The following is a 284,141-nucleotide window of genomic DNA, read 5'->3' as shown; positions in this document are numbered from 1 at the left end:
TCTCATTGCGCATATGGGAAATGGGGGTGCAGGCAGGCGGCTCACTTGATGAACACCCCGCTGGGGGTACAGGGGTCTCCAGGGCTGGCTCCTCCAAGGCCCACAGAGCCTCCCAGTTAAAGGCACCTGTGAGTTTGTATCGGCCATCCGAGGGCAGGCAGACGTTTCCAGCACTTCTGTAGGTGTGAGGACTAGAAACTGGCGTTCCACTGTCCGTGATCTTGTACAGTCTCCTGCTTCGTTTCTTCCTCCACAACGACTCACAGCCCAGCCGCTACAGAGTGGCAGGAGGGCAGTGTGGGGCAGCGAGAGAGCCCCGGGTGGGCTGCCGGGGGACCTGGGCTCTTGCCCTGCTCTGCCGCTGGCCTGATACGTGATTTGGGGGTTTCCCCTTAGGCCTCAGTCTTCTCCTCTCTAAAATGGAGATGAGCAATCACGGAACAGCTGACCTCTCCAGATGCCATGTCACTGCCACCGCCCCGCCAGCACCTTCCAGGTCTCCTGCTACCCACTCACGCCAAGAAACCCCAGAGCTTCAGGGACCTGGGCTCCGGGCTCACTTCCGCTATTCACTCTGCATGACCTAAGACAAGTTGTCTAATCTCTCTGACCCCAATGCAGGAACGGAGTTGGACCCAGCCTGTGTCCCAGGCAGGGTTTTGTCATGGGGCATGAATGGGACGTTCATACACCTGGGGCCAGAGCTGGGACTGGAGAGGGACGGGGAGGACTGGGGTCAGGGTCGCTTTAGGGACCGAAACTGATTTGGAATTGGGGTAGAATCCGGACTCTTGTCAATTTCGGGTTAGGCTCAAAACTTCAGACCCTGTTTGGGGTCTGTGTTCTAAATGTTGCTTGTTTAAGGACTGGGGTCAGTCAGGGTTGGGGTCTGCATGTAGGTCTGTTGCATTAAAGGCCAAGACTGGAGTTGCGGAAGCCTGGGGAGGGACAGGAAGAGGGAGTTGGGACCAGGAACTCTGGGCCGGCCTTTGCCCTGACCCACCGCTGGGCCCCGGGCTGGGCATTTTGCACCATTAGGCCTCAGCCTCCTGGTCTGGGGATGGGGGGCCGTCACTCCGTCCTGTGTTCTTGCAGCTGTCATAGAACGACACTAGCCACAGTGCCAGGATCGGCTCCTGTGCCATGCTTGCTGCTAACGCTCTCTGTGGATCTTTGATAATGACAAGCAAAGGAGAGCAGTGATGGAAAATCGCCATGACAGCCTACAAGCCACCATAAGCTAGGAAACATTTGTGTCAGGCATTGGGTGTCTCTTGCTTTCTACAGGAGATCAGCCTTCTCCGGCCGTGCCCCCAAATGACAGCTTGTGCTCCCAGATTCTGCCTGCAGACTGTGCCTCTCCCTCATTCCTCCTGAGCCCTGGGGCTGGAGAGAGGAAGCTGGAGCGGCCTCTGAGTCTCTGGAGGGGCACTGGGGAGGACCCCAACCCCCACCATGACCTCCTGGCTCCCCCGGCTCACCCAGGGCCTCAAAAGACCATCTGGCAGGGTGAGTCCAGCCACTCTGCCACCTCCGTGGAGCAGCTCCCAGCCCAGGACCCTGCACCCCTGCAGTGAGGGAGGAGAGCTGGGCTGGGCACCCACGTGCATGTTGCTTGGAGACCTGCTGAGCTGTCAGAGCCTGTCACCCTCTTAAAGCCACTCTTGGGGGCAGGTGACCCTGGGGCTCCACTGATAGAGCCATGAGGAGAGGCCAGGCCTTTCTTTCTGGCCTCAAGTCTAAGGTCTGAGGTGCATCATGCTTACCCCTAATCCCCTCCCGCACAAGGTTCTAGACTATCCCCTCTCTTGGCAGGGACAGGAAATGGTTGATGTGGGAAGGACCTTCTTCTTTCCCTTGTCTGGGAGCCCCTGAGTCCTTTCCACGTACTAGGGGTGTTCTGATGCTGTTACTCAGAGTGGCAGCTCTAAGAGCCCACTCTCAGGGGCCTGGCACGCTCCCCCTGCTCCAGCCCAGAGGCCTTGCTGTGGCCCTGCAGCGTCTCCTCCTCCCTCCGGTTTCAGGGTCTAGGTACTCCCTGCTCGGTCTGCTTGCGATGCTTCGGTCCACGTATCCGTTCCTAGGTCATCTCTCAGGGGACCCAGTGGCAGAAGCAGGCAAGCCCCAGCAGGGCCCGCAGCCTGGTGAAGGGACAGGTGGCTGGGGGAGGTGCGGCTGGGGGGCCAGTGCCAGGGGGCAGGCCCGGCCACAGAAGTCACTCCAACGACAGCCACACTGGGCCTCTGCAAATCGGTGCTGGCTGCTGGCCCAAAGGAGCCTTCACTGTGTGCCAGGGATGCAGACCTTGGCGTCATTTGCCCCCTGTTGCCTCAGTCTTCATGTCTGTGAAGACACTGGGTCCCTGAGCCCTTCTGGCTCTGACATTCTGAGTCAAGACAAGCTGGGGTCTGGCCTAAGAAACAGGCATAGGGTGAGAGGGTCTGACTGGGGGAGAGTGGTTGGGCTCAGAGGGGGCGGGGTTGTTAAGAGGGCAGCATGAGTCCTCAGGGTGGGCAGGTGGGGTCAGGAATGTACCCTGCTTTGCCTCACTAGTGTGTTTAAGCCGCTTGGGGTGTCTCTCGTCCTTTTTCCCAGTAGCCAGAGTGGCTTCAAGCCTAGGGAGCCTGGAATGTGCCCTGAGCAGACGCTAGGGGGCGCTGGTCTCCTTGTGAACTTGGCTGAATTTACACTCTGGGAAGGGGTAGATGGGGGAGGGGCATGTCCAAGCCCTGCTCTTTGGGGTGGGGTGGGCCTGGGCTGACCAGCCAGGCTGGGGGGTGGGAGGCCAGCAGCCTTACCTTACCTTGTACCAGGGCCTGATGCCTGCAGGGACTCCTCACCGTGGTCCCCATGAGGGGCCTTGCCTCATCCCAGTTGCCTGGAGACACCAGCCTCAGGCCATCCTCAGTGGCGTGAAGGATCCTGAGGCTCAAGAGGGTTTAGACAGGGTGAGAGGAGATGGTGGCGGGGGGAGGGGGGGGGGGAGTGGGGGGGGTGAGGCTGCCACCCTGGCCAGCAGGTGTCTCCACCCACCTTGCTGCTGGGGTATTAATGTTGTCAGGCCGCTTTTCCATCCCCCTCGTACCACTGAGTGGCTGGACAGGGGCCTCCATGGGACCAGGCTGATGCAGGTCCCTTTTACATCTCTCCTCCCAAATTGGAAGTTTGCAAATCACCAACTGGGACTCACAAATCAAAAAGGGATTTCTGTTCTGTTCTTGGGGTGGAGCAGTATGGGAGACAAAATCCGGGTGCCCGATGTTGGCATTTCCAAGACATTTCAAGAGTTGTGGGGACAAGGGATGGGACATTGAGGACATGAGTCTCCTTGAAGAGGCAGCACCTTGCTAGCTGGAGTCTGGCTCCCAGCCTCGAGGGGGAGGCCCTCGTTGTTGGGACCACAGCCTTTACTCACTTTTTTTTTTTAGTGTTTATTTACTTTTGAGAGAAAGAGAGAGAGAGAGAGAGAGAGAGAGAGAGGCGTGAGCAGGGAAGGGGCAGAGAGAGAGGGGGACACAGAATCCGAAGCAGGCTCCATGCTCTGAGCTGTCAGCACAGAGCCCGACGTGGGGCTCAAACCCACAGACTGCGAGATCACAACCTGAGCTGAAGTCGGACGCCCAACCGACTGAGCCACCCAGGTGCCCCCACAGCCTTTACTCTCAAGGGGTGGAAGAGAGGGTGGCCCAGGATGGCCCCTCAGCACTGCAGACAAACTTCAGGGTGCAGACACCTCCTGGATAGAGAAGAGACGGAGCCCTGGCCCTGCTCTTCTCCCTTAGAGCCAGTAATGGCTGGGTGCCCGGGGCCCCCTGAGGCCAGCTGCCAACAGTTCTGGCATAGCAGGGGCTGCCCATGGGACCCACGGAGACTCCCTGCAGCCTTCTTGTTATAAGCGCTCTATCTGCCGGCCCTACCCTGGCCTTTGAGCATCTGGCTGGAGCCCCTCGATGTATAGAATTTTCCCCTCCGTCCAAGACAGTGTCTGATGGTCCAGCTACCTGACTCTTGCCTGGAAGGTACTGCTACCCAGCTTCCTACACGGAGCCTCCAAACACAGACGACTGTACCGTGTGGTGGGTACAGACCAGAGGCTCTGGGTTCAGACCGCCTGCATGTGAGCCCCCGCACCTCTCCTTAGAGCTGAGGGTTTACGGGCCTCGGTTTCCTCACCTGCAAAATGACTAGATTAAGAGAACCAGCTTCCCAGGATCCTCCTAAGGACTCCAGGTAGTAACACAGGTAAGGCTCTTCGCGGAGTGCCGCGAACAGCCAAGTGCCCAGTACATTTTCGATTTTATTTTTCGCAGGCCTGATAATGGGGAAGAAAAGAACAGAATCTGAAGTCAGGCAAGTCTGGGTTAAACTCCTGGTTCTGACACTTGCTGGCTGCGTGACTTTGGCCACGTCAGCTAACCTCAGTGTGCTCATTTGTAAAATGGTTTAAATAACTACCTCCCAACCTCCTTAGGTTCTTGTGGGAACTGCGGGGTCCGTCTCTGCAGCCTGGCTCATTATCAGTTAACTTTTCCTACCCTTCTTCCCTCCTGCCCCCAAATCCCCACCCAGAATCCGAACATAGCCTTACCTGGTCCTTTTACCACTGTGCCTTGACTCAAGTCGCTGTCTGGTCCCCGTGTCCCGCCACACCTGTTACTCTTGGGCCGGCACAAGTCAAGGCTGCCTCTACCCCGGAAGGCCAGTCTCCTGGGCTGTTTTGAAGTCAGATGGGCCAACAGGTAGGAAAGCTCTTTGCCGACCATAGGTTCTGTACACGTGAAGGGTTGAGGCGCTGCCTGCATGTGACACAAAGAACCGAGAGCAGTCCCAACAGAGCCTTCTAGAAGCAGGACGTCCTTGGCCCACCACCTCGTTCCGAGCCAGCCTGGAGTCCACTCCCAGCCGGCACTCTTGCTTCTCCGTCCTAAATGCCATTTCCCCCCATCTAAATGCCATTTCCCCTGTCTGGGCCCGAGCCACTGCCTGCTGTCTGGGGCGGCTGGAAATTTCTCAAATGTCGCTTTGATTTATGGCTCTAGTTAATTCTCGAGGAGGCCCGTGAGATGCCCTGAGCTCTGAAGCCTCAATAGGATAAATCATTTAACAGGTGGTTAAATATTCTTTAAGGTCTGAGGAGCACAGGCAGGGTACAGATTGGGGGCCGAGGCTGGGGGAGACTGGGCAAATTTCTGAACAGAAAAAGGGAAAACTCTGCAGCCATTTCAGAACCATGGGACCAATCTGTCATAAGCTGTGGCTGGAGGCAGCACCCGTGAGCCCCTTTGTATCCACGGACCCAGGAGGCTAGGGACGCCCAGGCATCGGAAGGTGTGGGGATGGCAGCAGGCGGCAGGGGGCAGAAGCAGCTGTGTGCCCCAGCTGTGTGGTCTCTCTATTGGGAGGTGCCCATAGGACCCCAGAAGCCTTTGGTTGGGAGTGGGGACTCTGATACCACTGAACTGGGGCTGGACACGCAGGCAGCCTTATGACAGGGCTGGCTGGTCTAAAAGAGCAGGCAGTGCGGAGGCCTCGGGCATATTGGACAATGCACTCCCTGACTAATGGCATTCAGATATGAAATTACACTGGGCAAGCCAAACAAAACAGAGCTGGGCTGTCACTTTGAGACCCCAGAATTATGCAATCCCTCTATCACACATCTGCAGGGAGCTCATTGATGGCTTCAAGGCTCATTCTCATCCGTGCTAAGATTTAATCCTCACACAGGCTCCCCGGGCAGCAGGGCGAAGGATATTACCCTGGTGTACAAAAGGAGTGAACAGGCTCAGAGAGGCTGAAATCCTGCCTGAGGCGGCCCAGCTGGTGGCAGAGCCAAATGGAATCCAGGAGGATGCAGTTCGCCCAGAGGGAAGCAGCCTCGGGGGCGGGGGCATCAGGAGGGGAACCTAGAGATCACAGGCCCAAAGCACCCATTTTACAGATGAGGAGACTCAGGTCCTGAGAGGGGAAGGGATGGACTCAAGGGAAGGACAGTGGTGGAGATGGGGATGAAGTCTCGGGGAGAAGGCCGGAGGGTGGGTGTCTGCACCCCAACAAGTGTGCTCCCCTTGGGACCGTTTCCTGGAAATGAAGGTTGTCTTAGAGTCTTGGAAGGATGTGAAAATCAAAGAGGCCGTGGTCCAGGTGGGAGGGCAGCGGGAGTGGGAGACTCCCCCCAGGGACAGCCCCCCTCCTTCTCTGGTCCCCCGTGCTGTACCTCACGCTCACATCTCCCCCCCACCGGTCCAATGCAGCCCTGGGGTGAGGCATCGCTGTGTCCTGTGGGGGGACAAATTCATCTGGGGCTGGGGTTCAGCTCCACTGAGGCCTGGCCTGAAATCCTGCCTGAGCCTGACTGAGGGGGCCAGAGGGACCATCCCCAGAGAGGTCGGCCTGCTTCAGGGCCTCCAGGCTGGTGGGGGGAGGTGTTGGGGGCATTCCCAGGAGTGCCTCCCACCCCCCCACCCCTGGCTTTCTGAGCAGGTGAGAAATGCACAGGAGCAGCTCGCAGGCAGGCAGGAGGCTGCCCTCCCCCACCCCACTCCTACCTACCTACAGCCCCACTTCCTACAGAAAGCTAGGAGAAGGCCATGGTTGCTGCGGTGGATGAGTTGGCCGCTCCAGATAGGGAACCTCTGGAGCCTCTCAGGAGGCTCTGAGGGCTCAGGGGGGCAGTCGAGGAAGCTGAAGTTGTAGGACAGTCTTGTCTTTGGAAAAAGGCCAGTCCCCTCTTTCCTGTGCTCTGACCAAGCCCTCATGGGACCCTGGAACTGCCATAGACCTAAGTGCTGGGTGAGGAGGATCCCTAGGGTATCTGCCACCCACACCCTGCGGCTGTGTGTGTGTGTGTGTGTGTGTGTGTGTGACAGTCAGGGAAATGTCACACCACAGTGCCCATGTGCACGTCTCCAGCCCACAATGGCCAATGCTCCTGGGTTGACTGCTTGTAGCCTGGCTGGGAGTTTCTCATGCCTATGGTTATTTTCTTTCCCAGGCTACTGCCTCCTGTGGCAGGCAGAGGTCTTGGCCTCTGAGCCCCCCTGCAAACCTCCCTCCAAGCCCCTGGGTGACAGGGCACAGGGCTGGGTCCTGGCAGATGCCGCGCAGGTGAATATGCCCATGTCAGAGCAGGTCAGAGCATGCCACCCGGTCTGAGAGGGGAGGGGAGGGGCCAGGGTCCCCTAGTGAGCCGGGCCAAGTCGCATCCGGGTGTGGGGGTGAGAGGAAGAGGTCTTTCTGGGTGTGCAGTGAGAGGCAGCTCCTGGAGCGTCTGGGGACCCCCATCTTCTGAGCCGTCCCATCACTCTCTCTCTTACAACCATGGAGGACGAATGACTCACTCACAGGTGGCTCCAGCTTTATGAAGTATTCATCCTTCTCTGGCCTCCGGAGTAATTAACTCTCATACAGGCAGAGGAGCTTCATCAACAGCCCATTAGCACCCTGTCCCTAGTACTTCCATCAAAGCCGCCTGGGCGGGACTTCCTGGGAAAGAGCCCAGGGAGCCAGGGTGAGTGGAGTCTTGCTTCCAGCTCGGGGGTTCTCAGTCTGGAGCAAACTGTTGCCCGAGGATTTTGCAGAGAGCTACGGGGTTGCGGTTAGAAGCTTCGAAAGAGGAAGAGGTTGTGTTTAAGGAAGAGCTTCAGCCTCTGGGGCCCGTGGGGACTTTAGATAACTTTCTTTTTGTAGCCAGGGGCACAGATTTTCCCAGAGTAGGGAAATCGCTGGCTGCACATCTCGTAGCTTGTGGGCTGTCGATAGGGGGGCTCCAGTCCAGTACTCTTTGCGTTAATTAGTCTTTCTTCCTACCTCCTGCTTTGCCTCAAGCCCAGCGATGTCTCCAGTGGGGTGCTGAGAGACAGCAGAGCCACCCCTCCAGGAAGGGATGGGTGCTAGGGGGACCTAGTTCACCCTGCCCCAGGCCATCCTAGGTTTTAGACCCCAGGGTGTCTGAGAAGGGGGGCTAAAACCTAGGAGGTGAGGAGCCTGGGGTGCAGAGAGGCATAAAGCCCCTCCAGACCTGTGTCCACTCATTCAGTGTTTACCACTCACCTCCCACGTTCTGTAGGGGCACCATCCCCGTCCTCAGGAGTGCTGGAGATGGGGACTGGGTAGGCTGGGTGGCGAGAGGCCCAGAGCGTGAGTGGAGAGCGCACAGGGGCCTGCAGGAGCCAGAGGTCAGGGCCTGGGCTGAGGGTCCACACCGGCCTAGAGTTGTTGGCTATTTTGGGGGGGGGTCCCCCTCCCCAGCTGGAGCCAAAGAGATGGGGAATGGGGAAGGGAGAAAGCAGAGCCTTGAAAAGGAGTTCAGAGTATAGGGAGTAAATCCTCAAAATGATATCCAGACTCAGATTAGTGTCCTCTCCAGTCCCCCTAAGAGCACATTGCACCCCCTTTCCCCTGCTTTTGTCCGAAGCGTGCCCTCTAAAAAAGAGCCTCTGGATGGCTCTTTCCACTCCGTGAACACATGTACATCTAACCACACAGACCCCTCCTCTAGGGATCCTTTCTTGATGCCCCCCCCCTTGCCTTTTCCCACTCCCAGTCCCCATCCCCCACTGGGGATTGGGCCAGATGTCCCTCCCGTGGGCTCCGCACACACTGCTTGCATTAGAATGGCTTCTGTGCCTTAGTCATGCAAGCAGTCCTCTTTCAGCATCCAGCACCTGCAGGCATAGATCAGGAGCGCCGAAATCAGCTGCTGAGCCAACGGGTGAGCCAACGGGTGGGCTGCAACGAGTGGTCCTCTCGCTGCCTGGTCCTCACACTGGTCTGCTGTGTGACCTTGCACAGATCACTTTGCCTCTCTGGGGTTGGACTGAGCTACTATTTTCCAAATGTTTTTGGAATGCATTTAACATCAGGACGCAACACATACAATATGAATATTTATAAAACCTAAAACTGAGACAAAATTTTGCTAACTGATGTTTCTCTCTCTTTTTAAGTTTTTTTTTTTTTAATGTTTATTTATTTTTGAAGAAGAGAGAGACAGAGTGGGAGCCGGGGAGGGGCAGAGAGAGAGGGAGACGCAGAATCCAAAGCAGGCTCCAGGCTCTGAGCTGTCAGCACAGATGCGGGGCTCGAACTCACAGGCTGTGAGATCATGACCTGAGCCGAAGACGGACGCCCAACCGATGGAGCCGCCCAGGCGCCCCCTGAAGTTTCTCTTACTACATGTGTTATGCTTTTATTTTGTGTTCTCTTTCCTTCCCCCCACTTGCCCCACCCCCACCCCTGCCAAAAGGCTGGTTCTCCCATTCCTGGATGGCAAGGTACAGTTGGAAAATACTGCCAAAGATGGTCCCAAGCTTCTCTGCTGCTCACTGCTCCTGCACGGCCTCCCCCAAAGACTTTTCTGGTGTTTCCAACAAAGACATGGATGCTGCCATCTGACACCCCCATATTTATGCCGCCGACCATCTTCTGTACTCCACCTCGTGCTGGCCCGAGACATCCAGCCCAGCCTGCGGGCTGGCACCGTGTGCCTCAGGATCAGGAATGAGGCTTGAGGAAGGCAGGGCCTGGTCCCCAGCTATCTGGGGTAGATATCACCAGGCTGTGTCTGAACGCCTCAGGGCAGGACACAGGAACCTCGACAGGGGAGGCTCTCAGCGCAGGGTGGGGAATTCAACCCCAGCCCCAAGCCCCTTGCTTCTGCCTGGTTGGGCACCTGAAGACACCTCTGGAAAACTCCAGCAGAGGCACTTCCTGGAGATCTACTCAGCCTCCCTATGCTCTGGTCTCACAGGGAACCCGGCATCCACCTTCTGGAAACAGGGAAAGGGGGTGCAATCAGAAATTACACTGCGGGGCACCTGAGTGGCTCAGTCAGTTGGGCATCTGACTTCGGCTCAGGTCATGAGCTCTCAGTTCGTGAGTTCGAGCCCCAGGTCGGGCTCTGGGCTGGCAGCTCAGAGCCTGGAGCCTGCTTCAGATTCTGTGTCTCCCTCTCTCTCTCTCTCTGCCCCTCCCCTGTTCACATTCTGTCTGTCTGTCTCTCTCTCAAAAATAAATAAATTAATTAATCAATTAATTAATTAATTTAAAAAAGAGAGAAAGAAATTACACTGGGACGACAGGAATAAACCAGGTGTCTGCACAAACCAGGATGAGTGTGACCCTATGGGGGCCCACAACACTCCTCACCTTCCCAGCTCGGAAGCAGGCACGTGGCTGACTCTTCTTTGAGCCTGAGGAGGTGTGTAGACGCTGCTCTTTAATCCGGGCCTCGCTGTGGCGGGCACTGCCCTCTACTATGTAATCAATCCCCTGGCAGACCCAGGTGACCACTGTCCCCCTTCCTCGTTGCTGACCGGTCCCCAGAGTTGGCGGAGTTTTAAAGAGCCAGCCCCGCAGGTAACCAATGATTGGTGGAGGGGTGGCCATGTGACCCAGTCCTGGCCAATGAGATGAGAGGGGAAGCTTGCTGGGGCTCCGCGGAAGGGTTCTCCACACCCGGAAGCTGCCAGGGCAGAGCACCTGTGCCCCTTAATCGGCCTTTGGTTGCATGGGTGGTAGGGTGAGAGCCCAGAGCTGTAGTGATCATGGCTGACCCCGGGTGGGGGAGGACGGAGCAGGATGATGGAAGGAGCCTGGGTCTTGGTGACATGAATCCTGAGTTGGCTGAGTGACTTTAGGCCACTTAATATGAATTTGTTCTACAAAGGCAAGTGTGATAGACCCTGTGGGTGTCGCCTGCCCCAACATCCATTACTCACTCCTCCACTGAGAGCCCTCAGGCTTTTCTTTGAGGAACCAGCCTCTTTGCCTCTCTCAGCGTGTGGCTTCCTGTAGGAGTCCCCACTGCAGGCAAACACACACACACCATCTATCCTGATCCAGGTCTGGCCCAGCAGCACTTTCTTCTTCCTGGTCGCTATGATTGGTTCAGGGTGAGCATGTGACCAAGCAGGACCCGCGAAGCTCAGTTAAGGGGCTTCTGCTGGGACATGAGGGAAAGAGAAGCCCTGGGACTTCTAGGGTCTAAAGCTACTGGCAGCCATCGTGCCACTCTGGGAAGAACATGATGGGGAGAGAAAGTCTGAGCTGTGGTGGTGACAGATGGGTGTCCCACAGTCAGTCCTATCCTAGGATATCCCAGTACGGTCAGCCAGTAAATCTTTAACAACACGCTTGGTGGGGGTGGGGATAGAGAGAGTCCTGACATGTCGTGTTAGCTGGTTCCCAAAGTGTAAATACTCCTACCTCGGCTGGCGGACCAGCTCCTGCACACCACTGGGTTTGAGCCGCTCTGGCCGGGTTTTGTGTCACTTACGACCAGGATAATCTGACCTCCATACCCAGTCTCACTATTCTAGAAGGGAACTCCTCCTCAGTTATGCTTTGGCTCCCATCAAGATTGTGTAGCTGTCTGGTGTCTCCATTCATTGCACCATGGAGGTAACTGGTTTCGTTGCGGTGGGCCCTGTTGCTTTTGGGTTCTGGGGGAGGCTGTGGACACCTCGAAGCCCCTCTACAGCCTGACCAGAGGCTCTGCCTCCCCCCAACCAACCCCCAGAAACTAGCTCCCCTTTGAGCTTGGGCTCTGACCAAAGGCAGGGAGGCAAGAACTGGCAGAAAAGATGCAGAGTCTGTATCTCAAGCAATTGTCCTGCCACAGGGAACAAAACCAGCACGTCCTTCCCTGGGCTGAGGAGAGGATTAAATGACATCAAGCATCAGAGTACTCAGGACCAACCTTCCCGTGCAGGGCACTGCATTCCTCCCGGCCGTTATGGTAACTGCTGCTGGTGTGCCTGCACACACAGTCCTAACCCCCTCCCCCCCCCAAAAAAAAACCCCTACCTTGCTCTTCCTGAAGCTTCTCCATCTCATTAAATGGCAGCTCCATCCTCCCAAGTCAGACCCCATCCCTGGAGCTGTACTTGCCTTCTCTCATCCACCCCACTCCCAGTCCATCACCGAGCTCCCAGACGCCACCTCAAGACGTCAGCCGGGACCGTCCGCTTCTCACCATCTCACTGCTTCCCCTCTGGTTCGGCTGTTCCTGGTCTCTCCTGGGGGAGTGCAATAGCCTGGCCTTGCTGCTGCTGCCCTAGCCCCACCCTCCACACAGCAGCCACAGTGATCTGGTTCAAGCCTAGGTCAGACCATTCCACCCCTCGGCTCTGACCCCCGCGGTAGCTCTTGTCTTCATTCAAAGTCCTCCTGAGGGACCACAGGGCCCTAAGAATCTGCTTCACCTCACCCCTCGTTGTTCCTCAGCCACACCAGCCACGCTCTGCCCCTGGGCCTTTGAAAGTCTGCTCCTGTCTGGAACATTCTCCTCCCAGACTTCTCCATAGCTTGGTCCCTTCAGGTCACCTTCTAGGCAGGTGGCCTCTGCATCCCTGATCACGCCATCTCTGTCTCTGCTTCACCCTACTTTGCCCCCCCCTCCCCCTCAGCACTGCCCGCTATCCTTTCATCTCTGTGTTTGACAAATCATCTGCTCGGTGTGCACCTCCCCTCCACCCATCCCGGGGGGCAGGGCCACCAAGTCGCTCACCTGTAAGTGACATGTTCCTGGCTGCCTCGGAAAGGGCTGGCCGGGGACGCTGTTGTCTTCCTTGCTCTATTCCCAGCGCCCGAGTCAGAGCCCGGTACGGAGGGGGTGTGCGGCACACGCACATCTGACTGGCTGCATGGAACGCTTCGAATATGTTTCCGCGGTTGCTCCAAAGTGAGTTAATGTCCGGGGTGGGCTCCCCATGTGCCAGATGCTGCCAGCGGTGTGGGGGGCTCCTGAGAAGTAGGAAAGAAAGCATGGCCCCCGCGAAGGAGCATCGCTCTGCCCAGTGTGTCTCACATACGTGAGCCGAGGATGGCCTGGCAGGTCATGTGCCAGAGGAGAGGTCCCTGTACCAGGGCTCATGGAGAATGCAGGGCCCTGTGGGCAAGGGAAGGAGGTGGGGGCTGATTGTACTCCTTGTACCTTCCCCAAATTCAGATACACCTCCTTACCCTGTCTCTGCCTCCACTGTCCCTGTTCATGTCTTTATTATCTCCCCTCTAGAACGTTCCAGCATCCTCCCAGGCACCAGGCATATCCCTTTAAATCAATTAGTCTCGCAGTTGCTAGAGCCCTGTTTATGAAATGCAAAGCTTCTTTGGCATTTGGGTTTGTGTTTCTTGGTCCGAGAATGGAGTCCCAGCTCCTTCCAAGTGTACAATGTCTTCTCTGACAGGCCCCTTCTTACATCACTGGCTTCCCCTGGCTTGCTCCCTCGGAAACGCTTATAGCTTCCTACAGTCATGGTGATGTTAGACTTCTCTGTACTTTGCCACCTCCCTTTTTTAGCTGGGTCCTACTTGTCTTTTTAATTTATTTTTTCCTCTACTCGTCTTTTAAAGCTCAGCCAAAGTGGTCATCTGCGTGGGGGGTGGGGAAATAGTGACTGAAAAGGGGCATGAAGGAACTTTCTGGGGTGATGAAAATGTTCCATATCCTGACTGGGGTGGTGGTTACATACATATGTACACATGTCAAAATTCATCCAACGGTTTGCTTAGGATGGATGTATTTTATCATGTACAAATTATACCCCAATAAAGTAAATTTAAGCAAAAGCTCAGCCCGGTGCCATTACCTCCAGGAAGTCCTCCCACATGCCCAGGCTGGGCCTGTGCCTCCTGGTCGGCTCTGGGAGGACCCTGGACCACCTCTGCCTCATCACTCACCACCCTGGACTATAACTATCGGACTGTGGTCATCTCCTGTGGTCTTCAGCCCATTCCCCGGGGGCCACTAGCCCCTAGCGTGGTGCCGGGCACGTCATAGGCACATTGGTATGGATGTCCGGGGGCGAGGGACGGGGGGAGCGTGCACCGCTTGAACTCACCCCCTTTCTCTTGGGCTATGGGTGACTGGAGTATCTGGAGTCAGACAAATCTGGGTCTGCCGGCCACTAGCTGTGTGACCTCAGGCAACTCAAGGGAGGTGCTAATGATGGAACTCACCTGACAAACAGGTGTGACGCTTGCCGGGTGACCGTGACCGTGACTGAAGGCTCCACTGAAAAGCTATCCTCCTCTTGGGGCCAGGCCCTGTTCTAAAGGCTTTCCTTGCACTCAGTAATGTGAGCCTCACCCAGCATTTGTCATCCCCATTATATGGGTGAGGAAATTGAGGCACAGGGTAGATAACAACCTTGCCCAGGCCTGCGTCGGTGGGGGAGGCGGTCTGACTCCAGCTGGTGCACGTGGCCGCCCCACCGGATCTGATGAAGGCCAGCTGCTGTTTGTATTACGTTGCCACTCCTCCCTCCCCCGCTCCCCTGGTGCTCCTTGTCTTTATCCGTGTCCCAGAACCATCTCCAGTCTTTAAGGTCATGGTCACAGTTAACGGGAAGCTTGCAAAGGCAAGATTTTCTCATTCCCCACGGAGTTGCTGGATGGAAAACAGGCTGGGCCCCGTCACCAGGCAAACGCCCGTGTTGTGTTGACAGGAGCCAGGCGGATTAACTACGCAGACGGCTCAGCTCAATTCACAGACGTTTAGCCAACACCCGTGATGTGCCAGGCAGTAGGCTGGCACCAGGATGCAGGGGAGAGCTAGGAAGATGGAAGAGGGTGTGCCCCGGCTGGGAGAGGCGGAGGAGTATTTAAGAGGCCCAGGTGAGAGAGCAGGCCCTACCCCACACCCCAGCGGCCAAGTTTCTTGGTTTAACCCCCATCAGGCCTAGGCTTTGGAGGTGATGTTTGACCTTCTTTGTGGCCACCCAGACCCTAAGAAGTTGGGAGCGGTCCTATTCCAGAAGCCCCCATCTCCCACTAAGGAATCCCAACACTTGCTTTCCCAGACTCCCTTGCAGCAGGGGTACAGGCCTGTACCCACATTCTACCCACATGGGTAGAATGACCCACATTCTACCCACGTGGGTAGAATGACCCACATTCTACCAAGCAGCAGAGACGACAGGAGAGCAAACTGTGGCGGAGAGGGTGGCTGCAGGCGTGTCTGATCCCAGGGCCCACGGTGACAGAAGTTTTCGTGTCGTGTCTTCAGTGACAGTGGGCAAGATGGTGCGCCTGGTCTGCTGGGACAGCAGCCGGGTCCCTGGAATCCACTTCTACGGTGGGATTTTGGACGCTATGCTATTCCTTGGTGGACAGCTGCGAAACTTGCTGTCTGGCCCTCCCAGTGACTCTGACTCACCGCACGCCCCATGACAAGTTGCTTTCCGCTTAAACTACTTAGAGATATCTGTGGGTGGTAACTAAGAAGCTGGGCTGATGCATTCAGTCCCTATGGCTCTCATCACCCGACCACCTTACACAGAACCGCTGCTCAAAGCACATGGGGAGCTGGAGATCGCCATGGCCCCAGGACTGATGAGGGAGGAAGAGACGGTAGAAGGAATGTGTGGGCACGGCGGGTTGGCTCATTCAACATCCATTCCTACACTGTGCTGTGCTTTCCCGTCTGCACTGGGAGGCTGGGAAGCTACAGGCTACATTTCCCAGATGCCTTTGGGTTCCAGATATGATCAGGATCCTGCCATCCGATGCACTCCCATGAGACTTTGATTTGGAACTACAGTGTTTTTTTTTTTCTTAATGTTTATTTATTTATTTTTGAGAGAGCAAGTGAGCACAAGCAGGGGAGGGGCAGAGAGAGAGAGAGAGACGCAGAATGTGAAGCAGGCTCTAGGCCCCGAGCTGTCTGCACACAGCCTGACGAGGGACTTGAACCCACGAACCAGGAGATCTTGACCTCAGTTGAAGTGGGGCGCTCAACCAACTGAGCCACCCAGGCACCCCTGGAACTGGGTTTTGAGGGGAGGGAGGAAGGGGAAACTTCACTAGAGTCGATCGGGATCGGTCATTTGCGGGTAGCTTCCTGCTCCAGCACTTTCTCGAGGAAACAGAAGCCTCATTCTGGGATGTGGTGTGGGCAGCTGTTCTGGGTAAGCTCAGCTGGTCTTGTCCGTTTGGATCCTCCAGTGCCTTTGTGAGCTGTCTGCGCCCCCTTGATAAATTCTTTTTGCTGAAACAAGAATCCTGGGATTCTGCCATCGGCAGCTAAGAGCCCGTCCCCCCATGCCCAGCGGAGCCCAGCCCTTCCTCTGCGTTCTCTTTGGCTCAGGGGTCCTCATTGCTGCCACAGCCCTGTCAGCTTCATCCCTCCGGCAGGGACTTCCTCATGGCTGATGCCAATGGTCAGTTGTTTCCCCGCGACCTTCTAAAGACCAGAGCGTGGAAACCAAGGGTCCCTAAAGGATCTACACTGGGCCCTGGAGCTCTTCCCATCGCCTCAGCGAGGAGTCCACGAGCAGGCGGGCACTCTACCTGCACTCACGACTCCCCGTGGAGGCCAGCCTAGAGACAGCAATCTCCTCCTTGGCTAGTTTAGGCAGAAAGGGATGTATTATCAACTCATTTACAGAACTGTCTAGAAGAACTTGCAGGAGGGTTCTGCTTACCGAAGGAAAAATGGGGCCAGGGCAAAAAATTACTTGGGAAAGTGGGGCTGATGGGCAATGCGTTCCTGGGAGTGGCCACCCCTCCAGCATCCCCCAGTGCCAGCCCCATCTCTGCCCTCCCCCCCTACAGCGATGGCTCTTGCCACCCAAAAGCCCTCCAGATGACCCTCCAGAGCAGCGGGGTTGGCTGTGACGGCGACATGGGGCTCCTGCCTCCTTGCACGCTGCCTATGGGAGTTACCAATGAGACAAAATCTGTTGTGGGTGATTTACACGTCTGTGAGCTTTTAATGAGCACAAAACCAGGTGCCAATATTGTCACTTTGACTAATTTTTCCTGCAGGGATTGTTCAGGGCCCACAAATGCACACACAGAACATGCAGACAGCGTAAATTCTGAATCTCTACTGGCGCACGCACACACACGCGCATGCGTGCGTGTGTTTATGGGAGTGTGTGTAGCATAAGTTGGTTTTACCCCTTCCGCAGTCCATCCCCTCCCTAAGGAGTATATCCTGGAACCAAAATAGAAAATAACAGAGACAAACGGATTGAAGGTATCCATTTTCGCCCACACTTCAGAAACTGATATGGAAACATTGAAGTCTGGATGAAACTCTAGAATAACAAACCAACTTCAAACTGTTTTGAAAAATAAATATTGCACAGGACCCACACATCCGCGCACGTCAACTTACTTCAACAAGGTTTTGAGGAACCTTACCCGTCACTGCGGCCCACGTCCTCTGATATATTCTACTTGGCTTTTTCGGTTTTGTGTGCTTGTTTGTTTGGTAATGCTGGCCACAGCCCATGAAATTGATTTCATGACTCACCAGGGGGTCCCTGTCTTGCTGTTTGAAGCTCATCCTCTTAGGCATCTCTCCCCTCCTCTGGGGTTTTATAAAGCTGAACAGGAGAGGCCAACTGCCCTGTGTGCTTGGTGGAGAGTTGAGGGCAGAGAAAACAGATGCCAGCCATTGGAAGTTGGAGGGTGAGGCGATGAGACCGGGCACGGCTCCTGAGAGGAGACAAGGGGCTCTTACAAAGCCATCAACAAAGGAGGACCCTCCGGGCCATGACCTGCCTCAGGGAAAGTGGAGATTGGTAATTCAGCTGACAGCCTGGAGGCCGCAGCTTTGTGGTCCTAGAAGTGTGGAGGGGATCCTGGGTGGCTCAGTCGGTTAAACGTCCAACTTCAGCTCAGGTCATGATCTCCCGGTTCGTGGGTTCGAGCCCTGCATTGGGCTCTGTGCTGACAGCCTGGAGCCTGCTTCAGATTCTGTGTCTCCCTCTCCCTCTGCTCCTCCCCCACTCACACTGTCTCTTTCTCTCTCAAAAATAAACAAATATTAATTTTTTTTTAAATTCACTTAAGAAAAGAAGTGTGGGGAATTTCCCAAGGCAGGGAGGAAGATCTTCCTTCCCTCTCACTCCTTCATACATCCTCTCTGTCTTCCTTACTCCCCACCCCTCTCTTCCTTTCTAACTTCCTTTCTTCCTGCAAGGCCTGGCTGGGCTGGCATCCGGTCTGGATCTTGCTTTTCCCTGGCTCATAGCCATGGCTGAACCCCATCCTTGGTTCTCATGTCCCCATCAGCTCTTAAGAGTCCCTGGGGTGGCTGATGGCTGGGGGTCTGGGCCAGGGGCCAGGAGGCGAAGAGCCCCAGAGGCCTGTGCATTCATTGGTGGCTGGCAACTCATAATGGGGGAGGGGGGAATCTCCAGATGTTGGTGTTTAATGCTTTCTACAGCACAGCCCATCCCAAGCATGTAATATTCATTATATGATACCAACATTTAGCTTCAGCAATGGAAATGTCAACTTTAATTATTTTCAAGGAGTCTTGATGGCTCTGGGAATAAATCAATATAAATAATGTTTTCATAAACTCTGAATCATGCTCCTAATAGCATTATATCTATAATTTTAATATTCAGAACAATTTTTCTTTGCATCTTAGCAATTAATTGTAGCCAAGTGCTCATTTTTCTGTTTTCTATTGCTGTCATCTCAGAGCCAGGGGCCGGAGGTGACACACTGGCACAGGGGCCATGTCCCTGATCCTGAGCCCATTCCCGATTCTACTGCCCAAAAGGCCAGGCTCGGTATAATGTCTCTTCCCCCAGAAAACCATCCCCTTTCCTCTCACCCACTTAGTTTACTCACCCTTCTGGCCCACTGTCTCCAAGAAGCCTGCTCTGGCCAGCACGTCTGGCAGGGATGGGTCCCTCCTCTACATGTAAACGTGGCACCCCATCTACAGCCCCCAGGGCAGACAGCGGGAACTTGTCCAAGGTGCCATCTACCGGCTGTGTGACTCTGGACAGCTGACAGGTGGCAGCACCAAGGGGTCATCTATCAGGCAGGGTTATTTGCAGGTCACAGAGAATGACACTGGTGGATAAGAGCAGAAATGGAATTTATTAAAGGACACCAGGAAGCTCAAACTCCGCAAGGGCCAGAGAATGCAGCCTGGAGGCAATTGACCGGGAACGGCATCTGAAATTCGGCTGCAGAGCTGGCCCAGAGGAGGCCACCGACACCCTAAGACCCCAGCCCTTGCAGTGTGCACAGCAGATGGACAGGCCTGAACGCTGGGGAGATTGCCCATCTGCCGCTTCCCGCTCAAAGCCTGGGGAGGTGTGAGCCACTGGCGGGGCCTGGGACGAAGCCAGGGGTCCCCCAGGCACAAGAAGAAAGTTCAGATGATGGGCAGATGAGGGCACACAATGCTACCGGGGCCACAAGCCTCCCTCTGCCTCATTGCTGAAGACTTTTTGCAGCAGTGTTGCCTGGTGTCTGTATTTTCTCAGTAGAGAACTCCAGAAATGCAGCTCCCAGGACCTCCTCTCCGATCTGATTTCTGCCCTAAACTTCCCATTAGGACTCACTGTCCCATGTCACCCACTAATGTGCAGGGAGAATGCACTGATGGACAAACGGGACACTCCAGTGCCCGTGACAGTTATATGTCTCAATGTGGACAGTTAATTGGGGTTCTGGTTTTGGGAAACTGGTCTCTTATAAGATTACAACCTATGAACCGGTGTCCCAGCCTGTCCCTTCTGAGCCACCAGCCATTCAGGGTCGCTTTTTCTAAGGCTGGTGACCTGGCCCCAGTTCCCGGTGATGGGGTGGGGGCTGTCTGGACAGCAGTTGGCTCTGTCCCTGACCCTGACCCAGAAGTACCTTTCCATTCACAGGAGTGTAGGGTGGTATCCATTAGTCACCATGTATTTGAAAACAGAAATCAAACCCGCAGCCTCTCTGAAGTCGCTCACCCAAAGGTTTAAAAAAGATCAAGCCCATCAGTGGACTTATTGGAATATCCCATTCACTTTAAAAAATGAAATGATGGGGGTGCCTGGGTGACTGAGTCGGTTGAGCGTCTGACTTCGGCTCGGGTTGTGATCTCACGGTTCATGAGTTCAAGCTCCACGTCGGGCTCTGAGGTGCTGACAGCTCAGAGCGGGGAGCCTGCTTCGGATTCTGTGTCTTCCTCTCCTGCTCGCAGTCTGTCTCTCTCTTAAAAATAATGAAACATTAAAAACATTTTTTAGATGAAATTATGTTCAGTTGGGATCCTCTGGGAAATTCCCGACCCTATCCCTCTTCAGTGCTAATAGGCTGAACACTGGACACTTAATAGTTCTGCACTGTGGGATGGACAGATGGACGGATGGATGGCGAGCTGCCCTCCAAGTCCAAGAGTCTGGGAGGGAGGGTTAAGAGCAAACAAGACTGTGGAGAATCTTTGAGCACAAGATTATACTTTGTCTGGAACAGCTGGGAGATCAGCGGGGGCCTCATCCAGAGGTAGGTGGGTGGGTGGGATAATTTTCCTGGGTCCCTTTCTGGGAATTTTCTCTGAAGATGCCTGACGGGTCCAGATTGGGTAAGAAGCAGTGGGAGAGCAGGTTACGAACTGTTATCCCCAGGCACATTGTTCTAAGGGATCTACCAAAGGCATCCAATTATGTTCCCTTCATGCTTGAAGACAAAGAAGGGAAATTTGAGAGCTCTCCTTTTAAGCGGTGTGCCTTCTAACAAAGACAGAATACAAGCATTTGTACCGTAAAGCCATCCGCTTGATTACTATACCCAGGGCAACCAATTCATATGATCCCCGAACAAGATCCTTGGAGATTAACGCTACATTTCATCGGCCATTAATCTCCCACATCCAGGGGTCGGGCAAGCATGTTTGCTACTGGAGAATGTGATCTCCAACTTTGCCTGAGAAATTTCTTCCCGATGACTGCATTGTTTAAAATTCACCTCCTCGGCCCCTGCCCAGTCCTTCTCCCCTCCCTCCTACCTGTTCAGATTTTTCATTTACAGGCAACTGCAAATGAGGAAGGAGACCCAAACAGGAAGCCTCACCCCATGAAAAGGGGCCACGGGAGGCCGTCAGGAATCTGGGGCATGTCCCCTGCGGCTTCTATAGTGGTCAGGGAGGACAGGGTCACAAGGGGAGGGGCAGAGAGCCGGGGAAGGGATGGCTGTGGCCAGCGTTGGTCAGCAGGCTTTGGGGGGCTCAGAAGGAGCAGTAGGATCACCAGTTTCTTTTTCCTAGAGCAGGCTTGAGAGAACAGCTATAGGGTGTAGGGTAGGAGGGGGAAGAAGCCAAGGAGGGCTGGCTGGGTGCGTGTTGCACAACTGAGGTCCTGAGGGCAAAGCCCTAGACCCCTACTTGGGCCTTCCTGGTCTGCTGGGAAGGCGAAAACGGGGAGCTTCCAGGGAGCCCTGCCAGAGATAGAACTCATCCCATTGGTCCTGGCTGGGCCTCGGAGACAGCGCAGGAAGAGCCTGGGTAGAGGGTAGCAGAGGGCCTGGCCCGCGGCCCAGAGCAGCCGGCAGGTGCTCCAAAGAGAACGACTTTGTAGCCTCCTGCCAGCCTGGGTGCAGGGCCCGGGGAGAGGGGCCCGGCTACTCAGAGCTTCTGGGTGAGGGCCCGCTCTCTGCAGGGTGACCCCAGCTGCACCTGAGAGGCTGGAAGGCTGTCCGACCTGACAAGCTGGCTGAGAGACGTTCCTGGGGGAACTGTGTTTAGGATGGGGGCTTGTAGTTGTGGTGCTGGGTGGGGCGGCAGCAATTCTGTGCCCTTGTCTGTCACCTTGGGCCTTCGTCAGGCAGGCCCTCCTCTGGGGAGGGCATCTGAAACTGCAGGAGTGAGGCCGGCAGGAGGCCAGAGGGTCCCAGAATGCCGGCTCCGTGCTACCCCACCTCACTTTGTCCTCCCCAACCACTCTGCTCGTTTCAAAGCCTGCGGAAAAGTGCTCCTCTCCTCCACCCCGTCAGCCCAGACACGCCAAGGGTTCTGCAGCCGATGTGCTTCTTCCCCAAGAGGGGTCTATGGAGCCCCGGGGTCCTCCTGTGAATGTCCTGGGTGCCTCGAGGCCCGGGATCTGTGCGGATTCAGTGCCACCCCACAGCGGGGCAGACCCGAGACGGATGCTGTCCGGGCAGACTTTAGCCAGCGCAGAGCCGAGCGCAGGCCTTGGGGGCCTTCAGAGGGCTCTCCTCAGTCGTTTGGGGCCACAGTCCACTGTCTGGGGGCTGGGACTGAACCTGAGCCCCCACCTCCCACCCCACACCAAGCCCCAATTCCACAGTTTTTCTCCCTTTTCTCTTCGACCTCCCAGCGGGTCAGAAAAACTATGTCCCAAGAGAGCTTTGGCCCTTAGCAACATAAAAAGGGGTTTGTTTTCAGAAATACAGAGGCCATCTGCCCATCCCTGGGGGCTACCTTCCCAGCGTTGGCCAGACGAGCTTTTCCTGTCCTGCCGACTCCTTACAGAAGCTGATGAGGCAGCAGAAGGCAAGCTGACAGGCTGCAACCCCCACCCCCACCTCGCCAACACCCCCAGGTGGGATATGTGTGATATTCCTCGCACTCCTGGCTGCCCAGGAACAAAGGAAAGGGTGAAAACAACTGGTTAACTGATAGAGATCCTAGAACGGCAGGACCTAAGTCTCCATCACCCCTCCATAGTGACGTGAGAAACAAAGGCAGAAGGAAATGGCGGATAGAACTAAATTTCCTTGTAACCCGCAGCCCCTTGACAAATACTTGAGGCTGGCCGAGTAAAACGTTTCTCCAGGAACTCCTGTCTTAATGTTAATGATTTGCTAGAGGGAAAAACAACCTTGGCTTGACAATAGCATCCTGGGAGTCTTCTTTAGCATATGAAAATCTCACTGGAAACTTCCCCTGGACTTTACCTCACCCCCAACCCCATAGTATAAAACCAGTCTCTCCTGTGGTCCCCGGGGCAGCTCTTCCTGCCCACGGGGTGCTCTCCCAGTGTTTCAATAAAATCACCTTTTTTGCACCAAAGACGTCTTCCAGAATTCTTTCTTGGCCGGTGGCTCCAGACCCCACGAACCCCACTGTCATCCTCCAAAAACCTCATCAAAGACACTGGGCCCGATGCTCATTGCTGAGATCCTAAGGCAGGGAGAGTTCTCCCGTTGCTGGGTGACCTTTCATAAGTCACTCCTGTCCTGGGGGCCTGATTCTCCTCATCTGTAAAATGAGGGGGGAGTGAACTATCTCTGATTCCTTCTAGCTAAGAAATCTGTCTCTGTGATGATGTTGGGGATCGTGTAGCCTCACTTCCTTTGTTGATAAAATGTGGAAAGTAATAAAACCATTGAGACGTGAAGTGTTGAGTATGAAGGGCGCTCCCTCTGCCTTTTCTGGAATGAACACCGTTCTCCACCCTTCAAGGAGGGGAGGGCCCTGGCCAGTGCACGGTCCCCGTGCCCCCTCATCCCTGCCGCCCTCCCCTCTCTCTGCCTCCCTCTGGGGTTGGTGGGAGGAAGCAATGAATGCCACGTTCTATGTCCAGGAAAGGCCCGTGCAGATGCTCAGAGATCATCATCTGCTCAGTTCAATCATGCTGACCAGCCTCAGGCTCTACCTTCCAGGGAGTAGACTCGGGTCTGTACAGAGTCCTTCTCACGTGATAGGAACAGGGGCCTCCTGGGGGCTGCCTGTGCAGAAGAATTAACCCCTGGAGGAAGGGTCCAGTCAGTCTTGGGTGAGGGACAGGGAGCCACCACGGGCCCACGGCCCTGCAGAAGAGGCAGGTAGGAGTAGGAGGTGAGGAGCCCGAAAGCAAGGCGGCCGCGTCCCCACCGTCTAACAAGGCATTTCTTGGAATACTTGTGGAGAGAAAAAGACACTGATGAGTGCCAATGGATGCCCTCCCCAGTAGAGATGGAGGGAACCCACCCCCCACTTCTGACTCAAGAAGTCAATGGCTGGGGTCCTGGCCTGAATCTGGGTAGAGGGCAGTTCTGAACTAGGGACTCCACGGGGGAAGAGGGGGACTTCCACACACATAAGTCACCATGCTTTGTACTATGTGACCCCACTGATGGGGCCAAGGCAGCCACCTCTCCGCTGGGGTGGGGACACCGTCTGAGGAGCAGTTAGGTGGAGGGGAGCAGAGACGCATGTCCAGAGCCTGGCAGGGCTATGCCTGCGTCCATGCCCCCAGCCCTGCTGTGTCCCCAGGAGGCCAGCTGCCCATTGGCCCCCAACAGCCCCATCTCCCGGGTACCCCCCTTCCTCCAGCTGTAGAGCCGCTTGTGTCAGATTCTTAGAACACAGGAGCTGAACTGGAAGGGCCCCTTAGAATGAAGGGAGCCACAGACACTGCCTGGGGTAGAAGGGCCGAGGCCCTCACTCTGGGCTTGCTTGCTGGGGGCAGGGTTCACTGGAATTAGAGGTGGCTCAAGGCTCCAGGGCTCCCGATTAAAGATTAAGAACAACAATTGCATTCATATGTAAGCTTCCCAGGGTTTAATAACTTTTTGCATTGTCTTCCCAGGTCTTACGTGCCCAGGGCAGCTGCCCAGGTAGGTAATTTATCTCCATTTTACAGTTGAGGAAGTAGGCTCCAACAGGTTAAGGACCCTTGAGACCAGAAGCTCCCAAGGTGGAATGACAGGCAGTGGACAGACAGCTGAGAAACAAGGGGACCGTCAGTGTCCCCCCATTATTTCACTCCTCTCCGGGCTTCCGCGGGTCTTTGACCCCCGCACAAGCGCAGAGCGGGGAGCATTTCAGAGGGGAGCCCACCCCAGCCCCGGCCACGCCACCTGGCTTCCCCCGCTTCCTGTGCCCTTAAGGCACAGGCACTCAGACAGTCAAGCCACCGAAGGGGCCCCCAGGACGCTGCCGGCAGGGGCCACCCAACAGCGGGGGGGGGGGGGGGGGGGGGGGGGCGTGCGGAGGGGGCGCCGCCACCGTCACTGTCACAGACGGAGCCCCTCGGCTCTTCGTGACGCTCGTTCATCTTTGCTCAGTACCGTCAACTCCTTTTCTGCCCAGAATGAAGATAAATCGCTCTGCGCCGGAAAACTACATTTAGCATCTCCTTCTTTTTGTGGGCCAGCGAGGTTTTCATCGACAAGGCGTTGGTATTGCAGATGGCTTGCCATATGCCGCATTCCCTCCCGCTATCACCTTATGAGCAGATTCTGTCAGGTTTGAGGAGTAAAAGCTTAATTAACGAGTGGTGTGTACAATTATGTACTTAATTATCTACTGCTTTTACTTCTTTGTTGTTTCTTGGTTTGCAAAAGTTTGGTAACAGTTATAGGCAACTGTTCCCTAATGCAATTTCTCTCCTCTCTCTCTCTCTCTCCCTCTCTCTCTCTTTCCCCCTTTGGAGACTGCCAGTGGGATGAGAGGGGGGCTTGCCTATTTAGACAGTCAAGCTTGAAGATGTGGGCCCAGCCCAGACTTACTGACCGAGATCCCTCCCCCCCCCCACCCCCCGGGGGTATATGAGTTTCCAGGAGAGTCTCCTGGTGCTGTCCAGGCTGGGAACCCAGACCTGGGCCTCCCTATCTCAGCTGGATGCAGTCAGGACAACCCTCCTTCTCATTCTTTCTCCATCTCTTCCAGTTGGTCCATCCTGGGGATGGTGGGTGTGGCTGGACCAAGGTAGTAAGGAGGACGGGAGGTGATTGTGGAGTGGTGGGGAAGGTGGGAGGGACGGGGAGGGGACAAGGGACACCTTTGCTGCAGGGTAAGGACAGGGGCAGTTTTAAGGAGCAGAGCACAGAAAGACGACTTGGAATGGAAGCACAAAAGGCAGCAACGCGGAGGGAGTTTACTGGGCTGACGCCAGACCCATGATTTGGGGCTTAGAAAGAAGCGACTGGACTCCCCCCGGAAGCATTTCCACTCACATCCCATGTGACCTTAGGGCCAGGAAGTCTAGTGCATCTCTAGTGCAAGGCGTCAGTGCAGCGGGGTCCTGTTTTAGCACACCTGCCTCAGGGCTCAAGCTCGGTCATCAACACGGGGTGACAGAAAGTGGCCCCAGAGCCGACAGCAGAGGAGTCTGAAACATCAGGGAGGTAGCCCATCTGGCTTCTCAGAGGGCCGAGGACTGGCTCTGGGCTCCTCAGCAGGTGGGTTCTCAAGTGTCTCCCCCACCCCCACTCCGTGCCTACTCATGTTGGCTGAGCCTAGGTGCAGTCTGGGGAGGCCTGGAGGGTGGGAGGGAGAAAGGGAGAAGATGCAAGGGCAGAAGAATTGCAGAATCAGGAGCTCAGGACTTCCCTTTCTCCCTCCCAGTCGAGGGAGAAACATGGTGGACATTTCCCGGAAATGAAGACGGACACAGGCCATGCGGTCCCAGCTCCCCACCCAGGAGCGCTTGGCTATCTAGATCACCTCTCTGCACAGCCGTTTCCTTGTCCGCAATGAACAGCAGGGGCCGGAAAAGTTCTTGGGCCTCTGCTGGGTCCCCCATAAGATTCTGTGTTCTCCCGACACCGCCCATCTCTTATCTCTTAGGGAAGAGTCTGCCAGACTCCAGAGCGCTGGCAAAAGAATGGTAGAGGCCGGGCTGGGCTCTGACCTCATGGCATACCCGAGGCCTAGAACGGCGCCTGGCATGTGATAGGCGCTCGGTGGGCATCTGTCAGATTCATGGAATTTTCGTAGACCTGCCAGTTGTGGCTGTGTCACGCTCATGGTTCCTTCAAAAGACAACTGTCCAACCCCAGAGAGAGCCAGAGTCCCGTGCACCATGCCTGGTCCCAGCTGACTTATGGGCAGACCATTGAGGAAAGTCAACTTGAGATGTGGCCTGGGAGAAGGGACGACACAGGGCAAATGGGTCCGGCTTCTCGGAGGGTTGACCTGGGAAGCGCTGGGAGCATGAGGGGAAGAGCAACGTGAGTTGAAGCTGAAAAGAATCATTGGAAGGAAGAGGTAGAGATGGGGTGATGGAGACGAAATGACAAGGGAGCAGGACAGAGGGGTCAGCAGTAGACCTGGGGTGAGGGGAGACACCCCCCCTGCCCCTGTGGGGGGAGGCCTGGCTCAACCACAGACTCTTTTCTCCAGTTCCCACCCCACACGGTGCCCCTCACTGCTTCCTGTAGATCTGTGTTAAGTGCCCTGACCCTGTTCAACCTTCCTCTGCAGTATCAGTTAGCTTAGGGAAGGTCTTGAGAACAAAAGCTTGAAAGGATAGAAGCAGGAGGTGGGCACACTCCTCACAGCCGGGCCTCAGAAATCAAAATCTGACCAACTTCAGAGGCAGAACAATAATTTGGGGACACATGAGTGGATTGTTCATCCAAGCTGGGATTCAGGCAGAAGCTCCCAAGAATTGCTGGCAGGACCCCAGTAGGAGAATGGAAAGTTAGTCACCAGGTGGCCTTCCCCACTTCTGCGGTAGGGGTTGGGATGGATGAGGGAGCCAGGGGAGGAGATGGAATCATCTAGGTGGGGACCGGGGACTCGGAGGGTCTGAGGAATGGCTGAGAACTCCCTTTCCACATGCAGGATGATGTGGCTTCTTGTACTTATACTGAACAAGGAAACACTTGAGTCTCACTAACCCGAGGGCACTGCATCTTGGTGGGATCCTAATGGGGCAACCCAGCTAGGTTTTCACCCTTCAGAGGAAGGAAATCTTCAAATGCATGGCTAGGGAGGCTGAGGAGAAACATGACTGGGGTCGTGAACAGGAAGGAGGGCTCTTCCGTTGGTCCCACCTCCATGCCAGGGGTCCCGCTGCAAGGCCTTCTCCCGGGTGCCTTTCAACCACAGATATACCTCCATACCCCCAATCCAGCCCTCTCCATCACCCCATCACACTCCTCCTCAGGGAGGGGAAGCTGCCACAGGGGGTATAGGCCACCCTCATGGAGCCCCACTGGTGGTACAGGACCACCGTCCTCCCCAACCTTTAGCCGTGGCCACAGCTCAGGGCCACATCAGGTCACATAGTACTTCTCCCTCTTCTGCCCTAAGTCATTCCTCAGAAGAACTTCAAGACCCTCTTTGCTGCACGTGGATGCCGTGGATGCCTCAGATGGGATCGGGACACAGGTCGGGAGGTCAAGATGGACATTGGTGAGAGGGGCAGCCAATGACAATTTGGGGACTGCTGGAAGAGGTTTGGAACTCTGCCCTCCTTGCAGAGGCAAAGAAGCCTGTTCACTTCCAGAGGTAGAGCTCAGCTTGTGTCACCTATGGGGTCAGGCAGGGGGTTTGGCACTGTGTTCCCCTGCAGCTCTTGTGGTGGGTGATTGGTGTTCTCAAACATGGCGTCCCACTGGGTCCTGGGGATGTGGAGCAGGGGAGAAAGCCCCATTTCCACTCTTGTGGATGTTTATCCTTTCTATCCCCTCCACCAGAAGGTCTTTCCTTTAGCCATCTTCCCAACCCCGGACTGGTTCGCTCGCTCGCTCGCTCGCATACATTCCCTCCCCCACCCCTAAGCCTGCAGTAACACCTCCGGGTAGGGGGAGGTTTCCACCCTGAGCTCACCGAGCCCCCATTTCCTACTGCTGGTCCCCAGCAGTTGCAATGGAGCTTTGTTGCCATGGCAACTTCAGGTCCCTGGGGAAAGAAGAAGGGCCCACAAGGAGAGCAGCACAAGCATCTGAACATCAAAAAAAGTGGTGCGTGTTCTGCTCCTCTCCCACTTTGTGGCTGACCCTCCCCCTAGGCCCCACTTGGGTCGAGCCAGTCCGTGGGGCCCACACTTCGCACCCCACTGCTTCTACCCAGCTCAAGCACCACCTTCCTGTGTGCTCCCTCCTGAACCCACCGGCCTTACGGACCAGTCTGTCCCCCTGAGGAATCCTACCACATTCTGTCATGTTTAACTGTTGACAGGTCTGTCCTCTGCAGAAGTCTTAGTCCTCGTCGCTTCAGTGGTGGCATCGTTCATGTCCAAAAAGGGCTTCTCTTGCAGGTGGGGGTGTGCTGTGGGTCGGGGCGCGAGAGGGCCCAGATAGGTCGCTGGGCCAGGCCTGGGAAGGAGAGGCTGGGGCGCATGGGTGAGGGGCCTGAGTGTCAGGGTGGGGCAGGTGGTGGGTGAAGAATGGGATGGCTGGCTTTCCTGTCCCTTTGCTGATCAGATGCGCTGCCCTTGGGTTCTTGAGCCACTTCACACTAAACCCCACTGGGAGCTAAGCGTTCAGAGAAAATGAACACCCGGATGTTGGGGGCCTCAACAGTGCCACATGGGGAGGCCTCCTTCCCAAGTGGCTGCATCAGGTTACCCTGAGGACATTTCAAATGGAGAAGGGGCAAGGGGTACAGTGGGTAACTACGTGCCTGATGGGTGCCAGTGTGTGGAAAAAGCCCAGCTCATTCTACAAGACCAGGGGTGGAGGCCACCAGGAAGCAGAGGGTGACCAGAAGCGTCTAGGCTTGCACCTGGCTCTCGGGGATGGCTGCGTGCAGGGCTATGACAGGGATATAGTGTAGATACACTCAGATTTCTTTCCGACCCTGCCCACTCAGGGGGCTGAGTGGGTCATTCTGTGGGTAATTCTGACGAAGTGATTCTTCATGGAGTTTATCTGAAATATAAGAATGGGTTCCCGGGGGCACCTGGGTGGCTCAGTCGGTTGAGCGTCCGACTTCGGCTCAGGTCATGATCTCACAGTTTGTGAGTTCGAGCCCTGTGTCGGGCTCTGTGCTGACAGCTCAGAGCCTGGAGCCTGCTTCGGATTCTGTGTCTCCCTCTCTCTCTGTTCTTCCCCCGCTCGTGCTCCGTCTCCCTCTCCTTCAAAAATAAAACAAACATTGAAAAAATTAAAAAAAAAAAAAAAAGGGTTCCCGGTGCTCTTAAAGCTTAGAATGTCTGAGCCAAAGAAGAGACTCGGGGAAAGTTCTGGAATGCAACCTGGAGGAAGCCAAAGCTTGGATGCAGCATGTAACTGCTCACCCACTCATGGTAGCAGAGCTGGAAGTGGGCCCTGGGCCCTGCCTTTTTCCCACTCCACTAAGATGAGAACATGCATTTCCTGACAAGCAATCTGCTAATAGCCTGCTGGGTTGTATGCACGAATGTTCCATGATGCCAGAATTCATGTAATGTCTCCTTACATTACTCTTATCACCAAGGAATGGCTCAACACCATCCCACTCGGGGCCAGATGATTCCCCCTTGAGTGGAGAGACTATGGTGTTGGGGGTAAGGTCCATATGAGCAGGCAGGAAAAAAATGGAAAAAGGAAATGTTTCGAGGGAGCAAAGACCAGTTAAAGACAAAGAAGTAGCTCCCTTTTGGTCCCCCCTGCATGTCCCCCACTCACCAGCCTGAATGTTGCCTTTGGTGTGGGGTACGTGCAGAAACCAGAGATCTGCCAGGGTGACTCCAAATTCCACGACACGGATGATGGGGTGGAGCCCTGGCAGTTTGGAGAGGACAGCGAGGGAGAACATTTATGGAACGCCTCTTTGAACTACAAAAGACAAACGCGCCTCGCCTGGACCCCTGAAGGACCCACTTTGTGAACCTGTGGCTACTTCCTGGCCAGATGCCAGAGACAAGACCATACTCTCAAGACCCTGCTTGGCTAGCTGGCTACCTCATAGGTCCTTGGGTGGCGGTGACAAGGAACCATAGCTTACACTTAGTTAGTCCTTTGGCGTGCTTTGTTACAGGTTTTAAAGGACAACCCTATATTATTTGAAGCCTCCTCTTAAGTACGCATAAAGAGCGAGGAGAAAAAAGCCTCCCTTTGCAGATGGGGACACGTGTTCACTCAGTTCTGGAGCTGGATAGAAAGACTCCAAGGTCGATCTGCGTCTCTGTGCCACCTGGTGTCTCCGTTCCCCCGAGGGCGGCCGCAGCTTTGCCCGCCTCTGTCCCTCCAAACAACCGTCTCCCCGCTTCCCATCAAGATCTCCATCCTGATGCCAGAGAGGCTCCTCCCCGCCCCAGACTAGAGGCCCCTGTCCACGGCACCCCCATCGGGCCTGCCCCTCGAGCCCCGGCACTTGAAGAGCTGAGGTCAGCTCTGCCCTCCGGCCCCCAGAATGAGCAGTGAGCGTGTTCAGCAGAAACGCTCCTCGCCTAGCGGAGATCAATACGTCAATAGAAACGTCAAGCTGAACACAAACAGAGGGAGGTTGAGAGAAGCAGGGGCAGGGGGCTAAGTAGGCTCTGGAAGGAAAAGAGCCAGACAGGCCTGTCTGGGGAACAGCTCCATCCAGCAAGCGTCTTCCCTGCATTGTCAACGAAAAGAGGAAGACTCATTAATTCAGGCCCCACTAATTAGGAACCCACCACAACCCAGATCAGGGCTAGACTGAAGTTTGTCTCTATCTAGGTCTGGGGGGGAAGGGTTTGTAGAGCGACAGCCTGCTGGGCTAGATCCCGGCAGGAAGGCTTTGCACCTGGCCCTTACAGGTGCATCCCGCGTGATTTCCCTTCTTGGGGCTGTCTTTGTGTCTTGTGTCCCTCACCAGATTGTAAGCTCCATGAGGACGGGGACTGGGATCGGGGGCCCCCTGAACCCAGCACACTGTGACCCTGAGCCACAAGCAACCCCTGAGGAACCGCCTCGGCTAACTTGGAGCAAGCAAGCCAGGCCGCAGTCCACCAGTGACAGTGAAGGAGCAGATGTTGGAACCCCTTGGATGTGAGCAGGGCACGGAGGCCCCGAAGGGAGGCCAGTAGCTCTCGAAAGGCATCTATTCTGGAAGGGGATCAGCCTGGTGCCCACGGCTGGCTGGGGGAGCATCTGGATGGCCCTGGGTGGTCTTGTTTGTAGAACTCGAGGGGGAGGGAAAGGAACGGACAGCTTGTCAGAATGCCAAATCACCAGACTGGCAGGAAACCCCAGGGTGCTCACTTCGGGGTTTGGTCACAGAAACCTCTGTCCTTTTCCCTTGGAGAGTTTGGAGAAATATACCCAGACCAACGAGAAACAGTTTAGGGGTTTCTTATGACGCGGCCCTCTGCGGAGGTGTGACTTCAGTGGGTTTGGGTGGGTTCTCCATCAGGGATCCTTTGATCGTGTGTTTTGCAAAGGAAGGAGGAGAAAGCTGGCAGGCCAGTGAGCATCCTCAGGGTTTGTTACACACGGCGGAGCTTTGCCAAAAGGGGCACCACATTGTTTATGTTTTTTTATCCCTCCGGAAGTCCTTGCGGTGCCCAGAGACCTCAAATAAATTACTTTAAAACTCAATTCCTTTGTACCTGTTATGTAGCCTATGTGAACCCACAGTAGGAATTGAAGTTTTGTGGGGGGAAGGGGAGGTCACAGAGAGAAAGAAAAAGAGCAGCAGCTTGGGGGCCTAGTGGTTGGGGGGGGGGGACCAGCAGGAGAGGACCTGGGTGCCTGGAGAGCAAGGGGAAATTAGCACTCGAGCCCCTGGTGGTGGCATCCACACCCCTGAAAAGTCACTTTTGAGATTCTGTGCTCTGAGTTGACCAAGACTTGTCCTTTTAAGCGTCAACTGATCCAAAGGGTTCACTGAGCTAAACAGAGGCGACGAGTCAGGTAGAAGAATTGGGGTTCTTGAGGTGGATCAGAAAATTACACCACTGGAGAGAGACTCAGGGCAGTTGCTGCCGTGCCTGGTAACCAGACGGTCTTGAAGAACTCGGGGATGGGCCTCCGGCCAGCTGCTGGGCTGTGCAACCTCAAGCAGAGACAGCAGCATGCCGGGTGCGGGGGCAGACAGCGGTTCTTGAGAGTGAGTGGAGATCGGGACAGTGAGCTTGAGGTAGATCAGCAGGGTGGAGTGAGTGCAGGGCTGTGCCTTCCCCCGTGGGATCACGGGAAGAAGGAGGAGTAAAAAGAAAAGATGCATGTGGGGAGTGTGATCATCTTGGGGGGGGATATTCTGGGATCCGTGACCCTCAGATTCTCCACCTTGGCCTGATATGACGGAGTTCATTGCTTTCCCTCATTTTAGGAGTGCCTAGGGGGAGAGCGGTTAGGCCCCTGGGATACGGTGGCACCAACAGGCCTGGGGACAGGCCAGAAATGGCCTCGAGAGCGTTGCCTGTTGGTGACCTCTTTGCTCGGCCAACAATAGATACAGCACCCTACAATTCAAGGACCTTGGAGATTTATAAAGGCCTGTCATATCCAGCCTCTGAGATTGGAGCTTTCCAAGGGCGCTTTGAGATGGGCAAGGAGAGGCAAGTGAGTTTCGGGGAGGTGAATTGTCTGAGGCTACACGGTGGTTTAGCGGTAGAACCAGCAGCAGGCTCCAGCCCCAGAGTTCTAACATCTCTGGCCCTCTTGTACTCTTCCCCTTCCCCTCTATCAAGCTGGAAAGGGTCCCCAAGTCACCCCAAGGAAAGAATCCCTGGAATGCGAGCAATGTCCAGTGCTCTCGCTCCTTCCAGGCACCTCCCCCCTCCCCCACATTCAGACACCTTCCAAACCCCCTTGGAAGGATGTGGCGGGACATTCTCACTGGCTGCTGCCTGCCTTTGCCTTTGAACGTTGTAGATTGGGAGCGGTAGGGGGCACACCACCGCCCCGCACAGGACAAGAGGTGTTCTCCATGCAGCAGACCGATCACTTCACGCCTGGCAGTAAGTGGGGAAGGGGTTGTCTTAGCCCCTTGGGATACCTGGCAAGCCCCGGTGGAGAGCCCACTAAACCCCAGAGCAGGGGCAGCCCACGGGCTCCACAAACTCAGTGACCAGCATGTGGCCCCAGTCAAGGGGTTGGGGTGAGGCCTGGTGTACCTGACATGAGATTTGCCGGCCTCCCTTTGGGACTGCCCCACTCCACCTTGGGGCTCAAAGGGCCAGTTAAAGCAGGTGCCCTCTGGCCTGGGCCTGGGCCCCAGCCTCTGGGGCTTTTCTGGATGGAGGGGAGGTTGGAAATGGGGACCAGCCTTCACTTCTACCTTGAATTTCAAAGTCATCGGCTCCAGGCAGGGGGAATGGGGCTGGGTTTGAGAAAGACTTTGATCTTGAAATAGATAGTCTCGCATCCAGGTCTTGGATTTGCCACTGACTAGCTGTGTGACCTTGAGCCCCTCTCTTAATATCTCTACAGGAGGCTCTTCACAGAGTTTCTGTAAGTATCAAATAAGATAATGGGTGGGAAGGTGCTTCACCACGTGTAATGTGGCCTACAATGGAAATGGATTTTATTATAAGGGTTTGGGGGGCCCTGAGGGCTTGGGGGTCTTATGCCCTTGCAGGGAAGAATCCGTATAGTGAGGGCTCTATGGGGCCTGGAAGACAGCCGCGGCTTACTTTGCTGCCTTCATGTGGGACGGGGGGCTGGCTCTCCAAAATGTGGGGGCTGCCTGGATGGGCAGGGAACTGCTCAGCATGGTTGAAGAGCCACCGAGCAGAGGGAAATGAAATCTCACTGGCTGCTCAGCTTCCCCAGATCTTTTTACTGCACATCATAAATTATCATCCTGTTTTATTCTCGTTTTATAGCCTCTTCCAGGCCGTTCCTGGCATTTACTCTCTGCTCTGGGCCAACTCTGTTAGAAACGGTTTCCTGGTCTTTATCTTTCTCTGTCGACATCTCAAAGTCCTGGCAACTGACCCAGCAGCTGGGGGGCTTCTGTGACCACCTGTTGGCTGAGGAAGCCTCAAAGCTGGTTGCTGAGGATGATGGCAAAGCCGGGTTGCCCAGTGCCTGCCCTCAAGTAGCTCTGATGAGCTGGAGGGAAGTAACGCGTATATTCCTCGTGTTTGCAGGGGCTTTGTTGAGCCTGCTTCTGGGGCAGAGTCTCGCCTCCTGGGACCTGCAGCTCTAATTCAGGCAGCTGCCCAGGAGGTGATGACAAATGCCTCAGTGTATGTAGTAGGCTTTGTTTTCACGTGCACAGTCCAGCCTTTCCTGCATTTAGAAGTGTCCAGAAGACCTCCAAGATCCTTTCCATTGACAGTATCCTGGTTCTACCATTGTGAGAAGCTGGGGGTGGGCTTGGGGAGGTGGGGGAGGGTCCTGAGGGGATTTACAAGGCTTACATTCTAGTCCTGCTTTTAGTACTTGTTAGTGGCCCTAGGCAAGTTCCTTCCCCTCGCTGGGTGTCAGTTTCCTCATTTGTAAAGTGGAGCCCAGAGTTCCTTCCAGGGCTGCCGTGCTATTACCAGGGAGAGGTTATGCGCCTGCCTGCGGAGGACATCCAAGCGGTTGTTTGCAAAGTGACAGAGTCACCTGACAAATGAATGTACTGTCAAGTGTCATGCACAACAGTTCTGTTTTTAATGAAATGCTAGCTTTTCAAATGAAGGCAATGGGTCAGGGAAGATTTGAATGATGCTCATGAGGATTTGATACAACATTTTTACAGTTTTTTGTATCCTGATTAAGGGGAAAGCAAAACAGTGGCAAAGTTGTCTCTCCGGCCATTAGCCAAAATAGAAGAGAATTTTGTTCAATACAATCTTAATAGTAAATTGTCAATTATCACTTCCCCTGATCTCTTTCTAAGGCATGACCCTGTTGTGGCCCATTCTGTGGATACGAGACGGTGAAAGATAAAGCTGACCATGCTGAGTTTGGGATGGATGGAAGGACACAGATGGGTGCTGGCATTATGATACTCAAGAGTGGTGGGGTGAGGAGGGTCTGGAGGGAGGGAAAGAGCCTAATATGGGAGGGTGATGGGCCACCTACTCAGAAATATTCTGAAAAGAGTAACACAGGATGTGGGGCCAGGGAGAGGCAAAGTTGGTATCATTCACACAGGAAAGCATCAGAAATGAAGGTGGGAGGGCAAGGTGGAGAGGTTGCAGGACTGGGTGAGCATGACCCCTCTCTGGGCCTCAGTTTCCTCATCTGTAAAATAAGGGGGTTGTCCCAAGCAGGGTCTGTACTTCACCTGCCTATCACCCAGCTCAGTGTGGAAGGAGGTGAAGGAGGAGGTGCATCTGGCCCAGGGGAGAGGAGAATGGAGTGCATATCAGAACGGCCTCTTCCTGGCTCAGGTGCCTCCAGAAAACTCAGACAGAGCCCCTAACAAAGGAAACGTTGGTACAATCTGCACTCAGCATTGGTGATAAACTGATAAATGTTGAAACTCTGCTGTCTCGATTTGTTTATAAAAAGTAACTGCGCGGGGCACCTGGATGGCTCAGGCAGTTAAGCATCCAGCTTTGGCTCAGGTCATGATCTCCTGCCTGGCTCGTGAGTTCGAGCCCCGTGTTGGGCTCTGTGCTGACAGAGCCTGGAGCCTGCTTCGGATTCTCTCTCCCTCTCCCCTCTCCCTCTGCTCCCACCCCCCGCCCCCTGTCTTTCTCTCAAAAATAAATATTAAAAAAAAATTTTTAAAAGTAACTGCCCCAAAAGTGTAGCCACAAAAATCACACCTCATGTGTGTGTGTGTGTGTCCGCATGCACACGTGCACTTAACATCAGGGGACATTGAGAAGCAGTAAGCTTTCCATTTTTTTCTTTTGTTTTTTATTCTTTGAAAGGCTTATGTGCCAGAAGTTGCAATGGTAGGAAGGGGGAGGGGGGCAGGTGTGGGACAGGGACATGTAGGAGAGACATCTTCCAATTCACCAAGATAGGAGCACAGCTCCCTCTTTTTTGAAAACCCCAAAGCACTCTACCTTGGGCTCCTTAAATTAGTAAGTAGCATTCTTAATGGACACCCCGAGGCAAGGCTACTGCTAGAACAACAATCTGGATCATTAATGTGAAGCCAGGTTAGGTGGCTCCCATGCTGGCAGAGTCCAGGGTTTGACCCAACTCAGGTGTGCAGCTTCTAGAAAGACAGCATTCCTTAGGTGGGGTGTGGGCCCAGAGATGAGCCTGCCTTGGCAAAGCCTTGTCCCGTCAGCCCCAACTCAGAACGGCACTTTCCTGTTGCCATGCTAAGGGCCCCGTTGTGCAAGTCTAGTGAAACTCTGGCTCTCCCATTTGGACTTCCTTCCCTTTCAGCAACCTGCCTTGCTTTAGGCCTTCAGAGTTTGGCAGAGAATCATCCATTCTAATCAAAGATGTCGTATGGCAAATAATACTATGTTTCATTTGTATAGCACTTTACCCACTCCGGGTACATACACATATCTTATTAGACAATGCTAATTCTAAACAGAATTAAATAGCCCACTAAGCCAACAAGCTCCATTTCCTGAGAATTCTGGAAGGAAGCTTCAAGCACTGTGAGCTCCGTTCCCTTAGCCTACGGAGAGTCTGAGAGAATCCCTTTAAAATTACAGGAAAAAATAAACTGAGATCTGGAAAGGAGCTTGCAAATATACCATCTAAGGCAAATCGTTTTAAATAAAATTCAACCTCGTGCGCCAGGCACTGAGCTAAGTGCTATGAGGAATAGAAAATAAGACAAGAGCCCCAGCTCCTGAGGGGCAAACGGGTCTAGCTGGGGTGGCCAGACTGTATGCAAATTCAGGGGACAAATCAAAGAAAGGAGAGATTAAACTGCGCTCCATGGTGGTCCAGCTTCTCACCTGCCAGATCCATTCATTCCTTCCCTGGTCCATCCTGGCACCCCAGACCTCTGTGCAAACTCTTTGTTCCCAGCTTTCTCTGCTGGGCCATGCGGCCTACCCCCGGTGATGTCCCCAGAGACTTTCTGTACTTAAGCCCAGAGCACCCCATTTCTGCCTACACCCCTCCAACCCACTACACTTCTTTGTACAGCAAGCCCCAAGGGTTCAGTCTTTCTCATTTGAGAAGGATCTGCTTCCACTCAAGACTAGCTGTGGAGAAGAACGGGCTTCTTGCTTCTCACTTCTTTGCCGTATTCAGGGTTTAACTACAGAGAAAGAAAGTTGACCAAAATAGAAACGATCAGAAATGACAAGATACAGACTCTTCAAAGATTCCCCGAGTCCTGGCCCCTAATTTATAGTTTCTGATTTCCTTCTGGGAGCACCACTGGAGTCTGGCCCTCTGCTTTTAAATGCCAAGAGCACGCCAAATCAAAAAACAAAGCTGTCCCTATATGGAGGCCTTCCAGACCCTGACCCCTTCGGGAGGCTGGCAGAAGGCTTCGGAGGGGAATCATGGTCAACCGCAAATGCTCTCGGCACCCCGAATCCCTCCTGGCAGGGCAGAGGCATTCCACACTCCGTGGCCTCGCCTCCCTACCACCCCAAGCCTGGTTATCCAGTATTGGGTGCTTTTCTTAGCCTTCCCGCAGGCTTCAGCCCCTTTCCTAGATTTACCAAGGTTCCCAAGGACACTGTCATTTGGGACGTGACAATACCGAGCCCAGAGTCCACCTGCAGGTGATCTGAAATTAAATTGGTTCTTCCGAGAAGAGAATCTGTGAGAGTGTGAATATCCCTCCCTCAAACCCGAGTCTGCCCATGAAACTTGGTCTCCTCCCCCCACCCCCCCACAGAGCCAGCTGAGGTGAAAGCACAACAGAGCACAGCTCTGTCCCTTACTGTCCCTCTTCTGTCCCTTACTGTCACTACCACTTCCACCAAAGACGAGCTGCACTTCCTTGTAGTCTGAGACCTCCTCTTTGCTGTGGGGCTGAGCAGTTCTGGCTTCTGCTGTGGACCACCTTAACCTAATTGTCACAGGCCACAGGGAAGAGTTCTCCATCTTGTTTCAGTCTCTCCCTCCCCCCTTCAGACCATCACAACACACATCTGCATTTTAAAGTCCCTCTAGCTTTCACACCTTTAAAGTCCAAGCTCTAATTAAAAACAAGGTGTCTCAGGGCGCCTGGGTGACTCAGTGAGTTAAGCCGGCTGACTGCGGGTCAGGTTATGATCTCACCGTTAGTGGGTTTGGGCTGCCTCGGGCTCTGGGCTGGCAGCTCACAGCCTGGAGCCTGCTTTGGATTCTGTGTCTCCCTCACTCCCTGCCCCTCCCTTGCTCGCGCGCTCTCAAAAATAAATAAAAATGTTTTAAAAAATTAAAACCAGATTTTTCCTCCTTCTTTCCCTCTCTTGGGGTCCACTTGCTTGCAATTTACCATGACTTTCCGTGACAATAATACTCATAGATGGATTGGGTGGGAGGGCAGGGAGGACGTACCTGAAGACTAGTTGGATTGGGGTCACCAATGCAAACGAGGACGATTATAAACTTTCCATCTTAATGGATTTACACTAACACAAATCCTATAATTTCAGAGCCACCTATTGTTTGCCTCAAGAAATAGCCAATTCACTTTACATTTTGTAAAAAGTCCTCAGGTATTAAAAGGAATGACTGAAATAAAATAAATAAAAGGAATGATTGGCAGGTGGTAAGGTGGGAGTGCGGCAGAGATTGGCTGCAATCACTTTCAGTTTATTAATTCTACTTCCTCCAGGCTCTAAGGAACCTGTTAGACTGAAGGGAAATGGCTTTTCACCTCCTCTCTTTTCATGCCACTGCTTGATCTCCTCGCTAGAGTTGGAGGACCTCAGTGGGGAGGAAAGGCAGCGTGGGAGAGGAAGGACGCTGATTATCCAGGACTCTGTCTAGAACAGGGAGAGAGATGTAGCTTGCCCACTCCTTTGGGCAGAAAGGTGGATTTGGAGAAACTGAATTTTTCTTGAAGAGACTAAAAAAGATCCTTTGATTTTGGGGTAGATGGGGGGGGGCGGAACGGGAGGTTCTGGGGAGAAGTAGGACTTGAAGGCACCTCACACTTCTGAGCTGGGCTTTCAGTCTCATTGGGTGAGATGAAAATGGTAGGTCTTGAGTCCACCCTACCCCCACCTCTCCCCGGCTCACTCAAAGTCCTTGGCCTTGGCACTGTCCATTCCTCCTCAAGCCCAAAGACTTGGGAAGGCAAGGTCTACAGCGCCCCTCCCTACCCCGCAAAAAGACGTTTGTGACCCCAGGGACAATCTGGTGGATCAACCTATCTGAATTTGGTACCCCTCGATGCCTTCTATTCAACTCAATCTGAGACCCTTTAGAAAATGCCTAAGTGCGCAGTTCTCCAAAGTGCGGGGAGGGCGTCTCCGTCCGACAACGGGACAGGATATTTGAAATCAGGGATGTCTCAGGAAACCCTCCGAGTTGGTCCTCACCTCTCCCCTCCCCCCCCTGCGCAGGAGTCCGGAGAGGCGGAGAGCCACAATCACCCACCCCCGGGAACCTCACAGCGAGTGACCCGCTGGTGGAGCGCGCCGGGAAGCGCGGCGCGGGGGCGGGGTGGGGCGGGGCGCCGCCGGCTCAACCCCACCCGCTGCGGGCTCCGCCGGCCTCGGCCATTAGAGGGGGCGGGGCGCGGGGCGTTCTCACCCCGCCCGCCCGCCGCTCCTGCGCGGAGGCCGTCGGGTAACTGCGCGCCCCCAACGGCTGTGCGTGTCCTGCCGCGCTGCAGAGCGGTCCTGAGCTCCCTGGGGGGCGAAAGGGCCTTGGCCGTCAGAAGGGTCCGAGGGCGGGGGCGCGGGAAGAAGCGGGACTGGGGGGTGGGGGACGTCCTGGAGGCTGAGAAGCCGGGAGAGAGGCTCCCACGCTTCTTGATTCGCGGGCCCCCTTGGCCCCAGAGGGAGAGGGCTGTGGCTTAGGTGGGTTGCTGACCCCTGTCGCGCTGCTGGCTTCTGAGCCTTCAGCCCAGCTGCTGCCAGGAGTTTCTGTTCTTGGTCGCCGCGGGGACCCAGACAGGCGAAAGCTGGAGGCTGGAACAAAAGACGGGACCCTCGGGCATATGAGTGTAGGGGAGGCCTGGCAGGGGCATCAAGTTAGATGGTGTATGTTGAGGTGGAGGCCGCTTACTCCAGGGATACAGGATTCGGCTCCCAAATGGAAGGCAAGCAACTGTGCCCCACCTTCCAGGCCCTAATATTGTCGGGATACTCTGGGGCAAGGATTTGCCAACTTTATCCCTTTTATTTTTTAATTTTCTTGACATTTTTATTTTTGAGAGACAGAGATGGAGCGTGAGCGGGGGAGGGGCAGAGAGAGAGAGGGAGACACAGAATCCGAAGCAGGCAACAGGCTCCGAGCTGTCAGCACAGAGCCCGACGCGGGGCTCGATCTCACTGACCACAAGACCATGAACTGAGCCAAAGTCAGATGCTTAACTGACTGAGCCACCCAGGTGCCCCTAACTCTATGCCTTTTAAAGTTGCACTTACAAATGTGGATAGCTCAACCTACAATTCGGTTCCTGTGAAGTAATAAGCTTGCTATGGATGCCTCTTTAGGGGCAATTGTGGGCATCTTGAAGAAATGCTGGCATGGAGAGTCTGGAGAGAGGCAAAAAGGAGCACGTGTGATATAGGGAATGGGCTGGCGCATGCTCTTACGGAGCAGAAGTCAGTGGCCGCTCGTTGCACATAGACCCTGGGGCTGGAAATGTGAAAAGTTAATGGACTTCGATCAGCTAACACCAGACTGGCAAACTCTAGGGGTGGGCAGGTGCCAGCCAGGGTTACTAAATAAGGACAGGGGTGTCATAAAAGTTTTTGGAGGGAAAGAGGGTGGGGGTACTCCAGGTCATCCAGCACCAGCACCAGCCGTTTGCTATCAGTACTCGGCTACCTTTGGGAGGCATTCCCTGATGGTGGAATCTGTACAGTCCCTAGAATGGGGTTGGAGGAAGAGGGGAAGTTTGGGGTTCTGGGTCTCCAGGCCTTGAATCCATCAGGCATGACTGCTCATGCCTTAGTTTTTTCCACCATGAGCATCTGGAAAGGAGGTCTTTCCCTCCCAATATTCTCTTCTCCCAGAGGTGGTAAGAAACTATCTCATGACAGCTTCCTGGGGGAGAAGAAGGGGGTTGGCAATGACCTCAGGGTGGGCTTTCATCCTTCGGTGTTCTGGGGGGGTTCACAAGGTGCCAGGCCAGGATTCAGGTTAGCTGTGGTTCAAGACGTTGCCTGCACAGCATGTGTGGATACGGGCAAATTCACCGAGGCACGAAGTCCTCCTATTCATCTGATTTTCCAACCTGAGGCAGACTCCCTTACAGGCAGAGAGCGCTTCATTCACCTGTGGGCCCTTGTAGCCTGGGTTTTGAACTGGCAGATAGTGGCATTGGCTGTGCACATACTGGATCCTGAAGGCCATGGGCACATTTAGAAGATCCACATCAGCAGTGGGTGGGGAGGAGCTGGAGAATTAACTGAGCTCGTGTAAAGTATCTGGAGAAGTAGCTCAGTCTGAGCTTTAACTACTGGAGAATGGAACCTGTGCAGGCTCCACTTGCTTTCATTTATATAAGTCGGATGTGCCTTCTAGGAACATAAGAGCCGCTAGGAATTCCCTTCCGGCTGGAACATGAAGGATTCCTGGGTGGATGCTGGGTTGTCTATGGGCCAGGGCAGTAAATACCCCTTCCCCCCCCCCCCCACCCCCCCAGCCTCCAAGCTACCTTCCTGCTCCCTAAAAAAAATGTATGGAGACTACACATTCTTGCCTGCCTGATCAGCCTGGGCTAACTTCGTGAAGAAAAGGGATCAAGGAAGCCCGAGGCCTGCCCCCCTGTCCCAAATAGGTTAGAGGTGAAAGAGACACCTCTTTGAGGCAGGTGACAAGTGGTCCCAACAGTGCACAGAATCGGAGCTGGGAAGGAAGTAAAGGCCCCTTATCCTTGCTGGTGACTTGAGTCCTAGCTTTGAGGACCACCCCACTGCTGCTCCCTGCACGTGCTCTCTCCCCAGGGGTGGTGGGGTCACATTCTACCCTGGAGGCCATATTCTTTGCTTGGTCTTGTTTTCATTGGCTGTGGCAGAATGGTTGGTCCCCAAAGCCCAGGAAACTGAGCCCCTACAAGAGCATCCCTGAAAGGATCCGAGACCGCTTACTGCTCTAGGACCAGAGGGACACCTCTGTGTACGAGGGCTTTAAAGGCTATAAAGTGGGAAATTCTCAGATGTGGATCATGGCTGCAGGCACTCATGTCATTATCAGCCACACTGAAGGGGCCTGTTGACATGAACGCTCCCCAGACCCCTTCTGAGGCAAACTCCCTCGCATGCTCTGCAAAGTTCACTGTGGAGACACGAGGACTCAGGAGGCTTTCTGGGCTCAAGCGTAGCCACAGCCTGCAGGGTCCGGGCCTCCACTGAGATCGTGGCTCCCTGCTTTGCTCAGACACATTCCCGAAAGATGAGTTTTACGCCAGAAGAGCAGATATGAATAGCAGGCTTAGACCTGAACTTGAGAACTATCGGAGAATTCTAGACAGTGGTCCCTGTCAGGATCTGTGTTGGGGGCTGGGAGCCAGGAGCTCATCACACAGGCACCTCTGCACATAACGAGTGACAACTGTCAAATATTGGACAAGGCCAAGGGAGACTCTGTCAGGTCTGAAGTCCTAGTCATGGTTTCTTGACTTCAGCCAGAAGCGGAGCCCCCAGCCCCCCAGCTTGGTTCCCTTCAAAGCTTTTGCCTTGAATGGAGCATGGAAGCTTATTTTCTCTCAGCTGCCCCGGGATCACAAGTTCCCCTTTGGGGAGGCAAAATAAATTATGTGATTGCTCCTTACTTGCGTTATCGGGTCAAATGCAACCTAGACGTCAGGTTCCAACCTACTTGAAATGGTTTACTCCTTGATGCATAGGGGCACTTGTACCCCAATGTTTATAGCAGCACTCTCAACAATAGCCAAATTATGGAAAGAGCCTAAATGTCCATCGACTGATGAATGGATAAAGAAATTGTGGTTTATATACATAATGGAGTACTAAGTGGCAATGAGAAAGCACGAAATATGGCCCTTTGTAGCAACGTGGATGGAACTGGAGAGTGTGATGCTAAGTGAAATAAGCCATACAGAGAAAGACAGATACCATATGGTTTCACTCTTACGTGGATCCTGAGAAACTTAACAGAAACCCATGGGGGAGGGGGAGGAAAAAAAAAAAAAGAGGTTAGAGTGGGAGAGAGCCAAAGCATAAGAGACTCTTAAAAACTGAGAACAAACTGAGGGTTGATGGGGGGTGGGAGGGAGAGGAGGGTGGGTGATGGGTATTGAGGAGGGCACCTTTTGGGATGAGCACCGGGTGTTGTATGGAAACCAATTTGACAATAAACTTCATATATTGAAAAAAAAAAGAAAGAAATGGTTTAGTCCTGTTTCTGTTGTCCTTGTGTGTCCTCCGCTCCCAAGACACCCGTCCCTGCACAGGGTCCCTCCCTGTTGGCCGTATCCTGTGGTTCGTAAACCTGCATCTCCAGTCATTGCAAGGTTTCCCTCCTTCCCTGGATTCATGCCTCGAATATTGGCAGTTGGGCCCACAGACGAGCTTTAGTCAGAAATACAAAACAGTGAGCAACTCGCCCCCACAGTGGTCCTGGGACAGTGATACTCCTGGGGGTCCAGGAAGAAGCCAAAGCAAACCTTCTCTGGGGCTCCCCCTCCCCCAGACCTCCCAAGTAAAGATGGACTCTCAAGAGGAGATGGCTCTCACTGTGAGACTATAGAAGCTTAGACTACAGAACCATCAGAGAATTCTGGACCACGGCTCTAGGTGGACAGATTAGTTGTGGGGCAAAGGCAGTTCACCAGCCTGATTTACCTGCCTCTGCCTCTGTCTCTGCCCTGTAGCCCACCTCTCTACTGCGGCAGACGCCCTGAGCTGCTGGCAGACGAAATGGGGCGATGGTGGGCATGGGAAGCCCTGTGGTCTTCCACAACACCTCAGTTTCTCTCCTGAACCCAGCGGCCATGAGCTGGAGGCAGGCAGAGGGCAGGGAAAAAGAGTCACTCGGGGCAGAGCCTGCTTTTCCTCTCTTTTCACCCCTCACTGGGCAGAAAAACACAAGGTGCAGGCGTGGCCGCTTCCTAGACTGTAAATTCTTGTGGAGAAAAGGGCCTCTGCCTGTTGGGAGCATTTACCACTCTCCTCCCCACCCCCTCAACGTTTAAAGCTGCCCCCGGCACCTAGCAGGCCTGCCAAGGAGTTTTCTGTGAATCTAGGACTGAATGGGCAAAGTCTACCTTGGCTTTCCCGGAGTGTCCCAGTGAGACACTGGGTGAGACACAGATGGGATCACTTAGTCCTGCAGCCCTTTTGTGTTCAGAATTTCAGGCTGACGTCTTGATCCCGGGTATGCATGTTTAATGGCATGACGTGGGAAAATTGGGCTTGAAGCCTGGGGAGGCATGCCCAGATCTCACTGAGTTACCATTTGGTCCAAAACAAGGACGGGTGCTTGTCTTTTCTGGTTGGAGAGTGAAGGATGGACAATACCTTTTCTCCAGATGAAATTAGAATTCCAATCAATAGGAGACATCCTGACCAGGATTGGGGTGGGGAGCAAAAGAGCAGGCCACAGGACGGGCAGGGGCAGGGGCACGGAGGAGGGGTGAGCTACAAACACTCATGACACAGGCTTCTCAGAGCACAGGCTTCTTCCAGTGGCCAGGAAATTTCCAATTTGGCTTGTAGTGAAGGAGTAAACCTGTGAAAAGAAATTGATTAGCGAAAGGATCCCCACTCAATACTCTTTAAACTCCAACATCTGTTCCCAATAAATAATTCACGTAGTAGATATTAATTAGAAGGCATGGGAGGAGGGGATGGCAGCTGATAAAGTACACTGGGATGCCTCTTTGCCAAGAAATGTCCGCTAAAACCCACACCCAGATGTAGAGGAAAAAGCACAGTGACCGAGCCGGGCCGCCTCCCTCCTTCTGTGTGTCTGTTACTGACTGCACACATCGCCCTACCCCTGTCCCCAGCAGGCAGGCAGTGTGACAGCTGCGTCCCACTCCCGGGACAATAATGCCCCTGGAGACAGCTGTTCAAGCACAGCTGGCCACTGCCCACAGCCACAAGGGGGGTGTCCCGGATTCCTAGAACTACAAGCGGGGAAGGCAACCCCCTGCCCACCCACCCTGCCACACGCGCCCTCCCCCGCCAGCAGGTAGAGGACTGGTTGCTCAGACATCCATTGAGGACTGAGGAAAGCATCATGTCCTGAAGGCCTGGAGACCCTGCTGGAGGCCTCCTTACCTGAGCTGGCACAGACACCCACCCCAAGAAGGGGAAGAAGTCAGGGGCCAGTGGTAGGAAGATCTTAGACCATCCCAGAGGACTTACTTCCGCCTCGGTTTTCTGGGGGTTCCCAGCCCCTTGCCTTCGTTTCTCAGCAGTTTCCTCTGGAGTTTTGGCTTCTTTAGCAGATAGATGATCATTGCTTTCCATTTTGGAAGAAGTGGGGCTGCTGGGACCCCACCAAGCCTTGTATTTATACTCGTGAACAGAATGGGTGGCTGACTTCTCCAGGGAGGGCAACCCAGTTCATATCCATGGAGTAGGAGGGGAGCTGCCCCCACCCGCTCCTGGGAGGGGCTAGGGGGGAGTGAGGTCATCCTATTTCCTCTGAGTGAATAGTTTGCAGCTCACTGAGACCAGGTGGGAATTGAGAAGATGCACCGGAAGAGTACTTTATACTCTCTAATGTCTACTCTCCATCAAGTATTAGAAGAGTTTAAGGACTGGAGTCATGAAGCTGCTGGAAGTGGCCTGGGCCCTGCACCCCTCAGCAGGTGCTGTCTCCGTGGGACTATATCCCTTTCTTCATGCAGAAGAGGGTTCCCAAGTTTGCATTGGAGAACTGAGGTCACCGAGGGCTGTCTCTGCTGGCACTGTAGCCTTTTTAGACCCTAAGCCAGCACATCGTCCCCTGGGCTGGGAAACCACAACACCTGGCAGGGGGCCCCAACAGCAGGTGGGAGAGCTCTGGTGGCAGCCAGGTGCCCGTCCAGGTGAAAGGAGCCCCGAGATCACCCCCACATCCTTTCCTCCATGAATGAACGGAGGGCTTCATTCCTGAAAGCTCTGTTCTCCAAAAGGGCTTGGCTTCATTTGTTCTTTGTTTCATAACCTCTCGGTGCTGTTACCGCAGCGACCAGTCTCCTGCTGATTGGAGGAGGCCTCTGGAATGGAACGGAAGTATATTGAGCGAGGTCTCTCGGGTTGAGAAGGGAGAGGAGCTGTTGCCCTCTTATTCCACACTTTCAGAACGAGAATCCAGAAAGGAGGGTCGGTCTCCCCTTACGGGGAACCCCCTCTTCACTACAAGTTCAAAGTCAGAGGCCCAGCCCTGGGCGAGCGCCTCGGTGACTCCTGAGGCAAGGCTTAGTGGCTGGTTAATCAGTGTGGACACGCACAGGGGGGTGAACTCATGCGATGTCACAATGGGCTTGCTAATGTGCGTAGGGCTGCTGTGGAATTGGGGGTGGGGGGCGCCGCTGGCTGGCCTATTTCTCGGAGAACTTTTAAGTCCTCACACCAGGGGCCCCAGGTGGCACACAAGAGGCTGGTGTGGCCAGGGGAGTAGGCTGGACCTTGGCATCAAGTACGGGATTGGCCAGGTGTGTGAAAAGGACCAGCAACTGACATGTTTCAAACTTTGAGGGGAGGGTAAGTCTCCTTGTAGATGGAAACAGGGCATTTCTTCTAGGGAGACAAAAGGGAGTCCCTATGGTTAGAGGTCAGTGAGGCCTCCCTGGGCAAAAAGTGGGTGGTTCTTGGCTGAAAAGCTGAAGGGTGGCTGGGATGAGGCTCCAGACTGTACATCACCTGTTGTTTCGTTTCTTTTTTTTTTTTTTTTTTCTTTTCTTTTATTTTTTTTTTTCAACGTTTTTTATTTATTTTTGGGACAGAGAGAGACAGAGCATGAACGGGGGAGGGGCAGAGAGAGAGGGAGACACAGAATCGGAAACAGGCTCCAGGCTCCGAGCCATCAGCCCAGAGCCTGACGCGGGGCTCGAACTCACGGACCGCGAGATCGTGACCTGGCTGAAGTCGGACGCTTAACCGACTGCGCCACCCAGGCGCCCCTGTTCTTTCGTTTCGGTTGGTGCCCGCGGAAGCCTCTGAGTGGCCAGCCAGATAGGGCAGCCAGTGGTCAGACCACCATCTGGGGAGATTTATGTTAGATGGAAGATGGGGCCCGTGGCCGATTTAAGTGGCTGTTTTACCCACAAGGGTCAGCGTTGTTGAGGCTTGATTGAGAGGTGCCCAGATTGCAAGAGCAGAAAATGCCAGTGACTGAAAAAATAGAAACCCTCCCCATGAGAAAGCACTGCCTGGCACAGGTCCCCAGAGGTCCCCCCTCTGAAAGCGAGAGGTGGGCTGGGTAGAACAGAAGAGTAGACTGATGGGTCACAAGCCAACCTCCCCCACCCCCGCCCGGCGCCCCCCCAATGCTGTGGTTCAGATGCTAACTTGCTCTTTTCAGTGAGTGACTTATTAAGAAGCTTTTGAAGGTCCAACCAAGGAAAAGGGTTAAATCTGCAAAGGCAGAATTTAGGGATAGAAGAGGGACAATCAGTGAGTGGCAGGGGGAAGTCCTCTGCTTCCTGCTTCCCCCATCAGTGCATCCTAAATCCGAGGTCCCGTGGTCCGAGAGGGGCAAAGCAGGGGGAACCAAGCGTTTTCCTGTTATTTCCTATGGCAAGAAATTCAGGCAAGGTCAAGAGCAAGACTCTCACAAAGCACACATCTTACTTACTCCACTGCCTGCCTCTCCATCCCAAGTCTTCCCAAGCCATCAGCCATATGTCAAACTCTGTCCTCATTACTTGAGGACCTGGGAATGTGCCTTACTCCTCTCTGGCCAGGCCTTCCATTCCAGTGTGGAGAGCTCCTCCCCAACCTGCTTCGTCTGCTCAATGCCTGCCCATCATTCAGATCTCAGGTCCATTGTCATTCCCTGGGGAGCACCTTCCTGGGCCCCTTGGACCTGGCAGCTGTCAGGGACGTCTCCACAAATCACTCCCTTGTGGAATTTAGCACAGTTTGAAATCATACGTTTATTTGTGCGATTATTTGATTAACGTACCCCCCCCCCAGCAAGACTGACTTTGCCTGGTTCAGCTCACTATTGCCCCCAGTTTCTCTTGCAACCCCCAAGCACTTAATAGGTTCTCAATAAATATATGCAGAATGCATGAATGAAAGGGGCAATATGAGTTCTCCTTTTCCTCACACTCACCTGTGCAACCCTCATTCATTGGGCAGTTCACTCCATTTGCTTGACTTCCCTGCTCCTTGAAGGGCATGGAAAGAAGGGGTCTGAAGCTGCAGGGGGGTGGTTAGAGACCCATGTGAAGCCCATTAGCATAAAGACGATACAGGAGGCCATTCAAAAAGCAAACACAGGAAACTCAGGAGACAACATTGGGGGGGGGCAGAGGAGGATGGGCCATGTGGAGGCGTGGGGGAAGGTTTGAGGAGAGGTAAGAAGTAACCCAACAGCAGAAGTGGGGGGGTGGGGCTGTGCTACAGATGTCATGAGGGAATGGTTATTAGGCACCTGCCCAGGCATGGACAGAAACACCCTCTTGTGCTGGGGGGGGGGGGGGGGGGGTAGGGGGAAGGGGAGCTGGGATAGCCTCTTTAGAGGGCCATTTTTAATGTAAAAAGCAGTTTCACTTTGGGGAGTCTCTCCAACAGAAATGCTCCCGTAACTTTGTAAGGATACACATGCAAGGGTAGTTGCCTTGGCCTTGCAATGTTGAACAAATTGGAAACAGACTGAGCGGTCGTTAATTGGGGGGTGGCTAAATTCACCTGCATCGGTGGATGGGATACAAATGCAGCCTCCCCAAAAATGTGATGGGGATGTGGGCACTGATATAGAAACATGTTGATACATTAATTAAAATAAAGCAAGTGACAGAACCATATGTGTCCTAGGGTCCCATTTAAGTTTCTAAAACTATTTGTGTAAATAAAACTTTATATATGTTTATGCATAGAAAAATATCTGGAAGGGTCCATCCATATTCTACCTTTAACACTATTTCCTCTGGAGATGGGATTCAGGGTGGGGTAAGGAGTGGGGGTTGGGGTGGGGAGGACTCACGCTATTTGGTTCTCCCACTGGTGTGGTTCAAATGAGCATGTGTTTCTTCTGTGGTAAAAAAGGAAGATCATAGGATATAGCCCTCTGGGACCTCAGATTCATTAGACTGGGGGAGCAGAGGCCAATAGCACTGGGTAGGGTAGAGAGGAGGGATGGGCAAGCTGTGTGTACAGACTGCGAAGAACTTTCCAGAAGTTTTCTGGTGAACAGCATTTTTGTTTTTTGTTTTATTTATTTATCTTTTTATTTTTCAATATATGAAGTTTATTGTCGAATTGGTTTCCATACAACACCCAGTGCTCATCCCAAAAGGTGCCCTCCTCAATACCCCTCCCCCACCCTCCCCTCCCTCCCACCCCCCATCAACCTTCAGGTTTTTTTGTTTTTTTTTTTCAATGAACAGCATTTTTGAAAGAGGATGCTAGCTTAAGGAAGAGGTGTGGTAGAGGGAAGGTTTGTTTATATCTATCGGGAGGTGTTGACCCCTGGGTAGGCTGGGGGGCGGGGAGGAAGCAAAAGCAGAAGTAATTTCACAGGATCCTAAGGAGAGGGATATTTGGCCAGCCTGGTATGTGCTGAATGACCTGTGGGATCCAGAGTCCCAGTGGAGGAATCATCCCTAAAAAAAGAGTGAGGAGCATGTTTGGGGAGGGTATGACTAGATAATCGGTGGGGGTGGGGGGGCGGTGTGCAGAGAGGGTGAGAGGGCCTGGGAGGGAGTTCACGGTTGATGACTTGTGAACCGAGAATGGATGTGTCACCGAAGTGACAAGTGATGGAGACAGTCTAAGAACTTCTGAGGGCAACAGGAAACTCTGGGAATGGAAAAAAGGGTTAGTAAACTGGCCTAGCTGGCGACAGAGGAAGGCTGGTTAATAACACCTTTGTAATAGAACAAACCTGCAGTTCTGCATTTTTCTTTTAGCAGAGCTCAAGTGTAAGACTAGAAAGAAGGAAAGGTCAAGTTGTTCCAAGGCTGGGGGTAAAGGCAAGGCCGGCCCAGTGTGAAGGGAGATGTAAAGAAGTGACATGGGGTAGAGGAACCAGATATGGACTTGGAGACCTGCGAGTTGAGATGAGCAGCCACGGAAGCATTTTGAGAGAAGGGAATTGTGGACAGCCAGGATGGTGCGCCTCTTAGGTGATGTCCAGGTTCAAGGTTTGGCTGTGGGGATGCATGAGTTGCGCAAGTAGACGGGAGTAGAGACAGCTCTGTCTCCACCCGGGAACCTATGCAGGGGGAAGGATTGGGGCAAAGATAAAACCTATGAGCCTGATGCCAGAGCTCTCAATTCATGCATTCAACAAATATTTATTGAGCACCTGCTATGTGCCAGGCACTCTTCCTAGCCTTGGTGGGGAGGTGAATGTGAGAGTCCTCTGGGTTGCTGATAGATGAAGATGGGAAGAAGGAGGGGTGGGGGGCGCCAAGAAGAGGAGGGAGCGTCACCGAGGAAGGGGGTGGGGATAGAATGGTCAGGAAGATGAGGCAAGAGGTCAGAGGAGGGTGCTGCCAGGCTGGGATGGATCAGAAAAGGAGCACCTTCTCTTCTTTAGAAGAGCTGGGAGAGGAGCCCCGTCAGGGAAAGGCAGGCTTCGGATGGGGTGAAGGCAGGAAGCTGGTGCGTTTTTCAGCTTCCTCCTGTGCCCCACCCTGCCTTCCTCACACCTCGCATCTCACAGAAGGGTGCCGGGCCGGTGGAAGGGGAAAGGCGAGTCCTTCCTCAGACACCACGAGGCTCCACTCAGGGACTGTGCCAGGCACTCTTTCCTGTGACATCAGCTCTATGTTCTGGCCCTCATCCACTGCATGACGGTGGAGAGAAACAGGAAGGGTCAGAGAGGAACGGTAAGACCAGACACAGTGGTAGGAGAGAGAAGAGTCCAGGAGGAGAGAGACAAGGATGAAAACAGAGGAGGAGAAGCCAAAAGATAGTCCTGAGGAAAGGGAGGTAGACGCACACAGAGGCCACAGGACTGGACTGCAGGGAGACGGTCAAGCACAGAGCCAAATGGGACCCAAAAGAAGAGAGGGCTATGTGGGGTAACTACCAGACACATCTGGTTCTGCCATGTCTTAGGGGTTCCCGTCAGCCAGGAAAGGTCCTTCCAATGGCTTTTTCCTGTCCTTGAGGCCACTTTGAAGGCACAGGAGAGGGAGAGGTCTGGGGGCAGTGGTGGGGACCAGTGGCACAGAAAGGGTCTGGAGAGAGGTGGATGGTGATGACCCAAAGACCTGGGTCCACTCCCGGGATGGATCTCAGGGAGGACGTCTTTCCTTCTACCTGAACACCCTGGCCCTCAGACACTGGGCCCCCTTCCAGATTGAGCTCCATTCTTACTCTGTCCCATTCCCTACATTACTGACCTTGTCACTTGACTCGGGCAGCCTGGTCTTCCTTCCCCCTCTCTACTGGCAAACGGGGACCTGCTCATCGGCAGGGCATGAACGATCAAGTTGTGCTCTCTTGGATCCTAGATAAAACTGTGAAGCAGGATGATCTGGGGCTTTTGCTTCCCCGAAAGGCCAACAAGGCTCTGCTCTAGAAGGAGGGCCACTCTGAGTCTGGAATGGTCTTTCCAGAAGAGCTGGAGGCAGACGCCTTTTAGGGAGGGAGGAGAGCTGAATTCCTGAGGCCTTTTTCCTCCCTTGCCTTCAAAGTCTCTGAGATGACAGGGGCCTCAGCAGCCCCACCAGCAGATGGTCAGGTCTCTCTCTCTTCCTTCTTTCTCCTGGCTGTCAACTCAGCAACTGCTGCTTCTGGAGGAAGAAAACAAAGGCAGTCAGAGAAGGGACAGCAGGAAGTGTGGGGCAGGAGTCCCCACCCCCCCCCCCAGGCAGGGACACTGTGTGCCCTCCCCCCAAAGAAGGAGAATCTACCCTGGAGGTCTGCAGGGACAGAGTAACAGCAGATCATTCTAGGGGAGAATAATGGAAGAGGCTACCAAAAAAAAAAAAACAAAACCAAAACTTGAAACTGGTTAGAAGAGGGTCCTTCCAGCTCCAGGGCCTGTCCCAGCCCCGATACAGCATCATCCTGTGAACTGACTCACCATCCCTGCTGCCAAATCCTTATGCACAGGAGCTACATATGGATTTGTAGACAGCCCTCCTCTTTCTAGAATGCCTTGAGCTCCGTGACTCCTTCCTCTCGACTAGAGAAAAAAGCCTTGCGAACGTCCTGCTTGAGGTGGCGTGAACAGAACTTCGAGGCGGTCTCAGATGTGGAAACTTCTTGCTGTGTGGGGGCCAAATGAGCTTCTATTGTACTTCCTGCTGGTGGTCTTACCTTTCACTGGCTTCTTGTGCTCAGGGGTGCCCAGACCCTTGTCCCTGCTGCGAGGCCGTACCGGAAGCCATGCTTCCCCACAGGCACTACTTAACTATCTACGAATAAGGTGGGGGGGACAAGGCTCCAGCGAGGTCAGTGGGTCCTCCCAGTTTTACTTCCTGGTCTCTACCGCAGTGTCAGTGATGGTCCTCTGTCTTTACACGTCACCCTCTCACATTCTTCTCCAGAGCCACTCTCCAACCCCCTCCGAGGCCTCTCTGTCCTGCTCTGGGCCCAGAGGCACCGGCCCCGAGCCATCGGGAGGCGGATGAAGTCGGAGAGAGTGAAGACTGGCTCTGGGTGTCCCTCGGCGGGACGCCACGGGTCTGGGCCGGCCGTCCTCTGAGCACAGTTGCCCTCTCTGGCTCTCGTAGCTGTGTGCTTCCCCTGCTTTAAGGTTGTCTATTTCTTACTGAAGCGTGTTCTAAATCCTGTCATTGTAGACAGTTGGATCACTGAGCTTTGCTCAAGCTTCCCGGCGTGGCAGGGCCTTTGTCCCTGCTGGCTCCCTGGCTGAGACAGCCCTTCTCTCCGGTGTGGTTTCTCAGTGTCTGAAATCCATGTTTCCTTTCGGCGCGCACACAAATCTGACACTCCACCAATAATTCCGGTGCACTTGTTGGGTAGTGTGGGAGACCCCCCCACCCTTATACCCTGCAAGATTAGGCACCACGGATGCTCAGCAGGGCCAGACTGTTTGCTGTGCAACCCACCTGGCAAGGCTTTGCTGGGCTTTACACTGTGTGGTTTGTGTGGCAAAAAAACAAAACAAAACAAAAAAAACGCTCTGATGGTTTGTTTTCTAATCTGAATAGGCTATAATTCACAAGGTACCTTTCCGAGACTTCTGGAATCTTCAGATGGAATGGCTGGATAGGAAGCCTGAACCCCAGCAAGGAAAGGTGGGGCCGGGGGTGGGGAGAGCTGGGGGTCCCCATAGTCGGTGTTGCCGAGAGGAAGAGGCAGAAAATAGAGATGAACCCGGAACTCTGGGTAAAGTCGACGCTTGAGGGTCAGGCACAGGGAGAGAACCAGGGAAGGAGGACTATGAAAAGGCATGGTAGGGGTCGGGAGGTTGGAGAGAGAGGGATTAGGAAAAGTTGGTGTCCCAGAAATCAAGGGACAGAGAGAGCCCTGGTGACCATGTCGAATGCCGCCTGTAGGTTACATTTTGAAGGCATCAGCTGTATCTTGCGGACTTAGCAAGGCTGGTAGGAAGCTGGGCGGGGGCTGCTTCTGTGGCACGGTAGGAGTGCTGTGTGGCCCCGGCAGGAAGCCGCTTGATGGGGAGATGCCCCCAGAGAGGGAGGGGCTGAGGGTTTCTGAGGGCCAAGTCCTGGGGACGGGGGGCTGGGAGGGGCTGGTGGAAGGCTCGGAGAGACTTTGGGAGAGAGGCAGGTGCAGCTGGTGGGAGCAGGGGAGGGGTGGGACGCAGGCACACTGAGCCCCGGGCCCTCCCTGTTCTCGTGAGACTGCTGCTGAGGGCATTTTCAGGGTTTTCAGCTAATGGTTGCAAGGTGTCTGGAGACTTCACAGCCAAGTGAAAGGGAGGTAGGTGCCAAGGGCTCACACTGTGCTGGACAGCAGGTTTCCTGAGGTACTTAGAGGCCTGAGAACTTGAAATTGAAAGCCCACGTCGGGGACTGTTCCTGGATTAGGGGTCTCCAAGGAGGCTGAGACAAATGGGCAACAGCTCATAGGAGTGAATGTTGGTGACATGAGGGTCTAAGCAGTGAAGGAAGGAAGTGAACAGGGGCGCCTGGGTGGCTCAGTTGGTTAAGCATCCAACTTTGCCTCAGGTCACGATCTCGCGGTTTGTGGGTTTGAGCCCCGCGTCAGGCTCTGTGCTGACAGCTCGGAGTCTGGAGCCTCCTTCCAATTCCGTGTCTCTCCTTCTCTGGCCCTACCTTGCTCAGGCTCTTGTCTCTTGTCACTCTCTCTCAAAAATAAATAAACCTTAAAAAAAAAAAAGGAAGTGAGTGAATCCTGGGTGCTGAGACCCCAGTGGGACCCCAGGGCCTGGAGTTCTCCATGAGATTGAAAAATGGGAACGACTCCTGGACTATCTGATTATCGTTGTAACCAGCCAACAAACAAAAAGTCAATTGAAAATGTCAAATTTCCCAAATGCCCATCAACTGGATAATGGATAAATAACTTGTGGTATATTTCTAAAGGGGAATACTGTACAATTCCATGCAATAGCTTGGATAAGCCTCAAAAACATGTAACTGTTGAGCAAAAGAGGTCAGACATAAAAGACTAGGTGCTATTTGCAATCCTTTCCGTAAAGTTCTACCAACAGGCAAAATAATGGGTGGCATTAGGTTCCAGGATAGTGATGACTCTTGGGGGAAGAGGTCACTAGAAAAGGGAGGTACCGGGGTACCAATTATTCCCCAGGAGCTCCACAGGCCCATTCAGCCAGCGAAATGCACTGCCTTGTGCATTTGTGACAGGGGCATTTTTCTGTGGGCTTATTCTCCTTCAAAAAAAAAAAAAAAAGCTTACTTTAAAAAGAGGGAGACTATCTCATGTGAAGCAGTAATTCCCTTGGGTTCCGAGGCCAGTCCCTTCTGAGATCACCTCCGATAACAGAAGTTGGGCCTCCTGGCCAGTTGGAAACAGCAGGTATGAAGATGGCAATTATTCTCCCTCTCCAGTGCCATCCCCTCTGTCTTCTCCCCCTGCCCTCATCAGTTATGACGAAAGGCATTCTTGATGCCCAACCACATCATAAATAACTGAAGGCCATTTCCCCTCTGGAATTGTCCAAGCTTTGTGTCCAGTGTCTCCTGAAGCAAGGCCTACAGCTATGGCCTCTGTCTAAAACGGAGTACCTGGGAGGTAGCTGAGGCTATCCCTCTGCTAGAGGGTGCCAGCTCCCCTCAGCAGGCCGTACAGGGCCCCGCAGTCCCAGATCCACCCGGGAGGGGTGCCTTTTCTAATTTGCCCCAAGGTGCCCAAGAGATCCTCAACATCCCTGCTAGAAGTTGTTGGGCAACCATGCTCGAGGTCTTACGATGTCCGGGCCAGAGAGAAGGGAGCATGAGGGTTTAACCATAGTGTTACACGGTAACAATAGTGATGGGTATAGACCCTTTTATTGTTCAAAGCACTCGCACGGACATGATCTGTGGCCAAGGCTTTGCCCGGGTCCCGGCGAGAAGGATAGAAGCATCTCTCCTGGCCACAGCTCCTCTGGCTCCCCCAGGAGCCAACTGGGTCGTGGTGAGAGAGGGCTAGTTTGGACACTGTGCACAACAGTCCTTCTCCCTCTGTGTGTCATTGGCAGATGTGAGGGTACGTCTGCCTTTATTAGTTCATAAGACATGTGTTGTCTGGGGTTCTGTGCTTCCTGCCGTCATTCGGTCGCTGATGGAATCTCTCTGTGGCCACAGTCATTCTCAGTTCCCGCTTTCGGTGGCTGTGAGGGGCCCACTGGGTGTATGTGAGGAGCCTGGGTCTCTGCCCATCCCCAGGCTGCCCCTCCCAGTGGGCTTGTTGCTTACGGTGGCTTTGCAGTGGGCATTCTGTGGGGTCTGGTCATGGCCCTAGACTTTCTGTCCTATGTTGTGTTTTGCTTTGTTTTTCTTTCTCTGTGTTCAAGTCTTCTCCAAGGCTTTCTGTGGGGTTTTTGCTCTTTAAACAATTCCTTTTGATTTTTTCCCTTATGAAAGGCCACCTTTCATCTTGGTTCCTTTCCCGGAAATTGAGTACCAGGGAGGGCATACTAGGGCCATCCCTCTGCCACCAGAGCGTTAAAGATCATGTGGGCACTGAGAGCCTCGATACCGCCCTGAGGACCCCTCCCACTCCAAAGTCTGTCACTTTGGAGAATGGACCCAGCCTATTTCCCGTCTTTATGGATGAGAAAACTCTGTATTTGAGGACACAGCCATGTATCTTCACCGAGAGCCTCACCTCCGTGTCTCGTCCTGAAGAGGCAGTGAGCAATCTGAGCCCAGAGAGAGGGGGAGTTTTATTCCGAGGAGTAAAGTGACAACTGACTGATGGGAATAACGTTTGGAGCTCGTCATCCAGCAAAGTGGCACAACTAGAAAAGATGAAAGGTCTAGAGAGCTTTGGGGAACATCGCAGGGCAATTAATAAAACGAGCTTTAGTTATCGACAAGAGTCCATTATGGCCACGTTACCGCCGCTTGCTGATCCGCGCAATGGAGGATTGTTTGAGCAGCCTCCTGCCTTCTTCCCTCCTGTAGAATTTCTCATCGGTCAGAGCCACTGTCTTCGGTCCAGCTGCCTTCCACCAGTTGTGTCTCACTCACTTCTGTGGGGATGGCACCGGCCACGCCGTTTGATTTCTCGACTTGGGATGCGCGTGTAGGAACAGCTACGGATTTGTCTTTGCTTTTTGCCCCTCCCCTGGCCTGCCAGTGGTCAGATTACGTGGGTGAATGTTACCATTTGCTTTCCATCCCTTTGCATTTCCTCCTGACTACTGACTGTCACTGGGCAGGTACCAATCGGAATCTCGGTGCAATTTGGCACCAATTGTCACTTGCTCTTATTTTCGATAAAAAACTACTCCGATTCCATTTGCATCACAGTCCCAGCAACTTGGAGCCCTTTATCCAGCCAGTGCTCAGAGGCCCCGCCTGTCTTGTGTAACCGCATCAGAACCCTCAGAGGAGCAGAATTGGAGGACCACAAATCCAGCAGGAGAGTAGGGGTGCTAGGATGAAGTGGTGACCTGGTCTGGGTATCGTCTGGGCCAGAGAACGTGGCAGCAAGAACTCGCTATGTGTGGGTTGACCTGGAGATCGGAGGTTCTAGACCCCAGGGCAAGTTACCAAAGGGGCTGGGGAGGCGAAGAGGATGAGGCAGAGAGAGACAGTGAAGAAGACCCTAATGTATAAGGGGAAAGGGAGAGGCGTGAAGATTCGTACTGGGGCAGGATGCTCTGTGGATAAGGCGTGGCTGGGAGGATAGCCATTTGGGGGCATTGGGAGCAGAGAAGGGAGGAGGGGAAATGATGGCCACCCTTTTGGGCCACATATATGCAAATGATTGGCAGTGTGAGGGGGAACTCTTGCCGGCAGCTTGTCTCTGGCAGTGGCCGCAGCTCCCGCTCTCCCTTCCGCCTCCTGACCACCCACCTGCAACAACGGAGTCTGCTGTCAGCCCACCTCCAGCCGGGCTGAAAGAGCCTCTTTCCTGGGCATGGAGGTGGCCAAGCCCTGTCTTTCTCTCCCTCCTGCGTGCCCCCAAATCCAAACTCCTGAAGCCCCCCAACCACCCCCCGCCAGGACCCTTCCCCCACTTGCTTCCTCATCCCCAGCAAACTCTCCAGAACCATCTAGCCCTCAGCTGGTTTGTCCTCTGGGCCTCTCCCCTCCACATGACTTTAGCGAGACAACTAGGAAGCAGCAGGAGACAGGCCTCCAAGGGCTCCTCCTTCCTCCTGCCCCAGGAGTCGTTCTGTAGTGTCACTAAAGAGTCTGTGGCTTTTGGGGGCACCTGGGTGGCTCAGTCGGCTGAGCGTCCGGCTTTGGCTCAGGTCATGATCTCACGGTTCATGAGTTCGAGCCCCGCATCAGGCTCTGGGATGACAGCTCGGAGCCTGGAACCTGCTTCCTATTCTGTGTCTTCCTCTTTCTCTGCTCCTCCCCTGCTCACACTCTATCTCTCTCTCAAAAATAAATAAAGATTAAAATAATAATAATATGTGGCTATTTTTTGGTGGTGGCTGGGGGAGGGGGAAGTATCTAAATACTTACAACGTCCCCCCCCTCCTCGCCCCCTCCTCACTTCTATCACCTTTGACCTGCTCTCCAAGGCCTGTCTGGGCCCTTGTCCTCCACTCCAGCCCACCGCCATCTCCCCAGTCCTCCAACAACAGAGATTTTATTGTCTGAATCCCATACTGTATTTACTGTTTTATGAAACTCCATTTATGGCTTAACTTCGGTTTTAATCTCTAAGACTAAAGCAAGATAATATATTGAAGATAGAGCTGACCCTGCATTTTTTGCAAAGCTCCCCCTCCCCCTGCCCCGCCCCTGCACACCCACCCTGGGGATAACTGAGGAGCTTCAGGGAAGCCAGGCTGCCTGTGTAATGGTGGGTGGTGGTCCTGTATTAAAAGATATTGAATATTCCTGGACGCTGGCTATAGACAACAATGACATCATTGTCATCAGTCGATGACAGCTGATGACAGCTCAGTGAGGGTGGAAGAGAGGAGTTCAAGGGCAATGCAGGAGTTAAACCTGGTGCTTGGGATGCTCTCAGGAGCAAGGGAATGTAGGAAAGGCTCAGGTGGGTGTGGTAGGGGTGAGGTAGTGGGGGTGAAGGGACCAAGAAGGGAAGATTTGCTTAGGAAAGCTGTGGACTTGGACACTGGGCTGAGGGGACAGACCTTAGGGTTTCCTAAGCCAGACCATCATCTAAGTGGGCAGGCTGGGCTTTGGAACTGCTGCTTTGCATATGGGACCAGAGGGCCCCATAATCAGTCCTGTCCCGGCCAGGTCAGTTCAGAGGGAGGGCTGTAGGGGACTGATAGGGTTTGGGGCACAGGGAGGGGAAGGAAGGAGGTCCCTCCCAGGGTGGGGCTGGCGTCCACAACCAGGCTCCAAGACGGCTGGAAGCAGGGGACAGCCCAGGTGGCCCCGGAATACAGGCCAAACTGAACTGAACAGTGGAGGCAATAAATCATCCTTCAGATGTTCTTTTTTTTTTTAATATTTATTTATTTTTGAGAGAGACAGAGAGCATGAGAGGCAGAGGGGCAGAGAGAGAAGGAGACACAGAACCTGAAGCAGGCTCCAGGCTCCGAGCTGTTAGCACAGAGCCCGATGCGGGGCTCGAACTCACGGACCGTGAGATCATGACCTGAGCTGAAGTCAGACCCTTAACTGACTGAGCCACCCAGGCGCCCCTGGATGTTCTTGCACCCTAGGGAGGGACAGACAGAGTGGGAACTGGGGGAGAGGACCTCTGATATGATCTTAGTCTGGGCTGTGCTTGTCTTTCCTCTTCAGTAGTAACTGGCTGGGGATGAGGCAGCAGGGCAGGCTCCTGGTGGGGTGATGGGAGTAGAGTTCCCGCCAGAGACAAGCCTGGCAGACTGTCAGGCAGAGGGGCCTCCAGAGAGCCCTGGATGGCCAGCGGATTTTCCTTAGGGAGCAGAGATCTTGCCTTCCTCTGAGCCCCAGTCGGTTCCCAGAAGAGACACTGTCTGGCATCTCCTGACACGCGTTTCTTCTGTGTGTTGTTGGCTCCTCCTTCCCAGTCCAGCTCAGCTAACTGTCCTCCCAGAAAAGCCTTCTCTGATGTCCTTCAGCTCCAGAGGCCTCCCTCCACCCCCAAGACTGTCCTGTTGGTCCTATTTTCTTGACATTATCTGGATAGACCTTGTCCATCTCGGTTTTCTTATTGGTTGCCTGTCTTTCCTCCCTAGAGGGTAAGCTCCATGTGGGGTGGGTGGAGGGGGGGTGCTGGTCATTCTTGACTGAAGCTATACCTTCAGCTTCTAGAATGGGGCCTGACACAGTTAGGCCCTCAATGAGTATTTGTTGAATGGATGAATGGGTGGGTGACAACAGATGGACAAGCACCAGGTCTCTGGGACAAGAGTTGCATCAAGGTCCCGCCAGGCACTGATAGAGAATGCATCTTGGGGCCCGGGGCTGGCTAGTGTTTGCTCCCTGACAGATGGCATGCTGAGAGATTCGTGGAATGGGATTTAAGACTGGTTTCATTTGAGCCTGAACCCCTTGGAGGCAGGGAAAGGGAGGACCAAAAATGTACAGTTCTATTCTCCCTGCCTAGGCATGGGGTGGGCTCTGGAGGGCCAGGCAGTCCACAGAGGTGTCTGAGGGTCAGAGAGGGAGAAGTGTGGTCCCCAGGCTGTCTGATGGAGTGGAGGTGTGGTGCTGTGCATACAGAGACTGTGGGGTGTCACAGTCCTTGGGTGACAGTGCTCAGTCCAGTGGCAGACAGGCAGGGCCTTGGACTACGTGCGGGAAGAGGTGGCACTTCCCCCCCAAGCCCTCGTTCCCCCCCCCCCCACTCAAATACCCAAGTTGTGGATGGAGATTCTAACCTGGACCTCTTTCCAGCTTTAGCGTAGGCAGTTCTGGCCCTGTTCTCCTTTCTAGCTAAGCGCCACCACCGCTGCCTCTGAGACCCCAGCATGGCCAACATAATGAAAAGGAATGGAAGGTACCTAGAGATCGCCCCCTGGCCCGCAGGGTCCCACCACCTCCCAAGTTCAGAAAATGTCAGACAGAGGGACAGGGAAGCTCAGAGAGGAACTTAAGAACTTCACTGAAGGTAGATTCTAGAATAGGTTAGTGATGCCTTTCTCTTTCTTTTAAGGGGCTGCTTCCCTCTTTCTACATTTGCAAGGGAGTTCAAATCTTTTTTTTTTTTTTTAAGAGAGAAAATATCTGAGCTTGGAAAGAGGAACCCCAAGCTGATACCAGTCTGGGATGGGGATCTTTGAGGCTGGACAAAACTATTCAAACAGCAAGGATCAGGGGGCAGATTGCCCGTCACCCCACCCATGTCCTCTTGGCCTGACCAGCCTTGGCCAGGCCCCTCACCCATGATGGGAGGTCTGGAAACATCCCATCACATCTCCAAAGAGCATTAAACGTTGAGCCTTGGGGAGCCTCTAGGGCTTGGCGTCTGGGCCCAGGAGATGTAGAGAAAGGCATGGCTTTGGACTCTCCACACTTGTCCCTTGGGCATTGATCTGATGAGCCTCTGCAGCCTCCCATGCTGCCGTCCCCAGAGAGCAAGGTCCCCCATTGGGCATTTCCTCTGCATGGACCCACCATCTATCACATCTGCCCCCGGCTGTGTCACACCAATCTCCCTTATCTCAGCCTCCCATGATGATAGCAGGGCTCTTGCCGTGTAAGCCCCATCCTGCTTCCTGGTCTTGGGTCCGTCCCTGTGGGACCCTCTCGCTTGAGCTTCAGGGTCTCAGTGCCGGGTCCTCGTCCCCTTCATAGCTGCCACCTGTTCAACTTTCGCAGGCTCTTCTCCCTGCCCTCAGCGGTGGCCTGGGAGAGGCACTCCAGCTGCTAGGCCAGTCACCTCCTGGTCAGGCATAGAGTCCTGTCCATTTTTAATGCTTGTCTGCCAAGAACAGTGGGGCAACATAACGTAAAGATGTTCAGGAAATCTCAGACATGACACGAAGCACTTGTCTCTGACCAAGCGGAAGTGTCCGTGGCTGGGGAAGGTCTCATCCTCTGGTTGGTTCTTCATGGCTTTCGCCTTCATACCTCTTTGGATATTCTTGAGTCTCCTGAAGGACAGCTGTGATCCAGTTTGTTCTGGGTATTGTATGTGCATTCACAGACTGTAGGAAGTGAAGGGGAAGGATGCGGGGGGTGGGCAGAATCGGCCAGTTGGGGCAGCACAGGAAGATCCCATTGCAAGTGGGGCCACTGTCCCCGATGGTGGGAGCTGAGACAGCCCGAGATCAATGGGGGCCATGACAGATCCTTGTATCAGTCCCTGGGCCTCCCTGGCAGCCCACAGGACCCCTGTCTGTCAGAGAAGACCAAGTAAGGGGTCTTATGAAATGCTCACTGGATGGTACAGGACGAGGGGGCTTTCTGGGCAGGAACACCCACACTGAAGGACTTCAAAGGAGGCAGTCCCCTTTGGGACTGATCCTGCCTGATAGTCTGGTTCATAACTTAAGTTCATAGACTTAGGAAGTTGGAGTAGGTAAAGCTAAGGGGATGGACGGAGGGTTAAGGGTTAGTCCCAAATAGCCACCAAAGCAGAAGCCTGTGTATGGCACTTGGGATCCTAACAGTGGGGAAGGTGCAGGAATGATGTGGGCCCTACTTGCAGGAAGGGGAAGCAGAGAGAGTGTGAGAATTGCCTCCTAAGAATCTGGGTCAGAGCCAGGAAGAGCTTTAGTCCCAAAGCATTGTCCCTGATTGAAGAGCTTGGAAGTATAGAGGACCTGGGGTCAGGGCCTTGTGTCAGGACTGTCCCTGGGGCCGGGTCCCTCTGGATGGTGGCCTGGCCTTGAACTTGGGTCTGAATGGCCAGAGACTCTTCCTCCACGAGGTGCTTGCCTTCTGCTAGCCTCAACTTTTCAGGAAGAGAATATATGCAAAACAGGGATTGGGGTGGTTTGGGGATGGGATGGGGCTTTGGGCTCTTAATGGACTAGGATGACATCAACTCCTATGGCAGACTGGCCAATTTCCACACAAAAAAACAAAAAAACAAAAAAACAAAAAACCCATCTGGGAGCAAGGGAGCAAACCCAGGAATAAAGCCCACATAGAGAAGTGACCCAGCATTATAGCTAAAGTTGGCATATGGGAGCATTCCAATTTGTTCTAGAAAGGACAAAGAGGCAGTGGAAAAAATCACCAGTGCCTGGTTCTATCGCCTACATTAGCTACAATCCCAGGGGTTAGCAAACTAGGTTTTAGTTCTGAAAGAAGAGTGTCTAACTCTCTCTGTCATCCTCAGTAGTATGTTGAGGACCAGGCTGAGCGAGCTGGACTATGGAATTTTTCCTTAAGTGAGGTCCAGGCAGAAAAGGAGGGATCCTGGGAAGGAGAAGAGAGAAAGAGAAACCCCTCTCCAGGGTTCAGCCCCAGAGCCTCTGGGGAGAGCATTACTAGCTGAGTACATCAAAAACAAAGGGCAAGTGTCTCCATGGCCACCTGGGCACAGACCTACACCTGGGCCACCTTTCATGGGCAGACTGCAGGGTTAGACTCTTTAGTTTTCTTGGGCTGCCCTGGTCCCCATGTGCTTTAGGAAAGACCCAGAAGAGGCTGGCTTTTCGATTGGAGGTGCCCAGGTGTAAGGGTCACTCCAGCGTGGACACCGCGCTGGACCCCGTGGAGGCCGTAGCTGGCTCAGAGTGCCAGCAGGGGCACTGCTCGGGCCACAGAAGGAGCCACAACCCTGCACCCATGGGGCAAGGAGTCCCACCCTGAAGACCGGAGCAGGCACATATGGAGCCTCGCAGAGACTCTCCATTAATGAAGGGGACTTTAAACCAGATTGAGCATTCGGGCACAGCTTTTTTTTTTTTTAAATTTAATTTAATTTAATTTTTTTTTCAATATATGAAGTTTATTGTCAATTTGGTTTCCATACAACGCCCAGTGCTCATCCCAAAAGGCGGGCACAGCTTTTTTAAGCTATAGCCCAAATAAATTTCATTTTCTCTGTCCAATTGTGTCGTGTTGGTTAAATGTGGCAGCCCTTCCCCATCAGCCACCAATGTTGTCAGGAGATGTAGTATTTCTGCCTTCACTCAAGAGGGCTCCCGGGGCGCCTGGGTGGCTCAGTGCGTTAAGCGACCGACTTCAGCTCAGGGTCATGATCTCGCGGTCCGTGAGTTCGAGCCCCGCATGGGGCTCTGTGCTGACAGCTCGGAGCCTGGAGCCTGTTTCAGATTCTGTGTCTCCCTCTCTCTGACCCTCCCCTGTTCATGCTCTGTCTCTGTCTCAAAAATAAATAAACGTTAAAGAAAAAATTTTAAAAAGAGGGCTCCCTGGCTGCCAGCATCCCCTGGTCCTTTCCAAGGTGTTTACTGGGTCATTAGCGTTGAGACCCAGAGAGCCAAGCGCTGATACTGACTGATTCCACCTATGGCCTTGGACTGAACATCCTGTGTAGCGTCCTGGGCCCAAAGTCTACAACAGAGGAGCCAAACACACACATCTGTGCTTGGATCCCAGACACGCCCCCAGCCTTGAGGTCCAGATGATCTCTGGAGGCTGGGTCAAGGGAGTGCCTCCTTAGGGTCTCCTAATTGACCCTCCAGGAGCAGGGAACAGGCCAAGGTGGGTAGGGGAGCTAGACAGACCACAGGGTTGGAGATCAGGCGGTAGAGTACTCCCTCCTCCCGGGGAAAGGAGGACTAAGGTCCTCAGCTCAGATGGATGATTAGAACGCAGTGTCATAAAGGTTGTAAGAGCCTGGGAACATCCTGACGGGGCTTTGTGGCCCAGGAGGGTGCCTGGAACAGTCTCCTGACCAGGGATGATGGCACAGTGGCAGGGAAAGGAGGTGCTTCCAGGTCCCCAGTGGGCAGCCAGGACATCTGAGGACGGCAGGAGGAGTCTCCCCAAGGGTCTTGGCCAGTGGCCCAGGCACCCACTGGGAGAGGAACTGTAGAGGTTGGCAAGCTGGGGCTGGGACCCAGGCCATTGGGACCTTGTCTGTCTTTCCGTCGTCCTTAGCAGGTCACCTCCACCCTCGTGCTCAGAAGATGCTAATGTTCCTCCAGGGACCATGCCCAGAGGAAAGGGACAGAAGGCCTGATGGCACGCACTGGGCCTGTCCCCTTCATGCTTATATCTCATCTGCCAGAACCGCCTCACGTGCTATCCCCATGTGCAGTCACTGAGAATCACCAGGGAGGACGAAGGGCCTTGGGGTACACACCAGCACCCCAGTCGACTGTGCCCTGGCATAGCTGCCTCCCTGTCTCCTCCTCCATTTTGCCAAAGGTCCCCACGTGGAGGGCAGAGTCCTGGCTTCAGCAGCCTTCCCGCTGGCCCCTGAAGAGTGGATTGGCATTTTATGGCAATTTGGCAGAAAGCACGTTGGATATGACCTCTGCCACCACAGAGGGGGTAGTGGTGGGGTAAGTGGAGGCTGGGGACAGCACAACGGATTGGAAAGCACTTAGAAAAGGCGTGGATCCCAGTCTAGAGGGGGCAATGGGCAGGGAGAACTTCCGGGAGGCGGGAGCTGTCCTGGCTAAAACCTAAAAGGCAGACAAGAGCAAGTTGGGAAGGAATCCAAGAGGGTGACAAGTGACACAGCTAAGGAACAGGGAGGAATCTGGAGGGTGCGGGAAGAACCGAGGTTGGAGAAGCAGGCCCAGGGCAGGGCGTCCAGAGTTGTGGGTGTGGGGCAGGGAATAAAACCAAGGGTGGCCTGGGGAGCAGTCCCTTGGTGCTGCGGGGTCCTTGCGGGGTGGGGGGCTGGGTGAGATCACAGGCCTCCGCAGAGCCCCTGCACCTAAGGCTCTACTTGGAGCACCAGGGCTGGTGACCTCAGGGCATTTAACTGCTGGTACTTGGTGGGGGGGGGGGGGGGGGCTGGGCCAAGGGTGCAGGATAGAGGAGGGGGGCCTCACGGAAGGGAGATCAGGGTTCAGTAGATACTCTCTTCCATATGAAATAGGAGGTGTGGCTTCTGTCAAGAGGGGCCAGTACAAGAGGGGACTAACTAGGCTCTAGCTAAGGGCGAACTAGAGGGTGACTAGGAGACCGCCTTTCTGGTGGGGCAGGATCAGCATGGGGTTGCCGCCAGGGTGGTCTGGGCAGGAGTGCGGCCACAGAAGGCTGGCACGAAGTCACTCGCCTCCTTCTTACCAAATCCAGGCATCCGGTTCTACTCCATCATGCCACCCGAATCCTCTCTTTGGGCTTTATAACCTTGAATCTAAACCTGATCCCTACCTACACCTAAAAAGGAAATTTGGGGAAAAATGAAAATGCTGAATTTGTTTAAATTGTCATAAAAGAAGATAGTCATTCGTAGATTTTCATGAGTAACCGGAAATGTTCACAAAGCACTTTGTGTTATGATGGGAAAGACAAGAAGCATGCTTATCAGTTATTTAGTGCCTACTATATGCCTTCTCTTCACTGGTGGGCAGCGACAACCCCTTCCCACCCCCATTCCCCCATCCCCCACCCCCCCACCAAGCTCTGTCCCTGCCATTCAGAGCGAGATGGCTTAGTGGACTAAAGCCCCTAAACATACTCTTTGCCCAGAGAAAAATCCTGTCTGCACTAGGCCCAGGAATGGAGACACAGCCCCGGTGACCTCCCCCTTCTGACTGCCTCCCCCTTCTGACTGCCTTTTGAGCCCTGAGTGGTGGGAGAAGGTGTAGGTTTCATTTGCCAGGGAGGTGGGGTGGGGGGGGGGGTGGGCGGTGGGAGCTGGGGAAAAGTCGGTGGGAGCCCCAGGAAGCCTAGGTGAAGTTATACTGGATGCTACTGGAAGGGTGAGCACAGCTAGGAGAGACTGAGCCTGAGTTGGGGGGTGGGGGTGAGGAGATGACCCAGCTCCTGGGGAGACAGTCCCAGGTTCTGCAGGGTTGTGTGATACCCTGCCTTCTGGGGCTGCACTCCATGGCACTTCCTACTTGGGTTTTATGGCAAGGTTCCTTAGCCCCTGAGCGGGGTACATCTGAGCCTATAAAACAGGCAGCTTGTCTCTCATGGGATCTCTGGGAGGAAAAAAATACTGATAAAGCATTTCCGATTCTAAGAAGGATGCCAGACATACAGCAAGTGCTGGGGGGGACGGTGGGGAAACTGAGCAATCACGTAGGACTACGTGGAAACACAGATGGCCCTAACCTCTCTCCACCCCACTTCCGCACTCAGCCCACGCTTCTGGTCCCACCAAACTGCCCACCTCTCTGCAAGTGCCCCCTGCCCCTTGTGGTCTCTGCTTTCAGTTCGTCTCGGTTCTCTGGATCTGAAATGCCCTGGCCCTTGCTTCTTGTCACCCTCCAGCCCCCTCTCCTCCATTTAAGGGTCTCCTCCCCGCCCCCTCCCTCCCGACAGCCTTGGGGGCGGGCTGCCAGCTCCTGGCTGGGCCCTCAGCTGCACACACACCTGTGCTGTGGAAGAAAGTTCTCTGGCTCCACAGAGGGCCAGGCGAAAACGCCCAGTCCCAGCCCTAGAAGCGGGGAACGTCTCAACGGCCAGGAAAGGAGGCCGAAGACCGCCCTGGTTCTTCCGATTCCTGGACCCTGATACCCTTTCAGCCATCCCCAAAGGGACTGCGGGGTGTGGCAGCTGGCAGCAGCTGTCCAGGGCCAGGAGTCCTTCCAACCATCACCGACATTGACCATCCTGTCAAGGAGTGCCACAGTCACTGCGTGATGGACTGCTCTCGTCCCTCCACATCCATCCCTGCCTTTGCGATAAAACCCTGCTTTTGGGGTGGAAATGAAGTGGCTGCACAATCCCACAGCCCTCCTTGGCAGCCGCGTGCGGCCATGTGTGGATTTCAGGAAGCCCGGAAAGGGGACAAGCATGTTCCTCTTCCCGCCCTTTCCTGCTGCCCCTGGGCTGGAAGGCGGACAAGTGATTGGCTGCCATCTCTGACCACGAGACGGAGGCCACGTTGTGAGGACAGAAGAGCAACGGCTGACCACCAAGGACCAGCCCCGGATTGCCTATATCAAGGTGAGAGAGAAACTTCTGTCCTGTTTGTCCCCCATCATTTTTGCGCAGGCAAACCTAATCCTGATCCACAGAACTATAATTCCTCCCGCCCCCTCTCCCTGCCTTTCCCTCCTTCTCTCCACCAACACCGATGCAGCATCCAGCACTTGGGGAGCAGAGGAGGAATAGAGAAGCCGCTGGAGGCGATTTAGAAAGGGTAGGGGTGCCAAGAAACAAGGCAATGGACGTGGTACAGACAGAGCCTGGGGAGGATTTGTCGGGGAGCGGGGAGGTAGGAAGAACCTTCCAGAAGAGCAGGGGCAGCAGGAACTTCTCACACACTCACGCCTACCCCAGTTCTCCCCTGGAGGGCCCAGTGCACTCCCTCCCCTCCGCTCTGGCCCGTGAAGGCCCAGTGCCCCTTCCTGATGAGGCCGTAGGTGGGGGTGGGTGCCAGCCTGGGTGGTGGGGTGTCTAGGGAGGGTCTGAGGCCAGAGACGGGGAGGAAGGGTCTCCCCAGACCTATGCATTTTCCCCAAATCAAGACAACAGGTCTAGAGTGGACCACGGGGATCCGGCCTCCTTTGCGAGCCCCTGTGCTACCCATGTGGCTTGCTTCTTAGAAGTGGGCTTCCACTGGATGCCTGTGGAACTCAGTCCTGGGCAGACTACACGTACACAGGCCAAGTGCTAAGGGCATCCAAGAAGGCCCTACACACCGCCCTGATGGGCTGACCCAGGGCAGTAACTGCCGGTCTCTGCTCAGCAGCTGGTTACCTGAGGGAAAAAACACCCTGTTCCACAGTCTTTGCAGACTTCTGTGGTCTGAATCCTCCACTGCGGTAATTTCTTTTTTTTTTTTTAATTTTTTTTTAATCTTTATTTTTGAGAGAGAGAGAGAGAGAGTGTGTGTGTGTGTATATGTGTGAGTGGGGGAGGGGCTCAGAGAGAGGGAGACACAGAATCTGAAGCAGGCTCCAGGCCCTGAGCTGTCAGCACAGAGCCCGACACGGGGCTCGAACTCACCAGCCATGAGATGATGACCTGAGCTGAAGTCGGATGCCCAACTGACTGCGCCACCCAGGCGCCCCACCACCATGGTAATTTCTGAGCTGTAAACATGAAGTGCTGGAAGGCAGAATGGGGAAGGCTGGAGGTGGGCCCTCAGGAGCTCCGGCATGCCATTGCCAGGGGCTTCTCATCACCCTACCACAGCGTCCTTGACCCTGAGGCCACAGGTTGCCTGGTGGGGGTTTGGGCTCCAGAATCTCCCCACCGGCCTGTACCTGGTCCATAGCAGGTTGGCCTCTGCCAAGGGGAAGAGGAAGAATGAGGGGACCATCAGCCACAAGAGCACCCTCTCAAGGTGCTCACTTTCCCTTGACTTCTGCCTCTGCCCCCCTCCCCACCCCTTCCAGGCCTTTTCTTTCTCTGCCAAGACTTCTCCTCACCTTCAAGGTCTCCTCCTCTTAGTCAGAAGGGACCATTCCTCTGCATTTGGAGCCGGGACCTCCTCCTATCTCCGAAGCCCATTCTCTACCTGCCAGGCTCGTAGGCCCTGCCCCCACACAGTGCTCTGGAAGCTGGTCTCCTTCTGCGGCCCTCATCCCCTCAGTCCCACAGCCCTGCTGCCAACCCCCTCCCTGTCCCGGAGGAGGCCTCCATACACACCTGCTGCTCCAGGAAGCCTGCAGTTCCCTCAGCTCTCCGGTGGCTGTCTTCGAGAAAGGGCGGATCTCTTCCTCAGCCTCCCTGCCTGGCTCTCCCATCCCAACCCCTTCTGGCATCATCTACTCCACCTCCGGGCAGCTCAGAGCCAGGCCCCCAGCTGCCCTGGCAGCCTGGGGCACTGAGGCTTTATGGCCCCAGGGTAGGGCACAGATCTGGACCCCCCCCCCCCCCCCCCCCCCCCCCCCCCCCCCCCCCGGCCCCCAGGCTCCAAGGTGCCAACCCCGCAGGGGAGTTGCTTAATGACCTTGTGAGCGGTAATTACACCCCAGGGCTCGCTCTTAATAACCACGTATTCTCCCTGTCAATGTGCCTTAATTGAAAATGAGTAGGCGATACAAGTTGCTGTGAAGTTGGCTGGCAAGCCCTTAACGTGATATTAATTGTAGTAATTAGTAGTCACTTTGTGTTGGAGTCATCTATAAATAGGGGGTCCATTAGTTTAGCAAAAGAGCGTGATTTAAAATGCAAATAAAAGCCCAATTAGACAGATAAATCACTCGTCCTTCCCAGCAAATTATCATCTTGGGGGTGGGGGTGGGGGCGGCAGGCACTCTGAGGATGCATTGGTCAATTCAGGAGCTCTGGAAGTCTTAACACCTTGAGAGTGGCCCATCTGGGACACTGTTCCTTTAAACAAGTTTGCTCAGGCTCCCTCAGGAGGCTGTCACTCTTCCTCAGAGGCAAGGCTGGTGGCCAGGCTCCCAAGTCGCTCCTCCCCCATCTGCTGATTGGTTTCCTTTGTGGACTGGAGCGCTTTTTAAAGGCACAGTAGCCGAGTGCATTCTAGGCCCCGGGAGATTGGGCTGGGGTGTGGGAGGGGTCCCATCTTTAAATTCTCCCTTCACTGTCTAGAGGGAACCCACGGATGCCGCTTCACTGTCTAGAGGGAACCCACGGATGCCGTGCGTCATTCTGTGACCCTAAAGAGTTAAAAAAAAAAAAACAAAACCCAGACCCACCACATCATTCTGGGGGTAGACAACTTACTCTCCACTTCTTACTCCCTTCCACAAAAACACCTCTGGAGGTTACTGGAATCACACACACACACACACACACACACCCCTTATTTCTCACAGGCTTTGGGTGAACACTGGAGGGGGAAATGCCTGGACGAAGAAGGGGCCAGTTAGGGAAGCGCTGAGGCCGGAGGGACGAGTCTAGTTCAGCCTTCATTTGATTAGAGCTTCACAAGTCCTCCACGCTTTCTCCCAGGCCTGTGTTTCCAATCTCACAACTAGGGAGGCGGTGGAGATACGTCTGTGCGCCCATGGGTCCTTCTTGGTCGGCGCGGCTGCCAGAGACCTGGGGTCCAGAGCCAAGATCTGAGCTCTTCCCACCCCTCCATCTGCCTGCCAGCACCCCCTCCAAGAGCCCATCATTCCCTTACGGACAATTGAGGCTGACTCTTCCGTGGTATCTGCTTTTTTTTTAATGAGTCAAAGCTGTGAAATGAGGCAGCCCGGCCCAAACCTAGGTGGGAACAGTCCGTTCCAAGAGGACCTTCCTCCATTGTCCAAGAAATGAGGGGAGTCAAGGCAGTGTTATCCTTTATTTTACTTGTTATCCTTTCGTGACACAATGCTTGCAACAGGTGGTAGGACTTGCGGCTTTTAATGTCCTATTTGACAAAGGAAAATGTTGGCAACCCTATGTGGATCCCAAGAACGTTTTAGAAAACTTTGCCAGGTATAAAATCCAAATGTCTGGTTGCCGCTGAGCTGAAAGACTGAATAGGGACTTGAGGCCAGATGCGTCAGCTGTGTGGTGGGGAGAAGAGAGAGAGAGAGAGAGAGAGAGAGAGAGAGAGAGAGAGGGACAAAGGGAGTGTGTGTGTGTGTGTGTGTGTGTGTGCGTGCGGCGTGGTGGGGGTGGAGGGCCGGTTTCACCGAAGATTTCCCTCTCTCTGAAATAGCATATGAAGACAGCTACGTCACAGATCAGGAACTGGAAGGAGGTCCAGGCACTGTCCATCCCATCTCCCTATAATACAGATGAGGAAACTGAGGCCCAGGAAAGGAACATGACTAGGGCACCCCACACAGTGAGTTGGTGGTCTGGACTCTGGCCAGTGTGCACGTCCCACCCTGCCCACCTGCCCCCTGTCCGTGTGTTGGCCCCAGAAACAAGCTTGAGAGGTAGATGTAGGATATGTGGGGTCTGCCTTCGCTGCCTGTCGGAGCTCTAGTTCTGCTGCGGGGACATCTGTTGGCTTCCAGAAAACAGCCCGGCTGACAATCAGACCAAGAAGTCCCCGGAGGAACAAAGACCATGTTCAGAAGGGCACACAGACAAGGCCACTCCGGGCCAGCGGCTCCAGCCGACTTTAATCCTCCCCCCTCCTAGGTATTGATGAAGATCCCTGTTACTGAATCCCCTCCAACTTCTAGACAGCACCCAACCCCAGACCGCCTCTGCTTTCCCAACCTCTTCTCGAATCGCTCCACACCAACCTGAACCCTCTAAGAGGCCTCTCTTGGGACCTTCCTTTTGAGATTCTCTGGAGATCCTGTAGGGCATGTACTTTGCTGCACAAGCTAAATAAACCTAACTTTTTTGGACTACAGGTGTGTTCCTGGTGGTATTTAGTTGCTGGGCTCTGAACACCCAACAGATATGTGAACCAGTGTTCCGGGCAATGAGGTGGTGACAAAAAAAGCAACAGAACTCACAACAGTGCGTGGAGACGGACAGTAACTAGATTTACTGTGGACATCGTTTTGTTAATGTATAAAAATATCGAATCACTATAATTGACACCTGAAACTAGGGGGATAGTATATGGCAATGATTCTTCAATTTAAAAAAGCCGGGGGCGGGGTGGCACCTGGGTGGCTCAGTCGGTTGAGCGTCCGACTTCAGCTCAGGTCATGATCTCACGGCTCATGAGTTCGAGCCCTGCGTCGGGCTTTGTGCTGTGCTGACAGCTGGGAGCCTGGAGCCTGGAGCCTGCTTCAGATTCTTTGCCTCCCTCTCTCTCTGCCCCAACCCACTCGCATTCTGTCTCTGTCTCTCTCAAAAATAAACAAACACTTGAAAAAATTTAAAAAAAAAAGAATTCACAACTGTGTGGTACCAGCTTACGGGTAGATAGATATACAATGTGATCCATGGAATGGAATTGAGGGTCCAGAAATAAAATCATGTGTTCGTGGGCAACTGATTTTCAACCAGGATGCCAAGACCACCCAAATGGGGGAAGAAGGATCTTTTAAACAAATTACACTGGGGAAACTGGATAGCCACGTGCCAAAGAATAAAGTTGGACACTTGTTCTTACACCATATAAAAAAAATTAACTCCAAATGGCTCAAAGACTTCCTTATAAGAACTAAAATTATAAAATTCTTAGAAGGAAACCTCGGGATACCTCAGATTTGGCAAGGGATTCTTAGGTATGACACCAAAAGCACAAGCTAGAAAAGAAAAAAGTAAATTGGGCTTCATGAACACTTAAAACCTGTGTATTTCCGAGGATGCTATCAAAAGAGTGAAAAGAGAACCCAAAGAATAGAAAATATTTGCAAATCGTATATCTGATAAGGGACTTGTATCTAGAATAAAGAGCCCTTCCAACTCATCAGTGAAAAGACACATGACCCAATTTTTAAATGGGCAAAAGATCTGAAGAGCTATTTCTCCAAAAGAGATATGCAAATGGCCCATAAGCACATGAAAAGATGCTTGCCATCCTTAGTCCTAAGGAAACACAAATCAAAACCACGAGATAGCCCTTGACACTCACTGGGAAGGCCGCGATCGAAAAATCAGGTAACAAACCCAGGGGAGGGTGCAGGGAGATCTGAACCCTCAAACTCTTCTGGCAGGCACGTAAAACAGTGCAGCCACATTGGAAAGCAGCCTGACATCAAAAGTTAAACCCTAGAGTTGCCGTATGACCTGGCAATTTCACTCCTGGGTATGTACCCAAGAGAAATGAAAACATATGTCCACACAAAAATGCACACACGCTATGCGTAATGGCCAAAAGATGGAAACAATCCAACTGTCTAACTGATGAATGGATAAATGAAACGTGGTTTATCTGTACAATGGAAGGGTGTTCAGCCATGAAAAGGAATGGAGTGCCGTTACATACTGCCTCAACATGGATGAGTCTCGAAAGCGTTATGCCTATTAATAAGCAAAGGAACTCAGCCACGGAAGACTACATCCCATGTCATTCCATTTATGAGAAATGTCCAGAACTGGCAAATCTGTAGACAAAATAGATTAGTGGTAGCTTAGGGCTGAGGGGAGGGAAGGGAATGGGTATGGGCTTTTTTCTGAGGCAAGGAAAAGATTCTCAAATTGCCTCCGCGGTCAATGGAGTCAATGATAATTGTGCTTATCTGTGAAAATATTAATCCGTGCTACCATTGAATTGTATACTTTAAGTGGGTGAATGTATGGTGTGCAAATTATACCTCAGGAAAGCTGTTTAAAAGAAAATAGGCCTGGGCCCTTTCCCACAGAGGCTCCATTCTAGAGGGGAGCGTCCACATGAAACCCATCCCTCACAAATAGTTTCCACCTGACACAAGGCTGAAGGAGCAAGGACCATGAGGCAAGGCGAGGAGGGCTGCATTTAGCGGGGAACAGGTGTCCCTGAAGCCCGCTCTGGGGAAGTGACTTGTTAAAATATCTTTTTTAGGGGTGCCTGGGTGACTCAGTCAGTTAAGCTACTGACGTAGGTTCAGGTCATGATCTAGCGGTTTGTGAGTTCGAGCCCCGCATGGGGGTCTGTGCTGACAGCTCAGAGCCTGGAGCCTGTTTCAGATTCTGCGTCCCCCTCTCTCTCTGCCCCTCCGCTGCTCACACTGTCTCTCTCTCTCAAAAATAAACATTTAAAAATTAAAAAAAATAAAATATCTTTTTTATTTTGGAGCTTTAATGAGTCATATATATCCTAAAATTCACTCACATCAAATGGACAAGTCAGTATTTAGTAAATGGACTGGGTTGTACAACCATCACTATAATCCAGCTTTAGCTCATTCTCATCACCCAGTAAGATCCTTTTATTTATTTATTTATTTATTTTTTCAATCTTTATTTTTGACAGAGGGAGAGAGACAGTGCAAGTAGGGGAGAGGCAGAGAGAGAGGGAGACATAGAATGTGAAGCAGACTCCAGGCTCTGAGCTGTCAGCACAAAGCCCAACGCGGGGCTCGAACTCACAAATCGTGAGATCACGACCTGAACTTATGTCAGTTGCTTAACCGACTGAGCCATCCAGGCACCCCCCAGGAAGATTCTTTAAATGCATGCACAGTTAATTCCGTTCCTGGCAACCACTAATCTACTTCCTGTTCCCATCAGGTTTGCCTTTCATGGAAATTTCACATAAATGGAATCCTACGATATGTGACCTCTTCCATCTGGCTTCTTTCAACGAAGCAGACGACTTGAAGGTCCGTGTTGTGGCACGTGCTTAGCAGTAGTTCGTGCCTTTTCATTGCCAAATAGAACTCCACCAGGTGATGGGCCACTATGTTGCTTCCGACGTTTGGCTTTGAGGAACAAAGCTGTTCTGAAAATTTCACGGCAAGTCTTGGTATGGGGGGGATGTTGTCATTTCTCCAGGGTAAATTCCTAGGAGTGGATTTGCTGGGTCCTATGGTAAATTTAACTTATCACATGACCACATTTAACTATCACATGACCACACCCAAGGGTCTCTTCTGAGGCCAGCGCCCTGCATTACTCCTGGCCTTGCCCTCTTCTTCCTTCCACGTGGCCGCAGGCCTCTTAACCCACGACCTCTCCATACCTTGGGACCTGGGCCAAAGTGATCCCTGCACCCAGAAAGCAACGGGTCCCCTTACCATAGAGTCTGCTAATGTCCCCAGTACCCACTCGCCTCTATGAGCTCCTGAGTGAGCTAGGCGTGTACCCATCCAGGAAAACCTTCCTTGCTGTTGGATATGGTCACGTGAGTAAGTCTGGCTAATGGGGTAGAAGTAAAAGTGTCATTTCCAAGCAGTGTCTATCCAGGGAGGAGGTGAGACCTTCATCGTTCCTTCTTCCTGACAGTTGGAATGCAGATGTAATGTCTGGAGCTCCAGCAGTGACCTTGGATCACAAGGTGGGGTGACCTTGGGAATAGAAGCCACCCACAATGGAGCAAAAAGTCTGACATACCCTACGTGGTGCACACTTTCCATTGTATTCTATGATAAACAGAACACAGAATACAGTGTAAAGGGCATCCCTGGAGTCTGGGCCCCAGATACCAGAGTGCCGCATTGGCCTCAACTACTAAGGGGTTTTCTGCACCCAGTTTCAACATGGGACGTGTGGTTTCCCCACATCACCAAGCAATTCTCCATCACCAGCTGGGTGGCTTACATAACTCCGTTGTGACACTGTCTACCTGGAGATAGTGTCAGATCCCACAGGTTAAGGGCTTAGTCCCACACGACTGCCCCCACCCACTTCAGATGCCAGTCACAAGCCCAGGCTGTCACCTGTCCTGACCGATTGAATCAGAGGTTCATATGACCCCCTCTTCAGGTTTTGTGAAGTTGCTAAAGCAGCCCGCAGAACTCAGAGAAACACTAGATTACCAGTTTTTATCATAGAAGGATACAACTCAGGAACCAGCAACAGAGGGAAGAGAGGCATATGGCAAGGTACGGGAAGGGGGCTTGGGGCTTCCACGCCCTCTCAGTGTGCAATCTCCATGTGGCCACCAACCCGGAAGCTCTCTGAACCCCATCTTTTTGTTTTTTTATGGAGGCTTCATTACATTGGTGCGATTGATTAAACCATTAGCCGTTGGTGATTGATCTTAATCGCCAGCCCCTCTCTTCTCCCCAGAGGTCAGAGGGTGGAACTGAAAGGTTCTTTCTTTCTTTCTTTCTTTCTTTCTTTCTTTCTTTCTTTCTTTCTTTTTTCTTTTTTTTTTTTTTAAATATAATTTATTGTCAAATTGGCTAACATACAGTGTATACAGTGTGCTCTTGGTTTGGGGGGTAGATTCCCGTGATTCATCGCTTACATGAACTGAAAGTTTCAACCCTTCCATGGCTCTGTTGGTTCTCCAGGCAACCAGTCCCCCATCCTAGGTGGGGTCCAAAAGTCACCTCATTAACATAACAAAAGACACCATTAGGAGCTCTGTGCTAGGAAGCATAGACCATATATATAAGACCAAATATATACTTCTTGTTGTAAATCACAATATCACAACTGCCTACCTCTGGACATCATGCAAGAGAAACATCCTTCCATTGTGAGCAAATACCATTTGAGAATTTTTGGTTATCTGCAGCCAGATCTACTTGTAACACCCCTGGTCTAAGACCCAGTCCCATGTACTCCTTTTCTTTGCCCAGATCCGCTGTGCCCAGGATGAGGGACTGTTGGCTCCCTTCAGGAGAAACGTCGTCCTACCCCAACAGTGGCCCCACGAGACGACCCGTGTAAGTGCCACAGCCCGGATTCCCCCAAATCTAGGCTCTCCTGCTTTGAGTCTCATCCAACCTCATCTTGTGTTTGATCCTCTATTGCCAATTACTCCAAGCAGTGGCACCACACGCAATTTCTCTCTTATGGGTTTTCTGGGTTCACCAGGCATTTCTAGCTCAGGGTTCCCCTTATGAGTTTGCAGTCAGGTGATGGCTGGGGGAGGAGTCATCTGAAGGTTCAACTGGGCTGGAGGTTCAAGATGACTTCCTTGACCTGTTGGTAGGTGGTGCGGGCCAGGAGCTCAGCTGGGGCTGTGGGTTCCTCACAGCATGGAGGCCAGAGTCCAAGGACTGTCCTGGGAGTAAGGCTTCTAATGCCCCAGCCTTCAAAGCCACCCGGCATCACCTCTGCCACGTGATCTGAGCCAGCCCTGGTTCAAGAATAGGGGACTAGACAGGGCATAAGTACCAGGAGGTGGTTCATTGGGGGTCACTCTATCATAGAGATAGGAGTCTGGGGCTCGGCGAGAGACTGGACCAGTCACAGATTTGGGTGTCAGCAGCATTTATGTGCTAATCAAAAGCCCAGGAATGGATGAGTTCTGCATGCACTTGAGTGTGCGTGTGGCACGTGTGTGTGTGTGTGGGGGGGTATTGTGTGGTGTGTGTATATGTGGGGTGTTGATGTGGCGTGTGGTAGGTGTGGGGTTGGGGGGGTATATGTGCCTGCGTGTGGTCGGAAGCTGGAGGTTGGCAGAGAAGAAATGGAATTCAAGGGAGGGGTGGGTCCTTTAGAGTCTTCCACAGTTGGATTCCCATTTCTGCTGCCTCCCACTCTCCTCCTTCAGAGCTCCTGACACCTTCGGACCCACCCCTGGCCACCATTAGGCACAGAAGAAGCTACCAGAGATCAGAGATCACCTGGAGGGAGGAGCCACGTCCAGGGCTCCTGGGGCAGCATTCTGGTCCTATCCTGCCCACCAGTCCCTCAAGAAACTCCCCCACCCCCACCCCCAGTATAGCAGGTCCAGGCGAAGGCCCCCGCAGCAAGGTGGGCGGGCCTCACTGAGGCCCCAGTCTTGCCGGCAGTTCCCCATGCCAGGAGGTCTCTGGGAAGCATGTGGGGTGTCATCCCTCTGCCCAGACCCTAGGGATGTGCAAAGGCTGCTCAGCCCAAAGTCAGGGGTCCTGGGGTCCGCCCCACCACGTGACTGCAGGGAGGTCACTCGCATTCTCTGAGCCAAATAAAAAGACTGTATTAGATCCCTTAAGATTCCATCCAGAGTCCCACGACTGAGCACAGCCCCACTCAGCCTCTCCAGGATCTGTCATTCATCCATGTTCTCCTACCTTCACAGGTGAAACCTGGAAGGGCCTACAGAGAGGCAGGAAAAGCGCCTAAGCTCCAGAGGTCATCTCAGGCAGCCCCTGCCTAGGTTCTAGGCGTCATCTCTGTCTGAGTCAGAGGCCCTCATCTGTCAGGCAGGGCCCAGCGGCTGCAGGGGAGGGAGCAGAGGGGGAGTTAATCTTCCCTGGAATATTAATGGCCCCGTCAGGAGTGCTGGGGACGAGCTGAGCAGCAATCTGCCTTTATTAACAAGGCGGGCGCCAGCTGGAGCGCAGGCGCCCCAGGAGACAGAAGAACCCAAAAGCAGAGGCAGCTGGGAGGAGCCGGCATCCTGGCCAGGAGGGCTGGCAGCAGGTAGCCAGCTGAGGAGGTGCCCAGCGGCCACCTGAGCCCCAGGGCCCCTCCCGCCTCAGCCACACCACCACCTATCCCCGCACCCCCGCCCCGCCCCGCCCCGCCCCCATCAGCCTTGTCCTCCACCTTTTCTGCCTCTTCCTCCAGGAAGCCCTCCTGTAGTCATGCTCGGCTTGGACTCCCAGGTGCCTCCATGTGGGCTGTGCCTGTCACCCAGACTTGCCGCCCGGCCAGTAATTGGCTAACATGGTGGTTCTCGGTCCTACTGCACAGTAGAGTCACCTGGAGAGTTCTAGCAATCCTGATGTCCTGACAACATCCAGAGATACTGATATCAGTGGTCAGGAGAGCGCCTTGTCATGGAGATCAACATGTACTTGACCTAGGGCACCCCTCCCGGCTCTCCCCAGCACCCATCTGCTGCTGCTGCTGCCAGGAGTGCTAACCCTCCTGTGTGCTCACTGCAGGCCGGCACAGCTCTATGAGCTTTATATACTCATTGGACCCTCACAACAACCCCTGAGACCCAGCCGGCATGCCCCAGTTTATAGAAGGGAAATCTGAGGCATAGAGAGGTTCAGTCACACACGTGCAGGCAGCGGGGCTCCAGAGCTGGGCTCTTCACCACTCTGCCTGGTGCCTACCTGCAAAAGGGACCTGGTGGGAAAGGCTTAAGCTGCAGGTCACTTGGGAGAAGACACGCAGCCAGGCCATCAGTGACTCGGTCCTTTCCTGAGACCAGAGGCCACAGACTCAGGACACATGCCAGAGAAGTCACCAGGACACAGCAAGAGGTGCAAAAGAAAGCTCCAGCACGCCTTGATCAAAGTCCCCGGCAGTTTTCAGAGCTTCCCCCACTTGCCTGGGCACCCTCCGAGTCCTGTTCCAGTGCCCAAGTTACTGATGGAGAAACCGAGGCTAGGAGCGATGAGGGGCCAGGTCAGCTTCTCAGGCCCGTGTGGGGAGGGGTGGGGTAGGCCTGCACATGCACATGCAGAGCTGGGTGGGAGGGCCTCCTCCTTGGCTCACGGAGCGTGTGCGTGCACACGTGTGAGTATGCGTGTACATGCATGTATATAGGTATGGGGGTGCACGCCTGCCCTGAGCCCATCTGGGTGCCTGACTCACACCGTCCCCGGCCCCCGAGGGCATCCGACCCAGGGGCCATCGGCTCCTCTAGGAAAGCCAGCCCTCACCTCACTCCACCTCAATTTAAGCCACCACTGGCACAGGGTTCCGAAGCCAAGATTAACCACTGGCCCTATGGCTGGAAGCAATACACATTTCCCTCCCTTTTGCCTTTTTTGTTCACCAAATTGAATCAGTTCACTAAAGTGGCTCACATTCGATTTGTTGTGATTCCCCAACGGTGAAGAAGAGACAGGAGAGGGGCGCCTGGGTGGCTCAGTCGGTTGAGCGTCCCACCTCACCTCAGGTCATGATCTTGTGGTCTGTGAGTTCGAGCCCCGCGACGGGCTCTGTGCAGACAGCTCATAGCCTGGAGCCTGTTTCAGATTCTGTGTCTCCCTCTCTCTCTGACCCTCCCCCGTTCATGCTCTGTCTCTCTGTCTCAAAAATAAATAAAATGTTAAAAAAAATTAAAAAAAAAAGAAGAGACAAGAGGCTCTGGGGCCCCAGGTCCAAACTTCACTCACTGAGATGAACTCCAGCTGGCCCGAGGGGGGCCCAGCCAGGCGGTCACGTGCCATTCTGCTCGCCCCCTCCCCCTGAGCTGCCGCACCCCCCCAAGCTGAAGGCCACCTGCCCCCCAACAGGACATGTGGCATGCCCACACCCAGGTACCCTGCTCTCTGACCCTAAACTTCTCAAATTGAAACCAAGTTCTGACCCCGCCTGCCTCCAGGAGCACGTCACATCACTCGTACCTCAGTGAGCAATGCTTTCCAAGGCAGAAGCCCACAGGACGGGGGCACGGCAGATGCCCCACCCCCGACACGCTGCCACCGTGCCCTAGACGCCACCACCGGAATCGTTGACCTCCGGGCTAACATTTATCGAGAGTCTCCCATATACCAGGCTCCGTTGTATGAAGTCGCCTAATGGTGTAGACACTACACTTATCCCCATTTTACTGACGGAGACACTGAGGCTGGAGCGGTTACGTGCGCTGCCCAAGGTTCGCCAGCAGTAAGTGGTTGTGGCCCACCTAGTCAGTAAGTCACCCCAAAGCTAATCTCCGGCCTGCTGTCTCCCTTTCAGCGTCTGCCTCCTGGGAACCCAGCCCACGACACAAGAGCTGGAAAGAGCTGATGCATGTGTGCTGAAGAGGCCCCTGTCATCCATGAACAGGGACAAGAAGCAGGAACTTGGAACGGTGACAGGCAGGCATGAGGCCCCACGGTCCAGGGAGGGAGCGAGATGAAGCCAGCGTCTGTGCCGATTCCCAACCTTGCCCAGCTCCCGGTGAAGCCCTCAGGTTCTGTGAGATCCCCCGATTCCTCATCATACTCCCCACTAGCTTGAGTGGATTTCTGTTTCTTGCCATCAAACTCTCCCGGAACAAGACAGGCTGTTAGTCCACGTTCTTTGAATCAGAAACCAAAACCCAGAGGGAAGGGGCCTTCCCTGAGGTCACGGCCGGCTAGTGAAAGAGCCAGCTCTTCACCCTTTATTTATGTAACAAGGAGCTACTGCGGCCCTACTGTGTGCCATGCATTTCGTCAATTTGTGGGTTATAAGCAAGGCCAGCATGATCCCTTTAATCGCGGAGCTGAGGCTCCAGTGAGAGAAAAAGACAAGTAAACAGACCATTACGACACAGGGAGACGAGCACTATGGAATCACTTAGGAGGGGCACTTATCCTGGGTTTGGGACCTCACAGAAACTTCCTTGGGGGGGGGGGGGGAGTGTGTGATATCTATGCCAAGGCCTGTAGGAGAGCAGAGCCCTCCAGGGAGAGGGAATAGAATGTGAAAAGGCTCAGAACTGAAAGGGTGTATGGGCCACATGCTGGTTTTAGCTGCTCAGCATCTTTTCCTCGGTCAGGGGAGGGGGACGCATAGCTTTCCTGACTCTGTGTTGCTTCTGGGAGGTGGCCAGTCACCATCCCTGTGTCCCTGACCATAGGGTTAGGTCCAGGACACATTCCAGCCTGATGAGCATCTCTCTCAAGAATCTGCGTCTCTAACGGAGACACACGGGGATGGCAGGTGGTGAGACCTGAGGCACCGAGTGGCGGTGCCCCAGAGGGACGATCTAAGCCACTCAGATCCCCAGAGCTGCCCCAGCTCGCGTCCATCCTGAGGCCCATCGTCTAGCTTTCCCTTCTCTTTTGGGACCTGTTCCACTGCCTCTTCAATAAATCCCTCCTTCCTTTCTCACTTTTCGAAGTCAACTTCTGATGCCTGCAACCAAATAGTCCCAATTCAGAAATTGGTACCAGGAGTGGGATTCACGGAAAACCCTTAGGGACGTATGAGCTCCTTAGAATTGGTTTTCGTTACTCCTCAAGGCCCGGATCAGTAAGCCTCGGGTCCGTATGATTGGCCAGAAGAGTGGTTACCAGGGGTACACAGTGGTGAACCGCTAGTCGTGCTACCTTCCAGTCACCTGGGACCATGCACCAACCCAAAGTGAGATCTGGCCACCGCCACGGCCAGTGTATAAAGGATGGGGAATGCTGGGCCCATAAGCTGGATGGTTGTTCCCAACACTGGATAATTTAAAGCAATGAAATGACAGGTTCAAATCAAAATGTTCACCTCAAGGCCCAGAATAAAATTTAGGGCCATCAGGTGACCACGCCGAAGGAATCTTTCATCACAGATAGCCATGGGAGTTGAAATTGCAGAAGCCTGAACTTACAGATCGATTTTGAAGTTACCGAATTACAGCATCTGTTGAATTCACAACCTTACCTGTTCCCCTCTGTGAAAGGGCAGGCATTGGTCAGGAAACATTTGTGTCCTATTGGAATGGCGATATCTGGGAGGCTTATGAGGAGTCGGAGGACCCTAAGTCCCCAGGTAGCTCACTGTCCCCACCCCCCCGACTCCCCTCATGGCCCACCCTCAGTTTCTCCCAGGATATTGAGGATCTGGGCTCCATGCGGTCCAGAAGGTACAACGAACCATCTGGGGACTGGAAGAGTTATACCCAAAATGAGCTGCAGGAAGTCACCAATTTATATTTGTAAGATATCAAGAATACATGTGTGAATGACTTTTGAGGGTGCCTCGATCAAGTGGGGAGGGATGTAGGCATAGACCCGGCTACATTTATGGAGATGGGTGTAGTCACCGGAAATTCTGCACTCAGGGTGCTCTCTCGGGCAGCTGGCATAAATTCTGACATTTTGCAGAAGTCACTACTGTGAACCTGGGCCAAACGATGAGCTGCACTAATTGGGCAAAAAGGACGAGGAAGCCCCTGGCCTAATTAGAGGAACGGAGCCAATGCAAGACAAGAATGTTTACTGGATCTACCCATCCCCATCAATTCCGGGGCACCCCGCCCCCTTCATGCTCCCTGTGAAGATACCGCCAGTGAGAGGGGTTCATAATCTTTTTTTTTTTTTTAAGAAAAAAATATGGGGCGCCTGGGTGGCTCAGTTGGTTGGGGTCTGACTTCGGCTCAGGTCATGATCTCACAGTTCGTGAGTTCAAATTCCGCGTCGAGCTCTGTGCTGACGGCTCAAAGCCTGGAGCCTGCTTTGGATTCTGTGTCTCATTATCCCTCTGCCCCTCCCCTGCTCATGCTCTGTCTCTCTCTGTCTCTCAAAAATGAATAAGTGTTAAAAATTAAACAAAAAAAGAAAAGAAAGATAATATTAACAAAACACGAATTTAATATTAGTATTTAATAAATGCTAATTTAACCGAATTAGTACTATATTTCAGATAGACAAAAGGTATAAAGAACAATGTAACAAACATCCATGAACCTCTTATCAGACCTAAGGTGAAATGTGCGAATTCGAGTTCTCCAGGAAAGGAGACATCAAGAGGGGACAGGGGGAAACATCTGTGAGGGGAGGGAGAAGAGGAGGTGGGCAGGGCCACCAGCTCACAAGGCAGCCTGACCATTGGGAAGGGCAGAGGGGAGGGAGGAAGGCTGGCTGGGAAGAATCCCAGAGGGCAATGCAGTTGTGGAAAAGTTTCACCAAGGCCAATGGGAGGTCCTGGAGCCAAAGTCACTGGTAAGAGGAGCCCTGCATGTGGCAAGCCCTGTCTTGCCTGGTGTCCCTGCCACACACAGTTGGGCTGGGTGCAGCCCCAGGAGGTGTGGCCTCGAGACGAATCCAGTGGAGGACACAAAGCAGCAGCAAGGGCCGTGGATGTTATGAACCCTGCAGTAGGCGATATGCATTTTCACGGCCACACATGAAACACGGCCAATACCAATCACACTCCCTGTTAACCATTTACTTTCCAAATCCTTAAAATGGGCTCAGCTACCCCCTCTCTGCGGTCCAGGAATTCTGGCAGAGGGCTGCTCTTGCCACAGGCTTTCTAATCTTAGAGCGAGTGGTAGAGCTTTGGTGGCCCAGCCTGCTATAATCATGGTGTGAAAATAGTGGGCATGGTCATCCCTAAGAGACAGCGGGCATCTGGGGGGGCAGAGATCCCGGGCAGGGGTACTTGCTCAAAGGTGCCCTGGGATGCAATGAGCGAGGAGCCCGTTGAGGCCCCACCCACCTCTAGGTTTGCTGAGTAATGGGCTCTGAGTCCCTGTAACTGGGCTGGGTCCAGACCCAAGGCATCTCAAAGGCAGGGGTGGGCAGCACCTCTAGGCAAGGACCTGTTGCAATGGCATTCAGAGGACACGCTGAATCTTCTTCTATCCAGCTTCCCCCAGAGGAGGCTCCTACCCCTTACCGGGGTTGCTGAGCACAGAAGTGGGGTGACGGTTAGATGAGAATCTGGCTAACTCTCACTCCCAGAGCAGCACGACTTTGGGAGTTCAGGGTCACTGTGTTCCCCGCTGAATTCAACCTACCCTAGAGGTCAATGGGGCCTCGACCGCCTCCAGAGGTTATGTCTCAGGAGATGGAGGTCCTTGTGGGTGACAGAAAACCCACATCGGCTTCCTGAACAGAAAACCAGGGCCTGTTAACAAGAGGAAGGGCCAGGAGGAAGCCATTTAGGCTTCCATTACCTACAAACACGGTGACTGCCCGGCTGAGTGCCACCCTCAAACACCAGAAAGACAGAGCTGTGATGATCTCCATCACACCCTCGTTCTACACGCATCCCCACCGGCCGGTATGGAAAACAGCTAGATCTCAGCAAACAACAATGGCGTGTTGCAAAGTTATGCGGGTGGTGACTCCATTCGCAGCTGCTGTTCCAGATGTGGGCCCCTTGGGAGAGCACACTCATTTAGCCCCATGCTTGGTATTCAGTTGTCGATCTGGAAAATGGAACGCACTCCGTCTGACAAACAGAGAACAACAGAAGCAGGCAGCGTGCACCTGACCAAGGCAGTAGCAGAACCTTACTGCCCTGCCTCAGGGAGGGTGGCTTTCCAGCTCCTCCCAGAGCCCTCTCCCCATCCCACAGGGCATCGGGCGTTAAGATACACCTGACAGGGGCACCTGGGTGGCTCAGTCAGTTGGACGCCTGACTTTGGCTCACGTCATGATCTCGCGGTTCATGAGTTCGAGCCCCGCGTCGGGCTCTGTGCCAACAGCTCAGAGCCTGGAGCCTGCTTCAGATTCTGGGTCTCCCTCTCTCTCTACCCCACCCCTGCTTGCTCTCTGTCTCTCAAAACTGAATACACATTAAAACTTTTAAAAAAAGAAAAAGGTACACCTGACAGACACAGGGACACAATTCAGGGCCTGCCACCTCAGTAGGGATCCTGCAGGTCTGTGGTCTGAGCTATGCTGGGATACTCTCTTCAAAGCCGAGGAGAATTTGCTGTAACTTGAACCCCCTACCTCTGAAAAGGAGGCACAATGCTTGGTGGACTTCTTTGGATTTTGGAAGCGGCCTTGAGGTCAACTCTGCTGACACCTTTTCTAAGCCAGCTGGAAAGTGTCCAGCTTTGAGCGGGGTCCCAAGCAAGCCAAGTCTCTAGGGGCTTGGGCCGTGATGCAAGCCCCCCCCCCCACCTCAGCGCTTGCCCAGTGGTGCTCGGGGTGTCCAGGGCGGGGCGCAGTGCTGGATGGAATTTGCTGCAGGCAAAAACTTCTCCAGTGGGAAAGTCCCAATGGAGTCTCTAGAGCTTTTTAATAAGGAACGCTTCCTTCCCCCTTGAGGAAATGGGTTCTTGCCTCTGGCTCAGAGAGACTTGAATACCTAACCCTGAGTCTCCAAGCAGTTGGGAGCCTGAGCTATCCATCATGAATCAGATGCCACTGGTGCCCCCAGCCCTACGTGGGCTGTGTCCAGGAGACTTCCATCTTCAGTAACCCCGTGCATGTCCCCTTGTCAGGGCTTCTCCTTTCTGTCCTACACGGTAGTGACCTTTTATATTCTCCGGAGCAGAAACCAGGAATATCAGGAAGGAATGTTTTCGTTGCAAGCAGCAGAAAATAGCGGCTTAAAAAGTAGAAGGGCTCACACAATTTTCAAGAATACAAAGTTAACTGCTTCAGGTGAGGCTGGATCCAGCAGCCCAGTGATAACACTAAAGGCCTTATTCCTGCCACTCCTCTCTGCCTTCCATGGTGTCGACCTTATCTTAACATTGCCCTCTCCATCTCCCACAGAATAGCTATCAGCAGTCTGTACACTTCCTCCTTCGAGTCTGCTGGCAGTGAGCACAACACTGTTGACAATGCTTGGGAAAGCAGAGAGGCTCCTTTCCCAGAATCCTCCAGCGTCCTTGTGCCTCCTGGGCCTAAACTGGGTCATGTACTCATTTGTGGACCAATTTCTGTGGCCGGGGAGTTTCACTGACTGGTTGCAGACACCCAGGCCCCACGCCTGGGGCTGAGAGGAGCCAATCCTATCCAAACAACACGAGCAAGGGTAGAGAGGGGCAGTCCTCTAAAGGAGATAAGGGGCTTTATTGCCATAAAGTGGGGGAAATGGATGCTGGGCCCCACAAACAGCAGACTCCACACAGGCAAGCGGGTGGGGAGAAGAACCAGCTTTGCTACTCCTGCCATGATTATAGAATCACAGCCCGTGTGTTGACTTGAATCTTAGAAGCTCCGACTCCAACCATGTTCATGAGGTTTTTTTTCCTCCTCTGGAACCTCAGCCAGCTGTTTGGAGGAGATAGAGCTGTGGCCCCTGGGTGGACCGCAGGAGGGAAAACCCACCTGCTTCAGCTCTAGTTCTATTTCTCCTGAATTCCCAGACACCCTCCACTACCAGAAGGGTTGGCTTCTCCTCTCAAACCACTCCCCCCACCCCCACTCTGTCGGCCACCTGGACGTGTAGAAGCCATCTACCAACAAGGCTGGGAAACTGGGAGCGGAGTCCTGGGGAGAAACAGGCCGTTGCCTCAGGCTCTGCTCTTGGAGACTTTTTGCCCTATCGGCCCTCCACAAGGTACACAACTTTTCAGACAACAGCAACTCCCTTTTTGTGTGTGATAAAAACATTTCACCCCCAAACTCAATAATTAAACCTACTCTAAAAGTGATAATTCTGCATGACGTTTTCACACAAAGACACCGTCCCCATGTGTTTACTCAACTCGGCCGTCTCCGGGCAGAGGTTGTCCCGTGAATGATCCGCTGGAGTCGGGGCCACGTTTGCACGCACCAGACCGGTTTGCTCTGTTGTGCACCGAGCAGCGCAGAGGCAAGAGGCAGCTCGCACCGCAGCTCAGGCTGTTGCCTGCGCCCCCACTTCCATCTGTTTGGAAGTGCTCTCTGGTCAGCCTTGACTTTGGCTGAAGTTCTTTTTCTCTAACTACATCTCGGCGAGATCACCGCGACCCCGGAAGGCGCCGCGGGAAAGCTGGTCCTGGGAGAAGCCCCGCCTTCCCCACTGACGTCAGAGCACTGGCCCCGCCCGTGCGGGAAAGCTAAACGTTCCTCGCGTTATAGTTTAGTTACAAACCACAGTGTTTAATTTCAGGTCGTTGTTTATTCCTTCCATAAACCTGTTTTCCTTGTCCAATGGCTATGTTTTCCCGTCTGTGAGAAATTGGGTGTCTTGGTATGGGATGGAACGCGCTCTAATTTTTTTCATGAAAATTAATGAAAACATTTTTTCATTTTTATGGCTTTGCAGTCAGGGGCAGGGCTTTTAGAAATTAATTAAAGTCGCCGAGTGAGGGATGGGTGTATTCACCCTGGAGCTTTACCTCCTCCTTGCACCTCTGCTCCTGACAAAACAAACAAACAAACAAAACGAAACGAAAAACAACCCCACTTTCCCTGAGGGGGTCTCCTGGGAAGGCAGGGGCTATCTCCAGTGGGGTCCTCCAGGCGCCACATTTCCCCTTCACATCATGAGCTTGTCAGCCATACCCCCACCCCCACCCTCACCCCCCAGCCTCAAGGTTAGAGAGGTAAGTGCTGCCCAACAAGGTTCAGCCAAATCTCGCCTGCACTGGGCAGAGTGGGACGTTCTGGACAGTTCCATCCTTCAGGGGATCTCTAAGGCGGCACCAGACTCCCGTCTCCCTCCTCCAGAGACTGGACCCGCGGTCTCTCCCGTCTCTGAGGCACCAGGAACCAGGTTGTTCCCAGAATTCCCCCACCTCCCCTGTCTGGACCATTCGGAGCAGTCCTGCCACACCTCAGCACCCCACCTGAAGATTAGGGACTAAAGAGAGTCTGTCCCCAACACACCTGTGTTTAAAACGAGCCCCTAGCAGGTGCCAGGAGTGGATGGGGGGAGCGCAGGCCAGGAGGTTGGGAGAATGTGAGGGTGCTAGCACCGTGAGGAGCCAAATGGGTAGCCAAAGTGGCTGTGGAAGTGAAGGAAGCCAGAAGGAAAGGGCAGGCCTGACAGGGGAAGGGCTGGGAGGGGTGAAGGGGACAGTGGAGGCGGGGGCAGGTGTGTTGAATATGAGACAAGGACCTGGTGGGGTGCAGATGGGATGTCTAAGCAGCCATGTCTGGTGGGAAGCTGGGTAGAGCATGTAGCTTCCAGAGCCCAGAGGAAAGTCTGGGTGGAGACAGAGTGGGTGTGGGGGATGGAGCCAGCGGTGCGGGCTCACTGGAGAGACCAGGCCTATTCTAAATATTCTAATGTATTCCTCTCCTTAGCTTCTTCCTTTAGAGTTTAAATACATCTCCACCTCCAGAGTTCTTTCTATTTAAATCCAAATACCCATGGAGAGGTAACATTCTAAACCCTTGTATTCATCAAGTTTTAAGTCGTAGAAACCATATTCAAATTAACTTAAACAAAATAAAAAATGGGGGGGAGGATGGAATTATTTCCTCAAGTCGATGTAAAGTCTGGAGCTTCAGGTACAGCTGGATCCAGATGCTCAAGTAATGTCACCAGGATTGTCTCGACTCCTATGAGCTGGCTTCACTCACAGGCAGGCAGGGAAGACCCCTGAAAGCCCAGGGTTTCCCTCTACTAGCTGTGAAACTCCCGCAGAAAGGGGACACCTCTTCAAAGCTCTGGTATTGACTGGGTTTGGTGAGGCTGGGGCCACCTGCCCACCTGAGCCGGGAGTGAGGTCAGCTCCACTCAATCCACACAGACTAAGAGGAGGGAGATCCCCAAGTAAAAACTGGGGATATGTGACTGGAGTTGAGGCCTGAAGGCAAGGCCTTTACCCTAGCACACGAGTTCCCCGAGGGCAGGAACTTTGTTTCCGCTGTGTCCTCATAGCCCAGAACGCATCTGTTGAATGAATGAATGAGTCGATTAATCAATCAAGTTCTATCAGACGCCGTCAGGAAACCCCGGGACACAGAGGGAAGCATTCCATACCGGAAACTTCCCTTGAGGCCGTCCTCTGTGGGGCATTCAGTGTGAGGAATAAAGAAGGCACAAATGTCAGGAATAAGCTGGTGGAGACAAGGTGCAGCTGAAGACAAGCTCAGCTCTGACATCAGCCAGGCCACGAGAGGAGGAGGGATACGGAGCCTCTGTGCGCAGGGTAGGAGAGGGGTGACTAGACCAGGACCTCCGGGTCCAGGTCCCACTGAGTCCTCTTTATTCTCTGCAGTGACACGTGTACACCTTCTCTAACTCATCTATAGGCTCCTTAAGCTCCTTTGCACCCCCAGCACCTGGTCTGGTGCTGAGTACCTCTGGTATCTAGGAAATACCACTAAAAAGAAAGGCAGGTGGTGGTCCTGCCCTCACCAGAAGCTGTGTTCCTGGAGCTGAGCACAGCGTCTGGAGAACAGGGCTGTGGGGAAAGAGCCAGCAAAGCCTGGGAGGCTACACTCTGACTGGTTGGCTCCTAGACCCAGCGGGCCTTACTCTCTCCCCGCTTCACCCTGCCCCGGACCAGGGGATGCTATGGCAGGCAGACTAGCACCGTCTCCCTGTAGGGTTATGTCCACAGGGAATGGAGAGGCTGGAGAGGGACAAACTCCCAGCTCCTGTCCTCCTGGGGACTCAGTCAGGAGCAGTGGAAAAGGGGGAACACACTGAAAGCGGGAGCGGACCCCTGGGAAAAACTCTGCTACTACGGTATCTGTTTATCTCGCCTTCCAGTTGGCCGTCTGGAGCATAAAGACATTTTCCTTAGTCATTTGACTAAGTTCTGGCCAATGGGACATATAAAGAAGCTTCCAGGAATTTTGCTCAAAGACAGTTGGCATACCCCCTTTGCCCCTTCTTATTCACCCCTTCTTCCTTTCTGCTGATGGAATGCAGATGAGATGGTTAGAGCGGTGGCAACCATTTTGGCCCATGAGGGGACCCTGGCATGGAGACCATAGACAATAAAGCCATAAGAAAGGAGCTCAGGTCTCTGAGGACTCCAGAGCAGAACTGCCATGTCATCCCTGGACTGCGTGACCCTGGACTTTTAGATGGAACAGACAGACATGCACTTTCATATTATTTAATTTATCGATATTTTGTCAATTATTCCCGGCTGGCACTTCCCACTGTGGCCCCTCCCACACAGGAAGCTCCCCCTGCTCCAGACCCCACCCGTTTACAAAGCCCTCCTTGTTGCCCTGCCTCCAAGCCCAGTGACAGAGACCTGGTAACCACAGGAGTGTGGGTGTGACAAGTGTACCTACACGATGCGACTGTCCGGAGGGTGGAGGGTATAAGGTTGTGTCAACTATAGGGCCTACTCCCACTGCCCGCCTGTACCCCAAGAACAGAGTCTTTGGCCCACAAAGCACCCCACAGAGGCGTCTCTCATTGTCCTAATGTTACTATTTGGCAACTGGCTACTGGTCCGATTCCTGTTGGTCTGCAGTTTCCTCGAGGGCAATGACAAATGACTATTGTATCCCAGAGAGCACTGCGCCTGGCATATAGCAGGTGTTCAAGAAATGCTTATTGACTGAATGGGTGTGCTCTAAGACAGGACGGGAAGTGTCTGTGGGTCTGTGTACACCCCGGGGGGGGGGGCAGGGCGTGGGTGCATATGTGTGTGCCCGTGGGGGAGGGGCTGTGGGTGTGCAATGCCTAGCGTGGTCAGGCCTGCATCTTACCTCACTCACAGAATATTCTGGCAGGGCCAGGAGGAGGGGCTGGTTTTCTTTCCCACTCCGTTTGTGTGACAGGTGTTGGCAGTTTATCTAACTGTGATAATAAAGAGGATGGGGGGGGTGCTAATTCCTTCTCACTTTATTGAATCCACCAATCCTTCACAGCCTCAGGGCCCCGAGAGGGGGTGATTAAAAGACACTTCAACACTCTGGTTATTGCCAATTAACAGACTTCAATATAAACAATTAATAAAGCCACCGTGGGAGGCGAGAGGAAGGGATTCCACGTCCCAGCCTGGGCAAGCTTCACCTGCTCCTGAGCGCCCCGGGGCCAGCCACACTCAGAGGGTCCTGCCCTGGGAGCAGGTGGCCAGGGGTAACAAACGCCCGGGAAGTGGTAGAAAGATGCCAGGGGGAGGGTGTTGGTAGGGTCTGCCCAGCCTCAGGCCTGGAGGTGGGGGAGGCTACAGGTTTACTCCAGTGATACCGATAGACATGGTCCCAGGAAGGACAGGGGCTGGCCCAGATCCCCAGCGACCACCTGTACCGTGGTCTTTGAACCACACCCTTCTTCCCCCACCTACCCCTTGGGCCAGGCAGCGACCCAGCCCCATGGGTCACTTCACAGTTGACTTCAGGGTCAACTGAAGGCCAAGGTGACTTCACAGTTACTGAACCTCAGAGGAGAAGTCCTTTGACCCTCCCCCCCTTCTCCCCCCCCCCCTCAGGCTGGCCCCGCAGCGGTCCTGGCAGCTTGCTTTCTCCAGGATGAAATGTGCCACAGCTAGACCCTTAAGGGCAACGGTGAACTTCTGCTCTGCACCTGTTAGTGCCAGATGCCGCCCAAAGCCATGTGAAATCCTCACAGTGACCTTAGCAGGGGGTGTGAATTACCGGTGGGAAAACACTCATGCCTTGAGGGGTAAAGGAGTGTGGTTCTGTGACCCAAGCACTTCCCAGACTCCACAGGCCACGGGGCTCTAGACGGGGATCCACAGACTCAGGCCTGCAAAGGGCCAGATACAGCGATCTGAGGTTCGCAGACCACAACGCAGCCTGTCGCCACCACCCAGCTCTGCAGGCGTGGTGTAAAAGCAGCCGTAAACAATACATCAACGACGGAGCATGGCTGCGGGCCAGTAAAACTTTATTTATGGACAGTGAAATTTTAATTTCGTATAATCTTTACACCACACGAAATATTATCCTTATTTTGATTCTCTTTCCCATAGTTAAAAGTGTAAAAAACCATTCTCAGCTCACAGACCATACAAAAACAGGTGGTGAGCCAGATTGGGCCCACCGGCCACAGTTTGCCAACCCCTGATCCAGGCTTTGGGAATCTCGCGGACTCCCTCAACGCACCACAGGGCACTTCCCTGGGATGTGACACCCCCGGCAGCAGGGAGTTTGACGTCCCACTACGCAGTCTTATTGGTGGTGAGCTGGAAGGGCAAAAAACTGTTTCGCCAGAGAACCAAATGGCCACAAAGCATGGCCGTGGTGAGGGACAGACACAGGCTGAGGGGCGGGATGTGACTCCGCTGTTCCACCATCCAGCTGATTCCAGGGCAGGGCATGGACAGTCCAAAATGGCGGCCAAGCCTCAGCGCCGGGACCAGGCTCACCCCCTGCTCTCACATGGGATGGTGGGTACATCTGATGTTCCAGGACTTCACGGTACAGGAAAGAGAGCAGACCCCGAGAGGGCCGAGAGGTGGTCCCTCTCCTTACTACTCCCCCCATTCACTCAGTCAACACGCATGTTCTGAGCATCTACTGAGGATGGCTTGTTTTTCAGTTTGGGACAAAGTCTCCCAGCCCTGCAGCTGTCTTCAGAAATGACCCTGGAGGAGGGGGAGTGGTGTGTGCGGGCCGACGACGACGGGGATGTTCCTGAGCTGCCCGGGAAGTGAGAGTAAATAGAGGACATCCGTGTCAACACAGCAGATAAGTGATCTCCTGAGGAAATCCCTGGGCATTGGCAAAGCAAGTAATTTAGCAAAGCTAATACTGTGTAGACGCAGCAGGAAGGTGTCCTCAAAGACCTTGGTAAAGGGCAGTACTGATGGGTGGGACAGGGGGAGCAGTAGCCTGGAAACATGGAGAGGTGGGCTTGCAATCTGGCCCCTGTTGGGTGCTCCCCCCTTGTCCCTGCCTCCTGCCCCAGCTTCCGCAGGGCACCTTGAGGGGCTAGGGGCAGGTGGTGGGACCAGAGCACCATCACGTCTTGTGCAGCAGGGCCAAGAGCCCAGAGCCTTCGCTCTCCCGCCAGCCCTCTGGGGGGTCGGGGGGGGGGGCGGTCAGGGAACAGGGCATAGCGCCTCCCTTTTCTCTCCCTGACCTGCAACCCTCAGAACTCCTGCCGGCTCTGCCTGAAAAGTATGCCTCAAATCCACCCATTCCTCCCACCCCCACTGCTGCCACCCAGGATGGGAGCCTGGAGGAATGCAGCCATAGCGCCCCCGTGAGCACACGGGTCAGACCACCTGCCTCCATGGTCTCCCAGCCCTGCCATCCCTAGATGGAATCCACATTGTTAGCATGGCTCAAACTTCTGCAACCTCACAGCCCCCACCTTCTACCCACCTGGGCACCCCTGCCTCACTGGCCTCCTCCCTGCTGCCTCTGGTCGCTCTTCCCCCAGGGGCCCCCAAGCTCCCTCCCTCACTTCCGCCCAGCCCCTTCATCCCCCTCCCTCCCTGACCTCCTCCTCATTGGTTCCCCCCCCCCACTTTTCACCCCCTGGCTGGTATCTGTTTGTTTCCCTTTGTCTCTTGCTTCTAGAAAGGACCTGGGGTCTAGGGATTCCCAAGGATCCCTGGGAATTCAGCGGGTCAGTGAACGTGAATGGAAAAAAAAAATCACGTCTTTATTTTACTCATTTTTAGCTGAAATTTAGCACTTCCTTCCATTGTGCCTGTTTGGCAACAAACCATAGCGGTTGTCACAGAACCCGGGGCTCTGTCACACACAGAAAGTGCAGATAATTTCCGATCATATTATAATCACAGCACAAGTCTTGAAATATCATTTATGCTCAACCCTACTTCAAAGTGATGGTAGTTTTATTAGACCCACTGCTCAATCTTATTATTTAATGCACTCATAAAGAAGCACATGTATTACCTCATCCCAGTTTCTTAATACTTTGATAACTGCATTATCCATAATGCATTCTACTGGGTGGATTTACGAATGTTATTCTGAGAAGGGGTCTGCGGGCTTCTTCAGATGCCAGAGGGTCCAGGGCATAGCAACAGGGAGGGGCCGCTGTAAACTCTGTGCAGAGAGGGCCCAACACAAGGCAAGAGCTGAGTAAATATGGATGCAAGGAAGGAAGGTGGGGAGGAGGGAGGGAGGGAGGGAGGGAGGGAAGGAAGGAATACAGCACAGAAGTGAATATAGCTTAGGGGTGAGAGCGGGGCTGAGTCAGAGCTCCGTGGGTGAGCCGGGCTCTCTGACGTGCTCAATATGAAGCTTTGGGTTCATCATGTAACCTGCTGGAGCCTCAATTTCCTCATCTATAGGAAAGATGAGGGATGTACTAGGGATAGAGACCGGCTACCTGCTTCGTACGGTTGTTGTGAAGATAAACTAGTATGCTTGGTACATGGCCCGGCACATGGTGAAAGCTCTGTAAATTATAACGTATTTTATGGGGCGCCTGCGTGGCTCGGTCGGTTGAGTATCCGACTTCGGCTCAGGTCATGATCTCATCGTTCGTGGGTTCGAGCCCCGCGTCGGGCTCTGTGCTGACAACTCAGAGTCTGGAGCCTGCTTCAGATTCTGTGTCTCCCTCTCTCTCTGCCCCTTCTCTGCTCGTACTCTGTCTCTGTCTCTCTTTCTCGAAAATAAATAAACATTAAAAAAAAAAAAAAAAAAGAAATCGGAGGGCTCCTGGGTGGCTCTGTCGGTTAAGTGTCTGACTTTGGCTCAGGTCCTGATCTCGTGGTTCGTGGGTTTGAGCGCTGCGTGGGGCTCTGTGTTGACAGCTCAGGGCCTGGAGCCTGCTTCGGATCCTGTGTCCCCCCCACCCCGCCCCTCCCTCACTCATGCTCTGTCTCTCTCTTGTCTCTCAAAAGTGAATAAAGGTTAAAAAAAAATTTTTTTTAATTTATAACATATTTTAGTCAATGCTGTGACTTCCCTAGGTCTAGGCTTGGCTCAAGGATTGGGCTCCTCAGCCGGGAAGGTGAAGGCATTCCACAGAGTTCTCCCCCTGCAGGTGTCTGGGGCGTTCTACGGAGACTGGCCAGGGCTGGGCCACAGGCAGTGTCTGGAAACAGGGAGAACCGTCCAGGGAGGCTGAGCTGAGGGTTGTGCCTGCACGGGCATTCTTGTATGGGGGGGTTGGGGTGGCATTCTAATCGTACCCCTAGAAGAGAAAAGCCTCCAAGACCCTAACTTGTGAATCTGGAGGCATTTATGGGGATGGCCAGGCCAGGAAGGCATCTGGGGATAAACCGTTAGGAAAGGAGGTCCTGAGGATGGGGGGGGGGGGGGGCGGCGGCAAACTCCGCCCCCCTGGCCAAGCCTCATCCCTGCTGCCCTGCCACTCCCCCGTCTGAGTTTCCCTGTTTACTGCCACAACGCATCCCGGGGGGCCGGCACCCTTGCCCTTCCTGCTCAGGGAGGCCTGGGCTGGCCTCTCTCAGCTCCCTGGGCACCTCTTCCCAACCTCCCGGCTGTTACAACACACACAGAAAATGACAACCATTGCAGGGCATACTGGCAAACGGAAGTCAGGGAAGCCAGAGGCAACCAGCCTCCCTGTCCCTGAACAGGCTGGCGCCCTCCCGCCTCAGGGCCCTTGCCTGTGCCAGGCCCCCTGCTCAAATCCACGTATCCACATGATTTGTCACCACCATTTCCTCTCAACCGGGCCCAGGTCCCAACCTTCCCCGCGGCCCTGCCAGGAGTCTGGGGTGGTGGGAAAACCCTGGCTTTGCAGTCTGTTTTCGTCTGTAATTAGGACAGTATCACCAGCTTCCTGGGGGTGGCGGTGAGGACAGAGATGGTGTCGGGGCACTCCTGAGTGGAGCAGGTACACGGTGACGGGGATGGGGCCCCGGGAGGACCGATGGCCTGCCCAGGCTCGGCCTGGGTGTCCTGGCTGCTGGGGAGAGAAACATCCATTGTTCTGGGCTGGGATCTCCAGTGAGCGCCTGTCCCTCCAGGGCCCCAAGTGGCCCCCGCACACCTTCCCCTTCTGCCTTAGAGCTTCCCCAGCACGAGAGCGCACTGTTGCTTATCCACTGCTTTCACTATCCTTCGAGGGAGGTGGGGTGGACACGGTAGCGCCCATTTCACAGATGCGGGATTAGAGGTTCCGAGAGGTGAGGTGACATAGCATCCAGGGGGTCTCCCACACATGCGCCGGGCTCTACACTTCCCGCTACAGTCCTTTGTGCTGGACCGTGATGGGCGTTGGTTCCGAGGTTATACTGGGACCCAATCTCTAGGCCCACAGAGGAGGGCTGTGTGCATTCAGGGCTCTGCCGTGATGCCAGATAATCTGCATTTATTGAGCCCCGACCACTGAGCCAGCCAAGCGTTTGACTCTGGGACTTGTCAAGCCTCACACATCTAGGAACAGGCGCGGCTGTCCCGTGCAGAGATGCGGAAGTGAGCCAGCGCCAGGAGTGAAGCCTGGTCTTCGTGATGTGAAAGTCTGTGCTCCCTCCCGCAGGCGGCACTGCTGGGAGAGAAGGGGAGGCGGGGACAAAGAGGAGGGCGTGAAGAGGGAAGAGAAACTCGGAGTTTGGAGAGTCTGGGACGCTGGAGGGGAGGTGGACTCCGGGGAGCCGATTCAGGAGACAGACGGCTCTAGCCAGGAAGAGCAAGCTGGCAGCTGCTGGGACCGAGCTGGTAAGCCAAAGGGCTTGGCCAAGGAGGAAGGAAACTGCCAGCACGCGCACATCTGCACCCCAGGAGCCCAAGCTGCTCTCCACGAAGCTGGGGTGAGGAGGGCGGTTGGTCTAGGGACACGGGGGAGATGCTAGGCCATGAGCCCCGCCCCTCGCCAGGCCTGCTCTTCAGGCATCTCAGCCCCTCCTGACTCACACCGTCCCCCACTGAGTCCACACGCGGATAATCAGAAGGTGTTGGTGGACGGGTGGGTGTCAGCTTCCGAGGGCGGGTTTTCCCTGGAGTTGCGTAGCCGGGCAGGCACGAGGCCCGAGGGCATCTTGTCACTCTTGGTGGCTTGGTGCGTGTGTGCATGCTCCTGCATGTGAGTGCCTGTGTGTGCCAAGTTTATGGTGTCACGCAGGGGCCCCCTAGCGTGTTTGCCTGTACACGTGGTGTGTGCACGAGCACGTATTGACTGCGAACGATCGTGCATGTGTGCATGCCCACGTGGTGGCGTGGGTCGAGGGGGCCTGTGCTGTGCGCACACGCGTGTATGCATGTGTGTGTGCCTGTCCAGGAGAGCTGGGCAGAGAGAACACTCCAGTGATGCTGGGGAGGATCCCTGCTTTCCCATGATCCCCCACTGAAGCTGGCCGAGGACGCTGTTGCAGGGAAGGGAGGCCTGGGAAGCCTTCTCCCAAAGGTGCTGCCAGCAGCAGGGGAGGGAGGGAGGAAACAGCACCTTATTTAAATGCAAATGACTGAAATACAACTTTCTTTATTAAAATGCAAATTACACTTCAGTCTCACACCTCCCGGTGCCAAAGCCACAGAACCCAATCAGGAATCAAAGCTGCAAGGACCCTCAGTCACCCGGGGTGGTGAGAAGCCCCACTTGCTGGGCACAGGAAGCCAAGGGGGACAGAGGATGGAGCTTGCCCTGGGCCACCTGCTGGCTCTCTGCCTGGCTGGGGCAACGCTCTGTGTGGTCCCCAGTGAGCCCCGGGCTCCCTGGTGAGCCTGGAGCCCTCAGTTGGGAGACGGTAAGAATTGTTTGGCTACTTGCCAACGCGGTTAACCGGACCGCCTCCTGGATGGTCAGAACCTGGCTGCCAGGGAGAGTATTGGAGTCCACCTCGAGCAGCCCCCAGCTCTGAGCTCAGACCCCAAGGCAGCCTTGACTCCCTCATCCCCTCCTCTTGCCAGGGGCTCTGGAGCAGGCTGTCAGGTCGTGAGGGGGGACTGCAGTAAGCGACCTGACTCGGGGTCAGATCCTCTGGGAAGAAGGGTATCTTTCTTTTCACACACAGACTCACTTGACTTACACCTTTTTCTAAGTCAGTCCTCCCACAGACGGTGCCTCTTCCTGATTTGCACGTAGTCGCTGCACAGCTTAGGGGCTCCTGAGACCTCGGACTTGTCTTCTGCTCTACACCTCCCTCTCAGATCTTACTTCTGCTCCCTGCTCCTTGCTCCCCCCATCCCCACGTCTCTACACTTTGTTCCTTGCACCCCCTCTTTGCTCCTCATCTTCTAGCCCTTCTCCACCTCTCTGCACCCTCCCTCTGGTTTGTCCCCCTCCCAGAATCAGCCTGACATGGGGTCCTTATCCACCAGGGTCCGAGACAGGTGCAGGCAGCCCAGGAAGGGTGGGCCAGGCCCTTGCTGGCTCAGGGCCATCCCGGCACGTGCAGGGAGCCTGGGGCATGGGGGAGGGTCCTGGCTCCTTCCATCTGCCAAGCTCCTAATATAGGCAGCAGCAGCCGGGGCGCGGAGCGGGGGAAGCAGGGGAAGCAGAAGGCAACTTGGAGCTGGAGGGTGACAGGGCTGCATTTCCTCCGTATAAATAGTCCTGTCTGTCTCCCTGGGGGGCGGGTGGCTTCCTGGGGCACTTCTGATGTCATCAGCGTCCCCGGAGAGCTCTGCTGTTATGGCGAGTATAGCTGTCACAGAAGGCTGCAGCGCTGGGGCCCCCAGCGTGCCTCGGGGCCAATGCGTCAGGCAGTCCCGGCCTCTCTCAAGCATCTTCTTGGTCACCGAAGACCCACACCCCAGGCTGTGCGGGTCATGGCGTGGGCCCCTCTGAGGTCTCTTCCTTGATCTCACCCCCAAATTGCTCCGCTGGTCCCACCAGGCCCAGGGACTCTGTAAGGCTGCCCTGGGGGACGCTGAGAACACGGCAACCCCATGTAGACCCCCCACTTCTCCGTGCGATGGGTCCAAGCACAAGAGATGACAAAGATTTTGGTGAGAGATACAGGTGGCTCCTGGCTGTCGCCATACTGGCCTCACCCTCCCCGGCAGGGCCCCGGGCTCCATCCACTCCGGGAGGAGAAGGCTCACCCTCAACCCGGCACAGCACCGCCCACCCCGAATGCCAAGCTTCAGTCCGGTATTTTGGTGTCAGCGTGGGCTTCTTCAGACCCTGCTACCCTGTCGAGAAGGTAGAGGAGACAAAGCTCCAGCCAGGGCTGTCACCATCAGGCTGGGAGCTCCCAGAGGACAGGGGCTGCTACGCCCATCAGACGTGTGGGGGGCGGGGTGCTGGTTCTTTAAGAGCTGGAGGCCCTGCCTCTGTCCTCAGACTGGGGTTTGCCTCATATGGAGGTGGTCCTGCTGATGGAGCCCCGTGGGAGTCTGTCTCCAGAGCCCGATCTGTCCTTGAAAGTCCCAGGGGGCATTCTGACCAACAAGAATAGCCTTAGGAGGGCACTGCAAGGGGACAAAGGCACTGGGCAGCTGGCAAAGGCCAGGGCCCGTCCCCCACCTGCACTCCCAGCCACTGGCTGAGGAGGGTATGGAAGGGAAGGCCAGCACGGCAGGGAGGAAACGGGGAGGCTTGGGACAAGCAGGCGGAGGCTGGGGACCCATCTGTGCCTGGTGGGCTTTGAACAGCGTGGCTCATATGGGACAGTGAGCAGGGGCTCCGGAGCCACTCGACTCCGCGCTTACTAGCTTTGTGATGCCAGCAAAGGCACTCAACCTCTCTGAGCCCTCACTTTCTCTGAGGGGACTCAACAGGACCAGCGTTGCGGGAATGACATCATACAATGGTGCGTGGCACAAGGTAAGGACTGTCCTTAGGCTTCTCCTCTTACAATTCTTCCAGCTTTTAGAGGCCCTCCCGGCTCCTCCTGCCTTGCAGGGCACCCACACTAAGCAGTGAGAAGGTGCTTTGCTGTGGGGCTGACCGTCGAGGCTGCCATTATCTCCTAGGCACTCAGTGCCCGCGGCTCAAGTCAAGCCAGGAATCTCTCTGAGCACGATGACAGGTCAGCGCAGCCCTCCTACGTGGCAGCCCTGGGACAGCCGGGAGAGCCGGGATTGGGAGCCCCTGGTAGGGTGACTGTGGGCATGCCCCGCACCTCTCCCAGAGGGCTCTGCCCTGGCTGCCCAGGGCACTGCCTTCCAGCCTCCCGGCCTGTCCTGGGATCCTGTCCCAATTCAGTATGAGTGTAATTGGATTTGAACCCTTGTCTCAGGGCCTGCCTCCGAGGGAGCCCACACTAAGACTTTCACATGGCTGTGAGCTAGCTCTCCCCGAGGCCAAGTGACTCAGAGGCTGGGACTGGATAGAGGGAGGGCTCCTCCTTCAGGGGCTCTGAGGGTCCAGGGCCAGGGCTTGGAAGGGGAACTGTTACCAGGCTCTGCAGAAACCTCTGCTGCCCTTGGGGCTGTGACAAGAGCTGTCTCCTCTCGCGTCCTTACTCTGTGTCAACATCCTTTTATCAGCCCTTGTAAAGGAGGCTGCCGGCAGCATGTGGGTGGCAGCAAAGTCATGCCCCGTCCTTGAGGTGGTGGAGTCAGAAAACTAGAGGATAATCACTTACATGCATTAGGTGTGATATCTTATTTACTCTCATAACAATCCTGGAAGCCAGACTGCCACGTACAGTCGGGCAGGTTGTTCACTGCAAGAGCATCTGACCAAGAGGGCAGTGCAAGTTCTTCCTACCAAGCAGCCTACCTGGCACATATCTGTGCCCCTGTGGGTGGTGAGGGAAAGAGGAGGAAAGCTTTTCACCATTTGGAAACTGAGGTACAGAGACCTTAAGCAATTTGCCCAAGAGTTTTCAGCATGTAAGAGGTTGAACTAAGCTCTGATTCCAAGAATTCTGGCTTCAGGGCCTGCATTCCTTACTACACTACTTCATACACCCTTGACAGGGCTGAGCCAGTAATGAGAGCTGGAAAGCTGGGGAGGGCTTCGACTCTTGGGGGCCAAGTTGGTCCTGAGACGTGGGGAGTCCAAAGAACCAAGGGAAGATAGTCATCTCCCCTGGGCGGACCAGGGGCCTGGGGGCCAAGCCTGAGCTACGTGCCATGAGGGAAAAGGCCAGAACTAGAAGCCAGGAGACCAGAATTCTGCGGCTTTGCGGTCCTGAGCAAGCCACCTTGCCTCCCAGAGCCTCAATTTTCCCACCTGTAAAATGGGAAGTTTACGGGCCCCAGCTTGTCTGTTCCATTGGCTAGGAATAAACCAGATGTTTGAAGGATTTCAAAGGGAGGGAGATATTTTCCAGTGCCTAAAATCACACCAAGAATTGCCCAAGTTCAAGCTCAATACATATTTGTCATCTACTTAATACAATTATTATTTCCCAGGTCTGTCTGTGCAGACCCCACCCCCAACCCCACCCTTTACTGACAGCCCATCCCCCCAAGTGCCTGCCTTCCTTCTCTGACACGGAACAGCACAGCCTGAATGCCAGGGCGCTCCGGGCTAATGACTCAGCCTCCGGAACGAGTCCCAACATCTGGCTGACAAAGGGCACGGCTTGCTCCCGAAGCGACTCCTTCTGCACAAATATGTGCTTAATATTCAATTAGTATTTATCTGCCACGAACAACAATTACGCCACTGACGCTCAATGAAGTGCCTGGTTAATTAATTAACGCAGCCTTTCACATGCTGGCAGTATTTCTCTGTGAGTACGATGGCTAAAAATAATAGCGCAGTGACGCCAGGACGAGCCAGGGCTGGCAGGGGCGCCCTGGGTTTTCCGGGCTCCAGATGTGAGCGTCTGCCACCCAAGTCATCCTCTGGAGTTAAAAGAAAAAAACAAAAAACAAAAAACAAGGCCACGCCAGGATTTGTGGCAAGCCACTTAACCCCTCCACCGCCCAGCCCGGTTCCTCCTCCACAGCAGGAGGGCCAGATGACCGCCAGGGCTCCCTGGTGTCCTGAACACAGGGGTTCCCTCTGTGACACTCAGATCTGTACTGAACCCTCCAGGCTCCACACGCAAGCACCGCCTCAGCTCCTGGGTCCGATCTCGGGAGAGGCTGCTGACCGCACCCCCTGCACCTGTTTCCCCTGCAACTGCCCCCTTCCCCTGCTCCCTACAGCTGGGTCCCCCCTTCTGTTTCTGTTTCTGCCCTCTCCCAGCCTCCCAGCCCAGCTCCCCAGCTACCAGCCTCCAGGGCCCTACTCTCCCCTCTGCCCCCACCTCCCTCAGAACCTACTGAGGGGGCAGAGCACGGAGACCAGGCTGCCTGGATTCACCCCAGCACTCAGCTGACTAGGTGTGTGACGCCGGACAAGTCACCCAAGGCCCCGTGCCTCAGTTTCCCCACTTCCAGAATGCAGATCCTCACGTGGGAATAATCACAGCCTCCGCTCAGAGTGGGATAAACTGCCAGAATCGGCCCAGAAGGTAATGGCTCAAACACAACAGCTGCTTGCTTCCCGCTCCCATTTCAGCCGGGAAGGGCAGCCCAAGGGCCCAGGCTCCTCCCCTCCTGTTGTTTCCCTTGGCTGAAGGGCCCTGCCTTTGTCCTCTCAGTCTCCTCTGTGTCTGCCCGAGGGGGGAAGGAGCGTGGAGGCAGCACCGTGGCCATCCTGGAGGAGGCGCGCCTCACCTCCACTCAGTTTCCATCACCCAGAGGGCAGTACACGGGCGCGCTTCGGGGCAAGGCAGGCCAGGACATGGGTCAAGTCGTGTGCCCAGGGAGGGGAGAGGGGACAATGATGGATGGGGAGCGGCCTCTGCCGCGTGCCCTCAGAAGGCTGTTAGGAAGATCAAATGGGTTGATAAATATAAAACCCTTGGCACCTGGCATGTGGTAAATATCTTTTGAGCACCTGCTATGATTTCTGTTCCTGCACTAGGTTCTGTGGATAGCAGGGCGGACGGCACCCTCCCTATGCATGAGGACCCCAGGGGAACCCGAAGAGGAGACCCACATATCGTAATTCAGAAGGTGCCACACCCGAGGGGCGTTCAAGGTGCCGAGGATGCGCGGAGGTGAGGGGCTGGGAGGGGCCTGGGGCTGAGTCTTAAGGAGTGGAGCCAGCTGATAGGTAGTTGAGGTCACCTCATGAGGACAGACCCCTAGCGAGGCTGGAGAGTCGAACTTTGTCTCAGGAGCCCTGGGGGTTGGGGGAGCACAGTTGAAGCAACACTATCTGACCTACACTTTAGAATGTTCCTCGGAGGGCCAGAAAGGAGGGTGGACTGAAACAGAGCAGCGGACTGGCCCTCAGCATCCCTTCCCACTCCCATCTGGGCGCCTGCCCGTCCTGCAGGGTCTGGGAAGCTGGACACCACGTTTCCAGACTCCCTTGCAGCTAAGTTGTAAAATAGGAGTTAGGTTCTGCTAGGCGGAAGCAGTTGCCTGTGATCTGGAAGGCCCAGTGGGTGGGGCGATCTTGCTCCTGTTGTCTGTTTCCTGCTGGCAAGGGAGCAAAGACACGGGGTAGCTCTGCAGTGTCCAGCCTCCAGCCTCCTGCAGGGACCACCGCAGGAGACAGTGGCATCCTCCTCCTGGCTTCCCGACCCTGGCCCTCAGCTCCAGGGTGTGGGATGCGTTCTTTTTTTTTTTTTTTTTTTAATGTTTATTTCTTTATTTTCAGAGGGGGCAGGGGTGGAGAGAGAAAATCCCAAGCAGGCTCCGTGCTGTCTGCGCAGACCCCCACACGGGGCTCGAACTCACGAGCTGCGAGATCGTGACCTGAGCCGAAGCCGGACGCCCGACCGACTGGGCCACCCGGGTGCCCCAGGATGTGCTCTTAAACTAACAGCGCTAACGTTGGCCTTGGGATTGTCAGACAGAGGCACCACTCTCCTGGCGGGCCAGTTCTTGGGCATCATTCCGGCAGGCTCCTCCAAGCACTGCATCCGCACCTGATGGCCTGAGATAGGCCGGCGTGGAGGCTTCAGGAGTCGTCTAGGCAAGAGAAGGCGAAAAGCTTGAACCAGGGCCGTGGCTGCAGGCTGCGGATTTGAGAAGAGATTTGGAAGACAGTTCTGAAGAGTCCTCTTGGCTTGCTGATCTTCTGGAGGTAGATGGTGGGGGGAGGGGGGGCGGGGAATTAAAAATAACCCTAGTTTGTCTCCTGGTTTGCACGGCTGGTGGAAGACGAAGCAAGCCACCGGTCAAGACAGGGAAGAACGAGGGAAGAGCAGGAACGAGGAGGAAGGTGATGTTTCTGAGCTGGCCCATGGGTTTAAGGACCCATGCAGATGGCAGATGCAGACTGGAGTCTGGAGGGCAGAGGACGACGGGGAGACGCTGGCCCAGAGGTGAGAAGAGGGGAGAGGAACGGGGCAAAGGTGTCACCTCATCGTGATGGCAGCAGTGTCACCGAAAGCCACCAGCAGCTCAGACTGGGTCAGATGCTGTTCGATGTCTCTAGGAAGTCGCATGCACGGGGGCAAACCTTCCCATCCTGCTAGGAGGCTACCTGCCGCCAGCAGCGTCTCTCTTGCCTGCAAGACATGGAATCTTATCATTATCTCAGTCTCCTCAAGGCTTTACTCATAGACGTAACTCCTTGGCGGGCCTCCTGAGAAAACTGTGGGGACAAGGTGGGGTCAGAAGCCACATGGGGAGGGAAGGAGGAGTGGGTGGGAGTCCTGCAGACGGGGAGAGGAAGCTGCTGTTGCCAGATGTCCTCAGGGGCCTGGGAAGGGGAGAGAGTGGGAAGAGGAGGCAGCGCCCATAGGGGAGGCACCACTTTCTCTGGGTGGGGAGGGGTGAGAGTAACACTGGAGAGCAGCGGGAGGGGAAGACTGAGAACCCGCCACCACCCTCAGCCGGACGGGGCCACCACGCTGGCCAGTGTCCCTCTCCAATGCACCCTCCAGGCCAACCGGAGTGAGCTTCAGCCCACCACACCTCACCCTCCCTTACTCCGAGTCACTCGCTGGCTCCCTGTTGCCCCAGAGTCTCAGCGTCCTTGTGCTCTCAGGCGGAGCCCTCCGTGATCTCCCCACCGCCTGCCTCCCCAACCACTTGCCCTGCTCTTTCCTAACGGAAAAACCTGCCGCGGCGGCCAAACCACTCCGGCTTCACTTTCTCCGGGTACGCCACAGTTGTTCCCGCCCATGAAGAAGCCGTTTTGTACTCTTAAACTCTTGTTTGAGCTGCCCTGATGGTTTCAGAAACGTGGGGCAGCAAGAGGGTTTGACCCTTTGAGAAGCCCAGCGGTGGGCCCACAGATATACCTCCCTCTTCTGGTGTGGGAACCGAGGGAAGGAACGCTCCTCCCCCAAGGCCAAAGCCGATCACAGCAAGCCCGTTGCTCCCTTTTGCCGTGATTGGTTTAAAGGTGGGCATGTGACCCAGTTTGGGCCAACAGAGAAGTCTGAGGAAGGGTTCTGGGAGAGATTTTACTCCCTGTTAAAAAGGAAGCCGTGTGCTAGCAGCTCTTTCCTGCTTTTGGATACCGAGGTGTGAGCATGTGATGTGGCAGCCACCTTGTGACCATGAGGGGAAACATGGCTGATACGCTGAGAATAGCTGACGGGAATAATGAGCACAAATGAGGCCCAGGATAATGTACTGAGCCACGGTACCTACCCTGGATGTCCTCGACCTCCTGACATCTTGTTAAGCAAGCTTGTGAACTTCTGTAACCTAGTTCGGCATCCCCATTTGTAAAATTAAGAAGAAGGAGGACAAGGGGCGGAGAGACGATCTCACAGGGCTGTTATGAGGATAAAAGTGAACTATTGATGAACCCCTTAGTTATATGGCTGCACCTATACCTGGAAATATTGGTGTTAAATAAATAGAAATAATGAAAACTCCCATTGGCTAAGCCCCTTTCAGCTGGCTTTTCTGACGCTTGGATGGTGAAGAGTGAGCTCCTTCAGCAGAAGGCAGGGGCGGAAAAGCTGACACGAAGGAGCCTGTCTCGGGGCTGGAGTGAATGTGCAGACTTGCGAGGAGCCTCTGGGAGGATGCTGTGCCGTGCTGGCTTCTGGCATATGTGGGGGGAGGGCTGGCATCTCTGTGGCCTGGACCCACATAGATGTGACCCAGCCCTCATCTCCAGCAGCAGCCCCCTGCCGCGACCCCAGGCTTGGCTCCAAGGGCCAAGCCCGTGCCTGCTACAGAGGGGTCCAGGCGTAAACAGAGAGTGGAGCAGGACGTCCTTTCAGTGAGGGGTGGCAGGAGGCGAGGCTCTGTGCACCTCAACCTTGCTTCCAAACCGTCGAAGAGCCATTTCCCTAACTAGTCACGCCGTCCCCTACTTCTGCTGTGCAGGTCCGTACCCTTCTCCTTGGCGACAGCTGCAGTGTCGGTAGTGGCTGAGGGTCCCGGGAGCATTTCAGCTCTTGCCAGCTGTCTGAAGGCCAGGGAGCGTCCCTGACCTTCCTAGGCTTTGCGCCTTCTGCCAGATTCTGTGAGCCAAAGCTTTCCCCTTCTCGGGCTGGCTCCACGGGTGTGAGACCTGGGCAGCCACACAGGCCCCACACCCAGCCTAATGTCCTGCTGTTGCTGCCTTGAAATTATTATTATTATTATTTTACTGTTTATTTTTGAGAGAGAGAGAAATGGAGTGTGGGTGGGAGAGGGACAGAGAAAGAGAGAGAGACACAGAATCCGAAGCAGGCTCCAGGCTCCGAGCTGTCAGCACAGAGCCCGACGCGGGGCTCGAACTCACGGACCGCGAGATCATGACCAGAGCCCAGGTCGGATGCCCAACCGACTGAGCCACCCAGGAGCCCCTCTGCCTTGAAATTATTAATGATTTTTCCAACAAGGTACCCCAGCAGGCCCTACAAATTATGTAGCCAGCCCCGCTCTTCATCCAGGCCGCCTGGACTGGGGTTTCTGTCCTCCCCACCACAGACTCGAGCGCACGTCCATCCATCCCCTGGTTCTAGCAGGTGCGGCCCTCAGACATGAACACCGAACACCTCCCCTCCTCTGCCCCGCCAGAGTCTCCGAAGCACCTCTCCCCACTGCCGAATCCTCCTGGATTCGGATTCCTGTCATGGCCCGGATGACTGACTGTGATAGTTCCTAACTGGTTTCCTGGCTTCCAGGCCTTTCCCTCCTCTGGGCAGCCACCACCGAGTTGTTTCTAAATTACAAATCTGATCATGCTCCTTGCCTGCTTATAGCATCTCAGGGGCTCCCAGCAGCCTAAGCTATCAATTCCAAGCCCCTGTGGCCCAGGGCACAAAGCACTTGCCGATCCCGTCCCTGCCTGTGTATGTAGAGATCATCCTAAGCCATGCCCTCCCTGCTCCCTCCAGCCCGCCCCCCTCTGCCCACACCCACAAATTTCCCTCGATTCCCAGAAAAAGCCTGTTTCACGCTCTGTGTCTCTGCGCACACCATTTCTGCTGCCTGTTCTCCATCTGGCTAAGCCCTGTCACCTTGAGAACGCGAGCGCTCCCTCCCCTCCTCCTCCCCCTGCACCCACAGCCCCGAGGGTCTCTCTGAGTGGCGGACCTGATTGTGCACCTATGTCGCGGTGTCCTCAGCATCCAGCACAAAGCCTCCCTGGCCCCTGGGATGCCAAAGCCACTTCCCCTCCCTGGGCCTCAGTCTTCTGGTCCATTCGTTCAACAACATGTGCCGGGCACTTACTCTATGCCAGGTGCCGTCCCAGGCTCTGAGCAAGCACCCGCCATGCAACTGGGATCCAATTAGACCCAAACCCCAGCCTTTGGGAGCGAGAGGGGCAGAAGGAGGGGTCACAAGCATAAACAATGCGTAGGTGAATAGACACCTATGATAATGGCCACTGGTGATGCGTGCTGAGAAGACAGACCACAGCAGGTCAGAGAGGGATGACGGTGCTGTCTTCTGTCGGGTCATCAGGAGGGCCTCTCTGGCAAGGGGATGCTCCCGGAGTGAGGAGGGAGCCCTGCTGGTGTAGGGGGTGGGGGTAAGTTCCAAATAGAAGGGACAGTGAGGGCAAAGGCAGGAATGTTGGTGAGTCCCAGGGACGGTTTAGTGTTGGTGAGTCCCAGGGACGGCTTAGGGCACCAGTGTGGCCTGAGCAGAATGGAACATGGATGAGGTCGAGGAGGAACTTGGGGGTCCCGTAGGGGCTGCACTGGAAGCCCCCCCCGGCCCCACTCTGCCCTCAGATCCACCTACCCGGGTCCAGCTGCTCTGGCCTCACCCACTCTTTCCATGAACAGATCCATCCCTCCAAGGTCCCTTCTGTCCCCTGCCCCTTGACCTATCCACCACCTCCTTCCCGCCTCAACACAGAACCCCCTGTGACCCCCCACCCCCGCCACCTCCCTGCCTGTTGAGTGCCCACCGCATTCCTGTAATAATGATTTGAGCGCCCTGCTCCATATCCCATCAGCCCTCCTGGGATTCCAGCGTAGACAGCTCTCCACACTAAAGCATGCCACCTGGGGACCATCCACCCTCTCTGGGGTGGGGGTGGGGGGGGAGGAGAGGGGGCGGGGCGGGACCCACGCAGCCTGCAGACACAGTGGACCCAAGGGGTGGGGCGTCAATACCCCAGGGGCCACCCCGTTCATGGAAGATGGGAGCAGACGGATAAACGTCATTCCGAGGGACAGTGCTGAGGTGCATATTCTGCAGGGTCTTCAGAGGTCCCAGAGGGACTGACCTCCCACTGCCCATCGTGGTGACCAGCTCAATAATCCCGCCCCCCCCCCCTTAGCTTTTCCTCTTTCTTTCTCTCACTCCTTCCACTCCCTCCCTCGCATTTCTTGGGGTTGCCTCACAGGTAAACCCGTCTCCACATTAAACTTGGAGTTTAACTTGTACCAAGTCTAGTCTCAGGCTCTGCTTTCAGGGAACCCAGGTGAAAGCCAGTGCCTGTGGTTACATAATGGAGAAGGGGTCTTTCCTCGCGGCCAAGGTCATGCTCGCCGCCACCTGCCTGTGCAGTATAATTTCTCCCCTTTTCCGGAGAATCGTCCACAGTCCGGCCACCAGTAGCTCCTCTAAGCTCACTTATTCTCTCTCTCTTACCGTTTATGTTTAAACAGACTCAAGTGTCTCCCATCCGAAGGAAAAATTAAACATCCTTCAACCCCAATTCCCCCTGGCTTCCAGGACCCATCTTGCCCCACCTCTCAGACCCCTCCCTCTGTCTCTCCCCCATGTCCCATCCATCACCAAGTCCTCTAGATTTTACCTCCTAAATCTTTATGGCTCAGCCTATTTGTACCTATCTCGTCACCACTCCTCCCTCGTTCCGGGCACCTTCACTCAAAGTAGCATCCAAACTAGGGTTACCAGATAAAATGTAAGATGCCCAATTAACTTTGAGTTTCAGAGAAACAATGATTCTTAAAGTATAAGTATATCCCAAATGTTGCGTGGGACATCCTTACGCTGCACAATTTTTCACTGCTTACTTGAAATTCAAGTGTATTTTTTAATGTTCCTGTCTAGTTAGAATTCTATGAAATTCACAAAGTATTTCAAGGATCATCTTGTATATTTCTCTGCCAAATCTGGTAAGCCTTACCCTTACGATCTCCATGCAACCCCATGCTGTGGCCAGATGATCTTGTTCAAACAAAATTTGCTGCGTAGTCAGAAAAGTTAAGTATATGTATTGTAATCACTACATCTACTACTTTTTTAAAAAAGTATATGGAATGTACAACAAGGTGACTATAGTCAATAACACTGTATTGTATATTTGAAGGTTATCAGGGGAGTACATTTAGAAAATTCTCATCACAAGAAATAAAGTGTGTAACTATATATGGTGATGGATGTTAACTAGATTTATTGTGGTGATTACTTCCCAATATATACAAATATTGAATCAACATGTTGTACACCTGAAACTAATGTTCCATATCAATCATGTTTCAATTTTTAAAAATAACATTTAGGGGTGCCTGGGAGAATCAGTTGGTTAAACATCCACTTTCAGCTCAGGTCATGATGTCACAGTTCATGGGTTCGAGCCCCACTTCGGGCTCTGTGCTGACAGGTCAGAGCCTGGAGCCTGCTTTGGATTCTGTGTCTCCCTCTGTCTGCCCCTCCTCCACTTGTGCTCTGTTTATCGCTCTCTCAAAAATAAATAAACATTGAAAAAGTTTTTAATATCATTTAAAATAAAATTTTTCTTTTTCAGAAAAAAAAGTGTTAAGTACAGAAAATTCTATTAATGGCAACAATTTAAATTAGTTCATATTATATTGAGTGCCCACTGTGTGCCAGAAAATGCCTGGAAAAGAAATGTTCCATTTAACCAAATACTCTGATCAGTCAAGTTTTCATCTATAATATACATCACACTTGGCATCAGTATTTGCAAGATTATAATATAACAACATGAGCCACACTAAGACTGAATTCAGCACTTTGAGACCATATGATGCTTCACAGTCACCACCACAAAATACCTAAGGAGGATATAGACCTTAACCTAGGACCCGGAAAGCACACAGGACTGAGTGCCAGGGACACAGGGGTCTGGGCCTGGTCTCATTCATACCACGTTGTTGGATTTGGGCAAATCATTTTACTTCTGTCTGCCGCAGCTTCCCCATCTATAAAGGCGGGGGGGGGGGCACACTAAATGATCTCTAAAAGCTCTTCTGGCTTGATTCAATCACCTTATAGCGTGATAGACTGGAGAAGGGCTACCTAATGGTGTTTCGTCTGAGAAAATGCTGAGTATACTCGTTTTTACTATACTTCTGTAAAAATGAAAATATTCATAACTTCGTATCTTTGAGGCGAAAAGATTTATCATCACTGGACCAGAGAAAATGCAGTCAATTTATTATGATTCTGGGAGAGTGGAAAATGGATTAAGAGATTTGTGTAGGGTCTCCAGAAATCCAAGGACAGAGCAGACATGAGATCCCATTAGCTCCAAGAGCAGGAGTCTGTAAAGAAAATCTTCAGGATCTACTGAGGCCAACATCTATGAAATGGGATGCTGAAGTCGAAGACAGTTCCCAGAGCGTTTAGGGGGGGCACCTTCCTCCCAGTTCAGGGAAATCCAGGTGGATCCAGTCCCTCAAAGGCATGCTGATAGCAAAATAATACAATGTGTTTTCAAGTGGTAGCCTCCGCGTCTCTTAGAAGTCTAAAAAACGAGAATCTTGACAGATTCTTTGTTGGAATTAGTTTGTATTATCTCAAGGAGCTTTGTGAAAACCTGGGAAAGTAGTTTAGAATCTACCCAGCCTTCCTAAGGTAAAAGGAAAAAAAAAAACATACAAGGAGATAAAGTAAAAAAACAAACAAAACACTTTCAATGAATAAATTAAATAGAATACAGAAATAGTCAGATAATCCAAAGGAGAGCAGAAGAGGGAAAGAGGAACTAATAACATAGGGAACTAATGGAAATCAAATTATAAAATGGAAGTTCTAATCCAAGCATATCAATAATTACATTAAATGCAAATGATCTAAACATACCCATTAAAAATCAGAGTATCAGAATGAATAAAAAATCTAATAAGACTCAACAATATGTTGTCTATAAAAAAAGCCCACTTTGTAAGAGATAGTTAATAATAAAAGGATGGAAAAAGATGTACTTTGCAAACAGTAATCAAAAGAAAGCTACAGGGCTATTTTAATAACAGGCAAGATGGATTTCAGAGTAAGGAAAATTACCACGGATATAAAAGGACATTTTATACTGATAAAATGGTCAATTCACCATGAAGACATAACACTCCTAAATGTGTATGCAACTAACAGCAAAGCTTTAAAATACATGAAGCAAAAACTGATAGAACTGAATAAAGAAATAGACAATTACAGGTGGAGATTTCAAAACTCCATTCAGCAGTTGATAGAAAGAAAGTATACAGTTCAATAAAGATATAGAATTGAACAACATCATTAACAAACTAGATCTACTTAACATTTATAGAACCCACCCATGGATAGCCAAACACACATTCTTTTCAAGTGCACATAGAACATTCACCAATATAGACTATATCCTGGGTCATAAAACAAATGTTAACAAATTTTAAAAGTTGAAGTCATACAGGGAGCCTGGGTGCCTCAGTTGGTTGAGCATCTGACTCTTGATTTTGGCTCAGGTCATGATCCTAGGGTCGTGGGACTGAGCCCCACATTGGGCTCCATACTGAGTGTGGAGCCTGCTTAAGTCTCTCTCTCTCTCCCTCTGCCCCTCTCCCCCACTTGCACACACTCTCTCTCTCTCTCTCTCTAAAAGTAAAATAAAATAATTTTTTGAAAAAGCTGAAGCCAGGGCACCTTGTGGCTCAGTCGGTTGAGCGTCCGACTTCAGCTCAGGTCTTGATCTCATGGTTTGCGAGTTCGAGCCCCACATCGGGCTCTGTGCTGACAGCTCGGAGCCTGGAGCCTGCTTCTGATTCTGTGTCTCCCTCTCTCTCTGCCTCTCTCCCTCTCATGCTCTGTCTCTCTTTGTCTCAGAAATAAATAAAGATTTAAGAAAATTTAAAAAAAAAAGCTGAAGCCATACAAAATATGTTCTCTGACCATAATGAAATTAAATTAAAGTCAATAACAAAAAGGTAACTGGTAAATCTCCAAACACTGGAAATAAAACAACACTTTTATAAATAATCTATGAGTCAAAGAAAAAAAAAATCTCAAGAACATTTGAACTGAACAAAAATAAAATTACAAGTCAAAATTTGTGAATTGTAGCTAACGCAGGGCTTAGAGGGAAGTTTATAACTTTAAAATGTTTACATCAGAAGAAAAGAAGGGTCTCAAAACATCAATTCAAGTCCCATCTTGAGAAACTAAAAGACTTGGGGGAGTGGGAGAGGGCAAAATAAACTCAAAGCAAGCAGAAGGAAGGAATTAAGAAAATGGTAGAAAGCAATGAAATTGAAAACAGAAAAAGCAATAGAAAAAACTCGATAAAACAAAAAAAAAGTTGATTATTTGAAAAGATCAATAGAATTGAGAAACCACTAACTAAATTGACAATGAAAAAAGGAAAGGACACAAATTATCAACATTCGTAATGAAAGAGGTATGTCACTACAGATTCTCACATTAGAAGGATAATGACAATGTTACCAATTCTACACACATTAAATTCAACAAGGTAGATAAAATGGTTCCTCAAAAGACACAACTACCAAAACTCACTCAAGAAAAAACAGATTATAAGAAGGAGGAAGAGGAGGGGTGCCTGAGTGGCTCAGTCGGTTGAGCATCTGACCTCAGGTCATGATCTCACAGTCTGTGAGCTCGAGCCCCACATCGGGCTCTGTGCTGACGGCTCAGAGCCTGGAGCCTGTTTCAGATTCTGTGCCTCCCTCTCTCTCTGCCCCTCCCCTGCTCATGCTCTGTCTCTCTCTGTCTCAAAAATAAATAAAAACATTAAAAAAAAAAAAAAAAGGAGGAGGAGGAGGAGAAACAGATTACCCAAAAAGTTCTGTATCTATTTTATTTTTTTATTAAATTTATTTATTTTTTTAAGTAGCTGAGCCCAACACAGGGCTTGAACTCAGACCTTGAGATCAAGACCTGAGCTGAGATCAAAAGTCAGACGCTTAACCGACTGAGCCACCCAGGCACCCCTGTATCTATTTATAAAAATTGAATTTATAATTTAAAATTTTCCAAAAAAGAAATCTCCCAGCCCAGATAGCTTCACTAGCAAATATAACCAAGCACTTAAAGAAGAAATAACACCAATCTCTTCCAGAATATAAAGGAAACATTTCCCAAGCTATTTCAAGGCCAGCATTACCTTGAAAGCAAGACCAGATATAGATAGTGCAAGAAAAGAAAACTACAGACCAGTATCCCTCATGAACACATATTTTAAAAATCCTCAACAAAATACTTGCAGATAGAATTAACAATAAATAAGGTAAATAATATACCACGACTAAGTGAGGTTTATCCTAGGAATGCAAGATTGGTTCGGTATTTGAAAATCGATCAGTATAATCCACCATATAAACAGACTAAAGAAGAAAAAATCACATGATCATATTAATTGAAACAGAAAAAAAATTTGACAAACTTCAACATTAATTCATAGTAAAAAAAACTCTCAGCAAATTAGGAATAGAATGGAATTTTCTTAATCTGATAAGGGATGTCTACAGAAACCTTATAACTAACATCGTACCTAATAATGAAGAACAGAATGCTTTTCTCTAAAACCAAGAGCAAGGCAAGGATGTCGACTCTCCTCACTCTTATTCAACATCATGCAGGAAGTCCTAGCCTGTGCAATGAAGCAAGAAAAAGAGATAAGAGGCATACAGATGGGAAAGGGGGAAATAAAATGGTCCCCACTTGCAGACAACAGGATTGTCTTTGTAGAAAATATGGAAAATACCCAAAAGCTCCTAGAACTAATAAATGAATTAATCAAGGTTGTAGAACATAAGGCCAATACACAAAAATCAATTATATATATTTTTTACTAGCAATGAACACCTGGAGACCAAAATTTTAGAAAACAGTATCATTTACAATAATTCCCTACAATGAAATACTTGGGTATTGATACAACAAAACACGTGCAGGGTCTCTGTACATTGAAAGTTACAAATGACAATGAAAGACAGCGAAGAAAACCTAAATAAATGGAGTGACATACCATGTTCATGAATCAGAAGACTCAATAGAGTTAAATGTCAATTCTCTCCTATCAAAATCCTAGTAAGATTTTTTTGGTAGACATAAGCAAGCTGATTCTAAAATTTATATGGAAAGACAACGGAACTAGAATAGCCAAAACAATTTTGAAAAAGAAAAAGTCAGATGGATCATTCCACCCAATTGTAAGATTTAATAAAGATGCAATAGTAAAGGCGGGGGCGGTATTAGCAAGAGATAGACACCTAGGGAAATGGAAGAAAATAGCTCAGAAACAGGCCCACTTAAATATGGCTAATTGATTTTTTTTAATGTTTATGTGTTTTTGAGAGGCAGAGAGACAGCACTAGCAGCAAAGGGGCAGAAAGAGAGTGGGAGACACAGAATCTGAAGCAGGTTCCAGGCTCTGAGGTGTCAGCACAGAGCCTGATGTGGGGCTCAAACCCACAAACCCATGAGATCATGACCTGAGCCGAAGTCGGACACTTAACCGACTGAACCACCCAGGCATCCCTGGTCATTTGGGATCCAGCCCCATGTCGGGCTCTGCACTGGGTGTGGAGCCTGTTGAGGATTCTCTCTCTCTCTCCCTCTCTCTCTCTCTCTCTGCCCCCCTCAAAAAAAATACCTGATGCAGATGAGGATCTGGAGCCACTGGAATTCTCCTACATTGCTGGTGGAAATGCAAATTATATAGCCACTCTGGAAAACAGGTTAGCAGTTTCTCATAAAGTTAAACATACACGTATCATAAAACCCAGCGATCGCACTCCTGGATACTTATTCTGGAGAAATGAAAACTCTTAGCGCACGTGCACACACACACACACACACACACACACACACACACACACAGAGTAGATGAATGTTTATAGTAGCTATATTCCTAATCATCGAAAATTGGGAAAACCCCAAATGCTCGCCAGTAAGTAAAGGGTTAAACAAAAAAATGTGGGGCATCCATCCAATGAAATACTACTCAACAACAAAAAGGGACTGAGATAAATCCCAAAGGCATTATGCCAGGTGATGGAGTAAGATTCCATCTCCATAACATTCTGGAAAAAGCAAAACTATAACAATGGAGAAGAGATCAGTGGTTGTCGGGGGTCAGGGATGGAGGGAAGGATGATTATACACGGTCAGCACAAGGGAGTCTGGGGGCTAATGGAATTGTTCAGTATCCTGATTGTGGTAATGATCACATGAATCTATGCATGTGTTAAAAACACATAGAACTGTATAGCACCCCCTCCCCAATAAAGTCCAGTTTGCTGTACTTTAATTAAAAAATTTTTTTCTTAATCTGACTATGTCATTCTCCTGCTGAAAATCTTTAAAGGCTTCCCAGTGGGCTCCAACAAAAGCCAAACTCCGCACCAGGCAGGGCCTCCAGCCCTCATTTCCCACCAGCAATCCAGCCTTCTACACAGGAGCCTTTTCTCAGTTCTTTGAAAAGTGCGAAGCTCTCTCCTGCCTCAGGGCCTTTGCCTACAAGCTGGGGCTCCTTACCTGAGGCTTCCTCCTGTTGGCCTCCAGCCAGCAGGAGTGAGTTGCAGGGAGGGAGTGCATGAAGAGGGGCTCTCTAACCTCCCTCCGTGGGCCCCCTCCCCAGCCCAAGGGCAGCTAGCTGGCCCCCAGCCTACCCCCTCACCCTTCCCCTGCTCCAACTGCCCTGAACTTGCCAAGGTCCCCAAGGACCAGGAGTTAAAGACGCAGACAGTAAAGTAGATCTCAGGACACAGCCCTCACCGGTGGTCTTCAAATTTGGGCACCTCAGAAACATGGGGGAGCTGGGAGGGTGGCTGCCCAATGCAGATACGGGTCACCACCCCAGGGCTAGGGGCCCCAGAGGCCAGCTCATCCCCGCTCCCCCAGCCCAGCCCTCCTCCCCAGATGGTGGCTTGGCTGCATGGGAAGTGCAAGGCCGAGCACCCTCTTTAGAGGCAATCGGGAAACCTTTTCATTTTATTCCTTTGAGAGGAAAACGGAAAACAAGGCTGATTTCTCTCCACATAATACTCGGGAACACGGCAGGCTTGTGCGCACCAGGCAACCTGCCTCCTGCGCCCTTCTCGGCCTGGGTGCCCCGCCGCCCCCGCGAGCCCCCGGCCCGAATCTGGGCGCCCAGGAGCCAGGCTGGAGACGGTGGGCTTGGATGGTGCCCAGGCGGCGGGCTCTCGGGAGGCAGGGCGCCCTGACTGAAGGTTGGGGTAAAGGGGCTGAGAGCCCGCAGGGACACCTTCCCTCAAGGCGACACCTCCCCATTCTGACTGCCTGTCACCCCCTCTTCAGCGCTAAAGAGCCATTCACAGCCCCCACAGGATCTCCCACTGTGGCAGAAATCACACACACACACACACACACACACACACACACACACACACCTCGTCCATGGGCAAACCGTGCCTTCCTCCAGGCCCCATTCAAGGCTTCAGACCCCAGGGTGTACAGCCAGGGTGCAGGGATGTCTGGGGTGGGAATGAACGGGAGGGAAAGGCCTCAGTGGAAGATTCTCCCCAGACCATGGGCTGCTTCCCAAAAGCCCCAGAAGCTTCCTGGAAGGCTCAGAGGAGCCAGTCATCCCAAAGAGCGTCAAGGCACTGAGGGACAGACAATGTGCCGGGTGGGAGGCTTGAGCTGCCTGAGGCCTGAGGAAGACAGACCATCCTGGACTCAATCCTGGGTCTATGCTTCCAGTTGGTTCTACCCTCAAAACATACCCAGACTCCCCGCCCTTCTCTTACCTCCGTTGTCCCTACCCTGGTTCAAGACCCCATCACCTCCTACTTGGATAGCTGACGTAGCTTCCTCACTGACCCCTGCTGGCTTCTTCGTCTGCCCTCTGCACTCAATTTCCCCTCCAAAGCCACAGAAACCCTGATAAAACCTTGTCAGATCCTGTCACTCTCCTGCTCACAGTCCCAACAGACCAACCTCTTTCCGACCTCAGGTCCTGGGCACTGGCTGTTCCCTCTGCCCTGACGCTCTTCCCAGATATCCACACGCTCCCTTGCTTGCTTCAGGGCTCTGCTCAGATGTCATTTTCTCCGAGAGGCCCTCCCTAACAGCCCCATATGAAAAGCAGTACCTCCTCTCCTGTTACTGGGCACCCACTGACCCCCTCTCTGTCCACAGCGCTGACCCTCATCTAAGCCGTGGCTTAACATCAACTCCGTGAGGACAAGATCTTTGCTGACCTCACTGTTGTGTCCCCACACATAGTAGTAGGTGCTCAGACCGTATCTGTTAGAAGAATATGGGATCCCAGCTCAGGTTCCACCCCCCCCACATCTGGTCTCCCTCTAACCTTCCTCACCCTCAAGCCCCGCCCACCACCCACCACCCACCAATGAGGGCCATTCGGTGTGAAAGGGGTGGGGGGAGCCAGAGCATGAGCCACTGTCCCCAGACACAAGCCTGGGATTTAAGCCAGGCATCAGGCCAGGCCCCTGTCCCCCAGAATCGTGCTCCTCATTTCCTCAGCAGTGTGCTTCACCCCCTCCTGGTCTCGCTCCACCTCGCCCCAGCCGCTCCTCTCCCCTGGGGCTGTCCCATGTGGGCGCTGCCTGGCACACTGGGGGTGAGACCAGAATTGTCAGGGCACTTACTGCTATGCCAGGGGCTCAAAGTTGTCTCAGCAGCGTCACAATACTCCGAGAACTTGGTCCCTGTGCCCATTTTAGAGGTGAGGAAACTGAGCCCCAAGAGTGACTGGCCCAAGAACGTTCAGAGAGTGAGATTCCTACCCATGAGGCCAGACGTGGGGACCTCTTTTCCTGGGGCCACACACCCAAGTTCCTGTCCACCTACGGCCCTTTTTTTTTTTTTTAATTATTTTTAAAGTTTATTTATTATTGAGAGACAGAGAGAGACAGAGCATGAGCAGGGGAGGGGCAGAGAGAAAGGGAGACACAGAATCGGAAGCAGGCTCAGCGCTCCGAGCTGTCAGCACAGAGCCTGACGCGGGGTCAGAACTCACAAGCCGTGAGATCATGACCTGAGCCGAAGTTGGACGTCCAACACAATGAGCCACCCAGCCGCTGCCACGTACGGCCCTTTTATGCTTTGGAGGTCAGGAACTGCCTGGGTACCACTATTGTTACCACTCCCCACTCACCCCTTCCTTCTCCCTATCCCCAGCCAGGCGGCCCCAACATCAGCACAGGGGCCGTGATTATTTGTGAGGGAGAGGGAAGGATCTGTTGTCTGTTACGTTCCTGCCATAGGCTGCTTATCCCGCCACGCATTTTACACGCATCACCTCTGTGAGCCTCACTGTGACCCCATTACACAGATGAGTGGACTGAGGCCAAAGAGGTTAAGCTAACATGTCTCCCACTGCTCAGCTAATAAGTGGCAGAAATGGGCTCCTGGACTGGCCCCAATATCCTGAGATGGTCTGCCAAGTCCCCGAGGCTTTCCTGTACTTCTTCCAGAAAACTCCAGTGCCCCCTGCCATGGGAAAATGTCCATATCAGCCCCTCCATGAGCGGGAGAGGGTGAGCAGAAGCAGGCCAGGCCCTGCGGAGACAGGGCAGCGGGGGCGGCTGCTGTGTTTATTAATTTTCTGCCTCGGTGGGTCTGCAGCCCCAGTCAGAGCCTGCACAGTTGCCATTCAGTCTATTAAATAATTCTATCTGGGAAGAACCTGGCATCCAAGGGACCGTGCTGATGGGCCTCTAAAATTTAATTGCTGCATCAAACGAGATCAGAAATGAGGAGGTGAGCAGGGCGAGGCCAGATGAAAAGGATGGCCGTGTTTCGGGACGTGAGGGGGACATAGCAGACACATTCCTGTCAGCCTGGCGTCGCACACCTCCCGTACCGGACCACAAGAAGGGGAGAGCGCCCGGGCCCGAGCCCCTTAAAACCTCCCATTGCCTGGCCAAGAGTTGGCTCCCTTGAGGCCTGCCATCTTGCTCCTCCTTCCCCACCCCACGGGCTCCTCCAGGCCAGTCACACCAGTCTAGACACCTTTTCCTGAATGTTCCCTGCACAGTCCCACTTCCTAGCCTTTGCTCAAATCCCTAACTTAAGGTGCTGTTCTCCTTGCACCAAGCAAACTCTCCCCACCCATCATCCAAAGCCCCCCTCGACCTCCAGGAAGAGCCCGTGGCCCTACCGTCTGTGGGGCGAGACCCCTGGAGGGCAAGACAGAGTTCCCAATGGTTCTGATAATATTCTGATGTCTTAAAAGCTCTTTTTCTGAAATTTTTTTTCTCCCCCTGCATTTCTCTTTCCCCCTTTCTCTCTGCTAAGTAAGTGGCCGGCTCAGGGCCTCCCTCCTCTGGAAGGCAGGGTCTACTAAGGGCCAGAAACAGGGCCCTCCCTCTGTGCCCCCTTGCCCTGGTGTTTTCCTTTCACATCATTTAGACCCAGAACCTTCTGCCTTCTAGCTGGCTTGCCCCCAGAGCAAGTTTTAGCTCTTCCCACATGCCAGAAACTCCTGCTACCCACCCCCCATACCAAGGCTCCGCTATCTACGCAGCTGCTCTTTCCCCTCTGTCCATTGTCCCATTGAAGGCCCCAAGCTTCTGTGCTTAAAAATGAAGTCACCCGGGGGCACCTGGGTGGCTCAGTCAGTTAAGCGTCCGACTCCGGCTCAGGTCATGATCTCATGGTTCATGAGTTCGAACCCTGCGTCAGGCTCTATGCTGACAGCTCAGAGCCTGGAGCCTGCTTTGGATTCTGTATCTCCCTCTCTCTCTGCCCCTCCCCCACTCATGTTCTATCTCTGTCTCTCTCTCTCTCAAAAATAAGTAAAACATTCAAAAAAAAAAAACGTAAAAGAAAATGAAGTCACCCGTTTCTCAGGAAATCATCTCTGAAAAGCAAGCACAAATCCCAAGCTTTGTGCTGCCTGATTCCACATATTTTGAGGTCCTACTGTGTGCCAGGCATGGGACTAGGTAGGGGCAAGGGACACAGCAGTGGACATGGCAGATGAGGTCCCCATCCTGTGGAGAAACAAAATGCTCAATGAAACAAGTAAGTAAACAAGACAATTGTAGAAAACATGACATATACTAAGAAGAAAAAAGAATCCAAGTGATAGAAGGGTGGTAGCAGGGGTGAGGGGGTTGGGAGGGGGAGGCTGTCTGGGGAGGTGACCCCTGAGCTGAGATCTGAGACTGAGAAGCAGCCTACTGTGCAAAGCTTTGCAGGAAGGAACTCCCAGGTAGCAGACATAGTAAGTGCAAAGGTCCTGAGGTAGGAGTGTGCTGGGGTGGGGGTGGGGTTGGAGGGGCAGACCTAAGACCAGGGCTGCTGAAAGGGAGGGAAGAAGTGAGTGATAAGAGATGAGGCTGGCATTTTAATCCCAAACCTTCACTCCATCAAGGCCATCTCTCAGGGCTGTTTGGAGAGGGGGGCTTGAGTCTTGCTGGTCAGGGCAGATGAGCACTTTCTGTGTAGAGGTCAGAGAGTCGGTAGGGCAGACACACATGATAGAAATGAAGCCAATGGGCATCTTTGTGGCCCCAGAAATAGCCTTAAAGCCTGGCAGTCACCACAAGAGAATTCTAGAAGGGAAGGCAGTTCAGGGCCCAGGGTAGCCACAGGCTCTGGGCTTCTTTGTCAGACTACAGAGCAGGATCAAGGATAGAGACCAGCTCCCATCTACCGGTCCCTCTGTCCCCAGCAGAAGACATCATCATCTTTGTGTACTTTTCTCCCACGTGTGTCCTCATCTGCCTCATTATTTCTGGTACACGTGGCCCCCTGCCTCAGATGTCGGCCTTCTCTGAAGGTGACTGAACTTCCCCCTCGCCACCCCTGCCCCTCCCCCAGACCTCCCTCCTAGGGAAGAACCAGCCAGAATGCTCCCATTGCCCCCTGTTTATCTCTGCACCCACAGCGCACAGGGCAAGCTCCTCCCCAGCCGCCGGCCATGGACCTGGGGGTCCTGGTCAGGTGTCCACCATGGGTGCTGCTGCTAGGAGCTGAGGTCCAGGCTCACCGAGGCTGTGGCATCTGTATAAGAGGCAGGTTGTAAATCCAAATCCCAACCCCCTGACCCCAGCTTGCTTGGAAAGGGCCTGGGGGTGGCAACCTAGGTCACTCTCCTGTGGTGACATCCCAGCATTTTCACCGGCAGAGCTCTTTCCTTGAATGAAATCGAAGTAGAATTACAATGGGCAAAACAGATAAAAGTCGTATTTTGCATCTGATATGCTCACATGTATGTCATATTCTTCTTATAATAAGAGAGAACAATTATAACACGATTAGATAAGGTGAGAACAGGTTGCTTTGTTGAATATAAAATAAAAATAAGGGCTTATGGGTGATGGTTTCTGTCCTCGCCTCCAACTTGTTTCCCATTTTGTTTGTGTTGTACGCGATTAGTTATTGGTACAGATAAGTAATTGCAAGCTTAAAGACGCTGTTTTGTTTCTTACATTATCTCTTCTTGCGATGCTCTTTAATACAGATGCAGGAGAATCGCCAGCCCCGGGTCCACTCAAAGCAAACTTTCTGGTGATTTCGAACGGGTTAAAAGTTGTGTAGAGTAATTGCCAGACTCTCTTTGTTCTTCCATACTGTTTTATTGTAAAAACGGGATCAGAAATGAACTTGAGTCCAACATTTGGGGCCTCTGCAGTGCCTCCGGAGTGCCCAAAGGGTCTGCAAGTTGTGGTTCTTTACCGCCACATCTCGCTTAGCAATCCCTCTACCTCGCACTGTGGGTCCTGCCCCCCAAGCCCACTTCATTCCTTGTTTCCCATTCCTTGTTTTCCAAAGGCTCAGAGCTGGGAAAGACCCCAGGGCCATGTAGTATAAAGCCCATCTTCTGCAGGAATTCCTCCATAGCCCCCCAACAGCATTCCTCCAGCCTCTGCTGGAATGCCCAAAGTGATGGAGAACTCACCCCTTTATGAAGCTGCCTGGTCTGGTCCTTTATGGGGCAGCTCTACTTATTAAACCTCTCCTCCTCTCTGAGCCTCTTTCCTTATCTGTAGGATGGACATAATAATATTTATCAGGCCGGACTTCGGTGAAGACCAAATAAGATGACACAGAGCTGACATACTGAATGTGCAACAAGGCTTAGTCTCCTGTGTCCTCTGCCGCCAGAGCCCTCCATTTTAGAGGGACAGACAGCCTCGTGTCTCCTGGGGTAAGTACACAGTGTGGAATGTGCTTTGCAGGGCGGACAGGGAGTGTGCATTCCCCTGGGACATCCCTAAGGGAGGTCTGCCTGGAGAGGCTGTCCGCGGCAGCAGCAGCAGCAAAGAGGACTGCTGTGCACCCCCCCCAGCCCCTCCCCCCACAACCCCCTGAGCGTCAGCAACTCCGCCCCAGCCCGGGTCCCCTCCTCCCACCGGCCTCAGAGCCTCATCTATCTTCCCTCCTGTCACCTTAGCTGGAAACTCGTGGGGGAGGCAAGGGGATTAAATCCCAGGGCCAGCCGCACCCCCGCCAAGGAGCTGGCACTTCATTACCCGCCTGCCTGGCTGTCTGCGGCCATCGATCGGCCCTGGCCTGAGTGACCTCTGATTGATGGGCAGCATGTTATTTACTGGCTTCTGTCCCGACCCCGCTGGGAAGAGGGGAGAGGGGTCTGCTCAGAGCTTCTGGTTCCTGAGGCAGAAAGAACCGGCCACCAGCAAGCCTTGGGGTGGGAGGGAACGGAGAGCAGGTGGCTGGGAATGCTCCCCGTGGGAGTCAGGGCTCCCGGGCCCGGCACAGCAGTGTGATCTTGGCTGACATCTCTGGCCTCCCCTGTCCCTGAGCCTCAGTGTCCTCTATAAAAGGATCGGGTGCAGGGGCGCCTGGGTGGCTCAGTCGGTTAAGCTGCCAACTTCGGCTCAGGTCGTGATCTCTCGGTCTGAGAGTTCAAGCCCCACATTGGGCTCTGTGCTGACAGCTCAGAGCCTGGAGCCTGCTTTGGATTCTGTGTCTCCTTCGCTCTCTGCCCCTCCCTTGTTCATGCTCTGTCCTTCTCCCTCTCAAAAATAAATAAACATTAAAAAAGGATCCGCACGGCTGGCAAGGCTCACAAACGTAGCAGCCCTCAGGGCAGCAGGTAATGAAGAAGATAAAGGGGCGAGTTGGGGCTGGCGCCCTGTCCAAAGGGGACACCTTGCTCCCTCCATCTTGCCCCACGCCTCGTCTCCCCCACCCACTCCTGACTCAGCTGCAGCTGGGGAAGCTTCCGTGCCCTCTGCAGGTAAGCGCTGGCCCACCTTTTCTCTCCTCCTTCCTGCCACGGGCCTTCTTTCCAAGCCAGCCCCTGTGCCCAGCAGCCGGAAACTGCAAGGAAGTTCGGCTTCTTGGAGGAGATTATATTTGAGAAAGGCTTTGACAGAGCAGAGGACCTGGGGACACGGGTATAGGATTGCTGCAGGTCATCACCCCCTGCCCCCATGGCTCCAGCCCCCTTGGCAGGTCAACCTGGTGCGGACCACATGATCTCATGGCTGCCCCGAGTGGAACAGAGCAGGCACTTGACTAGGGGCAGCTAATCACTAGTGACAGAGGCTGCCTTGACCTGTGGCTTGTGCTGGAATCTGCTCAGGATCTTGACCAAAATGCAGTAGACAAGGCAGTTATGAGTGCAGGAGTGGTGGGGAAGTACAAGGAGAGGCCATGAGGGGCCGCATGGAATCAAAGCCATGATGCAGCACATTCTGGGAGTAATGGGTGAGCAGGGAGCCGGCCGGCGGCACAAGGAGTGCACCATGCATGGGCGGGAGTGCCCAGCCAGGACAGGGGACACTCATCAAGTGTCCCTCCTCCCCATCATCTCTTGCGAGAACAGAGCACGGTGTGTGGGCACACGTATATACTTCTGCACACAAATGTGCACACAAATGTCCCTGCCAGGTTCAGAGATGTAGAGGATTAGAATATCAAATGGGGTAAGAGGCCAGAAGAGTGAGCTGGGGCCAGACGATGGGGACCCAGAGCATCAGGAAGTCCTGTGAGCCTATAGACGTGTGTCCTAGACAGCCGCCACCCAGTGGGGTGGGGAGGGAGCTAGAGACAGCGATGGGATGGGGGATAGAGGATGGGGGATGGGGATGCGGCTGTGGGAGAGTTGGGACCAGCTGGCCACCCTGGGAAGACATTGCCAAGGCAGAAGCTTCGCATTGGATGTAGGGACAGAGAGAAGGGGGCTGTTTCCAGTTTGGACAACCAAGAGAACTGCGGGGCTGTTGACCCAGGGAGAGGGCTTGTTGTGGTTGGCTGGATTTGGGGGCCTGTGGTTTTAAGGTGACACCAGCCCAGGCAACTGGAATCGCTGATCAGAAGAGAGCCCAGGAGAGAAGTCAGTGGTTCAAAACAATTTCGGAGGCGTCAGGATGCAGGGGCCCGAGGGAGAAGAGTTCTTTCTCCAGGAGTAGATATTTGTGCCCACGGAGGGCTGGCTGCCCACTCACGGTCCACTCTGGACCCAATTCCAGTGTTTGGGGGTTTCCCCCATACCAAGCATTCTGTGACGCCAGCTGGGGGTCCTGTGAAGTCAATCAATTGTGACACTGTCTACCTGGAGATAGCGTCAGATGCCACCGGTTAGGGGCTGGGTCCCACACGACTGTCCCCACTTCAGCTGCCAGTCCGGAGCCCAGGCTGTCACCTGATGGATTGGTCATAAATCGGAGGTTCGCACAACCCCCCTCCTTGGGTTCGATGAATTTGCTCGCAGAGTTCAGAGAAACATTTCCTTATTAGATCACCAGTTTATTATAAAAGGACATAACTCAGCAACAGGCAGGTGGAAGAGAGGTAGGGGGAGGGGTGCAGAGCACCCATGCCCTCTTTGAATCGCCACGTGGTCACCAATCTGGAAGCTCCCTGAACCCCCGTCCTTTTGGGCTTTTGTGGAGACCTGCTCACGCAGATGTGACGATTAAATCACAGGCCACTGGCAACGGATTCACCCTCCCCGCCCCCCCTCCCTGAAGGTCTGCAGGAAGGACTGAATCCTCGTCATCCCGTCATCCCGTGGCTGGTTCTCCAGGCAACCAGCCCCCAGGCTTACAAAAGTTGCCTCTTTCGCGTAACAAAAGATACTCTGCCGCCTTGTCACTTAGGAAATTCCAAGAGTTTCAGGAGCTCTGGGCCAGAAATGGGAAGAACACCAGTAAAACAAACCCTCTCAACCTCCGTCGCAGCTAGTGGTGAGCACGTGACATCCCTGGGCGGCTTGGGCCGGCCGCGGACTCTCCTCTCCAGGCTTCTCGGTGTATGAGAAAAATAAAAAAGGTCGTTCAAGTCTTCCTTGCTTGCTGCTGCAGCTGCACGTGTTCCTGACAGTTTCAGGGGTCAAGGGCGGTGCCTGGGACGTCAGACAGCAGGAGGGTGGAGGGGGGGAGCAAAGCCACTGGAGGTGTGGGGGGCCAGCAAGGTGGGTAGAGGCCCAGGGGAGCACCCCCTGGAGAAGTCGGGGGAGGCGGAGTAAGTAACAGCACTGCACAGAGGCCTAGGAGGGTACAGACTGTGCAAGACGAGGTCCCCAGGGCCAGAGGTCTGTGGTCACCCTGACTCTGAGCTCCTGGAGGAGGGGTTGAAGGCCGCTGCACAGGAGGGGAGGAGGGTGGAGTCCTGGCTCCCCAGGGCAAGGGGGTGGGGGAGACTGGAGAGGGAGAGAGTATGAATATTTAACAAGAAGCTTCACTGAATTTCTTCCTGTTGCCGCCCCCACCCTGGGGCAGCCTGGGTGCCCTTTTTGACCTCTTGCTAGTAACGGGGCCAGCCCCACTGCAAAAAGCAAGACGCCCTGTTACGGCGCTAGGGCCACGGGCTGTAGGTTGGAGGGACTTGGAGGGCACAGGCCTGCCCACCTCCTGCCCCAGCTGGAGACCGAAGCCCAGAGGACTCTGGGTGATTAAAAGGCCTGGCTCCTCCCCTTGGGCCAGAGCTTCTCCTCCTCCCTGCTCCCTCAGGCTGGCTAAACCCTGGAAACTGATAAAGCCCCTGGGAAGGAGGCTTGAGAGGAGGAGGCAGGCCCTGTGCTCACCCCGGCTTGGAGGTTGGGGGCCAGGGTGGACAGGACACGGTTTTGGTGAATGATCCAATTCTGGCCGTGTGTCCACAGGCCTCTCTGCTGGGGCTGGGGGAATCTGCCTACACTGGGTATGTGTAGACAGGGTGCCCTCAGAGGGAAGAGTACGCAAAAGCCTGAGTGTTTTTGTCTGGGGTAAACGGCTCAAATCGTTGTTCAGATGTTTTGGTCTCAATTAACCTTTCACATGGTTTTCTGGGGATCTGCCTGCTGTTTGTTGGAGATTCCTCGTGTCATCAAGCCCTCTTGGTCCACTATAGATCCCAACAGTTAAAAACCAGAAATAGACAAGAGCCCTTAAATCATGCCCTAACTAAAGCCCTTTGTGTTTCTTTCGTATCCCACTTTCTTGAGGCATTGATAAAGATGTTTTGTAATGACTGGAACTTTCCAATAGCCAGGCCAGGAAAAGCCCATATAGCAACCGAAGGCCCAGAAGACCTCACCCCACACGTCCCTTCCCCTGCCCAGGATCGCGCACTGAGCACAGACCGACCCCATCCATGATCGCACGCACACACACACACACACACACACACACACACCGCCTCCTCTCTTGCACGTACCCCCCTCTGAACCTCTCCTATAAAACTCCAGGTGTCCATCTTGCAGGCAGATAGGTCAGATGTTAAGGCTTGAGCTTGCCACCTACCCTGACTGCTGGCACCCAGAATACATCTCTCCCTTTCTCTCTTCCACAGCCCTGTCTCTTGAGTTACTGGCTTCTCTTGCGACAAACGAGTTTATCCGAGTTTGTTCGGCAACAGTGTCGGCACACCCAGCCAGAAGCTATTTTTTCGATTTGTCCAGACCTTTTGGGATTCCCTGCATGGGAGCCGCTGGCCGCAGCAGCTCAGCCGGGCTCACCTGTAGGTTTTCTAAGTCAGAAGCTGATAGAAGGATCCATAACACTCACACCAGCCTCTGTTCTCGTAACCTGGACAATCTCCTGTCTGCCACATTTAGCTGAGTTTAAAGGTCACCGCCTCCTAGAAGCCCTCCTAACTTGCCCCTCTACCTTACAGCAGTCAGTCCATCTTCCTCCCACATCAGCCTTCGCCCCACTGGGTATAACGGTTTGCTTGTTCCCACCCCACATGTACTAGACCATTAGTTCTCAAACCTTTTGGTGTCGGAACCCCTTTACACTCTTAAAAATTATTTAGGACCCCAGAGAGCTTTGGTTTGATGTAGGTTTATCAATATTTTACCACATTTGAAATTAAAGCTGAGACAATTTTAAGTTTTCATTTATTAACTCACTTAAAGATGAAAATAAGAAACTCAGTACATGTTAATAACAGGAATATATTTTTGTGAAAGATGACTATTTGGGGAAACAAAAGAGAGAAGAGCAGAATTTTTCATATTTTTGCAAATCTCTTTAAACGTCTAGCTTAATAGAAGACAGCTGGATCCTCACATGTGCTTCCATATTCTATCTCCTTCAATATGCTGCTTTGGTTGAAGTAGATGAAGAAAATCTGGCCTCGTTCAGATAAGGAGCCAGGAAAGGGAGAATTCCAGTAGCCTCTTCCGTTATTGTGGACATTCGTCTCTGACATTACACCAAACCTCGACAGAGGTCATAGATTTTTTTTTTTAATTTTTTAAATGTTATTTATTTTTGAGAGAGAGGGAGACACAGAATCCAAAGCAGGCTCCAGGCTCCAAGCTGTCGGCACAGAGCCCGACGTGGGGCTCGAACCCACGAACCGTGAGAGATCATGACCTGAGCCAAAGTTGGATACTTAACCAACTGAGCCACCCAGATGCCCCCTCTTTTTTCTTTTTTTTTAAATTAAGTAGGCTCCATGCGCAATGTGGAGCTTGAACTCACAACCCTGAGATCAAGAGTTTCATGTTCTACTGACTGAGCCAGCCAGGTGCACCAATCTGCTGTAGATTCTTAAGGGTGAGTTCAAGTCTGGAATCTGAAACCTCACCAACAAACTTTTTGTATTCTGTTACATTAAAATCCATTGGTCTATCTTACACTTTGAATGCTCGTTTACCCGTGTAAGATTTTGTGACACCCTGTGTTGGCCATTCGGAAATAAAGTCTTTAAGTTATTAGGAAGCTGTCAAGCTCCCGATCCCAGAGAAAATTGGTCCCAAATTCAAAGTTTTGCTTGAAAGCTCAAATGTTATCATTGGCAACAAATGCCGTTGTTTTCCTTGGAGCAACATGCTCCCTTCATTCATTTTCAAGAAAATGTATGTCAAATACCCGAGAAAAATAACTAGTTTGTCTACAGGTTGTTGTTGTTGTTTTTTCCAAGTAAAACCAGTGCCCCATGAAAAAATGGCTGCTTCCGCTTCCAACTCCAACAATCACGTAGCGCTATTCTTTGAGACAATGATTGCGCTTCGAGATGCAGCCGAAACGCCTTCTCTGTCCTTCCCACGTTAGCACACAGGATATTAAAAGGATGTGTACTCAAAGATACAGATTTAATAAAGTTAATGATTTTTATTGGCAAATCAAGGACTTTCAGTGCAGCTGGTGATGGAGTTCAGGGCAGGCCGCCCCCAAATATACCACTTTGACATACTGATTATTTTGAACTACGGTTACTTGGGAAACACGCAAGAAGGATACTCTGACCCTACTTTGTCCCCCTTGAAAGCGGGAAATAAGTCCCCCATGTGAAAGGTACCCTCACTGTACCAGGAGGTAGAAACATTCTCATCCCCGGCGGTAGGGAATTTGGGGCCAAGAAGGCCGGATAAACAAAACCTGCTACTTCGTCATTAATTTACTGCCACAAGCCCCCAACTTCTTTGTCTTATCAATTCTTCACAAAGGTATTGTTTCTGTGCCTAAAAGTATGAAAGCTGTCCGCTTCGGTCACTTCTCTGAGTCTCATATTTTTATGAGCTCCCATATGTGAAATTAAATTTGTTTTTCTCCTGTTAATCTGTCTTCTGTCAATTTAATTTTTGGACCAGCTGAACCACCTGGAAGGGAAGAAGGGAAAAGTATTCCTCTCCTTCCTGCAAGAAAAGAAAGCCATGGTCACTGTTTGCTTGGTACAGTTTGGTGCCACCAGCCAGATTTGTATTGAGGAGCTAGCATTTTTTATTTTCTTTCTTCCTTCTTCTCTTTCTTTCTTTCTTTCTTTCTTTTTTTTTTTTTTTTTTGAGGGAGAGGGGCAGAAGGAGGGAGAGAGAGAGGGAGAGAGCATCTTAAGCAGGTTCTACGCTCAGTGCAGAGCCCAGAGTGGGGCTTGATCCCACGACCCTGGGATCATGACCAGACCTGGACTCAAGAGTCGGATGTGTAACCAAGGAGCCGCCCAGGCGCCCGTAGAGGCACCAGCATTTTTAGGCGCCACAGCTTGGGCACCATTAGTTGCCAATATTAGCACAATGAAAAAGGCAAATAGCCCCTTAGTATTCAAATGAAAATAGTTTTGACCTCGAGCCCCTCACCCCTGAAAGAGTCTTGGGACCAGACCTTGAGAACTGCGGTGTATGATCTTGTCCGTGGGTCCTTGGCACAGAGACAGTGCCCAACAACCATGCACAGAGTAGGAGTCAACACTGTTGAGCACTCCCTGGGAACTTTCAAGGGACGGATTCATTACCCTCACATCCACCCTTGAGGGGGGTATTTTTATTATCACACCCATTCCACAGGTGAGGGGACCAAGGGACAGAACAGTGCCTCTCTCTACCTCCTCTCTATTAAAACCAGAATCAATTGGGGCGCGTGGGTGGCTCAGTTGGTTAAGTATCTGACTTCGGCTCAGGTCATGATCTCACGGTCCGTGAGTTCGAGGCCCACGCCAGGGTCTGCACTGACAGCTGGGAACCTGGAGCCTGCTTCGGATTCTGGGTCTCCCTCTCTCTCTGCCCCTCCCCTACTCATGCTCTGTCTCCCTCCCTCTCTCAGAAATAAGTAAACATTAAAAAATTTCTTTAAAAAAAGAGAGAATCAGTCAACCTCCAGAAATGCGTCTGGGAAAGGATTACACCCTGTGTTTCTTAGCAGGGGCACCTGGGTGGCTCAGTCGGTTAAACGTCTGACTCCAGATTTCCACTCAGGTCATGATCTCATGGTTCACGTGTTCAAGCCCCAAGTCAGCCTCTGTGCTGAGAGCCTGCTTGGGATTCTCTCTCTCCACCCCCTCTGCTCCTCCCCTGCTCACATACCCTCTTCCAAAATAAATAAGCCAACTTAAAACAGCATTCTCCATCGATACATGTGAGCCTCCCAGGTAGCCCTCAAGACAGCAACAGATCTCCTCGTTCCTACGCTCAAAAGACCTCAAAGGATTGAAGGGTGTCCGGGTCTCATGCCCAGGCCCGCTAGGGTCCTCCTGGACATCAGAGCTGCCTGGACATCAGGTCGGCTGGAGGACAGCCCCGTGTTCTAGCAGCAGCCGTGCCCAGCCTGGCCCCGAGTGCCCGGTGACCACACGGCCCCAGTCCCTCTCCCAGAAATACTTCCCCTGTGGGACAGGTCCGGCTCTGGTGGGGCTGTGACCTCCCCTCTCTGGACAGCTGGGTCCTGGCGGGGTACAGCCTCACTGACCGCGCGTTTCCCTCTGGCTGGCCAGTGCTGAGCCCTCGAGCTGTCACCGAGGCGGCCCAGACCCAGCATGCCAATCACCTCCGTGAGGTGCCTAGCCGGCTGACAGAATCAGTTAACACATAGACGCCTCTCTGCTGTTTGCTGAGGCCCCCGGAGGCCCCGTGCTCATTTTCTCCCCCCACCAGCATCACAGAAAAGTAAATACCTACCCGGAGACGCTTCAGTGGGTAAACAACCTAGAGTTTGCTCTCCAAATTGCCACCTGCCCCCACCTCCAAAGGCTGCCCTGGGGGCTGACAGGTTTCTCTGTAATTCATTGCCCTGGATTCCCCTGTCACCCACCGCCCACCCCCACCAGCACCGCATGCTGTCGGGGCAGGAGGGGCGGCAGGGAGGGCTACCTGAAGGGGCCGGTTGCTGCAGGAGCTCCCTGGAGCGCTAGAGGCAGAATCGTGACATCGCCAAGCTCAGAAGGAGTGGGCAGGTCTGAGGGGTGCAGAGTGGAGAAGACAGATGGAACCTGCAGCCATCCAGGACCAAGGACCCTCCGCCAAGCAGTGGCTCACACAGGAGCCGCCCCCCGATGTCGTAGCTCGCTGGATCTTTCTCTCGTGGTGTGCCACCCAGGGTCACGTCCCCAAGGCTGCCCAGGTCCCTCTGCCCTGCTCTAAAACTCCCCCCAGCCCCTTGTCATCCTGGCATCTTCAGATCTCTGTCCCTTCCCACCCTCATGTCCACACCCCTCCCTGTTCTTACCTCCTCATCCCATCCCGCCCTAAGGAGCCCCTGTGACTCCCCCTTTCCCCACCCTTGGGTCCCCCTGAGGTGTGTCAGTCAACAGAAGCTCTGGCAACTCAGGTCTCCATGACAGCACTGAGTAAGGTCACGGAGGGCCAGGCCGGGAGGGGTCCCTGCCCTAGGGAGCCTAGGAGACAGACAGGAGGTCACACGTATCATGTCTCTGCGTCCCACGCACCCCACTTTCCCACTTTACAGGTTCAGAAACCAGGTGGGTGAGGCTAAGGGCCTTGCCCAGGGTGACACAGCCAGCAAGGGACTGACTGGCCTTGTCCTCGACTTTGGAAAGCATATAGCCGTCGAGCCTCAGGGCACTTTGGCCTGAAATCCAACCCTTGGAAGTGTCTGTTAACACCTCAGACGGAAGCTCAGTTTCTTCATCTGCAAAATGGAAGCAAACAAGTTCCTGCCTCAGGAAACATCAGGAAAACATCTGTCACCTGCTAGGCATTTAGAAAACAGTAGCGTTAATTACCATTGCTACTGCTGGGGTCTATCATTGCTGCTGGTCTAATGAAAGTCCCGAATCCAAGAGTGACTTTTTTTCAAGTTTATTTATTTTGAGAGAGAGAGTGTGTGAATGTGTGCACGAGTGGAGGAGGGGCAGAGAGAGCGAGGAAGAGAGAGAATCCCAAGCAGGCTCCATGCTGTCAGCTGTCAGCATGGAGCCCGATGCAGGGCTCAAACCCACAAACCATGAGATCACAGCCTGAGCTGATACCAAGAGTCAGATTCTTAACCGGCGGAGCCACCCAGGCAGCCCCAAAGGGTGACTTTTAAGGGATAGTTGTGCCAGATAAACATTCCCTGGGATGACACCTCCCTCCCCAGGATGCCCCGTTGGGGGAGAGGAGGGTGTAGAACGGTGACGGCTGGGACCAGGAGCTGAAGGCTGAGAGGGCAGCGGGCACAGAATCTGACAGCTGCGAGTGAAGACGGCCTAAGAAGATTAAGATTTGCTGTGTGAACATCACCGGATGTCAGCAAGAGGGCGGGAGCCTGGCTGATAACCTGCTGCAGGGCCCGATAAGGAGAATTCACCCCCAAATCCCCAGGCCCCTGGAGGAGGGCCCTGGGGGCTGAGAGGTTGTCTGGGAACCCGTATGGCAATTTGGAGCCAGCCTTCGAGCAAAGGTGGGGAGCTGGCTCAGGCCTGAGATGTTTGGTGCTGGGAGCGCCCCCTGCATTCGGAAGGTTTTGCTGCAGGCAGGAGGGGCCCTTGCCCAGGGTGCAGGCAGGTGTCAGAGGGTTCACCACAGTGTGGGCCAGGGGGGTACCTACAGCTCCTGGAAAGCACAGCATCCCGTGGCCACCTCAAGTGTGAGGCCCAATGTCCAGGCTTTGTTTTCTGTGTAAACTGAACAGGTCTTTGTGAACTGTGGCTCTTCTTCTAATACCAAATGTTGGGAGAATAAAAGCTGGGTCACAAATCTGTGATATTGGCTGGCTCCAGTTTTTACGTGCGGAGAAACACATTTCTATCTTGTTTAAGCCGCTGTTAATTCGGGTCTCTGCTGTGTGACACCAATCCACAGTTATAACTAATAGACCAGCTACGGCTTGACTACTGCTCTCCTGGGGCGGGAAGGGCAGACAACAATCTCTACAGCAGAGACTCTTTTTATATTTGTTTTATGTTTACTCTCATGTTAAAATAATTTAATTTTTTCAATAGGTAAAACGTGCACATAATACAACATTTAAAAAGCGCAGAAGTTTGTCATTAGCATAGATTTGACTAGGAGCTCCTGGGTGGCTCAGTCCGTTGAGCGTCCGACTTCAGCTCAGGTCATGATCTTGCAGCTCGTGAGTTCGAGGCCTGTGTCGGGCTCTGTGCTGGCAGCTCGGAGCCCGGAGCCTGCTTCAGATTCTATGTCTCCCTCTCTCCCTGCCCCAACCCACTCGCATTCTGTCTCTGTCTCTCTCAAAAGTAAATAAACATTTTTTTTAAAAATTGAAAAAAAGAATAGATTTGACTGTAACAGAGGCTGTCATTTGACAGTGGCTGTAATCAGGTGGGTCCCCTTTTCCATGGCCCAACATGGCGGCCATGAGAGCTGTGTCCCAGGCAACAGGAAGGAGGCAGGAGAGACGAAGAAAGGGGCCAAGGATACACCAGCTGTCTTTTAAGGATGGTTTTCATTTTTTTATTTTTTAAAGTTTATTTCTTTATTTTGAGAGAGAGCATGCGTGAGCAGGGGAAGGGCAGAGAGAGAGGGAGAAACAGATAATCCCAAGCAGGCTCCACACTGTCAGCCCAGAGCCCGATACGGGGCTTGAACTCATGAACCATGAGATCATGACCAAGAGTCAGACGCTTACCCGACTTAGCCACCCAGGCACCCCTTAAGGATGGCTTTTAGAAGCAGCCACATGATGCTTCTACTCATACTCCAGAGGTAAGAACTTAATCACATAACCGCACCAAGCCATGAGGAAGACTGGGGAATGTAGTCCTCTCTGGGCAGCCACGTGCTCAAGGGGAGAACGGACGTTGGTGAACATCAATCACACAAAAGTTATACAATGAACAGTCTTTGCAGAGATCCTCCGGGAGGGGGCATAAGGCAACTTTCCGGGGTGATGTCATGTTCTGTATCTTGGCGGAAGTTGGATTACACAGGGATAATCCTTTTTCAGAACTGTAGGAATGCTCCTCCACTTAAGATTTGTGCATTTCACTTTATGTAAATATCATCTCCAGACATCCCCACACAAACATAAAAAAAAAAAAAAAAACCCTATAAACAAACATTGAACTCTAGTTAATGATGCACATCCCGCAGTGTTTAGGGGTGAAGTATACTGATGCTTGCAACCAATTTGAAATGCCTCAAAAAATAAGATGGATGGAGGGATGTGGGATAAAGTAAACCTAGTGAAATGCTGATTATAGAATTTAGGTGGTGGATAGACGGGTGTCCTCTATTCGACTCTTTCAACCTTGCTGTATGCTTAAAAATTATCATGATAAAATATTTGTAAAAAAAAAAAAAGGTCCCCCTTGTCCCCCTCCCGTCCTCAAGCCACCAGATCCTTCTACCAGCTTCTCCTACCTCTCACGAGCCTAGACATATGCAAACATACTGTCTACACAGCAGTCTGTGCTGTCTACACAGCCTGGTGTATGTGCTGTCTGCATCTTGATGGAAAGAAACCCCTGATTCAAAACCCTCCTGGGAGCCACTGTCCCCTGAGCTGGCCCAGGCAATCAAAATGGGTGGCCCCTCTAGAGACTTCCCCTCATCACCTCAAATCCCCATGGCTTCCCGGGAGCTCACCAGCCCTTGCCCCGCCCCCCCACCTCCTCCCATGAGTCCTAATCCTCTCCCTCCCCCAGGCTCCCTCCTGGGCTACCACCACCTCCCTCTTCTTAGAGCCTTCCCATCACCTCAGGGCCTTGCGAAATCCAGATGATTCCTTCCCAGTACCTCTGTAACCCCTCTTTTACCCTTCCCCCACCCCATACTTCAGGATGAATGGGGCTGGAAGTTACCCTTCTTTGCTCTCCTTGGTCTCTTGGTCCCAATCCTTCTTTCAGGCTCTCAGCCCCTGGGCTTCCTTGCCCCGCTATCTAGTCAGCCATCTTGGTGACCCATTGCACAAAGGAGAGGCTCTGACTGGGGCTCTGAGGGGGTCCTCACCAAGGTACCACCTTGGTGAGGTCTTGAAAGGTGACCAGGGTTTTGACAGATGGAGAATGGAAACAGCATTCCAGGCTGAGCGGATGGCACAAGGAGAGGCCAGAAGTGGGAGGAGAGCAGGCTCAGTCAGGGAACAGAGATGGGGCCAGCACTGGTGTGGTGATGCCTGCAGGGTGGGGACAGAGAAACAGAGGGACAGGAGGCCCCAGAAGGAGGGAGCCCAGGGCTTTGAGGTCATGCAAAGGAATGGGAGCTTGTTCATGCAGGCAGTTCATGGGAGAGGGCGTCTACCCCATCAGAAGTTGAAGAGGACAGAGGTGCCTGCGTGGCTCAGTCGGTTAAGCATCTGGCTTCAGCTCAGGTCATGATCTCATGGTTCATGAGTTCGAGCCCTGCGTCTGGCTCTGTGCTGACAGCTCAAAGCCTGGAGGCTGCTTCAGATCCTGTGTCTCCCTCTCTCTCTGCCCCCTCCCCGCTCACGCTCTGTCCCTCTCTGTCTCTCGATAATAAGTAATCATCTGAAAAGAAGAAGAAGTTGAAGAGGACAGAGCCATCCCAGGGACCCAGGGACCCAGGCCCCCGGGAGCAGTGGAACTCCAGGGCTGGAAGGAAAAGACACTTACTTTTGAATGGCATTGCGAAATTCCCCTCCGTGGGGTTGTGCCAACTTCAGGCTGCTCCAGTGAGGTTTGAGAGGCCTGCTTTGTGCATGGAGTTTCTGCACAAGGTACTCAAGCCCGGGGCCTGGAGACCCAACCAGCTATTGATTTTCCCCAGCAGGTTTATAGAGAAGCCTCTGCTCCAAAGTGCCAGCCCCCCTGCCTCCCTCTCCCTTCCCCTCCTCCTCCTCCTGCCCAATGCAGCTTCCCCTGCCTGCCCTCACCAGGCTCACAGCCCCAGCCTCTGCACTTAGCTTAGGGGAGCCCCTCCTCCGGGAAGCCCTACCTGAACTCCACCCAGGGAGTGAGAGCCCTTCTCTGTGTGCCGCTCTGTGTGGGCTTTGCTCACCCCCCTCCCCGCCCCTCCCATCTCTGTGTGTTGCAGCTCTTGGTTTAAGGTGAGGCCCCATTCACTGTAAACGATTTGGTGTGTGTGTGTGTGTGTGTGTGTGTGTGTGGCAAGTTGGGGGCAGCAGATCTTCTAGCTTTGCGGTGGCCATCTTTCCTATTAGGCCCTAAATCACTGATAGCTATTCAGCCATCACTGCAGGTTCACACCCTGCTGGTAAAATGATCTGTCTCTAGGCTTCCTTGAAAAGAGGACACAGATGTCACAAGCAGGGTGTAAAAATTTGGGTGGGACAAGTGATTGGAGTTCGGTTTCTTGCCAGATTTGGGGGGGGTGGGCAGTGGATGTATCAGGGGCAAATCTAAGAACTCACAGCCTACAGATATGATTGATCTAGAGAGACCGATGGCATGTTACTACTCAACACTTCCTTATCATAGGAGAGGCGAAGACACAGGGCACATTGTGAAAGATGAGATAGAGGGAAAGCCCAGGGAAGTCAGAGCTCAGCACTGAGCTTCTGGGCTTGTTTGTTACTGCAGCATAACTTGGCCTATCCTGACAGCTACAGACACCCTCTGGTCATATAGGAGAGCAGCCTCCATCTCCCCTTTATATAGACAAGGAGAGGTGGTCACAGAGACACAGGGCAGCAGTTCAGCCTCACAGCACTCGCTGATCAATAATTCAGTGGGTATTTATCGAACACGTACTGTGTCAGACATGTTCTAGGCACCGAGATTACTAAGTAATGAACAAGGGTTGAAAGTCCCTGCCCTCATGGAACTTACAGTCCGGTGGGGATGAGCCAGGCAATAAATAAAAAAGCAACAGATACATAGAATGTTTTTATAGCACTTATGAAGAAAGAAAAAGCAAAACCAGAAGATAGAGGCCTGGAGAGTGTGTGCTATTTTAGAAGGGCGTGGTCAGGGGTGCCTTTCCGAGGAATGGCACGTGAACAGAGACCAGAAGGAAGTAAAAGAGTGAACCATGCGGCCATCTGGGGAGAGAGCGGTCCAGGCAGCAGTGATAGCAGGTGCAAAGGTCCTGAGGTAGGAGTCTACTTAGAACTCGGTATGCATCCTGGATGCTGACGCTGGGACCAAGACCTAGGTCTCTCTCGCTCTCACTCTCCAGCAGCTCAGAAGGACAATATCAGACCAGGTTCAAGAGGAGCAAGTCAGGCAGGCTGCCTCGGGGCCTCCTCCCTTTGAGTGCCCCCAAACCGCAGCCCTGGCTGCTCCCTAGATAACAGGTGGCCACATAAACTGCTTCGTGCCAAGAATCCAAAACATGCCTTATTTGCAAATGTCATAATGCCTGACTACCTATAACAACTCTCCCCAACCTGGGTGCCATGGGCCAGGAACCAGACAGGGAGAAGTCCTGTTCTTGCCCACCCTCGGGCAGCCTCTTTAGTGTCCGGGTGTGGGCGGAAGAAGGAAACCTTGCGGGTAGATGCCCCACCCCACCCCTAGGAGCAAGCAGCTAATGAGAGCCCTGCTGAGGGCTCGGAGCTGGGGACCGTAGGCCCAGTGGAGGGTTACCAGGGGTGAAGCCCCAGGTGGTTCTAAAATGAGGCCACTCTGAGGCCAGCTGCCGGGGGAAGGTGTTTCCCACTCAGGCCACCAGGGCGAGAGATGAACCATGACGTTATGGGGCCAGGCTGCCTGGGCCTGAGCCGCAGCTCTGTCCCTCACTATCTGCCCCCCTTGGGCAGCTACAGGTGCCTCTCTCCTGTAAACTGGGGGTGATAACAACAGGGTTAGTGCGGGGCTAAATGAGATCATACGTAGCCCAAGACACGTGCTACCAGAGTGTTTCTTAAGCAAAAAGGAAAACGCTTAGTAGAGTGTATTTTAAAATCGCCCTCTTCCATGTAATTGTATTGAAGATGTTCAGGAGGAAAAGGGTTTGCCCCCTTTTAGAATCTGGGGAGAAACTGCTTCTGTCAGCACGAAGTCGGTGATTAGGAACCAAAGCAAGAGTTGCGGAGGGTTTAATTAGTTCCTTTAACATTAGAGTCAAGCCCTCAGGTCCGCACAGGTGGGAGCGGCGGCCGGCCTGGGGAGAGCCAGCACGCCCTGGGTGGGGGCACCAGCTGGCAGTGAGCCGCCACCCCAGCCGCAGCCAGCGGGCCGAGCTGAGTTGGCAGAGCCCGGTGCCTGTGGTCCAGAATCTCCACCTGTAGGCCTCGGACCCTCAACAGCCAGGGAGCCCCAAGGTGAGGCGGACTGTGGGTGCCGGGGCCCGGAAGCTGGGTGATGGGATAAAACACACGTGTGTTGAGAGACTGAAAAGTGTGGTGATGACAAGAGGAGTAAGTCACACGCCACCGGGGCCAGGCCTCCGTTATCTGTTCAAACTCTCTGGACAGATGTCATCTTATTTTTCCAGCTCTTTGATTACTAAGGCACTTTCCGTGTGTCCTTGAAAGGAAAAAAAGCATGACTGGAGGAGGGGGACGTGAGCTGGTCCTTTCCAGCTTTGGGTCCACACTGGCGGTATCAGTCTTCCTTTGAGGCCAAAACAAGCGCCCATATGATTTATTGAGTATCTACTAAGTGCCCTGCACTGTGCGTTCTTCAGTCCTCACAACCGCTATGCCACACGGAGGCCACAATCCCATTTCCATCCCACGGACAGGAAAGCACTTTAAATGAGTCCTCTGCAAAATTGCCAAGCTCAGAGAGCTCCCACAGAGCAGATTTTCCTCCAGAGGGGTGCTCGGCGATCAGGACTGTGGCTGGGGTCCTCGCCGCCCCCTTCCCTCCTTAGATCTCTCCACGTGTCCCTCTCCCTCTCTCAGGGCCCCATTCCCGGGTGTCCCCCTGAAGGGCTGCAGCCAGATATGAAACTCCCTTCCAGCAACAGCAGTTACTGCGGCGGAAGTTAGTTCCCACCAAGTGCCAGAATGCAGTAGGGTTTTAAAAACAAGCCCGGATGCCAGGAGAAATTAAGGAAGACATCCATGGATGGAGCGACACACCATGCTCCTGGACTGGGAGACTCCATTACAGGTAGTGCCGATCCTCCCCAAAAGGATCTGTAGATTCAGCAGGAGCCCAGTCAAAGGCCCAGCAGGTGTCTGTGGGAATCAACAAGCCCACTGCAAAAGGCATATGACAATGCAAAAGATCTAAAATGACCAAGACAGTCATGAAGAAGAAAGAACAAAGATGAACAGCTTAAGCTACCTGATTTTAAAACTTTCTATAAAGCTATGGCGATTAAGACACTGTGATACCCGGGGCGCCTGGGTGGCTCAGTCGCTTAAGCGTCCAACTTCGGCTCAGGTCATGATCACACGGCTTGTGAGTTCGAGCCCCACGTCGGGTTCTGTGCTGACAGAGCAGAGCCTGGAGCCTGCTTCAGAATCTGTGTCTCCCTCTCTCGTTGCGCCTCCCCTGCTCACGCTCTGTCTCTCTCAAAAATAAACATTAAGACACTGTGATATTGGTTTAAGGGCAGACAAATAGACTAATTTAATAGAATCCAAAAATAGACCCACACATACATACATGGTCAACTGGCTTATGACAAGGGCACCGAAGGGGAGTAGAATACATGACCCCAAAATATGCCACTTCGGCATGCAGATGATAATGAGCTGGAGCAATCAAGACCCCGCAGACTCAGGAAAAGCTTTCACCTCTCTCTTAACTACCTGAAAGAATTTCATAGGGGGCCTGGCTCAGACAGAGAGCTATGACCAGAGATAACTTTCATCTGAAGGACCTATCTACATGGCAGGGTAAACATCTAATTGCCAAACACCTGCTTTTCTTATTGCCCTTATTACCCTCCTTCCCTCTGAAGCCTCAGGCCCCAATCCCATTCCTCAGCTCGGGATGGCATATAAGCCTCAAATGCTCGACTTGTCCTCGGGTCTTATATTTTTATAAGCCTCCTGCCCGTACAAGATTTAATTTGTTTTTTCTCTTGTTAATCTGTCCTGTGTCAATTTCGTGTTCGAACGTGAAGCAGTGAGGAGCTTGGAGGGAGCTTCATCTCGGGGTTCACCCCGCACCTGCACAGCCTCAAGAGGGAGTGCCACCTTCAGTCCTGTGCCCAGGAGTCTGAGCCCCTCTGGGTCACTCTAGTCCCAGCAAAGTCCTGGGCAAAGAGCAGGTTCAAAGTCAAGTAGAATTTAGATGCGTGACGGTCCCAGCCCAGCCAGAGCAGAAACTCCCAAGGTACTGCCCCTGAGAAATGATTCTGTCAACGAGGTGTCTGAGGGGCATTTAGCACAATGATGTACAGTGTGGCCTAATCACTGCTGTTGGGGGTCCGGGGGAGAGACCGAGGGCAGATAGACACCAGCACACATAAACACCGCATTACTACCTGTGGACAGTGTCCTGAAGGGAAGGGTGGCGTGGTCTCCAGGGGCGTTACCAGAATCAGGACCCCCTCTCCCAGGAGGTGATGTTTAGGCTGGCCAGCCCCTCAGTGGCCTGGAACCTAGCACTGGCCTCCCTCACCTTCTAAATTTTCATAACCGGGCTGCTTCCTTTGTTCCTCTAGCCCTGGGCGTGGTAGCTACTCTGTGTCATTATTAACCCACAATACCTTTTTAATTGACCGTTCTTTACATTCTCTCTGTTGAAAAAGAAAAATTCTTTAGACTAGCTAAAGACTCTACAAGGGTAGAAAGAAAATTCTTCCTCCCCAATAACACCATTGCAGTTCAGTGGAGAAAGGACTGTCTTTTCAATAAGTGGTAGACCAGTTGGATCAATTGGATCAAGGGGGTTGTGGGGGAAGTTCGACTCCTACCTCATACTATAAGCAAAAATTAATTCTAAATGGATCATAGATCTAAATGTGAACAGCAAAACAATAAAGCTTCTAGGCAAAAATATGAGAATACTTGCATGACCTTGGGATAGGCAAAGATTTCTTACACATAACACAAAAACACTAACTAGAAAAGAAACAATGGGTTTCATTGAAATTTGAAACATCTGTTCATCAAAAGACAACCATTAGGAGAGTGAAAAGGCAAGCTGCAGAGTGGAAGAAGCTACCTATACACACATATATCTGACAAAGAACTCACATCCCAGGATGTATAAAGAGTTCCTACAAATCAAAAAAAAAAAGACAACCCAATTAAAAATGGGCAAAAGACTCTACTAGATACTTCACAAACAAGCTATCCCAAATATTCAGTAAACTACAACAAAATGTTCAACATCATGAATCACCAGGAAAATGTGAATTAAAACCAAAACGAGGGGTGCCTGGGTGGCTCAATCCATTAAGCATCTGACTTTGGCTCAGGTCATGATCTCACGGTTCACAAGTTCGAGCCCACGTTGGGCTCTGTGCGGACACCTTGGAGCCTGGAACCTGCTTCAGATTCTGTGTCTTCCTCTCTCTCTCTGCCCCTCCACTGCTTAAGCTCTCTCTCTCAAAGTAAATAAACATTAAAAAAAATTTTAAAAAACACGCAAGGGGAGCCTGCGTGGCTCAGTCAATTGAGTACCTAACTCTTGATTTTGGCTCAGGTCGTGATTCTGGGGTCATGGGATCAACCCTGCATAGAGCTCTGCACTGAGTATGGAGCCTGCTTACGATTCCCTCTCTCTCCCTCTGACCCTCTCCCCCACTCACGCTCTCTCACTCTCTCTTTCTAAAGTAAAAAAATAAAAACAAAGACAAAACGAGATGCCACCATAACCCACCAGAATGGCTAAGAGGAAGGGGAAAAAAAAACCCCAACACACCTGACAATACAAGCATTGGTGAGGCCGCGGAACAACTGGACCCAGTACACTTACACTTCCCAGTACACCGCTGGGAAGAATGGAAATCAGTACAGCCACTTTGGAAAACCATTTGGCCCCATCTCCTAAACCTAAGCATGTATCAAACCTAAGACCCAACAGTTCCATTCTGAAGCATTTACTGCAGAAAACTAAAAACATGTTTCCCAAAAGACACCTGCAAGAATGTTCATGGCAGCTTTATCCAGAACGACCCAAATCTGGAAAGAACTTACATGGGCATCCAAGAGAGGAAGAATAAACAGTTGTGGTATAACCATTTGATGGAGTACTACTTGGCAATGAAAAGGAGCAAACTCCTGCTGTCTATGACAACACGGATGGAGCTCTCAGATATCGTACGGCTGAAATAACGTAGACACAAAAGAGTGCATCTACTGTACGATTCCATTCATTTGAAGTTCAAAGCCAAACAAAACCAATCTAGGGTAACAGAATAACAGAGGTTAGTTATTGGCTAGGAGGGCACGTGAGGGACCCCTCTGAAGTTCTGGAAATGTTCTATATCTCGATTTGAATAATGGTGACATGGGCATATACATGTGTAAAAATTCATCAGGCTGTAGACTTAATCTTTGTGTGCTTGACTGTTAAGTTTGTTTTACGGCAATTTTAAAAAAATAATAAAAAGAAAAGCCAAGGATGCTGGGGCTATCTGGGGCTCAGGCTGTCTCCCCACCAGGGCCTCAACGCCCAGGAAGGCTAGAGACCCCAGGAAATCCAAAAGGGGGTGAAGCATATGCCTTTGATGAGCTGAGTCCTTGGCCCTGCCGCTGGGCCTTCTTCAGGCCACCTCTCATGCCCGACCCATAAAAAATGGTGGAAAACTTTGAAATGAGAGGAAGACCCCTCAGTGTCCTGTCTACTGCACAGCCCGGGCCCTCTGACTTACACCCACCTTGGGGCAGTTTGTACAACTCTGTAAGTTGTACAAAACTGATGGTAAAGCAAATGATTCTGTTCCATAGAAATGCAAGTGACTTTTGTCTGGTAGGGGTACCAATGATTACTAATCTATGGTTATTGACCAGTTTCTCAACTATTTGTAAACTCATTTCCTGGTGTCCCATATATGGATCTGCTCTTTGGACCCTCCTTGGAAGCACTTGTAACATCTTACTGATTTCTACTAAATGTTTCATACGTGTTTATTTTTTATTTATATGAAAGCTGTGATTTATTTATTTGCTTACTTATTTTTAAATTTTGTTTGAGAGAGAGAGCGAGAGAGAGTGAGTGAGCAGGGGAGAGGGGAAGAGGGAGAGAAAGAGAGAATCTTAAGCAGGCTTCACGCTCAGTGTGGAGCCTGATGCAGGCCTGGATCCCACGGCCCTGGGATCACGACCTGAACGATGAATCAAGTCAGACACTCAACTGACTAAGCCACCTAGGCGGCCCTGAAAGCCATGATGTTTTAATGTCCTCTTGCCCCAATTCCCTCTCTACCACCCTCTCCTCTTGGTGAAACATCTTGGTTTCTCTCTATCTCCCACATAAGTTCAAGCCTGGGCTCCCCGGAACCTCTGGTTTTTCAAATCCATCCACATTTATTAAGCACTTGGTGTTTGCTGGGCTCTGCAGACATGTAAGGGAGGGATACCCAGTTCTACCTTCCCAGGCCAGGAGGGAAGACCTAACCAGTTTACGAGTTCCCTGGGTCTTATTTGTTCCTTGTAATGACCTTTCAAGGCAGCAATCGTTATTACTAAAGTGCTATTCACATCTCCACTTTACTCGTAGAAAAACTGAGACACAGAGAAGTGAACCAGCTCACTCAAGGGTGGACCCAGGACTCAAAGCCAGGACCTCAGATTCCATTGGAACCACTGAGTGCTTAAATATCTATTTCACATAGGCCAGCAACTCCCCAGTCCTCCACTGGAAACCACTGAGAGCCCTCTGCCCCTCTGCCCACCTCAATACCTTTGTCCCTCCAAACAGCATGGTCCCATGATGGGCACCAGAGGGAAGAAGAGAGCTGGAGAGGGGGTGACCAGGGCAGGGGCTGGGGGCACTCACCCAGATTTTGGTGAGAAGGGATGTGTGTATGTGTGTGTGTGTGTGTGTGTGTGTGTGTGTGTGTAAAGGGGCTGACCTTCCTGTTGAGGCTAGGTCCAGAGGGCCCACTCACTGAGTTAAAAGCCTCAGGGAGCTCTAGCCAGCTTGGGGGGCCCCTGAGACCTGAACAGCTTTCTGACCCTTCAAAGGCACTTTTCTTCCCGAAAGGAAACCGGGTTGTTACCATGCCAGGCTGAGCCACACAAAATCAGTGGTGCTTGCTAATAAGGAGCCAGTGCCACCAGGGGTCCTGACCTGAGCACCACAGATCCCCCCCGTTTCAGATTCTGTTTTGTCCAAAACCCAGGCCAGCCCCCCGATCCTGCCTCCTAGTCTCACCCACCCACTAAGGGTCTCTTTGGAGACCAAAGCAAAGCAAGAGGCTTCAGAGGCAGCAAGACGGCTTGAGGGCAGAAATGAGGGAACGGGGACACCTGGGTGGCTTAGTCGGTTAAGGGTCCAACTCTTGAGTTAGGCTCAGGCCATGATCTCATGGTGCATGAGTTTGAGCCCCGCATCGGGCTCTATGCTGACAATGAGGAGGCTGCTTGGGATTCTCTCTCTCCCTCTCTCTCTGCCCCACCCACAGGTATGCTCGCTCTCTCTCTCTCTCTCTCTCTCTCTCAAAATAAATAAATAAATAAACTTAAAAAGAAAAAAAAAAAAAGAAATGAGGGAACACAGCAGCTGAAGGTCTGGGAGACCAGAGGCTGGCAAGTAGCCATGGACTTGGTAACAAGAGGTGACCTCTGTGCCCACCCAGGTGTCCTAATCCCCAAAGACTAGAACACAGAAAGAAACCATGAGGGACTTTTGCAGGAGGCCAGGTGCTCAGGGGCTGGGGCAGAGGACCCAGGGGAAAGGAGAGACAGGGCTGGGGGCAGGGCCCCCCCCCTCCTATAAAACCGTGGCATAAGGTTTGAAGAATAAAAGCTGACACTTCTTGAAGACTCACTGGGTGCCACCCCTGTTCTAAAACTTCCTATATTTGAATCATTTAACCCCTACAACAGCACTATGAGGTCAGTACAATTATTATCTTCATTTAACAGATTAACTGACGCACAGAGGTGTTGGCTAACATTCCCAAGACCACACAGTAGTTACGTGGAGAAGACAGGATTCAGACCCAAGTTGCCAAACCAGTCTATTCTCCAATTTCCAGCATGGTAGTGGGTGGGTCCCTCTTTCATCGTTGAATAGTCAACAAATATTAAAAGGCACACCAGTGTCAGCAGGGCAACAGGCCACAGTATACAGCAGACAAAGCTCCTGCCCTTACATAGATCACAGTACAGGGGGCTCCCCAATGCTGGGGCGGGGGGCTGTCTCCCATCATGTGTATAAAAACATGCACAGCATGTCTCCCCAAAGCAGCTCAAGGTTGAAAATATATTTCTCTGCCATCACCAGCATGGTTCCTCCTCCTCCTCCTCACCCTCACCCCAATCTTGCACGGAAGGTATGAGCATTGCCCTTACAGAGGAGGAAATGAAGGAGGACCAGAGGGGGAAGTGATCTGCCCAAGGTCTCAGGGCCAGAGGGGACAAGCGGAATTTGAACCCCACGCAGGATGCAGCCTCTCAGAGGCCAGGCTGTGGGGTTCCGAAGGCTGTGCAACGATCACAGCCGGCTGAGCAGGTGGTGGTGGGTTGAAATCAAGTTTTGAGGTGCAGTTCAATCTATAAATCAGCCGCCTCCCTCACACACACACACGTGCGAGGTTGCGTGGTAGGTGTAGGTGAGCTAACCAGCGCTGAGTGTGGACGAGGGCCACGACAACAACGGGGGTGGGGCCTGGGCGCTGGAAGGTAGGGGAGCAGAGAGGCCAGCTGGAGCCTAGCTGGGCGCGGCGGCTTCCCTGGTCTCCATGGCGATGCGGGGGCAGAGTGGGGGAGGAGGAGGGGGGCCTCTGCGCATTGATCTCGCTCCAGTCAGATTCAATCCCCGGTGAAAATGGATTTTTTAATGCGTCTATTAGCTGCTTTGAAAACGCAAATTGAGTTCAGGAGAGATGGAGGCCGCCATCAGAAAACAATTTGGCGTCCGAGGCCCTGGGGGATCAGGAGCGCCCCAGCATGGGGTCCCCCCAAGCCTGAGCTTAGCCTCGATGGGGGAGGGGGTACTTTGGGCTCTTTACTCCTCTCCAGCCCCCAGCGTGACACGGGGATTTAGCGGGAGCTGTGGGGCCAGCTTTTCTCTAGAAACTAGCAAATTGCGGCCCCGGAGGAAAGCCAGTTTCTGGGAAGGGCACAATCCAGGAAGGCTTCCTGGATGAGGCAGGATTCTAAGGGGCCTTTGAAGAGGCACATTCAGCATATCCCTGCTCAGGTAAAAAATAATGCCCAGCAAGCTTTGACCCAGCGCTTTGCAATGTATAAAGCGCTCCCTCGCTGTCTTTTAGTGGAGTCGTATTAAAGACTGCAGACAGCATTTTGAAGTTAAGGAACTCTGGGTTTGGGAAGCACGTTGCCAAGATCATTCAAGCAGGGCCAAAGCCAGACTTGTTTTGTGAGACGTACCTCTCTGGGAGGGAAAGGAGCTGCAGGAGCCGGCCTGGGCCAGGGGACTTGCAGGGCAGGGATCCGGATTGGCTGGACTGCCTGCTGGCAGGTGATCAGCTTTCTAGAGAAGACTAACTACGGGGCTGGAGGAGGCAGAAGCGGTAGGGAGAGATTGGGGTGGGGGGGAGTTCAGGTACACAATTATTTCTCTCCGTTGTCATTTGCTGTTTACGCAGCCTTCTTTGCATATGTAAATGAGTTCATCCTCCTGCAATTACACAGTAATCAGGAGCAAATTACCTTCTTGCTGTTTACTTTCAGCGTCCTTAATTAATCTGGTTATTAGACGATTAATGAAGCTTGTTTGGTGAGAAATTCATAGCAAGAATAGAGAAGGGTGTGTGTGTGTGCGTGTGTGTGTGTGTGTGTGTGTAGGGGTAGGAGACATTGCATTTATCCAGGAATAGAGGCAGTCCCTGGGTTTCCCCTCAACCTTCTCAGCCTCTCTCCTGCGCTCCGTGGGGAGGGGGGGGGGTGGCTGCACACACCGCAGACCCACTCCTCCCCTATCTTCCTTCACCAAACCTTTGTGGTTTGGGAAGATGGTCCCAGTGTCCTCCAGAGTCCTTTAAGGACACTGGCCCCAAAATAGGCCTAGAGGTGGGCAGTCAGTTCCCAGAGCCCCTCCAGATACTCCCAACTCATACATACTCTCCTGTTCACTGCCCTCCCCAGACCTGCCCCAGCAGTGTTCCAAAAGTGGCCCTTTCCCCTCTCAAGGCAGAGGTAACCTCCAAGCTTCTGCCCAGAGTTTACTGAGTGCACCCCCCACATTACACCCACACATTGGGCTGTGCAGCCACGAACCCCTGGCTAAGGGGCCATTGAGATTATATTTCTTTTAATATTTTAACCCCTACCAGATCCTGGGGCAGCACTCAGGCATTCCTCCTGAGGTACCCTTTCCTAGGTAATCCCTGGGCATCCCAAGGACAAGTGTTCACGTGCCACAGTTCCATCGTTCCATCCTGGGGCCATCTGTGATCTGACTTCTCCTATCTGGCTGCTGTTAAGGACTTCTCTTTGGATTTCTGCAGTTTCACTACAATGTTTCAAGGTGGATCTCCTTACTCTGCTTGAATTCTTCATGCTTCCTTCCCAGCATGTGTCTTTCTTTATCATTTCTGGAAAATTCCTTATCACCATATTGTTAAATATCGCCTCCCCCAATTCTCTCAACTATCTCCTCAGGAATTCCTAGATGACATTTGTTAAATTCCTCATTCTGTCTCCCATGTCTTTTTCCCTCTTGTTAATAGTTTTCTGTGTGCTGCATTATGGCTAGTGATTTCTTCAAATCTATTTTCCAGTTCACTAACCATCTCTTCAACTATATCTAATCTGTTGTTTAACCCATCCATTGAGTTTTAAATTTTGTCATTTTTATTTTCATTTTTTAGTCTTTGTTCACGTGCATATTTGCCTGGTTTTCCTGGTAGCATCTTTATTTCCCTAAACATTTTACACAAGCTATTTTTTTTTTTAATATTCTGGATCTGATCATCCCAATATCTTAACTCTCAAGGACTAATTCTACCATTTGCTGTTTTCTAACTCACTCATGATTATTTCCTTGTGTACTCTGTAATTTTGTATTGTAAACCCAAGCTCGGTTGAGCTCTATCCATCAGAATCCTGTACAGCAGGAGTTGAGGGTATGTCCCTCCCAGGAGACTTTGCTTTTGCTTCTGCTAGGTGCTCCGGGTACTACTAACATACTTGGAGTTAATTTCACCACTTGGAGTTTCCTGCAACCCACAGGTAATGCAAATGTTTACCCTAAACCCCTGTGTGGGTAGCCATGTGGTTACAAATTTAAAGGCTTTTCTTTCTACCTGAGCACATGCTGAAATAGACAACATTTCTTACCCTTTCTCTTTGCCACAGGATGGATTTTTTTCCCCTCTATCCTTTCACCAAAAGTGCAGTCTTTCAAAGCCCTGGTTTTTGTAGAGGGTCTCAATTACAACTCCCCACCTTGAGTGGTCACAGTCCATTTCCTTCCTCCTCTAAGCCTTTATTTCTGGACTTGGACAACTTTGTTTCCCAGGAGACATTTCTGGTTGTCACAACTGGAAGAGGGAGTTGCTATTGGTATCTGTTGGGTAGAGGCCAAGGTTGCTGCCAAACATCCTACAGGATGCCCGACATCCTACATCCTATAGGACAGCGCCCACCCCAACAAAAATTAATACAGCCCAAAATGTCAACAGCGCTGCTATTGAGAAACACTGATCTAGGTCATGGAGATGTGTGTGCAAATGACCTGAGGTCTCCCTGCAGCTTTGGAGCTCCCTAACACCCAGGCTTCCAGCATTCTCTTTATGTTTGACATTCTAAAGATTTTCCTTGCATTTATTCATTCATTCTATACGCACGGCCATGCATTTCAAAGAATAGTTTGTCTATTTTATGGAGCATCTCTGGGTGTCTCATATATTCACTTGTCACTCCTGCCTGCATCCACCTCTCTAACATCTGCTGCTCTGGCTCACCTCTCATTGTCTGTTAGCCGCCCCTCTGTTTCACCCCTTCTCCCTGCTCCTGTGTGCACCTGGCTTGGGAGACAATCAAAAGAGTCATGAGAAGGGGCGCCTGGGTGGCTCAGTCGGTTAAGCGTCCGACTTCGGCTCAGGTCACGATCTCGCGGTCCGTGAGTTCAAGCCCCGTGTCGGGCTCTGGGCTGATGGCTCAGAGCCTGGAGCCTGCTTCCAATTCTGTGTCTCCCTCTCTCTCTGCCCCTCCCCCATTCATGCTCTGTCTCTCTCTGTCTCGAAAATAAATAAACGTTAAAAAAAAAATTTAAAAAAAAGAGTCATGAGAAGGCGTGACATGCCCACCAGCAGCAGTGATGATTGGGGTTCACAGACCCCTAATTCCTACCCCCGTGGCCTGACTCCGTGAGGCCGAGGCCCGATTCCTACAACCTCCCCCTCCCCAGATCTCCAGGTATCTTCACCTCCCTGACCCACAGCCTCAGAGAGTGTCCTTTCCTCCCCCCAGCTCAAGGCCCAAGCGATTGCCACAGAAGGAATATTCATCCTGTCCTTGGAGTCTGTGTTGGTCTTGTCCACTCTGGTGTCTGGCCCACAGGAGATGCTCGGTATGGACTCCTCAAATGGATGGATGAATGAATGAATGAATGAATGAATAATGGATGAGGCCTGGTTTTGGGGCCCACCAACGCCATCATAGCAACTGAGCATAGATTTCCCATAGTTTGGATTATTCTATTCAAAGTGACACTGTGTTGGGACAACCATAGTTCAGCCTAGTTCCCTAAACACACATTTAGGGAAAAGGTGTCTCTAATGCTTCAAGGGCACAGCCAGGCTAGAAACGCTCCCAATTTATACAACTTAGCACACTTAACCTCGTAAACTGCAACAGCCACACCCCAATTTGTGGTGACATTATTGTTTCCTTCGAGAACAAATATGGGTGAGCTCTTGCTTGTTTGTCAGCACAGGGGCCAGCCTGGGATGAGGAGAAAGCAAAGACAGACCAAAGCTGTTAGTCTTTACCTCCCGAAACCCAAACTGCCCCCAACTGGCCTCATCCTGGATAAAACAAAATGAGGTCTCTGTTGCCCTAGCAGTCCCTGGAATTTCAAGGTCATTCACTCCATTCATTCACTCAGTAAATATTTCTAGAACGTCTTCCATGTGCTGGGCACTGTTTTCGGCATTAGATGTTTAGCAGAAAAAAAGGAGCACCTGGGTGGCTCAGTCGGTTAAGTATCCGACTTCGGCTCAGGTCATGAGCTCGTGGTTCATGGGTCGAAGCCCCGTGTCGGGCTCTGGGCTGACAGCTCAGAGACTGGAGCCTACTTCAGATTCTGTGTCTCCCTCTCTCTCTCTCTCTCTGCCCCTCCCCCACTCATTCTCTCTCTCTCTCTCTCTCTCTCTCTCTCTCTCAAAAATAAACATAAATAAATAAATAAATAAATAAGTTTAGTAGACAACAGAATAAAGTCCCTGCCCACTCAGTGCTTTTGTTCTCCCAGGGGAGAGACACAATTAAATGTGTTATGTGATGCCGGAGTGTGATGAGGTCCATGAGGAGAAATAAAGTGGGGGTGGTGAGTAGTGATGGGTGTGCTGTTGAGGGGCAATCCAGAAACACTTCTCTGTGAGGACAACTTAGTTCAGTGAAGCTCACCAGCATTAGGAGAGAGAAGGTTCCATGGTGGAACAGCAGTACCTGAATCATGGGCAAGATCGGGGAGCCCCACCGGGTGACTGTGAGAGAGAAGGAGGGAGGGAGGGAGGGAGGGAGTGAGGGAGGAAGGAAGGAAGGGAGGAAGGAAGGAAGGAAGGAAGAAGGAAGGAAGGAAGGTAGGAAGGAGGAAGGAAGGAAGGAAGGAAGGAGGAAGGAAGAAGGAAGGAAGGAAGGAGGAAGGAAGGAAGAAGGAAGGAAGGAAGGAAGGTAGGAGGAAGGAAGGAAGGAAGGAAGGAAGGAAGGAAGGAAGGAAGGAAATGAGGCAGGAGAAATACCGAGGGCCCACCCCGAATCTCCCCCGACTTAGCTAGAGATCTGAGGGGGAAACCCAGAGGGTTTTAAGCAGGCGTGTAAAAGAATCCGATGTACGTTTTCCCCAAAGCCCTCTGACTGAGGTTTGGGGAACTGAGTAAGAGGGCAGGAGCTGAAGCTGAGGGCCGCTTAGGAGGGCATCTAAATAACCCAAGCTAAGGATAATGGTTTGCACCCAGCAAGAAGAAGCAGTTGGATTCTGAGACATCCTCAAGGCCAGCCAACAGGATTTGCTGACACGTTGTGTGAAGGGTAGGGGTTAGGGGTCAAGGTTGAGCCCAAAGTTTCTGACTGTGAGGAGGGGGGGGGGTCTTTTATTGAGAGGGGAGAGGAAAGAGGAACAGGGTGATGAGTATGCAAAAGTCTGGATCTGCTCACGCTAAGGTGGAGGTACCCAGTAACGGGGTTCAGGACACGCTACCCCCAAATATGGCACCTTGGCGTATTGAATATTTTAAACTTGAATGTGTTTGAGAAAACGGCTTTCTCCCCTGAAACAAGTCATGAAACTCTTGTGGGAGAGACACCTTTCCCATACCCGGAGGAAAGGGGCCTCCTTATCTCTGAAGACAAAGCAGGGACCAGAAGAACCCCAACAAATAGATCAGCTAAGTTCCCATGGCTCCCCTGGCAGTCTCTAACCCGTATTTCTACAGGACTGCCTACTTCATCAAACCTAGCATAAAAATACCCAGTTCTGTTTCTTTGGGTCTCCATTTCCTTATGAAGGCTCCTGTATCGTGTAAAACTCGCATTACATCAACCTGTATGCTTTTCTTCTGTTAATACGTCTCTGTTTTAATTTTCAGACCCAGCCAGGGATCCTAAGAGGGTGAAGGAAAACTGCTCTCCCCTATACTGGCAGAGCTGAGGAGTACCCAGGGGGCCACATGGATTGAGTTCTGGTGCAAGAACAGGGCTAAAGATACACATTTGGGAGTCAAAGCTACAGGACCTGATGAGAACCCCTGGCGTGAAAACAGTTGGAGAAGCAAAGGAGGAAGGAAGGGAGCACCTGAGCACTGGGCGTACAAACATTTCAGAAGTCATTAAAGGCACAGGTCAGGCCCTATCGTGCTTAAAGCTTTCCAGAGGCCTGCTGACTGCATGCTACAAGGTCCTGGGTGATGACGCCTTTGGGCCTCTCTGTCCCCACCTCCCTCACAGTCCCCACAAATCACTGCACCAGACTCAGCCTCCTTAGTGTCTTAAACCTGCTAGACCCTTTCCCACCTCTGTGTCTTTGCACATGCCGTTCCCTTTGCCTAAGAAGTTCTTCCCCTGCCCTCATCCCCTGACTTCCTCTTTCTTTGGGTCTCATCTCAAAGTCAGCCCCCTCAGAGAGGACTTCCCTGACTCCCCATTCTCATATAGACAGACAGACAGACACACACACACACACACACACCATTATTCTCTTTCGTGGGATCCCATTCTTTGCTGGGAGAGCACTTACTACAAACTGTAATTATATATATATGAGGGTGTTGATTAGAGGAATGTCTGTCCCTCTTCCCCCACTTGCCCATAACTCCATGAGACAAGGAACATTACCTGTCTTTTGCCACTGTATAGAGTGAAATACGTGTTGAATGATGAATGCCTAAGGAGTAAAAACAAACACTGGTTGATCATTGGACTACATTCTCAATACTGAACCAGACCTTTTACATCACTGACTGTGGCAGACGTCACCACTGCTAACCAATATTTCCAGTTGTCTTCTTCTAGGCACAGGGTTACAAATCCTCATCCCCTTGGAGTCATATGGGTTTGTAGCATTTTTTTTTTTAGTTTATTTATTTTGAGAGAGACAGAGTGCAAGCAGGGGAGGGGCAGAGAGAGAAGGAGTGAGAGAATCCCAAGCAGGCTCCACGTGTGGTCAGCGTGCAGAGCTGGATGTGGGCTCGAACCCATGAAACCATGAGATCATGACCTGAGCTGAAACCAAGAGTCAGTCGCTTGACCAACTGAGCCACCCGGGGGCCCCTATAGCAACTTTTTCTTAAATTTTAAGTAGGCTCCATGCCCAACATGGGTCTTGAACTCATGACCATGAGATCTAGAGTCACATGCTCTAGGGGCACCTGGATGGCTCAGTCAGTTGAGCATCCGACTTCGGCTCAGGTCATGATCTCACAGTTTGTGGGTTCGAGCCCTGCGTTGGGCTCTGGGCTGACAGCTCGGAGCCTGGAGCCTGCTTCGGAATCTGTGTCTCTCCGTCTCTCGGCCCCTCCCCTGCTCATGCTCTGTGTCTCTCTGTCTCTCAATAATGAATAAATGTTAAAAAAAAAAATTTGGAGTCACATGCTCTACCAACTGAGCCAGTCAGGCACCAGTTATAGGGGTTATAGACCCTGCTGTGGCCAATGCAATATGAGCGGAAAGGATTGTGTCACTTTCAGATGGAAGCACTTAAGGGCTGTTACGTAATTCTGCCCGTGCTCTTCCCCTGCCAAGAAAAACTTGTGTGGAGGTGATGACATCATAAGATGGAGAACCTCCATCATCTGCAGTCCCTGAGTAACTATGATATGAGCAGTGCCCATTTGCCCTGACCTGCAAGCAAGGTACAAAATCTTTGTGGTTTTAAGCCCCTGAGAAATTGTGGTCATTTGTTACACAGCATAACCTAGCCCACCTGACTAATACAGTGAGATCACTGAATTCTCCTAAGAGCCCCACCATGTGCTCTCTACGCCCACTCCTCAGAATCATTCAACCATCACGTATTGGTTGAGTCCCCACTGGAAGAGGGCGTTGGCCACATGCAGAGGAATGAGTCATGGCCAGCCCCTGAGAAACCTGTGGCCTTAGATACAGAAGTGGTCAAGAAAATACAAGTGGAGCAGAGTGGAGGCACAGCAGGACTTGTCCCAGAGGAAGAAATACAAGCTAGAATCTTGACCTGATCATGCCCATTGTCCAAGCAAGTGCAGGGAGAGGTAGCAGAAGGGATGGCATCCCTGATTATAGGGACCAACTTAGGCAAAGGTTAAGACAAGGGTAGAAAAGTCAAAACAGCATGCTGGAGAGTCAGCAGAATATAGGTGCACTCATTCAAGAATATGTAAGCTGCTGTTATAGAAACAGCAAAATATAATGGTTTGAAAATAGAAGTTGAGTTCTCCTGTGCCTAAGAGCCCAGAGCTGGGTGCCCCTAGGCTACAATGTGGTTCTGCCATCCCTTAAACTTGACTCCAATCTCAGAGTTCAGAGTGGCTGCTCCAGCTCCTGCCATCACATCTGCCTCCCAGCCATAGGGAAGAGGAAAGCATTAAATGGAGCGCATGCCCACTCCTTCTAGAGATATAACTGGGAAACACAAGTCGTCATTCTTCCCTTCCAGCAGCTCCACCAACCAGTCATCCCAGCCAGCCTCAGCCCCAACTCTTTCCCCTCTGCATCTAACCAAGTCTCTCCTCTCCAGCTCCTCGCCTTTCTCCAGGTCCTCATCTCTTGCCAGGCCCAAGGCAGTGGCCTCCTAACAGGTCTCCCAGGCTCCAGGCCAGGCCCTCCAAATCATCCCCCCTAAAATGGCCATCCCAATTTGCAGTTCTGACCAGGCCACTCGGCAGACCCTACAAGGCCCTCCTCCCCTCACCCTTGCCCACCTCTCCAGATTCCTCTCTCATTCCTGGAGTGTTCATCTCCATCTTCCCAATGCCCCTCCTTGGCTCCTCCTCCCAAATATCATGTTATTTATCGCCTCTGTCTCTTTGTTCATCCCTGAGATAGCCTTTCCTGTTTCCAGCTTGCAGATCTCACATCCTTCTGGGGGGGTGGGGGGCTCAGGTATTACTTCTTCAGGAAATGGACTCAGAGCCCCTGAGCTCCGGGCCGTGGACCTAGTCTCCACTTCCCCATTATTTCACAGTTGTTTCTTCAGTTGCTCTGCCTCTTAGTAATCAGCGGTGAACCTGGGCACATATCAGTGCTTGAGAAGCAACTGAATGGAGAAATGAATGGTGGGCTAGTTGGGGCATCTTGGAGAGGCAATGCAGATGGGGGGCTAAGGGTGAGCACAGGAGCTAACCGCCTGGGTTCAAATCCCAGCTCCACTGCTTCCTGGCTGTGCACACCTGAGCAAGTTACTTAACCTCTCTGGGGTTCAGTGTCTCCGTCTGTAAAATGAGACTAAAGCTAGTACTCCCTTCATCCAGTTGTGGTAAAGATGAAACAAGCCAATACATGTTGAACTTGGAGTGGTGCCTGGCGCTGAGTTAGCCCTTCTCGTTATGAGGCCAACCTCACGGGGGAACCTCTGATAAAAATGAGCAGGAAACAGCCTGAGCGTGGCTGCAGCTTGGAAAGACAGGAAGACACCTCCACTTCCGGCCAAAATGAAGTAGCAGGGACCAGATTTACCTTCCTGTCTGAAACAACAACAAAATGCATGAAATACACGAACCCAGGATTCTCCAACACTGGACATTAAGCAACAAATGACAGTGCTTCCCGAGACATGAGAAACAAAGGAGGGGAGCCCTACAATTGCCATGCGTATGCCCAGAGACAGCTTCCAGGCTCTGGCACAAGAGAGGGGACCCAGCCAAGAGCCTGGAGTCTCCCATGCTAGGGCAGACAGAGCTGGGGTCCAGAGAGACCAAAGCGGGTAGAGTTTGCCAGTCAGAGGCCAGAGAAGAGACAGCTACGCAGAGAGAATCCCAAGGAATCTTCCCTCAAGAGCCCAGCTGCATAGCAATCAGGTTCCAGCAGGAAGCAAGCGGAAGCTGCTTAGAGGGCACGGATCACCAGGATTACACATGACCCACCAACCAGAGGAGAAAGCCTAGAGGTTTCGCTTTGCCAGTGGGGCGAAATGAGCCCTCACTAAATGCTGCTCTGGCCCCACCTAACAAAGCTTGAAAGCAAGACCTGAAAGGATTGAACCGTTTCCAAGTAACTTAACCACATTCCAGACAAAGCTCAAGAACCTTTATATGTATACAAAAATAACCAGCACCCTGTGCAGTGAAATTCACAATATCAGGCATCCAATAAGAAATGATCAGGTCACGCAGAGGAAGGATATGCAGCTCATAATGAGAAGATCAATCAATCAATTGAAACCAGCCGGGAAATGACATGGCATGAGTGAGCGAGGGTATTCAAACAGTTATTGTAACTGTATTCCACACGTTCAAGAAGCTGGAGGAAAACAAACGCTTAACTAGAGCCATGGAAGGTATGAGAAAGACCCACTTGAGCCTCTAGAGACGAAAGTTACAGTGCTGAGATGAAAAATGCACTGGAAACAATTAACAGCAGTTGGAAACCACAGAGGGGGAAAAAAGGTTAGGGAACCTCAAAACATAGTAATAAAACGTACACAAAATGAAACACAAAGAGGAAACAGACCCAAAATGAAAGAGTAGAGCATCACTGAGTTATTGGGCAACTTTGAGGCCAGATACATGTGTGCAGAGGTCCCTGAAGGAGAGAAGATAGAGGGGAGGACAGAAACAGTTTCGAAGAAATAATGGCCAAAAGCTTTCCAAATATGAGAACAGTAAACCCCCAGATCCCACAAGCTCCACAAAACCCAAGTGCAAGAAACATGAAGAAATGTCACACCGAGGCACGTCATAATCAAATTGCTTAAAACCGGCGATAAAGAGAAAACCTTAAAAGCAGCCAGAGAAAAGGGAGGTTATATACATTAGGACAAAGATCAGGATGACGACAGATTTCTCGCGGGAAAGACACAAGCCAGAAGGCAGGGAGCAGCATGTTTAAGGAACCCAGATGAAGACTGGAAGCTTGGGGGAAGGGCGGGGGGCGGGGGGGGGGGGGCAGAGGACGGGGGAGGGGGGGCAGAGCCCACCGTCCAGGGCGACAGGTGGTGACGGCATGAAATCCAGGGATGGCAGAGAGAGCGGCGGAGACTTAGCCACCGCCCTGGGGTGCGAAGCGCAGTGTAGGGGAAGCTGTGGGTTCTGGCTCAGGTGGCTGCCGATCACCAAAACGGGGGACGTGGGAGAGGAACACATTTAGGAGACGCTGTGGCTTCCACCACGGATGATTCTGAGTAACTAGCAGGGTGCACGGAAGGAGGTTTGGAGGCTGGGAGAGATACATAAATTTGGCACTTGTCTGATGATAGATTAGTCAGAATAGGAAAAGCTGTAACTCAGAAACAAATAAATCCTGAAATCTCAGCATCTTAACAAAAAAGCTTCTTATTCACACAAAGTTCACAGCGGGTTGGCAGAGGAGGTGCTGGGGCCAGTGATTCGGGGACCCACCGGCCCTCCATCTTTTATGTCAACTAAACCCGCGAGAGGAGGGGCCTGGCGGAGGAACACCATAGGCCCCGGCGAGAAGTGATGGGCGTGGTCGCTCCCCACAGCTCATTGGCCAGAAATGTCACGTGGCCTCTAGCCGCCTGCAAGGGAGGCTGGGAAACGAAGGGGGAGGACGCGGAACTTTGGGAAAGCGCTGAGGCCGTGAGTTTAGGTGGGAGAGAGCCCACGGAACTTTTGAGGTAGAAGAAAAGAACTAAAGGGCATGGGCCAGGAGCCCCAGAGGGAGCTCTAGCCTTTGAGGAGTGGGGGGGAAGAAAAGTCCTAAACCACAGAGGAGGGCGAGCCGGGTGGAGGAAGAAGAGAAGGGCACACACACACTGTCCTGGAGGGTAGGGCTCCAGGGCAGGTGCAAGACCTATCCTGACCTGCCCGTGTGTCCTTTGGAGTCTTGACATCGTCTTCAGGAGATAGTATTATCTCTGTTTCACAGATGCAGAAAGCGAGGTTCCGAGGGCTGAGTGACTCAGGTGCCTGAGTCACAGTGACCTGGCAGAGACCAAAGCCAGGGTTCTTCCCCCCAAGCTCTGCTCCCTGCTTTCCCAAGTGCACCCTCAGAAGGGACACTGCTTACCAGGGAGAGCTCTTACTGGGATCCTCTGAAAACCGTGCTTCTCTGATTTTCTAGGTTGATCGGGATGGTGGTGGGGAGGGTCTTTCTGGGGCCTCTCAAATCCTCACCAGCTTCTCGGCCCCCCCGGACCTCAGGTTCCTCCACCACCTCCGTTGACCTGCACCCCGAGCACCACACTGTGGTAAGAGTGCAGGGCTGGCCGGCCCACCTGGACTGGTCCTGCCCCCAAACAACCCACACCCCTTCTCCATCTCCCCCTGCCCCACAGTATTAACAAAACCTCCTCCCGTCACAGATCACAGACAGACAACCGGGACTGGGGATGCCAAAGCAAGGGCCTCATTTGCATAGGCAAGCTCCTCCCCCACCCCTTGATGTGTGCACAGTTGCCATAGCAACATGCCCCCAAAGACTCTTCTTCCCAGTCACCTCCCCTTCCTGTACTGCTTGGAATGCTGGCTCCCTACCCAGGCTGCGAGGGCTCAGAACTCAATCCCTCATTTTACGGATGAAGAAACTGAGGCCCAGAGAGGGAAAGCAACTTGCCCAAGGGCACACCGCGAGTCAGCAGCAGGTCCTTACCTAGAATCCGGGTCCCCTGATACCAACTCCAGGTGTCTCTCACCCTGGGGGGGGGGGGGGGGGGGATGGGGGGGGGGTGGGGATCAGCTCCCTTTCCAATCACCAGCTTGCTACATTCAGGCTCACCTTGGGCCTCTAGGGAAGACCTTGGGCAGCTACAATGAAGAAATGACCACTGGGCTTTGGGCAGAGACTCAGGGTCGGAGCCAAGCACGGGGCATTGTGGAGGTGCGGATACAGCTAAATAGGCCCCTCTGGGTCTCCAGCCCAGCCCCTCCCCCACAACTCACTCATTCCACAAATATTTATTATATGCCTGCTGTGTGTCAGGTGCTGTTCTAGGCCCCCGGGGTTCAGCTGTGATCAAAGTGACGAAACCCCCTGCCCTACGGGGCTGACATCCTTGTGGGAGCAGGAAGATGATGTGCAAACCACGTGGACGTAATATGATGTTGGGGTGAGGTGGTGTTCAGAAAGGGGTAGAGGGCCACTTGCTACTCGAGTTAAGGTAATCTGCGTGTTCTTTCACAAGTTACCTGTCCCCTGTCCCACACCCCAGGGCAGCTGGTATCTTCATACCAGACTCCAATATGATTGCCAAGCAATTGATGTGTTTTGGGCGAACGCACCTTGGCCCAGGAGACTGAGGCTTTACCGGTAGAATTTTAAGTAGCACAGGTGGCAGCTGGGAAGATGTTTGGGGGCAGCGGGCTCCCTGAAACGCTGCGGGCAGCTGCCCTTCCTGTTCCTAGCATGGCCTGCAGGCTCAAAAAAATCTGCTATCAGAGGCCCAGCAAAGATCACCTACCACCACGCTCCAGCATCAAAATACTAGACTGCAGTATAGTTCCTGCAGAAAGACGGCCCTTCACCTCATAGTGAGAAAGAACAGCAAGTCACAAGTGCCCCTGGAAGCAGACTCCAGATGCCAGGCTCTGTTAGCAGACCCCTCCCTGGGAGGGGGGTTTTATTCCACTTCCTGTGGAAATCTTCAAACATGTAAGTGGAGAGTAGTATAAAGAAACTCCCAGGTGCCTGTGTGCAGCTCAAGAAACAGCAACTCGAGGCTACTCGGGTTTTCACCCGACCCCCTTCCTGCCCACTGGAACAGCAAACTGGGACTGGTTTTATAAGGAAAGGGAAGAGCAGGAAGGCCCTCCCACCCCAACCTGGAAGAGGAGGGCTCTCCAGAAGTTCCAACAAGGCAAGCCAACAAGGAGGCATTCTTGGGCAGGGAGTGCCCAGGGCAGACCCTGAAGCTGAGGGAGCCCTGGGGAGCCACAGCCAGGATGGGGGCTCCTGGGCCAGCTGATGGGGTAGAGGAGCCTGGCTAAGGGAGCCAAGCCCCATTTCCTGCCCCAATTTCACCTCTTTGTTTTCTTTCCCTCCTCTCTCTCCCCCACCCCCTTGCAATAAAAACATAATTATGGGCTTTATAAAAAAAAAAAAAAGGCAAATTATGGTGACATGCTTTAATTATCTGCCGAGCAATGGCGGGCTGAATTACACAGGCAGGGCCTTGGAGGTTACCTAAAAATAAAGCAAGAAGCCTCATTAAATGCTAATTGCTGCTTTTGCCAACTGAAGTGAGATTTGGGCACCATGTGCCATTCAGTGCCAGGCTGTCTTCAGGGAGGTCCAAGCCCTGGGAGGCTCCGAGTGCCAGGGCCAAGCTCTGCTGGGCACCCAGGGCAGTGCAGGGCAGGCGGTGGGGGCAGAGAGAAGCTCAGATGTCAGGGAGAGTGCCTCAGTCTCCTCTCGCTGTTGAGTGGGCAGATGGAAACCCCAGGCTGGGAGGAGGAAGCTGCAGGCCTTAGTAAGAGCCTCTAAAACAAAGGGCCTGTGGCCTGTCCTCTGGCCAGAGAGGAGCCACGTGGCCTCCTGAAAGGTCAGCATCTTTCTGTGGGCTCCCAAGGACCCCTCCCTGGGCCTGGAAGCTGAGATGGTGTGGGGGCACCTGGCATGGTGTTCACAGGCCACTTCCTGGTCCTTTTTGCCTCTGCCACCAGGGCCTGAGAAGGCAGGACAGGAGAAACAGACTAGGAGACACTGGAACTTCGCATCTGAGCTGGAAGGGACCCAAGCTTGTATACTGCCTCTGAAGCTGAGTCCCCAGGGACCTAGGAGTTCCACAAAGGTGTCCTGTGTGCCCCGCTGGCTTTGTAGCTTGGTGGGCTTCTGCCCAGGGCCAGTAGTAGCCTAGCCTTGGCTTTGGGCCTCCACGAGCTCTCAAGTGGGCGTTGTTCCCTCTTGTCTGCAGAACCCCAAGGTCCAGTGCCACATCCACCTCATTCATTACTGCACACCCTCAGCCTGGCCCGTAGTAGGTACTTAGTACCTGTGGATTGGATGCATAAAGAACCAGGTCTGGGTGGGGCCCATTATTTGCTTTTCTAACAAGTTCCCGGGGATGCTGCTGCTGATTTAAAGGAAAGGTTCTGCCATTGGAACAGCTTGAAAACCACCGAGTTCCCTGGCCCATTGGGCTGCATAGCAGACACCTGGGGAGATTGTAAAATGTATTGTCACCGACCCCACCCACAAAGGAGGCTGCAGCCCTGGGGCCTCTGGGCCTCCCCCTGGGAGCTTGTGGACACCCCATCACCCTGCTTACCGAGCAAAGGTCTCTGGGGGCCACCATCCCTCTCTCCAGAGAACCAGGGACACTGCAAAGCCAACCCCCATCTTTTTGAAGTGTAAAATTCCAAAGGCACTGCTCATCTGTCTGCCTCTCTTGGGTGTCCCACATGAGCCCGGGGAATTAACAGCATGGCAGAGGGAGCAAAGGTGAGCAGCCACGGGGCTTTTCCACCCATGCATCAGAGCACATCCCAGTGGGGCCCACCTGTGGGATCCCAGGCCCGGCTTCACCGGCTGTGCCTTCCAGGTGATGCATGGCACCCACCCTCCCACACCCCTGTGCCGGGTCTGCCTCCCGGAAGTGCTGGGGAGACTAGTCCCTCCTCTCCACCCCTGACCCATGGAGCCGCACACTTCTCCATTTCCCAGACACGGCTCCTTGGAATTCACACCCCACCCAAGGCTTCCCCTACCTACCCCACCCTATTCCTATAACTATGTTCCTTTGGGATATTTGGCATTTCTAGGCTGTAGAAATGCTGAGGCCTAGATCTTCCCCATCAGACGGGAAGCTCCCTGAGGGAGAGGCTGTGTTTCGCCCCTCAAACAGGGCAGTCCCTGAAGGTGGGGCTATGTCTCCTCCATCTGGCACCCCCCTGAGGCCGGGCCCTGGGTGCCTCCTTTCCACCTGCCCCTTCACAGAGTCCTAGGCAGGCTGGACTAGGCCAAGTCTCAGGAATGCCTGACGGGTCTAAGGCCCACCAAGAGCCCACCCCTGGCTCTGGGCGCTGAGGGGAGCAGAGCGGGCAGCACCCCACTTGGAAAGAAGTTGATTCTCCCCAGTGGAACCTAGAAGAGGGGCTCCACAGATATGGGGGGCTCCACAGATGTGGGGAGGGCGCCTGGGAAAGGCCTGTGCTGAGCATCAAATCCTCCGCCTAGCCTTGGGAGGGAAACAGACCAGAGAGGGGACAAGGTGCCCGGGCTAGAGATGTCATTGGAGGACTGGCTGCACTCCCCTTCATCCAAACCGCCCCCACCACAGGCACGCGCTCACACACCCCGCCCTGGGAGCTTCTGGCAAACACCCTTGGTCTGACCACCTAGTTTTGCCTGATTAGGCTAGAGCACTGGGTAGAATCTATTCTGGGGCGCAGGAACCATCCTGCGAAAGCAAGACAATCAGTGACACCCTCTTTGCCCTTCCTTTCCTTACAAATACTGAGCATAAAGTAGGTGCTCTACACACACACACACACTCTCTCTCTCTCTCCCAGGCCCTCCAAGGGAACAGATTGCCTGAGCAGAGATGGGCGTGACACCAGCCCTCCCGAAGGAGTTAGATGGGCTTACTTACATAGGGGGCACTGCCCAGGGCACCATTTAATGCACCAGCCTCACCTTTACACACCCAGTCCCTGCCTGGCCCCCACTGGGGTCCTTCCAGGCCCTTGGCCCTCACGCCCCACACTTCAGCCAGCCAAGGAGGTAGGAGGGGGTGTGGGGCCTGGGGCGGGCCAGAAAGGGGCGGCACAGGAAGCCTGGGCTTCAGCTGCCGCTGTGGCCTCATTGTGTCGCTGGCTCTGTAATTTACCCCAGGCAGGGCCCAGCCCCTAAGCTGCTTCCCGCTCCCTCCCGCCCAACCTGCCAACGAAGCCAGCTGCTGTGAACACGCACTTGCACACTTGCCGCTGGCCAGGGACAAGCATCGTCACGATGTGGGTGCAATGTGGTTTTACCCCCACTTGGGCCTAAACAGACACACTAGACAGACAAGCATGCATATGGAGGTACCAAGAGCACACACAGACGTGCAGCCAAAACAGACACACACACAGGGCTGGGGGAGCCACACGCACATACCTGTGCCACACACCTGGCCCACGCGGACACACGCCACACTCCAATCTCTAGGACAGAGACACACATCATCCTAGCACCTGTCACCTGGAGACAGGACAGGCGGGAGGGCAGGGCTGTGGGTGCTGGGAGCCCTGGAAGCCAATTTCTCAAGAGGAGAGTTTCCGGGCTAGATGGAGGAGATGAAGAAGCTCGTTTCGGGGCGGGGATCGGAGGCCCAGGTGTAAGGACTGTGAGAGGAGAGGAAGGGCCAAAATGGTACCTTCCTTGGGGGCTGCAGGGCCAGGGACAGGAATAGAACACATCCCCCTTAGGGGACCGCCAGCGGCTGATTTCTGGAATCTGCTGCAAAGTCCTGGTCCCTCCCTGCCCAAGGCCTCTCCATGCTCCCACTCGATGCCAGCCCCGGAGGCAGCCTCCATCGCCCGCAAGCCCTAGGGTCCATGACCCACTTGCTCCTTGCCTCTAATTCCAGGCTCTCCGGCTGCAGGTTGAGACTGGGGTCCCCCTGCAGGGCCCTCAGTGGATGTGGAGCCAGGGTGCAAAACCATGTGTTTATTTTTATTAGAAATGTTCTTGGTATAAAAACAATCATGCGCTACACATTGTCATCAATAACCATCACCAAACACCCAGGCACTGAACTCCGTGTCATCAGCAGGACGGGCAGGCGGGCAGGCGGGCAGGCGGGCAGGACACACAGCAGACGGGAGGGGGCAGGCGGGCAGGCTGCGGGCCACAGGGACACACACAGAGGCCACCAGGAGGACGCGGCACTTTGCAACACACGCGAGATTCGTTTTTGTTTTGGCTTTTTTGTGTTTGGAATTTTTTTGAGCTTTTTCTCTTTTGCGACATGTACGGTTTGGTGAGTTGGGAGGTGGTGATGGGGAGAGAGCAAAGGCGGGATGCGATGAAGGTGAGGAGGGGGCGAGGACAGGGAAGAAAAATGCACGAGACCTGGGTGGAGCACAAGAGAAAAACCTGGAGAGACCTGGAGACAGAGAATGCATCAGGGAGAGGAGGCAGAGGCCGAAAGAAAGAAGATAAGAGCAGAGCACACAGGTGAAGACACAGAGAGAAAAGGCAGTGATAAAATAAAGACAGGGATGGAGACGGACTCGGACGGTCACCAGTGGGACAGGCAGAGACGAAGGGAGAGAGAGAAAACCAACACTGGGGCCCACACAGCCTGGGCCCCTGTGATTTGGGGCCAGGAGGGGCCGTGGTCCAAGATGCAGGCTCTTGGGGTGGCCTGAAGCTTCCCCAGCCCCTTGTCCTCCTCCTGTCACCTGCCCGGCTTGCCCAGGCTGCCCAGCAGTGACCGCCGGGGGCTCTGCTGTCCTCAGCACCAAGCCACGTCCGTGGGCGCCCACGGGCAGGCAAGACATCAGCTGGGCCCCTGGGAGTGGCCCTGGCCCGACGCATCAGCCACAAGGGTCTTGGATCCTCCTCTTGTTCGGCTCTGGCGGCCTAGCTAGATTGCATGGTTGGTGTAGGTGACGTAGGTCTGTTTGGTGGCCAGTGCTGGAAGGAGAGAGACCGGGGGTACCCAGGCATCAGGGGCTGGCTTCTTCAAACCCCCCCTTCCACTCAGGCATTGCCCTGCCCACGGCATCAAGTCCAGACCCCTGAACCAAGCAGTTCACAGCCCCCAAACCGCATGGTGGCCCCACCCCACCCATCCCATCGCTTGCCCCCCCTTTCCTTCCACCACCCTGCACCCCCCACCCCACCTCACTGGACTCGCCCAGTCTCTGAACATCCTTCCCACCTCCACATCTTTGCTGGGGCCAGGCTGCTTGCCTGGAGTGCCCTGCCCTCCCCACACAGTTGTTTTAGTTAAGACCCCCTCCTTAGAACACTCCTGCCCAACCCCCCCCCCCCCGACGAAGCCCCTGCCACCTCCCGACTCCACCACACTTGAAGAGAATTGTTTTTATTTGTAATATAATTGTATAGCCTTAAAGTATTATCAACAGAAGTTTTCAGGTCAACAGCACACGTTCTAGAAGAACACATGCAAAGAACAGACATTAGACATAGCCTGGCAGCCTAGGGGACGGGAGTGGCGAGTTGGGACGGAGGAAATAAATGATGGAACCGGAGCAGGGGGGGGCTCATGAGGCTAGAAACTGACAAGCTGACCAGTTGGCCCCCGTGCCACACCCAAGGGAAGTGGAAGGCCTCCAGGTCCCCTTGGGCCTTTGTCCGGCTACCCTTCCCATTTCTAGGTGTCCCTGTCTCACCTCAGCCTCGAGGCCTCCTTATCCGCACCCATGGCTCTGGCCCTCCCTCAGCCACTCCTGGGTCCCTCCCCACCACTCACAGCTGGGTGACAACATCAGCTTTTCGGGGCAGCACAAGCCTCCCCCTGCCTCTGCCCGGCCAGGGTTCAGACCTCACGGCAGCCTAGTGAGGAGGCTAGGTAAATGCCACCCTCATGTGAAAAATGAGGCACTGGGGTAAGGACCCTGGCCAGGTCCTTGGTTCTGTCCTGTCCGGATCCAGGGTCTCCCTCCACGGCCTGGGACAGCTCAATGGAGAGTAATCAAGGTCAGCCTTGCCGCTTGGGGTGGGAGTTGTATGCTGGTGCCCAGAGGAGGCTGGATGGGAGACAATCAGAGGGCCCTTGTTCGCAAAGCTGCCCTGACACCCCATCAGGGTCCTGTCTTCTCGGGAAAGGAGTGCATGGCCAAGGCATCTGGCCTGGGGCAGAGGACACTGAGGGGAGCAGTGCGGTGGGCTGCCCACGGTACCCCCCAATCCTCTCTACCCCGTTTTCCCAGGGCCCATGACTGCCAAGTAAAGACTACATTTCCTGAGCTCCCTGCTTGATGGCGTTCCTGCGAATGACACGTGAGGGTCGTGAGGGCTGTGTGTGACTTGCGTGTCATTTGATTAAAACAGATGGTTTCTCCTGTACTTCCTCTCTTCTGCTTTCCACGGGCAGAACAGACACTGAGGGCAACTAGCCTCAGCACAGTCCTCTGGGAGCCAACAGGGCCAGATGGAAGAAACCCGGGTCCCCATTTCTGCCCATCTACCACACCAGTGTAGCTGGAAGCCCACTGACATGGGCCAGATTGCTGGGTCCAACTCTCAGAGGGCCCATCAAGTGTGGCAAGAAGCAAACTCGTTGGGGGTGGGGTGAGCAGAGGACAGCACCGTAGGACCAGTGGGGAGGCACGCGGGGTAGAGGGCAGGTGAATGAAAGGAAAGGAAGAACTTTCTCCCGGCCAGAGCTGAGTGGAGAGGATGGCCTTATGTGGTCGTGGAAATATTCAAGCAGAACATGAACAATCACTTGGCTGGGCAGTAGCCAGGAAGTTTTGAGTTTTAGGTGCCACCGGGACAGGTGACGGGGCCCATGACTTCAGGAAGAGAGTAAGAACACAGCACCTTACAGTGTGCCAAGACTTGCCACCTTCGTTTCTAAAATGACCCACCCATATGCCTCCTGACCGGCGCCGGCTGACCATGAGAGAAGAAGGACCATGGACAGCACCCGTGAGGCGCCTGGCTGGGCATACTTGGGGAAGGAACCCGCCATGAGGCCAGAGGTGCTGAGAGGGAGGTATGAGGGTGCACAGATCTAGGGACAGGAGCCTCTAATTGCCCCCTCTGTGACTTCCGGAAGCTCTTCCCCCACCCTGCTAGGCCTCAGTTTCCCTACCTGTTACATAAGAGCGGTGGCCCTTTTGCCCCAACTGCTTGTCCTGAGGGGCTCCCCCAGCCCCAGGCTCCACCCTCCGCTATCCAGCACCATCAGAAAATGAGCCGGCAGCTTAATCACGAGCTGCAGGCCAGGCCGATGAGAATCAGTTCCCCAGGGCTCCATCACCCCCTGGGTGAACTGATAAAATTGAGTTTCCAAACCTGTAAACCCGTCAGCAGCCATGGCTCAGGGGTGAAGGAAAACTGCAGCAGCAGCAGCAGCAGCAAAACCACCAACCGTAGGGAAATGGGCGCCTGAGGGCGGCCGTGGGGGCACCGAGGCGGGTGAGAGGGGAGCAGGTGGTGGGGGAGGTGAGGGACAGTTGGGCCCTGCTGTCCCTCTAAGACCAGAGCTGTCTCCAATAGAAAATCCAGTCCTTGGGTTCCAGAACCTGGAAGCGCATTCGGCCCTCAGCTACAAGCCAGGGGCCCCAGAGTCCTTCAGCGGAGCTTCGGTCTCACCATCTGGAAAATGGGAGCAGTGAGTCTGCCCGGGCTCCCGGGAGCTAACTGTGAGGCTCAAAGGGAAGCGCTCTGGCCAGGAGTCAGGAGACTTTGGGTCCAGTCCTGCCCTCCCCAGGACAGGGGATCTCAGCACCTGCCAAGGAGCCCTTCCAACAACTTGAACCTCTCGAGTCTCAAGTCCCTCATCTGTAAAATGGGATAATAAACCCTTGGCTGGCTCTCAGCCACAGGGTGGATGGAAATCCTCTTTAAACCCTGCAAAGGGACAGGGCTGAAATAACTATAGCAATGAGGACAGGGCGGGGAGAGCGACACTCCAGGGGCATCCTCAGCATGAAGGGAGGGACGGGGTGAGGGGTGTGCACAAAGGTCCCCAAACCCATCCCTTGCCGATGACAGGCTGTTGCTGCTGGTTTTCGGTCCCTGCCACCTCAGATAACAATTAGCTGGGCAATGGCAAGCACGAGCTGACAGCCCCCATTTGTTGCCCCATGTCTCTGTGCCCAATCTGCCCGCAATCAGGCCCCTGAATTATTTATTCTGTTGTTTGTTTAAAGATACGTGGCCTGCCAGTGACAGAGTGAAAAATGTCCCTGTTTCACAGGAGTGACATCTCCCCACTTTTCCCGCTCACGCCCCCTCGGTCTGGCATCCCCAGAATTAATCACCTGGCTCCCACCCAACACGTCTACAGCCCCTGCTGTCACCGAGCTAAGGGGCAGTGGGGGCAAGGGGCCCTGGCCTCTGGCTTCTACAGCAGCTTTCACCCTTCCCCTGCAGGAAGCAGGGGGCTGGGAACACTGTATGTCCCCTCGCCAAGCCTCCGCTCCCCTCCTTGTCTGGTGGGGGGTGGGGTGGGAAGGGGTAGTAATTGTACCCTGTCCCCATGTGACCAACCTGAAGAGAGGCAGAAGGAACAATGTCTATCACAACTGTCAGGGAAGGTCCCACACTCTGCTTCCCTCCTTTGGAGTCGGGGTGTTAGCTCTAGTTAGCCGCCCATGGTCCCTGGAGGGTTAATGCCCCACTCTGATGAGCCCGGGGGCCGGAGCTCATTTGACAGACCTGCTCCTGCCCCAGCAGAGTAAGGTATGAGGGATGGAACCCGGGAAGGGTAAATCTCCATGGGAAGGAGGAAAACAGAAGTCAGGAGTGGGGGGTGGGGAGCAGTGAGGGGTCCCTGCTCGGGACAGAAGGGCCTGGCTAGGGGCCGCACGTGGGGTTTCTGCAGATCTAGACACGAAAGGCCAGAGGGGGGGAGTTCTAGGAGGACAGTGTCCCTTCCCATCTCAGAGTGGAGGGCCCACGTGGCACCTGAAGGGAGGGCTGTAGGTCCCAGGGAAGCTGGTGTTCTGGGAGGAAGAGCAAGATTGAAAAGAACCAGAGGTCATTTGGCAAAAGATGGCGGGGGGGGGGGGCAACACAGAGTCATCAGGATGTCAGTGAAAGGGGTGTGCCAGAAGCCAGGTATACTGCTCTGCCCGGAGAATGGAGACCCAGAGATAGGGAGGCCATGTGAAGTCAGGGTCAAGGGAAAGACACTGTGTGGGGCCAGCCAGCCACCACCATGCTGTGTGATCTCAGGAGAATCCCTCACCCTCTCTGGGCCTCGGCTGCGAATCAAACCTCTAGTGCTACCCAGGCCTCACAGGCCTCCTGTCGAGATCACGGAACAGGGGAGAGGGCTTTGGGAGTAAAAAGTCCTGTTTGCATGTAGGAAGGGACTCTCCTTCTTTCCACAGGTGGCAGTCACTCAACAGGTGGAAGCCGTGCCCAGAAAGGAAGGGAGGATGCTTCACCCGGAGCCACAGGTGGGGAGCCTGTGAGAGGCGCTGCCCCGGCCAAAACACACCAGGGAGGCCAGGTCTCCTATTTCTCCTGACCTACTTGCAGATGACAAAGGGCCTCCTCTCCGGAGCCTGTGCTCCAGACCCTCCTGGAGTCTAGCCCGTATCCCTCCTGCTGCCATGGCCGATGTCCATTTGGGGCCTCTGCCCCAGGACTAGAGGCAAGAAGCTGAGTGTTAACTCCCAGGTCCCTCTGGGACTGAAAGTCTCCTGGGCAGGGTGGGGAGGGCTCTGCTCCTCCTTCCCCACCAAAGGGAGCCCCCCAGGACTCTCAGAGAGCAGGGGAGGCAGGAGATGCTGCCATTTAAACTATTTGGGCACTTGCAGGATGTCCGGGGAGGGAGCCAGCATCTCAGGGGGGCAGGGTGACCATAGCAACCCCTCTATCTCTCACCCCACAGGTGGGAGACCCCACGGCTCACCTCCCAGGGCAGAGGCCTCCGTCCTTCTGAGAAGGGAGCAGTGATACTACCGTGGAGGTCAAGTCCAGGCCGGGCGCCTGCGGGCTGCGTGACTTGGGTGAGTCCCTAATCTTTCTGAGCCTCCCTTTACTCTTCAGTATTACACAGATGATAAAAATACCTGCCTTTCAAGGCTGCTGTGAAGACGAAAACTGGTACATGGTAGGTGTGATACACAATCAGGGTTTAGGAAATGGTCACCACTATTACAGGTGCCCCCAAGGTCTAACCTGTCCCTCACACACTCTGCCTCTCTCTCCTCTCAATCTCTTCTCACAGAGGGCTGCTGCAGGGGGACCAGAAAAGTTGCCAAATATGGTGGCCTTGCTCCCTCCCAAGTACAGTCCTGCCCAGGCCGAGACCTTGGGCCTGCCCCTTAGATGCCAAGGTCCCTGTGTCCTTCTCTCTCCCCATCCCCCTCTACTGCCAAGGTCTCCTTGGACAATCCCTTGGGAACACCCTACTACCTGAGAACTGAGGCCTCTGAAGGCCCTCTGTCCAACTCACTCCTTCCCTTACCCTTCCTGGGGACCCACATCCTGAGGCCCCACACCCTCAGAGCCCTGGTAGAAGGTGGCCAGGCTGGCACCAGAGCCTCTGTGCCCAGGTTACTTAAGGGCCAGAAGGCAAGGGCCCTCGAGACAACCCCTTGACCAGAGAAATCCCAGAGTCCCCCATCGTTCTGCATGAACCACATTCCCCCATGGCATCACCACAGGTGGGCAGATATCCCTGGAAGGGTGTAGCCAGGGCTAGGTGGTGGGGGGGACCTTGAGGTTCTCTCCTGGTTACTAGGATGGGGCAGGGCAGAGGGGCACTAACCTGGTGCATCAGGGTTCTCCCAGAGTTCCCACTCACCTGTGGCTTTGGGGCTCTCCCAGTACCCACTGAGGACCCAGCTCAGGGAGGGGCGTGGCCTGGGTCCCAGGGGGGTGGGGGGGGGTGGGGGGGCGGGCCTTGTTGAAGGAGGAGACTGGTCTGGGCGGGCCCAGAGGGAAAGGAGCGGGGCTGGGCACTCACCTGGGGTCTCCAGGTTCTCGCAGAGCTCAGACTTGGCCTCACCATTGGGCCGGAAGCTGCCCTTCTGCGTGAACTTGTTGGACATGGTGGCGGCGGTGACGACGGCTTTGAGGCTGCGCTTGCGCTTGGGCACATTCTGCTCCGGGTGGAAGAGGATGATGTAGACCTTGGGCATGTAGAGCATCCCCAGGGACACCGAGGCGCTCAGACTCACCGAGACGGTCAGCGTCGTTGTCTGGATGTACAGCTGGAGGGGGGCCAGGGGGACGGCGTCAGAGAAGGCTCCGCCTGGCGCCTCAGGGGCCCTGACCCCAGAGACAGACACACGGAGGACAGACCCCGGGAGCCCTGTGTCCCACTGACATTGGGCAAAAGGGAGTCAAGGTATAGAGCCGGGACTTTAGACCAGACCAAATCCTGGCTTTACCACTTCTAGCTATGTGACCTTGGACAAGTCCCACCTTGTGCCTCAGTTTCCTCACGTATAACACTGGCATGATATGATAGCACTTACTTCATAGGGTGGCTGTAAGGGTGAAATGACTTGACAAACGGTGAATGGACGTAGAACGGTGAATGCTACGTGCACGGAAGGGTTCCCCACTCCTACGTTCTATAGGGAGGTAGGGCCCTCAGGGGACCACAGCTGAGCCTCCCAGGAGCAGTCCCCTGCGCGGGGCCAGGAAGGAGAGGAACATCTGTTGGTGCAGTAACTCCCAGTGGGTGTGCCACAGCCCCTTGACCAAGCGTCCATTCAGTGACGCCCCCCCCCCCCCACACACACACACACACGCCACCCTGTGCAGAGCACTGGCACGGGAGCCACAGTGCCTGGCAAGATATGGCAATGGCAGCATTGGTCAAAGCTCATTTCACGCTTACTCGCCAGCACTAACGGTGACAGATGTTTAGCAAAATGAAAGTCCATTAATCTGGGTGTCGGCTAATCCATTCTTCAATAGTGGGGCCTTCCAGGCAGGGCCTGACAATTCCCACCGCCTACGCCTGGGGTCCCCTCCCCGCCTCCTCCTTCCTTCCCAGTCCTCCAAGCCTCAGGTGTCCTTCTAGCCGCCCCCTCAGCCTGGGTGGGGCCAGAGGAGGCCGAGGTTGTGGCCCCCAGGTCTGGACATAGGGAAGGCAGGAAATGTTCTGCCCCCTAAATCTGCTGTTTCTAGGCCTGGGTCCCCTCCCCTAGGGCCTGGCTGATGTGCCACCTCCTCTAGGAAGCTCTCCCTGACCCCTGGCTTTATCCGACCCCCCCCCCATGACACCCATTCTCATATCCCACCCCATCTCCTGCCCTTCTCCAGAAATGCCTCATGACCTGGGTCTAAAGGCTATTGTTCCAGCTCCCCTAGGGAGAGAGGCTGGAGAAGCTCTAGGGTCTGAAAGGAGGGAGGGGTGTGACCCTGAGGAAGTCTCAACCCCTCTCTGGCCCTCAGTTTTCTCATCAGTGCCATGGGATGAGAGCACCTACCTCTCCCAACCCACAGGGCCACCCAAACACAGACCGAAGCTGTGTGATCTTGCACAGAAGCGTGGGGAAGGAGGATGGGAGTGTGGAGAAGCTGTTTCATTGTCACCGTTCAGGAAATTCACAGGCCCAGGGGAATAACAGCCTAGTCCCCAGGGAGCACACACCTCTCTGGACACAGTCATCCCCACTCTACCCTACCCCTGCCCTTACACTCCCACCCTCCGGTGACAGCGTTACCTCCAAGCATGACTAGCCAGTGGGAGGGTGCTGGCTACCTCTTCTATCTGCTGAGGTGGCCTGGTGGCTGGGGCGGGGGAGGGGGGGGGAAGGGGACAGGCTTCACACCACTGGAGACAGCAATGAAGGTCTGGGCTAATCAATATCTTCACCATTGGACTGGATGAGGGTATGTCTCCCTCATTAGACTGGGGGCTCCCTGAGGGCAAGGGCAGTCTTGCCTCTCACACTGGGGGTTCTTGGGCATAAGGGTCATGTTTCCAAGTCAGATACACCCTCTGCTCCACCTTGTTGATTGGGTGGGGTTAGGAGGGTGCAGTTGGGCCCATGTGGAGCTGGTGGGACCAGGGACAGAAGCCCCTCTCTGAGCCCTGCAGTGGACACAGCCCTGTGCTGGGGACCAGAGGCCTGGGGGCCAGACTCCACTCTGCCCTGACCCACTATGGGATGCTAGGCCCCTCCAGTATCCCAGGCAGAGTCAGCTCCATGGGTATATACACACTTGGTTTCATGCCCTACTGCCACCATCTTGAATGCTGAATCATTTTTGAACAAGGGGCTTTCCCCTTCTTTTTTCACAGAGCCCTGAAAACCATGGAGCCAGCCCTGAGCAGGCGGAGGGGGGGGGGTTGTGGGGGGGAAGAGCACAATCCTTGGTGTTCTATTTTCTATTTTGCTCTTCAGCCTAGGAGCCTTTCTGCAAACAAAATACAAGATACAGTGTAAACAGATCAAAGCTAAGCAAAGCTGCTCCCATCTGCTGGGGGCCCACCCTCCCAGCCTGGGCCCTGGGGGCTCTTCTGGCCATGCAGGCTGGGAGTGGCCCCCTCTGTGTAAGCAGAAGTGGGGCTGCACGCCCCCAGTCCCTTTTCTTGCCCCAGCGTCTGGAATGCCCACCCCACCCCAGATCAGGCACCATTCTGGGGCCTCCTGTGTGAAGGTGCACGTAGCATGCTGATTCTCTCAAAGAAGCAGTGGTCCTCTAGAACCTCTAGAACCCAGCAGGCACCCCCAGAGGGCAGGGGCCCAGGCACAGATGCAGCTCTCAAAGGCAGATGGGGTGAGAGGCAACCTCCGGGATGTGCTTTCTTCTCCCACTCGCCCATCTCCCAGACAGAGGTACCTGAACTCCTGCTCCCCTCTCCGGTCGGGCCCTTGCCACACTCTGTCCTCTGCAAGAAGTCCTGCCTTAGCCTCACAAGTGACCGCTCCCCAGAGTGCAGGATGGGTTTGATGGGTGTCGACAGAGGTCACCCTGGGGGTGGGGCAAAGGACACAGAAAGGAGCTGCCTGGAGGTTGACGATGCGTTTTCCTGTTTCTGTGCTAGGCCTGGGGGGCATATGGTACAGGGGGCTCTGCTGGGGGCACTGAGGAGTTCTGCCTGCTCCGTGCTTCTGCCCAAGCCGACCCTAGTGGCTACTGAGATCCCCAGGATCTGTTCAGGCCAGATCGATGAACTTCCTCACAACCTGGCCAGCCCCTGGGGCCAGGTCCCGCCCAAGGCTGACTGAGCAGTAACCCCACGCGGTAGAGAAAGCACACTCCAGACGGCTCAGTCATGCCACACAGCTGCAGTGATAACCCCTGGAAATCCGGGCTAATGCTGGGAAATCCGTCCGCCTGCTCATCGGAGCAGCACTGACAGCTTCACTCTGCGCCCGCACCTGCACGCGGGGGGAAACGGGCACCTGCTGGGCACCTGCAGGCGTGTGTGCACACGCACCTGGGCACACACCCGTGCCCGCAAACGTACACACCCATACGCACACACACCTGAACTCACCCCTGTACACTCATGCCTGACTCAGACCCCTGCCTGGGCGCGTACACACACACACACACACACACACACACACACACAGCAGCCAAGCCTACAGCTTCCACTGGGGCACCTTGTAGTGCTGACAAAACACAGCACAGATACAGCCCCAGGACTGCCTATGCCTCTAGGAGGTCTGGCGGTCTGAACCCGCAGGGACTTCAGAGCTCCCTTCCCCTTCCTCATTCAGAAGCCCAGAGGGGAGGGTCGTGTCCCCTGTCCCACCCCTCAGGTGCAGAGCAGGGTCTTAGGCCACAAGTTGGTGTGAGGCCAGCCTGCTGTGTGACCCCAGGCAAGTAAGTCCCTGCCCCTCTCTGGGCCTCAGAAAAGATCATTTCAGAGGCTCCTTTTCATAATCAATACTGAGGGGAGCCTCCTAAAAAGGGAAAAAAGAGAGGCAGGCAGGGTGGCCTAGAGAGATGTGGAAGCTGAGAGAGGGGGCTGGGCCTCGGCCGCTGGAGGGTCTGACACCCCGGGAGGGTGTGGACCCCATGGGGGAGCACTGTGCTGGCAAGCAGCCAGAGGAACCTACGGGAAGTCAGAGTAAGGGGCTCACCCACAGAGTTGTCTGCCTTCCAGCCCTGTACCGTTACTCCCTGAGGAGGCAAGGGAAGGAGCCTCCTGGTAATGCCGAAGGTCATTTCTCAAGCCGCCAGCTTCCTGGAGTGGGGCGTGGCTTCCCCTGCTGGCTCTGGAGTCCCCTTGGGCACTGCGGGGCAAGGGGCTTCTGTCTGCACCTGCACCCCGCAGGCCAGTGGGGGGGCTGGATACCTGACTCACAGCGTGAGCCGGGCCCAGTGGCCGCTTTGACTCAGGTCAGAGTGCAGGGTGACCTGGAGCCAAACCGGAGGGCTCTGACCTCAGGGCACTGACGTCTGCTTCTCAGGACCCCTCAGCCCACAGCCGCCATAGGAAGACAGGCCCCAGGCCTCCCTGGGCCAGGCCACGGGTTTCAGAATGGAGGGCACAGCTCCTGCCCTCGAGGAACCGTTGGAGGAGAAGTGGTACGTGCCAAAGAAGCCCCAGGGCAGGGAGGTGTCCCGGGGCTGCAGGGGGCAGCATGGACTGGGCTCCTGAGTTAGGCGGAGCAGGGTCAAGTTCAGCCATGCCACTTACTGGCTGTGTGATCTCAGACAAATCACTTCACATCTCTGTGCCTCTGCGTCCTCATCTGTAAATTGGGATGGTGACATCTACCCTAGCCTGCTGCTGTGGAGCCTGCTGGCCATTAGGCAGAGTGTTTGGCACATGACAAGCACCCCATCCATGGCAGCTTTCGCAGCAGCCTCACCGAAAGCCAAGCATCCCTAGGAGTTCACACCTGGGCGGGCTCATGGCTTCAAACGCCATCCATGGGCTGACGACTCCCCCGGCTACATCTCCAGCCCAGCCCTCAGCCCCGAACCCCGGACTTGTAGCATATTCAACTTTTGGCTCAACGGAGGCACTTGGCCCTCTAACAGGCATCCCAAACTTAGCACATCCAAAGGACTGCCCGATCTCTGCCCCCAAGCAGGCTCCTCTGCCGTCAGATTCCCCACCTTAGGGCTGGACATCCCTTCCTTCCGATGATCCGCACACTGAAAACTACAGAGCCATCCTTGATTTTCCTCTGCACTTCTTGCCCCACATGCAGTCCATCCAAAATCCAGCCAGCTCCACCTGCGGGAGCCCCCGCTTCCCATCACCCCTGCTGCCAGCAGCCCCTTGTTGAGATCACTGCAGTTACCCCCACGTTGGCCCCGTTCCTGGTTCACTTCCTCAGGGCTCTGCCCAGCAGCAGGAGGGATCCTTCTAAATCTGAACTATGTTCCATTCCTCACCGCTCAGAACCCCACTGTGGCTCCCTTCTCGCTGATGGTAGAAGCCAGCATCCTTCCCACAGCCTCCAGGTCCTCCGCCATCTGTCCTGTCATCTTTCTGACCCTGTCCCCATCACCCTCCTCCGGGTTCCTCAGCCCCAGCCTCCCCCCCGCACAGTGGGTAAACTGCCTTCACACCCATCATGCCATGTGACTTACAACACCTTAAGGACCGCAAGAGAAGGATCATGGCCCCAATCTACTGATGAAGAAACTGAGGCAGAGAGGCCAGCTGGCTTGCCCAGGATCCCAGACATGGAGCTCGGACCAGGAGCTGGGGTCCTCGGTCCCCACAATCCCCCCTGTCTCTGGCCTCTGGCTTTAGTGACTCCCAATCCTTTAAGATAAAACCCCACAGAAGCCAGGCAGTGCTGGGGCCGGGTTGTGGGCAAAGTACACAGGGTCCTGGGGTGAGTCCAGGCCCACAGGATGGCATGACAGAGCCAGCAGGACACAACCTCTCTGCAGCTCTGGATGTTGGAGGGGATGACATCCCCGGCTCCCGGGGCATCGGAGGCTTGGGGACCAGGAAAGAAGGAGTGAGTGCCTGATCCCTCCCTCCCTCACCTAGGGATCTGTGGGGATCCCGTGAAGGCAGAGAGAGGGGCAGACAGAGGAGAAGGAAGAGAGGAGTGGAAGGCAGGGAAGATGGGGCTGGGGAGGGACAGAGGTGAGGGAGAGTCTAGAAGAGAATGAAGGCTGATAGAGGGTCAGCGTCCAGGGCTGACAGAGAGGAGAGAGGGAGGCGATGGGAGGGAGAGAGCAAAGAGGGAAAGAGCTGAGGAAGACAGGAGGGAGAGGAGATAGGAGGGAAGGAGATGCAGGAGAAGAGAAAGGGTGGGAGACAGGAGAGACAACCTGGAGGCTGGAGAACAGACTGGAGACAGAGAAGGCAGCGGGGAGTGGAAGAAGGCATCTCCAGAGCAGGGTGAGAGGCCGGGGAGCCCCCGGAGGCGGCCCCCGGGCTCACGGCCTCTCACCCACCCGCACCCCCCCACCCCCGGGGGGCTCCGCCACTCACCTTGTCTGCCGACTGCGAGGTGCCGAAGAAGATGGGGATGAAGGCGAGCCAGACGATGCAGGTGGTGTACATGGTGAAGCCAATGGGCTTGGCCTCGTTGAAGGTCTCCGGGACACCGCGTGTCTTGATGGCGTACACGGTGCACGTGACCATGAGCAGCATGCTGTAGCCCAGCAGGCAGATGAGCGACAGGTCCGAGATGTCGCACTTGAGCACGCCCCTGGCGAAGCGGGGGTCGAGCGTCCGCTGGTCCTGGAAGTCCACCACCGAGTGGGAGGGGTCCACCACAAACCACACGCAGATGCCAAGCAGCTGCAGCGAGATGAGGCTGAAGGTGATGGCCAGCTGCGAGGCCGGGCTGATGAAGCGCGGGGCGCTGACCGACCGCTTGCCCTGCTCGAAGATGCGGTAGATGCGGTTGGTCTTGGTGAGCAGGGCCGCGTAGCTGATGCTCATGCCCAGCCCCAGGAAGATTCGGCGCAGAGAGCAGGTCCCCAGGTCAGGCTCGGCAATCATGAGGAAGGTGGTGGCGTAGCACAGGAAGATGCCAGCCAGCAGCACGTAGCTCAGCTCGCGGCCCGAGGCCTTGACGATGGGCGTGTCGTTGTAGCGCACGAAGGTGACCACCACAAAGAGCGTGGCAGCGATGCCCACCACGGCCAGGAAAAGGGGCAGCACGGCCCAGGGCGAGTCCCACTCGAGCTTGATGATGGGGATGGGTCGGCAGCCCGTGCGGTTCTCTGTGGGCCGCATGTCATACGGACAGGTCTTACAGGTGTAGCGATCCACCTGGTACTGGTACCCCGTGCAGGGCTCACAGTGCCAGCAGCAGGGCATGCCCTTCACGGTCTTCTTCCGCTCGCCCGGCTGGCAGGGCAGGCTGCAGATGGAGCGGGGCAGCTGCTGCCCACTCCCCGGCCACTGCATCCGCTCTATCTGCCAACGACAGCACAGGGGAGCCGGCCTCAGGATATGCCGCCCGGTGCCCCGGGCCACCCCACTGGCCCCACGCCTCGATCACCCAGTTAAATGGGGAAAATTCAGCCGCCCAGCCCCACCAGGACCCGCCGGATCCAACAGCTCGGTTTCAATAAGCCCCACCGCGTGATTCAGACATAGCTGACCTGTGGGGAATCCTAAACTCTCAAGGACCGTATGGAGACACGGAGCCCAGAGAACAGAAGTGACAACCTAGAGTCACCCAGGGAAGCAGAGAGAGCTCAAGAGTTCTGACCCCCAGCCCCTTATGCCCTTGCTGGTCCCCAGACCAGCAGCAGCATCACCCAGGAGCTTGCTGGAAATGCGACATTTTGGCCCACCCCAGACCTACTGTCTTAGGATCTGAGTTTTAACCAGACCCCACAGGTGACTTATGTGCATGCTGAGAGATGCGCTGCCTCATGGCTTAGCCCAAGGGGCCTCCTCCGGGCGGCTCAGGAAGCTGAGTTCAGCAAAGAGCAATGAACAGAAGTTTTCCCAGAGGATACGTAATATGTGCCCAGGGGTTAGCATTTCTTTACATCTTGCTCTAAATTCGTGCAAGTCACTGTCATATGTCCCCGAAGACACAATTGCTGTGAGCAAAGGAGCCACAGGCGTGTTGGCACACCCTACTGAACTCAGGGTTACAAAAGTCTGGAAAGTAGGGGAGAGGCCCAGAAGAACTCTAGGCCCTGAGCAGAGGGAGTCGACTACACTTGGGAGCCATATTCAAAGCATCTGTTCCAGGGGTGCCTGGGTGGCTAAGACAGTTGAGCATCCAATACTTGATTTCAGCTCAGGTCATGATGGAAGAGCTCCCAGGGTTGTGGGATCAAGGAGATCCCAGGGTTGTGGGATCGTGCCCCGCGTCGGGCTCCGTGCTGAGCGTGGAGCCTGCTTAAGATTATCTGTCTCTCTCTCTCTCCCTCTGTCCCTCTCGCCCACTTGCACTCTCTCTTGTTCTCTAAAAAATAAAAAAAAAAACAATAAAGCCTCTATTCCAAATAAAGTGGCCCTTAGGAAGAGTTCACACTTGGAGAGCAGCACGCCTGGCCAGATAGGTGCTCCTTTGGGCTGGGTACTCGCTCCCAGGGAAAGATTAACTGGTTGGTCGGGCGAAGGGAGGGTTTCAGAGTTGAGGAAAAGGTCGGGGGGGGGGTGTCAAAAGATGGCCTCATGGGAGGCGAGAAGGAAACCTCAGGGGAGCAGCTTGTCCTGTGGCTCGGGGCATGACAGGGCCACGTGGTCCTAAAAGCCCAAGAGCACAGCAACAACCCGGTGCCACCGTCCCGCAGGAACAATGAGGCAGGACAACCCCTGTGCACTGGAGCTGTGAGACCTCAGGGGGACACAGGGCAACACTGGCTGTGCCAAAAAACTCTGGCTCCGGTGGAAAGAGCAACGAACGTGGGTGAATCCTGGGACCACAGGTGTATTGCTAGCCAGTCATGAGCCCGGCAGCAAACACCTCAACCTCTCGGAGCCTTTGTTTCCCCACCTGATCCAATGATAGCAAATATAAGGCCACTTTGCCCTTTGTTACTTATTGTGGCTTCCATCTGGGAGTCATAATGAAATTCTTAAATCTCCCCAGAACGTCAGTGCCATGGGCTTTGCGTCTGTTCCCTGCGGCACAGCCAGCCCCCAGCATGGAGCTGGCACACAGGGGGGGCCCAGGGAATCTCTGCGGACTCTGTCACAGAAGTGAGGTCCGGGCACTGGCCACGAGAGGCCGCCTCACTTTCAGACCCTGGGGGGGAAGACAGTGGCAGGCAGGGTGAAGTCTTTTCCTCCTTTTCCTTTCCCCACAGCACAGACCAAACTGAGCACTGGACAAAGTGGGGAAGATGAGACGGTTGAGGTCCCCTTCCCCCTAACGTTTCCCCCCCCCAACCCTGGCCCCAACTCCATGCTGGTGGAGGGGCCCTGTATCATCCGGGACGAGTCCACGGACCCCCCACACCGCGGCCCTGCCTTCACTTACCACGTCTGTGGAATAGGATAAAAATAGTACCCGCCTCACGGGGCTGCCATCCGCACAGCCAGGTCGCGGGTTTACAACAGGAGCTGTACACAGCAGGTGCTCAGCAAGGATTAGCTGCTGTCGCTGAACTGAATCACTGGCCCCCACTGCTCCTCCCACTGCACCCAAATGAGACACGCCCCCATTTGGGGTATTGTCCCACTTTGCCAAGTGCCCCCACCTGCCCTGTTCTGTCTGTCTCCATTCACCAACCCAAGGAGCATTGCTGTAGGAATGGGCTCTGCCCCCCGCCCTGCTGTGTGGCCTTTGGAACATCCTTCAGGCTGGGTTTCCAGAGATATTTCCTCTGGCTTAGAAGATTGTCAGAGCTAAATGGAATCACAGGCAGAAAGTGCTTTGAGGAGCTCAAGGGGCTCATCGCTGGAAGATTCTTACAAGAGGGGACAGCAGGGGCACGATGCAACTTGCCCAGGGTCTGGTGCAAAGATAGCTGAGGCCAGACATGGGCTTCCTGCGCCTCTCTGGTCCATCTGGCTGTCACACCGTGCCCACCCTGAGCACGTCTCACCCCTTCACCCTGCAAGGGAGGGGCCAAGTCTACAGGCATTTCCTTGGGGGATGAACCACAAGTCCTCTCTCTCCAAAAACATGGCTCCATTCTCAGCCAGGTACACTGAAGGCCAGACGGGGAAAGCCACCAAATCCCTGGGACAATCACGAGCTGGGAAAATGTATTTAGGAGGACCCAGAAGACCCCCACCCCCAGCCGCCCATAACACCCAGAAAAATGACGACCCTCTAGTGCAGTATGATGGCCGTAGGAAATGCTCTCAAACAGCTTTCTACCCACCACCAGAAACCCCATCTGACTGCGCCCTCTGCCTTACGCCACTGTCCTCCTTTGTCCCAACGCAGCCCTCCCCCTCCTCATCTCCCTTCCCCACAGCAGCCCAGCCCTTGAGCCATTTCACTCCGGGGTCTTTCTCTGCCAGCAGGTGGAAGGCAGGATGGCCCGAGGCCAAGGGAAAGGACAGGGGTCCAGCCACCAGAAGTCCAGCTGTCCTGTTCCTCCACTTCAGGCTGGGGTGGCACTCAGGGCCCTCTGAGGCCTGGAAAGGGGCACAGAAGGAAGCCCCCACTTGGCAGCAGCAAACCCTGGGGTCAGGACTGGTCGGGGCTCCACAGTGGCTGCCTCCCCCTGCTCTTCTCTCCTGGGGCCCCTCCCTGCCCTTGCCAGGCGCTTACTCTGAGGTGTAGGTGGTCGGTCCAGGAGCCGATGACCTTGTACTCAGCTGAGCCATTGCGCAACTGGTACTGGTAAATGTCGTAGCGCCCGGGGGCATCTCCATTCTCATTGAAGGTCACGGGGTTCCCGGCGATGCCTGTAGGGGCCAGGGAGTGTTACACACTCAGTGTCTTGGCTGAGCTTTTACTAAGAAGCAGGGAGGATCACGAGCCTAGGGCAGAGACACCTCTGGGGAGGCCCCTGTGTGGAACATCTTGAGAGGTTACACCCCCTGGAAACATCTGAGGAGACACCCCCCCCCCACTCTCCTACCCCCACAGAACCCTGGGAGCCCTTCCCCTGGCTGCATGGCCCAGGACACCCACCTGAGAAGTTGACGTTGCGGATGTACTTGAGCAGCTGGGTGCCGTCCACGGGATCCATGCGTGGGCAGAGCCCCACGCGGCCCGGACACAGGTCACGGTGCATGGCGTGCAGCGCGTGGCCCATGGCATACACAGCATCAATCACAAACTGCACCTTCCCCTCCTGCTCATATGCCGAGTCCTGCCCAATGCGCTCTCGGTCTGCAACGGGACAGCCAGAGTGGGGGCGTCCGTGAGGCCCACCATCCTCACAGACCATGTGGTGGGAACCAGAGCGGCTCCCCGGGGCCAACAGAGGTGACGCAGCCCTTCCCTGCACACCTAGGCCTCCTGGCTCCTAGCCCAGCGCTTGCTCTGTCACCCAAGAGATGGTCTTATGGAAGCACCCGGGGGACGATCCCAAAAAGTGAAGGGGAGGGTCCACTGCCCTCACCACCGTACTGCCAGACCGTGCGCCCTGACGCCCCAGGACAGCCAGGACAGGCCCGCACGTCCTGATCGCCCTCAGAAAGCAGTCAGCCAGGGGGTCTCCCTGTGGCTGCGGAGCCTGCCTGACATCCCCCAGCCTGGCCTAGACTAATCACTCCAGCAGCTGGCCCTCGCCCAAGCTGGGAATCGCCAGAACAAAAGCTATGACAGTGAGGGCAGCTCACCCATGGACAGCCACTCCAGCCAGGGGACGCTGCCCCTGGCACAGGATACAGATGGGAAAACTGAAGCCCAGAAAACATGAGAGCCTGGCTACAGATCCCTCAGGGTTCGGGACCCAGGCCACCTGGTGCCCCCTCGATGGCTTCCAGTGGCCCCAGACACCAAAAGTCACCATCATCCCTCCCCAGGGCACCGTGGCCGTAGGGCTCCAGTCTCCCATCCTCACCCCCTAGGCCCTGGGCCCTGTGCAAGCTCCTTGGCTGCCTGAGGCTTCAGTGTCCTTTCAGTACAAAGGGGATCATAAACCTGCCCCACAGAAGCTTATATGAGATGAGGCACGGAAAACACTTGGCACTGAGTAGGTGACTAATCCACATTATCATTGTGCTAAATTGTCAGAATTGGGGGGCGGGGGGGTGGTTCTGAGGTGGGCAACAGAGGACCTTAGGCCAGAGCAGGCCAAGAAGTCTTTCTGGAGGAGGAGGCGCTTCCTAGCCTGGGCCAGGGTAACAATCAGACGATCCTAATCACTTCTAGTGAGCATCTGCTCTGTGCTAGGCATTGTTCTAAGCTCTTTATGCATAATAACTCACCAAATTCTCACAAGGGGGCTATGAGGTGAGTAATTATCCCCATGGTTCCCCACAGGAAAGCCCAGAAACGTCCCAGAACCACAAAGTGCTGAACCTGAACTCAGTTACTCCAGCTCCAAGCCTGCGCACCACTCTCGGCCTGACGGATTGTTAAGAGCAGCATCAGGGGGACAGGAAAGCAGGGAGGGGAGAGGAGGGGGCTGGAGGATGCAGAGTGGAGGCAGGGAGAGGACGGGCAGAATGCTAGAGAAGGCTGGCTTCCGCTCCTGAGGCCACAGCCCCTGCCCGCATCACGGCCTGCACTTCCTCCCTGGAGACCAGGACAGAGACATTAACCCTCGCAAGCCACGCCCCCCATCCCCTGCCACATACACCCCTGCCTCCCTGCTAGCGGGCCTCCCATGGGCATCACTTGCAGAGGTGATTCCCCAGTGGCAGAAGTGGCCGCACCCCAGCCTAGCCCCACGGGCCACAGCTTGGGCCTCCCATGTCTATTGTGCGGGGGGCCAGGTAGGGCTGGGGCAGCGCTGGGCCCTGCTCCCCTGGGAACTCCAGGGGTCCCCACGTCCATCCCTCTGCCTTAGACACCTCAGAAACAGACACAGGGTACAGAGAAACCCACTGCTGTCCCTGTGGGCTCTCCACCATCTAATCCCCTCCCACCCGGAGGACGGTCGCTGCCCCACCAGGATGTGGGGATGACCGGGCTGTGCTTCTGTGCCCCCTCAATTGGCCGGACCAGGTGGCTGGGACCCCACCCCATCCTCAGCCTAGCTCAGGGCTGATAATCCCCACCTGCTGAGTGGATGACAGAAATCATGGGATCCCAATGTTAGGAATGGCAGGACCAAAGGGGTCGTCTGCTCCAATTCTGTCATTTTACAGATGAGAAAACTGAGGCCTTGAGAGGAAAGGCCCAGGTCACATGGCCAGTGGGCCAGGCCTCTTGATGATAAGATGAGTGTCCCCAGCTACAGCCCCTCTCCCCCGCTCCCTCCATTCCAGACTGCATTCGACCTGAGGCCTCAGGAGTCCCCAGCTAACCCCTTGGGTTCCTGCGTTTTTAGCCAGTAGACGGTCACTGTGCCCTACCTGCCCAGGGCTCCCACAGAGCTGGTGGCACATTTCATATCCCTGCCTCGGCCACCAAGACCCTGTGACCAAGGGCAGAACCTGATTCCAGTTACCCCAACCACAGGGTCAGAGATCAAGAGTCACCAGTACTCAGACTGGACAGTTTGAGGGCAGATGCCCAGTTGACTCTGGGGACACTGTTCAGTCCTGACAGGCCCACAGCTCCTACAGTGTGGCCTTGAGACTGGGGGCAGGGTGGACCTCGAAGCTGCCTCCCTGGCTCTCTCCTGGTCAGCTAAGGCCCTCACTGTCCGCTGTCACTGCCCTGCATTTGCAGGAGACTGGACTCGAAGTCCAGACCATCTGGGCTAGAACCTTAGCTCTCAGACTTCAGTTCCCTCATCTGCAAAATGAGGATAATGATGGTATTTACCTCAGAGGGTCAGGATAGGGTCCCTATGAGAATTAGCAGGCTAATACTCACAAGACCTAAAGAGAGGCCTGGTGTTTTGCCAAGTGCTACAGAGGTTTGCCAAACACCGGAGGACACAAAGAGGTGTAAGTCCATCCCTGCCTCGGAGCTCCTGGGCCAGCAGGGTTTTGCTAATAGACGACATTATTTCTAGGCCAAGGCACAAACAGACGGGAATAAACACAAAAGACAAATTCTCCAGCTTCACCAGCCTGCCCTCTTGTCCGAGCGTCTGATCACAAAGTTCTGAAGACCAGGAGAGACGCAGAAGGGACAATCCTGTCCCGAAAGGGCAATAGAGGGAGGGGGCTGGGGCAGGGTTGCATGGAAAGCCCCAGCCCTGGACCCCACCCAGCCCCAGGTCCTGCTCCCCTCGGCCTGAGGAATGGAAAACATAAAACACCACTCAACAAACCCGCACTCCCATCACACCCTCATTTCTTATGGGTGAGAGACTGAATTATTAACCACGATGGAGGGGAGGCTGTGGCCGCTGCAGAGAGCAGGCAGCTCTCTCCCAAAGTCAAGGACACACTGGGCCGAGGGACCCCGGCTGCACCTCCCCACCTGAGCTACCCTCAGCCTCTCCTCTCTCCTCCTCCAGGGGTCCCTCCTCACTGGGGGGGGGGAGGAATGAAGTATCCATTCCTGGGCCTCTTGGGTCCAGGACCAAGTGCTCTCGCCGGGATCACGAGCCACCTGCACGGACACCAGACTGGGGAAGACCCTCCCCAGGAGAGTCCGCCTCTGCCTGGGGAAGCTTCCGCGGGAAGGGGTCTGGGGTCCTGTGGGCTCTCAGGAGCCCATCAGTGCTGCCCCTCCAGAATCTCCACCCCAGAGTTGTCAAAGGGCCAGCCATGCACTTCCAGAGACTTCTCCACACACTTTCGTCACATCCTTGACTTTTATCTCAAATCCAGCCCCAATTACAGATGAGAAAACAGGTCCGGCAAGGACCTTTATTCACAAGGGTACACCAGGCCTTGAGCGCATCCTCTACTACACCTCTCGAACCCCAAGGGCCCTTCTCCTGAGCTCCTCAGGAAGCAACAATGACAGAGCCTAAGTGGCTCACAGTGCTGGGGGCGGGGGGTGGACAGGAATCATACATACAAGTTAAACAAGGACAAGTGCTCTGTCCTGAATGTTTGACGCTGTGCCCGTAACCAGCACGGCTCCCCGCACCTCCTGATTCCTCAGCAAATAACCCTACGGCATGGCTGGTGCTCACCGAGAGCCTTCACACGCCTGGCATTTTCTCTTCCCCGAGGGAGGCAGGCGGAACTGGCCCCCTCACAGAGGACGTAACTGAGGCTTGCAAGTGGTCAAGCGATGTATCCAGAATCTTACAGGAATCCTGGCAACTAGCACATGGGCATACACACCTGGGGACTGGCCTGGCTGGTAAGCGGCAGAGCTAGGATTTGAACCTGGATCTCTCTAGCTCCATAGGGGTTTCCTCCACCCTGAACAGTGCCTCCCCTTCTTCTCCCTCCATCCAGTCCCTGGTCTGCCTCCTTCCCTCCCTCTGGGGCCCAGGGGTCAAGGATCCCTGTCTCCAGGGCTAGAGGAGGTAGTGGCCATGGAGAGAAAGGGGAGTCAGGAAATCCCCTCATGGATGGGCGGGACCCCCAGGCCCAGGCAGTTCCGGAAGGAAGCATGACACACATTTCTGAGAGCTATCGGAAGAGACAAATCCCAGACACATGGTGGCAATGACAGCAGCAACAGTTTGAAGATGTCCTAATTGTGTCCCCGGGTACAGTGAGCCAGAGATGCGTTTGGCTCTGCCACGGGTGACAGCCAGCCGGGAAAGCATCGGGAGAGGATTTTCTCCGTCAAAACCCTGCAGCGATGGTTACTACGGTGACTGCAGCCTTTGTCTGCAGGTTGTAAATTGTAATTGAAATGAGTTTTCAAGGTTGAAATAATCAGAGTTCCTCCTCATCTCCCCCATCACCTCCCCACAACTCACCCCACCTAACTGCAACCCTCCTGAGTTCCTCCCTCGCTGGCGTGCCACGCATTCTTGAAGCAGCTCCCTCACGTAAAGGAATACAAAATCAATTACGTGTATACTCGCGCATGTACACGTCTATGCATGCACCTGCATGCATTGATACACAAGGTCTATACACACACCCGTGTTCAAACACATATAAGCACAGGTAACATATATATCGCGTGGCACTCATCCAGAGTCACCAACAGATTCACCTACTGTTGGGCCAAGAAGCCCGCAAGTGTTTTCTTTGGGAGGTGACACCCGGAAGCACCAGCAGGGGGTAGGAACCAGAAATGGGGAAGGGAGGCAGCTGATACCGGGTGGGCTCAACCCCGCTGGGGACCGCCGGGACACTGCGTCACAGACACAGTGTTGCCCATCTGAGGAGACAAACACTCTAGCTCCTGCCAATCTTGGTCCAAGGGCTGCTCCCAGGGGCATTAATTAACTCCACTGGCAGAGACAGGGTGGGGGAGCACCGAGGGGACTGGGGGGGGAGGGGCTGGCACGTCCACAGTCACAGCCACGTGTAATCCAGCAAGGTGCGTGGGCACAACACACACATCTACACGTAGAAGCCTGAATTTACATACAAATATGCAAACATACACACCAGTGTTCATCCCTTGGGCAGACTTCCAGGGAGAAGCGTAAGAGGGTCCCAGGATCCGTCCAGCGGGGCCTGTCTCCTGGCTCCGCCATGGACCAGCTCTATGACCTAGGTCAAGTAAGATCTCCATTCCTCAAATATAAATTCGAGGTACTCATACTGACCTTGAGGGGCCAGCGGGAGGATGAAGGGGGCACAGACATAACACACAGCATCATACCTTATATACAGAAGGGCTTTGTAAACCTGTTTCCTGTCCTCCTGGGCCCTCCTCCCCCGGGCAGCATCCCACAGCCAGGGGCCTCTCCCCAAGCCCGGGCACCCCTTCTGTCCTGCCTACAGCCTGGCACAGGCTGTCTTTCCTTCCCTCCAGTTGAGATAAGCATGGGGTGCCCACCCCAGGCAGACAGGGGCCCAGGTCAGCCCGCCCGCTGATACGCAGATGGGGGGACAAAGCTGCCACACTGTGCTTTCTGGCCATCCCCCTCTTTCCTGACCGCCTGTGGTTGAGGCATTCTCCCTGTCACTTCCCTGAAACACACAGGTTTCTCTGAGGGTCCCCTGAGTCCTGCTCCTGAGGCTGGGCTCCACGCTCCCCAGTCCTGCCCGCCGTGCCCCAAAGTCACATGACAGACTGTCCCTTGTCCAGGGTCCCATTCCTATTCTTCAGCCTCATACCCTGGTTCCTGCTGAGCCCTGCCCTCCATCAAGACACCTGCTTTCCAGTCTGAGGTATCTCTAACTCAACCTGGTCCCCTCTGTCCCTCAGCCTGTTTCCCCAAACCCAGCATCCACTCTCCCCTCTCTGTCCCAGGGAACCACCTCAGGTGTCTCCGGGATTACCGGTTGGGGCAGATGGGGATCACCACCTCAGTGGCACGAGATAAGGTGACCTGGCCAGTCGAGGCGGACTCCTGTCTCCCAGGTGTTCTCTCTGGCTCTGTGGTGGTACAGCCCAGCTGCAGGCCCCTTTCGAAGGTAAACGATTCTTGCGGACCCGCAAGAATATGACCCCAGGATAAAAATATTGACATTGGAAGTTGGTGGTCCCAGCTATGACAGAGACTTCCAATTGCAGATGACCACAGCAGTGGAGAAGCTCTGTCTCTGAAATTGGTAAAGATACCTTCCGGATGGCCGCTGCATGAAAAAGCAAAGTTCAAGTCTCGTCCTGGAACTCCTAGGTCCCTGAGAGTCTGACTTCAAGCACGTGTCTCCAGATGTTCACAGATCCCCAGTTCGAGAAACAGGATATGTGTGTCGGGGCCAGATGGGAGCAGCCTGAACCTCCCCTCCCCCGTTCGGCCTCTTGCAGTCCTGGTGAGTTGCTTAGCATCTCTGAGTTCTGGTCCCCTGGTCTGTGAAAGGCACCCGGCACCCAGGACCACTAGACAAGAGTAATACCTGGAGAAGAGCAAGCAAGGCCGTTCTCTGCCCCTTGCCGATTCTAAGGCCTGTGCACCTCTGCCCAGGAGGAGAGCCTGGGCTTAACTCTCTTGGACAGGGTAGGACGGGACCTGGGGGCAAAGGGGAGGCAGCTCCAGGGACAGGAAACACAGTCACCCCACACAGTCGCCTCCTTTCCCCCATCACCCAGTCATGTTCCTTCCTTTTCCGGCAGAACCCGGCTTTCCCTCCAGTGGATCTTTCCCATCGGCGTGGAGATATGCTGTCATTCCCCCCATTTAAACAAACAAAAACCCTCTCTTGACCCACACAACCCGCCCCCAGCTAGCATCCCTCTTTCTCTGTGTACAATGGAACTTCTCGAAAGCATTGTTCCTACCCACCATCATCAATTTCTCTCCCTTGTCTTCCTGATCAACTCCAATCCTGGTCTGGCACCCATCTCTCCAAGGAGTCTCCCCACGCTGCCAAATCCCCTCACCCGTTCTCCGTCCCATCTCACCTGCAGCGTGACAGTGCATGATGGGGACCGAGCTCTGGTCTCCACTCCTGTGCCGGCTCCTCTCCCCACCCCTCGACATCTCAGTGTCCAGGGCTCAGTGCAGGGACCCCAACGACACTCCCTCCCTTGGTGTCCCCAGCCAGCCCCATCCATGTGCTGACAACTCCCCAAATCCCAAGGCCAGCCAGGCTTCTACACCCACATCCAACAGGCATCTCAGGCCTAAACTGGGCTCCTGGCTCCCCCCCCCAGCCCAACCTTCCTCCACCCATCTCGTGCACGCCCAAGAACCATGCAGCCACCCTTGATTTACTGTCCTCTTTCTCTCACCTCAAATCCTCCAGTGAACTCCATGGCCACTCTGCCAAACGGACAAAGAAATCTGACCCCTTCCCACCTCCAGGGCCACCACCTGCTCCAGGCCCCATTACCTCCTGCCCAGGCTACAGCACCGGCCTCTGAACGGGTCTCCCACTCTACCCTCACCCCACCTCCTCTCCAGGCCGCAGAGTGAGCTTGTGAGAACAGGAATCGGATCACATCAATCCTCTTTTTAAACCCCGCAATGGCTTTGTCTCATTCTGCATAAAAGACTAAATCCCGACAAACTGCCTACAAGGCCCACTGGGATGGGCCAGCCAGCCCCGCGTCTCTAACCTCACCTCCTTCCTGTTAATACTCTCCGCTTCAACCATTGGGCCCTCCTCACTGCTCCCCGGGCCTGCTAGGTGTGAGCCTACCTCCAGACCTTTGCACGCACTGTGCCCTCCGCCTGGCAAGCTCGTTCCCGGGTCTCCACACGGCTGGCTCTCTCACTACCTTTGGGTCTTGGCTCAAGCATCACCTTCTCTGCAAGAACGTCTGACCTCATGATTTAAAAGTGCAACCTCCCTGATCCCCCAGAACCTTCCATTTCCTTCCAAGTGACTTCCTGAGTCTGCTCTCTCCAGGCTCACGGTTCGGCCCTCCCTGGAGACCCGTGGCACTGACTGCTGAGGCTATCCTACCCACCGTCACCTTGTCTGAAAAGCTGTATTGTCTCCCAGCTGCAGTGGGAGCTCCCCGGGCAGGCCAGTGCCCCTTACAGAGCCCAGCACGGGGGTGGCATGCAATCAGCCTCCGTGAAAGCCGCTGGAACCAGTGAGAAGCGGCACTGGGGGCCGGGGGGTGGCAGGGAGCCCTCCGGCCACCAAGTGGCTGATGGCTTGAGTAAAGACGAATTGCTCTAATGGGTGGCACGGGCTGGCACCCACTGGAGATAATGGGTAATCCCAAATGTTGGTCTTCCCTCCTTCCCCTAGGAAGGAGGCTTTCTTGGGTTCCTTTGGGAACGTGCGAATAGGAAGATCCTTCAAAGCCAGGCTTGGAATAGCCAGGAAGGCCCCGGGGCTAGGACATCAGCTGCTCTGAGGCGGGATATTTGTGGAGCTAGACCGGCCAGGTTCAAATCCCAGCCTCTGCTACTCATGATCTTGTGACTTTGGGCAAGTCTTTAGCCTCTCTGTGCCTCAGTTTCCTCATCTGTAAAAGAGGTTGCTGGGAAGATTAAAAGCAAACCACTAGAACAGAGCTTGACAAGTAACAAATGCTATCTAACGACTAGCTGTTGTTACCATTGGTGGTGGTGTTGTGGCTGTTAGCGCGGTCTGCGTGACAGGAGTCTCCCCACACATCTCAGCTGCCATGAGGCCACCCTCCCTCTTGGAGTTCCCAGCCCCTGGGAACAGCAGGCAGTAAATTTCTCCTGTTTCCTCATAAACCGGGCCTTCCTCTGCTCAGCCATCACCTGGCTGGCAGGCTGTCAAAAAGATAGATGCTACATCTGCCTTGTTTACGGCTTTAATTCCCGAACCCTCTCTGCGTGCTCCCAGGGAGGGGCCCGGGAGATGGGGAGGGCTCCCCTGGGCCTTGACAGCTGCAAAGACTCGCCACTCAGGGACCCCTACCTGGCTCAGGTGCAGGGTGGTCCCTGGGCAATTTGCAAGCGCTCCCCACAGATCACTTCCATCCCTTCCCTGGGAAAAGGGGAGCGAGACAGCTCTGCTGGGACGGGGATGGCCATGGGTACCGTGATTCCCGTTTTACAGGTGAGGAAACCGAGGCCTCAAGAGGTAAAACGCCCTGCCAAGGTCCCACAGCTAGGAAGCGGCCACACCAGGCCTCACACCCAGGTCTGCTCTCACCCTTACCATTTGGAGACATACCAGCCCGATCTCCAAATGCCAATATCTGCTGCTCTTTTGAGACTATGTCCGGTCACAGCCGTTCTCTCCCCAGCCATTCGGCACGCAGGCTGGAGGTGCTGGGGAAGTGGCGCCCTCCAGGAGCGGCATGTGGGACTGAAACAGGCAGAGGCCAACTGCGGAATCTGTTCGCATCAAGGGGACCAGAGTGGGCCAATAGGAGGCCACCAAGTGCTGAGGGCCAGGCGTCCTGGAAGAAGTAAGTGGGAAGCCAGACTCTGGAGACAGACTGGGGGTACGTAGAGAACAGAGAGCCTGCCTGGGCTGGCGGGGGCGGGGGTGGGGGGGAGCGGCAAGACTGAGGGGGCCTGGAGAAGTGGGAAGGAAGGACACAGGAGAGACAGCAGCACCAGCCCTAGGGCCGGGCTGCCTGGGTATAAATCCAGTTCTGCCAATTTTCTAGTGCTATGATGTTCTCAAATGGCCTCAGTAGCCTCTTCCCTAAAATGGGTGCTGCACCTGTGCCTTTACCAACTGTCCTCTTGCATCCGGGATCCTACAGCTGACGGAATTGGTACCAACAGACTTGGAAATCCCCCTCTCCCACTCACCCTCCATATCAACAACCACGGTACCAACACTGATCATACACATCACTTTGCAGCTAGCCTCTTCGTGCACGGTATCCCCCCGCCCCCATCCTCACCACAGCCCACAGAGATGGGCAGTGACTCCCCTGCCTTCTCTGACAATCGGAGAGGTGAAATGACCTGTCCAAGGTCTCACAGCAGGGAGGACACAGAGTTCAGATCCAGACCCGGGGATGAGTCCTTCCCCTGCCCTCCCCGCCCCCACCACCAGCTGTCCCGGGGCAGAGCAGCACTCCGTGGGTGTCACCCGGGCCCCCGGGCCTAAGATATTCTCCTAAGGGAGCGGCTCAGCTCAAACCTGGGTGGGGCCATGGGAAGCCAGAGCCGCCTCCCCCTCACCCAGGGTGGGTCTCAGGCCCCACGAACCAACATTCCTGGCTGTAGCCCTGCTCCTCACGTAGCCAGAGATAGACAGGCTCACCGTGCCTGACCTGGGGCCACACCGGGACTCTTGCCAGCCTCTCCCGGGGCTTCAGCTACAGCAGGAGGGCTCAGGGTCAGCTGTATCATGCTGTCCTTCTCCTCACCACATGTGTTCATGCCAGCCTCAGCTCTTTTGTTCATGCCTTCCCCCAATCTGCAGGTCTGGGGTGCAAGCCGTCCTCCCTCCCATCACCACCTCTCCCTCTGAGCCAGGGGCTGCCACATTTTACTGCACAGTAGAACCACTGGGGGACTTTTTTTTTTTTTTTAATTTTTTTTTCAATGCTTTTTATTTATTTTTGAGACAGAGAGAGACAGAGCATGAACGGGGGAGGGGCAGAGAGAGAGGGAGACACAGAATCGGAAACAGGCTCCAGGCTCCGAGCCATCAGCCCAGAGCCTGACGCGGGGCTCGAACTCACGGACCGTGAGATCGTGACCCGGCCGAAGTCGGACGCTTAACCGACTGCGCCACCCAGGCGCCCCCGGGGGACTTTTAAAAAAAATCCCGATGCCCAGGTTGCACCCAGAACCAATTCCCTCAGAATGTCTGGGGGTGGGAGTCAGGCATCGGTAGCTTTAAAAGCTCCCACGGAAATTCACCGTGAACAAGGCTGTCCCCACCCCGGTTCCCAACCCTAGGTACACATAAAATCACCTGGGGGAGCTCTCCCAAAACCCGTAGGCCAGGCCCCACCCCTCAGGTTCTGATGTAATGGGGTCTGGGGTGGTGCTGGTATAGTTTTAAAAGCTCCCAGGTGATTCTGATGCACAGTCGGGCCTGAGAGCCACCATTTCCCAATTCATCAAGTGCTTCCATTAATACTTTGTCACTTCCACCCCGAGATACTCTCTGACCCGGTTCACCATCAATCCCATTTCTCAGATAAGAAAACAAAGGCCCAGAGAGGTCACAGAGCGTGCCTCAGGCTCGCAGGGAAGCTCTACACTCTTCTGGATTCTGCTCTAGGCCTCCTTCCTCCACCTGCTCCTACAGCCCAAACATCTCCCTCGGGGCTGCGGAGATGTACCCCTCTCCCCATTTCACCAGCGCGGCGGCGGGAGACGTTTGCGAATCCTGACCCGAGACCTGGGCGTCTGGGTAGAGCCTACGGGGGCTGACCAAGGCCCTCTCCCTCCCGCCCCTCCCAGACCAAGAGGTGACTCCAGAAAGCCCCTCGCCTTTGGCAGGCTAGACACGGGAGGCCCCAGATACCCATCTTGCCCCCAGCTCCAGTCTCACCTATTCCCATCCTCGAGTCAGGCCTGGTGACCTATAATCAGGGTGAACTCACCATTTTCCAACGCCACTTAGGCGCTTTTAAGAGTAAAAGGGATGTGTTCAAACATTATGCCAGGAGAAAAGGAGTGAACAAGAAGCTCGGTCACCCTACCCATGAAGGTTCAGTCTCCTGTGCTCAGGCATGTTTGTACTTCTTAAACCTCCTCCGTGATTGCTGCCTGATGAAGGCATTTGCTGTGCAGCCTTTGGCAAGTTGCTTGGCCTCTCTGACTCCCCATAGTATCCTGTATAATACGGGGATCACAAAAGTCCCTAGAGCTGTTTTAAGAGTGAAATGAGATAATGTCTGTAAAGTATCTGGAACACAACAGATACTTAACACACAGTGGTATTTATGGTTATTAGCTCATCCAGGAACATAAGCCCCCACATAAGACAAATACACACATACCCCTTCTCCCTTAGACATACCAACTCATGCACATACACAATCACACACACCCATGTGTGCACACACACACTGCCACATACACCCGCACATGAGCTTGCCTGCTGGGCCCCAGGGGATACCCATGGTCCTAAGTGGCCAATATTCCTGATTCCCAGAGGGCCCTGGCCACCAGAGGGCAGCATCCACCTCACCTGCCCACCAACCTAATCACGCTTCCTCCTCCCCCAGCCCTGGCGATCTCCCCACTGCCTAACATTCCATGCAGCATGTCCCTGCACCCAGTCAGGTGGCCCTGTGCTCATCTGGCCCTCCTCCCAAGCTACACAGAATAGCCCAGAAGGGTACAAGAGGGACTTCACCATCCTCACATAGGTACCACTCATGTTGAAGACACCCGGAGCCCCCTCAAAGTCACTGAGGCAGGATCCTGCTACAGGACTGCCCAGACCAAGAGCACACAAGGACCCACACCTGAATGTATACAAATGTGAACACACCATGATGGCTACCCTAGGGGACTTAGGGCCTAGAGCTCAGACCTGAGTTCAAATCCTGCTCAACCACCCTCCATCTATGAGAACTCAGGTCCCTTTACTTACCTTCTCTAAGCCTCTTTTCCAATCTGTAAAACGGACCCATTGTCCCATCCTCCTGGGGCTCATTCCCTATCCTTTTCAGGACTATGCCCGAATGCTACCTTTACAGGAAGGCCATCTCTCTTTTTTTGGTTTGTTTTGTTTTGTTTCTACTGCACATTTTCTTTCTGACATATTCTATAGTTGATTTATTTATCTCGATTAAACGTTTTCCTATTAGGATAAAAATTCCAAGAGATTTTTGACTCTTTCATTCGGTGCTATATCCACAGCGCTTAGAACAGGGCCAGGCACACCCTGAGAATCAAACTGGCGTTCGTTGAATGGCTGAGGGAACCAAGAGGTTTCTGCACAATGCTCACACCGGTGAGCTTCTGGACTCCCACACAGGGCAGCTGGGGTCAATTCTGTGGGCTCGTCCTAGGGACATCCAGATGGACCCCGAGGGCTCGTCCTAGGGACATCCAGATGGACCCCGAGGTGGCCACAGGCCGGAGGGAAACTCTGCCGAGATCCAGGAGCCCCTTCCCCCCACCATCCCCAGCAGCATCAAGTATGCATGAGAGCATTTTCGTGTTTCTCGGATTCTGAGCCCTCCCACACCCAAGCCCTCCATCCAGAATGGCCCCGAACCGCCCCCTCAAACCCCGCCCCCAGGCTCCACCCCCCCCACGGCCCGCCCCACTCCTGCGGTAGGCCCACCCCCCACCCCCCAGGCCCAGCCTGGCCCCGCCCCGCGCGTGCTCACTGGTGCACTTCTTGACGTGGCTGCCCTTCTTGAGCGCGTGGCGGCTGAGCTTGCAATGGAAGTTGTCCTCCCAGAACTCGGCAAACCAGATGTTGCGCCGGTTGTTGTCCAGCGTGCGGCTGGAGAAGTAGCGGTCGAAGCCTGGCAGGGAACCAACCAAGACGTCAGGGCCTCGCGCCCCCCTTCCCCACCTGCCCCCAGCCCTTGCCGCCTCCACTACCCAGAGATTTAGGGATGCCCCAAGCAGAGGGAGGGAGGAAGGGAAGAGCATAGCCTCTGATCCAGGGCCCGGCCGGGGAAAAAAACAAAATGTGGAGCTTTTCATTTCATTCAAGATGAAAAGAGCTGTATTAAGTCCCAGGGGGAGCACGTGTAATCTTACAACTGCTGCCTTTATGGAAGAGAAGTGCCCGGTGAGGTGCTTTGCCTTTTAACCACCAGAATGCTAATATCGGGCCTCTGTGAGAAGGAGCCACCTGGGCGTCCTGCGATCAGAACAGAGAGTCTGGTGGGGGCTGACCAAAGCTGGGGGCACCTAAGCTCTCTGGTTCTGAAAAGACCAGACAAGAGAGGGGAGGGGATGACCCAGGTCACACAGCAAGACCAGGGCCTAGATCTTCTGCCTTCAAGTCCAGAACTGCCCCATCATTGACAGACACGGCTTCCTCCTTCAGATGTTCCAAAGAGGACTCACCAACACAGCTCTAAGCCCAGAACCAGCCCCCACCCCCCCCCCCGGGGTGGGCAGGCTGGCGGGTGAAGAATGCCTCGGCTCTCCTCCCAGTGCCCCTTCTGTATTGATGACTGTTCCAGGTAATGTGCCCAGTTGACTGAGCTCTTTGGGGTGGGCCAAAAGTTCCAGAAGTTCAGTAGGGTCCACACCATGTGGTGAGCTTCCTGTCTAGGGCCGGGTTCAAGTGGAGGCTCAGTGGCTGTAGGAGCCAGCTGCTGGAGAAAAGCTGACATTGGTGAGGGACTGGGCTAGGATAGGGCCTCCCAGCCTTGGTGCTCTGGACACTTGGGGCCCCATCATTCTCTGTTGTGGGGGACTGTCCTGTGCAGTGCAGGATGTGAACAGCATCCCTAGACTCCACCCACTCGATGCCCGTAGCATCACCGCCTCCCCCCCCCAGTTGTGACAACCAAAAATGTCTCCAGACATTGCCAAAGGGCGTTTGGGGGTCAAATCACCCCCAGGTGAGAACCACTGCTCAAAGTCTTCTCTAATATCCCAGAGAGGAAAGGGACTTTGTCAAGCAAGTTCTGGGGTTCTAATCCCAGCTATGCGACTTAATAGCCACTATATGTCACTTAATCTCTCTGAGCCTTAATGCATTCATTTACTAAATGTGGATAAAAGTGTCCTGTGGGGTTGCTGAGAAGACTAAATGAGATGTCTACCAATAGCCAGAGTTACTGTTATTTTGTATTTACTATGGCTCGAGGCTGAGAAGGGTAGTGTGGAAACTTCTGTGGCCTGTACTCCCTCTGCCTCAGGGCAAAGAGAGAACACTGCTGTGTGACCTTGAGCAAGTGCCTCCCATGCTCCGGCCTTGGTGTCTTGGAAAGTTCGGTAGAGACAGATGTCTGCAGGCCTTCCCAGCTCCATCAGTGCTGCATTCTATTTAACGAAGCAAGAGCAGGGGAGAAGGCTCTGGGAGTCTGCCTCCCCTGTGGTGAGGACAGTGAGATCCCTGCCAAATTGAGCCATTAATGCGAACTTCACGCCTCACTCACAGCGAGGTTCTGGCCAGGGCAGCCTGTCCCTGCCCAGGGTAATTGTGGGTTCTGCCCCAAGAAGAAGGGATGCCGGGCAGGACAGGCCCAACCCCAACACCACCCAGGGCTTGCCAGACCCAGGCAGCCCTGCAGGGAGAACCCTGCCCCCCCCCCACCCCCAGCACAGCACCCTCTTCTTGTCACCTGCTGGGAGCTCCCAGCCCCTTCTGACAGAGGACTTGCCCCAGGCAGGGCGAGGGCCTTGCCTCTTCGTCCCAGATGAGAGAAGTGTTTGGGGATGAAGGAAAGTCCTTGATAAATAAGCTTCCTGTATGTGCCACACGTGCCCCATGTTCCCCACGCCCAAAAATATCTGAGAAGGGAGAAGAAAGGTCCTGAATCTGGATTTGAATCCCAGCGGGGCTGAGTGTAGCCAGAAAGGCCGCGCAGCCTAGAACATCAGCACAAAGAAGGTGTGGGCCAAGGTGGAGGAAAGAGGGGGGACGCGGGAAGATGAGGATTGGGCGAGGAATGGAGGAGGGGGACGGAAGGAGGAACAGCTGGGGATGACCCCGACAGTGGTGGCAGGCAAGAGCGGCGGCACGCGGCCCCTGCGGCTGCCGGGCCTACCTCGCACAGACATCCTCTTGGGGAGGATGGTGACAGCGCCCTCCGCCACCTCCTCCAGGTGCAGCACAGGTGCGCTCTTGGAGCCCCAGCTGTCCGAGCCCATCCAGAAGAAGTGGCCTGTCTGATTAGCCTTCCGTGCTGCCTCCAGCACATGCCTGTGGGAACACACGCCAGCCCAGCCCAGCCGTGTCTGCCCGTGCAACTGCCCCACCCTGGCCACACCTGCTTGGGGGCCCTTGGCTTACCCTGCCCAGACACACACCTGTCCCCCCAGGCCCATCGTTCCCCCTGCCCCACACCTGCCTACAGGCCCATGGCCGCCCCCCTCTCAATCCATACCTGTTCCTGTAGCCCCTGCCTGTCCCTTGGGCCCACCCCTGCCCACAGGCCTAGCATGCTCCCCCAGACCCACTCCTGCCCCCAGGGCCACGTCTGTCCCTGCACCGTACGTGCCCCGTATCTGACTCAGGCCCCTGGAACTACATCTACCCAGCCTGGATCTTCTCGGGTTCGTGTCACCTGGCCCTAATCCCACGACCACATCTCTTGGATCCTTTTCACATGTATATGTGTGCACATGCGACACACACATACACACACACACACACACAGACACACACACACACACACACACACACACACACACACACACACTTTACACCCTTACTCCTCTGCACTTGGGGCTTCCCTGCCAGCAGAGCCCTCTCCATCCCACCTCTTCCAGTGCCAAAAGCCCAGGGCCTCCAAAGAGCTGCTTTCCACACCCTCCTGGATGGAGGGTGTCACAGTCCTACTGTGACATTGGTCGTAATCAAATCAGGGACCCTAGAGCCCAGCACAGGGCACAGCCCACAGGAGATGCTCAGGGATGAGAAAACCAAGAAGGACTGGGAAGAATTCCCCCAACCCAGTGCTTCCCATGGGGGGCGGGGGGGGGGTGGGTGGGACGGGGAGACTGGAGAACAGAGGAGGCAAGCAACTTGCTCGGGATTGCACAGCAAGTAAGAGGCTATGATGCTGGAAACGGGGACACAGCCACCAGGGCTTGAGAGTGGCTGCTGGGCCTGTGCAGGAGGCAGCCAGCTGGGGTGGGACAGCCTGGGGCTGCCAGGGACAAACATGTTTCCAGGCCACAGAGCCCATACCTTCCCTCCTTCAGCATCTCCCAACTCTCGATATTCCCGGTCCCCCAAATTTGCTGCAGCCCCCCACCCGCCAGGGCACATTAATCTAGCGGGGGGTGGGGGCTGCTCAGAAGCCACACCCACAGCCCTATTAATACCCACTTGCATTTGGCCAGCCAGAGATGACCAGAGCTCCCAGGCCTCCATCCCTGCAAAGTCACCTGGGTTTATTTTTACTTCTGTTTGCTTCTGAAAATACATGTGGATTTCCAGAAATGCCTCTGCACCCCCCACCCCACACTTCCTGCTACCGGTCCTTCTGGAGTCAGCCCTCCCCTCTGTGGGATACATGGCCCAGTGCCTTCATCTCTCCCTCCCAGCACATGGGTCCATCTGAGCTAAGCAGGGGGCCTAGAGCGGGGTGCACCCCTGGGTGGGGTATGGGATCTGAGCGCCAGGCTTTGGGGTGGGGGCGGGGACAGGAATGCAGGGACCAGTGATTTAAGTGAGGCAAAGGACCTCTGAAGGGGCCCTCCTGCCCCAGGAGCTGGCAGACCTGTGGGTAACAGGAATGTCCTGGGGCAGAATTTAAGGGGCTTTCAAGCCTTTCAAGGCTTTCAAGCCTTGAGGGGGGCAGGAGCAACTTCCGGGCTCAGCAGCCTGACTCCCCCTTCCCAGCCTTTCACTGCCTGAGATACCTCCCCCTTAGAGCTGGTCTTTTGGCTTTTGAGGCCTTAATGATCTTCCAGAACTTCCCCCTCCTTCCTTGCAGGGACCTGGCAGTGACTCCTGGGGGAAGTCTGTTTTGCTGCAACTCAGGAGTCCAGGATGGGGTCCTTACCGAGTGGGGAAAGTGTCGGAGGGAACAGGACCCAGATGGACACTGGGTAGCAACAGGGTAGGAGGCGCATGGGGGCAGGGGTGGACAGGGGGCCTTGGCCGGGCTGGAGGGCAGGGGAGGCCTGAGGGCACAGCACGCTATGACGCCTCAGGCCAGCTATCTGAGGGAGGAGGTCTGGGGAGAATCACTCCTACCGTCTCATCCTCCTCTACAAATGCAGGGCCATGCCTCCCCCACCAGACTCTGAGCTGCGTCTCCCCCTCAGGCTGAGGCTCCCTGAGGGCAGGGCTGTGTCTCCCCTCCCCAGACTGGGGCTCCCCGAGCTCAGAGCTTGTGTCTCTCCCCCTCAGGAGAATCGCGGAGGTCTGGCCCCCCCCTTGGCCTTGATATCAGTCTGAGAGGTAGTAGCAGGGGGAAAGGCAGGAAGAAGGGAAGTGGGTTAATAGGGGTGGATACTCAGGGGTCATCTTTGAAGTGCTCCCGAGATTCTGACTCAGGACGAGAGGCAGACGTGCAGACAGGTGAGCTGACCCAGCATTTATACTGTGTGGTCCTCGCACCCAAAGCCCACCCATTTCCTCTGCAAATGCTCAGTGAGGGGACTGAGGCTCAGGGGTGAGTGTGTACCCAAGCAGGACTAGAACCGCAGCCCAGGCCTCTTCCCACTGCTCCAAGCTTTGTCCAGGAAAGGAGGCAGGGGCTCCCCACACACTGGCACCTGCTAGGCAGGACTCTGCTCTAAGCCCTTTATGTACATTCTTGCATTCAGTTCTCAAACCTCAGGCAGGCATCATTAACCCCCCACCTTTTTTTAAGCAATAAAGAGGCACAGAGAGGTTGAGAAGTTTGCCTCAGGTCACACTGCTAGGAGAAGGGAGAGCAGGATTAGAACCTAAGTGCTTTGGCTCAAAGCCCAGGACCTTAACTCCTCTGTTAAAGTACCGGCTTACCCCAGTTGGCAGAACTGATGTAGGAAACAGAGTAGGGGAGGCGGGAGGGGTACCCATTAGCGGTAGCCTGCGCCCCAGCCTGAGGGGTCTCCCAGCTCACACACTTACCCACCCCCCCTCTCCGGATCCTAGGTGGGATCAGGCTTGTCTAGCAAGGTCTCTAGCAGGACCTGCCGCTCTCCCCATGACTGGCTCCCGACCCCCACCCCGCGGCCACCTGCCCTCACCTGATGTCATCCTCATTGGCAAAGATGACGACCGCCCTGGCATTTGAGGTCTCCAGGAGGCGCCGGATGATCTTGTCAAATTCCCCAGGCTTGGGCTCCCGTGGTATCTTCACCGACTGAGCAATGCACACGCCCCCTGTGGGAAGGGCACCAGTCAGCCTGGGTGGGGGAGGGGGGGCAAGGCAGCATAGGTCTGTCCCTTCTTCACCCCACCCCCTCGGACACACACTCACTCCAGGAGACGGAGGCCAGGGGCTGCCCTTGGTCCCCCAGCTGGACCCCTAACTCCAAAGTCCTGATTTCTAGGCACAGGCTGTGTGGTTAGAACAGCCACAGTACAGGGGACCTGGGTGGTTCAGTTGGTTAAGCGTCTGACTGTGGCTCAGGTCATCATCTCCCGGTTCACAGGTTCGAGCCCTGCAGCCGGCTCTGTGCTGACAGCTCAGAGCCTAGAGCCTGCTTCAGATTCTGTGTGTGTGTGTGTGTGTGTGTGTGTGTGTGTGTGTGTCTGCCCCTCCCCCACTAGTGCTCTTTCAAAAAATACAGTGTTAAAAATTTTTTTTACAATGGCCACACTACAAAGTTCGGTTCCACCACTCACCAGCTGGATGACCCTGGACATGTCACTTAAGTTCTCTGTGCCTCAGTTCCCCCATATATAAACAGGCTGCTAGCAAGAGACGATACAGCAGTGTTGAGGAGCTGGGCCGCCTAGGTGTCAACCTCAGCTCTGCTAGTTACTACTTACTGTGTGACGTCAGGGTGGTTACTGAACCTCTCTGTGCCTCAAATACATCATCTACAAAGTGAAGACACTACTACTACTTACTTTACAGGGTTGTTACAAAGCTAAGTGAGTTAGTGCACATATTATCAACAGGCCCCCTCGGCAAGAGCACCGTGTGGCTGCTGGCTCGTACCCGTACATCCTGCGTATGTACGAGCCGGGACAACCAGGTACATCCCGGGCACATCCCGGGCCGGCTGGCCATCCAGGTCTTCCCAAGCTCCTCTCCGGGCACTCACAGACTCCTCCGTAGGTAGGCTCCCCAGCTCCCACTCCACTCCTTGGCCCTGCAGGGTGCCTCTCCCCATCTTATTCGTGAGCAAATTCCCAGCTGGGAGTTCAAGAGCCATTCTAACAGAGTGCTTCAGGAGGAGCTCGGAAGGGGTCAGGGAGTCTTTGGGAGCCCCCCTGTCTCTCCTTCCCTGGCCCACTGCCTGCCTGCCTGGGTCCTGGGTGGGGGTGGGGGGGGGCGTGGGGGAGACAGGACGCCAAGGCCTGCCTATCTCCTGAGCTCATTCCCCTACAAGAAGCCCAGCCCCATGCCTGCGGGAGCATCCGGGAGGCAGCGTCAATCTGAGGGCCAGGTTCACAGAATCTGTGAGGCTCACAGAAACCCTGGGAGCACTTTAGATTTCCCCAGCCAGTCCCCAGCCTTAGACATGTCTCTCCAGGGCTGGCGGGAGACAGGTGTCATTCATGCATCCAAATCCCACCTGAGCTGGCACAAAAGCACTTGTGGACCACTGTTTCTGTTATCAACGGCACCTGACAGACGAGGAACCTAAGGCTCAGAGAAAAGAAGTAGCTTGCCCAGGGCCACACGGTTCCCTGCCCCTACTGGGATACAGAGCAGGGGAGCCCCCAGGGATTAAGAACCCCAGGGCCCCGGGTGGCAGAGTCAGGGCTCGGCGGATAGAAAAGTGGGGGGGGTTATTCTTAATGAAGCAGATCCTTTATCGAAGACTGTCGGCCTCCTCTGGGTTCTGCTCAAGGGTCTCAGCCCAGCTCCACCCCAAACAGGATCCCTTGGGGACCCAGCAATGCCTCAAACCATCTACCTTGGTTGGGCACCCGGCTGCTGCTACCCTTGGGCTTCCAAATGGCCTCTCTGCCCATGCCGAGGCCACCTGATGCTTCTGCACAGGTTCCACGCACCTCTGTGTGGGGGCCTGTGCTGCGAGGGGCCCACAGTCCTGGGACACACACTCTACCCCACCAGGAAAAGTATCAAAACCCAAGCCCCACCACCCAGGAAGGGCTTCTACCCTTGGGCAGGGAGGGAGGTGGCAAGCAGGAAGGGCTGCCCAAAGGCAGTGACCCTGAGCTGAGTCTGAGGGAGGAGGCGTAAGCAGTCAGATGTGGGACACTCTGGGGAGAAACAAGGTACCCTCACTACAAGAGGGGTTGCTCTGCGCCAGGCACCTGCCAGGCCTGGGGCCACACGACACACGGGCACTCTCACATCCCTGTCCCCAGGAAGTAGACCCCCTGGTTCTCCGCAGCAGGCAAAGCAGCCCTCTGCCCCTACCCACTGACCAGAACCCGCCTCCCTTACTTTCTGCCTCTTTGGGGCTGGCGGAGCTCCTCAGGTCTCTCCTTAGGCACCAAAGAAATCCCAAGCGCTACAGAAGACCATGGTCATCAGAGCTCATGGGAAAGAGAGAGGAGGAGAGAAGGAGGGAGGGTGCCTGGGTAGGACTGGTCCCTCCAGTCCCGGGTCCTGCAGAGAGAGCCAAAGGGAGCCAATCTGCTGCCCACAGCGCTGGCCCCGCACTAATGGCGGCTGGGTAGACCCTCTGCTCCCAGCTAAACCCTCCATATGGTTCCTTTCCAGTTAGAAAGTGGGCCAATTGTGACATTTCCCCCCCATCTGGAGAGACAGATGGACAAGGGGAGGCGGCTGGACGGGGGGGTAAGAAAGAGCCACCTGGCTCCAGGAGGGAGGAGGAGGGTCAGGGCAGAAGGGAGGGAAGCAGGGAATGGGAGCGAATTGTTCTCAAACAGGGAGGAACTCACAGATTAGGTGGTCTTTCTGGGCCATGCCCCCCCTCCCCCAGGAGGATCCATGGGATGGTCCTACCTGACACCCCAGGGCGTATCTTGCACGCTTCATTTTGCTGGTGAGAGAAGAATTAAGTGACCACAGCTCCGTCAGCTAGAACGTGAGCCACAAGGTGCCTGAGATGGGAGTATGGTCTGAGCAGGATACTCTTACAACCCCAAGGGAGGGAGGGGATTGGAGGGGAAGTTTGGGGGGTTACACAGAGCTCAACAACAATCGTGAACATTTATGAAGCGTCTGACGCACGGTGAATATTATTCGGCAAATTTTACAAGGATTCATTCATCTGGGGTGTCGTCGGCACATCGCCAATTTCTAGATGAAGAAACTGAAGCACAGAGAGGTTAAGTGGCTTCCCGAGGTCACACAGACAGTCAGTGGTGAGGTAGGGGTTGAAACGCAAGCCATCTGTCTCCGGCAACCACCCCTTCCGCCAGTCCGACGTGTCATGGCTTGGGCCACATGGACAATGGGTTGGGGTACAAGGTCAAGGGTACATCCTGCGGGCCACAGACATGGGCATGTCTGAGCACACTGCCTGCTCTGGAGTAAGCGCCCTCTGGTGTCACTGTCCCAAGGTGAGAAACCAAGTACCCACAGGGTCCCTTTGCGTGGCTGCCCAATTGTCAGCACGGCTGCTCCAGGGACCCCCGAATGGGGGATTAAGTGGCTGGCTCACCAGGGGCTCTGCTGACATGACGCAAGCTGTCAGTAGTGAGTGGCACCGAGGACCAGAGTAGCCTCAGAGGGACCAGCATTTACTGAAACACGCACTGCAGGCCTGGCGCGCAACGAGTCCTCATACACCCTGGGGCGGGTGCTCATAGCCCCATCTTACAGAGGAGGACTGAGGCTCGGAGGTGCTAGGTAGCTGACGGAGCTGACACGGCCAGTAAGTGGGACTGCAATCTGGGTCTGTGTCCAAACCCTCTCTTAGGCTGAGAAAGAAAAGGCCTGGGTCACTGGGTCTCTGTTGACCCCTACCTCCTGCCACCCCTCCCCGGCCCCAGAAAGACTCCAAGTCAGACACCAAGCCCGCCAGCCCTCTGTCCCCTCTGTCCCCTGTGCTGTCCCCGAAGCTGCAGCTCCATCACCATCACCATGGGGACCATGGCCAACGCTCCCTGGGATGCCCTCTTCAAACCTCTCTATCAGGGACGGTGCACTTGTCTGCACCCCCTGCTCCTCTCCCCATGGCCTCTCTCAATGGATAAAGTAATAATCCAAGGGTCCATACGGAGAGCACATATAATTGAATTAAACCTAAGTGGCAAAAAACACTCTCTGATCAGAGGCTGGAGCCTCCTACCTCTCCCAGACTCCAGGCGCAGGATCATAAGAAGGAAGGGGACACGCAGGAATCTGGGTATGGCCCCTTAAGCCCCCCTTGGCAAGCCCCTCACTCCACACCACAACCTCCCAGCCCCCGGCAAGCACCCCAGCTGCCAGCTACAGGCTCCGATGCCCGCCAAGTCAGTGCCTCCGCTCACAGGGCCAGGGGCAGGAAGCCACAAGCACTTGCCAAGAACATCTGAGCACATGCGGGCGTGGGGACCTCAGAGACCTCCTGGCCCAAGCTGGACAGGGAGCGAGGAGGATGAGGCCAGAGAGGAGCAGCGCTTTGCCCGGGGGCACACAGCAGCTGGGGCAGACCCCACCTCCCGATGAGGCTCTCACCACTGCACCAAGGGGGTTAAAACCCAGGCCAGCCCTCTCACTGCTTCCCGCCTGCTTTGTCACAGCGTAACAGCCCAGACTAAACCCACAGTGAAGGCTGAGGCATCCCCTCACCTCCCTGGGCCCCCGCCAGCCCCCTCACCCCTCCAAGCTCCCTCCTGCAGTGAGTGCCCAGCACACCCCCAGCTAAGGTAGCACAGAGCCTGCCCTATCTCCACACCTTCCCCTCGTCCTATGCCGTCCCACCTGCCAAAACGGACTTGTCCTTGGTCCCGTCCCTCCAGGCCCTGCCTCTAGTCTGAGAAAGCTGGACAGTTCCACGAGGGAGTGTCCAAGGAACACTTTGGAGACCACAGGGCGACATCCGGTAAAGTGAAGTGTGCGGATTGCCTACAAGCCAGCCCGCCCCCTTCTGCGTTCCTCCCCAGAAACGCACACATGGGGACGGGGAGCCGGCCAGACATGTACCACAGCGCCGTTCGCAATAGCAAACAAACGGAAATGACCTAAATATTTTACAACAGAAGATCGGAGAAATGGGTGTTTGCCCAATGGAAAGAAAACAGCTCTCGTGTGTCGGCCCAACAAAATCCTGGGAGGACACAAAGTCGCTCGAAAAGGCAAATCGCAACCTGATCTGTCCCATTTGTGAGGGATTTAAAGACCGCATATAATAAAACAAGATGCGGTCTGTATGGAGACGCACGTACCTCTGAGCAAAAGCTGTGTGAAGGCAGGAGCTTCTGTCTGCTAGATTCGTCGCGTGCTTGGTAAACGTGGACCCCAGGACCCAAGCAAGACAAACCTTCCAGGCACAAGTGGCAGTGAGGGCGTTCCAGTCCTCACATGTGCAGCCTGATGGAGAACATGCCAGGGCACACCCCAGCCTCCCTATTTCATCTGTGAAATGGAGCTGCTCAGCACTCGCAGCCCAGTGGCATCCACAGTGCACCGGAGGGGAGGGGTGGGGGGTGCCTGTCTGGGACCGCCCTTCTCCTGCCAGCCTTCTGGCTCCCGAAATCCGCTCTTCCCCTGAGAACAGGCCATGAGCTGGCCAGCTGTCCCCCGTGACTCCCCCGGGCTCCAGGCACCTGCCCCGACTTGAATGTGACATAGAGACTCCACTAGCAAAACTTGATATCAGTTGCCTGTTGTATTTTGTGGTCTCTGAGCCCTTTCCATTTGCGGCCTGGTGACCTTTCCCGGTGTTCTCCAGGCCCAGCCAAGGTATCTGTGTTGGTGTCTGCCTCCAACTACACTCCCCAAGGGCGAGGCCGGGCCTGTGCATTTGTTTGTTTGTTCATTCACTCATCCATCCATCCGCATTCATTCATGCATGCATGCATTCACTCGAGAATTGCCCCGCTCCGTTCCTGGCACAATCAGATGTTGAGAAGTGATAACAAGTAAACTCCCTACCTTGGAGCTCAGTCTAGCTGGGAAAGAAAGCAAGACCAGCAAAGACAGCAATGAGCCCGAGGGAAAATGCGAAAGGACCAGCCCTCCTGGCCAGCAGGAGCACATGGCAGAAGGCCCACCGGTGCCAGGCCCGCTGCCGGCTCGTCCACGCTTCACGCTGCGTTCAACAACACACTGTGCCCACATGCTACCACGATTTTCCCTTCACTGAGTCTACAGATGTTTACCGAGCTTGTTAGGTACCGGGGAGGTTTTCGAGGCTAGGATACAGCCGTGAGGAGGACAGAGCCCCCCACCCTCATACAGCCCACTCACAGTGGCAGAAAACATCTCAGAGGCAGGGCAGAGGAAGAGACGAGTAAGTAGGGTGATGTGAGGGCGGGAAGTGGGGGCCGCATCCCCTCATTCCGCCCGGTTTTGACCTAGAGGACGGGGAAGTTCAGGCCAGGCCGTGCAGCTTAAGAGGCACAGATTTGGACTCTGCTTTGACTTTTCCCTAGGAGCTGCTGCCTTGCCTGACAGCCAGGAACTCAAAACACTTTGGACTTGTAGATCCCATCCTCAAGTGAGAGCTCGCTGTTGAAATGACCTCATTTCTCTGTCCTCCACTGCCTGGGGTTGTACGCGCTTGTTTGAGGCTGGGGACGTGGAAAGCCACGGGCACTAAGGGATGCCCAGGGGGAGTCAGCCAGCCGGATTTCCTGCCTGGAAAGGTCTCCCTAATGCCCCCGTGGACTTAGGTTCACACACACTGCACCTGTGCCCACTTTTTCCTCCTCCCCACACCTCCCTGTCCCCTGCCACATGGCTCTCCCCACTCGACCTGTCTGAATAAGCATCTCCGCGATCCTGCCACCCCCCAAGCAACCCCCAGATCTCCTCCCTCTGCAGCACCCCCACTTATGGGCTGGGCCCACCCTGGAAGCCAGGGCAAGCAGAGAGCAAAGGCCCTCCCACCAAGGCAGCCTGCTTTCCCCCAAGCCCACGAGGTGGGGCAGTCAGGGGACCTAGGCTCCCTGGTTCCTCCCCAGAGGCCTCAGCCACATCCTCCAGGCTTGGGCATCTGTCTCGTCCTCCAAATCTCATTCCCTCCCTCACCAGGCCCTGAGAAAGGAGCTAAGCGGCCAGCACACAGGCAGAGGGGTGGGCAGAGTGGCCAGGATGGGGCACCCCAGTCCATAGCACTCCCTGTCCTGGGAGGACTCCACATCCACTCTGTCTTTCTCTAGCGCCCAGAGCCCTGGGATCACACTCTGCAACCCAGGATGTCCACTTGGCCTAAACAGCACTGGGGGGCTGGGCTCCAGACTAGGGAGGAGAAATTTCCCCACGGCTGAACCCACCCTTCCCCTCACGGTACAAGCTGGCCGCTGCAGGAGGCCAGCACAGACATGAGCTCCTCTCCTCTTTCTCTTTCCCTTTCTCTTTTCCTTGCTTTTTTCCCCCCCTTTTAAATTTAAAAAGAGAGAAAAACAATGAAAAGACAAATCCTGGGAAATCAAGTGGAAAAATCTACATTATGGCAAAATGTGAAGGCAGCAAATTGCAACATGGAGAGAAAGGTGGGGGGAGTTGCACAACCTGAGGGGGGCCCCCAGGTTCCTGGAGGTTCCTAGCAGAGAGGGAGGTGGGGGAAGGCATGAGGGAGGCTGGGAGTCACCCCGAACCATACGGACACCCACACGCACGCGCGCGTGGCCCTGCTCTCCTTCCTCCCACTCCAAGAGCCAGGCCCTCTCCCCAAATGCGCTTTCAGGAAAGGAAGGTACTCAGAGGGTCAGTGATGAATCCAGAGCTACTTTTGTTTTCAGGCAGCAGAGCCGGGACTGGAGGGTGTTTTGAGGTCAGGAAGATGCCCAGGCCCTGGGAGAAGGCCCCTGGCCCGTGGCTGTTCCAGGGTGAGTAGGGCTGTGGGAGACGGTGAGGGGTGGGCCCGCACTGGGCCCAGTCTGACCAGCTCTGGCTTCAGCTGGGCCTGGGGCTCCACAGGGGGCTCGAGGCCTCTGGGGGGGGGGGGTGGCAGCTCAGGCCGGGTTCACGGCCACTGTCTCTTTCTGCTCCTGTTCCCAGACCTACTCCCCACCCTCTAGCCTCCACTCTAGCCTCCATCTGACACATGGCTCCTTCCCTACAACCCTCGGTGGCTCCATGCATGCGTGTGTGGGTGTGTGTGTGTGTGTGAGAGAGAGAGAGAGACAGAGACAGAGACAGAGACTTGAGGTCTCACCTCCTCCTCAGATCTGCAACATCCAGCCTTACTCAGGTCCCTACCAGAATCTGCCATCCGACCACAACTGCTGCCCCCACAGGCCTCTGCTCCCTCAGCCAGGGGGCTCCCACCCTTGCAGCCCTTCCCTCACTGGGCCTTGGTTACCTGCATCTCTAGTCAGAGCCCCAAGGGGTCCCGCAGTCATGCCGTACCTGCTCGGGAGACAGGCACTGATTCATGCTTGCCGGATGAACGAGCCACTGAGTGCCCGACTGACGGGGACGGAAGGGACAGGGGGGCAGGAGCCACCAACACGGATGTAGGGGCAGAGGCTCTGCAGGAGTCCAAGGTGAGCACCTGTACCTGCACAAACCCTTCTAGCTCCTCTGGGAGCTCCTGACCCCTGCGGCCCACTGTGACCTCCCCTCTGAGCCACCACCTGGTCAGGCCGAGCGCCCAGACATCTGTGCGCACAGGCACTGGGCACCCACTCTGTGCCTGGAACCTACTTCATGCCAGGCTACAAAGACAAGCTGTGCACAGCATCTGCCCTTGTAGGATTCACTCGTGAGCTCCATGCACACACCTCACACACACCTGGACATCTCTTTCAGTCCTGCCTTGTCTTGAGATTTTATTTCTCCACCTAAATGCAAGTTCCTCGCTATGGGCGCTTAGGAAAGACACAGGCAAAAAAAGAACAAGCAAAGGGGCACCTGGCTGGCTCAGTTGGTAGAGCATGAGACTCTTGATCTTGGGGTCGTGAGTTCAAGTCCCACACTGGGGGTAGAGTTGACATTAGAAGAAGAAGGAGGAGGAGGAGGAGAAGGAGGGAAGAAAAGTATAAGATAGCCATGCAAACTGGCAGGTCCTCCGATTCTGGAAGACAGCAGGGCCAGTAGAGAAGGGCATGAAATAGAGTATCTACCCTCCCCACTGTGGCCAGGATAACTCCAGCCCTAGGGAGGTAGTGGCCCCACTGTGAGATATTTGGCTGGAGCCAGAAAGGGACCAGGTACCAAGGGACAATGAGGATAAGACAGTCATCCAGTATCCCGCCTGGAGGTGCCTCCTTAATGTACCCCCAAGGTTTGTGCAAAGGATGAACACTGCACCTGCATTCAGCTTCCTCCGCCCCTCCAGCTCGAGGCAAAGGATGCAGGCTCCACGGCTTACTCACTGTGTGACTTTGGACAAGTTACTCAGCCTCTCTGAGCATCAGACTTTCCATCTGCAAAATGGGAAAGGACTTAAAGAAACTGTACCCGGTGGAGTAGGAGGGAGGCTCAAATGCAATGGAGTTTGTGAAGGCCTGCATCTTCCTCCTGGAGCCAATGCCTCCGGGGAGTCGGTGAGGCCAGTGGGGGTAGGGGCTGCCCCAGGAGGAGGGCAGGAGCAGGGAAGGCAGAGACCTCATCACCCAGCTTGGGCCAGGACCCAGGGCTAGTGAGCGAAGCCCTGGGGACCAGGGGCACCGTGATAAAGCAAGAACTGTCCCCGGACACAGGGTGCTGGGAAGAACCCACGACCAAAGCTTAGAAGCCCAGGGACTGTCCAGGGCAGAAGATACATGCTTCCTTTCCTGAACAATCTCAGCCCCTGCCACCACTCCCAGCCACCCCCCTACACACACACATGCACTCATGGCAACTCACCAAGCAGCTTCAGTGGCCCCTCCAGTGAGGCAAATCCTATGTTTCTTCTGAAACCCTCTCCCTCTGCCTCCACTCTCATCCAGCCCTGCCCGTGTGGAGAACCGGGCTGGCTCTGGGGGTGCAGGGGACACGGGCATCAGAGAGCTGGTCTGGTGTGACACAGGAGGCTGAGTCTGGGCACAGCAGGGCCCATGTCCCATTTCAACCAGCTACTTGCTTCGTGATAAAAGCTACTTTGCCCAACCTCTCTGAACATCCATTTCTGCATCTGTAAAACAGGATGGCATTACCCCCACCCCAGACACGCAGGGTCATTGTGAAAATTGCCGGGATAACCTGTGGACAGGCCGGGCCTCGGAGGGGACAGGTGGGGGAGGGGAGGGGCAGGTCCGGGGGGGACTAATCAAGGCAGCTGTGGGGCTCAGTGCCTCTGAGCCGAGCGTGGCTGTCCCCTCCCCAGAGGCCGCTGGGCAGTGGCAGCGTTGTTCAGAGCTGCATTATTCATGGTGCTCAGCTCTGAGCAGAGGGAAATTTGCTGAGTGATCGACCTAATATCTTAACACAAACCCATTTAGGCAAAACACCTTTGAAGCGAGAAAGGCAGAAAAAAATAAATAAAAAAGGAAGCAAAGAGGTTTGGAGGCAGGTGGTGGCGACGGGGTGCAAGGCACAGAGAGATGGCTGGTTCCTACCTGTCCCCGCCCACTGTCCCCCCCCCCCGCCCCCCCGCCGCAGGAGACCCCTGCCCTAACCCAGTCCTCAGGCCCCGCCTTCCCCCCACTCTCAGTGGCCATGCCGGCATCCTTTGATTGAGGGAATCCCCACCCATTTCTCAGATTTGGCCCAGAGTAGGTAAGAGTCTGCCCAAGGCTCACACAGCAAGTCAGGGGGCAGCCGGACACAGGATCACCGAGTGTGAGCTCAGAGTCCTCTGCCGAGGGGCCCCTCACACAACAGGACCCCCGGGTCCCTTGACACCCGCTTCCTCAGCCTCAAACTCCACACTCTACCACAAGAGGACCTCTTTCTCCAACGCAACTCAGCCTTTCCCACCCTCAGCCTCTGCTAGTCCCTTTGCCAGAAATACCCTTCCTGCTCTTTATCCGCCCAACACCCCACAGGGGCTCATTTTCTCCTCCTCTTCCCCTTGGAAACCTCCCAGATCTCTGCCCCAGCCGGAACTCATCACTGTCTACTTGGGCTCTCGTTACACCCTCTCCACAGGCACGTGCCATCCTTTGCCTGTGCTGTGACCCATTTTGTAGCTCTCGTGCTTTGAGGCGTGAGGGCTCCCAGCCACTTCTTAGCTGCGTGACTTTGGACACGTTACTTCCCTCTCTGGGCCTAATACATGTAAGGCGCTCTGCGCACGGCCTGGCACAGAAGCACTCAGTAAGTGTTTGCTATTATAATGTGATTGTCGGCTTCCTCCATCAGTCCATAAGCCCATTTATACGAAGACCGTGTCTTTCTCGTTTCTAACTCCCCAGTTTCCAGCGGAGTGCCAGGCACACAGTAGGTGCTAATCAACATCGGCTGAACTGAGCCTAACTGCCAGCAGTGTGGTCTGCCTGGCCTCTACACCCCTGACCCCTTGAGGAGAGGGGCCAGTGATGGGCTGGTGGCGGGGACCCTGCATGGGGCAGGGGCGTGAAGAATCTGACCTCTGGCCAGCTCTACCCCATAGCAGGAACTGACAAAGCTCAGTTGGGCAGGGAGGGGCCGGGGTTGGGGGCCGGCCGCTGGGCCTGTGGTTTGGCCAGGGAGGAACAGGCAGCTGCAGGCCGGGATGAAATATTTAGGAGCCCACATCCCCAGGAAGTGGAAACTGACAAGCAAAATGAAATGTTGAGATGTAATTACCCAGGCAGGCCAAGCATGTCTCCCCGCCGGCGGCGGGCTCAGCACCCGCCCCCCCCCCACCCCCGCCACAAGCAGGCACTGGGTAATGAAGTCCTCCCGGACCCTTTCTCGCGCCAGTCCTCGCCCCCTCCTCTTCAGGCCAGGCCAGGGGGAGAGGTGGCACAAGAGCAGAGCACGCAGCAAACGGGGGGCCCAGCCCCGGCACCCATCTATGCAGGCAATCCCCTCACCCCACTGGGCCTCAGCTACCTCGGCCAGAAAATGGGGCTGTTGACCCACGCCAGGGAGGGAGGACCCAGACGGTGAATGTGCGCGTGCTTCATTAACTGGCATTGGCAGAGGACGGTGGCAAGGACAGCAGTGAGGACAGCGGCGGACACCAGCCTGACCCAGCACGCCATGAGAGGCTTTCTGGAGGTAATGGGCTGCCCAGGACTCAGGTGAGTAGGAAATGATGGACAAAGGTCTGGGGCTGAGGTCCAGATGTGGGCCCTGAGATGCCCGGTGCTCACCTAACCCCAACAAGCTTCCCCAGGCTCTCCCAACACTGTTGGGCCACAGCTAGGAGCACAGAGACAGAGACCCGGACAGGGGCTCCAGGCCTAAACCCTGGGAACAGCCTTGAGTGGGTCTCCGGAGGGCATCCTGGAGCAAGGGAGCTGGAAACAGATACTCAGCTGACCCTCATCCTGCACACCAGAACTGGGGGAGGCAGCACTCCTTTCTGACTGAAACCAGGGCCCAGAGAAGGGCCGTGATCGGCCCAAGGCAGCCCAGCATGTGCTACTCACACACATGCTGCCCCGGCCCCTCTCCAGGCTGGCTCAGCGCTCCCGGGGGCAGGTCTGGCTTCACCCGGAAGCAGCCAGCTGACCCCTCAGCTCTAACCCACTGTGCACCCCGACTTCCATCAACACCGTCTTACCAGACCAGAGTCCCACACCTACACAGCCCAGCCCGGCCCCCTAACTCTCCACCAAAACTCCAATCCCACTCCACCACTCCCTTCCCTCAGTGGCTCTCACCTCTCTCAGGGCCAAGTCCAAGTCCTGAGGCCCTGCACCCTCATCATCCACCTCTCCCTACCTCCAACAGCACCTACAGTTGCCAACACACACCAAAGTGTCCCTCTCTTCCTGCTTTTGCTCAGACTGTTCCTCTGCCTTTGTGCCCAACTCCCCTCCCCAGACTCCTCCTTCAAGTCAGCACCTGTCCACTCTTAAGGGTTCAGCACATGGCCCACTCCTCCAGAAAGCCTTCGTGGGTATCCCCAGGCTCCTTCTCCCTTGGGCGCCCTTAACGATCCCAACATCTCAATCACTGCGCTTAGCACAGTGAATGAAAATTATGGGAGATGGCCACTGCCAGACTCGAGCATTCACTGATTCAGCAACAACTTATGAAGCACCTACCCACACACCACCCCCCCCCAGTACCAGGCACTGTCCTTGACACTGTGGGTACAGCTATTCATAGGACAAACCAGAGTCCTGCCCTCACGGAGCTGATAGCCATCTACGAAGTAGATAACAGATGCTGAGGAATGAAAGAATGAACTAATTAATGAAGAGTTGGCCTAGGGGCGCCTGCGTGGTTCATTCGGTTAAGCGTCTGACTCTTGATTTTGGCCCAGATGTCACGGTTGGTGAGAACCAGCCCCGAATCGGGCTCTCCCTCCCTCCCTCTCTCTCTCTCCTTCTCTCTCCTGCACACACACACACTCCTCCATTCCACAGCCCTCAAGTTCATGCAGTGCTCACACATTCTCTCATTAATTCCTCCCAATCAACCCATGGCTTAGGTGACCATTTTACGGATAAAGAAACCAAGTCCCATGAGCCAGAGCTTCGGTCTGGCTGCCTCCCCCTTTCCTTTCTCCAGCTGATCTTCCCCCTCTCTTCTGCCTTTCTACCTCTCTCTCCCACCTTCTGGGGTGACTGGCAAGTTGCCTCCTCTCTCTAAGCCCATTTCCCTATCTGTAAAATGGGGCAGGCAAGGCACCCCTCCCATTCCCCCCACGGCAGCCCCAACTGTGTCCCTATCCATCTTTGTTCTTCTCCCTCCCTCCCCTCTCCTCTCGCTTGTCACTTTGTCCTGCTTCCTCCCCCCATCCCAAAGCCTCCCTTGGGTCCCAAGATGTCTACCAAATGGTCGTTAGCTTTCCTTCTGGCTCATTAAAAATGAGAATTTGCATAGAATATCCATATGATCATTCTGTCTACAGGAAAATGGGACACGGATATAAGGCATGGATATAATGTAAGTTGGGGAGAAAGGGGAGGACAGTCACAATGCAAGGGGGAGAAACCCCACCAGGAAGAGACCAAGTGCTCACCACTGGGGGCTCAGACCTCAAAGACAGCCCCCCCTCAAGCCCTTCAGCCCTCTCTTGGCCTTTCCGATGGCTAATTCACCTGTTTTTGTCATTCTTACAATAACCAGCAAAGTAGGGATTGCGATTATCCCCATTTTACAGATGGAGAAACTGAGAGCCAAAGAGGAATGGTGGCCTATCCAAAGACACACAGCAAGTCTGTGGCATTCCTGGGGGGGGGGGGACAGTGGCCTCTGCCATGGGCCAGACTCCCCCAAACCCACGTAGGCCTGCTGTTCTCCCAGGAATGCTGTCCCTCCTCACTCTCGGAAGGAAGACGTCACCAAGTACTGCATGAGTCAGGCAGTTCTTCTACCCAGAATACCCTTCTGCTCTTCTGGGACAGGCCCACCCACTCTTTAAGGCTCTCCTCCCATCACCCCTCCTCAAGGAGGTTCCCCCTCCCCAAACAACTGTTTAGCCAGATGCAGGGATTTTTGGAGACAAATGCTTCCAGACCTCTTCTCTCAGTTATATACAGTTGACCCTTGAACAACACTGGTTTGAACTGTGCAGATCCACTTATATGTGGATTTTTCTTGATACAGTACAGTCCTGTAAATGTATTTTCTCTTCCTTGTGATTTTATGAATAACATTTCCTTTTTCTTAGCTTCCTTTTTTATAACACTATATAATACATGTAACATACAAAATAAGTGTTAATCAACTATTTATGTTATCAGTGAAGTTTCTAGTCAACCTGACTATTCATAGTTAAGTTCTGAGAGAGTCAAAACTTATATGTAGATTTTCAACTGCATAGAGGTTGGCACCCCCCACCCCCGGGACTGTTCAAAGATCAACTGTAATTGCATTTACACCTGCCTCATCCCAAAAAGAATTCGCAGCAGTGCCCAGAAATAAATATGTTTGGCTAAAAAAAAAAAAATTAATGACAGAATTGAAGGGAAGAGACCTGCACTTTAAAGATGAGGCTTTGCTCAGCAGCCAAAGACTGGCAGAGAACTGGCAGTTTGTTGGGACCAAAGCCAACCAGGGATTCCCCAAAGGTCTGGCCTTGGGGTGGTTGCCGCTATCCGTGGTGCTGAACCCAGGAGTTGCCTGAGCGACCTCCAGTCCACATGCGATCTAGGAGCAAGTCCTGTGGGCTTGAGCTTCAAAATACACCCTCAGGACGCCTGAGTGGCTCAGTCAGTTGAGCATCTGACTCTTGATTTCGGCTCACATCATGATTCCAGGGCCGTGGGATCAAGCCCTGCGTCAGGATCCACACTTAAGATTCTCTCTCTCCCCTTCTGCCCCTCTCCCTGCTCCTGTTCTGCCTAAAATTTAACAAAAAAATTTAAGACCCTAAATCAGTCCGTTCTCATCATCCCCACTCCCAGTCTAAGCCATCATCGCTTTTCACCTGGATGATGGCAGTGGCCTCCTCAGTGGCATTCCTGCCTCAGTCACCTCAGCCTTCACAGTCTGTTCCCTACACGACAGCCAGAAAGATCCTATTAAACCCAAGTCTGTTAACGTCCCTTCTCTGCTCACAACACTCCAATAGTTCCCATCTCATTTAGAAGCTAAAGTCCTCCCAGTGGCCAACTAAGCCCCCACGTGATCAGCCCATCCTCTTCTACATCCTTCCACCTGACTCACTCTGCTCCTGCCTCCTCTTGGCTATTCTCCAAGAAATGCCAGGCAGGCTCCCACCTCAGGGCCTTTGCACTTGCTCGTTCCTCTGCCTGGGGCACTCTTCCCAGAGATCACAAACCTCACTCCCTTACTGCATTTGGGGCCCTGCCCAAATGCCACCTCTGCAGAAAGGCCTTCTCTGACCACCTTATATGAGATTGTCTCCCCTACTTGGCCCTCTCTGCCAGATGCTTTATTCTTCTCCATAGCATGCCATCAGCTCCTCCCTGAAATTGTAGGAGGGAGATACCTGAAATTGTATTATATAGTGATGCATTTACTTGTTTACTGTAAGCTGCCTCTGGCCCTCTCCCCAAATGTGAGTTCACAAGGCCAAGGATCTTCATCTGTTTGGTCCATTGCCATGTCCCTAGTGTCCTGGTTCAATGCCTGGCACACAGTAGGTGCTCAATAAATATTTATTCAGCAAATGAATGACTTACCATGCAGAGGCGATGGATGAGGGGCTAAAGAGGAAAAGAAATGCCCCACTCTCCTTCTCACCAGCTGCATCCTATGGAGCAGGCTCTATGTGACTTAGAGGCCTGGACTCCATCTTTCTGAGTCCCTGAAAGTCCCAGGAGCATGAAGGGAGCAAGCACTGAAGAAGTGACCACCAAGGAATATGACCCTCCCTACCTCTGGGGCCTTTTTTTTTAATTTTTTTTAATGTGTATTTATTTTTGAGAGACAGAGAGACAGAGCACGAGTGGGGGAGGGGCAGAGAGAGAGGGAGACACAGAATCCAAAGCAGGCTCCAGGCTCTGAACTGTCAGCACAGAGCCTGATGCAGGGCTCAAACTCACGAACTGTGAGATCATGACCTGAGCCAAAGTCAGTTGCTTAAGTGACTGAGCCACCCAGGCACCCCACTCTGGGGCCTTTTAGACAAGGCCTGTTGGGGCTCAAAAACACTGGGAAGAGGGCTGGTGGACACAGAATAACAAGGCAAAAATGGCTACGAGCAGCCCTCAGTTGTGTCCACATGCATGAGCCCATCAGAGAAGGTACACAGCCCCTTGCTGGTCTTACTGATGAAGAACTGGAGGCTCAGGGGGGGAAAGTGACTTGCCTAAGGTCACACAGGAGTAGAGGATGAGGCTGAGACCCCACCCAGGACACTCAGCAGCCCCATACAGGCCTGAAGCAGGAAGCCTCAGAGTGGAGAGGAAAGAAAATGGTGAGCTCACAGGATCTTTCCAGAGCTTCAGAGAAAAGGCAGTATGGGGCTTGCTTTAGCTAGCTACATCTCCAAGGAGCTCAGAGTGGGGGTACTGAGGACCCTATCTCAGATAGGAAAACAGGCTGAAGTCCAATAGTCAGCAAACAGGTGTAGAGGGTTCCTGGAGGTCCCAAACCTGAGCAGGGGAAGGTCACTGGCCTTCTCCAATTGCTCTTTAACAAAGGGGAAAAAATCAGAAGGATCAGGTTGCTCTGTGCATGGCTACTCTGTGGGCTTAAGTCTGGGCCCAAGAACGACAGACATACCGGAAGCTGGAGCCAACCCTATGGTACCTGGACTTCCATGTGGTGAGGACAGACAGAAAAGCCAAGAGCAGTGGGTGAGCATGCAAAGATGCACGTTGGGGGACCTCTGAAGTCCCCTAACCCATCACCTTCATCTTGGTCATCAAGTGACACTCAGAGAGAGAAAGTGAACAGCCCAGGGTTACACAGCCACCCAGAGACTGAAGCAGAACTAGAAGTGGGCCCAGCTCCCCCACTCTGATTGGTAATGGTGACAACTGACACCTTTGGCAGCCTGGTGTTTTTACAGGGCCCAGACTATCGCTTCTCGGCCTTTTGGCTAAGATCAAGTGTACAGGGCCCAGACTATCCTAAGCACTTTATACACATTAACTCGCTTACTGCTCACAGCAACCTAAAAGGCGGTGAGGGGAGGCTACTATTAATATCCTCCTTTCACAAGGTGGAAACTGAGGCCCAGAGACCATAAGGGACGGCTCGATGTGGTACAGCTCATGGTGACAGAGCCAGCATCTGGGCTCTTACCCACTCCACTCTACCGCGGCATCCAGAGGACAGGGTTCAGAAGGTCAAAGCCACAAAGGGGCTGCAACCAACAAAGGGAAGTTTTTTTAAACCCCAAAGAAATCTTCAAACACGTTCCACAAAGAAGACCAGTGAAAGAAAATGCTGCTTCCTGTCCAGGAGGCAAGGGATGCAAATTCAGGGCAAGAAGGGCTTGGCATCTAATATCTTCTTCTTCCTGTCATCCCCGTCAAGCTTAGAGGCAAACCCAGATCAGTGCACATCCCTGCTGTGATAGGTCAGGGGAAGCACATCAGAGACGAATTGGAGAGAGCAGGAAAAGTGACCCAATGACACCCAACCCAGGGGACTCACAAAATCAAGAGGTGTCAGCGCCCTGCCAAAGGCCAGAGTGGCAGAGAAATCAGAGTGGACAGGCTAAGTCCCCAAGGCGGGCCAGGCAAGCTCGGGGTTCATCTTCACAGCAGTACGAAGATTGACCTGGCAATCACCGAGCAGTCACATCGATGCCAACACCTTGCCAATCTCCAAGCGCTGTCCAGGAGACCCAGCTGGCGCGTGGTAGGCCTCGTGGCTTGGGAGGGGGTGCCCGTGCCAGGTCCACTTAATCTCCACCTACGGTGGAGTGATGGGCAGCAGAACAAGGGAGCAGGATATGTGATGGGTCTCAAGTTTTTGGGGGCCTGGCTGCTAAGCTAGAATGGTGAGGACCGGCTGCGAGGTAGGGCCCACTTCCCCCTCCACATCCTTGGAGAATGTGTGGCCAATGGCCAGGGCATACTGGGCCTGTGCTGTGACTCCCGGAAGCAGCCGGGGGGAGGGGGGTCCAGAGGTCTCCCCCGAAGAAGATGCTACAAAGTACCTCACTCTCACATACACCAAGCTAAATCCAGTGGTAGGACCCCTCCTGCTTCCAGCTCCCCAGCTCCTTGGCTAATTTCAACCACATTTCATCTGATTAGGGGTGAGAAGATTTGCATGCTCTAGGCTCCGTCCCCATGCAATTGGCCCCAATAATCCCTGAACCAAAAGACCAAACTCTGAAGTGTCATCATTTGACATTCACGCCTTTAGGTCTTGAGAGATGTCTTCTTTTCCAGCGCTCCTCGGAGAGCCTTTGCTTATGGAGAAAAATGCCTGGAGCCAGGGGCCATGGACTGTGAGGACACAGCCTGTAGGGGGCAGAGCTAGATGCAGGAGATGAGCTGATGTTCCCGCACCTGTTACGGATGAGCAAGAAGGAGGCCCCAGAAGGGCAGTGATGGACCCAAGGACACAGGTCTGGTCATCTGTTTGCTCACGTGTTCGTTCTATAAACATCCACTGAGGCCCTGCTGGGTGCAAGGGAGCGTGAGGAGCACAGAGCCAAGAGAGCCCTATCCCTCCCCAGCCTCAAGGAGCCCAGCCAGAGTCAAACGGCAGAGGCCCAGGGAAAGTTCGATAGGCACTGGGGCAGGTGTGCTTGAGGTCTCCCAGGTGGTGAGCCCTGGGGAAGGTCTTCCTCCCTTCAGGTGAGCATCTCCACCTGGGAGGAGAGCAGTTTAGGGAGGGAAGCCCGCAGAGAGGCGGAGACCTGGCCTGAGCCTTAAGGGCAGAGGGCCCCCCCCCACCCCCCGCCACTCAGGGCTCTGAGCAAGCGGGGGACACAGCAGGTAGAGCTGGGTTGTGCTAATACACTCCCTTGGGTAAGCAGACATGACCCCAACTGCCAGAAAATTTTAAAACACAGGACTGGCTTTAAAACACTCTGCTCAGCTCCATCTCGCATCGGTCCCCATCCCACGCCCAGGCCCCTCGGCCAGGTCCCTTCTGCCTGACTCGCTCCTCCCTTCAGCCTCCTTCTCATGCTGTTCCCCCACCTGGCATGCCCTTCCCTTCCTCTTCACGTGTCTAAGCCGGTCTGGCTGGGCCGAGTCCCCCGCAGTGTATCTCTTGCTTTAACAGACGCATCATCCCAGCCCTTGGTTCTCATTCAGGCAAACTCTGCTAAGCACCTGCTGCAGGCAGGGCGGGGTGCTGGGTCTGGTGGTGCACTGCTCCTCCCGTGCGCACCGAGAGCCGGCTCCTTCCTCTCCTCACACGGGGGCTGCATACACAGAGAGTGTGAAGCCCAGGCCAGCTGGGAAACTCAAGTGAGTCTGGAAGACTGAGCCTCTTCCCCTTCCTGCCCTCCAGCGCAGGCTGCATCTCAGGAGGAAGCATCCCAAGACAGGCACTGTGGCGAAGAATGACAGGAGGCTGAGCCCTACATCCCAGCCTGGCGCAGCTGCAGAGCAGCCCTGCGTTCTCATACCCCTGCTCTGCCTCCGGGAAAGGATGCTGTCCTCAGTGAGTCTCGAGAGGGTCGGGGCCAGCCAGCGAGCTTGTTGCGGGGAGGAAGATGGGGTCCCGAGACAGATCAACCTAGCCCTCTGTGCCTCAGTCTGCCCTTCTGCAGGCCAGAAGAGCAGCCTCAGGCCCCTGAGTGGGAGAAGGGCCAAAGAAGTGAGTCGCTGGGGGCTGGATTTTGTGACCCATTCCACAAACATTTACTAAGCAGCTACTATGTGCCAGGGAGACACATAGCGGAGAACAAAACGGGCAAAAAATCTCTGCCCTCGTGGACCATAAACAAATACACATTTACTTGTCAAGTGCTGTAAGAAAAACAGAGCGGGGAACAGGGAACAGAGAGTGATGGCCCGGGGGAGGGTCTATTTCAGATACTGTGGTCAGAAAGGCCTCTCTGAAGAGGGGACAGCTGAGAAGACACCCAAATGCACCGAGGATGTGGGCCACATGGATACTCAGGGAAAGACAGTTCCAGGCAGAGGGACCCACCAGTGCAAAGGCCCTGAGGTGGGCTTATGCCTGGAGTGCTAGAGGAGCAGTGAAGAGGCTGGTGTGGCTGCAGCAGAGAAATGGAGAGGAGAGTGGAAGGAGAAAAGACCAGGGGGGCAGCAGGAAAGGAAGCAGCCCTCTCTTAGGGGGTCTCTGGATCTCGGGGGGGGGGGTCTGGGGCAAACCTCTCTGGTTTCCCAGATATATGAGGAGTGTCAGCACCCCCCCCCCACCCCCGTGGCACAAATCTTTCTGGCTGGCCAAGCTCTTCCCCCTTCACCTCGGAGCCTCCAGAAGGCAAGTGTCCCTCACAGCAAGAGAAGCTGAGTCCAGAGATGTCACAGAGCCGTGGGATGAGGAGGCGCCCCGGCCTTGAGCCTTGGCTGCCGGTCACCACCCTTGCCGCTGCACTGACTGAGGCCATCTAAATGCAAGTCTGATGCTCAGCCCTGGGAGTTGGAGCTGGAGGTCAGACCAGCAACAGCTTGACTCACCAGCATCTCTGGAATATCAATAGGGGACACAGGGACACAGCGGGGAGATGAGGCTTTGGAACTTCTCGCCATGCAAGGGACAGGACGTCCTCCAAGGAGCAGGCCTGACCCACCCGCCCCCTCCCCTTCTTGTCACCACCAGAGAGGCCATGGCGTTCCCACCCTAGAGGCACGGGCCTGGATGTGCCCAGTGTGCTGGAACCACCTACCAGAGAGGACCAGAACCAAATTCCCCAGGTGACCCCCTGGAGAGACCCCTGCCAGGAACTGACCTGTGTCCTTCCTGCCACATTCACCAGAAGTGGGGGAGCCTTCTGCTGGATTCAAATTCCACTCCTGCTATTTTCCAGCTGGGTGGCCTCAGGGGAGTTACTTAACCTCTCTGAGCCTCAGTTTTGCCATCCATATAATGGAGCTGTCTTGAGGGCTAGATGAGTTAACACGAACCAAGTGTGTAAAACAAGACCTGGTCCACGGGAGGACTCCATAAATACTGCCTCCTAATATCATCCATTCTCCTGTCGCCCACACAGGGAGCCTGGGCTGCTACTCCACACTTCTGTTTGACCTTAAGCAGGCCCCTTAACTTCCCTGAGCCTTCCTCTTCCTCATCTGTGAAATGGAGCACTGCTGCAAGTAAACCGAGGCTCACAGGGGGGCCCATGGGCAGAGAAAGGCTGTGACGCTATAAAAGCTTACACCCCAGAGCCCCACCCTGAGAGGGCCCAGGACGGTGGTGGGAGGCACCGAGGGCAGGGCCACATCTGTACCACCCCCTCAAGCCTGTCTCTCCCTCCCTAGATGACTCACTCGGCATCATCTCGGGAGCCCAGGTGGGGCCTGCGCTGCATGCCTAATCCCAGCACTGGTTGTACTCTGCCTTTCGGCCTTCCCCTCTGCAGCCGCAGCCTGGCAAGGAGGAGGGAGCCCTGGCGTTCAAAGCGGGGGAAATGCACAAGCGTGCACACGCACACGGGCCTGTCCCCGGACACCCCTACTGAGGCAGGCCTGCCGGTCACGAGCCCAGAAAATCACATATGTGCGCCCCTCACTCCCACACGTGTCCTGCCCTAGCTGCCTTGGGAGCTCACCTCGTTGCCCTGTTGCCACGAGACCTGCTGTCCTGTAAGGCCCAGGCTGGCCTGGGCTCCTGTGGTTTTGTCATTAGCCCTGCCCCAGAACGTGGCCTGCAGCTTCAGTCAGGGCCCCCACAGACCTTCCAGCTCGCCCCAGGCCTCCCTAAGAATGGTCAGAGAGCAGGGAGGGCCATAGCCCAGGCAGCCAGACCCCTGATAATAAACCTCTGGTGTGTGTCCCAGAGCTCCCACAGCCATGGGCCAGAAGCACGTTTCGTTCTGGTTTACCCCCATTTCACAGAAGAGAAAACCAAAACTGAGCAGCGGAATGACTTTCCAGGGCTCTCACGGCCAAGAAGTGGCCAAGCTGGAGCCTGGGTCCGTCCGCCAGAGCTGGCCCGTTAACCACATGCTGCCACCCCTGTGATCCAGGCTGGGAGAGACGGACAGCATGGGGTTGAAGGGCCTGGGTCTGACCGCCTGGCTCCAAGTCCTGCTCCAGCACCTCACTGTGTGAGCCTGGGCAAGCCCCCTCACCCCTTTGAGCCTTAGGTCCCCCATCTGTAAAATGGGAACACAAACACCAGGCCCTCAGGGTCATCACCAGGATTCATGATTGTGGAGGGAGGGTGCCTGGCACGGGGCAGGGCTCAGTCAAGGGCCACAGGATGGCCCAGGGAGAGCACGGTGCTAATGGGGGCTGGGAAATTTGGGGCCAGGTCTTTCTTTATGCCCTGTGCCAATGGCCCAGTCAGCGCTGGGTGCTATGCGAGAGCTCCCCACCCAGAGGACAGAGCTGGGTTCCATCCCTGGTCCTCCACATCCTGGTTACGTGGCCTTGGGAAAATGACCTACTCTCTCTGGCCTCAGTTTCTCCATCTCTAAATTGGACACAGTTATGTTCCCCTGTAGGACCCCAAGTCCATACAGCAGGCACCCAGGACTTGCTGGCCAAGCTCCCCTCAGCTCTGATGTGCATCCTCAGCCTGGCAGGTGTGCCCTCCCCTCTACACCGCTGACACTTCTCTGAGCAACTCACAGATGATTTATACTTCAGAGGACGAATCAATACAATATACGGCCAAAGACATCTTTAATCTTTCACAGGGATTAGGCTACAAGGTACAGCGGCCTCTTTCTACAGGCCGCTCAATTCTGATTTCAATTTGGCCAGCCGGAGCATGGCTTTCTCTCTCCTTTTCTTTTCATCCACCTAAAGACGTTCCTCCAAATCAAATTTCATTTAGCAGGATGAGGGGAGACCTAGCTACCCAAACACGAGGGCAGGCCCAGCCAGGGCCCTGGGGCTGCAAGGCGAGACAGCAGGAGGGTCTGAGGAGGTGGGAGGTCAGGCCAGGCAGGAGACCAGCCCCTTGGCGACGGGATGGGGCACAGGGGTGCTGTGATGGGCACCTGTGCCAGGCCAGGAGGGCCCCTGAGCCGCAGGCTCTGGCAGAACAGCTAGTTCTCTTATTTTTCTAGAATTCCTTTTAGAAAATCTTGAGCAGACTTCATATTTTCTAACTACCAAATGACTGATTATATGCTTGTGGCAAATTCAAACAGTAGTCTGAGTTTCAGCCAAAACACAACACCTAGACTCCACCCCAGTGGGATCTGTGTGTGTGCATGCATGCACGTGTATGTGACTGTCTGTCATGCCCCCATCCATGGGAAACAGGGGCAGAAGATGGAGTGATGAATACAAAAGCAGTTACGACGTCTGGTCCTGGAGCCAGACAGCCTGGGTTCAAATCCCTTCTCCACCTCTCACTTGTATGACCCGGTGCCAGCTATTATTTGGCCCCTCCAAGCCTCAGTTTCCTCCCCTATAAAAGAGGGGTGTCTACCTCATGGGGTAGGGAGGATCACCCAGGACAACAGGTGCTCGGCATGTGCCAGGCACATAGGGAGAGCTTTGTGAGTACCAGGAGTGGCTTCTAGAACCTTATGGCAGGGACTGAACACAACCGAATATGAAAATTCTAGACCTTCTGTCCCTGCCCCCATCTAGCGCCTCTGTCCCCAAATCCTGACGCCCACCTTAAAGAGACAGGCGGTGGGCTAGTGTGGGAAAGGATTCAAGCCACTGGGGACAGGCACCGCCAGAGCAGGGTGGGCAGGGCCAGACCAGAGAGAGGCACCTGTGTCTGAGCAAAGCAGGGAAGCACATGTGGGCAGCCACAGGCAGGGGGCTGGGGCACCAGGGGCCTGATGCTACCAGGGGGCCCCCAGGGAGCTGCCGCCCACCTGCCTGGAGGTGAGAGCAGGGCCCATCTACCCCATGCCCCCCTCTGCCTGGCCAGCTGCCAGAGCGGGGAGTGGCCTGGAGCCGCAGCCATCGGTCAGCGCCGCCCCACTTCCGTCCTCTCCGCCAGGTTACAGGCACCCGAGCTGTGCTGGCTGTACAATTAAAGGGGCTTATCTGAGATTTATAGCAGGATTATGCCCGCAGGGTGTTACCAACGCCAGCCTCTGGATACTCTGTGGTCCTTAGGAAAAGCAATTAGAGTCCCGGGGTTATACAGGTATAAATATACAGATGCCATCCTCCAAGGTCGAGGGCGCCACAGTGAGCTATTTAGAGAAAGAGCCTTGGGAGAGGCCAGGGGCCCCTCTGCCAGGAGCTGGGTCTGTCGGGAGGGGGAAGAGCCTCTCTGCTTCCCCCACACCCTATCCTCTCTGAACTATCCCTCTTATCAAGGCTCACCCAACCCAGCTGGAGCCCTCAGCCCAGGGGCCTGACTGCTGATCCGGATCCCCACCACCACAGCCCCATGCAGGCCACCCTCCCTCAGCCGGGCCATGGGGCCATCGGAACCAAGTGGCCCAGGCTTCAGACTTGGCAGAGCGTTAACCCTTGCTGTGCCTGCCTCTTACTGCTTGCTGATACCTAAAAGCTTTATCCTTGGAGCTTTTGAGGACAATTAAGGGAATGCAGCAAGCTTAATGGGGAGAAGGGTGCCCGGTGGTGAATGGGGGAGACCTCCAGGAGAGCACATCACCTTCGCAGGTCCTCACATCCCACCCAGGGGCACCTCCTTCCCTGCAGCCACAAGGAAGAAGCACAGCCCCGCCTGCCCCATGTAAGACACGGCCCCTTCTCTCACCCCACACCTCCCCTCCACACACACAGCTCAATTCCTCAAACAATTCTTTCTCCAAGAACCTGCTGGCTGATCTCCCAGCTCCTGGGTCCCTGAGACCCGCCCCTAAACAAGACCACCTCCGTCCCCACCCCCTTCCCCTTCTCTCTCTGTCTGAGAACAGGAGCTGTCCCACTGGATCCCGCGCCCAGAATACTGGCGGTCCCTCTGTCTGCCTGGCCACGTCTGCAGAAGTCATTCCGTCCACCCCTTGCCCCTGGGAGTCACCCAGCAGGCCGGCAAGGCCACAGACTGTGCCCCAGTGCTCCCGGGAGAGACTGAGGCCCACGAGGGAATGGCCTGGGGCAGGACCCAGAGAGTGGCTCTCAGGCAGCGCTTGGCCACTGTGCCCTGACATCCCCCTGTTCCCAAGCATGACTCACCATCCTCCCGGGACTTCTGGATGAAGGCCTCCACGCCGCTCTCGCCGTAGCTGCCCTCCGAGGCCAGCGTGGACACGTAGTTCCACTTGAGGGCGCGAACGATGTCCACCATGGCCTGGGCCTGGTACGTGTCCGAGGGCACCACTCGGGAGAAGAAGTCGTAGCGGCTGTTGTCACTCAGGTCGGGGGCTGTGGAGGCGTAGCTGATCTGGGGTATCTGGGGGCGAGAGGGGCTGCTGATGGGGGCTGCTGGCACCCCCACCATCCCCAGCCAGCACCACACCACTACTCACCACCTCCTTTCGTCCCCACTGCCTTGGGAAGGGTCAGGGCACTGCCTCCTCTTGTCTTGGGCGAGACCCTGTGTTATGGGTTGGACCACACACACACACACACACACACACCCTGGAATCATACAGGATTACATACATAAACACACAGCAGAGCCTCTGGGTGCCTCCATTTACATAAAGACTGAGAGTCCTTTTGCCCATCAACTCCCCCCAGGCAGCCACTCATGTCACCACCCAGCAGACCCTGTCCCCATGGCTCCTTTGTCCTGCGCAGGTCAGAGAAGACAGGGCCCCACCCACCCCACAGGTAGAATTACAGGAGGACAGAGTGGACAGGGAACCCACCCCGGGGAAGTCCCTCTCTCCGCAGCCTGGGATACAGGGCCCAACAGCAGACTCCTGCCCCAGCTCTCCACAGAGCACCTTTCTGCACCCACAGACCCCCACCTGGGCCCTCCCCAGGCAAAAGTGAGATGCAGAGCCCTTAAGCTGTCCTTCTTCCTGTGGTTGACATCCAACCCTTCCCAAAGGACAAAAACCTCACAGCCAGCCTGTGGCAACTGAGAGTGGGGAATGTTCCGGGGGCAGCAGGATTTGGGGCACACCCTGGACAAGAGGTTGCCCACTTGGACTGTGCCTTGGGTGTCCCTATCCCCAGGGACACTGGAGGTCTGCCTTCCAATGAGGACGCCCATTAGGAAAAGAACATGGCCCAGCCCAGCCCCTGTGATGCCCCCCCAAGGCGGGCCCCAGCAAGCCCCTCATTGCCTCCCCTCACTGAGCTCATCCAAGAAAAAGGAAAGGATGAGGTGGGAAAAACAGATGTTTGGTTGTCTGGATTTGCTGAGCAACTAAGGGTTAACCCCCAAACCCTCTCATTGTAGTTCTTGTGATCTTTAGAAGATGGCATACGCTACGTTAACCACTGTGGCACTGTTTCTAATAGCAAATCTCCGGAGGCTACGGCCACACAGGAATACTATTTGGCCGTGAAAAAGAACCAGGCAGCTTTCCATGCACTGCTCTGCATAGCTCTCCAAGACCCACAGAGGAAAGAAAGAAACGAGGCACAGTTCCGCGTGTGAACAGCATCCCCATTATCACGTGAGGGGGCAGGACAGACTCTCGCCGCCCTGAAACGAAACAGCTAAGTTGCCTCCAGAAGAGGGAACCAGGTGGCTAGGGGACAGGGTTGGGAGGACACCTTCCCCCTCATACCCCGTGTATGTTTCACATGTAGAATCATGCAAACATACCTCCCGCCTAGAATCTTCCTGAGCCGAAGCATCCGCCCCCTTTCCTACCTGTGTCAACAGCCTCTGAAAACTAGCCCGGTCCTCCTTGCCTTGGAGAGCGCAGAGCACGAAAACAACACCCCCAAGAATGTGGACTCTGGCCAGATAGCTGATGGTTAATTGTAAACGTCTGTTATGTTTAAGGCCCACTAAGGGTATCACAGCCGCGGGGGTTGGTCGGGTGTTTAAGAGTCCGTCATTCGGAACAGTCTCCCAGCTTCAGCACTATTAATGCTTTGGGGGTATAATTCTTTGTTGGGGGGCTGTTCTGTGCACTGAGGTATGTTGAGCAGCAACCCCAGCCTCTACCCACTAGATCCCAGAAGCCCCTGCCTTCCGCAGTTGTAACAATCAAAAACGTCTCTAGACGCAGCCAAGTGCCTCCTGGGGAGCAGAGCAGAACTGTCCCCGGTTGAGACCTGCGGTTTTAGAGATATGTACTGAAATATTGAAGGATGCAGGGATCTGAGGAGGTCTGGGGTTTGTTTCCAAAGCATCACAGTGACAGCACATCCAAGAAGAAAGAATAATGGCCAAGAACGGACAACTCTGAGTCACATGTACGTGGGGGCTCACCACCCTATTTGTTCTGAACATATCTGAAATGTCCATATTTAACCAATTTTTAACAATAAAACAAAACAGACAGCACCCCTGAATCATCCCCCTGAACAGAAGTGCCCTGAATTTGGAGCTGGAGCAGGTGGTGGGGACTGGGGGGCCAGGGCCTGCCCTACCAGCCTGCCGTCCCAGCAGGTCCCCGAGAGAAGACAGGTTGTCTGTCAGCTTCCGGGGTGTTTGTCAGCTTCCGCCTGGGCCTGGGCCTCAGCGAGGAGTGCTAATCACAGGCCCAGGAACCCGCTCTCTTCCTAATTAGAAGAAGCTTGTCTCCTGCTTCTGATGTTTCCACCCAACACAGCGCTTGTGTCAAAAGGGACTGTGCCCAGCAGAGGGGCAGGAAGCCCAGGGAGGTCTCGGGGTCCCTCCCACAGGCAACTTCTCACTCATCCTTCATTCCTCCTTCCAAGCCACCTCCCTGCCTCCCCTCCGGTTCAGGCATTCTGCATGGGCAGGGACGGCAGCCAGACAGACGGACGTCCAGGGATCAGGACCCAGGCCCCCATCCCACCACGAGCCCCCATTCCCACAAAGGGTGGGAGGGCCAAGCATGGGGTTCCCACAGGGTACATGTTAGTCAGCCTGCCGGGGTGCCCCGGTCTCGGATTTTGGGAGCCCAGGAGGGGCCCCTGATCTGCCCCCAACAATTCCTGAGACCCTGGAACAGGGATCCAGCCCTGAGGTGGCTGGGAGGGAGGGGACAGCTTCCTGAGCAGGGTCAGGGGATAATCCCTGGCCAGCTCCTCCTCCCCGTCCGAAGGCTCCTCAGTTCCAGGCCACCCAAGTTTCCTAGCGGGGTGGTTTCAGCAGAGATTTGGAAGCTAAACTGCTCAGGTTCAAATCCCAGCTCAGCCACCCACCAACTGGGAAGCCTCCAGAAAGTTGCTTCACCTCTCAGGCCTCAGTTTTCTCAGCTGCCAAATGGGAGGTCGTGAGGGTCACATGAGGGAATTTTCGGGAACTGCGGGCAGGCAGTAAGCACTCAAAAGGTTAGCCCAAAGGTGGGCTATGATCCCTCCCGCTACACCTCCCTTAGCCCTCTATCCCCATGCCCCCCCACCGGGTCCTTCCCCCAGCTCTCTCCCAGTGCTGTTACTACTGTGCTCCTGGCGGTGGGGGGCCTCCTCCTGGAATGCTGACCCGCAGGCTCTCCAAGGCCCTCCTCCCCCCTGGCCCCACCCAGGCCTGAAGTGCATGGGGAGACGCAGGGACCCCCCCCCTCACCGGACACCCGGGACAGGGTGACTGGGACAACCTGGCCCAAGGGCGCTCTGACTGATGCCTCCTCAGCTCTGTCTCAGCAGCACAGCTGAAGCCAGAGGGGCATTTGATTAACATTCTCCTCAGAGAAGTCCTCTCCTCTCCCAACAGCAGCACGACAGGGGAGGGGGCGGCCACGCCCCTGCCAATGCCGGCACAAGGGTCAGCCACAACCTGGATTCCAGCAGCCCCTGACCAACCACGGCTGGCCTACTCTCGGTCCATCTGCCTGGCTCCTTCTGCCCACAGGGCCCCTGTCACCTCTTCCAGGCAGCCCTCCCTGAGCTCCAGAGAGCCTGCTCAGACCTCCCCCAGCACAGAGTAGGGCTGCTCCAGGGGCACCAGGCACGTCCTCCTGGGGTGAAGATGCCTGGTCTTGTCAACTCAGCAGGCATTTTAAGACGCCCCCATCATGCTGGGCAGGGCTACTTGTGGAAACGCAGAGAAAAGTGGACTGCTCCCAACACCCACTGCACCCCTGGAAGGAGCAGGTGGGGGCACCCCAGAGTGACGCAGAGTGTGTCTGGAGCTGGCACCTGGCAGAACCTCCCGCTTGCAGAAGGGATGAGTGACTGAGGGGAGAGAGGGAGGCGGTGAAAAAAATCTCTCTCTCCCTCTCTCTGTCTGTCTGTCTGTCTCTCTCTCTCTCTCTCAGGCTTCTAGAGTGACAAGGAGGTCCACGCCACGTGGGGAAAGACAAAAGCTGCTTCCGGGCTTGAGCAACAATGAAGATGAATGCCAAGTGCATCTGTCTGTGTGTGTGTGTGTGTATGTGCGCGTGTGCACCCACGTGTGCATGCACGTGCTGGGGCATGTGCCCCGAGCACACGAGCGCACAGTACATTCATTCATTCCTCCCACCAATAGTCACTGAGCACCGCCAGCCTGCCAGGCATAGTTCTGAGTGCTGGCGATGGACAGGTGGACAATCTGTCCTCGTGGGGCTCCCAGTCGAGACACAGGCAGGCAATGGAAAGGGGATACCAAGCTGTTAGACGGGAATAAGGGCCCATGAGAAAAAGGAAGAACAGGGCAGGGCACTGTTAGAGGGGCCAGAGGAAGTCTCTCTGATAAGGTGACATCTGAGCCAAGACCCCAAGGAGGTGAAGGAAGGAGCCATGTGGGTAATTGGAGGGAGGGCATTTCAGGCAGAGGGAAGAGCCAGTGCAAAGGCCCGTGCGCATATGTGTGCTGAGAGCCTGAACTTGCTCTCAGGCTGCCCCCAGGCCAGGTCAGCAGCCCCGCATACCTGCCTACATGTGGCAAAACAGCCAGACACGCAGGCAGTGCCCCAGGGTGCCCACAGCACAGACTCGGGGTCACTGGCTCCCAGTCTAGCAGAATCTAGGGACTCCCTGAGAGTGGCTGGTCCACGTCCCACACCGTCCAGAGGAGAAGGGGGTAGGAGGTGGGACACCCCCAGCACGTAACAGCCAACCAGAGCGCAGTCCCCTGAAAGCCGATACTTCATTCAAGGCTGTTTATAGAACAGTCAGGGATGAAGCCTCTACCTTGACCTCAGCAAGGCCTGCAGCACCCTGAGTCACGCAGCCAGGGGCCCATGGCCATCACCATGGATACCCCAGGGCCACACCACAATAACCCCAACCCTCTTCCTGTGAGCTTTAGTGTTTAAAGGCACCTCCCCTTTCTGCCTCTTCCCTAATGCTTTGGGCAGCACAGCATCGGCTCCAGCTTTGGCTCTAGCACACTACGGAGCCAGCCTGCGCATGCACAAGGCTCTGCTATGACCCAGCCTTGTCATCCAGCTTTGTGACCTTAGCAAGCGAGCGGCCTCTCTGGGCCTCAGTTTCCTCCCCTATAAAGAAGTCACAGTAACAACAGAAGGGACTGCACGAGCAAGTACTTGCAAAGTGCTTCAAACACGTGGGCGCTGCTGGGTATTATCCTTGGAGAAGGAGGCAAGGCTAGGACCAACGTGCCCATTTTGCAGATGACAAAACTGAGGCTCGGGGAGAGGAAAGTACCCTCTGAACATCACAGCCAGGAGACATCAGAAAGAAGGCACCGATTCAGCTGCTCTGCTTCCTGTTCACTATCCCCGAGTCCTGGCCCCAAGCCCTGCCCACCGTCCCAGCTGACTCTGCTCTTTCTGCCCCACCCACAAGCCAGACCAGGCAGCCACAGATTGAAGCTGGGACCCTGGGGCCACCTTCGGCCGCCGGCCAGGCCAGGCCCCAGGCAGACCTCGGGGCCCCCACGTGGCTGGATGCAGCCCCTCTCACCAGGGAAGCAGGGAGACCCCGCATTGGGCCAGGCAGACCCCGGATTGGCTGCCTGCTCCCCGCCCTTCTGATCCTGGCTGCTTGAGGCCTCGACAGCCCGGCTCTCAGCATCAGCTATTTTCCTCACAGATGAAAGGCAGCCAGGCTTTTAGGGACATGAAAGCTGCACGGGGAGGAATGTGTAGTTCAGAGGGCCTGTGAGAGGAGAGAACGCCAGCTTCCAAAGGCCTGGCCTGCACGGTCAGGCCTGAGGGACCCTGTCCCCCGCCCCCGCCCCCTTCAGCCACCTGAGCCGTGCACCATCGTCTCCCAGGGGGTTCCTGCTGCAGACACAGTGCCCAGCGAGGAGACACTGCCAGCCTCCCCTTCCTCCCTCGATGGGGCCTCGGGAGGGGCGGGGAGGAGGTGGGCACACAGTAGGCACTTCACACACTCTCACGTGGCACCAAGCCCCTCCTCTCAGCCAGGTGCTCAGGGCCCATTTAAATAACCCACCTTCAGAGAACTAGCCTGGTGGGGGCTGGGAAAGGCGGTCTCAGGGTAACATGCATCCGGGCTGACAAGCCAGGTTTGGGGCGACAAGAGATTCACTGGGGGTCTCGCAGGGGGGCTGTGGAGAGGGAAAATGCTGGCAGTGTGGGGATGAGGGCTTGGACAGACTGAAGGGGTACAAAGACAGGGGTGCAGGGTCGAGGGGGGTTCAAAGCAGCTGGGCAGGGCCGTGACAGCGAGAGAGAAGGGATATGGCAGGGGGGGTGCGGGGACACACGAGAGGAGCAGTACGGGGGGACCCAGCACATGGAGGGGGCACAGATGGCCCCTGCCCTTGACCCTGCCAGGACCCCGGGGTTTAAGAGCAGAGGATAAGAGTGACCCTACAGCTTAGGACAGCCACGAGGAGGCCTCACACACCCATTCCCCATGGAGATGCCCCCCCACCAATTATTAAGGAACAGAGAAGCAGAGGTCCAAGGCCTGGGAAGCAGGAGGTGGGCAGACACCCTGGCCAGGGGGCTGACCCTGCATCCAGGTGATCTTTGGAAGGACGAGGATAGACCCCGGGTAGGAAGACTGTCTACCACCCACCCCGGGGCCTCCTCTCGGCCCACAAGCTGAGGGCCTCCCCCCTCCACACTCAGTAGGTCATTTGGGGGCCGCTGGCCACTTCCCCGCTCACTTCAGGACGCCCTCATTAATCAGATCTCACTACTCTGTTCTACAGACACGGATCCGCCACCAACCGCCAGCCCCACGCATCCCGTCACTCGGGGGCCTCGCCACGCACCCCTGCCTGGCCCAGGGCTGGCCTGTGCCCCAGTGCAGTCAGTCACTCAGCCCCCGTCTGGGGGCTGCATCCACAGTCTCCAATCTGCGTCTAGGTGCCCAGGGCACTCAGCCTCCCTGGCTCCGCCCCCCGCCCTGCCCCATCCAGGCCTGGAGACTGGGTGACCCTGCCCTCTGCTGCCTTCACACAGGCCCCCTCTTCTTCTCACACCATGGCCTGCAGCACCTCCTCACCGTGACTGAGAAGTGGACAGCAGACTCTCCCCAGGAGGCAAATGCTATCTTCAAAGACAGTAAAATTTGCCCACAAGGCCCCTGTGGTCCCTTTGCCTTGGCTGCTCCCGAGGCCCCCAGCCTTTCCCTCCAACACAACCCCCGCCCCCAGCCCACCCACACACACCCCGGAGACTGATGATTCGTTCGTTCATTCACCCACTGGGTAATGGTTCACGGAGTGCTTACTGGGTGCCTTCCACACTCTTTGGCACTGGGGTGAACACACAGAGACAAAAATCCCTGCCTTCAGGGAACAGACATTCTAGTGAGAGAGATAATCAATAACAAACGGAGGCGCACACAATTGATGTTGTCCTTAGAGCCGCTGGGGACACTTGCAGCTCCCTGCCTTCCTGGCACGTGGTAAAATTCAACTCTCTGACCCTGGTGGTTGGCTGGGGCCTTGTGACGTATGCTGGCCAACGAGGCGGGAGCAGAAAATGCCCTTCCTTCAGGGCCAGAGCATTTCATTGCCATTGTGAGACCCTACAGGGTACCTGCTCCCTCTGCCACCATGACCAGCGATGTCCCAGGCCAGCCTGGGTGTCTAGGAGATGAGACAGGACACTCAGCCCTCCCGCGTAGACATGTGGGGTAGTAAGCACTTAGTTTATGTATTTTAGACCACGGAGATCTGAGGACGGTTCGTTCTCATGACCTAACCTCACCAAGGCTGACGGACGCAGGAGGCATAAGCATTACGCTCTAGCTCCGGGACAGCCAGGAAAGTGTCTTATTATTCATCTCCAACTCACGAGCCTGGAGGTGTCAGGTTCACATTCGGCACAGGCTGGTTGGGGCTGAATTGAATCACATTCTCACACACACACACACACACACACACACACACACACGCAATCATCATCATGAGAACTAGCATTTACTGAGTGTTTACTATGTGCCAAGAACAGTCCTAAGTGGTTACAAATGCCTGAACGCCTTTGATCTTACAATAACCATAGGAAGTAGACCCTCTTATTCTTCCCATGTTCCCCAAAACTGAGGTACAGAGAAGTTAAGACACTTGTCCAAGGTCACACAGCTAGTAAGTGGCCGAGGCAGGATTTGAACCCAGAGGGACAGGCTCCAGAGCCCATGCTACTAACTGTCACATAAAACCCCAGCCTCCCCCTTGTACAAGAGGGTCTACACGGACGTGTGCAGGCACACACGCACACACACGCAGAATCTCCTGTGGGGCAGTGTCCTTAGGGCAGCAGCAGAGGAAGCCAGCCCTACTACCCCTCCCACCCGCCTCCACCGAGCTCAGCGCCCCCCTCCACTCCTGGCTGTCACACTCTGGGGTGAAGTGGCCCATCTGTCTCCAACACAAAGGATCAGGCAGGGGTGGGGGCCAGAGGCCCCAGAGGGGTTGTGTAAATGGCTCTGCTTTGAGCAACAGCTAATTTCTAAACATAATTATTAATTTCATGCTTATCATATGCAAACCTCTGTCTCCCAGACGAGATGAAATTGATTTAATTAGAAATTCCACCATCAAGCCTTTTGGATCCAAGCTTTTAATTAGGATCACCAACCCCACCCAAGGCTGCCAGAAAGTGGGCTCCTGGCCCCTGCTTCTCTTCCCAAGGCCCCAGGCAGAGCCAGGATGTGTGGGCACCTCCAGTGTCACCAGAGCTCCACTGGCCAGGCCAGGGTCCCTTGCTGGGACCACTACCCATGTCCCACCCCACACAGGGTGACACGGCCCCACAGCCACAAGTGGCCTCCTTCTCCTGGCATCATAATGGGGAGACAGCTTGGAGACAACTCATATCATCTCATAGCAGGAAGGACTGGGGTGTTTAAGGTGGGAAGGAGACAGGAGAAATAACAGACCTCCCCTCCTCACGCAAAATTCGCATGCCAGCTTCCCTTTGGGAGACCCTGCCAGGTGCTAATAAAATGCCTTTTACAGCTCAGCTCAGGGCAGTCTGTCAAAATCATCCATAGTACCTGGCATTGTAACAAAGCATCTCCACACATTACCTCTGACCTCACCTCCAGCCACTCCCAGCTTGACGGCATTCACTGGCTCTGGTCACACCAGTCTCCTTGCCGAACCCTGAACATTCTAGGCACACTCTGCCTCAGGGCCTCCGCACTGGCTGTTCCCCCCTGCCTGAATGCTCTTCCCCCAGATCTGTATGTGGCCCCTCCCTCACAGACAGACTGCTCAAGGAAGGCCTTCCCCAACCACCCCTTTTAGTACCAATCCTACTTCCCTACCCTGCACCCCATTTCCACTTTCCTTGCTTTGATTTTCCTCAGAACAATGATCGCTTTCTAACGTGCTCAACATTTGTTTACTTTTCCACTTAATATCCACCTCCTCCTAAAACGGCAGCTCCATGAATCCAGGGACCTTTCCTTCATTCCCCACAGGACGCCCGGCACAGATTTGGCACAGGGCAGGTGCCCAATAAGCAAAGGGGCCACTTCATTCTTGCCACACAAGCAGCCTGAGGACACGCTCCACGGGGTCGTAAGCACCTCAGACGAGGTGAGGAGACCAAAGCTCAGAGCCCTAGGCTTTGCCAAGGTCACGGAGCTGGTCAGTGGCCGAGTTCCCATGCTTGCATGGTCTGCCGCTTTGCCTGGAGAAGCTGGCCACTCCACAGCAGTGCCTGCCACACAGATGCTGCTCTGAGGTCTCCCACCTCCTTCCCCAGGGCTCAGTGGGGTGTCCCTCACCTCTAGGGCCTGCTGTGCCCACCCCTCCCAAGCCCCACCCCGAGTTCACAGCAGCACCCTCGAAGGCAATCATTGTGGGGCTGTCCCACACCCACCTCTGTCTCCCCTTCCCCGGGGCCCACCCAGCCTCTTATCAGGAGGCAAGAGGACACTTGGATTAATTTCCAGGACTGTTCTGAATTATGTTTTCCAGGAGAGAACCAGACAGATGAGGCAACAGGACTTTGAACAAATATTTCCCGAGAAAGTGCTTTATTCAGTCCCTTGTCTCACTCTTTTAAACATTATATGTTTTCTTAGGAGCCCGGGAAAAAACGGGGCACGATAAGGCACGGAGGCTGGAGAAGAACAGAGGGCGCAGAGTGGAGGGCCTCGGCCGGCTGACAAAGGAGCCGCTCGGATGCAGACTCCAAGGAATTACCGCCGATAAGAGCACAGGCGGGGGAGCGCGCGGTGCAAGGGCGAGAGCAAACAAGATCCTCAATCAGCACTTGTCCTATTTCATAAGCAAAATGTAGATCAATAAATTACACTCACTTGTGCAGGTTTTACATGCTGACTCCGTAACCTTGTCAAGAGTGATACATATGGGCGGGGGAGGCTAGGGGACGAAGGAGCCCAGAGGCCTAGAGAGGACGGGCCAAAGGACCCGGCGGGGGCCCTGCGGCCACAAGGCCTGCACCCCTTTTTCCAAGAGGGGCTCAAAGCCCAAGATCCCGAAGGTGAGAAGCAGCCCCCTGCCTCGCTGTGCGGCCTGTGGGAAGTCACCTCCCGTGAGCCTCTGTCTCCTCGTCTGTCAAATGGGCACAGTGTAAACCTTACTTTGAGGCTCCTGTGGGAAGATGGATATTAAATTTTAGAAAGAGAGCAGCTAGGAGTCATGACGATACCCCTGGCACACACCCCCGGGGGCAGCAGTCAGCTGACACGGGCTCTCCCTGTGTTAATTCTCACCACAGCCCCGAGACAGGAAACTGTAGCCCTATTTTAACGAGAAGCTGTGGCTGCGGCTCAGAGGGCTGAGGAGTCCCGGGGTCACCCAGGCCCACCTGATGGCAAAGCTGGCCTTCCTCCCTGTGAGCCAGGGAGCTGGGCAGCACTGGGCGCTAGGCTACACCCAAGTGCCCAAGCAGGTAAGGGCAGGGCTCCAGACTCGCCCAGGGGGCCAACCTTCCAGTGTTCTGGGCACGTATAACGGGCTTGGTGGGGGCGAGACATGAGGGCCGGGGCTGGGGGGGGGGGGGCTGTGCAGCAGGCGAGAGGCTGCTTAGGTGTTGGTCGTCATCATAACAGGCGTGGTAGTTGTGGTTTAATGAGCACCCAGCCCATGATGGGCACCTCACAGGGAATATCTCATTTAATCCCCACACAGTAACCCCACGAAGTGAATGCTCTTTATTACCTTCGTTTTTTAGAAGAGGAAACAGAGGCCCTAGAACATCCGGAAATAAAATCACAACAAGTGGCAAAGTGGGACTTGAACCCAGGTCTACCTGACTCCAGCCCCTGAGGGCCTGCTGCACCTGGCACGTGCTCCACGTTCACTCCCGGCTCCTGCCCTTTGTCCACACCATCCCCCCACCCCGCGAAGCAGCCAGGATGGGGAGTCAAGAGTCCCCGCTCCAGGTCTCTCCGCTCCAGGTCTCTCCCCTCCACATCTGGTGAGCACACCGCTTCTCATGTCTGAGCCTCAGTTTCCACATCTGTTCGGGGGGGGGGGGGGCGTTTGATGACCTCTGCCTACTGGACTCACGAGGTAAGGACAGAGGGAGGGGCCTCCACAGCACAGGAGTGACATCTGCCCCCCAAGCTGCGGGAAGTGGAGGCAAGGCTGGGACAACCTCAGTGAGTGGGGCATGCCTGAGGGGTCCGTAACTACACCTGCTGTCCTCCTCATGCACACTGAGCGCCGATGGGGGCACAGCCAGGCGGAGGGAAAATTAACCACAGCGTCTGCCCAAGTGTTCTCCCAAGTTAACGTGCTGCGCCCATGTGTAATATACGGCTCTGTATTACTATAATATGATATAATGGGATGTATTAACATTATTGAACACATAGGCCGATAAAAGTCACATCACCATCACTCCATGTGATTTATATCACTGCCTGGGCCACAGCCAGGCTGGCAGGGGAGTGGGGGAGGCCCCACAGAGACTCTAGGGCTCTCGCTGGGGACAGGGGCCAGAGCCCCAGGTAGGGGAGGGGGGCCCAGACCAGAGCAAAAGGAACGTGCGACCGAGCAGGCAAAGCCAGGCGATCCTCGGGCCACGGTGCCAAGCTGTGGTTTGGGGGCTCTCGGCCTGAGCCCTCCAGCCAGTTCTCACACTACTTGACCCCACAGCGACATCTGACCGTGCAGTCCCTCCACCTGGCTGCCTGGCACCTTGCTCCCTGGTGCCCTCCTCCAAGACAGCCCCTCTTCAGCCTCCACGGCTGGTCCTGAACGCTGGCCACCCCGGACTCGGTCCTCCACCCTCTCTCTCCACTCACTCCCAGGCCACCCCATAACCTGATAACACACCCCCAAACTCCAGGCTCCCGCCCACTACCTGCTCCCCATGGCGATCTAGGGGGGCCCCCAGAACCTCCCGAAGTCCTTCCTAGCCAGGTAATTACTGCTCAGGCCACAGTATCGAATACATCCTTGATTCCTCTTTCTCTCAGCAAATGCTGCTGGCTCTACCTTGAAAATAAATCCAGAACCCAACCACGGCTCAACTCCATCGCCACTACCACCCTGGGCCTCGGCTCCAGCATCTCTGGCCTGGACTATCCCAGCAGCCTCCTCGCTGGCCCCCCACCTCCCACACCCCCGCATCCCATCACAGAGTCCAGTCCCCAGCCGGCAGCCCAAGGGACCCATCTAAAACCCAAGTTAGATCATGTCCCTCCTCTCTTCAAGAGGCTCCCATCTCAGCCAGAGTGAAAGCCAACATCTTTCAATGGCTCACTAGGCCCTACGCAATCTGCCCCCTTAGCCTCCTGCCCTCACCGCCCACTTACCCTCTCCCTCACTTGCTCTGCTCCAGCCACCTGGGCCACACGCTCTTCCTCCCAACACACCAGGCAGGAGCCCGCCCCAGGACCTTTGCACAGGGTGTGCACTCACCACCGCCTGTGACACTACACATTTCATCCACGCGTCCTCCTGATCATCTACCTCCCCACTGGAGTGTCGGTCCCACGGGGACAGGGGCTTTTGTCTGCCTCGCTCATTGCCATAGCCCCAGGACTTAGGACCGTGCCTGGCACCAAAGCCCTGATTTTCCAGGTTCTGCAAATAAATATGAATGACCAATGAACAAACAGATGAACTAGAGCAGCAGTCTGCTTCTACCTAATTTTCATAAGTGAGTTTCTCTACATGATTCTGTTGGTGAAATGTATCTGCTTCTAAAGAGTTTGAAAACCACTGGCCTGGTCCAGATGAGGAAACTGAAGAATGGACAGGCCAAGTGGCAATGATTTAGCCAAGACCACGGGGGGGGGGGGGGGGGCGGGTGCTGGCTGGCCACTGACAGGGCTCATCCCTCCCCTGCCCACCCCACTGACCCAGCACTGCCTCCAGTGGGGCCCTGGGGTGAACAGACTGCTGAGCACCCAGTCTGTGGGGGGTGTCATCACCCTCCCACAGCTTCTCTGATCCCTGGATGCCCCCACCGTTGTCCCCAGCAGCCCCTCAATCTGAGCCATCATCTTCTATTGGCCCCTCAGGAAGGGGCCCACATGCGGGTATACTCTGGGTGGTGTTCCACCCCAGGGTGCCCTCTTGGGGGATGTTTGTTGTGGAAGCCCCACATCAGCCTGCGACATGAGGGCTTTGGCCCCTGGCAAAGGTGGAGGTGATATGGGCCTCCCACCCGATCATGCATTCATGCAAAATATGTTGACTGAGCACTCGCGATGTGTCTGGCACCATGACAGACACCAGGGATGCCATAGTGAACATCGAATATCTGTCCTCATGGAGCTGAGTCCAACAGGAGAAATGGTCTCTAACCAGATACACACATACATAATCACGTCAGATGTGCCGGAAGAGGCAAGGGGACTGTGACAGCCTGGAATAAAGGCCTGGATCTGGTCAGGGCACCCGAGGAGGCTTCCTGAGGACAGGCCGTAAACTGACACCTGAAAGATGGATAGACAATACCCAGGTGAAGAGGGAAAAAGAAAGAGCATCTTGGACAGGAGGGAGCAGCAAGTGCAAAGGCCCTGTGGCCAAGAGCCCACGGCAGTTTCAAGGAAAGGCAAAAAATCACACAGAAGAGGGGAGAATAGAACACGAGCTGCACCTGTACAGAAAACAGGCCTGGGGGCAAGATGGGGACCCAAGAGAGCAGTGGGGAGGCCACTGCACTAGTCCAGGTGAGAGGTGAGGGCAGCTGGGCCAGGGGCTTCCTGTGGAGATGGAGACAAGTGTGACCTCCCCACAAGCCCTCCCAAGTATCTCTTTCCTTGTGACACTTCGTGAGCCCTGCCCTAAACCCTAAGCTCTCCAAAAAACCAAAGGAGCCAGAAGACAGGCAAATAAGGTCTCCAGGTGCCTGCTTCCCCTCCGACCCCAGCCCGTCCCTTCAAGATAAGCAGGCTCCCGGGGGATTCTCCAGCTGTCCCAGTGACATAGGCAGGGTGAGGAGGCGGCCAGGGACGAGGCCCAGAGCAGGAAAAGGCCACCCCTGCATCTCACCTCCATTGCCCTCTGCAGCTCTGTGAGCTTGCCACGGTGGAAAGAACCTGAATTCTGGTCTGTCACCAACTCACCACGCGGCCTCACACTAGACGCTCTTCCATCCTGTGCTCCAGGTTTCTCGTCTAAGAGTCATAACTACAGTAATAGTTCACACCTACTGAGCACTTACTACGTGCCAGGCTCTGTTCTTAGCATTAATTTGTTTAGTCCTCACCAGAATCCCGTCATAGACAGAGATACCAGCATTTCGCCCATTTTACAGATGGGGGAACTGAGGCCCAGAGAAGTCAAACTACTTGCCCAAAGACAGGCGTCTGGTAGGTGGCCAAGCAGGGATTTGCGCCCTTACAGCTGAGCTGTCCTACCTCCCCATGGAAATAAGGACTGGACTGAAGCGCCTCGGAGACCCTCCAAGCTCTGCTGTGGCTGCCTCCTGCAATTCTCGGCCCAGAGATTCAGCCTCCAGCCTGGAAGGGCCCAGCTTCTCCAGAAGGAAAGCAGGTGCGATTTGGAGTGGGTCTGTCCCCAGACCCTTCTATTTCCACCTTCTGCAGAAACCTCCAAATGTGCCATTGAGTCCCGCGACCACATTCCTCCTGCCCACAATGTGCCAGGTATTAGATGCGGTGGGGGATAACACGGTCCCTGCCTGGTACCAAGGGCCTGCTCTAGGCAGTGTCCCAGCAGTCCCCAGTGGCCTGGGCCCTGGCCACCCACTGAGCAAACCTGTTCTTTAAGATACCTGTACTGGCTCCTTCCCTTCTTCTCATTCCTCCTCCATCACTGGTCACAAGGTCACCTCCAGCAGACTGACCCCAGACAGTGCTCTCTATCATTACCTCCCTTCATTTACTCCTAACAAAACCCTTTGAGGTAGACATTATTATCTGAATTTTTTAGGCAAAACTTGGAGACTGGGAGAGAAGTCATCCTCCCTCAATCGCTCTGCTTACTGATTGAAACCCAGGCCCCTCAATGCCAGAGACAGAGCCCACGGCAGGAACCAGCAGCACGTCTGGGTCCTGTCTAGACAATGAGGGGACAGGCAGGAGATGCCCACAGGCCCTCCCTGTCCCAGCCCGATGCATCCAGTTTCCAGCAACTGGTAATCTGAGCTGACACCGCTCTCTGAAAGGGAAGCCCTGAGTGGATCTTGGTCCCTTCCACTCTGTCTCACCCACTCAGACCCCTGCCCCAGAATGCCCAGGCTTGACAAAGCTCTGCCCATTAACCCAGGCCTCAGCAGGTCCCACTGGGGGAGCCTCGGGTAGCAGAGCCTGGAGGAGGGTCGTGCCACCATCACAGCAGGGAACGCCGGGTCCCCCCTCGGTGCCAGCAGACAGCGGGCATCCATAGGGTAAATTGAGAGGAGCACAAAGCTCAGCCCGAGTTCCCCAAGCATCTCCCAACACCTGCTAACAGGGGCCAGAATCCCCATCGCTGGGATCAAAGTGAGTTCTTTCAAAGCCACCCATGTTACCTGGAAGAGGGAGCCTTTAACCAGAGACTCTTAGATGAGGAGGGTGGGACTGCCCCCTCCAGTGCCCCTGACAGGGGTCTGTGCTTACCCACCTCCTAGGACAGGCAGCTCACCACTTCACAAGGTAGCCCGTCCCAGCTCCAGTATCTGCCAGGCTTCTCGAGACCCTGAATTGAAATCTGTCTCTCTGTCCTCTCATGTGCTCCTGTGTGGTTCTCTGGAACCACAGAGACCCAGCCTGTGCCCCCAGATGGAAGGCCTCCCAGGGCTCCTTGATTCTACTACATTTACACCCCTACCCAGAGCCCTGCTTGGCCATCTGGCCTGTTCTTCGTTTGGTGGTCTAGGTCCACACGCTGTGCACACACGCACACACAGGGGGCACAGTGGGGCACACCCAGGCAGGACCACCACTTAACACAGGAGTCAGGCCACACCATTCTCTGCCCAACTCCCTCCCCCAGCCCCGGCCTCCCTCTTGGGAGGAAATCCCAAGCCCTGTGTGGGTGCTGCCCTGCTAACCTCCACTCTTACCGCCGCCCCCCCCCCCCGCCCCAACTGCCCTCCTTAAACAGTCCCTGAGCATCCAAGCGCAGCCCAGCCTCTCAGCCATTGTACCAGCGTGTCCTCTGCCTAGCTGGTTTATCCCCACAGAGCCACAGAGCATGCTCTTTCACTCCATCAACGCCTCCGACCAAATGTCACTGCTCAGAGACGCTGTCACCGGACAGCTCGCCTAAAGCAGCCCCACCCCGTGCCCCGTCCCCTCCCCCGTGGCCCTTATCCCCTTTGCCCTTATCTCTCTTTGCCTCAATCTTCTGGCTGTGCCTCACAGGATGGGCAGCCCCGACAGCCTGTGAGCCTCACAGGCCAAGGCCCCCAGGGCTGGAGACAGAGGTGCTGCCCCTCCCCTGGCCCGTCCCACCAGCTCCCACCTGGAGATGGGGGAGACAGCAGGAAGGCCCTCCAGGGTGGGCTGGGGGTGTGGAGAGTCGGGAGCCCGCAGGAAATGGCCCCTCTCCAGGGGAACCCTGTGCCCCACAGGCTGCAAGGAGCCAAGTAGAGGCAGGCTTCTCTTCGATCACCCTTGGGGCTGCCATGGCCAGGTGGACGGCTCGGGACAGTCCAATCTCATGCTCCAGAGTATCAGCTGATGGTGGCAGGGGCCAGGAAGGAGGAAACACACATACAGATGGACATACACACCAGAACTCAGCCCTGCCAGGGCCCAGCGGGCTCAGAGTCAGCCCATCCAAATGGAAGGACCTGCACACATGTGCGTGCCGCAGGGATATCCCGGAAAGGCTCAGTCATTCACACGCACGCACACTCAAGTGCTCACCCACGCCCCCTCCACATACACCCACGTATACACACACACACATACACACACACTTTGGTACAGTCAAAATGGCAGAGTCAGCATTCACAGTACATTTGGGGAACACAAAAGAGTGTTCATAACCACCCCCCCCAAAAATCACTGCCCTGCCCAGGTGCCCATCAAGCAGCTGGAACTCTTAACTGCCCACGGGTGAGCAGGAAAAGTGCTGACCTGCTATCCCCCATTAACACCCGGCAGGTGGCAGTTTTTCTGCAGGACTGGATGGAGCCAGTGGGAGATCCAGCCTGGCAGGGGCAGAGCTCAAGGTGGACGAGAGCGGATGGGCCGGGAAAGGGTCTGAACAGGCAGTGGCCAGGGGGCCATGGGGGTGGAGCAGGACTGAGAGACTGGGCACCAGCGTGGGGCAGCCCAGAAGCTGTGTGCCCGCCTACTCTACTTGCCCACCTGGCCTGCTCCCACGGATACCAGGGGTGGGCCCTGGGGCTGGCAGGCCCCCCGCCCCCACCCCAGGCACCGACCTTCCCCGGGTCAATGGCTCTGCTGCAGGGAGGGTGTCCTGGCCAGCACCCCCATGCTGCTTTTCCTGATTGTCCAGATCTTCCATGAGGCTGTGGGGACACGAAAACCCCAACAAGAAATAGGAGGGCCTTGCCCAGAGACCCTGAGGTGGGGAGGCCTCCTCCCTCACCCCAAGTTGCACCTTATGTATAACTGTAGTGGAAAGTGGGGTGGGGGGGAGCAGGATCACTCCCTGCGAGCCAAGCCCCACTCCAGCCTAGGGAGGAGAGAGCAGTATCTGTAATTTGTTTTAATAATCCTGCTGAACTGGGAGAAAATTAACAAACGAGAAACCAGCTCGAAATTAATCAAACTTCTCCCTGTCCATCCCCCCACCTTCCATCTTAATGAAGGTTATTTATCCAACGAGCAATAAAACACGGAATTAAATTAAACAGGCCTTTTCTTTTCGTCCTCTCCCCCGCCCCAGGGAGGAGGTGTCTCCCGCTTACAGCTCTATAAGCTGTGCCTCTGGGAGGATGGCTGGGAGGACGACTGGGAGGACCGCGGCAGATCCATGATTCCCGGATGCCAATCACAGGGTTTTCCCCAGAAGGAACCCCTCAATTAGCGCACTCCCAGTTTGGGTCTCACTGCCAGCCCTCTGCCAAAAATATGAATGGCAGTTAACTCAACCACCCTCCAGAGATGGGACAGAGGGAGGTTCCTATGGTTGGGTGGGAGACTCCCCAGTTTCCCTGAGAGGGAGAGAAGGGCCTCGGTGTTGAAGGTGGGGACCATGAGCATCCCCTCACCCAAATGAGGATACCTTGATACCCATGGTTCCAGCTGGAAACGCCATCCTGGCCACAACGCCTTGGGAGGAAGGAGCTGGAGGGGGCGCAGGGCACAGGGCAAACTGAGGAAGGACTTCCCATGTTGGGGAAGAAGCACCACAGGTCACTGCACTGCCCTTGGGCCAAGAACGCGCCCCACACCCTCGACTTCCGCTGGCAGTTTGTTGGGCAGCTGCCTCCCCAGATTTCTCTTCATTGCAGCTTTTGAATCCACTTCTGCTTGTGCCAGGCCACCTTTCAGAGTCACAGGCTCCTAAATAACTACACTCAGGGACCTCCCTCGACCACTCTCTTTGGTCTTTCCCTCTGGCTTTGAAAACTGTAAGAATAATTGCCTTCCATTTACAGCTTCCACATACATTCTCCCATTTAAACCTCACATCAACCGGGTGAGGGAGGTATTTGTCACTGGTGCTCACTTTATAGGGGGAGACAAGCTGAGGCTCAGAGAGGACCCTGGGCGCATCTAGCTGTGGCTGAGGGTCTCTGTGCTGGTGGGCTGGGATTTGGGGCCCAGGGGGGCAGGGCAGGGCTCATGGGAATTGCCAGGTTCCCGGGAAGCCACCTCAGGGCTTTCTGTGGAGGAGCACTGGGGGTTGATTGTCTCCCTGGGAGGAGGGGAGAAGAGGGGGGAGAAGAACGGAGGAGAGAGGGACGGAAGAGGGTGGAGGGTTATTACAAACTCCTCCGTGCCTGCCTGCCACTGCCCATGCTGCAAATCCAGTCTATACAGGACAACCAGAGGGTGCCTCAGAGCCTTTGCACTGGCTGTGCCCTCCACCCAAACACCATCCAGTCACCTGGCTCCCTTCCTTACTTTCCTGGGTCTATGTTCAAACACACTCAACCTGACCACGTGTTTAAAAGAGCCCTTCCTGCACCCCCACCACCCCCCCCCCCCAGGTGGCTCAGCAAGCTAAGCATCTGACTCTTGATTTTGGCTCAGGTCATGATCTCACAGTTCATGGGGTCAAGCCCTGCACGGAATTCTGCACTGGTGGCGTGGAGCCTGCTTGGGATTCTGTCTCTCCCTCTCTCTGCCCCTCCCCTGCTTGTGCTCTCTCCCTCAAAATAAATAAATAAATTTAAAAACAAAAACAAAAACAAAAAACAAGAAAAGAGCCCTTCCTCTCTTCCGTCACTCTCAAAATTCCGACCCTATGCAATTTTCCTCCCCAGCGCCTGTCACCACTTGAATTATTGCTTATCTTGTTTACTATCTTTCTCCCCCTGTAGAAGGTCAGCTCCATGTGGGCAAGGACTGTATGTGTTTTCCTTCACTGCTGTATTCCAGCCTAGCCCAACATCTGGCTCACTAATCTGGTGAATGAATGAATGAATGAATGAATGACATTATGCCCAAGGCCACCATTCGGGCCACCATTGCCTCTAATCTGAACTGTTTCATTGGTCTCCCAATCACTCTCTCAGACTAAGTCCTCAGCCTACAACCAACCCTCCACTCCACACCCAAAGGAATATTTCTAATCCCCAAATCTAGCCAGGGCACTGTTCTACAGGATCAAGTCCACACCCTTGGCCTAAGCCCCCAGTTCATCCGAGCCGTCTCCACTCATCCACCACCCAACCTTCCCGCCCTCATGCCACAAGCCTTACTGCTTCCATACCAGACACACCCGAAGTTCCAGCTACACCTGCCCTTTCCACTTAGAGCACTATCATGGCTCCTTTTCTGCCTGCAGGACACTGACCACCTCCTCCAGGCAGCCACCGCATGCGTGCCCTGTCCAAAGTGAGTTCTCCCTCCTGAGGCCCCACAGACCCTCACCTGCACCTCCACCATAGCCCTCCTACACCCCAACTTGAGCTATGACAAAATCGCATGTATGTCACACCTCCCCATCCAGGAAGGACCCAGATTAATTCACTCTGGCAATCTCTCCCATTCCTACCACCTGCTCCAGTATCTTGCATAAACTTGGAGCTCCATAAATATTTGCTGAATCAAATGGAACCAGTTCAAACACAGCCCAGGGAGAGTGTCCATTAAGAGGGGCCTTTCCTCCAGTTTGCTGGCATTTCAGGCCAGTCTGAGGACAAACGGACCTTTAAGTGCCACTTAATCGTGACACACAGGAGCAGTTGGCCCCACATTCCACTAACTTCTCCTTGGGGGGTGCCTGGGAGGAAACCAATTCACCAGGGTTGAGAGGTGGCCAGGGCCCTGTTAAAATGGTCCAGCCCATAATAGCAGCTCCTGGCCCAGCCCGGCAGCCTGCACGTATGAGCACGAGCGTGGCCACCCCCATGGGTGAGGACAGCAGGCACAACACAACCACTGCTGAATTATTTATTCCGTACATTGTTAGCGCAGTAGAGAGAGCAACCGTGTCTCCAGGCTTCAATTAAAATATCAAGGCACCCGCACCGTCTGCCCGGCCACATGCCCAGCTCCCACCAAAACTGGCAGGATAGCACCTCCTGGGAAGCCATAAGCGCCCTTAAGGCCAACACTGCTTCCCTCCCTCACCTCCCCACACCCAAGTCCTGTTTCAGCACCACGGACAGTGCCCCCTCCTCTAAGCCTCCGCTGTGACCTTTAACCCGGAGCTGCCCCTGAGACACTTGGCAAAACTTCCAGGGCTCTAAAAAACCATTTAGTAAATCGATGACCTAAAAGAGCCTTTCTGATTTCCCAAAGCAGCCCTGGGACAAGCCTGGCTGGGTTTTGAGCTGAACTCCGATTCTCTATCAGCTCCCAGCACACCCTGCCACACTTTACAGCACATGGCCGGAAGGCAAGAGTTCAAGGCTCCCCCCGGCTCTTCTCCAAGCAACACGGTAAACTCTGGGCACATCACACCACCTCCCTGGGCTCTGTTCTTCTCAGTCAGAAAATGCAAATGATGATGCCCAGGCTGTGATCTCCAGGGAGTGTCACAATCAATGAAGAGGGGCTTTGAAAAGGTAAAAATGAGATATGAATGTTGGCCCTACTAAGAGAGGGCTTTAATTTCATTTGAGTGGGTTTCTGCAGCCTTACCACCCATACCCCAGCCTGAAATTCCCTGCTTCTGGGGCACAGACTCAGGATGAAGACAGAGCTGGCGGATCCTCCAAGAGCTGGCTGGGTCACAAGCTAACTAGGTCACCCACGAGATTTACTTCAACAACCCCCGGACTAGAATATGAGGCCGAGTGAAATCAAAGTGGGCGAGCTGAAAAAGAGCAAGAAATTGCAAACACATGCCGCCAGGAACTGTGGAATGAGCGCAGGCTTCGGGGAAAGGCGGTGCTGCGGGCTCCTGCTGCTTCCTGGACAAGCCTGTCTCCTCACCTGTAGAATTTCCCGGCTGGTCACTTACCTTAGATAATCTATGTGAGGCTCTGACACAGTGCCAGGCACATAAATTCAACCACGGGTGTTATTAAGCACCCACTATGTTCCTGGCCAGGAGGCAGAGCAGTAAAGAAGCGAGACACAATCCTGCCTTGTAGAGCTGACACCTGAATGATGGGTGTTGTTATCCATCAAGATGACGGGCAAGGTAGCATTTGAGATGGACCTAGAAGCCCAGGTGGAATTTCCAAAGCAAAAAAAGATGGCGAGAAGGCATAACCCTTTTGGGGAAATGTTTGGCAGATGCCTCATTAAGCTAATCATTCATGTAGCCAATGAGCCAGCAATTTGTGTGTGTGTGTGCGCGCGCGTGTATGTGGTATGTGTGTTCACATATACGCAAAATGAGTGCTTGTGTCCACTCAAAGACACGTATACAAATATTCAGAGTAGCTTTATTCATAATAGCCAATCACCAGATTCAGCCCAGACGTCCAACGGAAGCAGAGTGGAGATACGTAAATTACGAACCAAGCACACGACGGAATAGTACAGAGCAATGAAAAACAGGAATATAGTCAAGCGCATGGATGAATCTCCCAAATCACGTGAAAGATGCCAGCCACGAAAGGCTTACTGTATGATTCTGTTTATACAAGCTCAAAGCCAGATGCAAATAATCCATGCTGTTAGAAGTCGGGCTAGTGATTAGCCTTGGGGAAGCTAGGATATTGACTAAGAGAGGCTCAAGGGAACGTTCTAGGGTACTGCAAATGTTCTCTGGCTTGATGTTCATACACATAAACGCATTTATAAATGCTCATCAAGTAGTACATCTGAAATGTGTGCATGTTACTACATATAAGTTATACTTCAATTCTTTTTAATGTAGAGGAAAGGAAAGGTGGACAAAGGAAAGACCGGAAAGAGAAACCAGCAGACGGGATCTTGGGAGGCTGAAGGAGAGGAACCGGAGCAGAAGTGGCAGCAGCCAGAGGGAAGGACTGGGGTGCAGGTAGGCCGGATGGCCTGTAGAGACAATGCCACCGTGGGAACCCAGGGGCTGCTACCTCCTTCTCCAGGCACCCCCTGCCATGCGTCCCACCTGTCCACAGCAAATGGTATAGATGAGGTCATTTCCCCTCCCTGCCAAGCCTGGCCCCCTGCCCACCACCTCCCCTTCAGCCATCGCCCTGGATTGGAATCCCTGAGTTTAATTTCTGGAGCACCGGTGGTGGGCGGGGGGGGGGGGGGTCCTTTCACCCAGGGCAGGAATAAAGTGAAACCACAATCTCTCAGCCCCACACCGGTAGTTCAGCTAAGCATGTCTCTCCAGGCCCCCGTGTCCCACGCCCACAGCATCACTGAGGACACCTGGCTCTGCCTCCCACATTCCACCTGCTATGTCCACCTTCCCGTCCGCCCTTTCAGGGAGCTCACCTGAGCACCTGTCTCTCCCAGGATTACCAGTCCAATTAGGCAGGACCCTCCCACCTCCTGCTTCCCACCTACCCAGAACCCAAGCCTTCACGGTCACTTCCCCCCATGGAGGGAGAGTCCACTGCAAATGCCCAGACACGGTGAGGAAGCAGCCCAGAAACTCAACACCCCACCAGCCACCAGAGAGATGTGACACATAAAAGATGATAGGGCTCCCTGATGGGGGGTTGTGTAGCCATCACCCACCATGTTTCAGAGACTATTTAAGGATGGTGGAAAATGCTCCCAACCGCAGCCTGGTGGGCAAAAGCTGGCTACAGAACCACATAGATGTTACGGTCGCAGCGTCATAAATTATACACAGGAAAGGCTAGAAGGAAATACACAAACGTTTCAAGTTTGTCACTCTGGATGGCGGGATGAGTGGGCAATTTTCATTTGCTTCTTTATGCTCTTCTGTTTTCTTCCAGATCTGCAATGAACATGTTGGCTTTTATAACAACACCAACAGGAAGGAGTGTGGGGGCATAAGCCACACTCACACATAGGGGCCCAAGGCTGACTCTCCCGCGCTCCGTGGGGCAGAGGGAAGACCGACATGCTTCCAGCCTGCAAGTCATCTTCACCACCACCCATGGACTCACACTAAGAGCTGGTGGCCTCAAAGGATCTGCCTGTGACATCCAGGTGTGTGTAGAGGGCAAGCACTGGGCTGGAAGTCTGGGACCCTTGTTCCAAGCCCAGCTCTGATTCTGACTCACTAGGTGGTCTCCCACACAGTAACTTCTCTGGGTCTCATTCTCCTCAAGTAAAGTCAGGGCATCTGTCCGGACCACTTTGTAGGGCCGTCGTGTGGAATGACCAAGAAGCAACTGTGAAAGATCGTCACCTGCCGATGGTTGTGAGTGACCCTGCCTCCCCTATTCCCATTTATCACTGGGCCCTAAGGCCGTACCACGTTTTCCAAGAAATGCTCAGAAGCTGCCTACAACAGGTGTCTGAAAGTCCCCAAAATCATGGGCCATACTCCTACGCTGACTCACAAGCTGTACATAAAACATACGTATTTTTAATTAAACTGGAAACCAAACAAAAGCTAAGGAAAACTCCACTTCTTCCTTCAAAACGTTACCAAAGACCACTGTACAGATTGTAGCAAAACCCACTCATCGGACCTCTCATGAAAGGTCATTGGGAAATGAACCTGGGAAAGTTCAGTGTCAAATCAAGTACCAGCTGCCGAACTTCCAGGAGGCTCTGTGCCTGATTCCTTTGAGGAACAGAGATTTTTGTTCTTCACATTGACAGCTTTCTGTTAAAAATATTTTTTGACTCATCCCTCCAGATTCTGTGGGGACCCACAAAAGAAACGGGTGACATCGTCCCTAACCTCAGGGTCTCTCGGTGGAGAGACCAGAGGGAATGAAAGCTCAGGGGCCAGCACTGACTAAGGGAATTGGTCCAGGCGGGGACTGGTTTGGGCGGGAAGGGTCTCAGGGGAGGAGGACATTTGAAGCTGGACGTGCAGAATGGGAAAGACAGTTTTCAATAAGGGAAGCCACATCTCTTTCAAAGAGAGTTCGGTGAATTATGCAAAATTAATATAATAAATATGTACAATGTGCTCCAGGTGACAAGGCTCTTTGCTCATCTCACTGTGTACCTTGGGGTAGGAGGAAGGAGGCAGCGGATTCCTTGGTGCCTCCGAGGAGGTATTGCATGGAAAATTCACATGGAAAACAAGAACAGTTTCAAGTCCCCCAAAAGAAGAGTTTTGAGGCCCTCCGGGAAGAAGTGGGGAATCTCCTGCCTCACTACCCTCAGAAAGTATTCAGTAAAATTGGATCTGGATGCATCGTGCGGATGGGAAAATGGAGAGGCCAGACAGTCTAAGTGATTTTGCCGAGGGCCCAAGGCTGGTTAGAACAGAAGGGGAGCCCTCCCGGCAGCGGGCAGTGAGAAGTGTTTAAACCGAGATGCGGACGGACGGATGAGCCTTACCTGCGGACCTGGGACAGAAGCACTCCTTGAGGAGCCAGGGAGGCAAGGGACCAGCCAAACTCCACCCCCGAGCCGCTGCAGGACCCAAGGAGTCACCGCCCCTCAGAGCTGCATCTGTTAAATGGACACACAAGGCAGCCATGGGGCCCAAAGACAGCAGAACGTGGGCACAGAAGCAGTTCTGCTGGGAGCAATCACACCTGAATGATGCGGGGGCGGAGGGAAGGGCGGGCAGACAACCGAGCCAGGCCAGCGATGGTCATCCACCTTGCCGGTTCTCGGCACCTTCTCAGAGCATGTGTGGGATGGAGACCCAGGAGCCCAGGGCCTCCAGCTCCCGCTAGACCCCCGCAGAGGCCCGGAGCTGCCCCCTGCCCCTGCCCCTGCCTCCACCCCCACACAGACTCACAGTGAAGTGGGGCCCACTCACTCTTCTGGGCAGCTCTTGCATCAAGGACCGGGGTCCCTGCTCCCCACGATCTGCTGCACAAGGCTGGCGGCACAGGGCCCGGGTCAGCATCAGCCGCAGGGCCTCCTCCCGGCCCCGCCCGGCTGACAGCAGAGGTGGAGACCCAGCCACAGGAAGTGCGGCCCCCACCCCTGGCCGGCAGGAGGGCAAGAGATTACGAATACGCTGGTCCTGTGACCCGGCGCTCTGTAGGAATTCTCCCGACAGAGACACGCAACGTGGCCGACGCACGAAGTCAGCCGCACAAGGGGTGTTCTCAAACGCACGAGGTTGGGAAGCACCTGGTGTCTGCCACGAGGAGACTGGGAGCGGGGAGTACTCTGTGGCCGGACAAAGGCCGAGGTCCTTCCTGGCTGATGAGCAATCCCCACGGCCACCAGGCAGGTGCTGCGGCGTGTGAAAAAAGCGGAGGAGAACGTATGCGTGCACACATCCCCACCCCCCACCCCGCACCCCAGATTCAGTGAATGGTCAACGGTGAATGGCGCCCCCGGAGTTTGCAACACCACAGCCCCGAGTCCAGACCACAGCCCTCTTTGGAAGGTCACACGGGGAGCAGTGGCTGCCTCCACGGTAGGGCTGGGGTATGTCCTTTGGTATGTTTGAAAGCCCATGGGAATGTATCACGCGCTTAAAAAATAATGCTGTAAATAGCAATGATAGTGATAATAATATTAACGGTAATACTGTAGGCCTAGGGGGCTCCAGGGCCCCTGGATAAAAGGCACATTCAGAAGAGAGAAGCATCTTTAAAGGAGACCCTCTCAGGCACTTCCACATACAACCCCTCTCTCTGCCTCCCGTCCCTACCCCTCCAGACACCCCTTCCTCTCCCTCCACCCCACAAAACACTTGAGCGAGAAGGCAGGACTCAAGGCCAGGAGGGCCCAGCGCAGAGGCTGGGGGCTCCCCAGCCCGATGCTGGAGGTGAAAGTAGGGGTTCTGGTGCGGGCTGACGGGTCAGGGCCAGAGCCAGGCCAAGGTGGGCGTGGGGGAGGGGGCTACTCTCCCCTCATTAGGTTTGTTGTACTTTCCTAATTGATTTTGTGTCTGTGTCCCCGGGATACTTAGGACCATCTTAGAAACCACTTAAGCAATTTAAAATAATCAAAGTACTTATAAGGCACTTAACATTTCCTCACACTTCAGGCTTCCCATAAACCCCCTTCCAGCTGCAATCTGAGGCCTCAGTCAGAGGCAACCGCTGCCAGGAGGTAGATGCCTGTGTCACCGGGAGCCTCAGCAGTCCTGAAGCGAGACGGCCAACCCCCACACAAGCACCAGGCTCGCTCCCACTCTCCCTCTCCTCTCTCACCACCAGGCCTTTGGCCTCCTGGGTCCCTCCACCTGGAATGCCCTCCCCCACTGGCCAGCCCAGCCCTCCACCTACCTCACTGTATGCTGGCTGTTGAATCTCAGCTAGTTGTCCTCCTACAGGAAGCCTTCCCTGACACCCCACCCCCCAACCGGGCCTCATCCACCTCCGTGAAAGCCCTCATCTCACTGTCATGGAATTACTGACCGTTGACTTCTGACATCAGCGTCCTTGGCCCATACTCCAGGTCTCTAAAACATGGCATGGCCTGCACGGGGCAGTCGTCCATCATGCTTGTTGACCAACACAACGAACCCAAAACCGACTTCACAGACAGAGTCAAGGAGGTACATTGCTCCTCTGGATGACACAAGAGCCCGGTCAGGCTGTGGCAACCCTGGGTACACCACAGACCTCAAAAGCACCAAGCCAACCCCCAGAGGAGGCAAGGGCCAACCCTGACTGAGTCCTCACCATTATCATCATCCCCATCTTATAGAGGAGGACACTCAGGCTCAGAGAGATCCAGCAACTTGCTCAAAGTTGCACAGCAAGTGACTGGCAGATCCAGGCAAGGCACCTCCAAATGTAGGTCCATGAAGCCCCCAGGAGCTTATGAAACAAGACTTCGCACACAAAGAGTCCCCATCGCAGGGCCACGTAGGCCCAGGCATCTGGTGAAAACTTGTGTTTTAACAAGCCCCAGGGGGTTCCAATGGGGAGACAGGTTTGGAAACCAGCACCCTGCATCAAAGGTAGAGAGCAACATGGCAGCCTCTGGGGAAGTTCAGGAGGCATATTCTCCACGAGTCTGCAATTCCGCTCCTGAGTGCGACCCACAAGAAAACTCTCCCAAGAACACAAAGAGACACGGGCAAGGATGGTCGGGCAGCACCCCTGGGACGAGCCAGGAAGATCATCAGGGGACTTGCCCAGGTGACCCCAAGAAATGAACGAGTAAATGCACAGGGCGCTGTTCCAGTGAGGAACCACATGGCCAAGAAAAGGAACGGGACAAGCTGAGCAAACGCAGCCAGCCCCAGGACACCCAACATGATCCAATTTTTTATCAAGCTTAAAACACACAAAACTAGAGGCACCTGGTTGGCTCAGTCGGTTAAGTGTCCGACTTCAGCTCAGATCATGATCTCAAGGCTCGTGAGTTCGAACCCCACGTTGGGCTCTGTGCTGACAGCTCGGAGCCTGGAGCCCGCTTCAGAGTCTGTGTCTCCCTCTCTCTCTGCCCCTCCCCTACTCATGCTCTGTCTCTCTCACTCTCAAAAATGAATAAAACACACAAAACTATTTTTAAGTGCACAGTCATTAAAAGAACTAAAAACAATCCGCACAGGACAGGGCGGTGGCGGCCTCCGAGGAGGAAGAGGTGGAGCACAAGGACGCTCACACGGGCCCTCTGATGACGTTTACAATGTTTTCTTCCTTAGCATGAAAACAAACATTGATACCAGTAGGGCAAAATATCAATATTTGATCAAGCCAGGTGATGAGTCTAGGACAGTTTATTCGTCTCTATAATTCTCCATGTGCTTGAAGTTTGGAGGGTAATAGAATACATGATGCCTTGTGAGAGTGAGTGAGAGAGAGAGAGAGCGAGAGAGAGAGACCCTTTTCTGTCAAGCCCACCTAGAAGATACCACTCATCTTTGATAAAAGGCTCCTTTGTGAAAGCTGTGTGCACCCCATATCCCCATCTCCCCTCAGAACAGACCTGGTCCTGGAAGCCACACCCCTCACACACCCGGCCCCCCAGTCCTAAGCCTCAAGTGTCCCCCCTGGTGGGGGAGGGGGGTTGCCACCCAAATTCGTTCCTAAGGGTCCAGCTTTGCCCTCTTCCTGCTGCTCTGACGAGGGGGCCACACTGGACTCCCTGACAGCAATCAGGGCCTGAACTTGGAGGGAGACAGGGAGGCAGCAGCCCTGAACACAAATACCACCCCCCACACACACACCCTGCAGGACCTCCCACTGAACCACAGCCCCAGGGGCTGGAGAATGAGCTAAGTGTCACCTCTCTGCTCCTCAGCCCCGGCCAGAGATGCCCAGACACCCAAGGACCCTTAGGGCCCCCCTATGCTCCTGCCCCGCATGGGGTGGTGCTCAGCGGGCTCCCTCCCTCTCTCCCTCCAGCATATTTCAGCCCTAATGAGTTTTAAATTCCCCTAGGCCCCCGGGGATGGCTAGAGAGCCGGCAGCCAGGCCGGTCCATCTTCGTGGTACCTGTGCCTCATGCCTCCTGGGTCATCCCAGGGCACTTCTCAGTGGCCCCAGGAAAAACAGAAGCCTGGGGAGGACTCAGGTCCAGGAATGAAGGAACGAAGAAAGAAAGGAACAGGGAGAAGAATCCAGCCTCCCCCTCTCATGAGCACGCGTTACAACAGCTACTGTTCCTCGAACTGGGCCATGTGCCACTTTTCATTGTCCCGTTTAATACAACCGTCCTACCCATCTTAGAGATCTGGAAACTGGGCTCAGAGATCATGTGACCCGCCCAAGGATCACACAGGCAGGAGTGGCAGGGCCAGGACTGGCCCCTTTTGAAACAGCTTCACACCCCTGAGACCAACCCCATCTGTCCACCACCCGGGGACACGTGCAGAGCCCGCTCACGGTCATCCCACAGGCGAGGAAAACAGCCCCGAGCAGCATCTGCCCACAGCCAGGCCACATCTTCAATCAAGGGGAAATTTCTGGAGCTATGTTGAGGGGGAGAGGACCATCTGAGAACGGAAAGGGGACCTGGAGGGGTTGGGTGCCCACCAGAAAGTGCTCAGCACATTAGGGTACCAATGGCCCTAATCAAGGTGTGAAGCGGGCAGGTGGCCAGAGTGGCCACGAGGCGGGAGCACACCTGTCCAGAAACAGGTGAGCTTGTGGGCCACTCCTACCTCTTGGCCTTAACCATGGATAAGGCCACCCCACATGACCCAGAGAGAGGCCCAGGCAGAGCCAGAGAGGGTATAAAAGGAGGCAGGAAGGAGAGAGATGGGGGAGAACAGAAGAGGAAAGCAGAGAAATCCACAGAGTCCCAAAGGAGGAGGCAGGGGCTGGGGACCAAGGGGGGCTCTGATTCCCCCGCCTCCCTGCCCCCCAAAACGTGGCTCCAGGATACAACTCTCCACGGCAGCCCAGAGCCTGGAGGCGGGGGCATGCATCTCCTCACCTCACCCCAGCCCGGGCCCCCAAGTAAGTGGCATGCGTAAAGGTCAATTGGAATATAAAGCAGAATGTGCCGCCTTTTCATTTCCAACATGTCTGGGTCATAAAAATGCAAGTTTAATAAACTGGGAGGAAGTGGAAAAGCACACAGCTCATTTAGGACTAGGCAGGGGGAGGTACTATGAGCTTAACCCTCTGACAGAGACAGGCGGAGGCATGGGCCACACCCCTGCCCCAGGCACAGCTCCCACACAGGGGTTGCTTTGGGGGGGGGGAGGGGGGTTGCGGGGTTGCTCGGTTTTCCCAAGGCTGACAGACAGGGCCAGGGGCACTGAGGGCAAGGGGAAGACCCAGGCCCAGGTCCCTGGGTCCCAGGGAGGCCCAGTCCTGCCCTCCACAAGCCCATGGACGTCAGGGAGACCCACAAGAGCCACACAAAGGACCCCACGTACCCCAGGAACAGCTCAGCCCTTCACGGGTCAGGAGAGTCTTGGAGTTTGAGTCAGGGTTTGAAGAAGGAGTCTGACTCTGCCAGTCGGGCATCAGGAAGGAAGTTCCAGGAGGAGCACACGGCCAGGAAAATCCCCGAGGCAGGTTTTGGAAAGCATAGCACACACTCAGAATATGCAGGGTCGAGGCAGGCTGGACTACACTGGAGAGGCCACGAGAAAGGCCACTGGGGCCATGGCAATACCGCGGTAATTTGACCGCTGGGGAGTAGGCTCAGTGCTCCTACTACAGGAGAGGCCACCAGGTAGAGGAGTGGGCTTGGCCCACCTGATCCGATGCCCTCATTTTACAGAACAGCCGACCCACCCAAGGTCACAGCGCGTTGTCAGCAGAGCCAGACCCAGAACACAGGTCCCTGAGCTATGGGAGGCTTCAGTGGTAAGGGGACCCACAGCCCTCCCCTGAGTGGAGAGCCAGAGATCACCCAGCATCCCCCACACCTCACAGTGAGTGCCTGGAGAGCCCCAGGACCAACACACTGGGGGGAACTCAGCTACACTCACCCATCATCCCTCTGCCAAAAGCCAGTGATCTGCCCCTCCATATTGCCCAGCTCCCCAGCCTGCATGGCTCAGATCACTCCCCCTCCCCCCTTGAGCCCCCCTTCAATGCTCTGCCTGCACGTGATGAGGACTAACATTACTGAGCCCTACGGTGCACCCACACCACCAGCTCCTCACTACATTATCCTACATCCTTACCCTGAGAGGTACACGTGATTCTACCCATTTCACAGATGAGATGAGCAAGGTCCAGACAGGGTGAGGGATCTGGGGCCAAGATCTGAGCCACCTACCATGTGGCCGCCTCCAAAGCCAGTGAGTGCTCTGGGCTGCCCGCCGCAACCAGGCACTCGGCCGATATCCCCAGTCTACATGCCAGGTGCTGGTCTGAGCACTTTCCGTGTATTCACTTAATCTTTACCGTGCCCTGTGAGGTGGGGAGCATTTTACAGACAAGGAAACTGAGGCACAGAGAGGTACTCCCAGGTGATAAATGGCAGAGCAGGGGTTTGAGGCCAGGCCATCTGGCCCCAGAGCCCATGCCTTAACCATCGCATGCTACTGCCTCTTGGGGCTCCCCATCTGGCTGGCCCTCCCTCGCTCCTGTCTCGAGCTCTCCTTCCTCAGGCCAGGGAGACGGGGTGGAAGAGGGACAAGGGGCCAGGGGTGGGAGGAGGCCAGCAGAGTGGGAGCGGAGGGAAAGAGTGAGCCTCTCCCACAGGCTCCACCCTTATATCTCCTCCCCCACCCACCCATCACCTCTGTGGTTTCACGAGGACTGTTCAGGGACCATTTGCATATTTAACAGGTGAGGAAACTGAGGTCCTGAGAGGCCCAGTGATTGCCCAAGGTCCCCAGACTCCTGCTGACCCCTCCCCCCCACAACACCCTTGGCAGCAACAAGGGTCAGGATGTAGGTTTGGGCACTCCCTTGGTCCCCCTCTCCCATCCCCAGAGCTGTCTTGGTCCTCCCTCTTGAGTCCCTAGGTCAACAATCAAGCAAAGTCCTGCCCCAGGGCCTTTGTATTTGCTGTTCTCTCTACCTAGAACACTCTCCAGATATCCAATGGGCAAGTCCCTTTGCTCTATTTGAGCTTGTGTAGAAATAATCCTTCTTCAGTGAAGCCATCCCCAACCATCCTGTCTACATTGGCACCCCTCCGCCATGCCTCAGCTTTGTTCTGCAGGGAACTGCCCCCCCCCCCATTAGGTATTATACAGTTTACCTGTTCACTGCCTGCTCTCCCCCTCTAACATAGAAGCCCACCGGGACAAGGCCTTACTCCGTTTTGTTTCCTGCTTTACAAAGTTGCTTAGAGCGGTGGTTCTCCACCTGGGCCGGCACATGGATATCACCTGGGGAACCCAAGCCCCATCTCAGACCAATTAATCTGAATTCCTGGGGTGGGGCTTGGGTACTAGGATTTTTTTAAACTCCCTGGGTGATTCCAAGGTGCAGCCAGATGGAGAACACTCCTCTAGCCGTGCTAGGCACAGAGAAGATGTTCGATATGGAGTCCGTGAGTGGAATGAGTGAATGAATTCTTGCCCCGGGGCCCTGTCATCTCCAACCTGGACTCCAGGAGCGCACCAGGCCTCCCTCCAGGGCATTTCTGGGAAGTGGCCCCAGAGGCCCCTCTGCCTCCTTGAAATTTCACAATCATGAGTCTGTTTGCCAATCCAGTCACCAGAGCTGAACCCAGGCTTCCAGCCCCAAACCTCCTGTATTCAGAGCTGGGTCTGCAACCCCAGGATGCACCTGCGAGGCAGCTGGCTCGAGAGGGCTGCAGCGGGGGCAGGGTGCTCCCTGGAGAGCCTGGTGGGATGGGAATACTAGGCCGACTCAGACCACACGGTCTGGTGGCCAACCAAGCCTCCTGGCAGGTGTCCAACCACAGGCCCGGCCCCCAGGCCTCATCCGCCTGCTGGAGCTTGAGGAATCCGATGCTCTAGTAAACTCCCCAGGTGACTGTGATGAGGTGCCAGGCTTGAGAACCACCAAGGCAACGCAACGTCTCCCCCAGCAGCCCTACCCACCCATCCTTCCCCCCACCTTGCATCCCCGGTATCCGACTATATTGGGGGGGGGGCACCGCTCCACTGTGGACAGTAACCAGGTGGTTGGGACAGAGCACAGAGGACAGAGAGAACAGCCAGTGGAGTGGTCAGTGGGGGGCTCTGAGCTCAGTGCCACATTCCCCCCCCCCCCCACTGCACCTCCCTCCCCTCTCTCTGCAGGCTCCAGCCTGACCCTGACGTCTTGACGTCCCCCTTCCCGGGCTCTCACCAGAGGGACACCTGGTGCTTGGGGGAAAGAGGGACACTGTAAAAGCATGGGCTATGCACTTCTCACCCGAGAACAGCCCCTGAGAGTCACCCTCAGCAAGACCTACTTCCCCCACCTCTTCCCCTCCTCCCCCACCCCTTCGGCCGCCTAGCCCCTCACAAACGCTATCAAAACTATTCTACCAATATCAAAACTGTTCCGGTAACACCCGCGTCCCCAAAGCACCTACCAAGGGTTTTGCCCACATTATCACCTCTGCCGGGTGAGTGCCATCGTGTCCGCGCTGCAGACGATCAACTGAGTCTCAGAAAAGCCACGCAGTATTAGGCCAGGTCTCAAACCCAAGTCTATCGGATGGCCAAGAGTTAGGAGAGCAGAGTGGCAAAATGGGTAGATTCGGGGCCGCACAGTTTGCATGCTGGCTCCTCCACGCTAGCTGTGGGACCTTGGTCAAGTTGCTTGGCTTCTCTGTGCCTCAGTTGCCCACTTGTACAATGGGGATAACAACTGCCCACCGCGGGCTGCCGTGAGGGTTGAGACGAACCCTGGCACAGGATACGTGTCATGCAAACGTTGTGATAATTCCACCTCAGACACCTCTTCTGGAGGGTCCCTCATTCAACCCCAAATATCTATTGAGGAAGCTTTGTTGGGACAAATCTCTAATAACAGCCTAAAATGGTGCATGGGGTTACCCTCGAACAGGGAAAAAGGTGTAGGTGAAGGGAATTCCAATTCCATAAGTCAGGGAGGCGCTGGAGGTGTTTGGGAGGGTGGAAACACATCCAAGTGGTCCTGGAGTTCACCAGAGTGATGGGCACTGGTTGGCACTGGTTTGACCCAATGGTTCGATGGGCCGGGCTGCACTCATCCCCACGGCCAGGGGCGTCTGCAGGGTGGTGCAGACCATGGCATCCCTGCTGGTATTACAGAGTTTGGGGGGACATGGGGGAGCAGACGCTTCACTCTCCATGACACCATTCAGCCAAGACTCCTGAGAGCCTACTGCGAGCCTGGCACCAGCCGAGGGTCCTACGGGTGCTGCTGAGGGTCAACTGGTCTCATCTGCTCAGTCCCCAGGTGGTAGTTCAAGAGTAGCCCTATACCTGGCTGGCTGGGTCGGTAGAGTGTGCAACTCTTGATCTCAGTGTTGTGAGTTCGAGCCCCATGTTGGGAACAGAGATTACTTAAAAAATAAAATCTTTTTGGGGCCCCTGGCCGGCTCAGTTGGTTAAGCATCCGACTTCGGCTCAGGTCACGATCTCGCGGTTCGTGAGTTCGAGCCCCACGTCAGGCTCTGTGCTCACAGCTTGGAGCCTGGAGCCTGTTTCGGATTCTGTGTCTCCCTCTCTCTGCCCCTTCCCCAGCTCACACTCTGTCTCTCTGTCTCCAAAAGAAATAAACATTAAAAAAAATAAAATCTTTTTTTAAAAAAAGTATCCCTGTAGGGCACCTGGGTGGCTCAGTCAGTTAAGCATCTGATTTCAGCTCAGGTCATGATCTCACAGTTTGTGAATTCGAGCCCCACTTCAGATGAGCCCCACTTCTCTCTCTCTCTCTGCCCCTCATGGGATTTTTCTCTCTCTCTGCCCCTTGCTCACTTGCACCGCAGCCCCCCTCAAAAAATAAATAAATAAATAGATAAAAATTTTAAAAATAGCCCTAGACAATACACAAATGTAGGTCTTATGTATACCCACAAAACTTCATCGCTGGGCACTGAAATTTGAATTTCATGTGATCTTCCTGTGTTGTAGATATATTATTCTTTTGATTCTTTTCTTCAACCACTTAAATACCAAGACCATTCTTAGTTCGTGGGCCATACAAAAACAAGTGGTGGGCCAGATTTGGCTCATGGGCCATAGTTTGCTAACCCCTAGTCTAGAGGGGGAAGCCAGCGGCAAAAAGGAAAACAAGCAAATATGGGCATAAGTACAAACTGTGATGAGTGCCATAAAGGGAAAGATGAGGAAACAAGATAGAATAACTGGGGCGGGGGGGAGAGGCAGAGGGGAGGGAGTCCATTTAAGCTTAAGGTTGAATGAGAAGGATCTAGCCTCATAGAGTCAGGAGAGAACATTCCATACAGAGGGGAACGCAGGTGCAAAGGCCCTGTGGTGGGGAAAATAGCACAGTGTCATGACGGACCATAAGGAAAATAGAGTGACTGTGTGGATTGCACCCAGGAGACACAACAGACGTGGTTGGGCACCAAGTAGCACAGAGCTTCTGAGACAGGCAAGGGTTTGGAAGTTTGCATTTTAATCTAAAAGCAATCAAAGGTTTAACAGAGGTGAGTAGATTCAATTCGGCTTTTAGAAAGATCTCCCTGGCCACTGAGCAGAAGTCTGGCTGTGGTAGGCCCATTTAGAAGCAGGGGGAAAAAAAAGAAGCAGGCGGAAAAAGAGAAGGTTTCTGCAATGGTCTGGATGAGAGGCCCCAGAGGTGGGAGGCCCCAGAGGACACATTCTGAAAGGAAAGCCTGTAGGGTTTCCTTGTAGAAAAAGCATGGTCAAAACTGTTGCCAGGTTTTTGGCTTGGGTGCTGGAAGGATGAAGTGGTCTTCAAGGGAGAAGGGCATGCTGCAGGGGCGGGGGGGGGGGGGGAGGGGGCGGTGTAGATGGACTCTCTCCAAAGCTCCTCCTGGTTGTGCAATGAAAACACTTTGAAGACACAAAGCCATATCCTCAACAGAACATCTTGCGTTATCTAAGCCACAAAGTCTCCCCAGGAGTCCTGGGCCAGGCGCGGAGGAGCTTAGACAAGCCAAGCACCAAGCAGGCAGCTTTCTCCAGAAACAAGCCACAAACCGTTATAGCACTTACAGCCCCACGTGGGTCAAGAGCATCACACAGCCAGGCGGGGGGGGGGGGGGGGGGGGGCCCCGGGCCGGCCTCTCTCAGGAACCTGGGGCACCTGCCCACCTCCACCCTCTCCCCTGCTCACCAGTGTCCCCTCCACCCCCTTTCCTGCCTTCCCCCTTCTGCCCTCCCTCCACTCCGCCCAGCTTTTTCCTCCCACATGCCACTGTTGTGACAGCGAAACAAAGCTCGTTATCTGAAAGTTGAGTTGGCTGCTCAGTCTTCAGGAAGACACAAGAGGCCCAGCAGATGGTGGGGCCTCTCCAGGATTGGCCTCAAAGGTCACCGTCTGTCACTGCCCACCCGCTCCAGCCTCTTCCACATCAATGGAGTCTCTCGTGCTGGTTTCAGGTCCAGCCACAAGCTGTGCAATGACATTTCCTGTGGGCTGACTGTGTGCCAGGCACCGTGCTAGGCCCTCCCTGGACATTAACTCCTAATTCTCTCACCTGGCCTAGGAGACCATTATCACCCCCATTTAACAAGCGAGGAAATACACAGAGGCACAAACAAGCTAAACAATTAGCCAAGGTGGCAAGGACTGGCTAGCCTCCCCTTCTTCAAGCCTCAGCTTTTTTGCCTGCTGCAAATGAGGGAGGGACTCTGTGCAATGACTTCTGGATCCTTCTAGCCCTCACAAGTCTGCGATTTGAAAACTGCTTTCTTCCGAAGGCACTTAACATGTTCCTTCTCCCCCCAACAACGGCTGCTCTCAAGAAAAGATCTTATTGGCTTATTCACACTTTGGTGCAAATGCCCTATATGGTGAGCGAACTCTGGGGGCATGAAGATTCAAACCCAGGCCTAACTGGCACCCAAACCTGGGCTGTCCCAACATAGCACTACATAGGCCACATCCTCAGGCTTTAGGATGTCTTCCAAAAGGTATGCTTTACACCTATCAGTATTCCCTGTCTCCGGAAGAGAGCCAAAACGAGGATGAAGGGACAGGAAGTAAGGGATATAAGCTATCAAGTCAGATCCAAGACTACTCAGAGTCAGGGCTTCTGGTCCCCACAAAGGCCTGAGTCTCACTTCCAACCCAGTTTATTTGGACAGGCAGTCTGGAAGGAGTCAGGCCTGGGAGCTGGGGACCTGCCTTCTAGCTCCGCCCTGTCACTTAACAGGGGTCAGATTCCACCTCTATACGAAGGGGAGTTGGCCCTTCCAGCTCCAGTAGCTGGGAGGTTTGCTCACCCCCTGGCCCCGACTGCACCCCATTAGCTTTTCGCCAGGCAGGAAATCACCTCTAGTGTCCCCAAGCCCAGAGCTCCTCTCTGAACTGTGCACAGGAAATTCACCTCTTAGAGGAAGGGGAGCTATAATCACAGACTCTGGTGGAAGCTCCCAGCAGGCCCCACTTATTGGCCTTGGCAGAGCAGGGCTGCAGTGGTGCCCTTTGAAATAGACACCTGACACAGCTGCTGTCCCTGCCTGGGTGCCCCTCCCTCATGCTCGCCACCCTGGGGCCTCCGCTCCCTTTGCCTCTGTAAATGGTTTCTAAGTTTCTCACCCAGCCTCTCATTTCTATCAGTTTAATTATTGAGGAGCCCTCTTGTCGCCAGCCTGGAACATTAACGCTGTTAAAAGGAACCCAGGGAATGCAGACCACAGATGACTGACTCCTTCTGGCTCAGTCCCCATCTCCGTGCCCTCCCCCTCCCTTCCCTTTCCCAACATGTCCCCTCTGTCCCCCATTCCTTCTCTCCTCCCAGGTCTCTACCCCCACCCCTGTCCGGTCTCTCTTTCTGAGCAGCTAGGGAGACTCCTGACCGTCTGCCCCAACCCATTCATCTCTCTGTAATTGGAGGAGGCACAGATAAAACTGAGGCCTGGGCCATGTTCACAGGTGACCAGATGGGCAGGGAAAATGAAACACTTGTGAGCCCCTGGCTGGTGATGCACTTTGGCCCAGGCACCCTCACCCCACCAGAGACCTTTCTCCAACCAAAGAGGGGTGAGCACAGAGGTCACAGCGCATTCCCATGTGGGGTCACTGGATGCCTCATCCCAAAATATCCATGTTTCCAAGAACATGCTCACCATTCTTGGAGCCTTTACCCTGTGTCACGTGACACCTCTCCACTCCTTTGATCCTCTCTACCTCCCTATAAAGTGGGCACTGGCTTGCCCCTGGGAGATGGCAGGGAGGCACTCACCGAGGTCATAGCCCCCAGGGCCCCATCAGGCTGTTTTCTAAAACATCCAGAGTAGGGGCGCCTGGATGGCTCAGTCGGTTGAGCATCCGACTTCAGCTCAGATCATGATCTCATGGATCATGGATTCGAACCCTGTGTTAGGGTCTGTGCTGACAGCTCAGAGCCTGCAGCCTGCTTCTGATTCTGTGTCTCCCTCTCTCTCTGCCCCTCCGCCACTCACACTCTGTCTCCGTCTCTCAAAAATAAACATTAAAAAAAATTAAAACATCCAGAGTCACCAAAAGTGTTTAATAAAAAGCTCCAATAAGGAAACTGCAGCAGCCCCATCTGTGGTCTGGCCTTCTCCAAGGCTGGGGGTCTAGACCCCATCCAGACAGACTGACAAGGAGTCTGGGGCTTGTCCCCTCTGCTGATGGCCAAAGTAGCCTCACCTCTCAGGCCTGGGGCAGGCAGGCTGAAGTGATGACTCAGCTAGCCCAAGCCATCACCATCATCAGGCCCTGGCCTGAGCAGCTGAGCCCGGCTTCCTCCTCCGCTCTGGGTCTCCACTCGTCAATGCAAAACAGGGCAGGTGAGAAGGCTGGACCAGGCTACCCATTCCCAAACCATCTACCAGGAATGACCTCAGGCAGCACAGCCCCCCAGAGGTTGTTCAGATTATCTATTGCAAAGTTTCCTTCATCTTAATTCTGCATTCTTCATAATGCATCCATTTGTTGGAAAATTAAGATAGTGTTCCTAGACAGTGTTTCATAAAACCACCAAGTAAAACCAACACTCCAGAAAGAAGGCCTATAGGTGAGACAGCACAGCACATGGCCCCACAAAGTTCCAACCCCCACTCCACACTGTGACGGGACAACTCTAGCTTCCTTTCTTTACCACTCATCCCCACCCCCATCCCCAACATGGTGACCTTCCACACCATTCACCCCCACTTCTATCCACGCTCCCCAAAATGCCCCCAAGTACGGATGCATCATGGGACTGGGCGAATGGACTCCAGAAAAGGTCCAGGTGAGAGAGCTTCAGCCTCAGACTTCCCACTCTGCATGGGCCCAGACAGCCTCTCTCAGCCCACTGCACCTAACTCTGGAGACTCTGAGGAGAGAAGGGGCCATCTCCAAAGGCTGAGAGCCTAACACCAGGGTGAAGGAGGGACCCAGCAGCTTCCTCTGGGCTTTTCTTCCTCCTCTTTCCTCACATTCTCCCTCCCTCTCTCTCTCCCTCCTCCCCCCCCCCCCTTACACACACACACACACACACACACACACACACACGCAGTCGCGCGCGCACACACACACACAAACACAGAGCAAACAAGGCAGGCTCCGAGAGCAGAGCGGCTCATAATTATTGGTAAAATGCTTGTAATGTTTTTCTCTCTACCCGGTAGCTTTCAGTTGTTTTAGCAGCTTAGCGAAGCACTTGGCTCCAATTGAATTGCAAATCAGCAGCTCTTGCCCCAGGAAGAGAGGAAGGGAGGTAGCAAGGAGGGGGCAGGGAAGGATTCCAGAAGGAAAGGGAGAAAGGTGTGCAAGGAAGAAGGGCAGGAGGAAGGAAATGAGCAAGGGAAGCCTAGTTCGGGGCCAAGGGCAACAGAAACAGAGACTGCCTGCTCCTTCCAGGCCCTTTCCCTGTCCTCATCCATTCTCTATGGGTTCCGTAGCCCAATGCCCCATCCAAAATATCAAGACACATTTTCTAACCATAATCTTGGGGTGGAGTAGGAGGGCCACACAGGGCTCTCTCAGCTACTAGAAGAAAAACATATCTTTCTTGGGAATTGCAATTATTTGAAAACAATGTCAAAACAAAAGTCTTGCTTTTTCTCCCTGGCAATCTCCAACATTTGTATTTCGATTCTATCTATCTCTCTCTCTATCTTTTACTCTCTTTACCTTTCTATCTACCTATATTTCCATGTATCCATCTTTCTGTCTTTATATATACATACATGTGTCCTCCTAGCTCCTCCTCCCTTCTGTTGTTCAGCACTTCCTTTTCCCCTCTTGGTTCAGCATTCCCCACTGAGGAGTACAGTTGATCAGGCCGCGTGTGCTGTTTCAGCACCATGGTCAGCACCACAGCACTGGGTCCCTCCCTGACACCTCCACTCTGCTGAGCCTAGGCTTTGACCATAGGACTGCCCCCAAATTCTCATATACTGCTCCCTGGGAAACATACTCTCTTCCCCAGAGTCCAGGAAGGAACAGGAGAAAGAAGCTGGCCAGGCCTGGCACCCTGGGTGTGGAGGGCTGGGGCTGTTGGTAGAAACACACATCTGGGGCCAACCAGCCAGGCACTAACCTTGAAGAGACGGAGGATGTTGGCCACCATGATGGAGACCGAGCTCCCTGAAGCACCGATGACACCCACCACACGTTCAGGTTTGGTGATGATGGGTGGGCCGCCACTGCCACAGCGGACCTCCGTGCCATCCTTCTCGATGAGCGCCTGCACAAAGGTCAGCGACTGCTCGAGGGCATGGGTGTCCCTCGAGCAGGTGTCCAGAATGCGGGCGCCCAGCGTGATGTTGGGCAGCAGGTCCGGGTCATTGTTGATGCGATCCAGGGCAAAGAGCATGGCCTCCAGTCGGTGGATGCCCTTTTCCTTCTTAAGTTCTCCACAAGCCTTGCCCTCTGAGCCCCGGCCGTGCACAGGGAACAGGCCTCCCAGTGTGATGTCCCCATCTATGCGGATGGAATTCATGTGGGGGTGGCCCTTGGGCTTCCCCAGGGAGGAAGGCATCCAGGGGCCATAAAGGCTAAGGAGCAGGCAAAGAGGCAGCCGGGCCCACCACCAGCCCCAGCCTGTCTTCCCAGGCATCTCGGAAATCCCTAGAGACCCATGAATGGCGGGCCCCACTCCTAGCCTTGGCAGGCCCCTAGCCCCGCAGCCTGGGTGAGCATGGGCAGGGCAGCCCCCACAAGTCTCTCTGGGGCAGCTTCAGCAGCAGGGTGGCCAAGGACGGCCAACAGGGTAACCCATGCTGGTGCTCCTCGCCACTCAGGCAGTGCTCAGTTGCCGACACAGGCCATGCCCATGGGCGACAGGGAGTAGCCAGGGAGCAGCAGAGCTCCAGTCTTGGTCCCCACGTCCTGCAGGCCTGTTCTTGATGGATGAATGTGAAAACAGGAGAGTGCTCCTAGCTTGATGTATCTTGGCATCAAGGAGAAAACAGCTCCAATGCTCTCCTCCTATCAACCTTAGAAGGGAGAAAGAGAGAGAGAGAGAGAGAGAGAGAGAGAGAGAATCAAACAGAAGCCCAAAGAAGACATTAGCTATTCTGATCGCTCATCAGGAGCTTGAGAGAAGGAGACGCTGGAGGTTATCACCACAGGCTCCACAACTCTGAACTTGGCTCTTGGAGCTGCTGCTCAACTTTGGTTCAAGTGGGAGAGCCCGAGGCAGAAATTAGGTCATGTTTGAAGACTTCTTAAGGCCTGTACCCACTGCCATCAGAAACCCAGGCATCAGAGAGCGCAATTCCCAGGAACAGCCTGGAACTGGCTTGGGCAGAAGAGAGGTCTTGCTCACCCACATGAAGGAGTAGCAAGAAACCAGTTTTGCAGGGCCCAACCCCATTTTAGAGATGAGGAAACTGAGGCCCAGAGCAAGAGAGCATTTTGCCCAAGTCACACAGGTAGTGAGAAGCGAAACACTGTGTAGAGCCCAGCTTCCCAGCTGCCAGCTCTGGAACCAGAGACACTCAGGCTCCTTGGGGACTCGGAGAGAGACCAGGAAAGCCAGCAAGGCCCCCTGCAGAAGAAATCAGGCTGAGAGCTGCTAACTCTGAAGGCCAGGGAGAAGGTGGGGCTGTCGGTTCCCGGATTCTCCTCCTGGAACAATGCAAATTTCACATTGCCACCCCAGGCAGAGGGCAACCCCAGGGGCTCCCAGCTCAAGAGGCAAGCCTCCTTGTCATGTGCTTGGCCTCTTTCCCCCACCCTCTTTCTGCTGGTCTTTATCTCTCCCATTTCTCTGCTGCTCCTTCTCTCTCCCCCACTTCCTCCCTCTGAGAGTGGGGCTCAGGTTACGGCCTGAGCTACTGCACATTATCATGATCATTGTCATTATTATTGTTGTTGTGATTAAATATTTATCTGCAAGGGTAGAAGAGACAACACCAGCTCTTCCTCATTCTCGCTGCTAATTTGGGCTAATTTCCCCTGGGGTTCCTTCCTTGGCCCCAGCCTCCCTCTCAAAGCCAGCAACCTCCCTCCCCTCAACTGAGAAGGCCACAGGGAGAAGAGCTAGAAGCTGAGTCAGGGATTGGCCAGGGGCCTCACTCTAAGGACCCCCGGCCCCAACGGGTTTGTCAGATGAAGACTAGCAAGCCACTTCTACGCCTCAGTTTCCCTAGCCATCTGGAAGAAGGGCTTGTGTTTGGATCAGGAGGTTTTCCTAGCGATGTGGTCCCTGCATCAAGGCCAAGTGGGGTCTCGGAGCCACCCGTCCCCCACTTGTAGTTCCCCCCACACAGGAATTACTGACTGTTCCGGTTCTGGGGAAAGGAGAGGAGCGAAGAGGGTACAGCACCCAAGGGTCCAGCCTCAATTCCTGGGCTTCTCTGGCAAGCGCCCTCTGGATCCTCACCTCACATCTGTCCCCTCATCAAAATGCTCCCTCACCCATTAGCTCCTCAGAGGCCAAGAACACAACTATTAATTCTCACTCTGCAGGTGAACCGATAGCCCGGAGGCATCACATAACTCTCCCAAAGTCACACAGCAAGATGGGTCAGGACTCAAAGCCAGCACCAGTCATACTGGGAGACCTGGGGAAGCCTGCAAGAAATCTTCCTAATAACCACCCTCACCCATGAAGCCAGGATCCAGTGACTGAACACTGGGGGTCAGTGCTCGGAGGAAGGCTTAAGAGTGAAAGCTGTTAAAATGCGGGGAGGGGACGGCTACACCTGTACGGACCTGTCATCCTCACCTACACCTTCATGTGGGTAAATTTAACAGCTCGCTTTCCTGGAGGGCCATGTGGGCACTAGCTGCTGATGCCAGGACTGGGCAATTCAGAAAAGAGAAACTGGAGAAGGCTTCAAGAGCGCCCATACTCCTGCCATCCCCTAGAGGTTCTCAATTTCAAAATCTCTAAAATGGAAGGCTTGGGGCGCCTGGGTGGCTCAGTCGTTAAGCGTCCGACTTTGGCCCAGGTCATGATCTCACGGTTTGTGAGCTCAAGCCCCACGTCAGGCTCTGTGCTGACAGCCTGGAGCCTGCTTCGGATTCTGTGTCTCCTTCTCTCTCTGCCCCTCCCCAACTTGTGCTCTGTCTCTCTATGTCTCTCAAAAAATAAATAAGTGTAAAAAAAAATTTTTTTTAATAAAATAAAATAAAATGGAAGGCTTGGAGTAGGATGCAGTCTAGTGGCCATACTGCCCCTGCAGGCCATTCTCAGTTGTGACAATGATGGGAAGGAGTCACCTCCGGGCCTGCATCCATCCCCTGGGTGGGACAGCCCGCACAATGAAACACTGTCCTGTCCAAGTGCTCTGATGCCCACGGAGAGATAACTTCAAATGACATCATACTGCCAAGTGCCAGGCGCTACACTAAGGGCCTCGCTTACGTTTTCTCAGGTGACGCTCACGTCTCCGGGAGCTGGGCGGTATTCCTATCCCCACCACACAGACGAGGAAGCCGAGGCTCCGAACCTCAGATCGTGGCCCACGGCCCAGGCACACAGCGCCGCGCGGGCCCCTGCCCCCAACCCCCCACCACGCCGGCCCAGAGGGGCTCTCGGGCCCTGCCCAGTCTCACAGCCTACAAGTTCAGGCTTGGTTTGCCTGAATTCAAAGTGGAAGGATTTTTGGCATCGTGACAGGCTGTGTGCCGAGGCCGCAGCAGGGCAGATTCAGGCTGGGAAACCAATGAACAGCAGCTTCTGACGGTCAGGCCCTGCTCAGGCTTCCAGATTCTTCGTGAGGGCTTCTCCTTGAAGCCCCAGCCCCTCCAGACTGAGTGATGTGCATACACAGGCACATGTACACACACACACACACACACACACACACACACACACACACACACACACACCGGAAACCACAGACAGACACACATACACGATGGGGAAGGGCGGAGGCTGCATGGAGGAAGGAGCCCTCATCGAGGAGAAAAACAAATACTTGCAGGGTTAGAATCAAGACCCCAAGGCCCCAGGCCCTGCCCCAGGCTGGCCAGACTGCCCTCCGGCTTCCCTCCACCAGCACTGCGCCTGGCCCCTGCCTAGTGGGCTCCTCTCCACCCCTCAGCCCTGCCAGGTCTGCCTTTTCTGAACATTTCCAAAGAGCTGGGCAAACCACCGCCTCTTTTAGCCTCCCCTCCTTCCTTTGATCCTGTAACAGGAACAAGGGAAAAGTAAAAATACTCTGAGAGTGAAAGGAGCCACCAAGAGCAGAGGCTGGGGGTAGGGCGGGGGGGGGAGCAAGGCGTCCTTCCATACCCCACAGGGCGGCTCCATCTTGGGGAAGGGGGGCCACATCAGGGGAGGCTTGGAGTCCTCAGACCACACCCCGAATTCTAAAAGAGCCAGGAAAGCTCATACCTCGGACATTTTGGGGGGAGGGGATCTATCACTCCCCAAATGAAGTCACCAAGAAGGCGGCAGGTCTATGCCAGTGTGCCCACCCACTCCCAGTGGGGCCTCTTATTCTATCCTTCCCCACCTCTCTCCACCAACCCCTGTATTCCCTTCCCCTCTGCCGCCTGCCAGATCTCTGGCCCCAGGCAGGCAGGGAGGGATGAGGAGTGGAGGGAAGAACACGCGGTCATCTCCGCACACAACAGTTCACTGGCCAACCGCATTTTTCGGAACATTCTCTTCAGGGAAAGGGGATGTGAGGAGAGCCGGGGAGTGGCTGCAGTGGACCCTTCCCCCCCCAACCCAGCCACCCCACCATCTGAGGGCCTCTCTGCTATCTGTGGGCCTGCAGGGAGAAACTCCACCAACCTGCCTCAGTGACCCCTTCCAAGTCCTAACAAGCAGGACCCCATGCTTCCTCACGTCTAACCTAAATCCTTCCTCCCACAACCAGGGCCTGAGCCAGGAAGAACCACAAACCACGGAACAGTGACCAGATCCAAAGAGACGCACCGTGATTTACTCTGATTTACTTTTCACGAAGCTGCTTTTTATTCTCCCAAAACTAAGGAAATAGAATTCTCCCAAACACCAAAGTAAAGGGCAGAGTCAGAGGGACTGATCCTGCACTTTGCTTGGGCGGGGGGGGGGGGGGACACCTCCAGAGCAACCCATTCCTGCTTTCAGCCTTTGAGGGGACCCTCAAGCTGTGGCTCTTCACCCCTCCAGGCTCAGCCGGGAGACCCAGGCCCCCTGTCCTCTGCCTTCCTTTGAGCCATGCCTCCAGAGCTGCTGGCAGCCCCTTCCCCTCAGCCTTTCCATGGTCCCTCCAGCACGTTTTTTTATCTCTATTCACCTTTGCCTCAGAGGGGCCCAGCCCAGCCCAGGTGCTCAGAAAAGCTGGGGCATTGGGAATGGATGAGTATCTCACATTTCCACAGGAGGGTCTGGCAGCTCCGGTCCCCAGCTGGAAAAGGTGAGAGGGAACCGGAGGCCTCCCCAATCCTTCCTGTACCACCCCGTGCCCACAGGAGCCCATGAGGACCCGAGACGCCGGACGGCAAGCCACCTCTGCGGCCACCTCTCTCCTATCCCCCTTGGGACCCCGCACTGGCCACACAGAGGTGTGCTTTGCTGGATGGTCTCCTCCCATATGGACAAGGCTTAAACCCAAGGAGCAGGTAATAGGAAGCTGCACCCCCCTTCCTCCCCCTCCAATTGCACCAGCAACAGGCCCCGTGGTTTGATATCCACCCGTGTGACTCCCAGTCTGTGGGGAAAGGTGGATGGTCAATGAGCTCCCTCAAACCCCCGCAGCCCAACCCTCTCCCCACAGGGACCACAACTGGAGGGGATCGTGTTGTGCTCGTCTTGACATCTCTGCACCCCAGCCTGGCACAGTGGAAGTTTGTGAAAGTGAATGAATGATGTGATGGGAGTGAATGATTCTGGGCTCTTCCCACCCCCTCTCCCGGGTCATCAATTTCAATATTAATAGAAACAGCAGCCCTTCTCCTAGATACTCCCTGAGCCAGGCCACGTTCTAAGAGCAAGGAAGAGGGCACAGTGGGCGTCTGGGCCCCCTGCCCCCTTCCTTCCATGTCCCCCAGCAGTTCCAGCCCACCAGCCTGCATCAGGAACCCTCCCAAGTACAGAAACCCCAGATCTCACTCCACAGGCCATCCCTTCCCTGTTCCACCAAAACAGCAAGGGCCAGATTCAGAAGTGACTGGAGACAGTGGAGAAATATATGTGGAAGGTAAGAAGAAAAGGAAGGAAGACAGGACGGAAGAGGAAGCATTTCCTTAGCTTAATGCCGACAGAAACTAAGGAGGAGAAAACTTCAAATCCATTGCCCATGCTTCCCCCACTCTATGATTCCCTCCCTGTGACTCTCACCCTTCAGGTATCAACTGAGACCCTTCCTCCTCCAGGAAGCCTGCCCTGATTAGCCAAGTTCCTGTTTCTTCCTTCTTCCACATTAACACCTCTCTCTCTCTCTCTGTTGCTATTTGGCAATGATGAGCCTGGAAGATTTTAAGGGCCTGCATGGACGACCACCCTCGTCTCTGTATCCCCTGTGCCTAGCCCAAGGCTCAGAACACAGGAAATTCTCAATAAACAACAAGACACAGCCGGGTCCCTGCCCAGAGCCAGCAGGCAGCCCAGGGTAGAGGGGCTGCAGTGGATGCAGAGTAGGACTCAGACCTTGCACTGAATTCTTATAACCCCCTTGTGTGGTCAGGCATAGAATACAATCTGTCGTGCCATGACCCCTCAGTTATTCAACATCACGTTCAGATATGTGCTGAGCACCTACTCAGGTGCTGAGCACCTGCTCTGGGCTCTGGGGAAACTCCTGGGAGTGACAGACACCAGCACCTGCCCTGGGGAGCCAACATCCCACAGGGCGTGGGGGGCGGTGGCACAGGAAAGACGATACACGTACTACACGAAAATGTGTGGCACTTCAGGGAATCAAGGGGTTGTGAAGAAAACTAAGACAGGTAAGGGGGGAGGTTAAGACCCAGGGGCTTTTTCAGAGAAAGAGAGTCAAGGAAGGCTTCTCTGAGAAGGTGGCACACGAGCAGAAACTCAAAAACAGTAAAGGGGTCAGCCATTTCCAGGAGAAAATTGCCCCAGGCAAAGAGCAGGGAGCCAGCGAGTGCAAAGGCCCTGAACCTGTGTTTAGCACTCATTGTTCAAGGAACTGCAAGGAAGCCAGCTTACTTGGACGGCAATGGGAAGGGGCAGAAGTAGGAGAGGAGGTCAGAGAGGGCACTGAATATAAGATCAAGCAAAACCCATGGGGATGGAGAAATGGGGGTCCACTGAAGGGTTGTGAGCCCAGTGATAGGCAAGGATTCATGACCAGAGAAACCTGAGGCTCAAAAGGCAGCCGCCTGCCAAGGCCACAGCAGCTCACGTCATTTGGAGGGCAAAGCCAGGCTATCTCATCAGACCTTCGTCCCACCGGCTCAGCCCAGGAAATGCCCAACCCTGACCTTCCCCCTCTCCCAGAACCAGAGCCCAAATCTCCTCCACCCACCAGATCCCACTTCCATGCAGCCCCCTAGGCCTCTCCTTCCTGCCCCAACTTGCCCCACCCCCACCTACCACCACCCTCCCCAGGCTTCTGGCACAATCCAAGTGGGCAAGTGTCTTTGTTTGCAGCTGTTGCTATTGTGGGTTTCATGGCTAATGCGGTTTCTTCCTCTCTCCTCCTCCTTCCTGTCCCCCCTCCTTAAATCAGAGCTCCCCCCCACCCCACTCCAGCACTGCCCTGGAAGGCTGGGTCCCATTGGCTTAGCAAGTCAAAGCTCAAACTCTACCGTCTTGCACAGCCATGAACCATGGCTGTGGGCGAGACTTCCATCCCTAGGCCACACTGAGGCCGGGCACAGAGAAGGGGCAGTGACACCCACGAAGTAATCACTCACTAGAAACAAGAAACCAAGTCAACTCCCCAGTCTTTATTTCTATATTCAAAATCTAAAACTCACCCTGTAGCAATGACGGTGTTTTTACTAGAAGTCACAGCCCCAACCAGCAAACAGGTCCGGGGGTTCGTTTCTGTCTCCCCAAGAAGCAGAGGGGCGAAAGGGCTAAGCTTAGGGGACAGCGCAGGACCCAACCTCCTGGTCCCCATTCTGGTGGCCCAGCCTGGGACCAGCAGCTGCCTGGGTTCTCCCAGGACTCCCAGCAACACAGCCAATGGGCAGCCAGTGCTTTTCTCCAGAACAGGGAGGCCTAACTAGACTCCACAGCCAGCTCGTCAGCGTGGCTCAGCCCAGAATGGCATGGGTTGTCATTATGGGCTGGCATTTCCCAATTACCGCAGATAATATCTACCTTAATTGAATGGGGTCCAGATAATGTCATTATGCACCACGTTCCCCAATTTATTTAATATACGTGTGTACACATATATTTATGCCTCACTGCTGCCACGAGATTGCTAAACGGTGAGGTTAATAATAAAACATTTCGACGGGAGTCATCAGCTTTAATTTAAGGGGTGATTTTTACTATCCTTGTGGTGCTCGTTTTTCCAAGGAGCCAAGAGAAACATGGACAGGACGGTAGAGGCTCTCTCAGGCCTCCAGGCTAGGAGGCGGGGTGGGCAGGGCTGTGGGGTAGGCCCGTCTTTTCCGAGCCAGTTCTGCTGATACCCCTCCCTCTCAGAAGCAGGCTGGGGCAGGGGCGGGGGAGCAGGGAGGACCTGAGGCAGAAGTCAGAAGTCCAGGAGCTTGACTCGAGGACTGGCGGGGGAGGGGGAATGGTGGGGGGGGAGAAGGAAGGAAGCTTGTCTAGAATGCAGAGTTATGAGACTCCGATTGGGCCCAGAGGCAGCAGGGGGGGACACTGGGAGAGAGGCAGGGCAGAGAGGACGGACGGAGGCCGGAGACAGTGCACAGCCAAGAAAGAAACAGAGTTCCCAAGAGCCAGGGAAAAGGCAGCCTGCACTCTGCAAGGGCCAAAGGCAGTGAAATCTCTAAATTAATTTTTGATAGTCCCCTGCTAACTAGGGCAGAGTTGACACGAAAACAAGCCCTTCTTGCTCTCCCCAGGAGCCAGCACCAGGCTGGGTGGGAGCAACAGAAAGCTGGCGTCCTTGGCTCCAGGCTGCCCACCAAGGGAAGCCCCTCGGCCTCCTCCTCCCTCAGGTGGGCCTGGACAGCCAGCAGCTCTTATGCCAGCCCCAGTGAGCAGAGCCAGAGTCCTGATGCCAGCTCCCCCCCCCACACACACACACACACCTTCCCCGGGCAGCAAAGGCAGCTTCCACTCTGCAGAAGTGAGATAACCTTCCAGCCAGCAGCCAGCGGGCCCATCTGCCCAGGCTGCCAGCGGGGCCTGCTCACCGCAAAGTTAGGTTCTCGGCCGAGCAGGGGAGGACAGCAGGGTGGGCAGATGTCGTGGGGTGGGTGGTAATTAGGGGCTGCCGGCTCCACACTCATCTAGGGGAGAGGATGCGTCTAAGGCTGTAATTATAAAGCTCAGAAACCCGTGGGTCCTGGTCCCATCCTTTCCTGCCAGCTGTCCCCCTGCAGCACGGTGGGTTCGGGTGTGGCCAAGCATCCTGGAAGCTGGGCTGGGGACCCTTCAGAGATTTTCTGGCCTGGGCCCATCCCCAACCCTGCCCGCCAGCACGCTCGCTCGCTCGCTGGCTCCCTGTGCTCTCACCTACCTCAGGATGCCTGCCTGCCGCTGTGCGAGGCGCTCCTCCTGGGGACGTCACGCCTCCAACAGAATGAAGCCGCCCAGACGCAGGGTGGGGGAGGAGGGATAAGGGAGGAAGACAGGAGCGGCCTACGCTAGGCCACTGAGGCCGAGAAAGCAGCTCGACTCCTGACGTGCTCCCGCCTCGCCTCCTCCCCCTCAGCCTGCTCAGGACCTGTTCTCAGTGCCATGCTGTGTGCCCCACCCACCCCCCCTGCCATCCCAGACATCTCTCTCCGGAGAATCACCACCAGTAGAGCATTCTTTGGGATTAAGCACCGCCAACTCCCTCTCTGGGCCTCTCTTAAATGCAAATGTCTCAGGGAGGGGTAGCCCTTGGCAGTGACTACATCTCAGAGGGTTATAACTTTCTGGTCTTTTAGTCTCTGAGAGGTTGAAGGTGTTGACAGGTGGGGGAAAGTTTATGGCTAAAAGACAAAAAGTTGGAGGAAGGTGAAAACAGTGGTCACTTAATTCATTTGTGGGCAGGCATGCCCATCCAAGCTAAGCAGAGGCTTGGGGGCACCAACCCAGACCAAGAGCCCCCCACTCCAAGCCAAGGACAGGACTCTGACTCAAGGCTAGAGAGGCCCTCCCAGAAGTGGTCCTCTGGGGGCACCAGGCAGGGAGACCAGGGCTCTGACCCCCACTCTCCCCTGCAGACAGGCCCTCTTCAGGGGCCCTCACCACTGGCCCCCAGAGCCTGCCCAGGAAAGGTGACCACACCCAGGAGCTTCTGTAGGAATTCTCTCTGCTACCTCAGGAAAGGTCACCAGGAAAGACCTCCCGGGGATCCTCACCTCTTCGTTGAAGTTCTCTCCCACCCAGGCCCTGAGGCCTCTGGGGCGCTCAGGACACAGACCCAGAGCCTGCGGCCCAGCTTTCCAGGTGGATCTCAGGGGGGACAGTGGGGCAGACCCAGCACACATCCTGGGGGAGTGGGGAGATGGGAATTAGAACATCCTTCATTTCCACCATGAGCTGGCCCCAGGGATGTGAGGCTGAGGACCAGGCTGTGGAAAGGGGGTGTCCAGTATGGAGACTTAGAACACTGGCCGCCCTGCCTGCCCTGAGCCCCCACTGTCACCCCAGAATAGGGGACTACGATGGGAACACACACACACACAGTACTCCCACCCCCCACCCAGCCATCACGGAGAGCTTTCTGACAGATGACAAAGGGTCGGAAAGACTAACCACCGCTCTAACAGACACGTGGATTCGGACCCCCCACTAGGCAAGCCCAGCCCAGTCCCGCAAAGCAGCTTTACCCGCACCCATGGGCAGGGATGGCGCTGAGAGGGGGTAAAGAGGCAAGGAGCCTCCTCTAAAAAGGACCTTAAGTCTAAAGGCAGGGGTGTCACTCGTGGCCTGGGGGCAGGGGGCGCTCGTACGTTCGGGCCTCAGGACTCCCTGCCGCCGCTACCGCCGCCCCATTTCAGCACAAACAGCCTCAGACCGCCCCTGTGCGGGGGCGCCACTCTCAGTCCGGGCCTCCACCTCCCAGCCCCGCCCCCGCGCGGGGAGGGGGCGCTTCCAGTTCCTGGGCGCCGGGGAAGCCCGACCCGGGAGGGGACCCCCCCCTAACACACACACACACACACACACACACACACACACACGGCCTGGCCACCCGCCCCCGCCGGGGGTTCACCGGGGTCTCGGAGAGGGTCGGTGGGGAGTATCCGAGGAGAACCTGACCCTGAGGTCCCGGGGCCGCGGGGAGACCCCAGACCCTGGAGCGCCGACCCGCCGCGGCCGCGAGCAAGCGGGGACTCGGCCGGTGGCGAAGGTGGCGCCGGGGCGGCCAGGGGAGCGGGACGCGGTGCACGGGAAAGGAGCCGAGGCGCGCGAGGCTGGCGCTGCCCTCCCGCCGGGAGACAGCGGGGAAGAGGTGCAAATAACGCCCCGCGCCCCCGCCTGCCCTGCCCCTCCGCAGAGGGGGCGCGCTAATGCCGCCGCCCCCACCTGAGAGCTGGCACGACCCCCCCCCCCCATCCGGTAGAACCTGACAGAACACCCCTACACGGAGACACTTTCCCCCAGGCCCGCAAAAAAGCCGCTGCCCCATTCCCTCCCTCGGGGGCCTTCGGGGAGACCCTCCAGCCTCGGTCCCGCGCCCTCTCGCCCTGAGGGCTCAGATCCCCCGGCCCTCCTCCGGGCAGCCCTGAGCGCGGGAGCTCGTCAGAGGCCACCTCCCCGAGCCCCGATGTCCCCGCCGCAGCCCGCGCCCCAGAGGCCGGAGGGCACGGTCCCCTCTGCCGGTTTCCCGCGGGCCACAACTCACCGCGCGCGGGCGAGGTCTGAGCCGCGGCGAGGGGTCGGTTGCGCTCCCGCCTGCCCCGGGGGCGCAGAGAGGCGGCGGCGGCGGCTTGCTGCTCGCGCTGCCCAGAGCCGGGGCCGCGGCGGACGGCGCTGACGCTGCGGACCGAGCCGGGCGCGGAGCCGCCCGGAGTCCCGGACGCGGCGGGGATGAGCTGGCGGCTGCCCGGCCGGAGCCGCCTCCAAGCGCGCGGCGTTCTGCTGCCGCTCCGGCGAGAGCGAGCGAGCGAGCGAGCGAGCTAGGGAGCCGCGGCCAGCCCTGCTCCGGCTCCGCGGAGCCCGGCGTCCGAGCCGAAGGGAGCGGGCGAGGCGGCTCCGGGGAGCGGGGTGCAGCCGGGGGCTCCGGGAGGGGAAAGGAGTGGAGCGGGAGCCGACTGGCGAGCGCAGCCGGCCGAGATGCGGGCGCCTGGCGGCGCCGCGGCAGCGGCAGCAGCAGCAGCAGCAGCAGCAGGAAAAAATGAGAGCGAGCGAGAGAGCGCGCTGGAGAGCGAGCGAGAGACAGGGGGAGCGAGGAAGACGCTGAGAGGGGAGGCTGCGGGAGGGGGCGGGAGCGCCCGGGAGCACGAGGGGGCGAGGGGACCGCAGCCGCTCAGCCCCCGCGCCCACTGCCGCTGCCGCACTCGAGAAGGCGCGAGCCTAGCCCGGCAAGTTTGCGCTGCAAGTGCGGGCCAAGCGCGCGGCGCTTCCGCCGGCCTTTTAAAGAGAGAGCACCTGGGAGCCCACCTCCGACCCCGCACCTTCGCCGCGGGAAGGCCGGAGCTCTCCAAGCGCCCCTCCACCCCGCCACACCCGCCCCGCGGTCTTTCCCCGCTCCCACCACGCCCCACCGGCGCCCTCTCCCGGAAGCCCCCTTCCTTGCCCCCTCCCCCCCACCCTGCGGGTGTCAGCTCAGCCACCCCAGGACGTGGCGGGCGGGGCCCTCCTGACTCCAAAGGTCGAGGGGCAGGCAACACAGCCTCCGACACACACCCTGAGAAGTACAGCAAAGCACTGCGATGCGAAGGGGTTGCGCTCCTCCCCACCCCCGTGCGTCACTAGAACCCCCACCCGCAGGGCCTCTTCTCACACATCCGCATGCACGTGGCGTGTGCCCCCATGTGGCATGTTCATTTGCACGCCCCACCGCTCCTGGTTCGAGCATACCACGCGGGGGGAAACTGAGGCTCAGTGAGGCAATTGAACTTGCCCCCAATCTCACAGCCTGTCAGAGAGGTCCCTTTCCGCTGAGGCCCCAGAACCCCGCCAGGCTAGGGGAACCCCCAGCCCATGGCCCACAGCCTGCTCCTCTCTCTCTCCAGCACTGGTTTGCAAAGTGTAACAGGTGGCCAGGCGGGCAGGCTAACACAAGCCCAGGAGGGAATCCCTTAACCCGGGGGGAGAGGCTGGAGCCCCAGCTCTCCTCCTTCCGGGGGGGGGGGAGGGCTTGAAAAAACTCGTGGGGGAGGTCTGGCCTTAGAGGCAGAAGAAGAAGAGGAAGAAGAGAGGGAGGAGCCATTCAGCCCTCTTAGGATTACAAGAGCATCTCGTCCCAGACTGCAGAAGCGGCTTCAATTAGAGCTGTGATGTGTGACTGTCCTTGTCCCGGGGAGGGTGTGCTGCACAGTGTCAGGGAGCTGGGGGGAGAGTGGCTCGCAGTGGCCTGCCTCCCCATCAGTACCTCAGTCCTCCTGGCTGATTTGCAGAGTGCCACCCGATGCTCAAAGGTGCCTAGGTCAGGGAGGACCCACCACCCCTCTTACTGCCCCACCCCTAATTTCCGCAGACAGCACCCTTATGGGTCAAAGGAATGTCTGGGGATAGCAGGAATGACCCTCCCCCCTACTGGTCTTCCCTTTCTCCCTCCAAGCCCCTTATCCAACACCCCTGCCCCTGCCCAGAGACCCACTCGGGCACCCCCTCCTCCAGTATCCCAGACTATGCCAGGCCAGAACCACAACTGGTTCACCGTGGCTCATCCGGTGCCTGGCACGATGCCTGTGAGCTCAGTGAATGTTTGGTGAATGAATAAATGTTGGCAAAGCCTGAACTCCCTTTGCTGACATATGTAATGGCCCCAAATACATGTCTCATTTACCCAGTCAGACTGAAGCCTCTGATGGAAGGGCCTGGATCATGCATTCATTCATGCCTTTTCTTTCTTTCTTTCTTTCTTTCTTTCTTTCTTTCTTTCTTTCTTTCTTTCTTTCTTTCTTTCTTTCTTTCTTTTTTTAACACAACCAGCACTGGCCAAGATCCTGTTCCATTCCCAGCCCTGGGAATACACAATGACTGCACACCATCCTGCCCTTGAGGAGTGCAGCCCGTGGCCACCCACACCTCAGCACGGCGCATTTTACAGAGACTTAAGCTAAGGCCACAAGAGTGTGCGTTCCTCTGGGCATGCAGGACAGTCAAGTCACTCCTGGGGAGGCCTCGTCCCTGAGAACAGCCTGCCTAGGTCCTCCTGGCCAGGGTCCCTCAGCTTCCTACCCATAGAACAAGGACCATGATGCTGACCTCAGAGCAGGGCTGGTGTGCAAGAATAGGAAATGCTGGGAGGCTCAAATCCAGCCTCCCTCAGGCTTGACAAGTGACACGTCCTGTCTTGAGGCTATGTCTGCCTAAAAGGGGGTCCTCTGTCTAACTCATGGAAAGTTAGCTACTGGCCAGGCCGTCATCAAAAGGGAATAAAAGAATGTACGCACAGCACCCAGTCCTGTGTTTACATGCCAGTAAGTGGGAGCCACTACGGTTTTTAACACAGGATATTGTCCTCAATATCTTTTTATTTAATTAATCAATTAATTAATTAAACTGAAAATAAATGGGCCACGGTTTATTGAGAACCCAAACCAACCCAGCCATTCTCCCCACTCCCTGCCCCTCAGTGTTGCCTTCACTCTGGCCATAATTATCCTGCCCCCCCGCCCCCCACCAGCTGTGTCGCAGAAGGCTGGGCAGGCTATATTTTTCAGGGGTTAAAAAAAGAAACGCTGTTGGCTGGCAGATGGCTGGGTTTGTGGACTCGTCCAGTGTGAAGGTACTCAGCCTGAAGGCCTAGTTCTTCCGGGCAGCCGTCCTGGGCCACTCCGGGCCTCCCCACCTCTGAGTGGTCAGCCGCCCACGCTCACCTGTGAGCCCTAGCTTGAGCCAGCTTCTCCTGCCGACTTCTCCCTCCTGCTGACTTTGGCTGACTTGACTTGTCATGGAGACTGACACAGAAACACAGACACATACATAGAGATACATTCAGATACACACACACACACACGTATACAGACACACTCACACGGGCACCCTCAGACACAGCTAAACACGTGGACATACAGATACACACACGCCCCTCCAGGAACTTCAATTGGTGTCCCCTGCCCCCGGGGTTGCTGGGGGCATCATGGGGAAACAAGGGAGCTTCAGAGCCACCTCTGTAGGTGAGTGATCAGCAGAGGGGTCAGGTCACAAGAGCCCTGGCCCAGGCCGGGTGGTGCAAGGGCCTGACCTCCCAAATGCCCTGTTCAGCAAGCTGTACCCTGACTGGGAGGCGCCCGGGTGTGGGAAGGGGGGGCGCAGGGCTGGAAGCAAGAGGCTAGGTCCTTGGTGCTCATACTGTGTGGCCTGGGGCAGTCAGGCCCAGCCTCTCTGAGCATTGGTTTCCCCATCAGTGAGAAGAGGCGCTGGGCTCAGGTTTCTCTAAGGATGTGGGATTCAGGGTTGGGTCTCTTTCTGAAACCCTTAAAGAGGATGACCTGATTGACACTAGTGGGGTAAACACGGTGGTCATTCTAATCCACCAGTCCCACCAATCCCATGTGCACACGCTTACCCAGAGATGAGGAGACACCATTTTAGCACTGGGGGGACAGGGGCTTGGGGGAGGGGAAAGAGGTGGTCAATCTTAGAGAAAATGATAATACAAATGTTAATGCAAATAAAAATACACGTGTGCTTCAGAACTTTTTTTTTTAAGTTTATTCATTTATTTTGAAAGAGAGAGAGCGAGCAGGGGAGGGGCAGACAGAGGAGGAAACAGAATCCCAAGCAGGCTCCACGCTGTCAGCGCAGAGCCCAACGCAGGGCTCAGACCCACCAACCCTGAGATCATGACCTGAGCCAAAACCAGGAGTCGGACGCTTAACCAACTGAGCCACCCAGGCCCTGTGCTTCATAGCTTTTTGACCTGG

At 54.7% G+C, this 284,141-nt stretch overlaps 1 protein-coding gene and 3 long non-coding RNA genes across 12 annotated transcripts; 2 read left to right on the top strand and 2 right to left on the bottom strand.

Annotated features, from left to right (window-relative positions):
• Positions 1–71,161: 71,161 nt before the first annotated feature.
• LOC109271465 (uncharacterized) lies at positions 71,162–87,605 on the bottom strand. The gene is made up of 2 exons (XR_002081970.2): positions 87,357–87,605; positions 71,162–71,388 (listed from the first exon to the last, which is right to left on the bottom strand). It is a non-coding gene; the product is annotated as an uncharacterized LOC109271465 (long non-coding RNA).
• LOC109271464 (uncharacterized) lies at positions 71,583–72,192 on the top strand. The gene is made up of 2 exons (XR_002081969.2): positions 71,583–71,672; positions 71,975–72,192. It is a non-coding gene; the product is annotated as an uncharacterized LOC109271464 (long non-coding RNA).
• Positions 87,606–129,351: 41,746 nt separating the features above from the next.
• GRM4 (glutamate metabotropic receptor 4) lies at positions 129,352–280,567 on the bottom strand. Of its 9 annotated transcripts, XM_053905126.1 has the most exons (13): positions 279,947–280,052; positions 278,460–278,589; positions 268,150–269,047; positions 226,972–227,188; positions 201,348–201,483; positions 198,206–198,360; positions 195,857–195,997; positions 182,249–182,449; positions 181,883–182,019; positions 177,673–178,608; positions 171,470–171,502; positions 171,256–171,391; positions 165,669–166,351 (listed from the first exon to the last, which is right to left on the bottom strand). In XM_053905126.1, the coding sequence occupies exons 3-13, from the start codon at positions 268,666–268,668 to the stop codon at positions 166,170–166,172; spliced, it is 2,793 nt and encodes a 930-aa protein (XP_053761101.1). In that variant the 5' UTR covers positions 268,669–269,047; positions 278,460–278,589; positions 279,947–280,052; the 3' UTR covers positions 165,669–166,169. The 9 variants fall into 9 exon arrangements, with proteins under 9 accessions (XP_053761102.1, XP_053761103.1, XP_053761101.1 ...); XM_053905127.1 differs by lacking the exon at positions 165,669–166,351 and adding an exon at positions 129,352–129,901 and having other exon boundaries at positions 171,256–171,502; XM_053905128.1 differs by lacking the exon at positions 165,669–166,351 and adding an exon at positions 164,642–165,272 and having other exon boundaries at positions 171,256–171,502.
• Positions 236,043–237,488, top strand: LOC109271467 (uncharacterized). The gene is made up of 3 exons (XR_002081972.2): positions 236,043–236,137; positions 236,591–236,746; positions 237,238–237,488. It is a non-coding gene; the product is annotated as an uncharacterized LOC109271467 (long non-coding RNA).
• Positions 280,568–284,141: the final 3,574 nt, after the last annotated feature.

This window comes from Panthera pardus, unplaced genomic scaffold (genome assembly GCF_024362965.1).
Source record: "Panthera pardus isolate Hobbes unplaced genomic scaffold, ASM2436296v1 HiC_scaffold_17, whole genome shotgun sequence".
Classification (NCBI taxonomy): domain Eukaryota; kingdom Metazoa; phylum Chordata; class Mammalia; order Carnivora; family Felidae; genus Panthera; species Panthera pardus.
The sequence above is the reverse complement of the archived record's forward strand: the minus strand, read 5'-3'. Positions and strand labels throughout refer to the sequence as shown.

Excerpts from the sequence above, each read along its gene's own strand:
- GRM4 (XM_019456799.2), bottom strand. The coding sequence starts at position 268,668 with ATGCCTGGGAAGACAGGCTGGGGCTGGTGGTGGGCCCGGCTGCCTCTT. Across the intron at positions 201,484-226,971 it reads CCAGAAGTCCCGGGAGGATG|GGGGCGTGTGCATTGCTCAG; the intron begins GTGAGTCATGCT and ends CCCTTCCCACAG. Across the intron at positions 166,352-171,255 it reads CGAGAACCTGGAGACCCCAG|CCTCCTCTGGGCACCAGCAT; the intron begins GTGAGTGCCCAG and ends TCTCCCATCCAG.